Genomic DNA, 246,148 nt, shown 5'->3' with positions numbered 1-246,148 from the left:
TCTTATCCTTGATTTTCCAGGTGGGACCTAAATGCAATCGCATGCATACTTATAAGAGACAGGCATAGGGATATTCAACACAGACAAAGGAGAAGAGACCCATAGAGAAGGCCATGGGAAGTGGAGATGGGAGATGGTACAGTCACAGGCCAAGGAACACCAGGGAATGCTGGCAGCTACCAGAAGTTGGAAGAGGCAAGGAACAGATTCTCCCCCCAGAGTCTGCACAGGGAGCACTGCCCTGCCCACACCTTGATTTCAGTCTTCTAGTCTCCAGAACTGGGAGAGAAGAAATTTCTGTTGTTGTGAGCCACCAGGGTTGTGGTAATTTTTTATGGTAGCCCCAGGAAATAAATACAGTATTCAATGCTATAAGTACTTGCTCGCTCTCTCTCTTTCTCTCATCAGACTCTCAGCTTATTCTGCAGTTTTAGTTTCTCCATATGGCTGATAAGATGGCTAGTGCAAGTCCCCAAATTGCATCCTCCCAGCTTTGGTATCACAGCAAGAAGACAGTGTGTCTTTTCCCAAGGTCATGTACACCCAACTCAGGGAAGGATTCTGATTGGTCCTGTTTGTGTCATGTTCCCCGCATTGCTACCATGTGCTTGGACAAAGCATATTGTCAAGGGGGTGGTCCCATGCTAGGCTGTATTTGGGTCATGATACCATCTCTATAGCACACAGCACATTCTGATTAACAGCTTCCCAAAACACATGGTATGCGGCAGGAGGTTCTTCCCAAGAAAGGACACTGGGCGGACTAAAACAACAAAGAACCACCACAAGGCAGGCGGCCAGATTCCTGGGCTCTTTCCCAGCTTGGGACACCATGAGGACGTGTAGGGTTATGGGCAGAGGAACAACAGACTTGTCTCTGGGAAATGGGACATTGGATATTCCCTCCCCTAATCCAGATGAAGGAGTAAACAACTGCCTTTGGAATTTATGTGGAGACTGGAAAAGCTGCACGTTTGATCAAAATGATGGGCCCACCCTCCTATATGTTCCAGTCAGAGTGGGACTGGTCTAGGTTGGATGAGAGGGTGGCCTCAGTGGTGCCATGAAGTTAATTGGCAGTCTCAGGTTATGGATAGGTTGGGACTGTCCTGAGAGGACCCCTGGGGATAGGACTTTTTCATGGCCAGAGCTCAAGGCTGAAGAGAGCCCTTCCTCATTCTCTGGCAATTTCATTTCCCTCTCTTTTCCTCCTTTTAATCTCCCTCCCTCTACTACCCTCCCTCCCTCTTGTTTCTCTCTTCTCTCCTAACTCCCACCCTTGGGATAAGAAGCAGGATGCTAATGCACCAGCCATGGGCTTTGTAGAAAGCAGTTTATGATTTTTTTTTTCCCCCACTGAAAAGCAATGCCTTCCCCTGCCTAGTTTTGGTGGAACAGTCTATTATCAGCATAATCACTGACATTTATCATAAAACCTCACAGACTGAGATTCTTTCAGGGTCTGGGCTACTCCCCGGGAGTCAGACCCTTAGGTATTATTTTTAATGCACCAGCAAAACCTAAAAATGGAAGTGAATAAATGCATCTGGTTAAAGGAACTGACTTGCACATGAAGGTCATGCAATAGAAGAACTTGGTTCATTTAGGATGTGTGAACGTGGCAGAAAATGTTCATGTTTACTGGCTTTTCATGGTAAATAGAAATGCTGCCATTAACCTGCTGAATACAACTCAGAGTGAACCTACCAGAGATGCTGCCTGGAAGCCCCCTCCAGCTGGGTCTGCCCCCTTGATGTTTCTTCTTTGCCCTCATTAAATTTTTAGGCACTTATGGCTTCTTCCAAAGAAAGCTGACTCTTTCAAGTTACTGACTTAAATAGCTGTAATGGGTGTATGGGGGAGGGGAAGGAGGGGAATGTAATATCTCTTCCTTGCAGATAGACGTGCAGTTTATTTTTTAATGTGAGGAAATGGTGCTACTTCAGTATGAGTGGAAATCTGTGGACCAGATTGACTGTGTGTTGGGGGATCCCCAAGATCACTCCCAGTTCCATGATTTGCTAGGAGGACTGACAGGACTGGGCACATAGTTGTGTTCACAGCTATGATTTATTATAGTGAAAGGATACAAAGCAAAATCAGCAAAGGGAAAAAGCACATGGGACAAAGACCAGAAGAAACCAGGTGCAGGCTTCCAAGAGTCTATTGCCATTGGAGTCACTCAGAATGCACGTAATTCTTCCAGCCCCAAACTGGGACGAGTGTGAAATATTGTCTACCAGGGAAGCTCATTAAGACTCGTAACCAGGGCTTGTATTGGGAGCTGGTCATATAGGCACACTCTGCTTGGTCCTACCAGAATTCCAGAGTTTTAAAAGGAAAGTAAGTGTTCAGCATAAGCCATACTGTTTGCACAGATTAGGCGCAATGAACCACTCTCATCGTTTCTGGGAATGGTGGGAACCCTCCTGAAATCCAAGTTTCCTGATGCCAGCCGTGGACCAAACTTGCAATCAGGACTTTCTAAGGATAGCAGTCTCAGTCCTGCTATGTTAACTCTTTAATCTCCACAATTTGCCAGTGTCTGTAGCTTTTCCTGCTTTAAGGAAAACTTGAAGTTATAAAACAGAACTTATTAAACATAAATTGGGGGCTTCCCTGGTGGCGCAGTGGTTGAGAATCCGCCTGCCGATGCAGGGGACGCGGGTTCGTGCCCTGGTCCGGGAAGATCCCACATGCCGCGGAGCAACTAGGCCCGTGAGCCATGGCCGCTGGGCCTGCGCGTCCGGAGCCTGTGCTCCACAACGGGAGAGGCCACAGCAGTGAGAGGCCTGCGTACCGCAAAAAAACAAAAAACAAAAAACATAAATTGGGAGATACACCATGAAGCCTCAAATGTCTGTCATGCTCCCACCTTTCTTTCAAATTGGATTTATATATCATGTGTTTATCCTGCTATCCTGGCCATAAATGATGAAACAAGAGATTTCTCCTTGAGCCAAAAGCTGAGAAGTGCAGTTGGACAGGATCTAGACTGAGTCACAGAGTGTGACCCATAAGGGGAGCACTAGGGTGGGGCATGACAAACTGATTCCATCCATTGTCTTTGGAAGAATAAATGCTAGATGGAGAAAGGGAAAGTGGGTGACTAGAGCTCAGACTCAGTGAGAGCAATGTTGAGTTGTTCCAGGTCTTCGTGAAGCCTGGTGTGCTCCTCAGTTTTGGAAGTCTACCGTCAAGATGGAGAGGATGCCTCCTGGCTCACATTCTCATGTATCCTTGCAATGAATCCCTTTACTAATAAGGGTGTGTCTCTTCCAAGCAGCCTGAAAGAGCCTAGCAGACACGGGGGTAAATTTTCCCTTTACAAAGAGATTTGGCAACTAAAATTAAAAGAGTTGTACTAGAGAACATCCAAGGAAACTTGACAGGGTACAATTTAGGTCAATAACAGGAAGTAGTACCTTACACTGCAAAAAGGAAGTTTCAGAACACATTCCACTCCCTCAAAATTAGAAAACATAAGTAGGCTTAAGAAAATCTTTAAAACTTATCTGTGTGGTTGAGTCATAAGGAATTACTGGGAAAAACTCAATATGTTAGGACTATTTCCTCTTCTATGAGATGGATGTCAGGAGAGAGAGTGATGATCTCCTATGGCATAACTGTGGTGTCCCGGGCAGGACCAACCCAAGACGGCCTGAAGCAAGGGTTCCTCTTAATGAGGCTGCCAGCAGAGGCTGTGAAGTTGAGAATGGCCTCTGAGGACATGAGCCCCAGAAGCCCTAAACCAGACCTGAACAGTGAGCTGAAGCATTGTGATGGGCTCAGTGGGAGGCAACATTCAACTCCTGCATCCAAATCAGGCTCAGAGGCAGGAATATAGTATATTTATCAATTTGTCTGTGGACTAAATATATCGAATCAACATTTTGGGTCTCTGCAAGGATGAGGGTAATTAGAAGTATACTACGTGGACACACTGCCTAGCCCAGAATGTTCTTGTGAAAGGCCCTCAGAACATACGTTTAGCATGGGAGACAGTGTCTGCCACCTGGCTAAGCACTTCAGAGACTCCCATTGACATGTTGTGGCCTGAGGCAGGACTGCGATTAGAAAGGATGGTTTCATTCCAACACCATCACGTTCTTAAGAAAAGGATAAACTCTCTTTAACTGGAATGTGACCTTTTAGTTGAACTTGGAGTATTTGGGGCTGTTCAGAGATAGTGCTAAATGGCACAAGAATACTTACTCTGTGATGATTGTTCCCTGGTGAGCTTCCTGCAGTAAAAATGATAAGGGTTGTCAGGAGATTACCCAGTTTTAGTATTAGGGCCATTTCCATCCTTTGTTATTAAAAATGGGCTCAAGTTTTCTTTCTCTATAGGGGGAGGGGAAATTAATAGTTTCCTTAGGCATTCAGAGTACAGTTATGCTTTTGAATACAGAGCAGTGGTTAAGACTACAGATTCCAGTGTATGAGAGACCTGCAGCTTACTAGCTGATTGGGTCAGTTACCTAAGCTCTTTGCTCTTCAGTTCCATCTGTAAAATGTGAAGAATAATAATATCACACAGGGTTTTTATGAGGATGGAACTGGATAATGTATGTAAAACACTTAGTGCCTAGCACAGAATGAGTTCTTAATTACTACTTAGCTATTTATTTAACTATTTTATTTTTTCATAGGTACTGAACCTGCATACAAGTACTTTATTCCAGAACCTTCCAGTATCAGAATTCCATCGCTGGAAGTGGTCTAGAGCAGAATGTTTTACAGACATTTAGCAGGGACAGATTTGAGCCATTTGTAAAATGAAGTAGACCTTTGTCATTCGTGGATTTCAGTTTTGTAGTTTCAGCTATTCATAGACAGTCTCAAGGGTTCGTGACGTGGTATATATATTTTATATATATATAAAATATATATCACCATAATCTAAAAGGGATAAGAAGTAGTGAGGATGAAGTAGAATCATTTTGAGTACCCACCCAGTCATGCTCTCCTCTGAGAACTTTTCCCCCAACAAAAGAGATGGACCCCCAGAGCTGGCTTGTGATCCCCCTCACCACAGCTGATGGGACACCTGACCCAGGGAGAGCTGATTTGGTGCTGGAGTCAACCTAATTTTCTCTCCCGGATTGTTCTTATTTTCTGGAGATACATGAAGAAGAAATTGGGGATCACATCTCATGATAGACATAATTTATTTTCAAATGGTTCAGGAAAAAAGTGTATATATGTGTATATATTATACAGAGAGAGAAAGCAAACATCACAGAGTTATAGCAATTAATAAATCTAACTGAAGGGTATACAAATGTTCATTGTACTATTATTTCAGTTTTTCTTTGGTTTAAAATTTTAAACACTGGAAAAGATTTTAATGGAAAATGAAAAGCCCCTTTAAAAAGATTAAAACAAAAGTCCTTGAGTTACAATGAGCTCCTGAGCCTCTAGGCATCTCTCCTAGGCTCTGAGCTGAGAAACTGCATGTTAATCTTGGGTGGAGGGGCCAAGCAAACACAGAAGAGAAAGCTGTACTTCAGAGAGAGAGACAAGAGAAGCAAAGGTACAGAAACATGCAGAGGGGAGAGAGCCTGAGATCCCTGGGAAATGGGGAGCATGGGGTACATTCCTGATCTCTTGGTTCTGGGTCCAGAGACCTGGTTCTAGTGTAAGGTCTACCTCTTCTTTCTGTCTCTGAGGTTCATGGAATACCCTGGTAGCCTTCCAATAAATTCTTAAATTTTTTTTTTTTTTTGGTTTGTTTGTTTTTGCTTAAGCTATCTGGAGTTGTTCTGGCCCTTTTGAAACAATGGGCTCCAGTTAAGCCCCCTGGCCAGTCTGTGGTAACCGGTGCAGTGGGGGCGTGTATGAGCCTCCTCCCAAGCTGAGATCGGGAAGAGTTGGCTTAACTGGAGAAGGTGCCTTGCAGACTGCTAGCTTCTACATCTCAATGGAGTCGAGGTGGAATAAAAGTATTAACTGGAAGCATAATTTCAATTGTACTTTACAGCTTTTGGAAGTGTAAACCACATGTGCAGTGGGAACATATTTTTCAGGCCACAGACTCAGGTGTGGGCTAGGGCGTAGGGGAGTAACATTTGTGCCTTTTCGATGATGAATTGAAGTCCTATCTTCAGCCTTCCTCCTACCTGGTAGCAGAGTCTGAGTTTGCTCCCCGGGTTCAGTGTTTTTCCTCTTTTCCCCTGGGGGAATGCGTTGGTGAGGATGGGCTATAACCCTGGGTCATCACCACTGATGCACGCCTGGCATCTCCAATGAGCTCCCTCACCCTCTGGTCCTCCTGGCCCTCCTGCTCTTGGGGTCCAGAACTGCTGCCTCAGTGCACAGGGACTCTCTGAGGTAGCTTCTGGCCTCTCAGCCCACACCTTCTCTATAGGGCCAGATCCTGCAACTGCTCCACTGCCCACAGGGGTAGAGTCTTGCCCCTCCCTGGGCTCAGATTTCCCCAGCAGGATTCTGAGTGGTCTGTTCATTTTCCTCCCTGGCTTAGCTTGTGGAAGGGCACAGGGCCTTTCTCAAGTTACTAGCTGACATTCTTTCTCTTTCCTCTTGCGCAACCCTGGGATGGTGGACTGGATCATAGACCCTCCCCTGGAAGTCTTCTCAGCCTCTTGTTTATGGCACATTTTCTTTTAAAACATAGCATTTTATTCTTACTAGAGTACCTAGACAGAAATAGCTTATTTGGTTGTTTTCTTTAATTAAGAAATAACCAGAACTAACAAAGAGAGTCTTTCTATATTGCTCTTCTAGAAGCATAGGATTCACAATTTAATAATAAATAATTTGACATGATTTTATGCCCTGAATTTTTTTTGTTAGTAGCTTTTGATATCTAAAGGCCAAGCTTTTGGATCTCAAAATCTTTTTTCTTGCAAAGCCTATTTGAAAACCCAAAGCTAAGAACTGACTTGTTATTTGCATTTGTTGTAACAAATCTACCCTGAGACAATGACAACTTCAGGTCTAGGTCAAATGCAGATTGGACAAAGGATAGCAGAAAGTGTGTGGGTGGGTAGGAGGAGAAGACATTAGGTCACAGCATCCACTCTGTAGGCCAATGGAGTATTCATGAATTGGGGGATTTAAATAGATCCCTGTGTTCCCCTTGCCAAGCTCAAGGTTGTTTTCCTCTGTGGAAAGAGGAAAAGATTTTCCCTTGCAAAGGTTCTACTATATGGTGACATCTCTTCTACCTGAAACTTGGATTGGACTTAATCAAAACACAGCTAGGGGGCTTCCCTGGTGGCGCAGTGGTTGAGAGTCCGCCTGCCGATGCAGGGGACGCGGGTTCGTGCCCCGGTCCGGGAGGATCCCACATGCCGCGGCGTGGCTGGGCCCGTGAGCCATGGCCGCTGAGCCTGCGCGTCCGGAGCCTGTGCTCCGCAACGGGAGAGGCCACAACAGTGAGGCCCGCATACCACAAAAAAAAAAAAAAAACACAGCTAGGGATAGGAAGTAGCAAACAAAGTTCCAAGAGTCATGAAAACAGGTTTCATAGAAGACATACACCAAAGAGTTCGTTCGCAGGCAAGCCCCTTAAAGCCTCCAATAAAGCTTATCTGTTCTTGTTACATATTCAAACACACCCAAGTTATCAAGTTTCTAGGCTAGATTGGAGTTGGTAAGTGACAGGAGGATCTAGCTGTATATTGCAAACAGTAAGAAAAAGTGCTGTTAGCATGATAGCAACAGAAGAGTCAGTAATACAACAAAAATCAGATATAAACATTTAAAACATCAGTGCTGTCTAGGGACATCAGTGTAAAGACAGCATGTCTTAAATTTCTCTTTTGTTTCTGTAACAGAACTGTAACTGATCAGTGTCTTAGAGCTCAGTGGAAATTCAGAGGAATCTAATCCAAGGATGAAATATGGGATTCATAATTTAATAATATGACATAATAATAATAGTGTGACATGATTTTATGCCCTTTTGGCACATTAGCATTTGATAACTAAAAGGCAAGATTTTAGATCTCAAAACTTTTTTTTTCTTTTTTGCAAAAACTATTATGGGCTGAATTGTGTCTCCCCCAAACTCATATGTTGAAGTCTCAACCTCCAGTACCTTAGAATGTAACTGTCTTCTGAGAAAGGGCCTTTAAAGAGGTGATTAAGCTAAAATTAGGCTATTAGGGTGCACCCTAGTCCAATCTGACTGGTGTCCTTATAAGAAGAGGAGATGAGGACACACAGAGACACCCAGTGATGCACACACACGGAGAAAAGGCCACATGAGGCCATGGAGAGAAGGCAGACATCTGCAAGCAAAGGAGAAAGACCTCAGATGAAACCAAACCTGCCAACACTTTGATCTTGGACTTCCACGCTCCAAAACTGTGAGAAAATAACTTTCTGTTGTTTAAGCCACCCAGTCTGTAGTATTCTGCTATGGCAGCCCTAGCAAAGTAATATGAAGACTATTTTGAAACACAAAAGCCAAGAACTGACTTCTCTGTTACCTGCATTCTACTGAAAAAAGTCTACCTAAGGTTTTGCAGTTTAGTCACAGAGCAGACCACGGGTTTTTCCAAGGTCTCCAGGAAGGTACAGAATTGAACCCAGTGCTCCCCAACCCAACCTCCTGCCCACCAGGCAGCAGCTTGGTGTAGCAGAAAGAACCTAAGGCTTTAGGTTCAAATACAGGGCCCTGCCACTTAGAAGGTGGGCTGCGGTTTACAATCTCCTTCATTTCTCTGAGCCTCAGTTTGCCCGTTTACAAAACACAGATGAGGTGTGCAAATTATATGAGATTACCTTCAGGTTATATATGCAAAACACCTAGCACAGGCCTGGCACATAATAGGCAGAAAACAAATATAGTTCTATTATTATTTCTACTCACCATATGATGACCTTAAGTCACCAATGAAAGATTAAACTCGGGCTTCTCTGGTGGCGCAGTGGTTGAGAGTCCCCCTGACAATGCAGGGAACGCGGGCTCGTGCCCTGGTCCGGGAAGATCCCACATGCCGCGGAGCGGCTGGGCCCGTGAGCCATGGCCGCTGAGCCTGCGCGTCCGAAGCCTGTGCTCCGCAACGGGAGAGGCCACAACAGTGAGAGGCCCGCGTACTACAAAAAAAAAAAAAAAAAAAAAGATTAAACTCTGTATGTTATTTTCTGTTGAAGAAAGGGGGGGGGTATGTTATTTTAAAACAGATTTTTAGCCTTATGTGATAAGATTCAAATGTCTTGATGGTTAAAGGGATGAGCATTAGGTATTCAGAACGCTGGATTATCCAGAACTATTCTCCAAAGATGTCAATAGTTGAGACTTCAGTGTAAATATTTTGTGACCTCTGAACAGTTTTTAATTCCTATTCTCTTTTTTAATTTTTTACTCCAAGAATACCAGTTGTCTCATAAATGCTCCATGGCTTCTCAGAATCCCCTCAGAACTTTTTCTTTTATTACTATATTTTATTATTTTCTGTATTCCCCCAAATGTCTATAATGACTGCGTATTAATTTTAAACCAAGACAAAAACCATCATAAAACCTACCAAGAGATCAGGTAAGAGAGTACAAAATAAATTTTATTATTTGGTCCTTGCTGACCTTAGCGGAAGGTGTTTAGGTGAGTGATAGTGACAGATGCCAGTATGCATAGGTGGAGGAGTGACTGAAAAGTGACGAAGTGAAGATATGTGTGGATGAGAGCATGAAAAGGGAGCTGGATTTGGGGAACCCTTTTTTCAGATGGGAGAAGACTTGGATATATTTTTGGTGGATAGGAAGTAGCTCTTGGAGAGGGTGAGATTATAAAAATATAGACAAAAGAGCAAGGCCTGGGGGGAGGCAGGAGGGATTGGGTTGAGGCTCAGGGAGGTGAGGAGCTTAGGCTGAGACTGGAGGACTGAAATCTCTTCCTCTGGGCCAGGCAGGAAGGAGGAAAGTTGCGGCCATGATAGGTGAGTTTAGAAGAAGAGGAAAGAGAAATTGAGGGGTTCCGATCTAATGGCCCATTTTCTTTGTGACAAATGATCTCAACTGCTGAGATTGAGGGGGATAGGCTGGAGAAAGAGCTGTGGAAGGTGTGTGGAGTCGCCAACACGGAGAATGAGAAAGGGCATTTAGTAGAGACAAGTGAAATCATTGCTGGTCAGGGCTGAGGGCCTGGTCGAGGTTGAGAGAAAATAGGGTTATAGAGACAACAGTGAGTTACTAGAAGTTTTTGAGGAGGGGAGCAATGTGATGACAAATGTGTTTCCGGATTTTATAAAGTGCTGGTATACTAGATGGTGCAGGTAAGCTTTGCCAAGTTCTAGGCTGACTAGTAATGGGACTGAAGGAGGGACGGTGAGCAGGGTCCTCTGGAAGGAAAACCATATACACCTTTATAATAAGACAGATGTCTTCAAGCCACCTTTCTCCTTGACTGGCTGGCTCTCTGTGACACTCTGACAACAGGGGATACTAAAGGGAGACTGGAAGGCTGGAGGAGATTCTTGGAACTGTTTTGCTTTCTGTTCCTGTCAGTGTCACCCCAGGAAATGTTGTTCACCGTGTCGATGACAATGGGTTCTGGTTTCCGTTTTTTTCACACTTTTGAACCAGCCCCAGCCACTGGCCCCATCTCCTCAGAGATGAGTTCCAGCTTTTGGCAGGTCCTTCCTCTGAGCTCCAGAGGCACCAGCACTAACAGGCAGCCCCCACATCTGAACCCCAGCTCAGCAGGGCCACTCTTCTAAGCGTCTAGATTCTCATAACCCTGACCTGTTTTTCTCTTTTCCCCCTGCCCTAGAATGGTAGCTGCTTCCTGAGTTCTCTTTTACCTTTCAGTCTCCAATACCTGCTTACTCAGTTTTAGTTACATTCTTTCTGTAAAAATAACTGATGTGGATTTTGTTTTCTTGATTAAATCCTTACTATAGAGTCACCATATTAGTTTGCTAGGGTTGCTGTTATAAACTACCAAAAACTGGGTGGCTTCAGCAACAGACATTTATTATCTTGCAGATCTGGCAGCTGGAAGTCTGCAAGCAAGGTGTTGGCAGGGTTGGTTCCTTCTGAGGGTCACGAGGGAAGGATCTGTTCTGTGCCTCTATCCTTGCTTCAAATGGCCATCTTCTCCCTATGTCTCTTCACACCATCTTCCCTCTATGTCTCTTCACACCATCTTCCCTCTATGTGCATGTTTCCAAATTTCCTCTTTTTAGAAGAACACCAGTCATACTGGATTAGAACTCATCCTAATGACCTCACTTTAACTTGATTACCTCTATAAAGACCCTATCTCCAAATAAAGTTACATTCTGATGTACCAGGGGTTAGGACTTCAACATATGGAGGGCCACAGAATTCAACTCATAACTGTTGCCTTCAGCATAATGGACAGCAATTAGAGAAAACTGTGTGTTTAAGTTTTGCTTAGCCCACTTTTAGCTCTGTATCCTTGCACAAGTAGCTTAATCTCTCAAAGCCTCAATTTTTATCTTCTATAAAATGGATATAGTAATTCCTACTTCAAAGATTAAATTGGATAATATAAAGATATTCCAATTCTCCTTTCTTTTTTACATTTTGTAGAAAATAAATGTGTTTTCCCCCTGCTCACTCCATTATTCTCATCCTGTTTAGATGGAAAGATGAAGTTTTTTAAAAAATTAATTAATTAATTTTTGGCTGCATTGGGTCTTCGATACTGCGCATGGGCTTTCTCTAGTTGGCTACGAGAGGGGACTACTCTTTGTTGTGGTGCGTGGGCTTCTCATTATGGTGGCTTCTCTTGTTGTGGAGCATGGGCTCTAGTTGTGCGGGCTCCAGTAGTTGTGGCATGCAGGCTCAGTAGTTGTGGCTCGTGGGCTCTAGAGAGCAGGCTCAGTAGTTGTGGTGCACAGGCTTAGTTGCTCTGTGGCATGTGGGATCTTCCCAGACCAGGGCTCGAACCTGTGTCCCCTGCATTGGCAGGTAAATTCTTAACCACTGCACCACCAAGGAAGTCTGAAAAGATGAAGTTTTGCTGCTCACAACCGACTTTGAGACTTGACTGACAGACTGTACTGACCACTGGAAATTCAGACCTCCATCAACAGCTCTCTGAAGTCCTTCATTCTAACTTAAGTGGTGTCGCCAGGGCTGCCACCCAGCCTTCCTTTGCTCTGTAACTCATTTCTCTGCTCCCTTTGGCACCATCTGGGTGTGTCTCCGTTAGAGACCCCACTTTCCCAAACAAGTTTTGACCAAGTTTCTGGCAGCTAACCACACCCCTGCCTCTCAGGGGAAAGTGCTTTTCCACACACTACTTTGTTTAGAAATCTTTGTCCCTGGAAGCTAACAAGCTGTGAGTCGCTTAAAATGTAATGGTTACCTATGAGCAGCACATCTAAATATAGTCACAAAAAATGCAGTATTTTGAAAAAGAAGAGCATTGTTTAAACAGGATTTTTGAATAGTTTCTTCCATGTAGGGATACAGTGAGAGGGCTTAGTGAAGCCTGAATTATATACTTTGAAAGCAAATGGAATTTTTAAAGTGGTATGAAAATTAATTTTGTCTATCAACTTGACTGGGCCATGGGTGCCCAAACATTTGGTCAAGCATTATTCTGGGTGTTTCTGTGAGGTTGTTTTTGGATGCAATTAGCATTTGAATCTGTAGATAGAGTAAAGAAGAGCGCTCTCCCTAACGTGGGCTGGCCTCATCCAAATCAGTTGAAGGCTTGAATAGACCAAAAATTCTGACTTCCTCTTGAGTGAGAGAATTCCTCCTGCCTGACAGCCTTTGAACTGGGACATCAGCTTTTTCCTGGGATAGGTATCTAAATCATGGCATCCAGAGAAATTGGGGGAATCCATACACTTACCTACACTGAGAAAAGTGAAAGTCTCCAGGAACGCACAAACCACCATAACCTTCATCTGTATAACTTTTCCTGGTATTTCAGGTCATATCTTAGAGATACTTCTCCTAGGAGTCCTTCCCTAACCTCCAAGCATGAGTTAGATTCTCCCTTTTAAAGCACCATTTAATAGTCTGACACATTTAATCCTTCTAAGCCTATGCTATAGTAGTTAAATGATCCTCCATGTCCTCAAGCTAAATGTGATTTATGTAAAAATAGTGCCATGGCCCATGTGTAGAGTATTTATTATTATATAGCCTCTGGATAAGGCAAAAACATGGCACTTGTGGCAGAGTAAGAAATTATATCTTGAACCTTGATGTGCAGAGGAAAAAATAAAACAGAAATTATAACCAATGCAGGTTATTAAGCACATTCAGGGTAACGTGCCCTGAGTTCATAGCTTTCTATTCCCTGACAGGACTCCATCTCCCAACACCCATCCCAGATTGGCCACTGTTGGTCACCAACAGAAAGTGTGTGTCAGGAGGGCCCAGAGGAGATCCAAGAATTTGTACTTATCAAGCATCTCTAGTTGATATCTCTTATCCTTTTGCTGACAGTTGTATCTTTTAAACCTACAACAGTAGAGTGGAATTTGCATACCATCTATATATTTGAGTGTTAGTTCTCACCAATTCTAACGCCTAGTCTTCTGTTGAATTAATGGTCACTTTTCACTCAGTATTATAATTGCCTACTTGACTGCTTAGACATTCCACCAAACCAGAATTTTTAAGGTGGCAGAGAGCCTATCTTTTTTACTGCTATATTTCCACCACGAATATAGTGCCTATCATGTAGCAAGTGCTTCTTTATGTTTGTTGAATGAGAATAAAGATGAGTTTTTTGCCGGTTGTGTTTGAGGAGCCTTTGAGACCTCCAGGTAAAGATACCCGCTAAGCAGTCAGTTGTGTAAGGCAGAAGCTCGGGAGGCTGTTCTGGGCTGGAGTTCTGAAAAATGGTTGCTGCCGTGGACAGGAATAAGGTCACTAAGTCAAAGTGTCTAGAGCAGGGCATTATCGACATTTGGGGCTGGATAATTCTTTGTTGTAGGGGGCTGTCCTGTGCACTATAGGATGTTTAGCAGCATCCCTAAACTCTACTCACTAGACTCCAGTAACACCTCCCAAGTTGTGACAAACGAAAATGTCCACAGACTTTGTCAGATGTTGCCTGGAGAGCAAAGTTGCTCCCAGTTGAGAACCACTGGTCTAGAGTGACAAGAAGCATTGGAAGGACAGCATGTCAACACGTGCACATCGGCAAAGGCCTGGCTCTGTAGAGTCAAGCGAGGGGTTCTTCCTCATTGCCTCATGACCTCGCCTACACTTCCATCCTCTTTCTCCAACCCAGAAACTCACTTTGGTATTGGAAGTAACAGTGCAGCCTTGACAGAAGCAGTAGTTATGTTTATGCTGCTTAGTATTTTTAAAAAAAGGAAGTCATACTCCCAGTTGTGTAAAACGGAGTCTCTTTCCTTCGCCTAATTTCATGGGAGAAGAATGCTTCCTTCCTGAGTGGGAGCCCCTCCCTGGGGTGCTTCATGGCTCATTTAAACTCCTGAGGCTCTGGATAGGAACTGAGACCTCTGAGAGAAGGTAGGTTGCCTGCGGGTGGAGTGGTCCTGAGGAAGTAGTTGGAGCAGGTGCCAAGTAAAATGTTTCTTCTGAGGCTCCACACATCAACCCTTTCCTTTCATGCTCAGAAAATATGTGCTAACCACACAACAATAACCTCAGTCAGGCAATGAGTGATGTTTCTCTAGGTGGATTTAATCATTAGAATGTTGCACATAAGGTGAAGTCTCAAAATGAATTCACTGAATTCACTCTGCTTTCCAAACTATAGGAACGTGAGAAATAAAGCCACAAGGGGAACTCGGAGTGGGTCAGTGCATATCATCCTTTAACAATACTGGGAGGATGCTTAGAAGGCTTCCCCTCAGGGTCTAAGTTGAGAGCAGGAAGGGCTGGTTTTCCTCACTATATCCCTTCCTATGTTTCCTGGAACATTTGCCATGTTTTTTAAAAAAACCTCATTTAGATATTTTTGGACAAAAAATCAGGCTAATCTAAGAAAACATTGACTCTTCCCTGTTTAGGGTAGTAAGCATCTCATTCTTCACTATACCTCATGCTGAAACGTTCATTATAATATAAAAGGGGTCACAATTTGAAAGCAGGAAACGTGGAAGGGGCCAGTGGTTTCTGTCAGAAGAGCAACATAATTAAGGTGGCTAAATGGACACTTGACCTTCTCATCATTCAACATTTGTGGGGTCTCTACCATGTTCTATGCTCTGAGCTAGGCACAGGAGATGTACGTGGAAAAGGCACAGTTTGGAACCATAGGGTTGTGAAGTAAAGAGCTGACTGCCAGCCAGGGTGATAAGCTTAATAACAAGTAAGGGGGGCTCTGGGTACACATAAGGGGTGCTCCTAATAAGACAGAGTCAGTGAAAGGGTCCCAGAGGAGGTGTCATGTGAGCAGGTGTGATTATTTAGGTGAAGGGCATGGGCAAAGATGTGTCTAGCTGTCACACTGTGGTTCCAAGGCCAGACTGAACTTTCCTCCAAAGCCATAGGAAGTGCTCTGAGGGAACACACATATAGACTGGGGCTGTATGACCCATTTCTATTAAAAAATGAAAGTGTCCTCCTATAAAATGAGGGGAAGGAATTCATAAATAATCGATGCTAATTAGAGGTAAGCAACAACCTAGCTAGTGTTTCTGTCAGCCATTAGGTATGAGTGGATAGTGCCTGCTTAAAACTACGGTGTCAGAGAGAACCCCCCTCCTCAAGCCACCTGTCAGAATCTCTTCTCCAGTTGGCCAAGCCCATGAGCTCACTGGGCCCTAAGAGATTCCAAGTCCTTACTCTGAGCCTCACCCTGTAGCTACCTTCTCTGTGGCACTTCTGCCCCCTCACACCCACCGTAGTTGACTTTCCATTCCTTCCATCACTTACCACACAGGACTCAATAGAATTCCATCAAATTTTAGAGCCAGAGGGAGCTTGCAGAGCATATTATCCGACTTTTTCATTTAACAGCTGAGAAAACAAAATTTACGTCTGAGAGCTTTTGGAGGAAGAAGCCATTACCTGCTATGCAGGCTGAGCAACAGAGAAAGTCTGACTGGAGCAAGAGAGACAGTGAAGCAGAGAGATGCCCAGAAAGGAGCAGAGATGAGAGGCTGTGATAGAGAATTCCCAGGTCACCTAGTTCTATCTGTTCTTGAGGTCCAGCTGCACTCTTGCCTTCAGGCTTCATGAGACTCCCCCAGACCCTTATTACAAATTGCCTTTTCTGCTTATGGTCACTAAGGTCAGTTTCTTTTACTTCACACACATAATGAATCAGAATTCAGTCATGTAAAGTCATCTGTAAGAGAAAGGGTGACTCTCAAGCTGAAACCGTTAAGTATTGGTGTATTAGATTCTTGTGGCTACTGTAAAAAATTACCACAAACTTGGTGGCTTAAAAAAATCAGAAATTAATTTTCTTACAGTTCTAGAGGCCAGAAGTCCAAAATCAGTATCACTGGGATAAAATCAAGGTGTCAGCAGGGCCATGCTCACTCCAGGGCTGTGCTCCTTCCAGAAACTCTAGGAGAGAATCTGCTTCTTACCTCTTCCAGCTTCTAGTGGCTGTCACCGTTCCTTGACTTGTGCCCACATCAGTCACTTCAATCTCTGCCTCTGGGGTCATGTTGCCTTCCCATCTTCTGTCTGTGCATCAAATCTTCTACTCTTAAAAGGACACTGTGATTGCATTTAGGTCCACCTAGATAATCCAGATATTTAATGTAATCACATTTGCAAAGACCTCTTTTGCCATATAAGGTAATATTCACAGATTCGAGGAATTAGGATGTGGACATCTTTTCGGGAACCATTATATAGCCTCCCACATTTGGCATATTTAAAAAACAAAATGCCAATTTAAAATGGTGTTAGCTGGCAATGGAATGACAAAGTATTTTCAGCATGGGGTGGAATAAAAGGCTCCCAGATACAAAGAACAGAGGATGTGACCCCCCCCCACCGGTTGCATATCCCCCTGGAGGAGATGGGATGGATGCATCATGTTATTGTGGTCCAGACACCAGCCACTATGCTCACTGAGCTAGCATCCCTTGTTCTGATTTCAAAGAACTTTCCAATAATTTGGCTGTTTATGTAGATTAAGCAGTGACAGGATATGCTGATCTGTATGCCAAAGTATCTAGTTTGTTGGATCATTATATTTCTCATTATAAATGTAAAAATCAGAGTTCTGGTTTTTTCACTCATTAGTTTTCACGAGTTTGGGTAACACATATCATCAGGCTCTGAGATGAGGGCTGTCCATTTCACAAGTTCAGAAATACAATTTGCCAGCACACTAATGGTTAATCCATTCCTGCAGGATAGTTAAACTGAGTTGTAATCTGTTGGTCCTAATTTCAAATTCCTAAGGAAGGAGTATAACTAGCCAAACTCCAGTCAATTTCCTGCCCTGGAACAATCAACTGTGGCTAAGGACTGAGGTCCCTTTGAATGTACTGCTTTTATTTTATATGCATTTGGGAGGGATAGGGCAGTTTCCTCAAAAGTCAGAGAATATGGCAAACAAAGGACATAATTGTACACTGCAGCCCGTGTTATACCTTAACTCTCAGAAGGCATTCTATTCCCAAATGTTCCCTGTGCTATTGTCTTCTTCATGATTGTGTATTTTATTTTGGGGATTTATGGGAAAACTACATTTTCTCCTTCCTCCAATGTATTCTTCTCACTTCTACTGAATTTATCTCTATAAAATACCTTAGATTTATAATCTATGATGACTATTACTGATATACTGTCTCTGTGTTTTAGCCTTATCTATGTTACCTCCTGTATTTTATCATTTAATATTTAAAAATATCAACTCATGCTATAATTAAATACATTAATTTAAAAAATAAACTCTATCATAAATGAAAACTGATATCACTTTCCTTAAATAGAAAGTAACCATACAAATAAATATAGCAGGATGTTAGAATGTGGTTTCCAAGCATGGTTTTTGACTGAGGCTCCAATGTAATATACAGCATATATTGCCAAGTTAGTGTAGGATGGACTCCTCATATGCAAGTTTACATAGGAAATTGTGGAGTAGTTCCATGATTTTTGTACCCCTTAGCCAGATCAATTATATTTAAAATGAGTCAAAGTGTGGAGGGAGAGGAGGATTAGTGGAGGATCTTTCAGGGCGGGTCTGATGCTATAGCAGAGACCCAAGAAAGAGGGTACTGCCTTTTCTTCAGACTTAGAGTGACAAGTTTCCTTGGGACCACGCAGAGAGCTATGGATATGTTCCCCGCAGTTAGGGGAGATGGAGTAATTGCAACCAACTCCTGCCTAAGAAAGGGTAGAAGTGTCTGTATTAGGAGTGGGCTGCATTCCCAGTGTTTTGGGGACAAGGAAGGTGTTACTGTTTCCCATGGACCAAAGATGGGTCACTTGGGATAAAGAGAAGTTGCGTCAGACATCTAGGGTCCTGGAAGAACTCCAGCAAAAAGAAGCTAGAGGGGAATGCTGTCTTTTTAGGGGTTGTGAAAGGACTAGAAATACTTAAGTGCCCTGCCACAGGGAGAGATAGAAATCTACGTGAGAGTGCCCAGGCAAGAAGAACTCAGGTGTGACCTACTTGGCCAAGAGAGCCCTCAGCCACCAGCCAGAAAATACTGTCCTAGCACCTTTACCTCTCTTCTCTCTGACGTCCCCTTTTCTAACCTGGGAAGAAGTAAAATAGCAGCTAACAAATGAAGGAGGAAGCGAGTGGAAAGAGCAGAAGCCAACCACACTGCGTTCCTGGAAGGCAGGCAGCTGTCGAGTAGAGGCCTTGCCCAGGGGATGGGGAGGAGGTTGAAGAGTTGGCTAATATCTAGGACTTGACATTCAAATCAGCAAATTAAAACTGAGTTATAACAGAAAAGACTGTAAGACTGTCTTTTACCTAAGAGCGAGCTAGTGGAAAAAAAGATACTAGGCCTGCTGGGATATTATCCAGTGGTAGTTAAAAAAAAAAAAGCTTTCCTACTGGATCAAGTTTAAAGGAGACCTGGGAAACAAAACGTTAAGTTGAATTCTGATTGTGTCTCAGTCATACTTGTTCAATATACTGCTGACACACACACTGCAGAAACAAAAGCTATATTTTAAAAAATTAAAATAAAAAAATGACAATCAAGTAGTAAATATAATTTCATTTTCAAATGCATACAAGAAAAGAGTTTATTTTAAACATGTGAAAAACTCCTTGGTCTAGGTTCAAGACTGGCCAGTTGGTGACTGATGTTACCACTAAGCCTAGATGCTTCCTTGGTTAAGAGTGGGTGGTGCCTCTGCTTGGTGGTATGACACAGTTGGGACACCTTGACAGCCCATGCCAATTTGGATGCAATCTCAATGTGGGAATGATAACCCACCAAGACCACTATGGGAAAGACGATAGAAGCAGTTATTCTTACCATCCCTACTTCCAAAAAGTCATGGTGAAATGTTTAGTACATGAAGGTCTGAAAAATTCATGGCAAAGTGTTAATCTAGGTGGTCTGTGTAAACATGTTTCTACCTGCTGTGCCCAAGTATTTTTTTCCCTAATAACATTAAAATAAATACTTAGGTATAAAGTAAAAAAATAAACCTTCAGTGGTATGCCTCCTGAAATCATCTTGCATACCACACTCTGCCAGAATCCTCAGGTGCCATCATATGTAGCTGACTCTGTCTCTCACAGGGCCCAGCCTGGCCCATCTATACAAAGTCCATCTTTACTGATTTCCAGTCCTGTCATGTTTTCTGGTTTCTAAATCTCTAGTGAATCAAATTTGCTCTTCCTTCAGAATTCCTCTATTTCTCCTTTCAGTTCTATTGGTTTTTGTAGCACAGTTGCTTGGTGCAAACATATTTAAGATTATCTTCCTGATGGATTGACTCATTATTATACAATGTCCCTCTCTGTCTCTAGTAAGTTTCTTTGCTTGATGTCTACTTTATTTGTTACTAATATTCCTTCTTTCCTTTAATTAATGTTTGCATAGTATATTTTTTTCCATACTTTTACTTTCAACCTGCCAATATCATCATAATTGAAGTGAGTCTTTTACAGACAGCATGTAAGCTGGGTCATGTTTTTAAATCTGGTCTGCCAATCTCTGTCTTCTAATTGGTGTATTTAGACGATTTGTGTTTAGTAATTATTAAAATGTTAGAGGCCTTAATCTTCCATTTAATCTTATTTATTTTAATTTTGTGTTAATGAAAATAAGTTCTTTATGTCAAATAATAAATATACACGAAGATGAAAGCAGTTTTAGTCTTTTTTTCCTGATGTTTTGATCAGCTTACAGTAAAGACAGTACTGAAATCTACAGACAGTCTTGGTACAAAAATTGCTGTTGGGTTGATTGCTCTTTTTTCTGTATTTATAAATTTTGACTTTTTAAACTGACTTCAAAGCAGTGATAGACATGAAAGTGCTTAAGCAAAAAAGAAGTTCTATTATGTAGAATCTATACTGTACAGCTGTCAGTAAAATAAAAATTAAAAAAAATAAAGTGAGCCGTCAGTATTCATTAAAAACAAAATCCTTACAGTTGTGTTGGCTTATGAAAAGGAACAAGGAAGAATTTGGGCTACAAAAATGAATTCAACAGAGAAGATTAAAGTGAGATACTGGTATCTTGGAGGCAAGCTATAGTTTGCCAGAAGAGTAGATAACAACTTTATGTGTATCTTTTTATTTTCTTCTTCTTCTTTTTTTTTTTTGCATTACGCGGGCCTCTCACTGTTGTGGCCTCTCCCATTGCGGAGCACAGGCCCCGGACCCGCAGGCTCAGTGGCCATGGCTCACGGGCCCAGCAGCTCCGCGGCATGTGGGATCTTCCCGGACTGGGGCACGAACCCGTTTCCCCTGCATCGGCAGGCGGACTCTCAACCACTGCGCCACCAGGGAAGCCCTATGTGTATCTTTTTAATCGATGCTTTTAAAAAACCCGAATAGTTCCTAACTACTTAAACTGAAAATTCTAATTAACTGCAAAATCTTTTCTATAGGTTCAGAGCCTAATGAACCATGAGAGGGAAAAGGGGAGAAAAAGTCAAACTGTTACTCTTTTGAAAACATGTTTCTTCTGGACAGAAGAGACAACTGTAACCTCCCATCTTGTAAAAAAAAAAAAAAAAGAGGAAAACCTTTCAATAAACTAACAAGGTGACTAGGGTCTGGCATTGTGTTCTGTTTCAACCAAGCAATCCCTAACCAGTCCTCTAGGGTGGATGATGCCTCAGTGTATGTGGGTCTGATCACTTTCCCCAACCCTTTACGATGGTCAGCCGCTCTGCATATTTGCTCTGAGGTACTTGGCTGTTCCCAGTTCCCTGGGTGTAGCCTAGGGATGGTGGCCTGTAGTCACTCAGCAGCTGATAGTACTGTAAAGACATTACCATGAAGGTAAAAGGTGAGTGGACGTTTCCAACCTTGTTGAGTGAGACCATGGGCCTGTGCAGTCAAGTTTAGTTTGGAAAACATGCCTCCCCTCCCCCCATCAGTGATGGATGGCACTTGGTTGCAGCCAGGGGCAGGCCTATGAGTGTGGCAGTGGTGAAGCTGGGCCTACTGGCAGGTAGTAGTGGTGGCTTAGCAAGCCTGGCATTTTGTGTGTTGGTTTGTACACTTGTGCACCCACTGAGCTCCTGAACACTTTTTATTATTTCCATTTTATTTTTGTTTTCTCTCTGTTTTTGTTTCTCTGGTATGTTTGTTTGTTTCTTGCCTTCCTGTAGGTTACTTAAACATTTCTTAGAATTCCATTTTGATTTATCTGTGGTGTTTCTGAGTGTATCTCTTTGCATAGTTTTTAAATAGTTGCTCTAAGTATTATATCTACCTAACTTACTGGTCTTTTGGTGTCATCGTTTTACCAGTTTGAGTAATGTTAGAGAAGTCTTACCTCCCTTTGTGTACTTTACCTTCCCCCATTTATAATATAATTGTCTTAAATATCTTACATTTAGAACCAAATCAGACAGTGTTATAATTTTTTTGCTTTGATTGTCAAAGATAATTTTGAAAACTCAAGAGGAAAAGAAAATTCCATTGTATTTACCATAATTTCGCTTATTATGTTCTTCTTTGCTGATATTTCAAGTTTCCTTCTTTTATTGTTTTCTTTCTGTTTAGGGAACTTCAGTTAGCCATTCTTTTAACATGGGTCTGGTGACAAATTCTCTTAGTTTTCCTTCACTTGAGATGTCTTGACTTCCCCTTCACTCCTGAAGGATATTTTCACTGGGTATAGGATTCTGGGTTGAAGGGTCTTTTCTTTCAGCACCTGAAAAACATTATGCCACTTCCCCTTGGCCTTCACGATTTCTAATGAGAAAGCTGCTGTCATACAAGTCATTCTTCTACAATAGATAAGGTGTCATTTTTCTCTGGCTTCTTTCAAGTTTTCCTTGTCTTTAGTTTTCAGAGATTAATTATAGTGTGTTTTTGGCATGGGTTTCTTAGGTTTATCCTGTTTGGAGTTTTCTCAGCTTCTTGAACCTGGAAATATATGTCTCTTGTCAAATTTGGGAAGTTTTCAGTTATTATTTCTCTCAATAATTGTTCAGCCCCATCCTCTTTCTCCTCTTCTGAGACGTTGATGACACAAATGTTAGATCTTTTGTTATGATCCCACAGTCTGAGATTCTGTTCATTTTTTTTCAAAGGAAAGAAATAATGAAATAAAAGAACCATAAAAATTACCCAATCTGAACAATAGAGAAAAAAAATAGACTTAAAAAAAAAAAAAAAAAAGAACAGAACCTCAGACTGTGGGATCATAACAGTCTGTGTGAGGCAAAGAGAAAACCCAGGGAATTTGCCACCATGCCATTCCTGGGGTCCAGAAGTCTGTCCTCTCTCCACCTCTCTGAGGTTTCTTGTATTTGTTTTATATTTTATGTCCAGGGTTTTCAGTTGTGCTTAGTGGGAGCAATAGGGAAAATTACATTTCCTCCATCTTCTAGGAAGCAGAAGTCACTGGGTCTCTTTGAAGTCGTAATAAACACTTGGTGATCTGACTCAGGCACATCATTTCCCCCCTTCTCACTCCTACCCTTTACACAAATACAAAAGAGTAAAAGCACCAAGTTAGTAAAATATTTTAGATTAATTAATAATATAAATATAATTAATCAAGAGTTTATTTAAATAAAAAGTAAATAAAATAAAGATATAATTTGATACATATGTTTATCTACCCATGTAGATATTTTTATAGACATAGGAACATGAAAGTTAACAGATTCAAAAATATATATGTTTAGACTGATGCTGTGAATTGGAGAATGTTGGGTATCTTCTAGAGGCCCTGAATTTCAGACCTTGGGGATAGAAGATGATAGTTACCCTGAACACAGAACCCTGTGCAAAATTGAGGGTGATATGTTCCCAGTTCTGCACACAAGCAGTGGATCAGGACCCTTTGGCTTGTGGCTTCCTAATACATATATTCTCATCTAGCTGTCCCCAGGATAGATAGAGCAGGATAGTCAACAGACAGACAGACAGATACACATACACACTGTGAGACATTGAACTAGGCTGATAGAAACGTGATCGAGATGACTTGAATATAGGAAAGAGAGTTTATGAATAATTAATTAGAAGACCTGTTGCTCATCCTCTATGTATCAGATACTCTATAAACATTACTCATTTAATTTTTAAAAGTTGGTATTACTACTCAATTTTAACCAATAAGTAAATAACTGAGGCCAGGAGAGGTTAAATAACTTGCCTAACATCACATCTATTAACTGCAGAGCCAAAATTCAAACCCCACTTTGTCATATTTGGACATCGTCTGCTTTGCTGCCTATTTCTCATTAGAGGAAGGTGGGGTCTGGGAAAAGCAGCATCAGGAGATAAGGTAATAGAAACCTCAGTAAACTCCACGAGGTGGTCACAGAGGATTGATAGATGTGGTTGGACTTGACTGCCTTCCTCAGTCCCTTCTATTCTCACAGTTGTGATGTGCATTGTCCCAGTCTGCAGACTTCTTTTCCCAAGATGAACTTTCATTTCAAGGGAAAGTCTGTGCTGGGTTCTTCTCTCCTCCCAGCACTGAAGGGAGTTGGCCAGGTCTCCTCTTCTGAGTGTACATGACTAAGAGAGATGGGAGGGGGCCCACAGCACAGAGACCCATTGCCAAGAACATCTCAGGGTGGAGAGACCTCTGAAACATTTTTTCCATTCTGCATAAGACAGGGTAAAATTGATTAGCATTTAATTGGTTTCAGCTGTTCTTAACATGTTGCATAGAAAACTTCGATGTATTTTGCTAAATTCAATATTCCTTATGGTTAACAGATTGAAAGCCAAAAACACCCTTGAAGAAACACCAGAAATCAGTGCTTTGGATCACACTGAGTTCTTTGCTATGGTTCACCCATTTGGAATGCTCTGGGAATGCTAAATACTTGGGATTGGGTATAAAAAAAGAAACAAATCTGTGTCTGGTAAGACTCTTGGGTAGATAGCTTCCTAGAAATCAAGATATCTAAATTGCAGTTCCAGCTTTCCGTTTGCAGCTAGGTGATTCTGGTGAACCTCTTCACCTCTCTGGACTGCACTCAGGCTCCTAATCCAGAAAGTGAGGAGACTGAGCGCAATAATCTCAAGAGTTGCTTCTATCTCTCAGATTCTGTCGTTTATTTTCATTATTCTGATGCTTTGGTACAATTCTGGAAAAACAGTGTTACAATGCTCTCTAATTAAGAAGTGTACAGAACAGCTATGGCAGATTATGTCTTGGAACCCACTGAAGGGAGAGGTTTCACAGGACATAAAGTGGTTAAGGGTAATCAATAGGCATTTTAGTCTCCAGAGGCCAGAGGACAAACGAGGAGCTGGGAAAATCTCTGACACTGTCTGTTCTTGAGGAAGGACTCCAGTCCTCACCCTTCATGTCTCCATCTATGAAACACAAATAAGGACACCTACCTGTTAATGCAAAAATCTTTGTTAAGAGGTTTGGTCAAAATGTGGGATGTAAATAGTATCAGATGCTGAGGGCCACAGAGGGGGTACAGCTACAGTAACCACTCTTCTTCAGTCCTCCCTCCATGCTTTCCTGCATTCCCTGAAACTGCTCATTCTCCAACTTTCTCTTTGCCTTTTTTTCTTCTCTGTCATTGCTTCTCTCTTGCTGAAACACCCTCACTCAGTCTTCTTTTTGCAAATGCTCACGGAAGACTGAGGTGGCAGCTAGAACAGTGAAAGGCCCAAAGAAATTCCATCCTGTAACCCAGCTGCTTAGGAGGACCTCAGAGGGAGCCTTCTGTGCCCTGCTTGCCACCCTTTTGGCTTCACAGGGTCCCCAAGTGTTGTTGCTCCCTTACCACCAAACCTTGGGTTAACATTCTACTGACTCACTTGCAGACCTAACCCCAAGGCCTGGAGAACTCCAGAGCCATCTCCAGCAGCCCCAGGGGCTTCATCACTTACCTCCAGGGCTTTAGGGCTGAATGAGGACTTAAGCTTGAGCAGGGAGAGATGCAAGATACCTTCACTGAATGCTTCCCTCATTCTCTAAAACTAAGAACTCCTCTCCATGAATGAGTTAATGCTTGAAAGAGCTCAGACTGCTGGACCCACAGTTGGTGCTGCTACATGCCTGGTCCAGGGCCCTTTAGGGTCATAGGTTTTCACAATGGGGCAAGGCCAAAGCTGGCTGTAAAATTCTAGAGCCTTGCCATGAATATAACATTGAAGAGCTGTTGGCTTCGGCTCAGATGGTTCTCCAGGATTTACTGCCCGCTATAGATGGTGAGGATTTGTGTTAGTAAAACACAGAGCTATGCTATTGAAGGCAAAACTAGATATTGCTTGTAACCCTACTTCATGAGGGTATTGTATCAATTCAGGATCCTCTTTCCCAGGGCTAAACCATGCACTGGGAATCTGAAGTATGGGAGAGAGTTCAGTCTTGGTCACTGACTTACCCACTTGTGGATGCCAGCCTCCCTCGATTGGAAAGTGGATGAATAGTGGAAATAGTGTCAGATGGAAATATCTGATATATTTCCTCTGGAAATATCATGTGGCCACCTAGGAGGAGAGTGAAGGCTTGTAGGCAGCAAGGTCTTCCCAGCCCCGTCTGGTATCTCGTTACCACAGTCTGGGTAGGACTGGCCCGTACAGGTTCCCCTCCACAAGTAGTGGAACATTCTATCTCTCTGAACACCCTGGGAGAGCAGAACAAAACTGAGCCTGTTAAGTGAGCCCAAGAGTGCAGCAAGTCCAGAGTGCTACACTCTGTTGTGTGCTGACTACTCCCTCAGAACCTGGCTCTCTCATGAGTTTATTTGGTACCCTTTACTGAATCTTTCCCTGGTAATGTGGAAATTACACATTATTTCCGGTATGATTTCTCTTAAGAGTTTACCCATTGTTGGAAATGTGAGGAGTCCATGGAATAGATATGAGAAAAAGAAGTTGAAAGTGCTTTGTAAACTCTAGAGTGCCGGTGTTGTTTATTCTGATCGGTATATAACACCCCTTGAAACCTTCCCCAGTGGTTCCTATTTTCTCTGTACTGAGCCAGGGAATGGGGCCCAGTCATCTGGTGACTTATATGCTCATATTCCTCAGGGAGAAGGCCAATCCCATCCTTGTAGCCTGGCCAGCTTGGCAATGAGCCCAGACTCATCTTATTACATCCTGATTCTGCTCTTTCTCCCCATAGTCATAGCACGTTGACCCTAGGCAGTTCTGTTAATTTCCCAACTCTAATTCACCTTGAGTTACAAATGGATGATGGAAGATCACATAATTTCCTTCATTTCAATTATAAAGAGAGAACATGAAGGAGCTTTTATTCTTGCACTTACTCTGTGCTCCCCACATGTTCCTCTGGCTCAGTTGTGTGGGTGGAGGGTATGGTTGAAATCATGCCCCACATGTCCCCAGGCTCTCAGCATAGGCTCTGTTTCTCCTCCGGGTTCCTCTCCCATGAAGGCTTGTCTTTCTTTCTCTGGCATCCTTTTAGTCTGAACTCATGTAAACTATTAATGAGCCAGGCAGCGTTACCCGATTTTTACAACTTGAAGGAGAGAGGTTTATAAGAAAACAAGCCATGATTATGGAAGGTGCCATGAACATCACATTCTACACTGATGCTATTGAATTGGCCTTTATTAAAAACCAGTTATAATTCTTCTGGGGTCAGGACTGCTAAAAATATTAGGAATTAACTTGGAAATTCTATGCTTTCATTATCCCCACTTCCTGTAGTTATTTGTTTTCAGCGAGAAAATCGGACATATCTTAAGATATGTTGCTTTTGCCATAGGCCATAAACTTAATTTTCAGCTGCTGCACCTTGGAAACCCAAGATATTCAGAATATTCTTTATATTCAGAAAAAAACAATTTTATTTTAATCTATCAAGGTTACTTTATAGTAATTAGGTCAGCTTGAATAAACCTACCTTTTTTTCCTCTTTTTTATTGATGATGAAATTATGAGAACTATAGTATTCCATGATTATGTATTTAGATATTATACTATCAAAAAGCACCAATAAAGGAGAAATAATCAAATGAAACAGATAAATAGGAGAAAATTCAATCCCCCTTCTTCCCTCCCCTACTTTTTTGGCTATTTGTAATAGTCCTCCTAACGAGAAGTAGAATTAAAACTCCCTGGACATTAGTGGAACTGTTTATGTTCAAACTCCTCCCTACGTGAAGATTTTGTGTTCTGAGTCATTGTGTTCTTAGGCTTTGGTCCAAAGTGACTTCATTTTCTGCCTGTTGGGATTTGAGTGACTGCTAATGTAAGGGCGGCACATTCGTGAGCCAAAGATGCCTTTTTTCTGACTCATGTTAAATAGGACTGAACTATGTGTTAAGATGCCCATCAAGCGTCTCCAAAATTTCAATCATGTTTTGCAGAATTCCATTTGGCTCAACCACAGAGTTAATTAAAATGTACATTACAGATCTGATACACTTAACAATGAATTGGCATTGGGAAGGCATAGGAACAGCTACAAAAACTCTAAAAACAACAATTCTCAGAGAACAGTTCCCAACCTCATATTAAACACATCAAAATTAATTTCAGCTGCTTCAAAAATTTGGCCTGTGAGTTAGTTCAGGACTTGTTTTTGATTTTTAAAATTGGTTTGAATAGAATGCCAAAAACAAATCTAGGGTTTCAAGATGGAAATGAAGAGTTTACTATCCATGAGCCTGTCCATTAAGAATGATGCACCATCTTACTACTAACATCAAGCCTTCCGGTAATTGATACCATTGTGAACCAGAAGGTCAACATTCCTGGGAGAGCCTGAGCTTGAAGAAAATTGGCACTTGAAAGTTATCTCTCAAGTCATTTTACTCCAGCCTTCAGGAAGGAAAAACGATAATCCAAGATGTGCAAAATTAAAAAAAAAAACTTGGTAGAAGGTTATTTGTTGCAACAATATTTATCATTGTGAGAAACTGGAAACAAATAGCCGAAAAGAGAATCCTCCTTTAAACAAATTATGATATGGTCACACAGTGGAATACTATACAATTATAAAATAATGTTATGTTGTAGTAATATTGAATTTCGTAAGAAAATTTCAAGATATATTAAACGAATTATTATATGTATCAAGAGAAAAAAAGCAGGTTAAAAAATAAGACTCCAAAAGTTAATCATGGCCATCTGTAAGGCAATGCCAGAAAAAAAATTTTTTTACCTCTGCTTCTTTCTATAATCAAAGAAAAGAGAAATAAATGCCTCAAAAAGACATTTCATTTGCAAAATCTGCTGCGAAATGGTACATATGTTAATTTCTTATTTTTAAATTAGAACTCTCAAATTGCTTGGCTTTTTAGAGTGAATCTACTTCTTATATTTCTCATCAACAAAAAATAATACCTGTCAGTTCCTGTCATATTTGGAAGTTTTCTGCTCTTTACTTATGCGATGCTTTGGGGAAATTAAATTTCAGTGTGCCAAAGTCAACAGAAATGGTCTTAATTTTATTTCTGTGAAGCCTCTTTAAAAGTTGTTAGGTGGCTTTAATAGGCCATTAAATTGGTCAAGAGGACTGAAATAAAACAGTCCTTTATTACTGCAAAAACCTCCATAGACAAACACCACCCTCAAAACAATATGCAAACCCTAGAAACTAAAAAGAAGGCATACATGCTAAGCCAGGGTGCTGCTGCATGCAGAGCATAGATCAAACTGCCTGACTGTAGATGGAGAATTGAGGCCTTGACCAGTAAGACTGTGCACTGGGGAAAGATCAGGCCTTAGGTCAATGCACTCTTTTGTGGAAGGATCCCGGTCCGTGGCAATTTCACAGCACAAATGAGAATGACTCATGTTTAGATGGGAAACTCCATTAAACCCTATTATCCAAGATGGTCAGGAAACTAAAGTGTTATCGTATTAGCTACTCCCGAATTGAGACACATGTATTTAAAAACTGCAAAATCTCAATCTCATTTCTCTTTCTGTCTCTCTCTCTCACACACACATATACATCCCCCAGTGGAAAGAGAGACAGATTTTAGGAGCGTGACTTATAGCAATAATGAAAATTCTCAGTGTTCCTTCCTGTTATATCTTTCTTCTTATGACCTGGACCTCTTCCTTTTCTCCCTGGCACTCTTATTTCTACATATTTCATCTACCTCCTGCACTAACCCAATTACATAAAGGATAATGGGGAAGCCTTTCTTATGCTTCCAGGCTTAGGTTGCCTGGGTTGCATGCTCTAGGGAAGAAGATAGCAGAAAATCCAGCAACAGATATGTGGCTGGTTGGCTTAGAGGGTGAGATGCAGGAGATGGCAGTTGCTTGGTACCATGGGGATAACGAGAACCAGGTCAAAGGAGGGGGAGATTAAAGTCAGGAAGAGTAGAGAGAGACCAGAGGGAAAGGGTTAATGGTGTGTACACTATCAGGGCACCAAGCATGGCAGAGGCAGGGAAGAAAGTGAGGTAGGAGTGGTCTGGGGTGGAGAACTGCTGAAGAAGAGATGGGCAGGAAGCCTGGTTGGCAAAGCAAAAGTTCTTTCAGTGGAGGTCTGTGGATTATAAATAGTTTTAGTTTTGTGTGTCTGAAAATATCTTTATTTTTCTTCATCACTCAAATTGTGGTTTGGCTGAATATAACAGTCTAAGTTGAAAGTTTTGTTCATTCAGCATTTTGAAGACTGCTTTCTCTATTGTTTTGTAGTATTTAATGTTGCTGCTGAGAAGTCTGATAATCTGTGGGGTTTTTTAAAAATAATAATCTGTGTTATTTTTTGGGACATTTAAGATTTCCTTTTATTCTTTTTTGGTTTTTTTTGGCGGTACACAGACCTCTCACTGTTGTGGCCTCTCCCGTTGCGGAGCACAGGCTCCGGACGCACAGGCTCAGAGGCCATGGCTCACGGGCCCAGCTGCTCTGCGGCATGTGGGATCCTCCCCGACCGGGGCACCAACCCGTGTCCCCTGCATCTGCAGGAGGACTCTCAACCACTGCGCCACCAGGGAAGCCCCATATATATCTTTTTAAAAAGTACATCAGCTGGGCTTCCCTGGTGGCGCAGTGGTTGAGAATCCGCCTGCCGATGCAGGGGACACGGGTTCGTGCCCTGGTCCGGGAAGATCCCACATGCCGCGGAGCAACTGAGCCCGTGAGCCATGGCCGCTGAGCCTGCGCGTCCGGAGCCTGTGCTCCGCAACGGGAGAGGCCACAACAGTGAGAGGCCCGCATACCGCAAAAAAAAAAAAAAAAAAAAAAAAAAAAAAAGTACATCAGCTGATTCTGAGACAAACCACAGATAGATGCTAGGGAAGAAGGATTCACTGTAACAACACAAAGTGATAAAAACTGCTCCAACCTTTCCACATATTCCAATGGACATATTTCCTCCTTTGAGAGTATCACAACTCTGAGAAAGCTGAAGTTAGTACCCTGAGTGGATTTTCTTAACAGAGAGAAAAATTGTACCTGTCTGAATTCTCATAAAACTCTGTAAAGGGCTTCCTTGGTTAAATAGCTGTTTCCCCAGTTGTTTCTGATTGATGGATAACTTATTCTCACATTCTTACAGGTGTCTTAGCTATTTCTGTCACCTGTAACATAAAATCCTGTGCACATAAAACCTTTAGTAATATGATACAGTAATGAATCCACTGAAATTTCCACAGTACTCTGCTTAAAAAAAAAAAAGAACATCCCAAGAAAACAAGGTCATATAAAAGTAACAGAAGAGTCAACTGGCAGTAGAGGTACAACCACTGCCTTACATCTACTCTTAGAATCATGTATGGGATCACTGATCTCAGAATGATGGATGCAGGTCCTGCATTATCTTCAGTCTTTAAAATCTGTTTTATTATGTTCAATATTTACTAAATGTCTTTTACATGCTTAGCTCTCCTCCAAGTTTTACAGGGAATGAAAAAGTATGACCTTTGGTGTGTGCCCTTAAGGAGCTTAGAGTATAATGGGAACAACAGTGAAAATTATTGAAATATTAAATGCTAAATGGTATGGCATTCAACGAAGAGAAGTTCAGAGAAACCTGTTATGTTCCTGTATGATACATACTTCAGTGTTTCAAATTGATCAACAAGCTTAGACCAGTCAATCTCGGTGGATGACCCAGGTGGCAACGGTGGCCACATCTCTCTCCCCAAGGCTTCTCCTAATATGGCTTGAAATTATCTTATATTTTTAGCATCTACATTGTAGAACTGCTTCTACAATGATGATTCTAACACTAGGTTTCTTATATCCTGCCCTTATGCAATTCATGTTCTGAACCTTTAAATTTATTTTATTTTAAATTTATTTTAAGTTTATACTCTTCCCTAGTCCATTATTCTCGTGTGAGGCCAATTGTTCCAATTCATTAAGATAATTTCGACCCTATTTTGATTAAGTTATTAGCTTACCCTCCTAACCCTGGTCCACTGAAACTTCAACTTGGAGATACCTTAGTTATAAGAAATTTCATTGCACTGTGAAGTTTGTGAAACCTTGTTGTTTTTATCTTGTTTTATCATCAATGTCTCAGGGCAGTGATCATTCTCTTTCTTACAGGGGCCCTGAAGCTCAGAGCAGCAAGGTGACTTACTAGCAAGCACAGAGGATACGTGTCTTCAGAGTAGTGCCTTGGTGCCTTTTTTCTTTAAAATATTATATATTTTGGGCTTCCCTGGTGGCGCAGTTGTTGAGAGTCCGCCTGCAGATGCAGGGGACACGGGTTTGTGCCCCGGTCCAGGAAGATCCCACATGCCGCGACGCGGCTGGGCCCATGAGCCATGGCCGCTGAGCCTGCGCGTCCGGAGCCTGTGCTCCGCAACGGGAGAGGCCACAGCAGTGAGAGGCCCGCATACCACACACACACACACACACACTATATATATATATATAATATATTTTAAAAAAATTTAATTAAAAATTTTAAATTTATTTTTAATTTTACAGGTAACATGCTAAATAACATTAACATTGCACAAAACCAAACACCATAGATTACGTGAACATCCCCTTTGGCCCTTCATCCTCTAACCCCATGTTCCTCTCCAGAGGCATTCACCCAATGTGGCTTGTAATGTATTCTTCAAGACTTTTTCCCATGCACTTCTTTACTCCTAGAAATAGTTCATTTTGTGGGATATCACACTGTACTTGTTTTTCTGAAATTTGCCGTTTCACTTCATAATATATTTTAGAGTCCTTTCCATTTCAGCATTTACATATATTAGTCATTTTTTTATCTGATGCACAGTGTTCCATTGTAGGGATGTGTATTACTTATTTAACTTTCCTCTTGGTGATAGACATTAAACTTGTCTTTCAGTTTTGTTATTAAAAAAATACTGTAACAAATACCTTGTACCTGATTCTTTGGGTACACTTGTGGGAATTTCTCTAGGCTACATACCTGGAAATGGAATTGAAAAGGTATATGCTTTTCAAATGTTGATAACAAATGTGAAAATTGTCCTGCAAAATGGGCTTCCAATGTATATCCCTGCCAATGTGTACAAGGGGAGCATTCTCCCACACTTGCAGTAATATTGATTAGTACAAATTCCTTTAATTTTTACTAACCTGAATTGCTCCAATTCCTAATGCGGCTGAGGAGCTATTTCCTTTTCTATGAATTGCTTATTCTTATTCTTTTCACAATATTCTCTTTACTCTGTTTTATAGTGTCTTCATATGCACCTTCCCAAAAAAGTGTTGAATAGGAAAAGAACATGTACAGAGCTACACATTACAGCCTTAGAGGCCTTCCTCTATGATGGACATGGATCAATTAACAGACATTTGAATGCAATTGTCAGGTCAACAGTGGATCCCTCTAACCAGTGTACAAACTGGGCAACATCCCTCCATCTTATTCAAACGAATATTATGAGCATCTTTGCAAAATATCGTGCTGAAAAAAGATTAATTATGCCTGGTATTCTTACATTCTATCTATCTTTTAGCTCTTTCGGAAAATAATATGAAGTTAATTCAGTGTCTTAATGCTTAGTTCACAAATGTTTATGTAATATGCATTCTAGAATATTGCAGAAAGTAATGCTAAGCTCACTCTATAGATTCCATAATTCATTTTTTCTCCTTTTAGAAATTCTGTATTTTTGCCTGGCTTAGATTTCTGGCACCTGTCCTATTTTCTATTTCCCTGAGACCTGCAAAGCCTGCATACCAATTCTCTCTGACTCTCTCCTCATTGAGACTGGGCTTCAATTTATTCTCTGTGATATCTATTATACGCTTCTCAGTTTGAAGATCATGTTCCTTATTGGAGAAGAAAGAAGCAATTGAGTAGCTCTGCCTTTTCTCCGTTATCATTTAACAGAATCTTCTCTAAGCAGTCAGCTTATCTGTTCCTTCATCTTGCTTCAAACTGTGTGTGTGTTTTTAAAGCCCTTTCTGTGGTCCTTACCATTTAGCACTCCTCACCTCATTCTGGATTTTTGCCTTCTGTCACTTTCTTACAACGTTTTTATAACTTTTTAATTCATCTTGGTTTGTGACCTTTCTTTCATCTTTTGTATGTGTCATTTCAAAACATAGACTCATTGGAGAACTCCATGTTGGATCATATTGGCTTCTCAGGTAATCAATATAGTACAAAGTTTAATTTTTCTCAGTTTCACAATTAAGGAAAACCAACGTCCTTTTTACTGCCTCTGGCCTTGGGGTTATATTTATATTTCTATGAACTTGTTGAAGTTTGTTTTCCTAAAGCCTCAATTACATATCTATTATGATGAAAGGTTCTTTTTTTTTCTATTACAGATTTTAGAATGACATGATCCCTTTCTTTCTTCTTCAGGAAGGCAAGGACTGCATTTTATTTCATGTTTATTAATAGATTTCTATCATATAAACATCACCAACAAATCCTTCCTTGCTGGTCAGAGTGAGTCTAGCATAGCAGTTCCCTTCATTCCTTCTTATACTTTTTGAAAGATTAAATTATTAGGAAGGCAAGTCAAGGATGTATTAAATTCTAAGATTGTTGTAGAGATTTTGAACAGCTGTCCAAATAGTTGAAGTAAATAACAATATTACTTCCTGCCTCTGTGACATTTTTATCATTTGATTTAGGGAAGCATCCTCCTGTTTAGCCTGGCATTCTTAGCATGCTCCCACAAATGACAGTACTCTCTCACTCTCATTTAATCCTCTCCATATGCTGTATACTGTACTTGTGGATTCCATACATGTGCAGTTTTGACACTATATATATATATGGTGGTACTATATATCCATTTTTATCAGATATGTTTACATTGAAAAACATACCATTTCATTGCTTAAACTGGTTTCATTTCCCCAAGTCTCAGTAAGATCTATGAAATTATACTTATCTGTGAGGTGGATGCTATGATGTACCACCCATTCCCCTTCAGGAATAAAGGAATTATTACTCAAGCTACTGGGAATGACACTGAAGGTGGTCTTCACCTGTTAGTCTCTTCGGGGACTGTCTCAGCTAAGGAGAGCTGCCTCATCTCCCAAGGCCATGCCCCTTCCAGGGTGGCCTGCATCCAATGACTGACTGATGTGGGTGGGGATAAAGGCCAGGCCCTCTTGCCTCAGTTCAGGATAGCTCTGAGGGTCATCCTCAACAAGGTTGGCTGAGACATTCTGTTGAAATGGCACAGAAACTCCACTTCTCCCTCTGATCAGTTCTGCTTCTTTCCCTCCAGTTCACAGATATTAATCCCAAGAGCACTCCCTAATAAACTTCCTGCAAGCTAATCTCTGTCTCAGTGCTTGTTTCCTGAGAAAGCCAACCTGGGACAATTTGCTTATCTTAAAGTGTCAGTTATATTGTATGACCTTATACATTGAAACATGAATAATTGAGCCTTAAATATTATTCCCAGTCTGGTTCTCTGTTATTTTCTTAGAATCACTGGGCTTCTCTTTCTCCCACTGTGAATCTTTTTTCTATGTCATTCATAATAACTTCCATTCATGTGATTTAGAAGTTTCTTCCGAGCCTTTTTCTCTCTTCCCTTCAAACTTCATGTGGAGCCCTTTGGCTAGTAAGCTTTGTCCCTAAAACATTTTTTTTTTAATCTTCCTAACCTGCGTCCCCTGTTGTGCCAGGAATCTGTCATTTTGGTATTATAAATCAGAGTTGAGAAGAAAAATATTGACACCATCTTCTGAGATACCTATTCACTTCCAGTAATCTTCTTAATCCTCCAAAGGCACAACTTTCAAGTGGAAGAGTTAAGATAGTGTTGGTACATTCAGTCCTCTGCCTGTAACCCTCCCCATCCAGCAGCTCAGTGTCCACTGTCTGAGGGTCTATTGCTGAGGATTCAGTGTGAGATACTGCCTCTCACGAGAGGGCCCAGTGGGCTCTGCCCTCGGAGGTGTTCTTGGGGGCCAATGAGCCCAGAGTGTCAGTTTGGGTCCTCCGGGAAGCATAATGGGACAGAGTCAAGAGTTCAAGAGTCAAGACAAAGTGGGTGGAAGCAGGCTAGGGCAGGGAAAGGTTTCAGACTGGGAGGTAGGTCTGACACCTGTGAAAGGAGAGTAGGGAAGAAGCATAACTGGGCAGGGAAAGCTGCAGCTATGCTGCAGACCTAACCACCTTGTATATATACAACAAATATATGGTAGCAATTCAGGTAAAAAGAGGAACAGCACCCACACTCCAAGTCCTACGTCTGCCTCAGAAAGTATACTTTCTCCGTCTTAAATCCTTCCTCATAAATAAAGAATTTTATTAGTAGTAGTGGCTAACATGTAAGTACTGATTACTATCCACGGACTATTCTGCATATCTTATAATTATACATGAACCCATTTGCTAATTACAATAAAAAACTCTATGAGGTAGGTACTATTGTTTCATCCATTTTGCAGATAGTAAAACTGAGGGAAAGAGAAGTGCAATGACTTTTCCAAGGTCATATAACCAACAAAAGGTGAAGCCAGGGTATAGATGAAGGCATCCTGGTCCAAGCCCACCTAGGAACCCCTAGACTACACTGCCCAGTGAAAGATTCATCAAGCCTCCCTAAGGTGCCTCAAGAAGACTTAAAGGAAGAGTCAAGAATAGGTGGTTACTTGATAAAATTTAAGACCAAGGAGTGTCCCGTGCTGGGTGGTGGGATCTCCTATTTGCTTCTCCCAATGGGAACCAATATTGCCATATGCCGGCCTTTTCACAAGGGCTGCTGATTCTGGGGCTTCTGAGAAGGCTCTTTTAAGACTGAAGGTTGGTTTTCCTCTAAACTGTTACTTTCCCCTCCCCCTTTCTAAGCAGCTTTGGCCTATTAGCAAAGCAATTAATACTTGGAAAGGAGTTCACTTCCCCAGTGGCATTCTACAATAATGTATTTCTTCCCACCTGTTTGCCATCACTATTCAGTGAGTCTCTTGGTCTAGGGACCTGTGAGAAGCTTCTTAAATTCACTTCGGTTTTTGTAAATTGTTATTTCCTACCCTTAGGAAATAAGCAAAGCAGTGAATGCTTAGTAATAAATTAACATGGAAAGTACACTAATTCATTTTAGAAAGATTTTTCTACTGGAAGGTTTTTTTCAGTTAAACTTCCATCTCCCATTACCCAGAAAATTAAATTAACAAGAATGTCCAATTCCCTGAGCAAGTTGGTCTATTCATATTTCAATGTACAACAAAGGTAATATTTACGGTCATTAATCTAATTTTTCTCTAGCGAATCTATTCATTTGATTAATGCTTCTCCTTGCAACTCTCTCACTTAGCTTGTGAATCCCTCCAATCCAGTTTTTCCTTGTCTGAGAATGGCTTAAGAATTCTGCCCTGAGTATAAGAAAATGTTCATGGAAGTGGTCCATGGAATATCTACCACAGAGGAGCTACTCAGGGGACAAGGAAATCCACATCATTTTTCTCATCATCTAAAGCAGGGTAGTTAGACCTCTGTGAGGTTCTGGTTTGTGTTCCAGCACTGGCTGGACAATACTGACTGGCCACAATATTGTATAATATTTAGTATCAGCTGTTAGGTTTAACTGTGAACCCAATGCAGTGTCCTTTCACCAAGTTTGTGGATATAATATTTATAAGATTCCTCAAAGCTTGTGGAGCATTTCCTAGGTTCCAGGGAAGCTAGGACATAATCATAGTCCATGACCACCTACATTAGCTCACCTTAGGGGTAGTGTTAAAAAAGGCAGAACTACTGAATGAGAATATTCAGAGTTGGGCCCAGGCATGTGTGTTTTATAATTATTAAGCACACTGGAGTTTGAGAACCATAGGTAGCCACTGTAAATGGTATAAGTTAAGAATCCACTGAGGGTAGAATTTTTTGCAGATATTCACAACCTGATTCTAAAATTTATATGGAAAGGCAAAGAAATTAAAATAGTAAAAATGTCACCAGCAAATCCTGTTAACAATTCCCGGGAAATAAAAATAAAATCTGGGTAATAAAATAAAGGCTCACCTTTTCCTTTTCCTTTGTGGTTAGTCTAGTTTCACTTGCTCAGAGGGTGCTGCGTGCAGAGGCCTCGCACCTGGCACTTCAGACCAGAGTTCCTAGTGCGAAATGGTTGCGCCAACGCCTCAGTTGGGGGTGTGTGTTTGCAAAGATGCTGAAACCGCACTGCAGTCTGTAGCATGAACAGCACAGCTGTGCCTGGATCCTCGAGAACTCCACCCCCATCCCTGCTGATGAGATCCCTATAAAGCAGCCCCTTCCACAGCCTTTCAGGGAGAGCAAGTGCTCTAGAGCATAAGCTTGTTACCTCTCCATTCTCTGATGAAAGAATAAAGCTTCCCTTTGCTTCTGGCCCGAACTCAGTCTCCTTCTATTGGCTCAAATGACACCACCCAGGAGGACCCTTGTTGGGATCCGACTCAAAAGGATCGGTAACAAATTTTGACACCACAGGTGGGATGGACTGTGGCCTTTTTGCCTGCACCTATCCACTAGGCTCCAGGCTCACCCTGGCTCCAGCGGGAGGATGGCGAAGGCTTTGGGAGGTTCGCAAAGGTGAGACTGGGAAGAGGCCCAGGTAATAAGGACCGCCTGACAAAACGGAATGAGGAGTTCAGGGAAAGGCACGAGGGATGCCTGAGTGAGAAAGGTCCCAATGTAGGTGTGCGACGGGTGGCTTGACCAATTCCAGCACCGGTTTCTCTGAAATGGGCTGGGGAGCCCTGTAAGCCGCTCATAAGACCAGGAACTCCTTTATCGGGAAGCCCTGTGAGTTGCTGACAAGAACAGGAAACACCCACCACCTGACCTCTGCCCCCTTCTGCCTATGAGGCGAACCTTGGGTGATTCTTTATTGACCGAGGTTCCAGGGGCTCCCCTCCCCAGTGATCTGGTGAGTACCCTGTGTGAATCCCTCATGTTTTTAGCTCTCACCTGATGAGAAGTTGGAAAACTCCTTTTTGGCGAAAAGGAGGAAAGAGAAGACTGCTGCCTTAGATAGCCATGCCACTCCCTAACGGACCAGGTGGGTCAGGAACTAATGTGGCTAAGCTGCTCTGGCCCAGGGGAGGTCCTGTCTAACTTCCTCTGGGATGTTCTGACTGAGGGGGGACTAACTATCTCAAGCACACGCCGTTACAAATTCAAGGGGGACCCCCAGTTATATCGAGGCCATGCCATTTGGACATCTCGTATTTTGGTCTTTTGAGGAATCCATTAACAGTTTGTTGCTGGTTCCAAATTTCCTGAACTGGAAATCTTATTCGGGTCAAATCATGTGCCAAATGTGTGCCAGTAAATCACTCCAACCGTGCCCTCAGTAGTGGGAAACAAATCCAAAACAGAGCATCTAAGATATGGGGAAGCAAATGTCCACTACACCGAAGGACAGTCTGTTAGGGTGCATCCTGCAGAAACATTCAGTCTTCTATGTAATACAGCCTGGCCCCAATACCAGCTGGGAGATGGGGAGAGTTGGCCCATCAATAGGTCACATACTAGGGTGACCTACCTAGGCTTCATTCTCACAGAAGGTCAGAGAAGCCTACCCCAGGAAAGAAAATAAGCCATTTTCAGTTTTGCCTCTCCTAAAACTAGAAGACAGCTTAGAGGTTTCCTGGGGATGGTCAGTTTTTGCCCTATCTGGACCCCTAACTATGGTCTAATGGCTAGGCCTCTATATGAAATGTTAAAAGCAAAAGATGATGATCCTTTTGAATGTAATTCAGAATGCCAAGGGGCCTTTTAAGAATTAAAAAAGCAATTATTTCAGGCCCTTGCCTGGTCCTCCCAGATTTAGCTAAACCCTTTGACCTTTTCATTCATGAGGGAAGAGGAATCACCCTTGGGATATTAGCTCAAAAACTGGGACCCCTTACTGGGGTGGTTGCTTATTTCTTTAAACAATTGGATCAGATGCTAAGGGATGGCCTCCTTGCCTCTGGGCAGTAGCAGCTACTACAACCCTGCTAAAGGAGGCTGAAAGTTAACATTTGGTCAGCCAATCATTATATGGACTCCACACCAGGTTCACACTTTAGTAACTTCTAAGGGAACAGAACGGTTATTCCCCAGAAGGTCGATTCAAGTCCAGGCTATGCTTTTAGACAACCCACTTGTTACCATGAAAACCTGACACATGCTAAATCCTGCCACCTGCTACCCCGGAGGGTGATTGTATAGAAATGGGGCCCCTGGAGCATGATTGTTTAGAAACCATACACATTATCTATTCTAGTTGCCCTGACCTAGGAAGTGATCCTTTCCCAAATGTCGAAGAGGAATGATTCACAGAGCAGTTTTATGGGAGAGGGTAAAAGGCTAGCAGGATACGCATTAACCTCCCAGACCAAAGTCATAGAGGCACTACCCACAGGGACTTCAGCCCAAAAGGCTGAGCTGATAGCCCTCACTTGAGCCTTAGAGCTCAGGTCAGGGAAGATCTTAAATGTTTACACAGATTCTCGCTCGGTATGCATATGCCATCCTACAAACAAACACACACACACGGGGCTATTTGGAAGGAAAGAGGTATGCTTACTGTGGAGAATAAACAGGTGAAACCTGGCATAAGCATACTGACACTCTTAGAAGCAGTACAGCTTTCAAAAAGTGGCAGTGATTCATTGCAGGGGGTCACCAAAAGGGGGATGCAGAGGTTATAAAGGGAAACAACAAGGAAGACGCAACTGCCAAAAGGGTGGCCCTAGAAACAGTAACTTGGCAACTACCCCTCATACCTTGAAGGCCAGATCCATCCAATTATTCCCCAATCTATACAAAGGAAGAATTACAGCCTGAAAATGGAGCTTCAATAGAGATCCAGGAGGCCATGTGTGCCTACTTGATGAACATGGGAAATACTGCTTCCCCTAAACTGCATCTTGTCAAACCATCAGGGAGGTTCATCAAGGAACTCACTATGGGAGAGATGCCCTATATAATTGGTCACTTGAGGTCATGGTAACTCCTGGCGTGAAAAGTATAATCAGTCGGATAGTTGAGACCTGCCCCATCTGCACAGTGAACAACCCCAGCACCGGACCCACCAGAGGTCCCCACATAAGGTCCATCAGACCAGAGAAACATATCCTGGAGAAGATGCAGGTTGATTTTCATGCTGAGAGCATGACGCAACTTCAGGTATCTCTTGGTGTTAGGGCATACGTTTTCAGGGTGGCTAGAAGTGTTCTCTGCTGGCAGCCAAAGTGGCTAAATTATTACTGAAAGAGATAATCCCCAGGTTTGGGCTCCCAGGATCCCCACAAAGTGATAACGGTCCAGCATTTGTCTCTCAAGTGACAAGGGGATAACGAGTGCCCTTTGTCATAAGGCATAAAATGGACCTTGCTCTCAGCCTGGAGACTCCCCAATCACCAGGGGTAGTAGAGAGATCCAATCAGACCTTGAAACAGGCCTTAACCAAGCTATGTCAGGAAACTCAAGAAAATTGGATTAAGTTGCTTCTAATTGCCCTGCTCGGTATTCGGTTAACTCCAAGAGATAGGTTAAAGATTAGTGTATATGAACTCATGTATGGTAGATCCATTCCCAAGCCTGAGACAATGGACACCTTAACCCCTTTGAAATGGGACAACTCAAGTATACCCTCCAGATAGGAGAAACAATGAAAGCCCTCATGAAATATAGTAACCAGGTGCTGCCTGCACCCACTGACCTTGCCCCACACCCCTTCTGGCCAGGAGCCTGGGTGAACCTAAAAACCTGGGAAGCTGGCAGTCTGCAAGACCAACTCACTCCTAAGGAGAACAGACTCCACTTGGTGATCTTAACCACCCTTTCCAACCTGAAGTTGCAGGGATCATTCCATGGGTACATCACACTCTAGTGAAGAGGCCCCTGAGCCCCAATCTCTAGAGAAACAACCTGGGGCAATGAATCCCCTTGACTACTTATGTGAACCTCTCTCTGACCCGAAGCTTCTCTTCCAAAAAACAACAAAAGTGTGACCAGGGATATTCAGGTCATGGCAGTGAGCCTCAACATCAGGGCACACTTTTGCCTACAGGCAAAAGACCTAGATAACTGCATTTTTAGGAAAGAAAATTGACATGTGACCATTATTCTTTTGCTAATATTTGGGCCATGTATTATTTATTTTTATTGAAGTATAGTTGATGTTCAGTATTATATGTCACAGGTATACAATATAGTGATTCACAATTTTTAAAGGTTATACTCCATTTATAGTTATTATAAAATATTGGCTATATTCCCCATATTGTACAATATATCCTTGTACCTTATTTTTTTTTTTATTTTTATTTTTTTGCGGTATGGGGGCCTCTCACTGTTGTGGCCTCTCCCATTGAGGAACACAGGCTCCGGACCGCAGGCTCAGCGGCCATGGCTCACAGGCCCAGCCGCTCCACGGCATGTGGGATCTTCCCGGACCGGTGCACGAATCCGCGTCCCCTGCATCGACAGGCGGACTCTCAACCACTGCGCCACCAGGGAAGCCCCTGTACCTTATTTTATACCTAATAGTTTGTACCTCTTCCTCCTGTACCCCTATATTGCCCCTCCCCCTTCCCTCTCCCCACTGGTAACCACTACTTTTTCAAATTGTCTGGTGCCCTTTGTCTCCAAAAGGTTAGACAAAAGGTGGTCACTCAGGGATACCAACAGTCAGGGCTGAGGTCTGGTGACCATCAAATGTATCTAAAGGCAGCTGAGGAGAAGTTCTGCTCCTTGCCCTCAGCAGAAAGCAGTTACAGAAGATGGACCTGGACCCCTCAGTGCCCCTCAAGAATGAGGAGCAGGACAAAAGACAGAGGAGGGATTTGCCACTGGCAAAGCCCATTAACAATTCCCAGGCAATAAAAATAGAATCTGGGTAGTAAGATAAAGTCTAACCTTTTTCTTTTCCTTTGTGCTTTGTCTAGTTTCAGTTGCTCATGGGGGGCAGCGTGCAGAGGCCTTGCACCCAGCACTTCAGACCAGAGTTCCTAGTGTGAAATAGCTGTGCCAATACCTCAGCTCAGCAGGCCAAGTGCAGGGACACTGCACCTGACTGAATTCAAGATGGCGGCAGCGGCGGTGGGCCGTGTGCACAGACGCTGTGCCCGCACTGTGGTCTGGGGTGATCTGGAGCGTGAGCAGCACAGCTGCACCTGCCAGGCAAGAGCTCCGCCCCCTTCCCCCACTGAAGCGTTCCATATAAAGCAGCCCCGCCCACTGCTGGCCTTATTTACGCGGGCCTCTCACGGTTGTGGCCTCTCCCGTTGCGAAGCACAGGCTCCGGACGTGCAGGCTCCGGACGTGCAGGCTCCGGACGTGCAGGCTCAGCGTCCGTGGCTCATGGGCCCAGCCGCTCCACAGCATGTGGGATCTTCCCGGAACCGGGGCACGAACCCACGTCCCCTGCATCGGCAGGCGGACTCTCAACCACTGCGCCACCAGGGAAGCCCCACATCTCCGTTCTTTGATAGAAGAATAAAGATTTCCTTAGCTTCTGAACCGAACTGGGTCTCATTCTATCGGCATGAGTGACACCAGGCAGAAAGACCCTTGTTGGGGACTGACTAGGGAGGGTTGGTAATAAAAACAATTTTGGAAAAGAACAAGGTTGAAAGATTCTTAATACCTGGTTACAAGACTTCCTAAAAAGTCTTTTTAAATAAAAACTGTGTGGTATTGGTAAAAAGATACGTATACAGATCAGTAAAACAGAATAGAGAATCCAGAAATAGACCCACACAAATATGGTCTATTGGGTTTTGACAAAAGGGCAAATGCAATTCAATGGAAGGACAGTTGTTTCAACAAAAGGTGCAGGAACAATTGGATGCCCAAATGCATAAAGGTGAACCTCAAACCATGCTCCAAACTTATACAAAAATTAACTCAAAATGGGTCATGGGCCTAAATAAGAATGTAAAACTATAAAACTTTGAGAGGAAAACATAGGAGAAAATCTTTGTGAGTTTGAGTTAGCCACAGAGTTCTTAGAGTAGCAAAAGCATGATTCCCAAAAGAAAAAAATTAATAAATGGAACTTGATCAAAATTTAAAGCTTTGTAAAGTTAAGTTATAGACTGGGGGAAATATTTCCATATCACATATCTGACAAAGGATTTTTATCCAAAATATATAAGGAACTCTCAAAACTCAACAGTAAGAAAGCAAACAACTCAATTAAAAAATAGGCAGAAGATGTGAACAGATATTTCATTAAAGAAGATAATTCATGGATGGCAAATAAGCACATGGAAAGGTGCTCAGTATCATTATTTGTTAGGGAAATGCAGATTAATACCACAATGACAAAATACCATACATCTATTAGAATGTCTAAAGCAAAACAAACTGACAAAGTTACAGGAACTCATATATTGCTGATAAGTGGTACAGCCTACCTTATAAGAAACTCTGGCAGTTTCTTCAAAAGTTAAACATAGATTGATCATGTTACCCCACAATCCCACTCTTAGTTATTTATCCAAGGGAAATGAAAACTTATGTTCACCCAAAACTTGTATGCAAATATTTACAACTGGAAACAACCCAAAGGTCCTTCAGCTAGTGAATGAATAAACAAACTATGGAACATCCATACAGTGGAACACTACTCAGCAACAAAGAATTAACTACTGATACAGTCACTGAAATGGATGACTCTCAAAAGCACTTTTGAGAGTGCTTTTTTTTTTTTTAACTAAGCCATATCCAAAGGCTACACACTGCACCATTCCCTTTATATAACAATCAGGAAGGGGCAAAACTACAGGGACAAAGAACGGACCAGTGGTCTCCAGGGACTAAGGGAAAGGGGAGTTTTTGACTACAAAGAGGCAGCAACTATGATGGAGTTTTTTAGGGTTATGGAACTGTTCTGTATTTTAACTGTGGTGGTGGTTACAGGGCTTTTTATGTTTGTCATGCTGCAGAACTGTATGCCAAAAAGTGTGAATTTTACTTACATGAATTAAAAAAGAAGAATCAGCTAAGGCATATCTCATTAAGACCTGCCAACAAATTGAAACCAGTATTTATTAAGCACCTATTAGGAGTAAGGCCTGGAGTAGTGGTATGAGGAAAACAAAGCCTTCTAATTAATAAGCTCCTTCTCTCCGTAGACACCAGTCCACTGGAAGACACAAACAGGTACACAAATAACTACTATTTACTTAGGATATGTGCCTAACAAAGGAACAGTGAAGGTGTAAATGGAGAACACTGGATTCTTACAAGGAGAATTGTAAGCTTGGAGAAGTGTAAGGCTGAATCACAGCAGAAATAAATCAGATTGTACACTCATCAAAAATCAGATGGGAAAAGGTTATGAGGATGGAAAAATGTGATTACTGATCAGGGAGCAAACTAAATATAATGAGATTGAATCAATGCATGTAATGCTATTTTTTAAAAAGGGAAGTCAAATAATTCACTACTGATTCCCCACCAGGAAGGGAAATGAATAGATAAAGTTTGTGGTATGAAGGTGTGTTGACTTTAGATTCTATGAGCAATTTCTTTATCCCCTCCTCCCCCATAAAAATAGTTCCTCTGAAAACTATTGATGGAAGAAAAGGTAGGTCTTCTGTAAGTCGAATATGAAGGTTATTATCAGGAGAGACCTCCGTCCCTCCTGGGTGCAAGGGAGTCATCTGGTAGTTAGATCCCAAAGAGGACGTTGATATCAAAGAGGTATAAAATGAAAACTCCCCCTTTATAGCATCATGAATCTGGGATAGTAGTTCTCAAATCATGGACCCTGGACAGCCACAAAACTTCATTTGGGAACATGTTAGAAATACAGGCTTTATGCCAAACCTACTGAATCACAAACTCTGGGGTTAGGCCCAGCAACCTGTTTCAGCAAGCCCTCTGAGTAATTCCGATAAATATTTCAGAGTTTTGAGAGTTTGAGAAGATGTCAAAACTGAATGCCGTCTTTAATTATTGTAACCAGCTGAAGCTGAAAAAGGAACATCAACTTCTAGTGAGACCTCACCCAGACCCTCACTGGGCCTAACTAAAGACTCTCCAGATCAATGGACAGTGGAGCTTGTTTTAATGGATCATGTTAAGACCTAGGGTCTGGCTCCATTCTATCCAAAGAATTAGTTTTCAACGCTTACTTAGCATAATCACCTTGAATCCTCTCTACCTTTCTAAAGCACTTACAAATTCTGACTTTTCCCCATCAGCAAACTAGTCACTGATTTTTTTTTTTTTTTTAAACTGATGAGTGTTTTCTTGTCAGGCAAAGAAATAAACTTTACTCTGCTTTCTTTTTTTACTGTTAAAGCTCTGGTGGTCTTTGTTTCATTCTTTTACGGAGACCAGGCAGTTAGCAAGTGACTCTGGGATGTAAGTTTGCTTTTTCATCCCTAGACAAGTTCTTTAGACCTATATTCTAATCCTTGTGTCAACCCAAATTGTTGACAATTTGCTTGGGCAAATTGTCAGCTTGCTTGGGCAAGTTACTTAACATCCCTGAAAGTCAGTTTTCTCATCTGAAAAGAGCAAGCAGGTAATTATCCTACCCACCTCAACTGGCATAATGGCTGTGAAATTGCTAAGTGGGAAGTGGATACACATGCAAGCATTATCATCATTCTGTGGGCCTTTCACAACACTGCACTCAGTACCCTCAGTCCCCCCACCCCATCATCAGACCACCCCACAGGGAAAGCCTGTAGTCTGGGCATGGTCCAGATTCCTCTGGAGGCCCAGTCAGCAGGGCAACCATCATTGTTTTAGAATTACTCTGGGTGAATGGAATAGCAGAAAGCATTCCAGCCTGAGGGATCATGGATAAAAATATTAGATGACTATAAGAATATAGACTTTCCATCAGAAATTGGAAATGACCTGGCAAATCTGTGTGTAGTTTACAATAAGAAATGTTCTTCTAATCCTTGGAATGAGCAATTGGCTTATAGCAAATCTTCTGAGCTTCCCCCAAAGGTGATCCAATAAAGTGTTCTGCATGCAGAGTATCTCATTACCTGACACAAACAAATAGGGTACAGCTGATGTCAGTGTTAGTGGTCCTAGGAAATAAACTGCTGCTTCTGGTAAATAGGTGGTAATTTATGTTGAATTATTTGCTAAGGGCCAAATTAGTCCCTTGTAGTGTGCATGGAATTTCTGAAGAATGAAAAATAAATGTTTTTCTGCTTAAATAATACCATGATCCAAAGCAATTATAACTGTATCTGACATAGGAATGATCCTAACACTTCCCCAGGGCCTTTACGAATAAGAGGAACTTTCTAAAGCATGCTAATGTTAAAAAGAAAGTAGATCTCTAGGCTTGGCTTAAAAGAGGCAAGCAGAGTATAAGTTCAACGAAGAAGGGAAAGTAACTTATTTATCTAGCACTTACTGTGTGCCAGGCACTGCACTAAATGACACATGTTAACCTTATCCTCACAATAATCTGTGAGGTAAGGATATTCCTCTCATTTTAACAGAATAGGACACTGCGGCTCAGAGCAGTTAAGCATCTTCCACAAAGTCAAACAGCACACAGTTTATGGCAGAGCTGAGATTCAAATTCAGTAAGTGGTCTCTTATCTAGACAGTTGCGACAGCCCCTGTGCCAGATAGTTTCCCTGTGCTCCTTCAGATCCTCTCTATACACTTCTCCATCTTGCTCTGTTCCCACAAAGGCTGCACCAATTTGCTTGCTGGTTTCCTACTGTGTTTGGCCAGTAGAGATTATTGGCAGGAGGTGTGAAAAAGGAAGGAGAGTAAGGCAAAGGTTTTTCTGCTCTCCTCCCCAGCACTCTCCTCCTCCACCAACCAAAAGTCTTAGCTCCTCTCTGCACAGGATGCTTCCTCTGCGTTTTGATAACCACTCCCTCCTCTGAGGGCCCTACACCCTGGCCACACCTTCTCAGATCTCCCAGTTTCAGAGTGCATACAGTTACAGTAAATTTTAGCTCCACCAGCTTATAAGACATCAAAGCTTGGAAATGATGGCCCCTCCATTTTGTTGTTTTGTTACTGGTTCTGATTCAAATGAAGCTGTTGAATGATGGACACATTCTGTGTGTCCTCCACAGTGTTCTACCTGAACAGCTCCTGGTTCAATGTTTAGAGAGTGTCTCTTCCTCTGGCTACAGCTCCCCGAGAGAAACTAAATGGTTTTCATGAGCAAAAGCACCTCACTGAATCATATGTGGTTTCTGAATGACGGTGTTCTGAGTTTGGTAAAAAAATAATAACAGAACCTGGCATTTATACAAAATTCTGTAGCTTTACATTTATTACTTTCTGTTTAAGGGTATATTAGAAACTAGATGCTTGTCCAGAAAATATAGCTGAACGCGAAGCGACAGTAGTTATTTTTTTTAAAGACAGGTAATGTCCGAACTCTCATCAAAACACATAATAGCTGATGAAGGTCTTTCCCCTGAACTATTTTCATTAAGCTAATGAAACTGGTCTGTCTTGGCAGTGCTAACTCACTCCTGTTTTCTGAGTGAATTCATTCCCCGTGACTTCAGAAGAATAAAGAGGAAAGGGAAGCAGACTATTAAACAGGACAGATGCAATAAGTAGTTTTGCACATTAATGCTATATAGGAACAAATAAAATCTTTGGTGATCAGCAGTAGTAGTCCTAACATTTTCAAAGGTGTCACTCTTAAAAGTCTAATGGCATGCATGGATGGGCAATAATTTTTTAAAAATTGCTTTCATCATATTTTTGTGCTTGAAATGACACAGCATTTTGGAATCATCATCTTACCTGAATATAGTTATTCTATTATTAGAAAATTATAGCACTTAACAAAAGAAAGGAAGATAGAAACAGGTAATATTTAAAAATATGTTTAATTATGAAATGTCCCCTTTAACCTCTAGCAATACTGCTTACCTCAACATCGACTTTGTCTGATATTAATTTAATGACATCAGATTTACTTTGATTAGTATTTGGGTAGGATATCTTTTCTCATCCTTTTATTTTTCAATCTTTCTCATCTTTCTAATGTGTGGCTCTGGTTAATAGCATTTAGCTGGTTTTTGTGTTTTTATTTGCTCTGACAAACTGTCTTTTAATTAAATCATAGACCAATGACATTTAAAATAATTAATAGTTAATGATACTGTTTAAGTCTAACACTTGCTATTTCTCTCCTATCTGTCCTCTTGTGCTTTGTTCTTTTCTCATTTCTTGCCTTTTTTTTAAAACATCTTTATTGGAGTATAATTGCTTTACAGTGTTGTGTTAGTTTCTGCTGTATAACAAAGTGAATCAGCTATATGCATACGTATACCCCATATCCCCTCCCTCTTGCATCCCCCTCCCACCCTCCTTATCCCACCCCTCTAGGTGGTTGCAAAGCACTGAGCTGATCTCCCTGTGCCATGCATCTAGGAGTTTTACTGTCAAGCCATAGAAAAATGCTTCACAGTAGCCCTTGAGCCATTTCACTTATTCTTCACTGATACTTCTGGTGTTTCCTAGCAATCCAATGCACTGTGTATAAATACTGTGCTTCTGTGGAGACGGTGTCTTTCTGTAAGGATCATTGAAAAACTCTTCAAAGTCTTGGTGAGCCTCAGGATGGGAGGTATCCAGTCTGACTGCGAATGCAAAGTAATGGGTCCAAAGAGACCACTGTCTGGCTGGAAGGCTTCGTCCATCAGACACTTTTCCCCAGCATTTAACTTCTCATACTGTGACACAAGTGCTGGGTTCTTTGAGATGAGAGCTGTCTTTAGTGTGTGTTCAGAGTGCTGTACCGTTTGCATAGTGACAGGCCTCTACCATTCACATCGCGTGCCTGTGCAGAGATTTCATCCTTCCCTTTGAACGGGTCAGACAGCTGTTCCACCGTGAGGCTTCAGGGAGAGGACAGCTCCCTCTCAAGTTTCTGCCTCACAAGGACCGGCATGTCTGGGCCCGGGCGGAAGTGCGTGGTGCGGGTGCCTTCACCCCCATCACCCTCACTCCATCACCGTCATCCCGCTGGGCATCGAAGCCACCCACCCTGTGCCGTGCCCTGCGCCCGACGCTGTGCCCCACCCCTTTGCGCCGCATGTCTCTTTTTGAATTATGGTTTTCTCAGGGTATATGCCCAGTAGTGGGATTGCTGGGTCATATGGTAGTTCTATTTTTAGTTAAGGAACCTCCATACTGTTCTCCATAGTGGATGTATCAATTTAAATTCCACGAACAGTGCAGGAGGGTAACCTCTTCACTAAACCCTCTCCAGCATTTAATGTTTGTAGATTTTTTGATGATGGCCTTTCTGACTGGTGTGCAGTGATACCTTATTGTGGTTTTGATTTGCATTTCTCTAATGATAAATGATGTTGAGCATCCTTGCATGTATTTGTTGGCAATCTGTATATCTTCTTTGGAGAAATGTCTATTTAGGTCTTCCCCCCATTTTTATATTGGATTGTTTGTTTTTTTATATTGAGCTGCATGAGCTGCTCATATATTTTGGAGATTAATCCTTTGTCAGTTGCTTCGTTTGCAAATATTTTCTCCCATTCTGAAGGTTGTCTTTTTGTCTTGTTTATGGTTTCCTTTGCTGTGCAAAAGCTTTTAAGTTTCATTAGGTCACATTTGTTTATTTTTGTTTTTATTTCCATTTCTCTAGGAGGTGAGTCAAAAAGGATCTTGCTGTGATTTATATCATAGAGTGTTCTGCCTATGTTTTTCTCTAAGAGTTTTATAGTGTCTGGCCTTATATTTAGGTCTTTAATCCATTTTGAGTTTATTTTTGTGTATGGTATTAGGAAGTGTTCTAATTTCATTCTTTTATATGTAGCTGTCCAGTTTTCCCAGCACCACTTATTGAAGAGGCTGTCTTTTCTCCACTGTATACTCAGGCATCCCTTATCAAAGATAAGGTGACCATATGTGCGTGGGTTTATCTCTGGGCTTTCTATCCTGTTCCATTGATCTATATTTCTGTTTTTGTGCCAGTACCATACTGTCTTGATTACTGTAGCTTTGTAGTATAGTCTGAAGTCCAGGAGCCTGATTCCTCCAGCTCAGTTTTTCGTTCTCAAGATTGTTTTGGCTAGTTGGGGTCTTTTGTGTTTCCATACAAATTGTGAAATTTTTTGTTCTAGTTCTGTGAAAAATGCCATTGGTAGTTTGATAGGGATTGCATTGAATTTGTAGATTGCTTAGGGTAGTATAGTCACTTTCACAATGTTGATTCTTCCAATCCAAGATCATAGTGTATCTCTCCATCTATTTGTGTCATCTTTAATTTCTTTCATCAGTGTCTTATAGTTTTCTGCATACAGGTCTTTTGTCTCCTTAAGTAGGTTTATTGCTAGGCATTTTATTTTTTTGTTGCAGTGGTAAATGGGAGTGTTTCCTTAATTTCTCTTTCAGATTTTTCATCATTAGTGTACAGGAATGCCAGAGATTTCTGTGCATTAATTTTGTATCCTACAACTTTACCAAATTCATTGATTAGCTCTAGTAGTTTTCTGGTAGCATATTTAGGATTCTCTATGTATAGTATCATGTCATCTGCAAACAGTGACAGCTTTACTTTCTGATTTGGTTTCCTTTTATTTCTTTTTCTTCTCTGATTGCTGTGGCTAAAACTTGCAAAACTATGTTGAATAATAGTGGTGAGAGTGGGCAACCTTGTCTTGTTCCTGATCTTAGAGGAAATGCTTTCAGTTTTTCACCATTGAGAATGATGTTGGCTGTGGGTTTGTCATATATGGTGTTTATTATGTTGAGGTAGGTTCCCTCTATGACTACTTTCTGGAGAGTTTTTATATAAATGGGTGTTGAATTTTGTCAAAAGCTTTGTCTGCATCTATGGAGATTATCATATGGTTTTTATTCTTCAGTTTGTTAATATGGTTTATCACATTGATTGATTTGCATATATTGAAGAATCCTTGCATTCCTGGGATAAACCCCACTTGATCATGGTGTATGATCCTTTAAATGTGTGGTTGGATTCTGTTTGCTAGTATTTTGTTGAGGATTTTTGCATCTATGTTCATCAGAGATATTGGCCTGTAGGCTTCTTTTTTTGTGACATCTTTGTCTTGTTTTGGTATCAGGATGATGGAGGCCTCGTAGAATGAGTTTGGGAGTGTTCCTCCCTCTGCTATATTTTGGAAGAGTTTGAGAAGGATAGGTGTTAGCTCTTCTCTATATGTTTGATAGAATTTGCTTGTGAATCTTTCTGGTCCTGGGCTTTTGTTTGTTGAAGATTTTAAATCACAGTTTCAATTTCAGTGCTTGTCATTGGTCTGTTTATATTTTCTATTTCTTCCTGGTTCAGTCTTGGAAGGTTGTGCTTTTCTAAGAATTTGTCCATTTCTTCCATGTTGTCCATTTTATTGGCATATAGTTGCTTGTAGTAATCTCTCATGATCCTTTGTATTTCTGCAGGGTTAGCTGTTACTTCTTTTTCATTTCTAATTCTGTTGATCTGAGTCTTCTCCCCTTTTTTCTGATGAGTCTGGCTAATGGTTTATCAATTTCGTTTATCTTCTCAAAGAACCAGCTTTTAGTTTTACTGATATTTGCTATTGTTTCCTTCATTTCTTTTTCATTTATTTAGGATCTGATACTTATGATTTCTTTCCTTCTGCTAACTTTGGGGGTTTTTTGTTTTTCTTTCTCTAATTGCTTTAGGTGTAGGGTTAGGTTGAGATTTTTCTTGATCCTTGGGATAGGACTGTATTGCTATTAACTTCCATCTTAGAACTGCTTTGCTGCATCCCATAGGTTTTGGGTCATCATGTTTTCATTGTCATTTGTTTCTAGGTATTGTTTTATTTCCTCTTTGATTTCTTCAGTGATCTCTTGGTTATTTAGTAACATATTGTTTAGCCTCCATGTATTTTTTTTTTTTTTTACAGATTTTTTCCTGTAATTGATATCTAGTCTCATAGTGTTGTGGTCGGAAAAGATAATTGATATGATTTCAATTTTCTTAAATTTATCAGGGCTTGATTTGTGACCCAGTATATGATCTATCCTGGAGAATGTTCCATGAGCACTTGAGAAGAAAGTGTATTGTTGTTTTTAGATGGAATGTCCTATAAATATCAATTAAGTCCATCTTGTTTAATATGTCATTTAAAGCTTGTGTTCCCTTATTTATTTTCATTTTGAATGATCTGTCCATTGGTGAAAGTGGGGTGTTAAAGTCCCCTACTATTATTGTGTTACTGTCGATTTCCCCTTTTATGGCTGTTAGCATTTGCCTTACGTATTGAGGTGCTCCTATGTTGGATGCATAAATATTTACAACTGTTATATCTTCTTCTTTGATTGATCTCTTGATCATTATGTAATGTCCTTCTTTGTCTCTTGTAATAGCCTTTATTTTAAAGTCTGTTTTGTCTGATATGAGAATTGCTACTCCAGCTTTCTTTTGATTTCCATTTGTATGGACTATCTTTTTCCATCCCTTCACTTTCAGTCTGTATGTGTCCCTAGGTCTGAAGTGGGTCTCTTGTAGACAGCATAGGTATGGGTCTTGTTTTTGTATGCATTCAGCCAGTCTATGTCTTTTGGTTGGAGCACATATTCCATTTACATTTAAGGTAATTATTGACATGTATGTTCCTATTACCATTTTCTTAATTGTTTTGGGTTTGTTTTTGTAGGTTTTTTCCTTCTCTTGTGTTTCCTGCCTAGAGAAGTTCCTTTAGCATTTGTTGTAAAGCTGATTTGGTGGTGCTGAATTCTCTTAACTTTTGCTTACCTGTAAAGGTTTTAATTTCTCCATCAAATCTGAATGAGATCCTTGCTGGGTAGAGTAATCTTGGTTGTAGGTTTTTCCCTTTCATCACTTTAAATATGTCCTGCACTCCCTTCTGGCTTGCAGTTTCTGCTCAAAAATCAGCTGTCAACCTTATGGGGATTCCCTTGTATGTTATTTATTGCTTTTCCCTTGCTGCTTTTAATATTTTTTCTTTGTATTTAATTTTTGATAGTTTGATTAATATGTGTCTCAGTGTGTTTCTCTTTGGGTTTATCCTGTATGGTACTCTCTGTGCTCCCTGGACTTGATTGACTATTTCCTTTCCCACGTTAGGGAAGTTTTCAACTATAATCTCTTCAAATATTTTCTCAGACCCTTTCTTTTTGTCTTCTTCTTCTGGGACCACTATAATTTGAATGGTGGTGTGTTTAATGTTGTCCCAGAGGTCTCTGAGACTGTCCTCAATTCTTTTCATTCTTTTTCTGTATTCTGCTCCCTGGCACCATTTTATCTTCCAGCTCACTTATCCGTGCTTCTGCTTCAGTTATTCTGTTATTGATTCCTTCTAGAGTATTTTTAATTTCAGTAATTGTGTTGTTCATTAGTGTTTGTTTGCTCTTTAGTTCTTCTAGATCCTTGTTAAATGTTTCTTGTATTTTCTCCATTCTGAGATTTTGGATCATCTTTACTATCATTACTCTGAATTCTTTTTCAGGTAGGTTGCCTATTTTGTCTTCATTTATTTGGTCTTGTAGGTTTTCACCTTGCTACTTCGTCTGTAACATATTTTTTTGTCATTTCTTTTTTTGTTTGTTTTTTTGATGGGTGATGCTGTATTCCTGTCTTACTGGTTGTTTGGCCTGAGGTGTCCAGCACTGGAGTTTGCAGGCAGTTAGATAGAGCTGGGTCCTGGTGCTGAGATGAGGATCTCCAGGAGGCCTCATTCCGATTGATATTCCGTGGGGTCTGAAGTTCTCTGTTAGTCCAGTAGTTTGGACTTGGAGCTCCCAACACAGGAGCATGGGCCCGACCTCCAGCCTGGGAACCAAGATCCTGCAAGCTTCATGGCATGGTTAAAAAAAAAAAAGGATGAAAGAAAGAAAAAAAGGAGCAGTACAATATCAAAGAATAAAAAATAAAATAAAATTAGAAAGAAAAAGAATATATTAGGAAAAATAAAACTATAATTGAAACAACTGCAACTAGGTAAAATAAAACCACAGCAGAAAAAAGGGAAAAAAAAGGGGGGGGAGGCAACAAGCCAAAAGGAGACATCATTAACAAAGTATAAAGAATAAAATAAAATTAGAAAAGTAAAAGATTTATTAGGAAAAATAAAAATATAAAAGAATCAACAAGGTAAAACAGAACCCCAATCTAAAAGAGGAAAAAAAAAAAAGCCTTGGGTGTGGAGGCGGAGTCTAGGTGGGGGGTGGAACTTAGGCAGAGGCGGGGTGGGACCTAGGCAGGTAGTGGGTTAAGTTTGAGTGTGGCACGGGGCCTCTGCTTAGGCCCTGCATGGAAGGGGAGAGGCACCATATGGAAAGAAGGGCCTCTGGAGTGTGGGGTTCCAGAGTTTGGATATAGGGCCCTGAGTGAGGGTGTGTGGGTGGGGTTTAGGCCCAGCTTGTGGGACAGGGTCTCCGAGTATAGAGATGGGGCCCTGGGTGGGGGTGTAGGGGCGGGGCTTGGACTCTGCGCGGCAGGAGGTAGGCTCCAAGGGCAGAGGATTAGGCCTGGGAGCCCAACAGCCTTCCTGGCGCCTAAGTGGACAGGGAAAGCACTCACCTCGTTCCCTTCTGTTCCTTCACGCTTCCCCCCACCGTCTCCTCCAGGGTCTACCCCATCCCCGCTGGACCCCTAACTGTGGGTGGGTCCCACTGGGTGTAGGAACTCTTTCCCTTCCCCAGCCACCACTTAGGGGTGCCGTCCTGGAGGTCTGGCCTTTACTTTTGCTCCCCTTTCCCTCCCTCCCACTCCCCCAGGACCCACGCAACTGGCAGGGGCCTAGGTGGGCAGAGGATCAGGCCTGGGATCTCAACAGTTTCCTGGGGGTCCAACTGTCTTGTCTTCTTTTGGATTATGAAAACATTTTTACTTATTCCATTTTTCTTCTTTATTCACGTTTTAGTTACACATTCCTACAATAGTTTTTAGTGGTTACCCTAGAGATTACAATATGCCTTCTTGATGTATTACAGTCTATCTTAAGTAAGTACTTTTGACTTTACCATTTCCTAAATAAGGCAAGAAACTTTGCAACAGTTAAACTGCATTTATCACCCTCCCACAGTTTGAGCTATTGTTACCTTTGTATTGTATTTTAGTTCTACATATGGGGTTATTATTGTTTTGATGTAAACAGTCAACATTCTTGTACATTTAACCACACATTTACCCTTTCCAGTGCTCTTCCACGCTAACATCTGATATCATTTTCCTTTAGCCTGAAGAACTTCATGGTGTTTCTTTTGGTTTACAGCTGCTGGCATTGAATTCTCTCATGTTTTGTTTGTCTGGAAACATCTTTACTTAACCTTCATTTTTATTTTTACATCTGTATTGTGGCATAATTTACATGTAATAAAATTCACCTACCTTTTAGATGTATAGTTTGATGAATTTTGGTAAATTGCATGCAAACATGTACAGTCATGCAGCCAGCCCCCCACAATCCAGTTTCAGTACACTTCTTTCACTCACCAAAAGCTCCCTTCTGCCCTTTGGCAGTACATCCTTTCCCCCAGGGAACCACAGATGTGCTTCAGGTCATTATAGTTTTGCCTTTTCTAGAATTCCATACAAATGGAATCATATAGTATGTTATGACTCTTGTGACTAGGTTCTTTCATTTAGCCTGATGCTTTTGAGATTCATCCATGCTGTTATGTGTATCAGTAGTTCATTCCTCTTAATTGCTGAGTAATATTCTATTGCATAGATATACTATATTTTGATTGCCCGTTCACTAGATGATGAACATTTGTATTATTACCATTTGTGGTTACTATGAATGCATATGCTATATTCAAATACAAGTCTTGTGAGGACATATTTTTATTTTTCTTAGGTAAATATCTAGGAATGAAATCGCTGGACCACATGGTACGTATATGTTTACCTAAAAAAAAACCTGCCAAACTGATTTTCCAAGTGGCTGTACCACTTTGCATTCCTGCTTATAATGTATGAGGATTCCAGTTTCTCCATATTCACCAAGGCTTCATATTGTCAGTCTTTTTAATTTCAGCTATCCTACTGGGTAAACTGTAGTTTTAATCTGCATTTTTCTAATGACTACAATTTGGGGCATCTTTTCATGGGCTTGTGGCCCAATAATATAGCTTCTTTGGTAAAATGTTTGCTCAAATCTTTTGTCCAATTTGTTTTTGTCGAGTCTTGAGAGTTATTTGTACATTCTGAATACAAGTCCTTTATCAGATACATATTTTGTTTTGCAAATATTTTCTTTCTACCTGTGGTTCACCTATTCATTTTCTTAATGCTGTGTTTTGATATTAGTATTGTGGATTATACTGAATAATTTTGAAATATTGAACTAACATTGCATTGCCAGGATAAACTTCCTTGATTGTGATGTATTATTCTTTTTATATATATTACTGGATTCAATTTGCTAATATCTTGTTGGAATCTTTGTGTTTCTGTTTATATGGTATATTAGTCTCCAGTTTTCTTTCCTGGTACTATCTTTGTCTGGTTTTGGTATTGGGGTAAAGCTGCCCTCATAAAGTAAGTTGGAAACTGTTCCCTCATCTTACATTTTCTGGAAGAAACTGTAGAAATAATGTTATTTATTCTTTAAACATTTGGCAAATTCACCAGTGGAACCATCTGGGTTTAGAGCTTTCTTTTTTGAAAGATTTTAAACCATGAATTCAATCTCTTTAATATCTATTTAATCTTTAGTACATCTCATAGTTTGTAATTTTCAAGAAATTAGTCAATTTAATTGAAGTTGTTGAATTTTTGTGTAGAGTTGCTCTTCATAGTATTCCCTTAATATTCTTTTAATGTCTATAGGGTCTGTAGTCATATTCCTCTTTCATTCCTGATATTGGCAATCCCTGCCTACTGCCGCCCTCCCACATTCCCCTCATGCTCGCTCTCTCTCTCTTTCTCTCTGTCTGGCTAAAGATTTATCAAGTTTTATTGAGTTTTTTGTTTCATTGATATTTATCTATTGGTTTTCTGTTTTCAATTTCATTAATTTTTGCCCTTATCTTTATTTTTTCCATTCTTCTGCTGTTTGGGGTTGATTTAGCTCATCTTTTTAAAAGTTTCTCAAGGTGGAAGTTTAGATTGTGGATTTGAGAACTTTCTTCTTTGCCAATATAAGCACTTAATGCTATAAATCTCTCTCTAAGCAATGCTTTAATTGCATCCACAAATTTTGATGTGTTGTATTTTCATTTTTGTTCAGTTCTAGAGATTTTCTAACTTTTGCTTTAGAAAAGTATTTTAAATAATTCAAGAGGAGAAGAATACTCTCATATTTACTTATGTATTTGTTATTTTTGTTGCTCTCTCTTCATTTCTGATATCCCAAGTTTCCTTCCTCTGGTATAATTTTTCTTCAGTCTGAAGGACTTCCTTTGGCAATTATTTTTGGGCAGGTCTGATGGCTCTTAGTTTTCCTTCATTGAGAATGTCTTTATTTCACCTTCCTTCCTGAAAGTATTTTTGCTGGATATAGAATTCTGGCTTGACAGTGTTTTTTCTTTCCTCACTTTAGGAATGTTGTTCCACTTCCTTCTGTCCTCCATAGTATCTAATAAGAATTCCAAGTTCTTATTAGAACAAGTTTAACTGAACAAGTTTAAGTTCAGTTCTTAAACTTGTATGCTGTTTGGAGTCAGCATGGGCATGGGCATATGCACTTAGAAGTGGGCCCAAGAATTCATAAGCAACTTTATGGGGTTGCTTTCCCAATCTCCTCCCTGTGGCAATCTCTTCAGTACTTTCTGGTTACCTGGAATTCTCCAACCAGAAAGTTGGAGCTTTTTATTGACTCTGTTGCACAATTTTTGCAATTACACTGATGTCCAGGATCAATCAGCAGGAGGACAGAGAGAAAACAAAAAGCAACAGGGGTCTGTCCCACACAGATGATCACAGCTCCTCTGATCAGAGATGAAGGTTCCCCTCCCTCAGCATTTTAGAACCCCGCAGGTCCAACCATCACTATAGATGCTGCCACTGCCGCTGCCACCATGGGATTTCTCAGGGGCTGGCATGTGAGAGAATGGAGAAAAGAAAAAAGGTGGGTTTCCCCGACTCTCTCAGAGCATTAGGAGACTCTTCTCTGTTCTTTGAGCCAGAGCTAGAGGGTTTCTCCTGGAGCTCCCTCTGTGCAGATGCCCACATTCAGGTTTTATGCTGCTTATTGGAGCAAAAAGATGACAAACTCACTTCCAGTTTGATGGTACTTCAAATTCTATTTCTCTTCCCCAATCACCAACTACTATTTAATTTTCAGAGTCCTCAAAAATCTGCTCTGTATATTATGTCCAGGTTTTTATTTTGTTTTGTTTTTAGCTGCATCCATTGTGGAATATGTGGAATACTCCATTGTACCTGGAATTGGAAAATTCTATCTTGTTTGAACCACTGAATTACTGTTGGGTCCCTGGTTACAGCAGCTAGGCCTATCCTAACTTACTGAGCCAATTCCACCATTCCTTTGTTCTTGCAATGCATCTACTCTGCAATCCTTTAACCTGGGATCATTCCTAAAATCCACCTATCTGCCCCCTACACCCAGAATGATGAGCTGGGCTGGAGAAAATTCATCCAACCATGTAGGCTGGTGGTCTTTCACTTGTTAAATATTTCTGCCCAGCTCTCTCCTGTTCTTCACAGAAATTACTATTAATGTTTGTCTTGGACCTTTATTGCTATCCTTTCACTCTCTCAGCAGATGTCTTTACCTCCTATGTCTTAGAGAAAACTAGGTAGCTTCTTACTGCTCACCTATAGATGCATCTTCCCTTCTGTTTTAAATAGGCATCCCTTTCCTGCCTCCTGTTGAAGGAGCTAATGCTTCTTATGCTTTGGATCCTATCTTCTCCTGCCTTCTCAATATTATTCATAAATTATTATCCCTCTTTCTTCCATCTTCCACTTGTCTTCTCCAAGGGCTCCTATACTGCAGCATATAATATGGAAAGTATTTATCTTATCTCAAATATTGCAAACATCTCCTAATACTCCTTTTGCATTAGTCAGATTAGTTAGATTGAGGTAATCTAACAGTGTTAACAATATTTGGATCTTTGATGCTTTACACACACACAAATTATTTTTTTACTCATGCAAAGTTCAGTGTAGGTGTTCTTGGTTGGGTGGCTCTCCTGGGCACCTCTTCTCTGACTCAGGGATCCAGGTTCCTCCCATCTTGTGACACAACCGTCTTCACAATGAGGCCTCCAGGGCTGCTGTGGAAGGGAAGACAGTATGAGGTAGATTCACTTAACCACCTTGGCTCAGAATGCCCTATACACTTTTACTCACATTCCTTTAGTCAGAGCTAGCCACATGGTTCCACCTGGAAAGATCTAGGAAATGTTGACACTCGTGGAGCAAATGCTTCCCTGCATCATGAATATTCAGTAGTCAGCCAACTATTTTAGCTACACTCCTTACCTCTGATCTTACCATATATCCATCCACACGGAATCTATCATGGTCTTCTTACCACAGATCTGATCATGTCACTTCCACGTTTAGCACCCAATTACTGCCGTCTGCCAACTGAATGAAATCCAAACCTTTTATCAAGGTATTCAATACCATTTAGGATCTAGCCCTTCCAGCCCTATCTCCTATAAGGTCTTGTCTTACGCATTAGTCCCATCAAACTGCTTCTAATTCCCAGTTATTGGGAACAAGTTACAATTACTGTTACTTGCCTCCTTACATTAGCACACACTCTTCCACTTTCTGAAATGTCCTTCTTTGCTGTATCTACTGGGAAAATTTCTACCTCTCCTTCAAAACTTGTTATAAGCATCTTCCTCTGTGAACCTTTTGTAGCCTTCTTTTTTTTTTTTTTAATCTTAGTTTGGCCTCGCCGTGGGGCATGTAAGTGCTTAGCTCGCCCCACCCCCATCCCCGACCAGGGATCAGGCCTGTGCCCCTGCAGTGGAAGCGCACAGTCTTAACCACTGGACCACCAGGGAAGTCCCTGTAGCCCTCTGTTTTAAGTAGAGTTGATCATTTAGTTTTGTGCCACAACTGAGCATCAGCAAACCTCCATGTAGTACCCATTTCACTGAGTTGAACTCATATTTTTATTTACCTGTCTCTCTTCTTTTAAACTATAAGCTCCTTGAGAACTGAGACCATGAGTTACTATCTTAGTATCTCCAGCGCCTAATACAGTGTCTGCCACATGATGGATGTTTAACAAATGTTTCATGTAATGCATAATTAAATGAATGAATAAATGATGTACAATTTAAAATATTTCTTACACTTAAATTTCAGTTTAGTGTTCATTCAATATTTAAAAGTTCTTGGAGAAAGCTATGAACTTGTGCTATATTTACTGTATCTTCTTTTAATGAAGAATGGCCGGCATTAACTTAAAGCCTTACAGATATACACTAACATAAATTCTTGATTTGGTGAGGGAAGCTTCTTCACACTCAATCAAAAAAGTTAATGAAAGTAATGCAAAAATGAGCTGAAGCTACAAGGTTACAGTGACTGATTCTTACTGATGCAGAAATAATATTGAACGTTTCAATTCTGGGAAGTCAAAGAGCACGGAGAACACTGATAAGACAGAGGATTTGGGTCATTGAGATGAAAAGTGTGAGGAAACAATTATTTCAGTCTGTAATATAATCATGAGAGGTGGGTGGGGAGCAAACATACTTTCCTGAACTTTTCCCTTCTGAACCATGAAAAAACAACTCAATTATAGTTAATATACATTTTGAATTAACTGTATTTCATTAATAATTCTTCAAAAACCATTGTTCATCTATGTTATATATATTATCTCTTAATTACCTAGACTGTTCAGTTAATCAGCTCATCATTCCATCTCTGACCAGTCTATATGCGTGGAGTCACTGTACCTTCAAAAACAATAAATAACAAACAAAACCCCCAAAACCAAATATCCTGATGCCCATGTTATCTCTTCTGAACCATAATCAGTTATTGCCACAGTTCAGGTGGTCTCCAGCTTGATCTGTGCTGAAACTTTGCCACCCAGGGGGGTGGAGGGGAGTCAGTGGGGAGCTGGAGTGAGGCAGGAATATTCTCTATCAAACTGAGTTAAGAATCAGGAGAACTGTCCCAGTTATAGGACTGGTGCAGAGCAGGAAAGGAGTCTGAAGAAGTCTCCGTCCTCATTTCTGACATCAGTTTTGGCAGAATATGGAAGCAACAGTGGGAGGTCTCCCTCTCCATGAATTTGGAGATCAGGGACATAAGGTCACCTTCTGAGTTGAACTAGTAAAATTCACAATGGATGTGGTTAGTCATCTGTGGGAGTAAAGCAAGAGACTGTCTGAAATGTGTGGCTCTCAGGAAACTCCAATCAAGGGAGGCAATCCAGATGTAATCAGAGGAAGGCAGGTCCAGAGTGTGAATGTCATCTCGTAGAAGATATTTAATCAACTGAATTGTACAATGCCTGGGGGAAGACTGTGTGAAGGTGGGTGAGGGTGTGGGCAGAGGGGAAGTGGTCACCTTGGACTACAGGAAATAAAAACCCAAGGCATCTGAACTCGGCAGTGCACACCCAAGCCCTATGCCAAGGAGAGACCCTGCCTTTTGTGGTTGCTATGGGACAGGAGCACCTCTTCTGATCTCTCTTCAGTATCCTGTGTTCATTCTGATCCTGGGACTGGCTGCCCTGGGCAGTGGGCATAAGCTTTTCAGTCCCTGGGAAGAAATGTCTCCCACTGTAAACTTGTACTATGGCTATGAGTAACCTCATGGATTTGAGTGATTCAAGTGACCCTGGATTCTGAAAACTTCTGAAAACCTGATGAGAGTAAACACTGGAATCTGGAAGGTGGTTAGTTCCTCAAGGGGATGCTACCCATGAGAACTCTGGGAGGCAGCTACAGCCTTCTTCCAGGAATGCACCGACCTCCTCTTCAGTCCTTTTCTGCCTTCCATGGACAGTACCAGAGTATACACTTAGGTCAAGGATTCTCAACCCCATCAGATCCAATGACCTATTTTTAAGTGAATGTTTTGTTAGGTCCCATTTATTATTCTGAAAAGAAATTCACAAGTTGTAAACCTCCTATACACATTTCTAAAAGTCAATACAATGTCCTAAATATAAAGATAAAGAAAAATTACTGGTAGAAGAGGAATAATTTATAATTAAATAATATGTACTGGAGTATATTAATATTTAGGGATGACTAACTAGCAGGTAGAATGAAGCAGTTGCTTTGAGATCCGAGTGAACGTGACAGAGATAAATGGAGACAGAGACACGTGTGCAGACAACTCAAATTACAAGAGCAAATTGCTGGCAGCGAAGTGCTTTTCTGAAATTGTGACTACTGTTGGTAAAGTTCTGAACAAATACAGTGCAATTTTCTCTTCCTTTAAAAATGCCTAGGAGGTGTTTGCAGAAAAGTCAATGTATATTAAAATATGCAGAAGTAACTTGTATTTCCAAGTAAAATGGGATTGAGTTTCACAGCCAGATAATTATAAACAGGTTTTTCCACACAAATGTCCAGTGTGACTTTTGAAGGTTGCACAGGACACACGACACTTGTTGGTGTAGTGCCCGTGCTGTACATGATCAAATAGCCAGCATCCTTGGCTCCTCTCCATAAATGTCACTAGTGCCCCTCCTAATAATTGTGACAATCAAAAATGCCCCCTGGATTTTCCAATATATCTCCTAGGGGGTAGTAACACTCCTATTGAGAGAAACTGACTTACGTGAACAGGAATCAATATGAGGGTCCAATAAGGCAAATGTGCCTTCCTATGGCACAGTCATTCCATGAGCTGGCATCACAGATCACCCCATGGTGGAAAGAAGGGACAAGGGTGGATGAAAGTTGGGTAGAGTACCTAGTGCTAGAGGAAGAAGCAGAAATCCAGGCAGAACAATAAGTCTGAACTTATGAGGGGAAACCAGGATAACAGTTCACCTCTGGGACTTGGGCCAACATACAGAGAAAGGCCAACATAGAAAGAAATGGGGCTCTGGGGCCACAAGGGCACCCAGGTTTGTTCTTGGTGCCAGATACTGCAGATCTGGCTGAAAGGGAAGAATTTAGGTCAACGTAGGAGCCCAAAAGTAGTGACTTGGTTCCTAGAATGTGGGTCTGGAAATGTGACATTTCCAAACTCCTTATGCATAGCCTCAGCCAGAAACAACTCAACGTCAGGCATGGGCTTAAGTCTTCTCAGATAGTAGCAGCTGAGAAGAAAGCAAAGGCAGGAGAGACCAACAGCCACAGTTTCTCAATGCCATGTGATTGAAGAGGGTATGTCTACACAACTTTTGATTTTCTTACATTAGAGTATTTTTTTGTCCTCTCTTAAACACATATGAATCAACCCATTCTTCAAACAAAAATATATGTTCAAGAGAACAAGATTTGGGCATTCATAAACCATTCCTCACGCTGCCCCTACATCATCTATCTGTTGCTTTGCTGTGGGTGGACATAATACAGCTGCCTGGAACTCAGATTTGGAGTCCATTTCCAAAAGTGGGGTCATAAAGGCATGGACATAAATCGCAGCAATGCTTATACTGAATACCACAGTTTACAAGGGTAAGTACGTAACTTTGCCTGGAGCCCAGACCAAGGCCAGCCCTACAACCCATGCTTTGTGACTCAGGAGCAAAACAACACTCACACAAACCAGATACTCCCCAAAGACCATCTCAACAGGATGATGCCTCATCTCCCATGACTGTTCCCAAGGTCCCATCCAAGACCATTATCTAATCTCTGCTCAGGACTCAAATTACCTAATGTTTTACTTCATTGGATTAAGCAGGCTCCTTTGTGCATACAGTTCCTGAAAAAAAAAAAAAAAAGATGCTCTCATTTCAGTTACTTCCCTTTCAGAGGTCTTACTACTTCATCCATCCCATGTTCATTATAGTGGATGGTCATGAGAACAAGTTCAGCTGTATAGTCCTTGATGGAATGTATTAGCAAAATTGAGTCTTAAAAAGAAAGAGAGAGAGAGAGAAATAAAAGCATTCTGTGCATGAAAAGAATTTTCCATTTCAGCCTGTAAATTGAGGGAAGAGACTAAAGAAATTATCTGCTATTATAAAATATTCAAGGAGACAGCTGGCAATATATATTTTTCTTCTAGAAGCTTCAATCCAATCATGGTTAAGGTATTGCTGAATTACATACCTGAGGTCCCAATTCATTGTGCTGACCTCTCACTTGTTCTCTGATGCCTTCCATCCCTCCACTCTTTCCCACTCTCTCCTTATCCCTCCTATTTCCATATATACACCACCCTACAAGCCTATCTCTGTCCCTAGCTTTTGAGCACATGCCTGGGTATTTGAGGGCCGCTTACCTTCTGGTTGTTCCCTCGGTGCCACTGACCAAGGATTTGATTATCTGGTAGTTTAAGATCTGAGATGCCACCAGAAGTAACTCTGGACAAGGCACTCTGAAAAGGAAGAACATCTGCATGTATGTGCTAATATATTTCTCTGTGCTTTTTCCTATATGAATGTGTCCTTAGGATTTTCTTCCTATATGTATCTCAATTTAAAAACCTAAATCCAGCATGTATATGTATTGCGGATTCACTTTGCTGTACAGTAGAAACTAACACAATATTGTAAAGCAACTATATTCCAACAACAATTTTTTAAAAAATAAAAAATAAAAACCTAAATCCAGATCCACTTCCCTATTCAGAAAGCTTTAATGGTTCCCTGCTGCCCACAAAAATCAAGATCCTCTGTGATTTTCCCCCAACACACCTTTTCAACAAATCAATTTCTTTAGCCACAATGAAAGAAGCTGTATAAAGCGGTGGCTGGATGTATAGCCTTTGGGCTCAAATCCCAGCTCAGTCACTTATAGTTTGTATCCTTAGGTGAGTTACTTAAACCTCTCTACACTTCAGTTTCCTCAACTGTAAAAGTGGCTTAATAATAGAAATAGTTTGAATTGCATGAGAATCAAGAGAATTCATAAATGTTAGTTGCTGAGAACAATGTCTGATACATGATAAGCATCATCTACTATTATGATTATTACTCACTACCCTCAATACATTTGTATTTTTCTATTTTTGTATCTTTTCTTACAGTTGCCAATTTCTGAAATGCTCATCCCTTCTCTCCACTTCCCATCCTTTAAGGTCCTGATCAGATTTTTCCTTTTCCACAGACTTCCCTGGCCTGTGCAGTTCATGGTGTTCTTTTGTGCACCAGTACGCAAATTATCTATTCCAATAGTGTTGCAAATGGTCATTTGTTGCTTCACGGCACTTCTTATATTGCTGCCTTATAATATAATCCAAATATAATTTCACCTGGTCTCCCCAAGTTGGCCTATGAGTCCTTTGAAGGCAAGGACTCAGACCAGTTTTTGTATAGAGCTCAGCACCTGGTAGATTGCCTTCCTAATTATAGCTGAATAAATATCTGTTTGTTTGACTTGATTGATCCACAGATTGAACATAAGTTTGCTGGATGCTTTCAGAAGTGGTGGGCTAAAGGGAGTGCAGAAGAGTTGGAACCTTAGTTATTCACTTGCAGAACATTTATGAAGTGTCTGTGCAAGGCTCTCCACTTCCACCTTGCACCTGACAGGGTGTCACACCCACCCCTAGGAGGCACCAGGACTGATTAATGGATGAGATTAGGTGCTGTGTTTGGCCAGAGGGTGCAAGGTTGGTAACCAGAAAGGCTTTTAGAATAGCAATTTGGGGGGATGCAGGGAGGCAGAGACAGAGTTCCCAGTCCTGGCTGTAACATCAAGAGTCTCCTAAAGAGCAGCTGCTTCCGCAAAGAAGTTTTGCAAATTCAGATCTTCCTTGCTTGGTTGTTCAGAGTTGCCCCTGGCTGGAGACTTCTGGCGTATAAAAGGGCCAGGGTCAGGTAAGATAGGAGAAGAACTAGCAAGGCATGGTATTGGGTCAAGACTTCCGGGTTCTAGTCCAGGTTGTTTCACTAACTTCCTGGGTGGCCTTGGACACTTATATCATCACCATATTCTTAAGTTCCCTCATCGTTCAATGAGGGTGTTGGATGAACGTGTAATCTCTAGCATGCATGTTATCTCTAATCTTCTATCACCTTAGGAGTCTTCTCATAGTGGAGTCATTGGTAGCTACCAGGGGAGAGACAGAGACCTCCTTCAGCTGGAATTAAGATTCTTCTGGCCAGTGGAGCTCAACTCTGTGAGCCCCTAGGGTATGGGATGGTCTTATTTATTGGGAGTGGCCCTGCTTGCAACAGTCTTGGAATCCTTCTCCTTCTCCACCAAATCTGGGAAAGTAAGGACTTGGGATATAGGATAATGAAGAGATGTCAGGGTAATAATGGGGCAAAGGTCTTAAGCTGGGGCCATCCCTGTTTATCAAGTCGACTGTCTTCACCTCTGGATTATCACTGAGTGTTCCCTCCTTGTGGTCCTGACAAAAGGACTGAAATCACAGTCACTGATGAGGGTAGGGGTCTAGGGACATGAAGCAAGACTCTGCACTGAGGTTAGGTGCCAAGTGTGCACAAGTGGTCAGAGAACCCACACAGGCCTTGGGCTCAGCCCTGTTGGTTCATTCCCCAGACCTGCCCATCCCTCCTGCTGGCAGAAGGCACTCTCTCCTTCCAGTCACCCAGATGTCCTTGGCAGCTTTCCTCAGATGCTCTGGCTGCTCCTGTCTCAGCACTCCTTTTCCTCTCAGCTTTAGCTCAGAGCAGACCCTCCCAAAGTAATTCATCTTTACTCCTCAGCTAAGACAGCCAGTAGGTCTTCTTTACTTACATCAGGCTCCTGAGGCATGAGATCACTGAGGCCATGTCTCTTTGTACCTATGAGCCCATCTTGTGCCTGGAAAATCATGCTGAGGAGAAGGATATTGCTGTTGCCATCAGGGGAAATTGTGCTGTATTCTAGGACTTGAGGAATAGTCTGGCAATCAGATTACTGTCTAGGGCAGAACTAGTAAAAGGATAACAGTTCTTTTGGGACAAGTGGTCAAATGTGGAAACATACATCTGTCCCATTTATGTATTTCACATTCTTACTTTGTTTTTCCCCTCCTGGCAATGCAACAGCCCCTGCTAGGTGCTTGGCTCTGTGACACTTGCTGGAGGGGTATAGGAGGGAAGAGAAAACACATGACCTGAACCGCCAAGGAGTTTGCAATCTAGTCAGAGAAACAAGGTGTTCACACATTTGCAATAGTTCATAGGGTGGTTGAGAGTAAGGGGATTTTACCTGGGGTCCATGTTGAGCTTAAGCATCTAAGAATCCCAAGTTCATTTTTCTAGATAGATGATCCATAATTATCTGATTTCAAAAGCACACTAGACCCTCCCCCACAAAAGATGAAGAACTGAGCTCAAGTTAGCAGACCTGGGCTGCAGTCCTGGCTTTCTACTTTCTGTCTGTGTAATAACACATTATCTAACCTCCTTGATCCTCAGTTTCTTAATCTCCAAAATAGGGAGAATAATTTCTGTCCTACCTATCTCATAGCATGGTTGTGAGGATCAAATGAGGCAAGCATGTGAAAGTGCTTTATAAATCATAAAGCACCACACAGGTAAAAGGTATCATTAATATTTAAAGCCAAAACACAAGGCCATACAGAATGAGATAACATAGAGTTTATGGGAACCTAAGACATGTTTGCACAAATATTTTCCTCTTGCAGATAATGAAATCAGACCCAGAGTGGATAAGTGGCCCAGGGACAAACAGCTAATCTGGGACACAGCCAAGACCAGAGGACAGCCTCCCAGGGCTCTGCCCTGGAACCGCAGGGGGAGCCAGGCAGCCAGCGTTCAGCAGCGCTCTCTGAGTCTGTGCTCCTGGGGGCCCCGTTTGCTGCAGGCTGGGCTTCCTGCTCCCTCAGCCACGTGGACAACACTATCTGGCTAATCGTGGATTTATTCACCTCCTCACTCTACTCTGCTCCAACCCCTGTTTCCATCCCTTACCATGCAGTCAACCCCTATAAAAATGGTTTCCAAGAGGAATCTGTGTTTCCTCTTACATCATCACCAAATAACTTCTGCCTCTCTGGAAGAGACCCAGAGATAAGGTGAGGTCAGCTTATGTGCAAAAGTGAGAGGCCTGGTAGCCAATCCAAGTATTGCAGACAGAAGTTTTGTGAGCACGGACTCTGAACAACCATGTGCCAAGATGGCTCACATCTTTGCAGGCAAAGATTTAGGCACAAGTTTTGAAATGAATAACACAGAGGTGGCTTGATAGAAGGGGCCCTGGCATGTTGGTGAAAGGTGGGCCAGTGGGAACTGTGGGTCTTGTATCTGTCTATTTCTTTCCAGCTACTGCTAAAGGCCTCTAGTGTTACATGAGTTCTTTTCTCTCCCAATCTAGAAGAGAATCTGGGGAGCCAAGTTCTCCAGGTCATGCCTGTGTCTACGCCGGGTGTCACCTGCAGCCCTGCAGAGCACAAAGGCTGCTTCTTTCAATAAAGGCCTCTGGAGGAGGGTGCCCGGTAAAACTCTGTGACCCATTCTAGTGTTTAACTGTTGTCAAATCTTCAAAAGTGGGCCTTACAATGACCTTAAGATACCACGTTGGCAGTTTGTTTATTTCCTCTGGTTCATACTAATTAGAGGTGGAGAACAGCCACTCACCAAGTTTTCCACTTAAAAGCATGCTTTTAAATACTTGATCATAATGCACCCCCTTAACCTACACTAACCTAGACCTAATAATTTAAAAAACATTTTATGCGCTAACTTGATTATAATCTTCTTCGACTGTTCTATAATCCCTGATATCTGACCCGAAGCTCTTCAATCCCACCCCCTGCAAAAACAAACAAACAAAAAAACCTCTCCCGCAAGGCTTCCCTCTCCTTTCCAGGCACCCACCTCTCTTCCCTTCCTAAGAACCTTTCCATCTTCAATTCACTAACATTTGAACAGCTGCACAAGCACAAAGTGTTTAATTTGGGAACTGTCTGTGGGAAGGAATGCTTTGTAAGTTTCCAAAGTAATGCAAAAGCTTAATTTAGAAAGTCATATAACAACTCTTTTGGCTCTGGAAGTCACAGAGATTATGGATTGCACTGCAGAGGCAACCTGCCTGATGATGTTAGCACTTTGCAGCACTGGGTTTTTCTGCAGCAGTTTCATTTTTATTCCTGTTCAGAGACATAGTGGGTCAGTCCAACTGAAGCATTCACTCCCTGAGGACAGGGCCTATGTCTTGTTCAGCCTCTCTGTGTGGTCAGGGCCCAGCAAGGGCAAGCAAGTCGTCAGTGCCTTTAAACGTTGGATTGTATTGCCTGTCTGCCCCCCACTCCCTACATTGGTCTTCAACTTGGTCCAAACAGGTTCTGAAACTAGGAAATGATAATGGCTACCAAGTATTGAGAAGGGCAGAAAGAGGGGTGATCAGATCATACCACCACTACCTTCCTTGGCTACAGGAGGCTGAAAGAAAGTTAAAGTGCTAAGATTAAAGAGTCTCATGTCCTACCTGATCTCATGTTAGAATCTGCCTCTCAGGGATACACATAATTAGGGTCTGAAAAATAATGAGAACCTGGATAGAACAAGATAAATCTGGACATAGGATGGGTCCTGGGAGACTCATCCTAATGAGGGTGCAAGCACGAAATGTAGAAATGAGGAGGATACTTCACCACCACCACCACAGTAGTCGCAGTACCTGGGGCTGGAACTGAGACAGTGCCTGCTCAGTGGCATTGCCCAGAGCCCTCTGTATACAGTCCATGCTCAGGGCCCTCATTTGACCTCTGTGGGGTCCAGGCAAAGCATACTTTTGTAAGATGCTAGGGGTGCTTCTTGACTGTCATGGGATATTCTGGAAACTTAAAACACATACTCAGTTGCATTTCTTGAGTCCTCAGTGCCCAAAACGCCAGAAAAAGAATTTAAACTTTGTCCCCCAAAGGGGTCAGATATATACAGACTGTGTATAAGCTAGAGGTCCCGTGGTGTCAGTCTGCAGAAAAAGAAAGACAATGAGTAAGATCCCTGAGGGAAAGTCACCATGATCTTAGATACTCTGGCAGAGTAGACCAGGTCCAGCTGGAGCACCTGATATTGGAGGACAAGAGGTTTCAGGTAGAGCGCAAGGCTGAGCTCCTCACCAGTTTCTCACCTGGAGCCCCCTGACCCCAAATCCCAAGAGTTCCAGTGTGTTCTGGGCTGGGTCTTACTTAAGAAACGAAAAACTGTGTCACTAGAGGTATAACTATTCTGGACCTGAAACACCTTGTTGGGCTGGTCAGGGAGGGAGATGACCCCTGGAGGTCAATGGTTTTGGGGAGGTGGGCAGCAGCTGGGCAACAGCAAATGGACAACAGAGAATTATAGGATGGCAAGGGCAGCAGGCCTAGAGACAGAGACAGGAGACTATACACAGAAGACATGACTGAACTGTAAGTGCTGGCAGGATTAGCCACTTTTGCTGTATAGCATATTTTAAATTTTATTCAAAGTGTTAGTTTTTGCCAGATCTTAAAATCTTTCAGAGCTCAGTCTGCAGTAGTTTCATCTCCATTTATTTTTCATTAACATTTACTAGTGGGCCTAGAATGATAGAGAAAAAACAAGAAGGAAGCATAGGCAGAAACACATATTCAGAGGAAATGGGAATTACAGAAGGAGATACACACAAAGAGATACTGAGAGAGTTTGAGACAAGGGATTAGAAATAGAGGAGGACAGAGAGAAAGCAATTTGGGAGGGAGAAAAAAGAGGGAGAGACCTATTAAGATATCCAGGACCCAGCTAGTGTTCTGTGAGAAGCTAGCTGGGTCCCCTAGGATGAAAATCAGGCCGTCTTGGATTGAGCGTCCCAGGATTAAGAACCCAAGAGAAACCACAAAGGTTCACTGTTTTGTTTATCGGGAGGTTTTGGCTCCTGGCAACCTGGGCGCTGGCATTCTGACACACTGCCCGAGCTCCCCCTGCTGGCGGCTCTGCAAAATCTCACCATCCGGCTCCGAAGTGGAATAGCATTACGTAAGTTTTTTCGAGGTTTGCCCGCCATTTTGTCTTTTTTTTTTTACCTTTTTAAAACTTTTTTTTTTTTTAATTTAAAAAATTTCTCAAGTGCTTGGTTCTCCAAAGTCTGCTGTCTAATGCTGGGGTTTGAATTCCCTAACTGATTGCTACCGTCCTAACACCCGGTGAGGGCAGTCCTGGAAGACCCTTACTAACAAGGGTGCAAGCAGGAGGCTGGCTGAGCAAACATTTATCGAACCTTGCTACATACAAAGTGCTGTGGAAAGGCCTGAAGGGAGTTCATTTGGCCGTTAGCCTTCTCTCCTCAAAAGTGACTGCTAGAATTAAACTGGCCTTCTGGGCTTGGGGTGAGGGCACTCCCCTGCTTTCCAACAGAACCAACGGGATCGGCCTTCCAAAGTCCTGAGAAGAGCCTACTAGGGCAACAGTGACGGCCTCCCTCTCTCTTTTGTTTCTTCTCTTTCTCCCCGTTTGTCTTCCCTGCATGAAGAAGAGGAATTGCTATGTGCAAAGCCCCTGGGACAGGAAGGAGAGAAACACAAGACTCACCAATTACCAAACCGATTTTACTGCTAAGAATAACCTTTATCTCTGGGAGGAAAGGCAGAAGACCTGTTTCTCTCTCCTCTCTCCCAGGTGGATTTTAAAGGGGCATCAGCACCCACTCATATTAATACACTGAGCCCTGTCTTTCCTCAAGCACTTAAGTTCTGAGTCACAAAGTCTGGAGAGGGGCAATGTGCGAGGAGAGAACTTGAGTCCAGAGGACCAGGGAAGGAGGTGAGGGAGGAGGCAAGAGGGAAACGGAGGGGATGAGAAAGAACAGGACACGGGAATCTCTGTTACACCCGAGCTTGGGGCTCTGCAGCCCCAAGCAGACTGACAGGGGTAATCAGACCCTTGGGGTGAGGGTGACCGTGTGGTGGGCAGTGGAGCCCCCACTCTGGCTGAACTTGAGGATCAAGTACTTGGGGGATGGGACAGATTTGCAGACCTCTGGCTACTGTGTATGCTCATAATAAGGAGCCCTCGTTCCTACCCCCCCCCCCCAATTCAGAGGTTAGAAACCCAAACCATCTCTCTAAAAATTAAGTTTTCTGCTGTGTTTCTCTCAAGGCAGAAAGTATAAGTGTTCCTAAAACATTAGGTCAGAGGCATAGGGTTGTTTTCAAGGACTCTAGAATATCAGAAAGGATTCCCTTCCTTTGTTAACTAAAAACTAAACAGATTTTTACAGTTAACTGCATTGCAGAAAGCAGATAACAGCCCTCAGAAAAATGGAGTCACTTCTTTAGTCCCCTGTTCTGTCCTTACCCACTGTTTCTTTCGCTTATCCACCTTCCCTCCCCTAGCTTCTTCCTTTCCTCTTATCACTGGTTCAGACTTTTGCTCACACTGTCTCATGGTCTCCCCGGGCTCTGGCTTCCTTCCCCACTCACCTTTCACATCCTCCTGCACCTGCTTTCCTGACCAGAGTGCTCATGTGGAAAGAACAGAAGAAAGGATTGCCAGGTCTGCTTGGGATCCCCAAATGCCTGATGCCCTGCAGCCTTCTAACAGGGCAAATGGATACCCTACAGAATGTGAGGAGAATCAGTCTCTGCGTCTTTCTTTACTCACCACTCAGTCTACAAACCACCTCTGGAAAACTATTGGCCAGTTAACGGCCCATAAATCGCACTATCTCCTATCTCGAACAGCCCTTTTCCGCTTCTACCATAGGAAAGCATTTTAGTGACTCATGAGTCAATATAAGCAGGAGGGCCTGGGCAGGCACTGCATAAATACAAATAATGGTTATTTATCACAAATTAAAGTGGCTCATAAATATAACCAAAACTGGCCCAGTTCTGCTACTGTTGAATAAAAGGAGAAAACCTACAAACATCAAAAAATTAAAAAATAAAAGAGGAATGCTCTGCAGAAGAGGTCATTTCTTCGTATTTCTATAGCTAAATAAATTGTAGCAATTTGCAAAATGCTCCTGGAGAAGAGATGATTTTAGAAGAAACCTCCTCAGCGGCTCTCTGGTGAGTCTGGGCCGCCCGCGACCAGCAGAGGGCAGACTTCAGTTATAAACAGGAGCCTTCAGAGTGGCTGGATGGTGGGGAAAGGGCAATTTAGGATTCCAAGGTTGTAAACTGCTTATTCCATGATACGCATACCATCAGAGATCATAGTCCAAGATTCTTGACAGGATATGAGGGACTAGATTTCAAGGAATCGGTTATAAGCACAGAATGACATAACTGTAAATGTTCCTTTGTTTATAAGAAAAGGCTGGTTCTGCATACCTCCTCTGGGTGCTGCAAGCTGCTATTAATTGTGAGCCACTGCAGTGACTTGTCCCCATTCTGGTCTGCCACAGTCCTTCAAAGCTGCATATTGTTTAGAGTGGAGATGTTTGGGCTTTGTATCTGACTTGGAAAAGCAGGTGCTGTGTCCAGGACTTGGTGAAGAAGTTCCTGCTATTGGTCATTCCCTTTTGTTTAATGAACATAGAGAAACCTGTTCCTTGGGAAATAGATAAGAATGACGACCATTAGAAATGTTTCTTTAAGATTTGAGCCAGCCTAGCAACTCCACTTCTAGATATATATCCAAGAGAATTGAGAACATATGTCCACACAAAAACTTGGGCAGGAATGTTCATAGCAGCATTATTCATCATAACCAAAAAGTAGAAACAACCCAAGTGTCCAGTGACTGATAAATGAATAAGCAAAAAGGGGGGAAGGACTGATACATGTTAAAACATGCATAAACCTGGAAAACTTCATGCTAATTGATAGAAACCAGTCACAAAGCACGACATATTGTGTGAGTCCATTTGTATGAAATGTCCAAAATAGGCAAATTCATGGAAACAGAAAATAGATTAGTGGTTGCCAGGGGCTGGGGAAAGGGAGGACTGGAGAATGACTGTTAATGTGTATGTGATTTCTTTTGAGGGGGTGATAAAAATGTTCTGAAAATAGACAGTGGTGATGTACAACTCTGCAAATAAACTAAAAACCACTGAACTGTATACTTTAAAAGGGTGAATTATATCTCAATAAAAGTATTATTTAAAAAAAGATTTTGAGCAGGGTAGATGTTATAGAGGGAAACTCAGAGCAGGAAATAAGGAGAATATAAAGAGAATATTTGACTCTAGGAGAGCCAGTCCTATCCCCAAGCTAAAAAATATTTTATGAGAAAACAGCAGATTCAGTGAAGATTGGAAATAGAGGTAGCCCAACTCACTACAGGAAGCAAGGAGAATTATCCACAAAGTGGAACTGATCCTGCATCTTCTCCAACTGCCTAACTTGTAAAGGGTTGAACCTCTTTGATCATGCAGTCATGGTAACATGGGTGCTATTTCACTCAAGGCAAGAGGGCCACCTTTGTGCTGATGTCAGGGTGACCCCCTGTGTAGAGGGAAATAAGGGAGAATCACACACCTCAGCGCACAGTAACAGGAAAGACTCCCCAAGATCTCCGGAGCTGGCGAGGAAGGAAGGTGGTAATACTTAAGTCACCAGCTCAGTTGCTGGGGGCCTCACAGTCACACCTGAATTCCAGGTGTATTATCAATAATGCCCACAGAGTCTAGAAGCTCGTACTTTGTTCCTCCTGTAGCCGCCGCACAGCATCTTGCAGAGCCTGAGCCTATAAGAACTCTTAGTAAGTACTTGAAAAAAGTGGAGGAATGAAGAAATAGATGAGCACACAAGTGAAAAGCCCCAGTGATGTGCCCTGGGATGCCTGGGGCCATGGCCAGGTACGGCCTTGGTCAACACATGAGGAAGAAAGACAAGAAGAAATGACTTTATTCACCCACTCTTTATCAGAAGATAAAGATGATTCAAAGATCACTGGGTCTGCCTTGTTGAGTCCTGAAGCATTACGCAGGGCAAGGTCCCAGGCACGTCTGAACACGTCCTTCTAGAACAGCATGCTTGATATGTCTTTCATTTCTCACCTTTATCCAATTCCTGGAGAGAAACTGTAATATGTTAATATCATTGTGTGCTAGTGAGTCAAAATTTGTTTCACTTCTAAGATGCACTGTGAAGAAACTCTATGAAAGTGTATGCCTTTTAAAATTTGTGTTTACTGATTTAAAACAAAAAAAGCACCTTGCAGTTCTGTAATTGCTTATGGTGACCAGGGAGAGCAATGATACTGGAGCGTAGTAAATATTTTCCAGCCCTGTGTTTTTCTCCAAGTCTGGTCCTCTGGGTGAATGTTAACGCATTTTAGGGAAGCAGGGACTATGTCTAAGTATGTCTTATGAAACCTGCTTAATTACAGATTCCACCAAGAGATGGGAACTCAGTAACTATTTATGTACCTAGAGCTTCAAATGGGCATTGGAACCAGAGCTCAAAACACTTCCAATTATGCAGTAAGTATGGGGTTAAAATCCACGGGCCAAATACCAATTGTTTTTAATAAATTATGAGTTCAGGAGTAGAAAGAATTAGATTTGGGAGTTGGGCAGGTCTGGATTTAACACTTGGCTATTTCCTTCTGTTATTCCTTTAGGAAATGTGTATTGATCTCCTACTATGTACCAGGTACTGTTAGGCATTGAAAATAGAAGCACGAATGAGAGTCAGTCTCTATCCTCGGAGAGCTTAACAGTCCAATAGCTACATAAAATACTTATCTTTAAAAAGTTGCTAAACCTCTCTGCATCCAAATCCGTAGGATGGAAAAAAAAGATGATTCCTAAATTTGAAAGTTGTAGGAAGGATTGAGTTGAATAACAAACAAAATGCCTAGGATACTGCATTTTAAAAAACGTTGCTTCTTTTTCCCTTATGTACACCCACTGGTAACACTTCATCATTTGCTACCACACTCTACTAACTGTCTTTAATTGAACATTCACCAAATGGGTCAGGGTCAACCCCAAAGCAAGTCCATCAGGAAACAGTAAGCGTTAGAGTTGGGAATATGGGGGTTGGTGTCAGAGAGGTCTTCATTAGAAACCAACTCTGCCACTTGCTGATTTGGGGCAAGTTATTTAACCTCTCTAAGCTTCACTTTCCTCCTCTGTGAAGGAGTAGGATAGGGCTAAGAACCCTATCCTCATGGAGTTGTTGGGAGGTTAAATGAGAAAGACCAGAGTACATCACAAGTAGTAATAATAAAGTGTTATTTGGTGAAATCTTTGTTACATGTCATATATGTGTGTTGATTTATGTATTGTGATGTTACAATTTAAAACACACTTTCAACTGTGGGCCGTGGTCCAAAAGAATTTAGAGCCACTGCTACTGCTTTAAGACATGATCTGTGTTGCCTGCAATTTAAAAAATCACACTAATTTTCTTTTCTAATTGAGATAAAATTGGTATATAACGTTATATAAATCTTAGGTGTACAACATTATAAATCAATATTTGTATACACTATAAGGTGATCACTACCATAGGTCTAGTTACCATCCATTGCCATACAATTGATTCCCTCCACCCATTTCACCCTCCCCCTACAAACCCCTTCCCCTCTGTTAACCACCAGTCTGTTTTCTGTATCTGTGAGTTTGTTCTACTTTGCTTGTTTTGTTTTTTAGATTCCACATATAAGTGAAATCATATGGTATTTGTCTTTCTCTGTCTGACTTACTTCACTTAGCATAATACCCTCTAGGTCCATCCATGTTGCTGCAAATGGCAAAATTTCCTTCTTTTTATGGCTGCATAGTATTCCATGGTGTGTGTGTGTGTGTGTGTGTGTGTGTGTGTATACATACACACAATGATGAAGTTGGCTATTATTATACTCAAGGTTCTAAGACACAATGTCTTTCTGAAGAGAAGCTGTATGTATATACACACACACCCCACATATTCCTTATCCTTTCATGCATTGATAGACACAGGTTGTTTCCATATCTTGGCTACTGTAAATAATGCTGCAATAAACATAGGGGTGCATATATCTTTTCAAATTTGTGTTTTCATAGTCTTAAGATAAATACCCAGAAGTAGAAGCATAGCTGGATCATATGGTAGTTCTATTTTTAATTTGTTGAGGACTCTCCATACTGTTTTCCACAGTGGCTGCACCAATTTACATTCCCACCAACAGTGTTCAAGGGTTCCCTTTTCTCCACATCCTCTCTAACACTTATTATTTCTTGTGTTTTTAATAATAGCCATTCTAACAGTTGTAATATCTCATTGTGGTTTCGATTTACGTTTCCCTGATGATTAGTGATGTTGAGCATCTTTTCATGTGTCTGGCGGCTATCTGTGTGTCTTTGGCAAAATATCTATTCAGATCTTCTGCCCCTTTTAAAATTGGGTTCTTTGTTTCTTGTTGAGTTATGTGAGTTCTTTACACATTTTGGATATTAATTCCTTATCAGATATATGATTTAATTTGCAAACATCTCCCATTCAGTAGGTTGCCTTTTCATTTTGTTGATGCTTTCCTTGGCCACGCAGAAGCTTTTTAGTTTGATGTAGTACTGTTTGTTTATTTTTGCTTTTGTTTCCCTTGCCTTTGAAGTCACATCTTAAAAGAAAACATTGCTAAGATCAATGTTAAGGAAATTACAACCTATTTTTTCTCCTAGGAATTTTATGGTTTCGAGTCTTACTTTTAAGTCTTTAATCCATTTTGAGTTGATTTTTGTGTATGGTGTAAGATAGTTGTCTAGTTTCATTCTTTTGCCTGTGGCTGTCCAGTTTTTCTAACACCATTTATTGGAGATATTGTCCTTTCCCCATTGTATATTCTTGGCTCCTTTATTGTAAATTAATTGTTCATATATGCATGTGTTTATTTCTCAGATCTCTATTTTGTTCCATTGATCTGTGTGTCTGTTTTTATATCAGTTTTAATTACATATTTTTAATTACACACTCACTAATTCACTCAATAAATAGTTATTGAGCACCTACAAAATGCTAGGCACTGTAAATACAGTGATGAACAAAATAGACAAAAACTCCTGCACTTATCTGTCTTACCTTCTGTTGGGGGAACACTAGTAATATATAGATGAGGTACAAAATTTAGGAAATACATATGAGGAGAAAGGAAGAAAGGAAAAAAGAAAATGCAGGGCATTCATAACCATACAACCCAGAAAAAAAAAGTTAGTATTTCAGCTTATGGTCTTACGGACTTTTCTTCGTCTACATTATGCCATTTATCTTGCCATTTAGAGAACTTCAAGGTAATAGGTGTCACATAAATGTACAGGATGGATACTGACCAACATCTAGTCCTCTGAAGCATGTAAGGAGAGCCTTTGCTTTTCTCTTCATCTGCTTCCCTCCTCCCTCTTTCCTTTTATCCCACGGTGATCTCCATGTTGCTTCATTTCTCTCTTCTATAGTAATTATACTGCCAGGTCCTCAGCCTTGAAGACAAAGACCTGTATTGTACATGAAATAGGCACAGTGCTGTCTGACCCACAGCACTGGGAAGTTCTGTGTCAGGGTTCTGTCAAATATTAACTTTTAGTGACTTTAATGATTTAATCATTTTATAGATTTAAAAAAATTGAGGTTCAGAGAGGTTGTGACTTATCCAAGGTCTCACAACAGGAAGTAGATCAGAAGTCTGACATGCCTTGTGCTCCCCTGTGTGACAGCCTTGGTTTGGCCATCTCCATCTGCCATGCATTTCAGATTCTTTTCTTATTGTGCCAATATATATATATATATTTAATTTAAAAATACTAAGCTGTTATAGTTAAGTTGTTGTTTTCTAGAAGGCACAAACTGGTTAGACTTATCCTGAATTAAGAGACCATTAATTTAGCAATTCTTGGATTTTGTGACTGCCATACTAAAAGTCGTAAATGTAATAAGAAATTGCACTTGGGTACAGTGATAAGAAGATAGAATAGGATCACTTTCAAATGCAGTATTTATACTTGGATGCCTCTGGCCTTCTCATTTACTTTAACAAGCTATTTCATGAGGTAACTTTATCTTTAAAGACACTTTTTTTTTTTAAAGGGGAGACGGTTTTTAGGAGAGAAAGGAACTGAAAATCAAGAGGTTTGGGCTCTAGTCCCAATTCTGCTGGGCGATCTTAGATTAATTTGAGCCTAAATTCCCCATTTGTACAATGTGAGGAGTAGACTAGACTAGAGATTTTCACACAGGGGTCAGTGGGGCTTCAGGATTTCCTAGACATCTTTCTGGGCCAGACTGGGAGACCTATAGTGAGGCTCACTCACAGGCTGGGGTTCCAGAACCACACTGCCCTCTGTCCTCCTCCCCTGCCCTGCTGAGCAGCATCCCTTTTATTTGCCTTATATGGGGGGAGTCTGAATAAGATTTTATTTGAAGGAAAGGTTCTGTTATTTTTTTAGTATTTAAATATCACCAGAACAGCTCGATGATCTGAATCTTTCTTGTTCTAATGTTCTAGCGTTTCTATGTTCAAAGATTGGCTCCTGATTTTTCTTTTTAGAGGTTTCTTTGCTTTTATGGATACAATACACTCACCAATCACCCTTAATTATGAATACCTTCTCTGCTTACCCTAGCTGACTGCTAACTATGGATTATGCTGACTATAAAGATCCTGGAAATGAGCTTGTCTGGTAATCCTGCCCTAAGAGCATTGTGACCAGCAGGGAAGAGCGTTTGCCGCAGTGCTCATCTGCTGACCAGGGATTTTATTTATTTATTTATTTTAAGTTGTAGGCATTTGTTCCAGCCACTTTGGAAAAACAGTTCCAGAATCGTCCCCAGCCATGGCCAGCACAGCAGCACCCTCATTTGTACGCTGCCACTTCTAGCAAAAGGCATCCTGCTATGCTATTCCTAACTGCTCCCCGCCGCGGTGAGCAGCTATGTAGATGGGATGTCATGTCCTCTCCTACACATTTTGTTTTTCTGGCTGTCTGTCTCACCGTGTGCTCACAAAGCCGCCTCTGAACGCCAGCAATCTTTGGCTGCCACTGCAGTTGGGACTGAGCCAGGCTGTGCCAGCCCAGTTCTTCCTAGAGCACCCCAGCCCTTTCTGGTATGGATTTATTTCACATACAGTGTGGCTGTTTTGCCCAGAGTGGAGCAAGAGCAATTTCCTTTACAAAGAACTGATTTGGACTTTCACCTAAAATCCACTGGTGCTAAAAGCAGACCAAGATAAATCAGCATTTTTCACTCACTGCAGGTTGGTAACGGTCAAGAACTTGCTGCCAGATGTGTAAAATCAGGATGTAGGATGGGGAAGGTGAACACTGATTAAGGGCCTGTTATGTATCACACTGAGTGTTCTTTACCTAATTTAATCCTTATAATAACCCTCCTAGATAGGTACTCTGATCCCTATTTGTTAGAAGAAGAAACTGAGGCTTAGAGAGGTAGAATAGCTTGTCTGACATACAGTTAGGAAGTGGCAGATGCAGGAACTGAACTTGTTCTATCTGTTACCAAATGCTGTGTTTTTTCCATTTCACCATGCTGCCTTCTTGATGAGCATGCTGACTCATTTGGGAAGTTATGTAAGCTTGTAAATCACACTGAGATTCCAGACAATGTGACTGCATAAAGAAGAACAAATTATTGCCATGATAGCTTTGGTGCAGTGGCAGTGGAGGGAGGCACTCCATTGCCTGGGAAGAATTATGCAAAACTGTTGAGGTGTAAAGGGCTGCACTAGCAGAATCCAAACCAGAAGCAATCACTTGTCCCTCCCCCTCCCAACCTGTTCTGTAAGTAAACAAGGTTTTAATGGTACACATATGAATAAAGCTCTCTCTCCATTGAATTCACAATTGGACTCAAAGTCCAATCCAAACTTTGTTCATATGCAAAAGGTATGCCAAAGGTGCCCAGGATCATAAGGACAAGTACCACTCAAGACAGTCACCTCCATCAGGGTAAATAAGCAAGGTTGTTCTTTAGCATCATCCATATACCCTTTTTATTAAATAGAGAAGTGCCAGAACCAGATTTGCACTTTGGAAAGTTATCTGTGGGCTTTGTGTGGGGAAAGAGCAAGAAGGGAGGCAATGTAGGGAGTGCTGTTATTGCCCTGCCATGTCCCCTCCTTATTCACCACTATACACTGAAGGCCTGTGGCCCTCTGCCTTCTGACTGGCAGCATGCTCAGCCTGTACACAGTGCAGGACTTCTTGCCCCTGAGAGCAGCCATCAAGCAATGATGGGTGGAGAGGTGGTGGAATACCCCAGCTCCTCTGCCCATCAGTTGGGATAACTCTGAGGTGTGTTCTACAATGTACGCCAGAGTTTTCCAGTAGGATGGAGATCCAACATCCTGCAGTGCTTGATTACACACCTTGTATTGGCTTCTTTCACTTTCCCTACTCAGTTCCCAGGTCTCCTGGGATCACCTGTAGAATAAATGATCCATACTCAAATCCTTGTCTTAGGCCTCTGTTTCTAGGGGAACCCAAACGAAGACGTTCCCATACCTCGGTGTAGAGATAGATAATGGGGGTCCAAAAGGAGCTGAAGTGGGAATGGAGAGGAGGGGATGGATATGAGTGATATTCACCCTGAGATTTAGGACTTTAGAAGTGGTAAAATGGAGCACCAGAGACAGGGGAGGGAAAAAAGACTCTACAAGGACTCTGGGTCTTGACCTTGAGCTCCTGGATGGTGGCTAATGCCTTGAACTGAACAAGGGAATACATTTTGGAGTAAGAAAGTAAATCCAATTTCAAACATGTAGGAGAAAGTGGCATCTGGCTCTGTGATGTCATTTACAAGAGTGAAAGTACCAACTTTGCCAAAAGCATCATTCCAACCTGTTTACCCTAGTGCTTGAAATTCTATATTACTCATTCCTTTGGCTTGCTTTTTCCAGAATCCAATTTTAAAATGACCCTGAGATTATTGATATTTTTGTTACATGTGATAATAGCATTGTGGTTATGTAGGGAAAAAACCTTCTTAACGGTTAGAAATATATGCTGAAGTATTTATGGGTAAAACAAAATACTGTCAGAGATTGCTTTAAAATAATCCAGCAAAAACAAAAGTGAAATGTATGTCAGGGGATAGATAAAATGACACTGACAAAATATTTAAAATTGTAAAAGCTGAGGGATGGGTACATGGGGTTGGTTCATTATATGATTTCCTTTCCTTTTGTGTATGTTTGAAGATTTCAATAATTAAAAAAAAAATAGAAGTCACCCTGATATTTTAATGATGGTCTTGGAGGATATCATATCCAACTGTCTTTACCACTTGTGAAAAAACTACCACAAAAGTCTATTTTAAAACTTTGGCTGGGGACTTCTGTGGTGGTCCAGTAGGTAAGACTCGGCACTCCCAATGCAGGGGGCCCAGGTTCGATCCCTGGTCGGGGAAGTAGATCCTGCATGCATGCTGCAACTAAGAGTCTGCATGCCTCAACTAAAGATTCCTCATGCCACAACTAAGACCCAGTGCAGCCAAAATGAAAATAAATAAATAATAAAAAATAAATATTTTTAAAAAACACTTTGGTTGGATTTTATATTTTTAGAATATTTAGAAGAAAACAGAGGCGGGTCTTTTTAAGAAATAGACTTTTGATGGATGGAGAACCAAGATGGCGGAGTAGGATGTGCTCTCACTCCCTCTTGCAAGAACACCAGAATCACAACTAACTGCTGAACAATCATCAACAAGAAGACACTGGAACTCACCAAAAAAGATACCCCACATCCAAAGACAAAGGAGAAGCCACAATGAGATGGTAGGAGGGGGGCAATCATAATAAAATCAAATCCCATAATTTCTGGGTGGGTGACTCACAAACTGGAGAACACTTGTACCACAGAAGTCCACCTACTGGAGTGAAGGTTCTGAGCCCCACGTTAGGCTTCCCAACCTGGGGGTCCAGCAACGGGAGGGGGAATTCCTAAAGAATCAGACTTTGAAGGCTAGCAGGATTTGATTGCAGGACTCTGACAGGACTGGGGGAAACAGAGACTCCACTCTTGGAGGGCACACACAAAGTAGTGTGTGCATCAGGACCCAGGGGAAGAAGTAGTGACCCCAGGGGAGACTGAACCAGACCTACCTGCGAGTGTTGGAGGGTCTCCTGCAGAAGTGGAGGGTGGCTGTGGCTCACCGTGAGGACAAGGACACTGGCAGCAGAAGTTCTGGGAGGTAATCCTTGGCGGGGCCCTCCGAGGGTCCCGCCATTTGCCCCACCAAAGAGCCGGTAGGCTCCAGTGTTGAGTTGCTTCAGGCCAGAAAACCAACAGGGAGGGAACCCAGCCCCACCCATCAGGAGACAAGCAGATTAAAGTTTTACTGAGCTCTGCCCACCAGAGCAACACCCAGCTCTACCCACCACCAGTCGCTCCCATCAGGAAGCTTGCTCAAGCCTCTTAGATAGCCTCATCCATCAGAGGGCAGACAGCAGAAGCAAGAAGAACTACAATCCTGCAGCCTGTGGAACAAAAACCACCTTCACAGAAAGACAGACAAAATGAAAAGGCAGAGTGCTATGTACCAGATGAAGGAACAAGATAAAACCCCAGAAAAACAACTAAATGAAGTGGAGATACGCAACCTTCCAGAAAAAGAATTCAGAATAATGATAGTGAAGATGATCCAGGACCTCAGAAAAAGACTGGAGGCAAAGATCGAGAAGATGCAAGAAATGTTTAACAAAGACCTAGAAGAATTAAAGAACAAACAACCAGAGATGAACAATACAATAACTGAAATGAAAACTACACTAGAAGGAATCAATAGCAGAATAACTGATGCAGAAGAATGGGTAAGTGACCTGGAACACAGAATGGTGGAATTCACTGCTGTGGAACAGAAGAAAAAAGAAAGAATGAAAAGAAATGAAGACAGCCTAAGAGACTTCTGGGGCAACATTAAACGCAACAACATTCACATTATAGGGGTCCCAGAAGGAGAAGAGAGACAGAAAGGACCAGAGAAAATATCTGAAGAGATTATAGTCGAAAACTGCCCTAACATGGGAAAGGAAATAGCCAACCAAGTCCAGGAAGCACAGACAGTCCCATACAGGATAAACCCAAGGAGAAACATGCTGAGACACATAGTAATCAAGTTGGCAAAAATTAAAGATAAAGAAAAATTATTGAAGGCAGCAAGGGAAAAATGACAAATAACATACAAGGGAACTCCCATAAGGTTAACAGCTGATTTCTTAGCAGAAACACTACAAACCAGAAGGGAGTGGCATGATATACATAAAGTGATGAAAGGGAAGAACCTACAACCAAGATTACTCTACACATCAAGGATCTCATTCAGATTCGACGGAGAAATCAAAAGCTTTACAGACAAGCAAAAGCTAAGAGAATTCAGCACCACCAAACCAGCTCTACAACAAATGCTAAAGGAACTTCTCTAAGTGGGAAACACAAAAGAAAAAAAGGACCTACAAAAACAAACCCATAACAATTAAGAAAATGGTAATAGGAACATACATATCGATAATTACCTTAAACGTGAATGAATTACATGCTCCAACCAAAAGACACAGGCTTGCTGAATGGATACAAAAACAAGACCCATATATATGCTGTCTACAAGAGACCCACTTCAGACCTAGGGACACATACAGACTGAAAGTGAGGGGACTGAAAAAGATATTCTATGCAAATGGAAATCAAAAGAAAGCTGGAGTAGCAATACTCATATCAGATAAAATAGACTTTAAAATAAAGAATGCTACAGGAGACAAGGAAGGACACTACATAATGATCAAGGGATCAATCCAAGAAGAAGATATAACAATTATAAATATATATGCACCCAACATAGGAGGACCACAATACATAAGGCAACTGCTAACAGCTATAAAAGAGGAAATCGACAGTAACACAATAATAGTGGGGGACTTTAATACCTCACTTATGCCAATGGACAGATCATCCAAAATGAAAATAAATAAGGAAACAGAAGCTTTAAATGACACAATAGACCAGATAGATTTAATTGATATTTATAGGACATTCCATCCCAAAACAGCAGATTACACTTTCTTCTCAAGTGCGCATGGAACATTCTCCAGGATAGAGCACATCCTGGGTCACAAGTGAAGCCTCAGTAAATTTAAGAAAATTGAAATCACATCAAGCATCTTTTTTGACCACAACACTAGGAGATTAGAAATGAATTACAGGGAAAAAAATGTAAAAAACACAAACACATGGAGGCTAAACAATGTTACTAAATAACCAAGAGATCACTGAAGAAATCAAAGAGGAAATCAAAAAAGACCTGGAGGGCTTCCCTGGTGGCGCAGTGGTTGAGAATCCACCTGCCGATGCAGGGGTCATGGGTTCGTGCCCCGGTCCGGGAAGATCCCACGTGCCGCGGAGCGGCTGGGCCCGTGAGCCGTGGCCGCTGAGCCAGTGCGTCCAGAGCCTGTGCTTCGCAACAGGAGAGGCCACAACAGTGAGAGACTCACGTACCACAAAAACAACAACAACAACAACAACAACAACAAAAAAAAAATACCTGGAGACAAATGACAATGAAAACACGACGATACAAACCCTATGGGATGTAGCAAAAGCAGTTCCAAGAGGGAAGTTTATAGCTATATAAGCCTACCTCAAGAAACAAGAAAAATCTCAAATAGACAATCTAACCTTACCTAAAGGAACTAGAGAAAGAAGAACAAACAAAACCCAAAGTTAGCAGAAGGAAAGAAAGCATAAAGATCAGACCAGAAATAAATGAAATAGAAACAAAGAAAATAATAGCAAAGATCTATAAAAGTAAAAGTTGTTTCTTTGAGAAGATAAACAAAATTGATAAACCATTAGCCAGATGCATCAAGAAAAAGAGGGAGAGGACTCAAATCAATAAAATTAGAAATGAAAAAGGAGAAGTTACAACAGACACCACAGAAATACAAAGCATCCTAAGAGAGTGCTACAAGCAACTCTATGTCAATAAAATGGACAACCTGGAAGAAAGGAACAAATTCTTATAAAGGTATAACCTTCCAAGACTGAACCAGGAAGAAACAGAAACTATGAACAGGCCAATCACAAGTAATGAAATTGAAACTGTGATTTAAAATCTTCCAACAAACAAAAGTCCAGGACCAGATGGCTTCACAGGTGAATTCTATCAAACATTTAGAGAAGAGCTAACACCCATCCTTCTCAAACTCTTCCAAAAAATTGTGGAGAAAGGAACACTCCCAAAATCATTCTATGAGGCCACCATCACCCAGATACCAAAACCAGACAAAGATAATACAAAAAAAGAAAATTACAGACCAATATAACTGATGAATATGGATGCAAAAATACTAGCAAACAGAATCCATCAACACATTAAAAGGATCATACACCATGATCAAGTGGGATTTATCCCAGGGATGTAAGGATTCTTCAATATACGCAAATCAATCAATGTGATACACCATATTAACAAACTGAAGAATAAAAACCGTATGATCATCTCAATAGATGCAGAAAAAGCTTTTGACAAAATTCAACACCAATTTATGATAAAAACTCTCTAGAAAGTGGGCACAGAGGGAAACTACTTCAACATAATGAAGGCCATATATGACAAACTCACAGCAAACATCATTCTCAATGGTGAAAAACTGAAAGCATTTCCTCTAAGATCAGGAAAAAGACAAGGATGTCCTCTCTTGCCACTATTATTCAACATAGTTTTGGAAGTCCTAGCCACGGCAATCAGAGAAGAAAAAGAAATAAAAGGAATACAAAGTGGAAAAGAAGAAGTAAAGCTGTCACTGTTTGCAGATGACATGATACTATACATAGAGAATCCAAGATTCCACCAGAAAACTACTAGAGCTAATCAATGAATTTGGTAAAGTTGCAGGATACAAAATTAATGCACAGAAAACTCTTGCATTCCTATACACTAATGATGAAAAATCTGAAAGAGAAATTAAGGAAACACTCCCATTTACCATTGCAACAAAAAGAATAAAATACCTAGGAATAAACCTACCTAGAGAGACAGAAGACCTATATGCAGAAAACTATAAGACACTGATGAAAGAAATTAAAGATGATACCAACAGATGGAGAGATATACCATGTTCTTGGATTGGAAGAGTCAATATTGTGAAAATGACTATACTACTCAAAGCAATCTACAGATTCAATGCAATCCCTATCAAATTACCAAGGACATTTTTTACAGAACTAGACCAAAAAATCTTAAAATTTGTATGGAGACACAAAAGACCCGAATAGCCAAAGCAGTCTTGAGGGAAAAAAACAGAGGTGGAGGAATCAGATTCCCTGACTTCAGACTATACTACAAAGCTACAGTAATCAGGACAATATGGTACAGGCACAAAAACAGAAACATAGAGCAACAGAACAAGATAAAAAGTGCAGAGATAAACCCATGCACCTATGGTCACCTAATCTATGACAAAGGAGGCAAGAATATACAGTGGAGAAAAGACCGCCTCTTCAATAAGTGGTGCTGGGAAAACTGGACAGCTACATGTAAAAGAATGAAATTAGAACACTCCTTAACATCATACACAAAAATAAACTCAAAATGGATTAAAGACCTAAATGTAAGACTAGACACTATAAAACTGTTAGAGGAAAACACAGGCAGAACACTCTTTGATATTAATCACAGCAAGATCTTTTTAGATCCACCTCCTAGAGTAATGGAAATAAAAACAAAAATAAACAAATGGGACCTAATGAAACTTCAAAGCTTTTGCACAGCAAAGGAAACCATAAACAAGACAAAAAGACAACCTTCAGAATGGGAGAAAATATTTGCAAATGAATCAACGGACAAAGGATTAATCTCCAAAATATATAAACAGCTCATACAGCTCAATATTAAAAAAACAAACAACCTAATCCAAAAATGGGTAGAAGACCTAAATAGACATTTCTCCAAAGAAGACTTACAGATGGCCAAGACGCACATGAAAAGCTGCTCAACATCACTAATTATTAGAGAAATGCAAATCAAAACTACAATGAGGTATCACCTCACACCAGTTAGAATGGGCATCATCAGAAAATCTACAAACAAAAAATGCTGGAGAGGGTGTGGAGAAAAGGGAACCCTCTTGCATTGTTGGTGGGAATGTAAATTGATACAGTCACTATGGAGAACAGTATGGAGGGTCCTTAAAGAGCTAAAAATAGAATTACCATATGACCCAGCAATCCCACTACTGGGCATATACCCAGAGAAAACCATAATTCAAAAAGACACATGCACCCCAATGTTCATTGCAGCACTGTTTACAATAGCCAGGTCATGAAAGCAACCTAAATGCCCATTGACAGAAGAATGGATAAAGAAGATGTGGTACATATATACAATGGAATATTACTCAGACATAAAAAGGAACGATATTGGGTCATTTGTGGAGACGTGGATGGATCTAGAGACTGTCATACAAAGTGAAGTAAGTCAGAAAGAGAAAAACAAATATCGTATATTAACACATATATGTGGAACCTAGAAAAACAGTACAGATGAACCAGTATGCAAGGCAGAAATTGAGACACAGATGTAGAGAACAAACATATGGACACCAAGGGGGGAAAGCAGCTGGGGGGTGGTGGTGGTGGTGTGATGAATTTGGAGATTGGGATTGACGTGTATACAGTGATGTGTATTAAATTGATGACTAATAAGAATCTGCTGTTTAAAAAAATAAAACAAAATTCAAAAGGAAAAAGCAAATAACTCCATGAATAAATGTAAAATGTTTAGAAAATTGGAGTTTATTTAAGTACTTATTTATACTTTCCTTTTTCTTTAAACCAACTTTAAGTTGAAATACAGGAGATAAGTAAATATAATTATTTTCTCTTGTTGGAATTTTATGTATCCATAATATTATGGATAATAATATGGATATTATTATCCATAATAAAGACTAAAGAAAAATGCTTACATAAAATCTTAAGTGAAAAAACAGCATACTGTATATCTATAGCATGATTACAATGTTTTAAAAACATCCTCTACATAGAACAAAGTTTGGAAAAAATGACAAAAAATCTTGTGATTGTCCTGAGGTTGTAGAAATATGGATTCTTAAAAATATTTTGATTTTTCATTCTATCTTAAAATTTTCCTATAATGAAATGTATTTGGAATGGAAAAAATGTTAAAAAATAAACCAAAGAACTTCATTTTACTTTTTATCCATGTTTAATTCAGGGTAATGAAGATGCTAATAGGAATAAAAGAAGCTAAAGATATTTAGTTTTGTGTTGAGAACATATAATTTGGCAGGAAATTTGAGCAAGTGATCGTAAGTTATATCTTAGCTGCCCTCAGCCATATACAAGTGAAGTAACCTCATCACTGGGTCTCCATCCATTTTGCTTGATCAAGGTGACTATAAAACATTGAGAAGATCTGTTCACCTGAAGATCACACTAATGGACCTCAGGAGCTTAAATTTGTATGCCAACATTTTTCGTTAGCCATCTCACTGGCATTTTTAAGGAGTCATAAGAGTTATACTCTGTTTCAGGGGCCCTGACAGTCTTTCAAGGGCCAGACTGATGCTGCATTTTAGAAAGCTAGAGTCTACCTGGGCAAAAATGTGAACTATATCTTTTAGCTGGAGAGAGAACTTCTCTCCAAGACTATTAAACCAAAGCTGTAGTGCACCCACCCACAATATCTACAGAGCTCTTTCCCAGAGGGGAGTAGTTTCTGCTAGGTGAACTCCAAAATTGAAACATTGGCTGTCATTTGGAAACATGAAATTTAGTAGCTTTCTTGAAGAGGCTTTTACTAAAGCCTAAGAAAAGATACATGAACAATTTCATTATAATCTAATCAGGACTAGAGCTGGCTGTGCACAGGGTTCTGAGCCAGGCTCTTCAGGGAATGTGTAGAACAGGAAACCAAACTTGCTCTTAAAGGAGAGGGAGAGAAAAATAACCATAACATTGCCTGTAATAACAAGTAGAATAAAAGAAGTAGTAAACATACTTAAGGAAGAGAAAAATCACCTCTACTTGGATGTTTTATGGAAAGGTTTCCAGAAAATTGGACATCTGAAGTAGACTTTGATGGATATAATATTTCAGTCAGCCACAGACAGCAGGGAGGGCATAGAGTGGCATTGATGGAGGGAATAATATCATCAAGCAAAGGAAAAAGTGAAAAAAGGGGCAACGTTTTCTGTTCCAAATTTTTTAAAAATGCAAGAGGCCCTATAAAACAAGGCCCCCAGGAGTTGTGGCTCAGTCTATGGCTGTGCTTTGTTTTGCTGAGCAAAGCCTCAGAGGCAGGTAGAGGATGAGGTAGCTTGGCTAGAGGGGCTCCCAGAGCCAACTTGGCAGGGGGCAGAAGAGGGATGAGACACCTCCAAGCTATTGTAGAAATAAGAACTAGGGGGAAAAGCAGAGATGTTAAAAGGGCATTGTTAGGGCATTTTGCTTTGTGATGTACCCCCTCCTCTGTAACTACACAAAATCTTCAGTAAAAGTCCACATTACTGGACAATGGTTTTTTACTTGAAGTTTTAATTTGGGGTTGGGGGCACAAATGGGAGAGGTGATGAGTATGGCGTATGGGGTGGAAGTGAGGATGGGATGAAAGCAGAGGCAGCAAGAAGGGTGTAGGCATGTTTGGTTAATATATTCTCTTTGAAGTGAAGAAAGACAACCGGTCATTTATTCATTCATCACTGCTATTATGTGCCAGGCACTGTGCTAGTGTTGGGATGGAGGCTGAGCAAAGCCTGATGTAGTCCTGGTCTTCAAAGAGCCTACATTCTTATGTGGGGGGTGAGGAGAGACAGGGATTAACTAAACAATACAAAATGTAAAGTTAGGATTGTAGTTAGTGCTGTAAAGGAGAGGTCTATAGTGCTATGAAAGCTCATAGGAGAATTTGACCTTGTTGGTTAGTTACGTGAATATAGAATTGAGTGAGTTCTGAAGGATGAATAGGAGTGTAGAGTATAATGTTTAAGGCAGAGTGAAAAGTATGTGCAAAGGCCCTGTGGAAGGAAAGAACTGAAGAGAAGCCAGTGTGGCTGGAGTGCAGACAATGATGGGGAAGCATGGAGCCAAGTGTAGCTGAAGAGGTAGGGAGCAGACCTCACTGGATCTTGAAGTTATGCAAGACTTTAATTAGGAGAGATAGGATAACAGATATTTTAAAAGGTCACTCTGGCTGCTGTGTGGGAAAAAAAATGGAAGGGTGGCAAGTGTGCACATATATAAGAAAACCAACTAGGAGGTTATTGCCTTTCCCAAGCAAAAGATGATGGTAGGGCAGAACTTCATCCCAAGAAGAAAGCATGACATAGCCTCAGCTAAGAGTATTAACCCTCTTTTATGTTAAATTGACAACTTGCAAGAAAATGTCACCTTACACTTTGTAGGAAACTTATTGTTCCTTTCAAGTACAAATATGTCCTTGTGTAAGTGACTTTAGTAGTAAGAACAGATATATGACTAGGATGAAAAGACTGTCTCTGAAGAAGAAGAATGCAAAATGTAATATTCATAAGCTTTTGTTTAGGTCTATATGACAGATGTGTTTCTAAGTGTACTGTATATTTTAAGCAGAAGTCTTTCTTTTTTCCTGGTTGGTTTGTATACAGCTCAATAAGTGGATGGAGTGAGTGAACCACTATGTATGAACTGCTTTGTCTTCATGGTAAAAACAATTCACAGATGCATGCACATTAAAATGTTTTCATATCACCTTCAATTCACCCTGTGTATTCTAATTTTGCTCAAGGAGAAATGAACAAACCACAATGGCATTGCAAGATTATAACACAACTCTATGTTAGAAATAGACCAAGTAGACAAAGATGAATAACGATATGAGAGATCTAAAGCACACAATTAACAAGCTTGATCTAACCTTGCACTCAATGAATATAGAATGTACATTCTTTTAAAGCTCACATGGAACTATTATAAAAATGACTATGTATACACAGGGAATATAGCCAATATTTTATAATAACCTTTATAAATGGAATATAACCTTTAAAATAAATGGAATATAACCTTTAAAAATTGTGAATCACTATACTCTACACCTGTAGCTTATATAATATTGTACAACAACTATACTTCAATTTAAAAATGACTATTTGTGGGTCTTGCCTGGTGGCGCCGTGGTTAGGAATCCGCCTGCCAATGCAGGGGACACAGGTTTGATCCCTAGTCCGGGAAGATCCCACATGCCGCAGAGCAACTAAGCCTGTGTGCCACAACTACTAAGCCTGTGCTCTAGAGCCCGCGAGCCACAACTACTGAAGCCCGTGCTCCGCAACGAGAGATGCCACTGCAGTGAGAAGCCCACGCACTGCTTCAAAGAGTAGCCCCTGCTCACTGCAACTAGAGAAAGCCCGTGCGCAGCAATGAAGACCCAACCCAGCCAAAAATAAATAAATAAATAATAAATAAATTTTAAAAAATCACTTAAAAAATGACTGTGTGATTACAAGGGTGTGTTCACTTTGTAATAACTCATTGAACAGCATATGTATGATTAATGCATTTTTCTATATGTAGGTTACATTTCTGATGTGTGTTAAAAACAAAACAAACTGAACAAAAAACTCATCACATATGAAGTCCCAAAGGGCTAATATTATACAAAGTTCTCTGATAATAATGCAGTTAAACTAGAAATTAACATTAAAAAGATAGACAAAACAAAACATCTTTTGCATTTCTAAATAACTAATGGGTTGAGGAAAAAAACATAATGGAAATTATGAAATACTCAGAGCTACATGACAATGAAAATACTAATAAAAACTTGTGGAGATGTAGCTAAAATGAAAATGTACAGAATTACATGCATAAAAATTATAAAACACATATAAACAAAAATAAATGAGATAAGCATTTTGCTTAAGAAGCTGGAAGAAGAACATTGGAGTACTCTCAAGAAAAATAGAAGAAAAAAGTATGAAGAAAAATTACTGATTAGAGATAATTTTAAAAATTAAAAATAGGTTCTTGAAAAGACAAGGTAGACAGAACTCTAGCAGTATTGAGGAAGAAAAACAAGGAGCAATAAATAAACAGTAATAGAAGCAAAAAGAGGATCATAATTATAAAAGACAATGGAGACTGAAAAGATCATAAGATGAGAAACTCTATGGCAATAAGTTTAAGGAAAGATATTTGAGAAAATGTAAATTACAATAAATGAATCCAGAAGAAAATCTGAACAAACCAACAATCATTACAGAAATTGAATTGATAGCCAAAAGTGTCTCTTGAAAAAATATAGAAGACTCAGACAGTTTTATTAGATAATTTACTAAGCTTTCAAGAATTATAGTTCCTGTCTTGTACAAACTGTTTTGGAGAGTTAAAACAAAAACAAAGAAGGAAATCTATCCAACTCATTTCGTTTAAATATATTACCAAAAGTACATAAGAACAAAATAAGAAGAGCCAATTCATTTGTGAACATAAATGGTAAAATTCTATAAAAAATGCTCATAAATTTAATTCATCAATATATTGAAAAACACATGACCGTGAAGTAGAGTTACTTCCAGAATGCAAAATGACACCACATCAGAAAAACCTACCAAGGTTCTCTGTCTTTTTTAACAGATTAACAGAGAAAATACATATAGATCAAGAAATGTGGAAATAGCATTTGATCAATTAAACAATCATTCATTATTTTAAAGAACTTTTGGCAAGAAATAAAAGGGAATTTTATTAACCTGATAGAGCGCTTCTACCAACCCCACAGCAAACATATTTAATGGTGAACTAACAGAAGATTTCCTATTAGAGCTGGGAACAAGATAGGATTTTACTATTATATTGTCCTGGAGATCCTAGCTAATGCAATAAGAGAGAAAAAAAGAAGTATAAAACTTGGAACAGAAAAGGCAAGACTGCTATTTTCACAAGATATGACTGACTACACAGAACAATTGAAAAGAATATATAGAAAAGCTAATAGGACTGGTAAAAAGTCCAATAAGGGTACTGGTTCCAAGATCAGCATACCAACATCACATCAATAATATTACCATATACCAGCAATAACCATTTAGAAAATATAATAGGAAAAATAAACAATTAACAATAGCAATGAAATCTATAATGTAGCAGGAATTAATCTAAAAGAAGAGGCCAGAATTCTTTATAGAGAAAGTCACAAAACATGATTGAAGGAAATAAAAGACCTAACTTATGAATGGGAAGATACAATATTATAAGGATGTTTGTTCTCAGGTCAAGCTATAACTTTAGTGCAATTCCAATAAAAATCCCAATGGATTATTTTTTTTTTCATGGAACTTGATAGCTTAATACTAAAATTCTTCTGAAAGAGAAAAGGAAAAAAAGTTGCTAAGACAATTGTGAACTATAATAAAACGGAGAGATCTGCCCCATGAAATATCAAGACTTATTAAAAAGCTATGGTAGAAACAAGTAGAAAGTGATGTATGTTTGTAAGAGGCTGTGTAGTCTCAAAGTGTCTTCTGGATACAATCTGCTTCTGAAGATAGTAGTTCTATGTGAGTCTTTTCCAAATAAGATAAGCTTCTTTGACCTAGGTGTATCTGTTAGGGATACAGAAAAACAGTTGTGTAATCTTATTCATGACTAATTTGGACAGTGCCCAAGTCAAAGAGCCACAGATGAGTTGGATACAATGAAAGCCAACCTCCCATGTAGTGCTTCGGGGCAATCTATATTGAATAGTGTCAAACTGACTCAATACCCTTTTTTAAAGGAAGAGTTAACACTAGGTAATAAACAAAGGGAAAGTGGGATACGTGATCTTAGGTGAGAATCTGAAAACTCTGGAGTATTTTTCTTATTCTCCCTTGGAACTGCTGTTCGTTTCAATTTTGGAAGACAAGTTCCCTGGGTAGCTATGCGAAACAAGAGATGACTTTTCTTGCTACTCCCATGTTCCTGGATCTCCTTGCAAATAAATTAATTCACAAAGCACTCCTGAGTCTCTTCCTTGCAGCCTTAACAAGACTGACAAACAGGAAGATCCAGGTTTGATGGGATTTGAAGTTTATATAATTTGGGGGAGAAGGAGGGGAGAAATAATCTTTGAGAAAAAAAGAGTCAATGATGACTAGAAGAACATTTTACAAATTAGCTTCTAGTTCTGTTTATTTCAAACCTTGTTCTCTTCCTCTACTCATTATGTGCAGGGCCAGGCTTCACAGGACAAGTTTATATCACAATACAAACTCTGATCCTAAACCTTCATGGCACACTATGTGATGGCAGTATCCCTGGAAGCCATCCTGTACCTGGATGGCTAACAGTAACTTAACTCCACCTGGCATAGATGTGAATCAAATAAATATATCTTACTAAACCCCAAATTTGTTAGTAAGATCCCTCAAATATCTAAGGCCACCGCAATACCACCCAACAGGAGAAAAATGTGATAGAAGGGGGAAGTCAGAGAGGAGAGACACAGCAGTCTTAGGCAATTGTGATTCAAAAGCTTACATTTTCTAATTTTACAAAAACAGAATGACCATGCGAACACATTTTTAGGGTCCTTACCAGGGTAGTGGAGAGGGCTCCTGTAAAGAGGGGACCTTTCATTAGCTTGAGAGTATATCCTTTGCTAACATTCAGTGTTAGGACAAGATTTTAAAAAATAATAGTAATAGAGAATACTCACTAAACGGCAACTGCTGTTAATCACTGATTAATTAAATCTCTGGGTATTGGGTTTATTTTCAACCCAAAGTGAAGAGTTTATTACCAAATATACATATGATCCTACTCAATTAAGAGAAGGAATGTTCTTCATATTGTTGCAAGCTGGAACTTATCTGCTTCTTACAGTTTCTGTATTCACCTGTCCATCTTCTGTTCCCTGAAACCCTGCCCCATTTATATAGCTTAACCACCACTGCATATATGCACTTCTCTCCTTCTACACTTCACCACTTCATGACCCCTCTTCTGACCAAGTACAGATACATGTATTTAGTCCCTGTAATCCAATAAATTCTGATAAATTCTATTAGGAGATTTCTTAGAGAAGTAAAAATCTTCAAAACATAAAATATACATTGATGATATGACCACCTGTGAAACTGCTGCTCACTGAAATTATTCCATCTGCTAACCCTAGTGCCTACATTCACCCCATCAAAGTCTTGGTCATCCATTTGGAAATATCCAGTTCTCAAATGCAATAGAAATCTATTGCAAATCTTGCAAAAGATGTGGAATTTCATGAAATTGATGAAAGTGATGTTGGTGAACTGCTAGATCCACATGCAAAGTTATTAATACAGGGGGATCTTACAGCTGGACCAGGTAACAAATGAAAAAGAGAAAAATGAGTAAGAATGATAATAACATCAGTGCTTCAAAAGGAAATAATCTGGTTTCAGAGGATTAAGAGAGCCTTGGGAAAACTGGACAAAGCCTTCCAAGCACTTTTGCAAATATGACCCTGCTGCAAAAAATCAAATGCAATGAAGCATAATGAGCTACATAAAAATAATGTCCCCACAAATTAACACCTGATTTATCAGAATTAGCACACAGTTGTAATTGTGACCTAAAATGTATTAAATACAAGATAAATTCATTTTCATAATTTATTGGTTGCACCGTTTCAAGCTAAAGTCCCAATCAAGTCTTTTTCTTTCACTATAGAATCTAGGTCTCCATCTTAAATAGATTCATTCTAAGATGGCCTTTTCTGGGAAAAGTAAGACCTCTTATATTCATCTCTATGTTCCCCAAACATGTAATATTGTAAGAATCCCTTCAAGAAATTGTAAAAAATACAGACTCCTGGGTTCCCATGAAGACCAATTCTGAATCTACAAGAGCAGAACAAAACCTAGGACTTCATATTTTTAAAAGTTATCTGAAGGGATCCTTATGATAATTAAGCAAATGTGGAGGAACTTACCTGGTGGCACAGTGGTTAAGAGTCCGCCTGCCAACGCAGGGGACACGGGTTCGAGCCCTGGTCAGGGAAGATCCCACATGCCGTGGAGCAACTAAGCCCACGAGCCACAACTACTGAGCCTGCGCTCTAGAGCCCGCGAGCCACAACTACTGAGACCACGTGCCACAACTACTGAGACCTGCGCGCCTAGAGTCCATGCTCTGCAACACGAGAAGCCACCACAATGAGAAGCGCATGCACCGCAACAAAGAGTAGCCCCCACTTGCCGCAAAACCAGACAAAAACCTGCGTGCACAGCAACGAAGACTCAACGCAGCCATAAATAAATAAATAAATGACTTCATTTTAAAGAAAAAAGCAAATGTGGAGATAATCCCCTTAACCCATCCAAAACGAAATGATGAAGTTTCTTCTCTCTGTCTCTCTCTCTCTTAAAGTCTTTTTTTAAAAACTTTGTCGGTTGGCTTGTACTCAATGTACTCCTTTCTTTTTTCTCTTCTTTTTTTTTTTAACATGACCTTCTTCCTAGATCAGTGTCTAATTTATTAAAAAAAGGTTTTTGAAACTATCAATGTCGTCTTTAGAATTTTCAAACTGCTCCTGCTTTTCATTTTATTTTTTAATATGTTTAAATACCTCAGAAAAAAACAGAACTTTTTCCCCCCCACTCCTTTAAAATGGAGTGTGAGTGATTTGTCTCAAGTTTCTTTTTTCTATATTCCCTCAGCCTGCATTCTCCTGAGCCCACTTTGCTCTATATTCATTTGATCATTAAACTGCTTTGCAAATATTATCATATTCTGTCTGTTCTTTCCGTACTGCCTGATTGTCAGCTTCTCAGAGACAAACATCTTGTCCTTCATTTCTTCTGTTGTTTCCCCCACTGAGCCTAGAAGATTGACTGACTAGTGTGAAGTGTGCTTCATGCGGCGATGCTTAATAAATATTTTAAAACAGTATTAAAATGTTGAGTAAATCTGACAGCAGTGCTGCTCCTCATCACTTCAAGTGCCAATACTTTCTACGTCCCTTCTCTGCCTAGTAACCATTTCCCAACGTACCTACATGTCCCCAGATGCTTCACCCAAGCTGATCCAGCATTCCCTGTCTGAGTTATGGAAATACTGTTTACATGTTTTCCCCTAAGGAGTGTCTGACTGGTACCCAAAGACCCTGCCATACAATTTGAAGTTGCCCTTTTTCTGTGGTGATAGTGGGGAAAGGAGAAGGACAGTAGGGGTGGAGAAGGTTTCCTTTTAGGTTACATTCCTTGTTTCCCCAAATTATCTTTTGCAGCAAGACACAATGCCCTTATGCTTATTTTCATATCTCTAAGGATGTTTTTTATTCTTAGCACCTGAAGAGTGCCAGGGATTTTACATAAGAGGTTTTAGTATTTTAACTAAGATATTGTTTCTTTGCAAGGTTTATTCAATACCATTTTTTTCTGACCTATAGTCAGGCAGGGAACACTTCTAACATCATTCTCCTATTAAACATTATTTCATGCCAATGAAAAATACTCTTCTGCTAAGGTTGTATGGATCTAATATGGTAACGCACAGAAAAGCTAATTTTCCTTTTCTTGGAAGAGAAATTGTGCTTTGCAAAGTATGTTGGCATCTATTAATTATTTATTTTAATCCTCACAACAGTTTTGCTACGTGGATAGAATAGGGGTCATTATCTCCAGGATAAGGAAGAGGAAACTCCGAGAAGTTAAGTGACATGTCTCAAGTCACAGAGATGAACCCACACTGAATCAGAATTCCACAGTCAATCCCATTTTCAGTCTCTGCCAGTTCAACTTCACATAATAAGCTCTGTATGTCAGTAGAGATAAGGCTGCTAGGACGGAGCAACAAGCGTTAGATTTGGAGGAGGGTAGGGGAAGGAGAGGGGGGCTGGGGAAGGCGAGGAAAGTACCTTGAGCCTGCGCAGGTCGCCACTAGGGGGCCAGGACCGTGAGGAAGGTTGAGGAAAGAGGCTTAACTTCTTGCTAAACTCCATCTTCAGCCTCTGCCTAACGCGCAGGCGCACTGACTCAGGCCGAAGGTCAGACTGAAGAGGGCGGGCCTCGGACCGCGCAGGCGCAATTGTGTGCCGGGTCGCCAAGATGTCGTTCCCCAAGTACAAGCCGTCGCGCCTGGCGACCCTGCCCACTACCCTCGACCCAGCTGAATACGACATATCTCCGGAAACTCGGAAGGCACAAGCCGAGCGTTTGGCCATAAGATCCCGGCTTAAACGGGAGTACCTGCTTCAGTACAACGACCCCAGCCGTCATGGGGTCATCGTGAGTGAGGGGCCAGCGGGTGGGAATCGAGGGGCCAGAGTCGGGACGGTCCCGTCGGGCTGGGCAGTTCAGACCTGACAAGGGGGATCACGCCGCGGAGCGGTCACCGTTCCCGAAGAGTATTTTAGACATGGATCCTCTTCCAGGCCCAGAGAGCAGGCCAGTTCATTAGCCCTTTGACCTTGGGCAGAGAGCTCGGTGATCAAGAGCTCTGGATTCACACCGTGCTGGGTTTGAGTCTCGGCTTGATCACTTCCCGCCTGAGTGATTTTGAAAAAGTTGTTCAGCTCTGCTGCTTAGCCTCGGTTTTCCTGTCTGAAAAACGGGGATAATATAGTATTTCCTATCTTATGAGGCTGTTAGGAGGATTAAATGAAATAAGGCACGTGACCAGCCAGCACGATGGCTTGTGATGAGTGTTCAGGAAATATAGGGGTGTGTGTGTGTATTTTTTTTAAAGATGTTTTCCACTTTTCAGTTCACATTTATAGCAATACTGCTCTCTTCTGAAGGAAATATAGTGATTTTTCGGTTTATATCTTTTAAAGACCCAAACACCCTACAGCTTGCTGAAGCTTTGGGCTTTGGAGTCAAACGCCAAGGCACTATGTACTAGCAAACTGTATGACTTTGTGCAATATCCCTAAGCCTTCTGAACCTTAGTTTTCTAATTTTCATATATGGAAATGGTAGTACATTCTTTATAGAATCGTTGTGAGGTTAAATGAGATAGTCTGTATAACATTCCCGGCACATAATACATGCCCAGTAAACTAATAGTTATTATTATTTAAGAAGTGTGCTTTTAGATTAAAAAAGAAAAAAGACTTTTCCCAACAGTTGCATTGGTGTTCTGTAGGAATTTTAGGAAGTTGTGAGAATTGAAAGAAATTTACAGTGTGCCAGGCACTATTGAAACTCTTTCTGAATGATATTCAAATATCACAGCTCTTCAAAGAGTTAAGCTCTATTACTATCCCCATTTTACAGATGAGAAAGACTACATGGGAAGGACAAGTATGTCATAGAGTGATATACGTTAGCAAGTGATAGAGCAGAATTTGAACTGTAGTCTGTGTAACCCAAAGCATCTCTTAACCATTTGGCTATATTGTCTTCATCCAGAACCTCATTTACTTGGGAGAAGGTGAGAACAGAGACATTGATTGTATACATACTCACACGATTGGGTTTGATGTGCTAGGTAGTAAGATGTAGTTAAAAAAAAATAGAGACTTTGAGTCAGACAGAGCTGAGGTTTAAACTCCAGATTTTCTTTTTTCCAGTTCTGTGACCCAGGGCAGTTATAGTTTTGCTGTGTAAAACAGGTTTTACACCAGCCTCACTGGTTGTTCTGTTAAGTAAATGAGGGCCTGACAATTATATATTGAGCAATACATGGAAATTCTTTGCCTAATGTCTAAGAATGATTGATTTAGTGAATAAATAATTGCTCAGGGTCTGTTATGTACCAGGTCCTCTTTTAGATACTGTGGTAACAGTGGAGAACAAAGCAGGCAAAAGCAAAGACTCCTGTCCTCATAAAGCTTTCTTTCCAGGGGGGAGATAAGTAATAAGTTAAAAAATTAAATCATTTAGTATATTAGGTAATGGGAAGTGATAAGAAGAAAAATAAAGCAAGGAAGGGGATTAGGAATGTGTGTATATAGTAGAGAGGGAAAGCAGCTGCAGTTTTAGAAAGGCACAGGAAAGGCCTCACTTGGAAGGTGACATTGAAGATCTCAGAGAAGTGAGGGGAGGGAGCTAGCCATTCCACTCTCTGGGAAAGTAGCATTTTAGTCAGAGGGGACATCAAATATGAGGGTCCTTTGACAGGAGTGTGCCTGGTTAATCCCCAAAATACTGAAGAGACCATTGTGACTAACATGGAGAAAGATGAGGGCAGAGTAGGAAATGATGAGCTGAGTAAGAAAGTTACCTGGGACTAGATCACACCAAGCCTCATAGGCCATTGAAAGAACTTTTCTGAGTCCAGTGTCCCATAATCAGGACTTACATTTTAACAACATCTCTGGCTGCTTAGTAGAAAAGAGACTATGGAGGAGCAAAAGCAGGAGCAGGGAGACTAGTTAGGAGCCTTTTGCAGTAATCTAATTTCTTAGTTGATGGTGGCTACAAGGGTGGTGGCAGTGGAGTTGGTAAGAAGTTGTCCGTTCTGGTTATGTATTGAAAGTAGAGCCAATCAGGTTAGCTGGCAGATTGGATATGTAGTGTAAGAGAAAGAGAGGACTCAAGGATAACTCCAAGGTTTTTGACTGAAGTGAAGAATGAAGTTGCCTTTTACCAAGATAGGGAAGAGTGTGAAAGGATCAGGGATGAAGGTGGAATGGCATATTGGCAAATCAGTTTGGAATACATCATGTTTGGCATCACATTTGCCAATTAGACAATATGTCAGCATTGAGCAGGGAATGAGATATGTCTGCAGTTCAGGGTAGAGGTCTAGGGCTGGAGGCATAGTTTTGGGGAGTCATCAACCTATAGGTGGATATTTAAAACCATGTGACTAGAGATTATCAAGGGAGTGAATGTAGATAGGAAAGACCCACAAGGTCTGAGGTCTATATTAAGAGACTGGGGAGATAAGGAGGAAGAGAGCGAAGGAGACTAAGAGGGAATGGCCAGAGAGTTAGGAGGAATGCCAAGCTGGTGTGTGCCCTTGAAGCCAGGTGAAGAAATGATTTCAAGAAGTGGTGTTCATAGGTTTCCCTGGTGACGCAGTGGTTGAGAACCTGCCTGCCAACGCAGGGGACACGGGTTCGAGCCCTGGTCTAGGAAGATCCCACATGCCACAGAGCAACTAAGCCCGTGCGCCACAACTACTGAGCCCATGCGCCGTAACTACTGAGGCCCACGCGCCTAGAACCCATGCTCCGCAACAAGAGAAACCACCGCAGTGAGAAGCCCACACACTGCAACCAAGAGTAGCCTCCACTTGCCGCAACTAGAGAAAGCCCGCACCCGCGCGCAGCAACAAAGACCCAACACAGCCAAACATAAATAAATAAAATAAATAAATTTTTTTAAAAAATAAAAGAAGTGGTGTTCACCATGTCACATGCTGCTGATAGTCCTTTGGAAGTGGAGTGGTGTCAAAGAAGGAGAACTGTCTCCCACAGCAGGTGTTTTGGAACCTCTTTCAACAATAGTACCTCGTTCAATGAACTATGGTCATGGAGCTGTTGGTATTTTTATGAAATGAAATGTCTGTTTCTGGAAGACAGATCTGGCAGATATTACGTGTAGAGAGGTGACTGGTAGAGAATTCTGGCATGAGAGAGTCATTCAAATGCATTAATAGCAGGAAGGGATAGATACAAGAATAGATAGATATATTTATCCTTTCAGGTATAGAGCTCAAATGTCCCCTTGAACCTGTATCTTGTGTCTTCACCTTCTTTACTGTCTCTGCAAAGAGTTTGACAAACAGTTTGATTTAAAATGTTACTGTGAAAGATCCAGTTTAATTATTTATGTCCTACCAATCATGACTTCTTGGCGTTGGTTAAGACCTTGAATGTTCTCCTCACAGCTTAGTATTAAAGCTGATTTCATTTGCTTTTTTTTTTTTTTTTTTTCCCCAGTAAGCGGGCCTCTAACTGTTGTGGCCTCTCGCCGTTGCGGAGCACAGGCTCCGAACGCGCAGGCTCAGCGGCCATGGCTCACGGGCCCAGCTGCTCCGTGGCATGTGGGGGTCTTCCTGGAAGGGGCACAAACCCGCGTCCCCTGCATCAGCAGGCGAACTCTCAACCACTGCGCCACCAGGGAAGCCCCATTTACTTATTTTTATCTATCAGTTAACTGGAGCAAATAATTTTGTAAAATCATTAGGGTATTTAGCTAATTAAATTTAATTACGTATTTGGGGTAGATTTGCTATTTTTACATAGTTATTCTACTATAAATATATTAAAATTGACAGTTACTTTTTTTCTTAACCAAGACAATCTGATTATTTTTCTTTAACAAACTTGTCCTTTCAAAAAACTATTTTAATAATGTGAAATGTACTAATTTTGCTCTTAAAATACCAGCCAAGTCAGCTTAAAAAATGTAAAGTTCAGAGTTAGCCTACATCTGTCTTCCTCTTCCTGCAGTTTATTTGTAGCCTGGAAAGACCAGTGTGGGCATAGCATTAGAAAAGGTCCTGGAAACAAAGTTCACAGTGTGAGAGCATATGAAATCTGTTTGTCCTCATTGGAAGTACTGTGTGGTTCTGTTCATCATACTTCAAGAAAGACAGAGAAGCCAAAAACAATCCAGAAAAGAATAGAAAAAAATGATTAAAAAAAAAGTGCCTTCTCTGACAGCTTAAAATGATTAGGATTCTTAAGTCTTAAATAAATAGGAAGCTGAAGGATGATATGAGTCTTTTAAATTCTGAATAGGATCATCAGAGAATTATTCAACAAATACTGGAAATGAAAGATCTTCTTTGAAGCTATTTAGGAATATTTGGGGTATACCCTTAACTGCAGAAGAGAACAAAGGGCATCTCGTGCTTCTCCACAAAAGTCCTGATGAGATTGTTTCTTAGTGTAGAACTTAATTTCCTGTATCTTTTGTTTTCATTCATTTTAGGAAGATCCTGCCTTGATTCGTTGGACCTATGCAAGATCAGCAAATATCTATCCCAATTTCAGACCTACTCCCAAGACCTCACTTTTAGGAGCTCTGTTTGGAATTGGGCCCCTCCTCTTCTGGTATTATGTTTTCAAAACCGACAGAGTAAGTATTAGGACCTTGTGTTTGGTATCTGTGTGATAGGTTCCCTCTGTGCCGGCTGCAGCTCTCCCTCTTGATAATTCCCATCTTGTCTTTCTACTCTTCCTTCAGTTCCTCTTTTATCTTTATTCCTTTCCAACTGAGTTAAAACAGGAAGTTTCAATTATATGTTTAGTTTTATTGCTTTATTGTTTCAACTCATATAGAAATATACTTCTTATAAACTACAATTGTCTCTGGGTCTTTCAAATTTAATTTAATGGGTACTCTAGAATTTAAAGTAATGAATTGGTCACTTTAAATATCAAGACTTGAACTTAGCTCATGAAAGAGTTTTCCTGGTGTGTTTTATTTATTTTTGTTTTGTTTTCCTGGTGTGTTTTAGATTAGGTAAGGAAATTATATTGTGTGTATTAAGCAAGAGAATATAGAAATAACTTCAAAAGTTAATTTCTTTTTTCTCATTGGATGTACAGAAGTTAAACTTTTCTATTCTGATTAATCTTTAGATGTTATCTTTGCACATTTTTGTATTTATTTTGTTTGCTTTTAAAAGAGATGTTTATTGGGTTAAGTATTAGCAGAATACATATATCACTTAGTATGCTCCCTTTCTGCATGAATTCCAGTTATGTTGGCCACATTTTGTGAATTAATGTTAAAATATGTTAATACTCCAACAACAGAAAAGCCAAAGCAGCCTGTGGTGGGGCTCACTGCCATCAGAGGCCTGGGTATGTGACTGCACAGAAAGCCAAGCTAATCTTTGACACTAGACCACTCTGATACTAGGTCCCCAACCCCAGCCCCCAGGCCTCATGTTCCTATCTACACTGGAGCCCATCCATGTAGCTCTGCCTTAAACTGGCCAGTCCACTCTCCTGGAGTGTATATATTTTGATTATCTGATAAACTGTTGCTTAACAGAAAGGTAGGCCACACTTACCTAGAAGGTATTTACATTTTGCTTTCAGTGTATGCTATTTAGTGGGGTAATATAATTCTACTTACTAAAATATAGGTGTTTTTCAATAGGAGTGTTTTCTCATCGTCCCTTTATTTCTTCAGATTATTACTTCCTCACTCATACTCTGTAGGCTTTAGACAATAGGGGATTGTAATTAGGCTGGGAGTGTTTCATTCCTGTTTTTCAGAGCTATACCATGAATTGTGCCAGAATGCATTGTTTTTAATGTACTTTTTTTTTTTTCTGTCTATACAGGATAGGAAAGAAAAACTTATCCGGGAAGGAAAATTGGATCGAACATTTAACATCTCATATTAAGTCTGGCAATGATGACTATATGTACTGTTGTTTAAATGAATCTATTAATCATTAAAAAGTTTTTCTTTCTTAATATTACTTTGATTCAACAAACATTTGCTGGACGCTGTAGAACCCCTACTTTGTAAGAGTTCACAGTTTAATGAAGAAACAGATTCATGTTCATTCATTCAGTCATTCAACAAATGAGTGTCTACTATGAGCCAGGCATTGTGCTATTGTGCTGAGAATATAGCAGTCAACAGGACAACTTAGGCCCTGTGCTTAAGGAGTACACACTCTGACAACTGTTTATTCAACAGTTGTTATTTGAGTGCTTATTATGTATCTGGTACTACTTAAAACCTAAGCTGTCATCTGGCTCCAGCCCCAGTGGTAAATGCAGCAGAACAGTTACAACCTTGTGGTTTAAAAAAAAAAAGATAGCGATTGAGGAAAGTGATGTTGGCAAGCTGATGAAGAAACAGTTCTGTCTAGGGAGATGGCATTTGATTTAGGCTCTAAAGATCACAGGGGCTGACAGAGCAAAATAGGAGCACAAAAGGGCAAGGTGTGTTGGCTATGGCTACATTGGGGGCCACTATGGGTGAGAAGACAGGGAGGGTGCAGGCCATGCTGAAGAACAGGTAAAATGGTCACATCTGGGCTAGAATCTTAGCTTGAGTTTAGCATTTGGAATACCAGGCCCCCCTTTCATCATCTATGGCATGGAGATAGTAATGCCTACTACCTCATAAGGTCATAAAGATGAAAATGAAGTAACAGAGTATTTCTCAATAAAAGCTACCCCATGCTTTGTAGTTTAGTCTTGAAACAGTAGGGTGACAATTTCATCTATGAAGACAGTACAATCAGGTGCTATAGGAAGAACAGCATGCTCTGTGGGGCTGGCTTACATGAGTATATTGCTTTTAACTTTCAAAGCATATTCACAACTATTGTCTCATTTGATCCTTGTATGAGCCTGGAGTACCCCAAAATGCACAGCCTGAGAGAAAAGCTTGTATGTAGATAGTTTATGTTAGGAAGTCATCTGAAAGAACAGGTGGGAGACCGCTCAGAGTGAAACAGGTTGAGGGAAAACCCAGTGCTGTATACCATTTTACCTGTGTTCTTCAGCATGGCCCCCACCCTCCCTGTCTTCTCACCCAACAGTGGCCCCCAATGTAGCCATAGCCAACACACCTTGCCCTTTTGTGCTCCTATTTTGCTGTGTCAGCCCCTGTGATCTTCAGAGCCCAAACTGTGCTCTTGCCCCGTTGCCTCTGGGGGTAATGGGCTTAATTCTTATAGGGGCCTTCTGAGGAGCTCTGTGGAATGGACACAGAATTTTACCCCCAGACACGGGAAAAGTGAATATTTACGTACTAGCTCTTCTCCCTCTTGGTCCAGAGTTATCTCAGGCAGTTAATTCCCTTTTACTCCCAGGTATGGGCATGCCTCAGACTGGCTGACTGGGTTCTTACTGGCATCTCATGGAGGAGGAAGCATAGGGCAGAAAGTGGGTGGTGTGCTGTGCAGCTGAGGTGAAGTATTGTCCTGTCACACCTGCAGGCAAATGAGAGCTGCAGCAGCAACTGGAGTAAAAAGATGGGCCAAGGGGAAGTGAGGCACGCACAAGAGGTATACTATTTCCTCATCCCCTCCATGCACTGCTTGGATCTGTGCACACATTGAATCTAATCTGCAGTGTATCATTCAGGGTGGTAGTCAGGTACAGTCTTAACCGGAGGGTTAGTGGAACAAGCTACAGTCTACACAGTTGTGACTGGTCTGAGGCCTAGCTGATAATCTTCATCTACCCCTACCATGCTGTGGATTTCCCTTCTCTTGGCCATAACTTTTGCAGATCTAGATTGCTTGCCTGAGTCACCAGGACCTTCATTTCCAAAGGCCAGAACCTTAGTTACTCTAGCATCATCAGGCCTTTGTTGCAGCAACTGCCTGTTTACAGTTGTCACTGGACATGAAAGCTCTAAGATAAGCCAGTGAATCCCCTTGGTGCCAGGCATATCCCTTTCTGCCCCCGTTGTGTAGCTGCAACCCTAGCTCCTTGTAATCAAGGTCACTTAGTGCTGCCAGTGTGAAAACTTTTTTTTTTTCTTTTTGCTGTTTCCCAGGTACAAATGGCCAGGAGATAGTCATAGCTTCAAATTAATCCTGTTATCAAATTATCCTGAAATCCTGTTATACTATGATTTATAACAAATATATATTCTGTCTTGGTTTCTGGCACAAAGCTTCTAAAACCCTTGGGATTTCCTAAGTGATAAAACAGATAGAGGTATCTTTTGTTATATTAATAGGCGAGTTTTGGGCCACACCTGAGGATGGGGGCTGGCTGCCTGGAGAACCAATCATGTGATTAGAGAGTTGGAACTTTCAGTCCCACCCCTCCTTACCTTTATATCCCTGCTCTGCTACTTACTGGTGAAGTGACCTGGAATGTATTTAAATTCTGTGTTTCCTTATCTTTAAAATGGATAGACTAGTAAAACTTATATTGTTATTAAACTCATTGTTTAATGAGTTATTACTCATTAAATAAAATATTTAGTGGCATACATTCAGGTCTCAGTGAGTGTTTACTATTATTATTATTTTTTGACTGCATCAGGTCTTCATTGCTGCATGTGGGCTTTCTCTAGATGCGGTGAGTGGGGGCATCACACTCAGAAGTGATCTGGTGAGAACACCAATTACACCTCATCTGAGCACTCAGTGCTGCCATTTGTCTGACTGATGCTGCTAGGGGCACTGGGCACAGAAGCCCACACCGGTAATCTGCTTCTGTTGGCCCAAGAAATCAAGTTTGTTACCAGTACAGCCGCTGGAAAGAGTTCCTCAAGGCCGCTGTATCTTCCCATCCCTTGCTCCTAAGTCCAGGGTATCTGATTGGCTGAGCCCAGGTTATGTGCGTGAGTTCTAGCTGCAAGGGAGACTGAAAAAGCAAACATGTAGTATGTTCAGCTCTAAAGCAGGTAAGGTAAGGAATTCCCAGACATAAAGTGGTTCAAATGCTGAGCATCCAAAAAAATGTTAGTTCTATACTGAGGAAGGTAACCAGGAACAAGATCATAAAGCCTTTATCACAGGTAAGGAATTTAGACTTCAACCTGATGACAGTGGGAGCCTTTGAAGGTGTTAAGCAGGAGTAACCTTATTGAATTTGCACTCCTGGAAGATCCTTCTGGATCCTGGAGGAACATCTTGGGGTAGGAGAGGCTGGAGGATGACTAGTAACCAGGCTGTTGTAAGACTTCAGGCCAGAAATTATTTTCAATTTTTGAGACAGCTCTCAGTGCAGAACAAAGCAGCCCCTGCCGATCCCAGGATGACTCATTTAGATTTGAACTTGTCGAAAGCTTCATGAAAGGCTAAATATATTATCTCTATTAGTTCCCCTTTAGGCACATGCATGAGGAGCCAGTGTTCTTAATAATTCCTTTTCCTTGTATGACATCCCTTCCTCTCTCTGGAACAATATTCCTTCTCTAACAGGCTGATTTGTTTAAGTACTATGTCTTTTTACCCTTTATTATGGATCCTGCCTGGAGAAAAAGATTATTCATGCTCTGATCAAAATCCCCTGGGTCCAGTCCCTGATTTATTTTTCTTTTTCTTCTTTCTCACACCTGGCACACAGTCTTCTCATAACTTTGGGGAAGATACAGAGTATTGATTATCTCTACAATCATCAGGATCGTTAATGGGGTATTTGAAGAGATTAGAGATCTGAACAAGAAACTGTCTTGATCAAATATGTGTGATTTAAAAATACGAACAGTACTTTAAAATTAGTAAAAACATAATCCTATGAAAACATTCAAAGATTCTGAATTTTCGAAGCTTCCAGTGCCACTTTCTACCTTTGTGTGAACAAACAATTTTATCATGTTTCTATTATAGGACCTATTCGTACCTATAACTATGACTGTAATACATCTGATAGTTCCCTCTCTGGCTGCCTTGTTTACTGCCATTTCTCTAGCTGAGCTAGAGGTGAGTCCTGCTGATAACCACTGTGGCCTGAACAGTGTCATCTACCTGGAGACTCTTTATCATCCAAAGAAGGTGCAGTGAGCATCAATCTTATGGCCAAGTTTCAGGATTTATAGGATTAAAGTCAAGCAGAAAGTCTGACATCTGATCTCTGAATGCCCCTGGAGATGGATGGCTGGTGAAACATCTGAGATTTCTGGAGATCCCCACATCCACTCTTCTTTCAGTTCCTTGAACCCACGAGGCTTTTTCTTGGAATGCTCCTTTTCCCCAGTCCCCGCCAGCCCAGCCCTACTCTTCCAATGACTTGCTCTTTCCTATCCTTTAGGTCTGGCCTAATGTCACTTTTTCAATGAAGACCTTCCTCTAAAGAAAGATCTCCCCATCCCACCTGTCATTCCCATCTCAGTTCCTATTTGTTTTCTTCTTTGCCTGTTTCACAATTTGTAATTATATTGTTTGTGTATTTTGTCTCCCTGTCTAGAATGTAAACTCTGTAAGGGCCAGGACCATGTCTATCTCCTTGACGACCTTGTAGAACTGACAGATTTAGCAAATAAAAATACAAGCATATCAGTTAAATTTGAATTTCAGATAAACTACGAATAATTTTTTAGTATAAGTATATCCAAATAATGCATAGGACATATTTATATTAAAATTATTTGTGATTTATCTGAAATTCAAATGTAATTGGGCATGTTGTATTTCATCTGGCAACCCTAGTTCCTAGGCCCTGACACATAGCTGACTCTCATTACACATTGTTAAATAAAAATTTGGTAGCAGCAAAATTTGGCAACCAAGTGGGGGAAATGTTAAAACTACAGAACTAAAGTAGTGAGAAATACTGCTTCCCATACCTTTCTGTTCTGTTGCCTGTCTTCTTACTCCAGGAGAAGCTAATCTCCTGGTCCAACCACATGGACTTCCATTCCTGGGCACCACAGGCCTGCCTCATCAAGGCCTGATTATGACCAACTGCCACTTTCACAGAACAGCAGCAAGTATTTATTGAGTAATTAAGCTGACAGAACTTTCCAAATACATCTCTATAAATGTTTGAGTTCCTTGACTGTGAAAAAGTTAGTTCTCATTTTAACCAACCTCCTCCCCCAATACTGCCAAAGAGCATGAGATTCTAAAGGAAATCACACAAATCCATTCTCAATTATGGTAGCAATGCTCCAGTCTCAATTAGTTCCTGCAGGGTTCCTGGAATTGGGGGTAAAGTGGCTCTTGAGAGGTTCCCAGCACTTGTAGTAGTTCTCATCCAAACAATTAGAGGTCTTCAGACCCCACTTGGTGACGGCCATACTTAGAGAAGACTCAAACATAAATGCCTGTAGGGAATGAGGATGGGGACAAGAAAGAAGAAGTGAGGTGGATAATAAAACACATTTGATTAGATGTCAAAAGAGACGATATGAGTAGGTAGAATCTTTGAATAATAAATCATGTGTGCTAGCACGGTGAGGAGAAAAACTCAAGCCTTGGGTTCTGGCTCTGGACCTACTACTTATAAGTGGGTAGTAGCTTGTGCAACATCCTTAACTTCTCTGACACTCAAGTTTCATTCTGTAAAATGGAACTGGACACATAAGCATCACATTGTCCTTGTAGCATCATGGAGCTAAATTTGCTAGATCCAAGGGCAGAGGTGGGAGAGTCCTAGGAATATTCTTCTCAGGGGCCATTACTGTGGCTATGTCCATGTGAGGGAGAACATACTTCCCAATTTGCAGATGAGGAAACTAAGGTTCAGAGCTGGGAAATGACTGTCTAAGGTGATAGTAGTAAGAAATCATAGAGCCGGGATTTGAACCTTTCTTTTGCAGGACTCTGACCAAGAGATAGACTGAGAAAAGGAAAAGAAGGAAAAGAGAGAGTGAGGAGGAGGAGATGGGAAGAAGGGAGCAGGAACATCTGTAGCACTTTTAAAAGTCCTGTCCCAGAAGGTTCTGAATGGTGGGTGTCCTGCTATGTTCAGGCAGGTTTCATCTGCAACAGAAAGAATATGCAAGTGCCCTGTGCATCCTAGACATTCCAGCTTCACCATTGCTGATTTTCCGACTCACTATGGCTTAAAAAAAAAAGAAAACCCTACAATTCTTATGTGCTCATGTTGCTGGAAATTTAAAAAATATACATGGACAAAAGGAAGATAAAAATTGTCTTTGTGCCACAACTCAGAGAACCCATGTTAATATCTGGTGTCTAATATACATTAACTTCTTTTTGCCTAAAACAATGGAGAGGGACTTCCCTGGTGGTCCAGTGGGTAAGACTCTGTGCTCCCAATGCAGGGGGCCTGGGTTTGATCCCTGGTGGGGGAACTAGATTCTCTCATGCATGCCACAGCTAAGAGTCTGCATGCTGCTACTAAGAAGTGCGCATGCCGCAACTAAAGATCTCACATGCTGCTACGAAGATCCCATGTGCCACAATTAAGACCAGGAGCAGCCAAAATAAATAAATAACAAACAAATAAATAAAATAATAAATAAATACATATTAAAAAAATAAAACAATGGAGTTGATTGTCTCTGCCTGACTTCCCGTGACAGGCTTGATATGAAGACCAAATAAGATCATATGGAGGTGTTGTGCACATTATAAAGCACTATTCAGATATAAAGTTCATTATTAAGGCCATAATTATTGTTGTCTCTTTGCTTACTACTTCTTAGGAGCCTTGCTGTCTGATTAGAGTAACAAAACTCCATCCCAGCTGAGCTATGAAGACAGTATTATAAAGTTACTTTATTCCAAAGTGGTATAAGGATAAGGCATATGGATGAGCCTGGATCCAAATTATGTAATGGGAAATGGTGAGGGAGACCCAGTTAGGTCTAGTAAAGTGTTGGACCTTCCTTTGCCAGGTGGTCTGGGCTCCCCTCCATAGGACAGCTCCTTCTCACTAGAGCTCCAAGCCCTAGACATTCCCCCAAATCTTGTTCCTCATAGAAACAGCCCTGTCTTGTGCCTCACTGTTGCAAAAGCACTGCTCCCTGGTAACACTATCCAAAGCCAAGTTGGGCACTGAAGGTTACTAAGTGGTAACTCTGGGGTAGCCTGTGAACTTCCAGGAACTTTCAGAGGTAATAGCTTAAGATTATCAATATTTCATAGAGCTCTTGCACAGAGATGAAGAGGTTCTACAGAAACCCTGCAGAGGCCCTTGCAAGGGGAAATGGAGCCGAGGTCCAGCAGATGGGACTCGCACCCTGCCTCTGCAGATCAGCTCCATCAACTATGGTCCTCAAATTGGAACTGCAAGTAAACTGCGTTGGCAGAGGGACAGATAAGCTCTCTGATTAGGTAGTTTGCAAGCTGGGCATGGAGTCAGGCAGGTCTGTGCTATCGATTTTAAAGTCAGGTGGCACTGAAGGCATTTGTTTGAAACTTTAAAGCAAATTTACATATGATTTAGCAAAAAATTACTCCTTGTGGTCCATAAATTAGAATGCAAAATAAAATGAATCAAGTACCGCAACCAACTGCAATTGTGTTCAGCCTCAGTGTTTACAGCATGACACAGGAGGAATACAAAACAGGTTTTAAATCCCATCAGCTTCATCCCATGCCAAAGGAGAGCAAAAGAAAATGAGAAAACAGTTGAGAACTGCTGCTCACAATCTCTGACTATAGTCAGGCAAAGGTTTCCTTGACCTTCCCGGGCTTGAGAAACTAGCTAAAGGTGACATCCTGTATCCCTTGTTCCTGTGGCCCTAGAAGATTACTTCAAAAAGCAGATGACTCTGAGACAGAGCATATATACAGAGGGCTGCATACAGATAAGGGAAGACTCCTCACATAGTATTAAAAATATCCCCCCTTATATTTGAACAGTGCTGTACAGTCAGCAGGATTAAATTACAGCCACTGGCTGGGTTGGATGCCCTGCCTATTCTACAGATGGAGAAAATGAAGCACAGAGAAGTTAAGTGACTTACTCAAGGTCACACAGGAACCAAGAGCTAGAATTTGAACCCAGGTCTGACTCCAAGTACAATACAAACTCTTTTTACCCTACCACATCAGGAGTCTAGTATATACACTGGGGTGCGTGCATACACACATGGGAACATACACATAGACACTCACTCTCCTCTCCTGACTCCTTCTTTGTGACTTTGGAAAAATAAAAAATAGCCTCTCAACAAGGTTGGGGACCCCAGAGGCCACTAGAGCCTCACATCTAACTTGCTTACCATGGTGCCATCAGCAATCCTCTCAGGTGCCAGCTTGGCTTTACTGGCCTTCTCAAAGCAGTCAGCATCAGGCCCATGGGGCGTCATTGGGCTGTGCAGGCTGCCTCCCCCTGGCAGGAACCCACCTTGCTTTGCCTCATAGTGACCTTTGATGAGTCCCATGAATTCACTCATGCAGTTCCCTGGGAAGGTTGAAACAGTATTATTTTTATTATCCCAGGCAAGGCCCCCAAACACCAAGACCTCTCAAACATTATTTCCACAGAATGTCAAGAAGATAGAAAATCTGATAAATTTCATAGAAATAATAAAGAATATAGATAGACAGGAAAACAACTGCAAAACATTCATTAGTATGGAATTCTTGGTAGGCAAAGATCTACTCCATGGCCGTGTGGATTATCAGAGGTCTTAAGTTCCACTGCCTGGATGAAATTATGCTAGACCTAAAGAAAATCAGGGCCCAGACAAGAATTTTAATAATAATTAACATGCAAATCATAATAAAGAAGGGGTGTACTCCATCATCTAGGCTTACAAGCCCCATATAAAAATTATCCTCTTTCTCAGATCTGAATCCCTTCCCAAATAGCCTCACAGTCATAAAGGGTATAACCATATTTCTGGTTACCAAATTGGAAAATTGAAGTGATGTGTGTGTGTGTATGTGTGTGTGTGTATGTGTGTGTGTGTATGTGTGTGTGTGTGTGTGTGTGTGTGTGTTGATGGAAATGTGATGTAATGGAAAGAACCCTGGACTTGGAAGCCGTTAACAAATTTTTTCTGTGTGAAAAAATCTTATTATCTATAAAAACTAATCCATAAATACTATATATTCTAACAAATATCTTCTATATCTGAATCTAATATCATCTTATTCTTTCATTCTCCAAAATGCTTCTTAGATTCATTCTTTTTCCATTGACATTCTCTTCATAGAATCTGAAAATCTTAATATTGGAAGGTACCCCTACTTCTACTCAAAACAGAAATATTCTGTATATCATTCCTGACAGATTACCTTCTGGGCTCTGCCTGCATGCCTCCTGTGAATGGAAGCGCTCTACTCAACAAAGGAACCTATCATATTACTGAAGACTCTGGGTGTTAGAAAGTTCTCCCAAGTTAAATGGAAATTTGCTTTCATATAAGTTAAGTATACTGGTCCCAGTTGTGCCTCCAGAATCAACAAAATTTGACAAAAAACACCATGTTTCCGCTTTTTCAATCTTATGTTTCTATTGAAATAAAGCTCTTTATCTAGAGCAAGAATTAAAGAAATATAACACCTGGGTGAAAATCTACCCATCTATCTATCCATCCATTCATCTGTCCATTCTCTACCCTATCCATCTGCCTACCCGTCCAGCATATATGGACACTGTGCTAAGTACTATGATAGAAATGAGTAAGAAACAGCCTCTTTAAAGTTCTTCATAGTCATAGTCATAGTCATAGTCATAGTCTGTCTCATCAGAGTGCTGAGAGTGCAAATCTTGGACAGAAAAGATATGGCATTGGCAACCCTTGCAAAGCCAAACATTTGACATGATAAATGCTCCACCCCCTTCCTTACATGTGAATATAGCCAAGTGCCAAAATACTTGTGGAACTGCCTAAGCAGCCATACCCATCTTGCCCAGAAAACAAAATGTTGCTGCAGGTCCCTGCAGAAAAGGTAAGACCCAGATCATAGCTCTACTTGTTTCTCCATGAAGCAGAAATAGAGGAAAAGAAGCAACTGTAAGCATAAATTGTCTATATTTTAAAAGCAGTTCTGTTCATGACTTAAATATTCTGTCACACTCCTTGATCTAGTATGTATTCTCAGGGTCACCTTCATGGCTTAATTTTGAGAAGAGAGCAAGACAGAATTCAACTTTGATCTGAATATGAATTTAGGTAGCAATGATTTGGTGATGACATTTCTACATCATTTTCTGTATTTCAAAGGACACTGGGAAGGTAGACCTTGCCTTTTTGATTAATGCTGAATCCAGTTGACTAAGGTGCATTAAGTTGATTGGAGGCGGGCTTCCCTGTGGCACAGTGGTTAAGAATCCACCTGCCAACACAGAGTACACGGGTTCGAGCCCTGGTCCAGGAAGATCCCACATGCCATGGAGCAACTAAGCCCGTGTGCCACAACTATTAAGCCTGCTCTCTAGAGCCCACGAGCCACAACTACTGAGCCCACACGCCACAACTACTGAAGCTCGTGCACCTAGAGCCCATGGTCCTCAACAAGAGAAGCCACCACAATGAGAAGCGCACGCACCACAAGGACAAGTAGCCCCCGCTTGCTGCAACTAGAGAAAGCCTGTGTACCGCAACTAGAGAAAGCCTGAGTGCAGCAACGAAGACCCAATGCAGCCAAAAATAAATAAATAAATAAATTTATTAAAAAAAATAAAAGATGACTGGAGGCAATATTTCTACAGAAGTCATTCTCCACTTCTGTAAAGTCACATCAAAGTGGCAAAGATTTTGATTACTGCTAAAGCATTATTTTTAATACATCTGGTAAAAATAATTTCTAACTCAGGGTTCTGGGGTTTTTCCAACTAACTCAGGGCAACCATACCTCTCTGAGATTTATCTATCCTGGGCCAAACTTATTTGAGAGTCTTTAAAAAATATTAGAAGAGGCATTTCATGAGGCCGTTTGTTTCAGGCAGTCTGAACTACAAACTAAAATCAAGCAGTGGACTGAGAGCTGTAGCACAGGAGTGAACCTGGGTGGGGAGACAAGCCCCAGGCCAGCATATCTCAACATGTGGTCTGTAGACCTCCTGCATCAGAATCCCCTGACTTGCTACTTCAAAACACAGATTCTGAGGTTCCATCTCAACACCAACTAATTAAACTCTCTGAGAGTGGACCCCCGGGAAATTTTTTTTTTTAAAGTCATTCTAAGTGGTTTTTATATCCCCTAATGCTCTTAAAGTGTGGTTCCTGGAACAGTTGCATCAGCATCCCGAGGGAACTTGGTACAAATGCAAATTCTCAGGTCCTACCCTGGACATTCTGAAGCAGAAATTCTGAGGGTGGGACCCAGGAATCTGCATTTTAACAAGCCCTCCAGGTGACACTGACACATGCTAAAATTTGAAAACCGCTACCTCAGGCACAAAGAGCAACCTCCATATAAGAACTATGTGAAATAGTGAAGTATCAAGGATTAGTATGTGACATACAGGCTATAATCCAGAGCAATTCTCTTGCCTTGACAACAGGCCCTCTAGGGGACTAATTTCCAGGAGGAGAACAGTTGGGACCTGTGATGAGCTTGATATTCTTTAGAAAGGACATAGTTTGTTACATCTCTATTCACAAAGTATCTGGTGTCCTTGAAGTGTTAACCAGTTTCCTCCTTTTCAGATGGTATCACCTGAGAAAGGTGATGCTGACATCTGACCATGAAGTGATCTTCTTCCATTCTGAGGGCCTTTGTTCTCCACCTTCTACAAATGCCCAAATTGCTTATTTAGTCACTGTTGTATCCTGTTAAAGTGCTGGCACCTGGGTACATATAGAGCGGCGCCTCAGGGACAGAAAGCCCTGAGGTTAACCAAAGAAAGGGGTTTGTTTTTTAGAATGTTCCAGCTGACATGCACCTCAGAGTCTTTCCAGAACCCTATGTACAAAAATGCAATCTCCAGGAAGTAGAATTGTGCGTTGACATTTAGGTTGGGTTTATAGCTAGCTACTGCACAATTAAAAATGCCAGCTTCATTAAGTACAGCCATGAGGTACCTTATTCATTCTTGGCGATGCATTCACTTATTAAATAAATATTTATTAGATGCATATCATGCACTGGGCACTGTGCTAGGCATATCCTTTAGTGCCCATGACTATCTGGTCTGGCATCGGACTGCCTTCATTAAATCCTGACTCCACCACTTAACTATCTGTGAGGCCTTGAGCAAGTTACTTAATCCTTCACAGCTCAGTTTCATCTCTGGAAAAAAAAAAAAAAGCGGCGGGGGTGGAGGCAGATAATGATACTACCTACCTTTCACAACTGTTATGAGGATTGAATGGGTTAATACTTTTAAAGAACTTTAGAGCCATAGGAAATTGTCAATAAGTGTTCACAGTAAGTAAAAATAGTATTAATAAAATGAAGAAAAATCATAGATTTGGTAAGTTCTGTTCTAGACAGCAACTGCTTTGCAGAAACTGCTTCCAGAATAGGATCCATCCCCTAGTGTGGACTGCAATCTGCTTTACCCCTCCAATTATTATTGGAGAAGGCACATTTTATTGGCTCTTGAACCAGACTTAGATAAAGAACTTTCCCAAAACAGCAAACTAACCAACAACATCCCACGGTTCCTCCTCCCCTTACACCTAAAATGTAAAGAAACATCTTGCTTCATCCTTTACCAGCCTATGTGCCATTCTTCAGGGCCAGAGGAACTGGGCTCTAGGCATTACACATTTGTTTCCTTCTCAGAGTCAACATGCCACTGCCATCCCCACACAAGTTGTGGTGTTTAAGTAGCTAAAATTTTGGGGGAGCAGCACTAGGTCTGGGGAGGCAGGCTTTGAACTCCAGCCAGGGCAGGGCATCCAAAAACACCTCTGGCAGCGTTCTCCGTGGGTAATGCTCACCACTCTGCCGTCTCTTCGGTTTTCAAATGTAACTTGGCAAAAGACTTACTGTGATAATAAGGAGGCCTGAAGGTCTTATCAGCAACTCCCCATCGCGGTGGGAAGATGACAAAATCAGCGATGGCCACTCCGGGGCGGACAGACTTGGCAGTCAATACCGTGAAAATGGATGGGTCCTGTGAGAGAAAGGACAAGGAAAGCCTGAAGACATGAGGAAAGGGAGGTGACTGAACAATGACACACATCACCTATGCATGAAGGGGTTTTTGAGTGAAACTATAATTTCTGATCAAACCACAGGCCAGGCTAAGAAGTCTGGGCTTGTCATCGAGGTGTAGTAATCACTCATTTGACTTTCCCCTCTTGCTGTGCTTGAAGCAAAATGAATTAACACCAGCTAAGGAGATTCTGAGCAGATTTTTCACCCTGCTGAGCCCTCATTTCATGTAAGTACTACCCTGTGGGTCTGACAACAAGCAGTGCATGCCTCCCAACCTCAGGTCAGAGTGACCAGAGCTGGGATGTGCTGCAGGGAGCTCTTGGCAGAAGGGGTGCTCAGAGTAAGGTGCAAATAGAAATAAAATAATATCCAAGGGTTGGTATAGATGTAGGATGTGCATCTCTTTGAAGGAATCACAGAGATTCCAGATGGTATCCTCATTGCTTTCTTACCCTCGTTTGACTCTCCGGTCTAAAATGCATCACTCGTCTGGGTGGTGGTAGTGTAGGGGAAAAGGGAATAGGTGGGGGGACAATATTATGATTTATCAAGAACTTTAGAATCCTTCGGTGGAAAGACTGAGATTCAACTTAATGGCAATCAATGATCATGTTTGCTTTCAGATGCCACATGAGGGTCTGGGATTCAAAGATGATTGAGCACTACTCTTTGCCCTTTAGAATCATTAGTGGTGGTGGTGTGTGTTTGTGAGGGGGACTGAAGGGTAATAAAACAAGTGCATGAGTAATGAATCACAGCAAGGTGCCAAGGGCAATCTAGCATTACAAATAGAGAGCCAAGGGGGTACAGAGTGCCTATCTCTACTGAGAGGATCAGGGAAGGCTTCAAAGAGGAGGTGACATTTGAGGTCGGACCTGAAGAATGAAAGGAGAAAGAAAGAAAAAGAGAGGGAAGGAGGGAGGGAAGGAGGAAGGAAGGAAGGAAAGAAGGAAAGAAGGAAGGAAGGAGGGAAGGAAGGAAGGAAAGAAGGAAGAAAGGCAGGAGGGAGGGAAGGAAGGAAGGAAGGTAGGAAGGGAAGGAAAGGAAGAAAAGGCAAAAAGGCATTTTAAGCACAGAAAACAGGAAAGATCAAAATGTACAGAGATTTTGTTAAGAGGCAAGAGAGCTAAAGCCCAGAGTGCACTGGCAAAAGGGAGAGGGGCAAGAGGTGGTACTGGGAAATGAGCCCAGGGCCAGATGGCGAAGACCATCAGATACCATGCTTCAGAGCTCAGACTTAATCCTGAACCACAGGGAGCCTGCAAAGGTTTTCTAATGCTGTGATAGAATGATCAGGTCTGAATTTTGGGAAACAACTATAGCAGCAGTACAGAGGAGATTGGGCATGTGTAAATGCAAGTCAAAAAACGCTTTATGCTGTGAAAATGAACACTTCATCTGTCATGAGAAATGATCTGAAACAAAGAAAAGGTAGCAAAGCTCAAATAAAGCTCTATCAGTGTCTCAGGATCCTTTTTCTTGCTGCTTTGGGCATGATGCCTCATTTTCTTTTCCCTTTTGATTTTATTAAGTGTTGCTGCTCTTCAGAAGGGTAGTTTTGGGCCCCTAGAGGTAAGCTGAACTGGCTCAGAGTAATATTTCTGTCTCTGGTTCTCTCGCTTCTGCTCTAATTACCCCTCCAGCTTGTGGGTTAAGTTAATCTATTATGCAAAGTGAACTTTCCCCCAGGATCTCAGAAGTAGCACTTTATCAAGAATGTGGGGCCTTGGGGGCCTGCACTGTAGGCTGGGGACCTATTTGTAGTCCCCTGATTGACTGAAAAATATGACCGAGTTCATAATCTAGAATTTCTTTGGTTTAAATTCAAGCACCGAACATCATGAGTAACTGTAGAAGAGGGCTGTCTGTTCCATCATGGCTAAAAAGAGCTGGGCGTGGAGGCACTGGAGTGGGCAGCCAGAGCAAGCAGACTCTTGGTATTTATGAGCAGGACAGAGAACTTTCCAAATCCAGAAATGTTCCTTCCTCACCACTCCATCACTAACATTAGCACTGGTTTTCTTTTGGGGATATATTTTCCAGGAAGAAACCAAGTTTTTAGCCATGTAGGAGAGTTCCTGTGAATACTCTGTAGAGAACTGAGCTGTATTGCAGGGTGAGTGCTGAGCGTCTAGCCTGGATCGCCCTCTAGCTATGTTATTTACTCCTTCACTGGAGCCTTGCAGGAGATGATTCAGATTCCTGTCAGCACAGTGACAAATGACTAAATCTCGGGCTTCCAAGGGTGACACTGGTAGTGTTAAATCTGTGAATGTCAGGGGTCTACTGTGGACCCCTCCCACCTACGGGTGTCTTCTCCCCCGGGCCCCTTTGTGGGCCAGACTTACTGCGTGGTCAAAGGCCACTGAGTTGATGACCATGAAGTTCTCCAAGTTGTACTTGTAGGGCGTATAATTCCCATGCCAGGCCACAACATTGAACGGGGAGACATCCTGATTAACAACAACAACAAAAAGGCAGGAAAGGGTGATTTTAGCATGTAATGCTTTTGTAGCTATGATTCCTCGGTTTGTACTTGGCATTACTGTCTCTTTTTTGATTTGATTCTGTTCTCATCATTTAATAATACCATCTTTGGGAAAAATATCACCCTGAATCATCTTGTGGTTGCTTCACATTCTCTCAAACTGTCCTCACTATGCCGCTAACCCTAGTCTTCTAGTTCATAAGCTGCAGCTGCTTCTGATCACATGTGCAGCACAAGCACAGCACATGCTCCAAGAAGTGCCTTTTCAACAATTTTAACACAATTGTGAGAATCTGTGGATGCCAGCAATTCTTTGACAATCTGGGCCACTGTCTGGGTTTCCAGTGCTGAGGGCAGGCACTTGGCTGTGACTGCTCTCTAGTTAACTGCTGCCCAGAGGAGATTCTGGTATATTCAGTGCCTGGGTTGGTGAGTGCAGGAAGGCTAGAAGGTCTCTAAGAGTTCCAGCCCTAGGGACTTAAGATTTCAGAGCAATCCTAAGGTGATGCTTCTTGGGTCTGCCCTGGGGTAAGAGAGGATCAGTGTTCTGTTATAGTAAGGTAGTTAGGCTAGGGAGTCCAGGTGATACAGTCTGTGAGATGGGAGAATGGATCAGTGGGGGCTCACACAGAGAATAACCCACACAGAGTCAATTTGGAAAGTGGAAACCCATGGAGCTGCTGGCTACCTCTAGAATGGTGATCCCCTATCAAATGTATGTCAAATATAATACAGGGAATAGTCACTTAAAAATGAATGTGAATGGCACAATTTTGTTCCTTTTTATGGCTAAGTAGTATTCCATAGTTAATTTTAAACACCAAACTAGTTGGTCTCTGCTGGTTAGCATACCTTCTAGATGCTGTCCAAAGAAAATAACATGCCTTAGCAAAATATAAGCAATAAGTTAAGTGGGCAAAAAATAAAGCAAATGAATAATAGTAAACAGAAGAGATCTTCGGATTATTTTTACTGTATGGTTACTTTATTCTACTATATTATATATCCAGTATATGAAGTAATAATGTATTATATTATAGATTATATATTGTTGTTTTTATTATTATCTATGCCTTTGCTTATCTCCTGAGTTTACCAGGCTGCTGCTATAAACGAAGTCAAACTAACTGAGTTCTGCTTGTTTTCTATCAATCGTTGCTTGTATTTGAAAATATGGCGACCACTGTTGAATATAAGTCTTAGATGAACTGCTATTAACTCATTTCCCTTTTCAGAACATATTGCCCTGCCTGTATATTATGTTTCCCCCACCATTTATAGAGACCTAGATATTGCGGGGTTTTTATTGCTTGATAAATAGAAAGAGCATGCCCTTTGGAGTCAGAAAGATATGGGTTTGAATGCTGATTCTGTCATTTACTGTGACATTTGGTAAGTTATCACCACCTGGCCTGTTTTCATGACTATAAATAAGGTAAGCAGCACCTTATTTGTAGTATCTTAGTGATGTGGTAAAGATGAAATAATATATGTAAATACTTAATACTAGCCTCAGCAATCAGAAGGTGCTTAATAACTATTCATTCCTTCCCCTGACTACAAACCTGCTTACTTTACCTGTTTGGCAGCAAACAGCTTGCCCTGGTATTTATTAATCACAGTGTAACCACCTGGCACTTGGTGATCTTCATACCAGGCAACAGGTATCAAGAAATCACGAGGATTGGCCAAACCATTGGCTCCTAGAACATAATGACCCAAAAGTCTTTTAGACACTTCTGAAATCACATAGGAAAGATGCCCACTGTTGCACAGAGAGAAAGGGCTTTCTTCCACATCAAAAGCTACTCCACAGTTTGCTTTCATTGTTCAAAGCCTCATTGGAATCCCAGTCTGATGCCTTTTAAGGAGGACTCAAGGAATTTGGTCAGAAAAAAATCATGAAAATATCACCATCATCATCACCAGCATTACATCCTAAAGTTGTAGAGTGAATATGGTTTATAAACATCTTACATGCATTATCTCATCACTACAGGGAAGGGAAGGGGAGGAGAGGAAGAGACTAGAAAAGAGGAAAGGGAAGATATGATAGAATACTAGATCTTTTTTTCCAAGAAAACTCTGATGACTCTAGAACTCATCTACAGTCCTTGAGAAAGAAAAGGTTACATACTGTAGCCCTAGGCGTGCCTCTGCTCCTCAGACAGAACTCAGAATCAACCCAAGCCTGAAAAACTGCTCTGCATCCTGACAATCTGTCTGCCACTGAGGGAGAGAGTATTTGGGACTTTCCTGCTTACCTTTGCTTTGTGAGTGTTCCCTCCAGAGAGAAAAAGATAAATCAAAAGACCAAAAATGAAAAACGTAAGTGCAAAAACATAATTTAACTCAGAGAGGAGAGACCTGGGGAGTGTTTCATCATTTACAGCTCCTGGGGTTTAAAAAAAAATGTCCCCAGCTGGTTAGTAAATTATATATATTTTCCAGAGGGTACATGTTCCATGGAACCCGGAGGCTCTGCTGGCTCTGGAGCAGCAGGAAGCCAGAGCAAAGTGGGAAGAGCGGGTAGAGAGCAGGATAACAGATGGCCCACCATGGCCCCACTGCCTCTCTGCTGCCTCTCACCTTCCTCTGATTATTTGGATCCCCCAGGGGAGTGACCAGAAGGCACATGCTGGCCTGTCCCTGGTTTGCTCTAAAAAAATCTGTTGACAAGGAAAGGGAAGAGCTGGGGGCTGTGGCCACCACCTTCAGCAAACATGCCAAAGATGGAACTGAGGGCCAATTTTTCCAACCACTCCTTTCACTCCCAGAGACGTTTTGAGAACAACCCCTCCTACCGCCTTCACTTCTCTCCTGCTCTCCTGTCTACAGCTTGCCAGAAGAATTGGGGATGGGGGACCTTGTTTCACTTTTGAAAGTTTTAATCTGCCTCGTGGAGGCTATGGTTTCTAGCTCCTTCACAGTACTGAGTGAGGTACGCTTTTTGAATCTCAAGTGTGTAGATTTTTTGGAGAATGCTCAGTAGAAATGTGAGATTCATAGACTGTATGTCTTTTAGTCCGTTTCCCCTTTCCATAGCCACATAGCCCCTACCATTGTTATGGCTTTTCCCATTTTATTGTCTACATACAAGCCACGCATTTAAGAACATGATCTTCCTTCTATCCACAAAACCCATTCCCACTTGTATGCTTTTTCTTAAGCTGATCTCTTTCCTCTTTATTTTCCCTCAACTTTCCATCAAGGATTAGTCAAATCTTATCTTTTCTATGAAGCTGTTACTGGAGACTTGGCCTACATCCTCTAGGGTATACTCTGTATAACCTGAACTCTACTACATATTGTTTTGCTCTCCAATGGTCTGTATACTATTCTAGAGAGAGATTTACCATGGGTTGGCTTGGATGGTTTTCTGTTATGCATGTATGTGATGGGAAGAAGCTTGTTCTATCCTTAATGTGGTTCCTGTCATTATGCTCAGCACAACATGGGAGCCAAGACAAGCTGAGGGACTGGTGCACTGACCAGCTAATTAATGAAGCTGTCATCTCATCAGATGGGTCAGCTATGCCACTTGGAGCCCCTGAAGTTAGAGGTCTGAAATAAGAAGTCTGCGATTGCTCGAGGAGCTCTAGTATGTTCTGAAATTCCCAGCTACACTTGGCCTAGGGAAGAAGTTGTCTAGAGAGGAAAGTTGAAGTTTGAGTGAGATAAAGAGGGGAGATGGATGTTTAACTTTCATGCAATTATCTGTGTCCTATATTTTAAGTCAGGCTTAGAAGCTTGCATTGAAGATTTACCAATCGGTCCCAGGTCAGGCAACTCAAAGTGGACACCGTAGACCTCCAGGATGTAGCCCCTGGTCTCCTCGAAAACATCTATGCTGAACCGCATTCCTCTCTGGAACAGAAGTAAACACTGGTGTGCTCTCCCAAATTATACCTGTAGTTGTAAAGAAGCTGCCCAAGAGCCATAGCCAGCCTCACCTGCACAAGTAATTATGTAGCCTGTTGAACTATGTTGGAGAGGTGACCAGCTCAAAGAGGAGGTAGAAAGAAAAATGTAACTTCTAATCACATCTGTGACCCAAACCAATTCTAGTCTACTCTCTCACTGGGTTCATAGATAACAGTGCCCTGACTAAGCCAAATTTTAAAGAAATCCATCTTCACCGCTTTCCAACCCCACCAGGGCCTTATCCAGAGTGTGTATAAATATTTAGGAAAGTGAATTGACAATGTTCTTTGCTTTGTGATTGTGTGCTATTTTAAAACAAAGTAGGGGGCTTCCCTGGTGGCGCAGTGGTTAAGAATCCACCTGCCAATGCAGGGGACATGGGTTCGAGCCCTGGTCTGGGAAGATCCCACATGCCACGGAGCAACAAAGCCCGTGTGCCACAACTACTGAGCCTGCACTCCAGAGCCCACGAGCCACAACTACCGAGCCCACGTGCCACAGCTACTGAAGCCCGTGTGCCTAGAGCCTGTCCTCCACAACAAGAGAAGGCACCACAATGAGCAGCCCATGCACCGTGATGAAGAGTAGCTCCCGCTAGACACAACTAGAGAAAGCCCACACGCAACGAAGACCCAACACAGCCTAACTAACTAACTAAACTAACTAACTAAATAAATACAATAAATTTGAAAAAAGAAATAAAACAAAGTAGGCACACAAGTCTAGTTACCCTTCTGCACAGGGAGCCTTCTGTATAACTCAAACTCCCTCCCCATTGCCCAGACATGACAGAGAAATTTTAGAGTTGGAAATAGCAGCAGTTGCAACATCAGATTGCTCCCAAATTAGGGAGAAGCAGGGAGAGGGGGACACATCACCAACCTGAATGACGCATATCTCGTTGGGCTGAACAAGCATCTTGCCAAACTCGGTGTAAATGAGAAGTTTCCCTTTCTGGGGAACTAACAAAAAAGACAGGGTGGCAGTGAGTAGCTCTTTTCATGTGAGAACGACTTCATGAAGAGTAAAAGGCTTAAGGGCTGCATTTGCTTTTTCATTCCAAATGAAAAGTACTTTATTGAGTTTTATGGGGGAATATGACAGAATGGACAACTTAGATTAGCTATTTTACTATCTAGAAAAACATGAATGGAAAAATTAACTGCTTTTTTCTTCTTTTCTTTAGTTGCCAGGTAAGGAGCTTGTATTTGCACAATTCTGTGGCTTGACCAGAAAGAGCAGAAGAAATAAGATGGAAAAAGATCCATTTCTGATAGTTCCAGCAGAATGCTGGCATTTGCATGTCTACTGTCTACATCAAAATGTTCACTCCAGAATATCAGTACTAAAACCATCGAAAAAGAATGGGAAGACCAGAGAAATCCCTACTAGACTTTCCATCTTGATGGTCTCATGAAAATTTGTATTTATATTGCAGATATCAATGACAGATGGTCTTTTCTTGGGTGAGTGTGAAGGCAAATAGAGTTATCTTAACAAGTTAATTACATGTTGGTATTACTCTTCATTTCTTTTCAGCTGCCCAGATCTCCCAGATCAGAAAGGCCCAGAAGAAACGAGCAAAGACAGGGAGACCAGGAAATAGAGTAGGGGCTTGGGGGTACACAAAGAATCTTTTCCAGACCTCCAATTGCCTTTACACCTCAGTCTGTAGACTGCACTAAATAAGACAGATTGAAAGGAAAGTCATATGTATACAATTAAAAAGTAGCTTATGACTAGGGATCAATTACCAATGAAAGGGTCTGAAATCTTTAAAACTTACCAATCAAGAAGTCTCCATCTGAACTGTAAAAGCATCTGAAACATGTAGAATAATTCCTATGATTTTCAGTTTTAACACTGTCCAGGCAAATTAATTCACTGCACAAATTATTGCTCAGTACCTGGTATGTGCCAGGCTTAGTGCTGGGTGTAAAATGATGAGCAAAATGACCCTATCTCTGCCCTCATGGAGCCTTAGAGTCTAGTAGGAAGTCAGACAGCAATCCAACAATTACAGAACCATATCATCATAAACTGTAATTGCACTGTGAATGTCACGTTCAGGGGACTGAAAGAATAATGAACCTGATCTAGTCTGAGGAGGCAGCCAAGGCTTCCCTGAAGGGGGAATGTCTGACCTGAGATTTGAAGAAATCATCTAGGCAAGGGGCTTGGGGATGGGATGGGGGTGGGGTGGGGAGAACATTCCAGGCAGAAGGAACAGCACAGGCACCTGCTCTGAGGCAGGAAGGCACATGGCAGGTAGAAAGAACTGAATGAAGGTTAATGTAGCTCAGGTAGACAGACAGGAGGAGTCTGATATGACGCTGGACTCCGAGGGACATCTCCAGTGCCTTGTCATAGGGCCGTGATCTTGGCCCTGATTCATGGCTCAGAGAAGTTAAATGACTTGTCCTAGGTTGCTCAGCCAGGAAGAATGGATTGGGCTTTGGACACAACAGTCTGGTTCTGAAGGTAGTGTGCAAAACTGCTATGATATTCTGCTTCCCAAATAAAAGGCAAAAATGACTTTTATGTAAGTGTTTCTGATTGAAAAAAAATCTAATATGTAAGTTCTTTTATTTAGGATCTTTAAGCTTACGCAAAGTTATTAGCTGAAGCCAAAGTCTGCCACCAACAGGTAGCCCTAATGGCTGCTCATACTGTATGACTTTGGACTCAAGAACAGCCCTGGGGAACCTTAGAAGTTAAGGATATTCTGACTCAAACCTAATTATAGTCAAGGTTTGAGTCAGAATACTTAAACTACTCCTGATTTCAGTGCTCCATTGTCCCTTTTCTATTTGCATTGTTATGTGACATTCTTATTTATGCCACAGAAGTCAGTCAAAATAGAAATGCTCATTTATTGTCATTATTTTCAAATGTATATCAAGGTTGCTCTGGGGTAAAAAAAAAAAGAAAAAGTAACAAAAACAACAAACAAGCCTTCACCCTCTTGCCAGTAGCTCTTGGGGAAGGGGGCTCTCGTGCCATAGCTCTGAGCCACTTACCTGTTCCCCATGGAGGTGTTGCAGAGGAAAATGTGGACAGCAAGCCCATTGTTAGACCTGATGTCTCCAGCTCCACACAAGGTGTGCAGGCCCTGGGAGAGACCCGCACGAGAGGGAAAGGTGAATGAGGCCAGCCCTCCCACTGGTCCCTGAGAGTCATGTGGCAAATTCTACTAGGGTCTTCCCTTTGGGACCAGGCTGCCTCTGGGGAACCCAGAATTTCCTGACTTATGTTTTGTAGATGGTGGCTCACCCTCATTGCCAGGCATGGCCCTAGATCTAGATTGTCTTAATGGCTCCATCAGAGTTGACCTTACAGAGCATCAATTCATTACTTGGCATTTTATCAGTTTGGTGCTTAAGATCAACCTGAAGGAGAGTTTCCTTTGGAGGTAAAATCAGGCATCTAGGAGGCTTGGGCAGGAGAGTTGCAGCATTAAGGACCAATTAATGCCCCTCAAATATACATTACCATGTGGGTAGCCCTCTGCTTATGAAAAAGGGTCAGCCCTAATTGTTCCAGAACAGGGTAAAGTATTCTGACCAACTGTAATGCTCTCTGCTAAAAACCCACAGTCCCAAAGACTTTAACACATGGGCCTTCCCGAAAGGAGGGAGCTCTGTCCCTCCAGATATCTATAATTCATCCAGAGTGAGGGATTTCTTTTTATATTTTAACTCAACTTGCAAGTTTGGGGCCTATTTAGATGAGCCCACACAGGGCTTGGAGCACTTAATATGATAAAGAATTCAACATGGAACAAACAATTTGGCCTAAGGCTGGGCACCTGGACTCTCCTTAAGTAAGCTATGAGCTGAGGCTGGTGTACAGAACCCTCCACTTCTTTGAGCCACACCTCCTTGTAGTTCCCAGCCTCTCCCCTATATATGCTTTGTTCTGAGCACAGGTGTTCCAATACTCCCAGCACCTGTAACTACCAAGCAGAACTTCTAATCAGCATTGTGCTAACTAGAGTTGCCACCCTGAGTCAATGCTATTCTAGCCCAGGGATCCATTTTGGGGAGTTCATGAAATTGGATGGGGAAAAAAAATTATATATGTATTTCACTAATCTCTGACTGAAATTTATCATTTCCTTCAATTAACGTGAATGTAAGCAACAAACCACAGCAGTTTTAGAAGTGCCTGTAAACTTGTACTGATAGAAACCATAGATGCTTTTATATCACATTACAGTCGTTACAGATATCCCAAAATATCATTTATGCTCATACTTTTAATAACCATAGTTATTAGATCTTTTCATAGATCTTGTGATTTAGTGCATTAAGAACGTAGCATATATATTACTATAAACCAAACCAAATTTGCTATTTTAATATTTTTACCACTGTATTTCAATATAATTGGCTTCTTTGTAATTTTATGTAATTTATTTTATGCATTTAAAAACACAGGCTTGGGAGACACAAGAGGGAAGAGATATGGGAACATATGTATACGTATAACTGATTCACTTTGTTGTAAAGCAGAAACTAACACAGCATTGTAAAGCAATTATATTCCAATAAAGATGTTAAAAAAATGAATTAAAAAAATAAAAAACAAACAATAAAACCCCCACAGGCTTAAAAATTTAAAAATAAAATAAAATAAAATAAAAACACAGGCTTCCAGACTTTCAAAGGAGTCCATGGAACAAAAAGGCTCAGAACCCGTGTTCTAGCCAGGAACAAAGAAACGTGAAGTAGGTAAATGCCCAATTTCCATTGGCTGTTTGGAGATGTTGTAAATAGCTCACAAGTGCCCTTTGGTGTCAGTGGCCATATAGTGCCTGTACGTAAGACATCCCTCTACCAGCCCCAAAAGCAGAGGCAGGTGGTACTATGTCTCCTGCCTGCCTCCAAGGCTGCTTCTGCTTGGCATCCAGCCTGCAAATGGCTGGATCACTCACCGAAGAAGAGAGTGGTGGGCAGGTGTGGATAGTATTGACTTACTTACACTCACGAAGTCCACTTTCTTCTGAGAGGATTTTGGAATCTCAAATGGTTTCCATCTCAGCTGGAAAAGAAATACACATACAGAAAAATTATTTCACAAGGGGAAACCATAGACTTTCTCAATAAATAGCATGAAAAAGGACAGCTGCTCACTCTGTGAGGCTCTGACTACTTGTGATTTTGTTATTTTCAATTTAATAATTATCCATCATTTCCTTAAAGGGGCTCAGTTGGGTTCTGTGTGTGTATGCAGGGTGTATGTTTGTGTTGTGTGTGAATGTTTAACCTATATGTATATATATTATCTTCATTCCTTAGCATTTTAAATTACAAAAATAAAAAATCATTGCTTCCTATTTCAGAAGCTATTTCTTTTAACATTTTGCTCTGGCACATCAGTGAGTTTTGACTGATGATGCTTTTTATGCTATTTATAATCAGCTCCCTTTCCTGGTGTGCCAGCCTCTCTGTGTGGGCTCCTGACACTGCAGGGGAAGGCTCTACTTCTTACTTCCAGCCCTTGGAGTTTTGAATTATTTCATTAAGAGAAAGAAAAAGCACCCAGCTGAGATTGGATTTGGTAAATGCAGTACCAGGTTCAGTTTCTTCACCAAACCCCGTGTTTGTCCCCAGGCTGCCTGCCGGTTCAGTTTAAATCACAACAATCTTTAATTTAATAATGAGATGATCTAAGCAAGTAGGAAATAAAATCAGCAGGTCTGAGCCCCACTAGAAGTGTCAGCCCAGCACTTATTAATCAACTTGGCTGTGGGCCTGACCCAGGCAGTCTGGCAGCTGATAAACCCAGCAGCCTCAGGACATCTCAAGGAGTGACCTGCACCCCAAGGGCTGGCTCCACTGGCTGCAGTGCCTGGTCAAGGCAGGCCCTCCAGAGGGTCATGAGACTCAGCTCATTCTGTAGTCCAGAGATGCAGCTGGGTGGGAAAGGAAGCAGCACGTGGAAAAGGCAGCGCTGGGATGATCCTGCTTCTCTGATGTACACAGTCAGGCAGCAGCCTTTATTTCTTAAAAGCAAAGCAGGAGTATCACGTTCTGGGACTACTTTAAAAGAATGTAAGATGTTGACTTGAAAAACATTGTTGAAGTCATGCTTCAGAAAGAAGGAAAAGGTTTAGAACTAATTCCACTGGGGATGATATTTCCTGGGGGGAGTGTGGGGAACCTGAGACAAAGGATCTAGGAAAGGGTTTCTCAACTCTGGCACTGTTGACGTTTTGTGTCAGACAATTCTTCGTTGCAGGGGCTGTCCTGTGCATTGCAGGATGTTTAGCAGCATCCCTGACCTCTACTCACTGGATGCTGAAAGCACTCCCCCAAGTTATAACAGCCAAAAACGTCTCCAGACATTGTCAGATGTCACCTGGGGGACAAATATTCCCTGGTCGAGCACCACTGACCTAGGAGGATATTTCCCTGACATCAGCCAGGGCCACAGCTAAGCACTGCTGGCTTTTTGAAGGGGGTTTTGGTTTACCATGAACCATTACCTGCTGCTTCCCTGTTTAGTAGCAGCACAGAGTTTGTACACCCGGGAAGATTGTCTGGAAGATAATACTACTTAGAATCTTGGTTCTAAGAGGAGTCATCATTCTAGATTTCCCACTGGAAAGGATTTAAGTATCGAATCAATGGTTACCTGGGCAACCTTTTAGATCTATCCAGAGATTCTAAACCCTGGCAAGCCATGAGAATCACCCAGAGAGTCTTTGAGACCCCAAAAGAAATTAAATAGAATCTTAATTCTGATTGAGAAGGTAGGGTTCAGGCATCAGTATTTTATAAAAGTTCTGTCTTATAAAAACACTTTAATGTGAAGCTATGGTTTAAGAATCAGCACACCCAACCCAGAGAGCCTGTGATTTTTGTATTGCTGTTCATGTTCATGTTCAGATAAGTCCACTTAGTCAACCAACCAATCAGTCAATCAACTAAATTGTATCTAGGGCCAGTTACCAAATAGCAAGGATGTTTAAATAATACAAGTCTAAGGCTTTCCAAACCTAAGGGAAAAAGAAGAGCAAGAAAAGAGAGACAAGAAAGAAAAAAAGAGAAATAAAGAAAAGGGAGCAAATAAGCGAGGGAGAATCCCAGTAATAGGAAAGCACTACCTTGTTTGTTGCACCAAGGCTGAAACTGAGCAGGACCCTGGAGGGCCCTCCCAGGTGTCCCCTGTTTCTTGTTTGTAGAAAAAAAAAAAAAAGGCTTTAATTTGCTAGGCCTTCTCTGAGTTCCAAAGAGCAGGCTCAAGCATTTAATAGGAAGAGAGAGTCACAGGACTCCTGGTTCCTCCTCAAGGGATACACATATCTGTATCTGATGCATACCTTTGAGTTGTTCTGCAGAAAATAAGACCCCTACGCAGTGGAAGATGGTGACTATATGCTGACAACAAGCACTTAGACCCCAGACTGGTTGGAACCAGAAGGTTGAGATTCCAGAGACATCACTGTGTTACCTCACCACCAACCAATCAGAAGAAAGTCACACACCCTGCAGTCCTCACCCCAAATTTTGCCTTTAAAAACTCTTCCCCAGAAATCATCATGAAGTTTGGCCCTTTTGAGCATGAGCCACCTTTTCTCCTTGTTTGGCCCTTGCAATAAATCTTTCTCTGCTCCAAATTCTGACATCTCATTTTGTTTACCCTCACTGTGCATCAGGTACATGAACTTGGGTTTGACAGCAAGACAGCACCTTTGTAGATCTTCCTTAAATTAAAAATACCTGTTGTGGGTAGAAATAAAGTCCTGGCCCCTAGAGAAGAGGTTGGTACATTTGGAACAGGAAAGACTGAACCAGAGAGGCCAATGGGTTGGTTTGGTTAGGTTTCTGCTGGTCAGTTTTTCAAAGTCTTCTGTAGCACATCAGTCATGAGGAGAGAGAGCCTAGAGTGGAAGGTGGAAGGGTACCTAAATGATGATGTAGGTAACATGCCTTCAATAGGGCCCACATCCTGGATGAGGCGGTGGTGTTGAAGAACCTTCTCTAATGCAAAAGGTGATGCCCTTCAGATGATGGAGATGGTATAGGGAAAGGAGTAATTTATCTGTGAGTCTGATGGCAGAGGATTGTGCAGGACCTATACTCAGCATATCATGAACAATAATAAAGACCCCAAAGTAGTCCTGATAAACCCAGTGCACACAAGAAGAAGCCAACTTTGAGTCTTCAGGTAAGAGATTTGGGTCAAGAGTTTTGGTGCAATATCATGTTGAATGTAAGGAGGGAAATTTGAGGAGAGGACAAACAGGAAGAGGCTACGGAGTGGAGAGTGGAAACATCTCCTGCTAAAGCCAGATGTTCAGACTAACTGCATGCTATGGAGCAGTAACCCTCTGATCCAAGGCCAGCCCAAGGGGACTGTGCACTGGGCTGAGCCAGGAGACCTGGGTTCTGCTTCTGCCTCTGCTCCTATTTACTCTGTGACTTCTGGCAAGTCACTGGATGCTTATTAACTGATTTAATTCTATAACTTTTTAACAGTTAATTCTGTTTATATTATATATTATTGCTAAAGAAACCCCCACACAGAATTCAGTTATTAACATTTCAGAAACAATGAAATCAGTTGAAGTACCCAATACAATGTCTTGACTATAGTGGATATAAATATATTTGTATTGAATGATTGAATGAATGAACAAATATAAGACACTGAGAACATTGCTAATATCTCAAAGAACAAGATTAAAGCAAATTTTTGGAAGTCAAAATGACATTCAGGCAATAGCAAGTAAATTGACAAATGTTTCTAAAAGTCCTGAGATTGTTTCTAAAATATAAGTCAGTTCTTTATACATGTGAAAACCCCTCAGTTCTTCCATATCCTTTCTGATTTTCTGCCCAGTTGTTCTATCAACTGTTGAGAGAGAGGTGTTGATGTCTCCAACTATAATTGTGGATTAACTCTGTTTCTCCTTTCAGTTCTATCATTGCTTCACATATTTTGCAGCTGTGGTCTGCAAATTCTATTCGAAAATAAACTCTTACTTACTAGAAGTGAGATGGTCAAAAATAATTTGGAAAGCATCTTCAACAGAGACTAAAGTTAGAATTAAAAATTCTTTAAGGTTACCAAAGGAGTAGGAGAATCAGTGGCAATATTTAATGATCAGGATTTGAAATTCATGCTCAGGGATGTAAATGAAACCAAAGAATTGGACTCAGTATTTCCAAAGTCAGAAGATTGCGAGGTGTACTGGATGATCTGAGTATTACTTTCAACACTACGTGAGATTCCCTCCAAAGCTGCCTTGGACTCAACTAGATTGGATGAGTTGGATACTCTCAACAACATTGGTGGGCTAGAGGTAGACATATCATTAGAAGTTGATAACATCTATCCCAGATTTTGGAAGTAACTTGTAGATGCTTTTGTGATCATAATATGCAAACAGTTGTTAGCAGCAGCTATGGCTAGGAGAGGTCCAGAGTAATGCACTACAGTGAGTTTCAGCCCAGACTAGGAAAGATGGGACAGGGGGATAAAATAAAACAGTGGCACATTAAATTCTTCAGCAAATCTAGAATTTGAGGAAAAAGGCAACATAATTTATGTGGAGAGAAATCAGGCTTTGAGTGACTCTTTGGCGGTCTTAGAGGTAACAGGTAAGAGCACAGGTAAGGAAGATTCAAATCACTGTACTTTGTTTAGACTTTTAAAAGTCTTTCATGAGAAGACAAAAAAAGATGAGCCAGCATAGTATTTAGATGACATTTTTTCATGGATAGAAACCTGGATTCCTATTTGACCTTGCCCTTGAGGGTAAAGCTAAGGGCTTTATATCCATTATTCAGCACCCAGAGCATGAAACATAGTAGTCATTCAATAAATATTTGTTGGATGACATTTAATTCTCACAACAACCCTCTAAGGCTCCCATAATTATTATCTCTATTTTAGAGTGACAAAACTAATGGTTTAGAGCAGTTAAGTTTTCTTTACTAAGAAATGATACCAACAATTTCTCAGCCTCCCTTAGCAACCTAAACCCTGAGCCCTTTAATCTCAGCCTATCTTGATCTGCTCTCCAAACAATTCATGATCTCCATGGCTCCTGAACCCAGGCTTTGCCTCCTTTTAATGGTCTTGTACTTGGTCTTCTAATCTGGGCCCTTATCTACTGCTCCTCCGGTGCTGAGTTGCCTTGGCCCAGTCTGACTCCTGGGACCCAAATCCTGCTAAGGTCCTTCAAAGTCAGCATTCTTGTCCAATCCCTAAATATTAACTCATTCAAATGATTTATTGTACCTCTCCTTGTGCCAGGTTTTGTGCTAGGTACCAGAGGTGAACATGACAGTCTCTGCCCTCAGGGAACAAGAAGACCCTGCAAGTATGGGCAATTCATGATTGAAAAACAAGGAAATGGATAACTGGAAATGACTTTGGAAGATAAATATAAGCAGGAATGTTCCCTCAGGAATAATTCCTGGTACAGGGCATATTTAACATTCTTACACATGAGCAATAAGAGACACACGCAATAAAATAATCTTGTTTGCATACAGCTTCAACATCTTTCCAAGCAGTGAAATGCAAGTTGATGGAGATGTACTTAAAAAGAGCCAGCTAACTGTCCAAAAGGGCTGAACAACAGGGCAATGTGCACTGTGGTGTTGGCAAGCACTGGTGAATGCATTTAGAGAAATGTAATCTAGTCTATTTATAGGATGATGGGATCTAAGCTATCAGGGAGTTACTTCAACAAATACTTGTGATTCTACTGTTTGGAAGAAGGCATGTGCTGGACACTGCAGGTTATATGAAAATAATGGAGACATAGATCCTACTCTCAAATACTCTGAGAAATATTGAAAGAGTTCAATGAAGAAGGTGGTATTTAAGATGAGTCTTAAATTATGGGTGGCATTTGGATGGACGGATACTTGTGAGGGAAGAAGAGAAAATTCTAGGTAGATGAAAGAGCATAAAGCACCCAGGCAAGAAAATTTAGAGTATTGTCCTGAAATGGTGAAGGTTCCAGTGTGGCTGATGGGTAGAGGACATGGAAGAGAGGGAAGGGCTTGAAAGATACAATAAGAATCACCTGTCATGGGAGCCTGCACTTGATTGGCTGGGCAGTGGGAGGGAGAGGTAATGGCAGGATTTAAATATTTTTGAATGATAATTTAGTAAGTTGAGTCTGGCAGCAATGTGTGGGATAGGGTGGGAAGAAACATAGATCAGTTAGGAGGCCATTTTAACAGTCCTGGTAAGAAGAAAAGAGGTCCAAACCAGGGGTGTGAAGAAAAGGAAGGAGAATACAGATACCAGAGACATCTTGGGAGCAAATGCTACAGCAGTGTTTCTTAAAGTGTGGTCCAGAGCCAATCTGAATGGAAATCATCTAGAGAGACTCCTGTGCATCATCCCAGACCTACTGAATTAGAATCTCTGGGTGGGGAGTCTGGGGAATCTATATTTTCAACAAGTCACCCCAGTAACTTTTATGTAGATGGGGATCACCATTCTATAGATATGGCACTTAATTCAATGTAAAGAGAGAAAGAAGTTCTCAAAGATGACTCTAAGGACTGGCTGAGCAGTGGAGGGGAGGGATAGTAGCAGGTTGAGTGTGAAAGAATGGTTGTGTTATTAACAGACCTAGAGAAGCCAGAGAGAGAGAGAGGAAAGTTTGGATGGGACTATGATGTCTTCGGTATGGATCCTGTTGAATTGGGACATACACATGGCAATGTCCCCTGTGGGGTTTGAAGTTGGTGGGGAGATTTGTAAAACATATTGCAGAGAGGTAATAGTTAATGTCATAGGAACGAATGATGATTGTTAGATTTTAAAAAGTAAAACATAGGAGATGTGGAAGATGGCGAGAGGGAGAGGAAGTGGATGCTAGAGTATAAATGAGGTTCTACAATGAAGGCAGCCCCAGAATAGCTTCCAAACCCAAGTGATGGGACTGACTTCCTGCAACATGGCCTACCAGGTTATACCAAGCTTTGGGCTGAAATTATGTTGGGTGAAGTTAGATATCTATAATTCTACCTGCAGAGATGTATACATGTGGGGATAGGTGGGAAGTGAAGTGGACTAGAAAAACCCCCTGCTGCTCAAGGAATTCCTCCTCTTAGTTCACCAAAGCTGGGTATTCCTGATAAGCAGCAATTAACCTTTCATCTCTAAAACAGAGTCCAATGAAAGTGGGACTCACTAACTGATAATTGGAAGGAAAGGGGAGGAGGCAAAGGGAGAATTGGGCTGAATTGTCTTCTCCCCAAAATTCATATGTTGGAGTCCAAACCCCTAGTACCTCAGAATATAACTGTATTTGGAGATAGGGTCTTTACAGAAGTGATTAAGTTAAAATGAGGTCATTTGGGTGGGCTCTGATCAACATGATGTGTCCTTATAAGATGAGGAAATTTGAACACAGAGATGTAGAGAGGGAAGATAATGTGAAGACACAGGGAAAGATAGCCAACTACAAGCCAGTCGAGAGGCCTCAGAAGAAACCCAGCTGCTGACACCTTGATCTCAGACATCTTGCCTCCACAACTGTGAGAAAATAAATCTTTATTGTTTAAGCCACCCAGGTTGTGGTACTTTGTAAAGGCAGCCCTAGCAAACTAATACAGAGGGGAAGGGCTGATGGGGGTGAAAAGAAAAAGAAGAAAAGAAGGTAAGAAAGACAAGAAGGAAGAAGAAGTGAGGAGCAGGAGAGAGTAAGTACTTCCCTCTCTCCCAGGAGGATGATGGAGACAGGGCAGGGGCAAGAGAGTCTAGTTCAGGACCTTGGGGATGGCTTGTTTTGCAGGTTTACACAATGTCACAGAACACAGGAAATGACAGACATCCAGGAAGAAAGAGGGTAATCTAAAAAAAAAAAAAAGTTCTGAAGAACCTAGGGGCAGGACAGGAATAAAGACACAGACATAGAGAATGGACTTGAAGATACGAGGAGGGGGAAGGGTAAACTGGGACGAAGTGAGAGAGTGGCATGGACATATATACACTACCAAACGTAAAATAGATAGCTAGTGGGAAGCAGCCGCGTAGCACAGGGAGATCACCTCGGTGCTTTATGTCCACCTAGAGGGGTGGGATAGGGAGGGTGGGAGGGAGATGCAAGAGGGAAGAGATATTATAGCTGATTCACTTTGTTACACAGCAGAAACTAACACACCATTGTAAAGCAGTTATACACCAATAAAGATGTTAAAAAAATTAAATAAAATAAAAAAGAAAAGAAAAGAGGGAAGTCAACTGTTTCAGGCTTTGGGAGGTTGAGGAGAAAAGGACTGTATTTAGCCATTGATGATTTATAATAGTAAAAATGGAAACAATCTAAATATCTTACAATAGAGGAATTATAAACATGTATTGGATAATTATGCCACATGAAAAAATCATCTACACTCAGAGTTGAAAAATACACGGAAAAAGGCACAAAGTATGATGTTTAAATGAATTTAAAAAACAGAATGTAAAACTGTATTAGAGAATGACTGTACTTACAGTAAATATATATGTAACTACTTTTTAAAAAATTAAAGTATAGTTGATTTACAATGTTGTGTTAGTTTCTGGTGTACAGCAAAGTGATTCAGTTATACACATATATGTATATATATTCTTTTTCATATTCTTTTCCATTATGGTTCATTACAGGATATTAAGTATAGTTCCCTGTGCTATTCAGTAAGACCTTATTGATTATGTATTTTATATATAGTAGTTTGTATCTGCTAATCCCAAACTCCCAATTTATCCCTCCTCCCCCTTTCCCCTTTGGTAATCATAAATTTGTTTTCTGTCTGTGAGTTTGTTTTGTAAATAAATTCATTTTTATCATATTTTAGATTCCACATATAATAATCTCTACTTAGTGAAGTAAGTCAGATAGAGAAAGACAGACATAAACAGCATTAATATAAGAGTATGCACAGCCTCTTCCCCTTCCCTTCCCTGCTCCCTATGGAAAATTCTGCTTTGCTCATTCCCACTCCCTCAGTCCTTTGAACTCCAGTCTCACCATGTAGATCAATGTGTTTGTGTGTGTGTGTGTGTGTGTGTGTGTGTGTGTGTGTGTGTGCATGTGTGTGTGTCCTGGGAAAATGGAATGAGGACCTACACTGTCATTTTCTAGAGGCAGAAGGTAGGGGCAGGCAGAGGCAAGCCATGAACAAGTGGTCCAGGCCTGAGGAACTTGGGGAAGACGAGGTGTGAGAGCGTTGGAGTCTAGGAAAAATTGGGGGAAGAGGATTTTGAAAAGTGTTGCTGTGGGTCATAGCCTGGATGCTCCTTAATGTTTTCAGGAGAAGCAAATTAATATTTGCTTGGGAATATTTTCAATTACTTTTGGTCTCTGGCTACATGAGACTCCAGACCTTATTTATTTACATATATGTGCAAAGAAAAGGACTAGAAAGAAAGAAACAAAAACACTAGAAGTGGTTAACTCTGCATTGGTGGGATTATTAGGCATTGACACTTTTATGTAAGTTTTGAATAAAAACATGAATTCATGGTAAGGGGTGCATTATTGTTGTTTAAAGAAGGTATACATACTTTCAGTTGAGTGATCTGGGCAGGTTGAATTGCAAAGGGTTAGGAGTGAATAGGGGTGATAAAGTGGGCTTAGATTACTTTCTCAAGAAGTTGCTATGAATAGGAGAGATGGGCAAAAGCTTAAAGAGGTGGGAAATCCAAGACATTTTTGGAGGGAGGGGGCTTTTAGGATAGTGAGATCTAAGGAGTTTGACAAATAAGGCATCAAACACCCTCTAAGGATGTATTGTTTTGAAACATTTTTGATAATTTGTATGTCCTGGAGGCAGAGGGAATTTTATGATATAATCTTTAATTAGCTTTGAGGTGTTTCTCACTTGGTCCAAATGATATTGATTGAGAACTAAAAGGTAATTTCCTCAGCTGAGGCTTAACTGGGTCAAGAGTCTGACTTTCCAACAATTAAGACATTAGGGCTGTAGTGATAACAAAGATAAAGTTTAAAGGACTCTGACATTTAAAAGAGGAATGCTGATTCAGGAATGCTAATTGAAATCTGTAAACTCACAGTTAAATTAGATGCAGATTTGTTTGTTAAATTCTGGGATTCCAGAAGTTAGAGGAAGGTGCATGATGAACAAAATTAGGTATATTTCTTATGTGAGATATTAATGGATTGAACTTGTTATGTCCACATCTGAATCTAAATACACTCAAAACCAGTTTGCATTAATTCTTAGATGATTAATTAAATATACTCTAAAAGAAAATGAAGGTTTGGGGGCATAGTTTCCAATCTTCCTGGGAGGGTATCAAAGATGACGGTGATGGTAGCATATCCCATAATGCTCCCTTGGAGGAAATATTAAATAATTCTCATGTTCTCAAATTTCCAGAGGTGACTAATGTGGGAGTTGGTGAAGCTGATGAAGCTTTGGATTTGGTCTGCAATAGGTGAAAACATACCTACTATACAGGTTTCAGCTGAGAAGAACTTTCAGCTGTGTATCTAAATATAATTTTCTCAGACTTTGAGTATGGAGTACATATTTGGAAGAGATTACAAGGAGATGGGAGGGAAGTGATGAATGCAGATTGCTGTGGTTAATTAATGAAGCATAAAATTGGAAAGAGATATTAAATTGTCAAGAAGGTGTAAATGAAAAGACAAAAGGATAGATTTTGCAAGAACAGCCAGGGTGTGTATCAGGACAAGGGAAGCAGGATGGCAGGTGTAGGTTAGAGAGGGAGGAGGGTAAACCTCTACCTTGATGGAGCTGGTGTCCAAAGAGGCACGATTGAGTTCTGGGGCACATCTGTCCCAACATGTGTGAGCACAACATTGAAAATGAGCAGGGGAAATACTGGAGAAGAAATGCATTTGGTGGCCACTATGTAGAAAGCATCTGAAAGATTCAAAACAGGAGGAAGGTAACAAGTTCAAGGAAAAAAGCAAAGCAAGGAAATGGGGAAGGGGAGAAGGAAACAAATGTGTATCGAGGTTCTGCTAGAAAGCAAGCAGAAACTTCTGATGCAGCTATTTTGATGCCTCTACATTAATTCAGGCTTTTAAATGCAGTTTCCTCAAACTTCTCTCTCAAAATGTATGTTAACTACTTATGAAATAATGAATTAACATGCACAACTGATGTACTTGACTCTCATATGGGGCGAGATTTCCATTTTCTACTTTGTTAATTTCTATATCATTTAAGTTTTTATAAGTATACATTGCTTTTATAATAAGACAAAACCAGAAAAATTCTATCAGAATGAGGTTAGCTTCCATAGATAAGCCACTTGTACCCCCAAATAATCATTCTGAAGTGTTGTAATCATGTTTAAAAAATGTATTGATAGTAGTCATAGCAATAATAATATTATATAATAAAAGGATATTACTGAGCATATTACATATTACACATCACACTCACATTTTCCTTAAAGGTTAGGTTTAAAACCTCACCTCCCCACCCCAAACAAAATGATATAGGTGTGGCTCTACTGTTGCCCGCACAACCATGCACAAATCTATGACGATGTATAAAGAGACTTAGATAACTGTGGGTGGTATGAGCAGGCAGAGGCATTGGAACTCCCCTCTCCACCCTATACATCACTGGTCGATAGATACCTTAAGGGCTCCACGATTTGAATTCCCAAACATCTGCCTACAGATTTTGCCTATAATCTCTCTTTTAGTCAATGCTCAATTGTTCTCAAATTTAGTTCAATGGTTCTAAAATTTAGTGTGCATAAGAATTACCATACAAAGTAGCACACACAAAGCCATGTATCCTATACTTTATGGGTGATTTAGGGATTTTTCAGAGATAATTTTGTTTGTACTTAATTTTTGTCTTACTTGCTGACTTTACAGCCTCGCTGTTCCTTTGTATAATATGAGATTTGGCTCTACTTGAGAGAACTGTCAGAAACTTAATTGGGGATTCTCTTTGACTCCTGAAGAAAAGAATTAGAAAACTTACTGTGGTTGAAATACCTTCTCAACCTTCCAAAGCTAGTATATAATAAATGCTTAATTTTTAGCCTGACCAAGAATCCTATAGAGGTATAGGCAACCATCCTTTATTTTTTCTATTGAAAGATGGAGTCCTATTATTAAGAAGTCAGGTCTGTATTAATCTAAAACAAACAAGTATGACCACTGTAACTCTAAGAGAGAAATTGGAGAATTTGAGGTGTAACCCATTGAGGAGTCAAGCAGATTCTCAAAGAATGAACAGTGACTTTGGGTAGAATGATTTATGGCCCTTTGTGAGAGGAGTGGGGAAGTAAATGGTTAAATGAGTGAGGTAAATGATTAAATGAGTGTGTCTGCCAGATGGGTTCCTAACCCCAGAGTGTGGGAGAGAAGGATGTATGGGATTGGATTAGGATCCCAGGTGAGACTCAGACAGGTAAAGATGGGGTCCACAGGTTGGCTGTGCAAATTGGGGTCCAGCACAGGGCCCTGATCTGCTGAAGGGGAAAGGGGCAGTGTCTCAGCAGGCGACTGTGCCTGCAGGGTTGGGGATTGGGCTGCCTTTTCCCATAGGCTCACAGGCAATATATAGGCCAGTGGTAGACCAGGGAGGATGTCTGCTTCATGCACTATACTTCACACAAGTTTAAGCGTCAGTTATTTAAGCAGGATGTCTTGGCTTCAAAATGACTGTGAGGTGGATGATACTGTATGTTGGTAACTCACATATTTTTCCACTCTTAAGGCTTCTCTTCCTGTCCCTGTTGGAGAGGGGTGAGTAGCACTCAAGCAGATACTTGGTTCTCTGAGATTTCCATAATTAGGAAATAATTAAGTGCTAATAATTAATAATAATTAAGTCCATAATGTACTATCACTGCCATTAAGTGAATATATCAAAATGGCTGTATCAGAGTCATGGTTCTTGCCTACTGTGTTCCAGGCACTGGGCGAAGCATGTTCACCACCTGTTCTGTCAAGTAAATTTCACAAAACAGCACTGCATGGCAGATGTCATGATTATCCCAGTTTACAGGTGAAACACTGTAGCTCAAAGGCACAGTGACAAGTAGAGGGCCAGGGATGCAAACCCAGGTCTGTTTTCCTTCCTGCATTATGCTCTAGTTATCAGTGACATGTACCTAAACTCAGGGGCAAAGGGAATACACTGGGGTGCTCAAAAGGTAAAGAAAAAAGGAAAGGAGCTCAGTCCATTATAGCAATGGGTCTGTCTTGTTACTGAAAGTAGAGTACATAAATAATACTGATATGCAGAGGGAAAGCCCATTTGTCACTAGACCAAAAGAAGGAAACTCTTAGGCAAAGAATGGAAGTTCCTAGGTGACACTAGACTTACAGAATCCAGGTCAGACAACAAGCCTCTCTTCTCTATATCAGAGGCCTCTTTTCAGGGGCATAAGTGTTGAATGTGTTTTCAATATGCTGTGATGAGTTTAGGTTAAAACAAACCAACCAACCTATGGGTGCGTAGATGTATTTTCACCAGCTGATAAAATTTCCATTCATTCAACTCACTGGAGCACTCCTAAAGCCATTAGGCTAGAAAAACGAAAGCTTACGCACACACACACACACACACACACGTGCACAGGCACAGTCAATCAATTTCAAAATTCCAAAATTCCAAAAGTGTGAGCAAAAGAACAGATACACTTTAGCATTTATTTTAAAAATCTGTCTAATTTATCAAAGACCCAGGTTAGACTTAAATGTTTATATTTAAGCCTTTGGATACATGCTATTCTGCAATTCACAGGACCAGGTTACCTGGTTAGGATCAGGATCAACTTCATCCCAGTTGTGAGTGACATGGCCTTGGTCAATGGATTCAAAAGGCTTGTGAGAAACCGAAGGTAGAATCCTATATAGCCAGCTGAGGGGAAACAAGGACACATAAGCCTTAGGGTGATGTTATGAGTGATGCACAGACTGGCTCAGGAAATACCATTAGGAAGACGCTCAAGTCAACAATGATCTGTGGGCTTTAATGTGAGAAGCAATGACACAGCATCATTTCTTAATAGCCACTGCTGCCCATAGCCCTGGCCTCTTCTCACCTTTCCGCATGATCCATCACTCTTCATATTGAGCCTCTAGCCCTTGGTTATTTCCATACTGACAAAAAAAGAATTGCCTTTCCCAATGACAACTATAAAGGAAGGGAAAGTACCTTGAGGGATATCTATGCAGGCAAATCCACAGAAAAACATTAGCTTAGGTACATATTGGATTCTAATCCTTGCTCTGGCTCTGGAAAGTGAGGACAAAGAATCCTACATAGATTGAGACAATATGGGTGGTTTCTTTGTCATTTTTGAAATATAAATCAATTTTCTTCTTTAAAATTATAGAAGTAATTCATGCCAGTGATAAAAATAATTCAAGTAATTTAAAAAGTCACAAAAGGTAGACTTGGATGGCTTTCTCCTCCAATTTCTTCAGAGCCAATCCTCAGAAGCATCAGAACTTAACAATTTTCTTGTACATTCTCTAAGATATTTCCAATGCATAATAAGAAAAATTGCCAAATTGTTGTACCACTTTATTCTCACAACACTAATGTGTGAGAGTGCCTGATCACCCACATCTTTACAAATAGGGGGTATTATTAATAATTTTGGCATTGTAGGTAAAAAATACTATCTCATTTTTATTTTGTATTACCATTATTATGAGTAAGGTTGAGAATCTGTATGTTTATTGGCCCCTTGGAATTTTTCTATAAATTACTTGCCCAAGTCCTTTACCATTTTTCTATTGGGTTGTCTTTTTGATGTTAATTTGTAAGATGTTTAGGAAATTAACATATCTAAAATTATAAGAGCAACAATCTTTACTTTCTTATAGTACATTTCTGGCTTTGTTTCAGGAAGAGAAGACTCTGATGAAGGAACCCTGAAGGACACCAGGAGGAGAACCATCCAGAAGTTGAGAGGGACACTGAACCTCACTAAGAGGGACCCAAGTCCTTTCAGAGGCTGTTACCTTGACAGCAGGAAGAAGGAACACTACTTGGGGCGATGGAAGACCAGACCTGCTTGAACAAGGTCTGGCTCTTTAAGCTCCAGGACAGTCTACTTCAGCGGGTGGAATTGACCTGGCCCTACACTGAGCCATTTGGGAGATTAAAGGGCTAGCTAGGTTTGTTCAGTTTTCTTTTGATTCCTCTAGCTCTAGGTGAAGTAATCTCAGACATTGGACTTCGGGCCATGAATTAACTAGGCCTCTCTAGGTTCTATATGGAATTGAGAACATGTGTGTGTGTATTTTAGAACCGACTGTGTGATCTTGGGCAAGTTACAAGACTCTTCTTGTATTTTTTTTTTTGGCCACCCTGTGTGGCTTGTGAGATCTTAGTTCCCTGACCAGGGACCAAACCCAGGCCCTCAGCAGTGAAAGCTCAGAATCCTAACCACCGGACCTCCAGGGAATTCCCAAAACTTTTTTGATCCTATGTTCCTCATCCTTATCTCCTAGGATTGTTGTGAGGATTCAGAGTTTATGTACCTAGAATGCCTGGCACACAGTAGGTGCTCACTTACTAGATGTGTGTTGAATTGTCTAACTGTCTACGCCTTATCATCTGGGTTTTTATGATGGTCCAGATTTCCTACATTCTCTGTGTTGGCTCTCACCTTCTCAGGACCTAAGGGATCAGCTAACTAATCAGATAAAAATCAACCCCTGATAGATATATTCTCTGATAGTTTGTGGGTAGGGGTGGTGGAGTTCCTGAACTCTGTGGCTTAAATGAGTAGTGACTAAATGTAGGAATTTCAGGCTTTCTCATCTATGGATAGGGCTGGTTCCATCTTCCCACTGGGGATTTTGAGCATTTTCACAAAATTCTTGTGGATACCTTTGAAGAGTTCTAAACAGATGGGTGAACCATGCCTAGTGTCCCTTGTTTTTTAGCTGAGTTTATAAAACTCCCCAGGCAGCACCACACTGCCCTGGACAGAGATTTAATTCTGATTCAGGGAATGGTGCCAGTGTCTTAATGAAATGCCAACAGCTCCTTTTCAGCCTTCTGGAACAGAGCTCTGCGCCTGCTGGCTGAAGATATTGCTGAATAATGGGGGCAGGCAGCAGAATCCGGAGTCCAGGTGTCCAGTTAGTGAATGGGTCATAAAGTCAAGAACATAGTCATGGAGGCCAGGCTGTCATAAATTAGAATAGACAGGAATTGTCTGTGTGCTTACCTTACCTTGGCTATCTGGGCTTGCAGAGAGAGAGAGATGATTAAATAGCGATAGAATTAATCTTGGTTTGACAAGTATGGGAAACTATCTCTTCCCCCCCCATGTACAGATCTATCGAGAGGAAAGCAATATTGATATTGATATGGTAGCATAGCACCTGCCACTCAGTTTTCCGACAGCCTCCTAGGGATACACGGTATTGGAGGGAGACACTCTGCTACTGTGGCAATAATGATAATAATAATTAATGTTAATTGAGCACTCACCATGTACCCGGCAATGTGCTAAGCACCTTACATACGTTCTTTCCCTTAATCCTCATCACAACTATGAGATAAGTACTATTATTATCTCTTTTACAAATGAGAAACCAGAAGGCTCTTGGAGGGTACATGACCTGCCCAAGGTCACACAGCTGGAAAGAGAAGGAGCCAGGATTTAAACTCAGGAGGCCTGCCTCCAGAGTGGGCACGATTAACCCCTAAGGGGAACAACCTATCACTATCTCATTTACTTCTCAGGAGGACTCGCTGGAGACAAACCCAATCACCTTCCACTAAGCAATACAAGACTGCCTGCCCTCCTCCCCAGACTTCAATATAAGCAGCAGCCCTCTACACAAGTGTCCTATTCTGAAATTCCCATAATTAGACACTGCTTAAGTCACAACACTCAACTGCTTCCCTAAACCACAACAGCTACTGCAACCAACCTGCCCGATAGGAGTTAGCCAAGAGACTGAGTTCATTGACCTGGCTTATAGGATTAGAGCAAACATGGATCATGACACGTTGTGCTAACGAATGTGCTGGTTTCCAGCAAAGACAAATTCCGAGGAGAAAAAACCTTATTAATTCAAACCACCAGGGGCCATAATACATGACCTTTCATCTAACCCAAGCTTGGATTATCCAACATTTTCATCCAAAGAACATAATACTTCTAGTCATCTGAGGAAGATATTGCACTGAATCTTCTATAATTTTGAGTTAATCATTATTAAAAAAACTCCCAAGTAAATCAAAATTCGGAACTCAACTGCACAATCCCAGGGGAAGGTCAGACTATGAGGAAGACTGTCTTCTGAATACAAGCAACAAATTGTAAATGGAACTAGACATGTCTGTTTTCTAGGCTCTGTGCAGCTGCTCTCTCCACTTCTTCCATCAGTCACTTGATTCTAGCTGGAGATGAGGTTCATCCTCCCCTGACTATGACCCAGAGTACAGCCTGTAAGAAGCAGGATCTTGGGCAACCCTGGGAGGCTGTGGCCCAGGTATAGGAGGTGGCACTAAATACTAGTCAGAGCCCTCATAGACCGCAGGTCAGAATTAACCTAATCCTTTTACCTTCTTTTATTGCTGCTCCGTGGACAAGTGAAAGCTGATCCTGAGAGCTGCTCGGCATACAGATTGTAAAGGCAAACTTGAGGATTATTCTAAAACAAAGGAGGTAATAAATGACATCAGTCCATCAGAAAAGCATTCTACTTTCCCATCAGACAACTCAGTGGGGGAATTCTGTCTTGGATGGGGATGCTCTGAGCCACTCACTGCACATGACCATCTCCAACCCATACGTCCTTCTCGTAATAATGTTTTAGGTGACTTTCCTCCTTGATTAGAGAAGTAGTACATGCTTATTGTAGAAAATTTATAAACTATAAGCCATTATCTCACTATCCAGAAATAACCCAATGTTGACATATGAGTATATTTCCTTCCATTCTTTTCTTTTTTAAAATAATTTTATTTATTTATTTTTGACTGTGTTGGTCTTCGTATCTGTGCGTGGGCTTTCTTCTAGTTGTGGAGAGCTGGGGCCACTCTCCATCGCGGTGCATGGGCCTCTCACTGTCACAGCCTCTCTTGCTCCAGACGCGCAGGCTCAGTAGCTGTGGCTCACGGGCCTAGATGCTCTGCAGCCTGTGGGATCTTCCCAGACTAGGGCTCGAACCCATGTCCCCTGCATTGGCAGGCAGATTCTCAACCACTGCGCCACCAGGGAAGCCCTTTCCTTCCATTCTTATCCTCCAAAATGGGAACCCTATGATATGTGTAGTCCTGTTAATAATTAGCACTTAAAAAAAAGAGGAAACACTATATCATGAGCATTTTTTCATGCCATGAAATATTCTTTAAAATTTTTGACAAAATTTTTGTTTGCCATATTTTTGCTATTGTAACCAACACTAGTGTGAACATCTTTGTGCACACATTTTTTTTTTTTTTTAACAAGGACTGATTATTTTTTCATCATTGCCATATCTTATGCTGTTCAAGGGAACTTTAAGGAAGTCCCTTAACCCTGGACCTAGGGGATCTTCTTAAAAGCCCTAAATTTAGGGTTACTTTTTTGGGACTAAGTGCTTTGCCATAGGTAACCATTATCCAACTTTAACCTTTGTATTGTCATTGTTCTGCATCCCAATTGTCTTAATGATTTGTGAAACTCCTAGACAGTTCACAGGCTAATTTTCAAGATGGTGGGTAGAAGCTCTTGGCCTGAAAGCTGGTCATTCATTCCTATAATTCAGAGTTCTCCAAGCTAATATTCTATTCACTCATACCTGTCCTTCTGGCAGGGCACCTGGGCAGCGAGGATCCTCTGAGGCACACTCATTACCGAATCCAGAAATGTACTGCATGTGACAAAGACACAAAGGCCACCATTAATGGGATTTAAAGAGTATTTTGCTATTTTGACTGTCTATGAAGGTAAGAATTTCTTTATGGACATATGTTTGTGTATCACGTTCTATACATAACATCTTTGCTATGTCTTGGCATGTGAACCATTTAGGAAAGGTAACTTCTCTGTGTGAATTTTAAAGACCACCAATTAATTGCGAGAAGAGTGCTGGATATTACATGGGCTTTCCATCCTTAGCTGTACTTAGTTGATTTATGGGCTTGTTCTTAATTATCCCACTCCAAGAACAGGTTCTTTAATTCCGGTCCCATCAGGGAGTTCCTGAGAGGGGAGAGGGCTCAGGCATCACCTCAACTCCAGGTTAGTAAGATCTGGCTGGCCTAGCCTGCAAGCTTCCTGAGGCTAGAGCTCCACTTCCCCTCCATACACTGAAAGAAGTAGCTGTAAAGAGTGTGTGGATCCAATCTGACAGCAAAACCCTTGAGAAAAAGCCCTCCAACCAGCCTCACTGCAGGCAAAAATCTACATCATCTGGCTCATCTATGGAGCACTTGTAAATATATTTGCATCTATGTGGATATAGGAAAACAAGTTTTGAAGATATGCGTGGCTTTCAGGAGAATAGCCAGATCAGAATCTGTCCTCAGTGGCACAATGGAGTTCATTCTGATTGTCATCAATTTACTTTTCATCCAGGGGAAAAAAAGTTTCTCAATAAACTAAAGTGTGCGGAGCCCCTAAAACTTATTTTGACAACACTTAAAACACACCTGTGAGTTCTTGTTCACTGTCTGGCTTCTCTGCTAGTTTATAAGCTCCACGAAGGCTGGAACTATGGCATCTTGTTTACCTCTATACGCCTTGTGCCTGGTTTATAGAAGGTACTCAGTAGATATCTATTGTTTCAGTTTTTCCCTTAGAGCCTATTCTATTCTATTTATTTATTTAATTTTGGCTGGGTTGGGTCTTTGTTGCTGCACGCGGGCTTTCTCTAATTGTGGAGAGTCGGGGCTACCCTTAGTTGTGGTGCGCGGGCTTCTCATTGCAGTGGCCTCTCTTGTTGTGGAGCACGGGCTCTAGAGCTCAGGCTCAATAGGTGTGGCACACGGGCATAGTTGCTCCGCGGCATGTGGGATCTTCCTGGACCAGGGCTCGAAACCCTGTCCCATGCACTGGCAGGCGGATTCTTAACCACTGCGCCACCAGGGAAGTCCCCCTTAGAGCCTATTCTAACATGAGTGTATGTATCCTGCTCTAAGTAGGGTTAGAACTCCCTTCTCTAACTTAAACATCAAAAAAAAAAAGGCCATTTTCTTCCCATAGTTGTTCCTCATAAATGTATCAATACTTAATTTTAGCCCACGATAATGAAAGTGCAGCGTCACTCAGTGAGTGAAATGCCACCATCTGAGTACATGTCTTTAAGAGATATAAGAAAGAAGTAAGTGGGTGGAGGATAAACCCTTCAGAATTCTCAGCAGCATGGAGCAGGATGAGATTGATGTAACACACCTGGATGCGTGAGCAATGATCAGGGCAACAGCTGCCCATATTTGGAAGGAATATCAAATGTGAAATGTTATGACCTAGAAAGCAATGGAAGTTAAATTATTCTTTTTTTGCCTCCAGACACAATATTCTTTTTATATTTGAAAATCTATCAGCACTAAAAACAGTGAGTTTTATTACACAGAGATTAGTTAACAGCAGCATGCAGTTTGTAATGATTTCCTTGGGGAAAGGACAGAGACCATCCAGCATTCTGACTTTCCTGAATACAATTTTCTTCTCTCTAATGAACCTCCTGCTCACCATCAAGAGGATTGAATCTGAGCTGCTGAGAAATGGTAATGACGCGAAATTATCTTCAGTTCTGTGGAATGGAATTGAAGACCAATCTTTCCTGAAGCCACTGAGTATCACAGTGGCTTCACTTTGTTCAACTGCAGCATTGTTTCCCTCTGCAAACGGAGGCAAGAAGGTCTGAGCGCTGAGCTTTCTGGCAGGAGTGGGTGGGTTTACTCATTAACCTTCTCCATTCTTTGCAACTGCTGGCCTCAGAAGAGTCCAGGGTTATTTGTACGTTGGGAACAAAGGAAAAGAGACTTACTATATGTAATTTTAAAGCATATGCTTCAGACTGCTTTAAAAAGTAGAAAAGAAAGTAGAAAGAACAGCTGGTGCTTTGGAAGGGAGCCAACCCAGCTCAGAGAGGTGTGAGCTCTGAATCGGTTTCTCAATCTTAGCTGAGGTGCATTGGCTGAAGAGGGGGATGAAAACTGCTGAGTCATTCTCAAACCAGTTGGTTTTTCTAACCCCCTGAGAGAAAAATTACAGATGAGTTTGTTAGAGTTTTAAAATATCATGTGCCTTACTGCTGAAGGTATCAGAATCAAGGAAGCAGTATTCTGCAGCTGCTTTCCCAAGGCTTTGAGATCAAGGACAGAATCTGAACTCTGCTTATATCAGCTGTGAAAATCCAAGCTTTCAACTCCAGCTGGTTCAGTGACTATACAAATATACCTTATACCGAAAAATTAAAAACATCTGACATTAAGCAAGTGTGTTTGTATGCTTTCTTCAATCCAGATTTCGGAATAATTTGATCCCACATAGAAACAATTGTTTCCTTCCAAGAGAATTATACACATCCTTTCTAAATGAAAGAACAAATTATTGAGCTCCATGTAACTTCAGTACCATCAGTTCTTTGGCAGCTCCCTAGTGTACAGCTTTCTAATTTTCACCTGGTCCCCAGGATATGATTTATTTTTCAGAGTAGTTTTATGAAGTGCTTTCTCCTGACTCTGATTCTGGGTAACACCCTGATGGGACAAGCAGATACTATACCTCACTTCCTTCTCCTGGGCATGAGGGAAAGAGAGAGAAGTCAGGGTAGAGATGGCACTATAGCTACCTTTTTCTCCTGTGCAAAGAGTCCAGTATTTCTAGTTAACCTTGATGGGAACATAGGATACAGATTGTTAGGGGAACTTGAAGATTATTGCAAGTAGGCTAAACTGCGGTAGGCTGAATAATGATGCCCCAAAGATATCTATGTCTTAATCCCTGGAACTTGTGAGTGTTCCCTTATATAGCAAAATAGACTTTGCAGATGTGATTAAGTTAAGGATCTTGAGATGGGGAGATGTCCTGGATTATTTGGGTGCACCCTAAATGTAATCATAAGAGTATTCGTAAGAGAGGGAGGTAGAGGAAGATTTGATTATAGAAGAGGAAAAGGTTTTGTGATGAAGGAAGCAGAGATGAGTTATGCACTTTGAAGACGGTGAAAGGGATCATAAGTCAAGAAACGCAGGCAACTTCTAGAAGCTGGAAATGCAGGGAAATGGATTCTCCCCTTGAGTCTTCAAAAGGAACCAGCCAACACCTTGACTTTAAGCCCAGTGAAACTGATTTCAGACTTCTGACCTCCAAAACTGTAAGCAAATAAATTTGGTCATTTTAAGCCACTAAATTTGTGGTAATTTGTTACAACAGAAACAGGAAATGAATACAATAATTATGTAGACCAGGAGGTCCCATCTCTGGCTAATTAGAATCACCCCCAAAGCTTGTTAAATACAGACCATACCTAGTGAATCAAAATATTTGGTGCTGGGGCCCAAAGCCTGCATGTTAAACAGCTCTGTTTTTTTAGAAATGAAGAAATCAAGACTTGTAGAAGTGGACTTATAGAAGACTTAAGAACATTGGGTGGTTCATTTAAAATTTAATTTTACTATTTTATCTTTTGAATTTTCTTCCCCCAGTTGTGCTGTTTTTATGTAAATGTGATTTCATTTGAGGCTTTGTGTTGACATATCCATTAAAAGGAAGAAATAAAAGGAGAGAAATTTTTTTTAAAACTTATAATGTGTATTGATTAGAGTGATGCAATCTGGCTTTCTGTGTTTGGATTTGTGATCTGTAGAGCTAACCTTTCCTTGCAGAGATTAGACAGCAGGCTGGGAAAAATGCCTTTGAAATTGAGAACAAAGACCAGCATGCAATTTACGTTGGTGTCCTAGTGCTGTGCATAATAAGTTGCTCAAAAATTTCAGCAGGATAGGATTTTAGATATAATTTATTTATAAATGGTAGGGATGTTTCCACCCCTGTTGAACTTCCCCATAGCCTTTTCATCAGGAAATGAAGTTTTTATGCACTCCCCCTCTTCTAAGACTTCAACTACCACCACATTGATATGATGACCTCCCATATCTATTCTCCTAGCTCTACCCCCTCCCCTGAGATCCAGATCCATACATCTGACCACATCCTGGGTATCTCATCTTGGCTGTCCCTGTAGCAACCCAAATTTAACTCTTGGATCCCAGAACATGCAGGGCTTTCTGTGTGTGCTGTGCCTTTGCACTTGTTTCCTCTAGCCCCTTTTCAGTTGTCAATTTCTACATCTCTCCTAGGACTCAGCTTAGGAACAGCCTCCTTCAAGAAGTTTCTCTTGGCTCCACCTAGTACAGATTCAGTTCCTTTCCTATGTTAATTCGTGGCATCATGTATTAACATATAATATTTGCCGAATGAAAGAATGAGAGTTCACTGGCCTTAAGGTACTCAGTCTAGCAGATGCTACTAAGGCTCCTTTTGGAGCCTGGGCATGGATTCAGAAAAACCCAATTTCTAATCCAGTCTCTATCACCTATCAGCAGTGACCTTGGGCAAGTCACTTAATCTCTCTAAACTTTATTTTCCTCAATGGTAAAGTGGCTACCTCCAGATTTACTTTGAAGATTATGAGTTAATTCATTAGTAGCACATAACCCACACATATTTTTCAATTGAAGATTAAATAATAAACAGGAATTATTTCCTAGAGGAAGTGCTAGGGTTTCTACTGGCCAAGCGCTGATTGTGAGCCTCAAAATAACTGAATGGATTAAATATGCCTAATTGGTCGGCTGGAGGCTGTCCAGGAAGCTGCAGCATCAGGAAGGTGTGGGAGAGTAGGGGCTGGCAAACAGACACAGTGAGAAACATGTCTGTCCATGGTGGAGGAGAACCCTTATGATGTCTACAGATTCCCAAGACAATATATGTAATAAGCAAGGCAAGAGATGGACAGTTAGACCATCATCTCTTTTCTTTATCATCCCCCAGCCCCAACCATGCTTACGGACACCACGGCGAAGCCTCTGAACCCACAGCTTGGATGAGGGCCTCTCTAAGTTCTTTTTGACTCTGAAGCTCTGGAATTCTCAGACGCTTCCATGAGTTGTGGCTGAAGAAGCCACAGCGAAGTGGCCAGATAGTTTCTTACCTTCAACTCTGCCATTTTGCTTCTGCTGCAGGTGTGATGATTTCAGGAAACCCAGGCTCAGAGAGGGTATGAAGTCAAAATGCTTCTGTTTCTCCTTCAAACCACCTCTGGATGTTGTTATTCTACTGCTTCACTGTGCCCGCTGGTCAGCTGGTCGCTCAAACTAGCCACAAGCGTTTCCTAACTGCTACACTAGGGAGAAAGTCCAGCATGCTTGTTTGCAAACTGCTTACACAACTATCTTTGGTTTTGAAACCTGGGCTGTTTCTGAAGTTTGCGGAGGCCTGTCTCCTCTTCACCCGAGGTAAATGTTGACCAATGATTTGTTCCAGTTAAAAGAAAGAGGCTTATGACTAAAGGCAGAGAATGTAAAGCTCTCTGCGGAAGGAACTGTGGCAGTTAGGCCTGCTGTGTGAGGCAGAGGCTTCTCCACTCAGTCCCGACTGAGGCCGGGAAGGAACAGGGCGGAGTGTTCACTCTCTGGAGAGCAGTGAGAAAATGATCCGTGCTGTGACACAGGCGTTTTCACGCAGCTACCTGAAGCAGGGACAGAGTCTGGACAGCTCTCCATACCTGCTCCCAGGGATGAGCTGGGTGAACAGTTCAGAGCCTGAAGCACTTTACTTAAAGCAAACTGAGATATTTACTATTGCTCCTCTTAATTTCTTAAATGTATTTTGTGTTCTTATAAATTCTTTAAGAATCTTATTTCCTAATGCCTGTACCTCTCTAGAAAGAGACCAAGGGATTATTTTCCAGCCACCTTTTCCATGACTCCCTTGTCCTTCATCTTGGCTACTCTCCTTAGCCATGGTCAGGTATCAACTTCATGGCTAATGGCATTCAGGAAGGAAGAAACCATATATTGAGAGCTTGTTCATGCCAGATTTTCCCACAGACATTACCTCATTTAATTTCACAAAAACAATCTTTTAAAACTAGGCTTTATTATCATAAACTCAAGTGCAGCAGAACAGGCAGGAAATGTAAATGGGTAAAGTAGGCTACGTGATTTTTTAAGATACGACTTTTATACACGAAGCTCCAATTTTTAAACATTGGCAACTTAAACAAGTGAATGGATGAATGAATAAATGAATGAATGAAGCCATTGTAATAGATTGCAAAAAATGCCCACAGATTCCTTTCATCCTTGTATGCATGCCCCTTTGCAATATGACTTTGCTGCTCCTCCCAGCATGAGACGGAGTCTTTTACTTACCTCCTTGAATCTTACTTTGGCTAATAGCAAACACAACACAAGCAGAGGTTTGAAAAATGCTTGTGCCTTAGGATTTGCCCATTTCTTGCTACTTGAGACCACCATTCAGAGAAGTCAGGCTAGCCTCCTTGAGAATGAGACCAAGAGGTCCAGGCACTCAACAGCCCAGCACTAGCTGCCAGATGTGTGAATGAGGCAATGTGGCTGCCAGATGACTGCAGATACGTATGTGATCCCAGGTGAGACCAGCAGGAGAACCACCAGCTAAACCTAGCCTGAACTGCTGACCCACAAAATTGTGAGCAAATAGAATGACATATTTTATGCCATTAAGTTTTGGGGTATTTTGTTAAGCAGTGATAGATAACTGATACAATTATGTCAAGAAACATGCATGTAGGTGTAAATGACTATGGGCTGCCAGTTTGACACATTCTGCTTTAGATAAAGGGGTCTAAGCAACCTCCAGAGGTCCCCAGGCTCTAGCGTACTGCAGTAGCAACAGAATGATTTGCCTGTGTCTGAGGTATTAGCACAGAAAGGACCAGGCCAAAGGAGCCATGTTGATATAAATAAGTGACAGGTTGGTAGCAAACTGTGTGGATTGATGCCTGCAGACCAGGGAGCTTATAGCACATCTCAGCATGTCAGCATAGACAACTGACATTGTGGTATTATATAAGCTTCCCTGGAATTTATATGCAAACCTGGGAGAAAGGGGGGTGTAAACCCTAGCTTTACTGAGGCTAAGTTTTTATTACTCCTGCAGTATGCAGACTCAAAATCAAAAGTGAATTCAAGAAAAATATTTCTTGCATATCTGAGTTTATGAGTACATTGGGTCTTGAATCTCTATTGATCCTAGAAGTTAGGCTTTGGTGATTAGGGGGGAAAAACTGGATGGGAACAAATAAATGACAAAGGAAAAGCTTTACTGCTTTGTTTTTCCATAAACTTTATATGTTCTTTCCAAATCAGCTTTGAAGGCAGATTTAAGAGGTGTTTCTGTTCCTTCCTAAGGTGTGAGAGATTTCTGAAAGAGTAAGAAAGTGGTAACAGATCCTTGACTGGATGAAAATTATTTTGAGGGGCCTGAAAATATTTAAAATTGAATAAATCTATTAATTCCCTATTTAGGGATTTCTCCCAAGTGGGTTCACTTTATTTCCTGTTTTTTTTTTCTGTTTTTGTAACAATAATTCAAGAAAACGAGTATTTGCTTTGTAACCACTATGTGCCAGGTACTGTGCCATACACACACAGGAGAAATGAGAATAAATAAAACACAGAACACACAGCTCTGAGTCTATGTCTGATGACTTTCTATTTTAATCTAATCACGCACTTATTTATTTATCTTACAATTATTGGGGACCTGCCATGTGCCAGGCCCTGTGAGGCGTGGGGGGATACAGAGATGATTGAGAGTCTGGTCCTGTAGGAGGGCGCATGCTGGAGAAGACTGACCAATGAATGGGCCATTACAACGGAGTGCCATGTGTGCTGTGACAAGAAAGAGTCAGGGTGCTATGGGAGGCATTAGGGACCACAGAGCTCTGACTAGCTCCCTGAGGAGAGGATAGCTGAGCCAAGTCACACAGAGTAAGAGTTGGATAGGGCATTGAGGAGGGAGAGGATTGTATACAAAGACAGAGAAGTGCAGTGCATTCAAAGACCTGTTTTTAGGGCACTGATGGAAATTGAGTGGAGGAGTCTAGTGAGGGAAGGCTTCCAGAAAGGGGAGTTTTGGCAGACATTTAAAGCAGGGGAAAGAAGGGGACTTCTAGGCAGGGTGGTTAGCATTCAAAAAGACACCCAGTGGAAGAAGCAGGTTGTGTGCAGGGACAAGGCAAACACATACTGGACCAGAGCAGAGTCACAGTATCAAAGTGGTGAGCAATAAGAACTAAGATGCTAAAAACCAGGCAGAGGGAGAAGGATTCAGTGAATGATATGGGGAACAGGTGAAGAGAAGAACTTAAAAAGGACCAGGAATTGGAGACACCAGATACCTGCCACCTCTGGATTCTAGCACAAGATAGGTTTACTCTCTGCAGAAGCTCTGGATTCACAAACATCAGAGAGTGGGGAGTAGGACCAAAACCAAGTGTAGTGATGATGAAATCTCCAGCTTCCTTCTCCAGCTGCATTTCTAGAATGCTATCAGCAAGTGTTTTACCCTCCAGACAGGACACTGGAGGATTCTTCTCTAGGACAGTGTCCCATAAATACTATACATTTTGATAAATAATTATTAAATATAAAAGGCAATGTCTTTCTGGAAATGCTTCTTTTAATGAGGTAGATGGCTCCCTCCCACATTAATTCAAATATCCATGAATAATTCCTATTTCTAGAATGACACAGGATTCAGCATCATTTAATCCTATTTTTTGCTTTTATAGACATAAATGTTGAGAAAAGTTGTTCACATAAATAAGCAGTTATGAATGGAAGGGATTTTGTTATGGTAGCACTCAAATTCCTTCTGAATTAAATACCAAAAATCACATACTGACCTATCATTAAACATTATTTTAATGACCTATCAGTCAATAACTCAGATTGGTTCTTCTTCAATTTTGTTGCAAGCAAATAACTGGAAACCTGATTGGAAAAGGCTTTGTTACCCAGCTATTGGAATCAGTGACTTTAACTGTTACCCTTTCACTTGGAGGTGCTTTGTCTAACTCATTTACTCAGAAAGGGTTGGGAAAATAAAAATGTTAATTTTATATACATTTGCCTATATAATTATTTTTTTTTATTTTTTTATTTTTTTTGCGGTATGCGGGCCTCTCACTGCTGTGGCCTCTCCCGTTGCGGAGCACAGGCTCGGGACGCGCAGGCCTAGCGGCCATGGCTCACGGGCTTAGCCGCTCCGCGGCATGTGGGATCTTCCCGGACCAGGGCACGAACCCGTGTCTCCTGCATCGGCAGGCAGATTCTCAACCACTGCGCCACCAGGGAAGCCCCTATATAATTATTTTTGATGAAAATGTTATTTTGATATTTTGATAGACCAGGCAAGAAGACTTGACATGAAAGAATGTGCCACAGCCTTGGATGTTTCCTACCAAAGCTCTTTGCTTTGTTCTCAGGAGCTCTTCCTTAAGAGCTCTGTATTTTTTTTTTTTTTTTTTTTTTTGTAATTGTGAGGAGTGAAACAGACAAAATCCTTAAATAAAACTAATATTTAGAATTGTCCCTTTGTTGGCATCCTGAAGACATTTACACCCTGGGGCAATATGCCGTATTTCTATTGCACTAGTAGTGAGATGCTCCTTTTCTGTAGTGGGAAAAGGGCAATTGGGAAAGTAGAGGTGGTAAATAAGAGCCAGCACGAGCTGCTACACAAGCAGATCAATCTTAACAAAGATACATTCATATGAGAATTAGTGATCTGGAAAATGATTCCCTTAAAACTATCCGTGCCCATGTACCTCTTGGAAGAGATTCTTCCACACATCCCCGTTGGAAGACCACTGATCCACACCAAGAAAATGGAAAATATTACATTTAGGAAACTGGGGATTATTACAGAGTAATGTGAAGGACAAGTGGCAGGCCTAGAGAGCAATCACTCCAGAGTGCAGTTAGAGGACGGAGGACTTCAGGACCGATGTCTCCAAGAAAAAGATGAAGCTGATAGATTACCTGATATATTTGATGGTACTGAGCAAGATTTTACATCTTTGTTGAAGTTTAGGTGTTTCATTCGTCACCTTTACTTATTGATGACCTTGGTAATTGGTAAAGCTTAGTGGTTGGCCAGCTGAGAAAACAAATGTGGTATAAGAGAGAGGTTATGTATAAGATGGCAAGGCATTTCATTAGAAATAGATATACCCAGAGTGTAGAAAGTGCTAGTATTAAAAATGGGTAGCAGTACATTGAAGACAAATATTTCCTGTTTTGCCAATAGAGGATGTGACAATCACATTACGATTGCTGTGGCATGTGTAGCCTTGAGAGGGAGGAGTGGCTTACTTAGTTCATTAAGGGGCAGTCATGAAGAGGAAGCCAAAGATGAACTCTGATGAACTCTGCTATAACGGTGCCATAAGGTAGAGTCTACAATCCATGTGTTCCCTACGTTTTTGATATGGGTTTATTTTTTTCAAAGGGTGGATCCTGAGCTACCTGCGTCAAAATCACCTCGTTTGCCTGTTAAAAATACAAAATCCTGGCTCTATCCCATATACATAGAATTGGGCGAGGGGGGCAGAAGCAATCCTGGAATCTGCATTTTAAACAAGCACTTCTGAGGACTTTCACGCACTTTTGAGTTTGAAAGCCATTGCTCTGAGTCCTTAAATGTAGGTGCTTATTAACTGTTACTCGAAGTTGGATCCTTTTCCTACTCTATGGAGCAGCGCTGGCAGGCTCCAACTCCAATTTTGCATTAGGCAAACATACTGGGGAATATGTGAGGCTCAGGGTTCTCCCAGTACTAGATTTCCTGAAACCCTTCCTCTCCTACCACAGTAATTTAACTCAGTTTTGGGACTATGGAGAAACGAATTTTTAAACTTCATTCTCCTCCCTCCCCCAGAGTATCCTCCTTTGAATTTTAACAGATGTTAAATCAATGCAGACATCCTGTTAGACTTCAAAGTTCTTAAAATAGATGCTACCTGTGCTTTAAAAACCTCAATTAAACCAACATTTAGATACCCATATAAGGCCCTACCTAGGTTGGGTGCTAAAGCATACATACCCTGTTGAAATGAAGACTCAAAAGCTCTGATTATGGCAGCGGTTAGGAGCTCTTCACCTCAGTCCGATGGCCCAGCACATCAGTTCTATGCAGTCCACTTCCAGAATGGAGAGAAAAACAGCAGTGTCACGGCACCTGGATTATATCATAGATGTCCCAAGTTCAGGAACTTTTGAGAACCTGAGTAAAGCGGATATGGATCAACCCCTTTGGGAGTGGCCCTCTCTCTAGAGCACTAAGGTAGAGAGACCAACCCAAATCCTTAGTTGGATTCCAACTAAGCGGCCTGGGGGACAGATGAGTGGCCACAGATCTTCATATCTGGTCACCTCCACAGTGAGTAAGAACGTTGGTTAGACATCTGAATCACAACAGGGGGAAAAAAAAGTTCTCTTATAGCTAGCAATTTGTTCCATCAAGAAAGTAAGAAAATTAAAGCTTTAATTAACACTTTTAAGGAAGTATTTGGTATTTAAACTTGTTGTTTATTACCTAAAATCAATTTTTATGAGCAGGTCTCAGGAAGTCTTAGCAAAAATTATGCTTCAAAAGATTCTTTTTGAAGAACTCTGGCTAATAATATTCACTTTGGCCAACAACTTTATTTTGCTGCTACTAATGCTGCAACAAACTTACCTTAGATGATTAAAATCATTTTTTCTTAGAAAACTATAATTCAGGAGTCAAGCCTGGCAGCAAGAGCAAATGAAGTTGAGTATTGTTAATTTTTCAAGGTTGACCCTGAAGCCATCAGTGATAGGTTATTTTCATCTTATTTTTTAATAAGGGAGAAAATAGAGTAATTGGAATAGATCTTCTTTCTAATTAAGGGTTATTGATTTATTTTTTAAAAGAGGAATACAAAGAGCTTCAGTTGGTTTAGGTCTTCTGCATATGCATTTGGTTTCTACTTCTTAACTGCACAGCCACTGTCATAAAATACTTGTGCCAAATTCCACATACAGATCCTGATTTGCATAGCTCTCCTTTATGTCAAAAAAGAAATCAGGGCTAACTCTTGTGGGGGAGGATGTGAAGAAAGACTGGAGAAAATTCTAGCTGATGAAAAGTGCTTTAAAATCCCTTGCCAAATTCCCAAGACAGACTTTCTAAAAGCACTCTCTAACATCGTCATTTTAATATCCTCTTTCAGCACACCTTGATTTCCAAAGTACGGAATAGAAAGAGAATTTAGTGTTTTTTTCCCCTAGTTTTAAAATGAGAAGCTGAAACTTTGTATTTATTATTCTTATATTTTAATATGGAGCAAAATCAGGAGTGCAGAGACCTCCTAGAGAGAAGAATACATGTGAAAAGGAGTTGCTGAATAAGGCAGCAAATTACAGTTTTCATAAAACAGGTTTATATATTAACAAAGACTGGGGCAAAGGCAATTATACAAGCAAAAAAGATGGGTAAAAAAAGTAATGATGAACAATTATGCATATACACACACACCACCCCCAAAAAATTTTGGATTACGAAATCCAAGAATCCTAGTCCATAATTCATGTAAATGTGTTGCTTTGGAAGTTATTTTTACTTCTCTCCATAAATACATTGTTGACACAAAGAATAATATCCTTAGTTTACTGACTATAGTTAAGGGACATTTTAGGAGTTGACCTTTCCTTCAAAAATAAAAATACAAACTGAAGAGGCTGTAAATCTCTCTTACTGCCCTTGTGCAGGTCTTAGATTTCACCCTACCTATTTCCAAACAGAAAACAGTAAGAGGGTGCAGACAGCTGTAACCTAAAGAGTGAAGGATTTAGTGAGCTGTCAATTTCTGCATAATTCTTCTTTTCTGGTACTGCTGTTCTCTATGTATTATTAATCTATTTATATTTAACTCCAGCTATTAGTCTGCCTCTTCCAGCCACTAAGCCATTTGCAAAGGAGAGGAGAGAGAGACAAGGGTTGCTATTATTAGGCATCCTTTTGCGTGATGAAGGTGGAGGCAGTTAAATAACACCATTTTGCTTCTTTGAAAATGACAGAGAGTGTTTGGGGTGGACAGCTCAGGGCTGGTTAACATAACCTTTCCCCTCAGAAGGTAAAACAATAGAGATACATTTTTGAAGTACTTAATTAAGCCTTCAGCAAGGAGTGTGGGAAAATTACAGACCCATAAAAACCCTCCAGTTCTGGGCAAGAGTAAATTTTCTCTGCAGCATTCTGTTGCTGCTCATTTACTGCATCATTTTGACATCTTGTATTTCCACAAGGCTTTTATATAATCTATAAACAGGGACAGAAAGGTGAGGAACAGAGAGAATGGGGACAAAGTTTGGACTTCCCACGCTGTTACTTCCTTTCAGTTTTCCATTAAAGGGTAAGGCTGAAGGGTGGCATTTTAAGATGATTTCCTTAAAAGCCTGAGACATTAATAATTGACACAGCAAGAAGAAAGCTGTGAAAAACTGCCACTGCTTGCTTACTCTTCAAAGAATGAGTGTAATTCAGTCATAATGTAAGCTCTTTAATGTTCCTCCCGCAAACCTTTTGCGATCAGGAAAGCCTGGAATCTGTAGGCAAGAAAGATAATCGTATTAGGACTCAAGCAGGCAGAGTTCAAATGCTAATAGCCTTTAAAATGTTTTCTTTATTTTCTGTTTCTGTATGTTGGGCTGTCGTTCTTTAAAGAACTATCTTTCTGCGGTTTTACTCAGAAAACCACAGCAAATTAAATAATAAAAATAAATTCTACCAAAAGGAAAAACATTTGCCAAGCAATTGGTGATAGTGCCGTCTAAATCAGACAGGATGGCGGTGAATCTCGTAATATTCACCTATTGGACTTCTATATGAATTATTTGCATTGTGATAGACTCTGGATATATGCCTTTGGAGTCTCAAGCAATTCTATCATTTTATAATGTAACCTTATCTCTGGATTCTTTTTGTTTCTTAAACCCTTATTTTCCCTTGATCTGATTTTTTCTTTTGTATTTAACAGGACAGAAGAAAGTTAGTTGCTTGGGCCTGCAAAGGACTCCCTCCCACCCCACTTTAAAAAAAAATTTCAAAAGTAAATTTGGAAATTAATTTCAAATAAGTCAAACCTCTCTCCAAATTCAAGAAATCATTTTATCAAGAAAAGATAGATACAGACCTGATTACCATCTCTTAAAAAGTATCTCTTCTCTATGACCTGTGAAAAACATATAAAGATTTTAAGGGCTTAGCACATATGCCTTGAAAAGGTGGTAAATGCAGTGGCCACTAATGGCACTAAAAGGTGTATACCCAAATTAAGAGTCTTTTCAACAGGACAGACATCTAGTACAATGAGTTAAATCTGGTGTTAATGAGATCAGGATTGTGGAAGTATTTTTATAAAAGCCTGCCTCTTGTTCCAAAAAGCATTAATGATAGGTCAAAAAACACATGAACAACAAAAAAGACTAAATAACCAGAGAGTGACATGAGATCCCATGCAATTCCTAGTGTATGGCTGCAAATTTGGCTCAAAGTTCCCTAGCAGTCAGCCCGAAAAGGTACCAAACAGAATCCATAAGATAAAAGCAAAGCACTTTTGCTACTACAATAGCATACCTATTCTTTAAAGAGGAGTCTGTCTGTATAATGTAGTAAACTGCCACATCCCTCTAGTAAACACAGTTGTAAATTCTGTCGGTCCTTAATGGAGACAGATGACACAACATCAAACTTCTTTTCCGACTTAATCTGCACTCTTAATTCAGCAGTTTCGGAATTGTCTGTATTTGGTCAGTAGGAGAAATAAGGTAAAGCAGTGGATGTATCTGTACAAATCCATCACTACTACTGAAAAGAAGCCTTCAAAATATATGCCCTAACATAATGAGTTTAAGAGCAGCATATTTTCACATGATGAAAAACATTTTTTTGAATTTTATTTTATTTATTTTTTATACAGCAGGTTCTTATTAGCTATCTATTTTATATATATTAGTGTATATATGTCAATCAAAATCTCCCAATTCATCCCATCACCACCCTCCCCCACCCTGCCACTTTCCCTCCTTAGTGTCCATACGTTTGTTCTCTACATTCACATGATGAAAAACATTAAAAAAAAAAAAGAACTCTGTTCTAACACTTGAGAAACTGCAATGGTGACAGAGGCAGTATTATTTTCTTTACACAGAGCTTTACATGTGATTAAGAAAAGTTCAGCAGATTAGAATACAGATTAGCTGGAGATTAACTCTAAGACATTAGAATCTAGAATTATGAAGCTAGAAACTTCCTCAGAATAAAGCAGAGAATCTTCTTCCAGGACTGCAGCAGCTTGCTCTCATTGGCCTGACAGCCATATCATCTGGATTTTTTTTATCTTCGAGACTATGGATGGGTTACTTTTAGCCACAAGAGACTCAGGGTAAGGTTGCACTCACTGGCCTCAAAGGTAGAAAAGCTGGTTCATGATCAGTACCCATCTAAAATACTTGACCCCACAAAAACTATGACAGGACTGATCTTCCTTCCTCTCTCCAGGGTAGGACAGGACAATTCTATTACTCTAGAGTGGTTAAGAATTACTATTAGTGAAGGGAGTGCAGAAGAGGATTAGATACCCTCTTGGAAAAGAAATCTTTTATTTATTTATTTATTTTTTGAGTCTTTGTTGCTGCACGTGGGCTTTCTCTCTAGTTGCGGTGAGCGGGGGCTACTCTTCGTTGCGGTGCATGGACTTCTCATTGCAGTGGCTTCTCTTGTTGCAGAGCATGGGCTCTAGGCACACAGGCTTCAGTAGTTGCAGTACGTGGGCTCAGTATTGTGGCTCGTGGGCTTAGTTGTTCCACAGCCTGTGGGATCTTCCCGGACCAGGGCTCAAACCTGTGTCCCCTGCATTGGCAGGTGGATTCTTAACCACTGCGCCACCAGGGAAGTCCCTTGGCAAAGAAATCTTTACACTAAATTCTGGAAGATATGATGTAAAGTCATATCTTAGCTGCCAAGTCCCTTGCTTTCAGGCCACCACCTCAGTCTGTAGGTCTGGCCCACCTCTTAAAAAAAAAAAATTAATTAATTAATTAATTTTTGGCTGCATTGGATCTTTGTTGCTGCACGCAGGCTTTCTCTAGTTGCGGCGAGCGGGGGTTACTCTTTGTTGTGGTGTGCGGTCTTCTCATTGCAGTGGCTACTCTTGTTGCGGAGCACGGGCTCTAGGTGTGCCAGCTACAATAGTTGTGGTGCGTGGGCTCAGGAGTTGTGGCTCATGGGCACTAGAGTGCAGGCTCAGTAGTTGTGGCACATGGACTTAGTTGCTCCGAGGCATGTGGGACCCTCCAGGAACAGGGAACCCACGTCCCCTGCCTTGGCAGGTGGATTCTTAACCACTGCGCCACCAGGGAAGTCCTGGCCAACCTCTTAATCCACCTGACTTTGTTTGTGATTTAGGAAACCAAGAGAGAAGTTGCTTTTCAATTTTGCTTATAATTCCCTGCCCTCAACTTGCGATGTCCTTCTCTTATCAAACCATTTAAAAAAAAATTATTTATTTATTTGGCTGCGCCGGCTCTTAGTTGCCAGCAATGCGGGATCTTTGTTGTGGCATGTGGGATCTAGTTCCCTGACCAGGGATCGAACCCGGGCCCCCTGCATTGGTAGCGCTGAGTTTTAACCACTGGACCACCAGGGAAGTCTCCTCTTATCAAAACTTATCTCTTCTTAAAACCAACCAAGTTCCCTCTAATTTTTTTTTTTTAAGTAAAGTCTTGCCTGACAAGTTGGGTCACAATGATCTATAACCCATTGTTTCTCTAGGATATAACTTATTACATTTTATTTTTTAAATTTTAAAATTAATAAATTATTTAAAATTTAAACAATATATTGTGGGATCTTTCCATGTTAGACACAGATCTATATGATGCTGCTTCTAGGGGACATAGATAGCAGCCATGGATCTAAACCAAACGGAAGTTCTTATGTTTTAAGTTTGAAAACAATGTGGAGAGGAAATTTGGTTCCTTGCAGTGCTTCCAACCATTTCTTCATGTCATGACACATTTAGAAAATGCTAATATTTATACATTAGCAAATGTACAAATGGAGTAAATGGAAGAGCCAGGCCAGGGGCTCTGGCTGCTCTGAGAACTGAGGGGATCACTATCTCAGTGCACCTGTACCCTTTTGGCCACACACCAGTTGGGAAGTTCTGCAATAAAGCAAAAATTTCCCAGTGACCTAATATTAAACAGGGATGGAGTGTGGGGCTCATCTTATGCTGACCTATTGGACAAAAGAGCCAATTACAGATCTCTAAATAGTTAAAAGAAAAATGATTCATAAAGAAGAGCTCTAAGGAGGGAAATTTTTTTCTTGGGAGATTACTTGTAAAAGGAAATATAAGACAGAAATTAATCTTTTTTCAATAATAATATAGAAATACATCCTATTTTACTTTACTACACAATGTCAACATTGGGTAAACAATTTAACTTGGTCAATATTGTATGCAATGCAGCTGTATGGCCTTGTGAAGGAAAGACAAGCAGTGCTCTAATTTACCAGTATGTTGAAAATGCTACATTTTCATTCCAGTTCTGGACAATAAGATGATGCTGGTAAGAGTCAATAATTGGAATGCAAAGGTTTCTGATAGGGAAAATTAGGCAATCAAGAAGATGACATAGGCTTAAAAGTAACAGTGACATTTATACGGAGAATATTAGTAGCTGGGAGAGCAAAAATAACTAAGGGCTTTAAGCAGAATGTCCTCAGTTTAGTGCCTTTTGTGGGGACTTGGGGGGTGGTGAATAAGCACAAAAATGCTAGAAAATATGGAAACAGAAATTGTTTTAAGGAGGGAATTAGGTATCTTAAAAAACCCCATTTGAATCCAGTAGCTTTCATCCTTTGCTTAGATAACATTGGTGATAGAATAAAGATGTCAGCAGGCCTTGAGCAATTATACCAACAGATAAGAGAGATCAAAACAAGTAGTATTCAGGCTGTGAAGTTTAGGATGAAGGAATAAAAGGACAAAGCATTCTACAAAGAATTTAAACTCTCATAATACATAAATTAAGTTTAAAAATAACTTAACTGAAGCCATTACCTTATCAAAAAACCTACTGAGCTTGACAGCATTGGAAGAACCTGCAGCTAAGTACCGTGGATTTGTGCAATCCTAGAAGATAAAACATAAGATCCACAATTAAACGTTAGGAAACATAAGCTCTTTGTGAGTCATTACTGTTCCTCTTGCACATTTCTATAGTAAAACATTAGGCATAATACTCTCATAAAATATTCAAGTAATTTTCAAATTATGATGCACAGAGCAAAGAGGAAAGTGCTAAAGGAAGGTGAGGCCACTTACTCTTTGTTATTTAGGCAATTTTAGAGGACACTGAATCACTGTATTCATCATCAAATAATTCATAAAGGAAGACAGGATTGTTAATGTCTTACTAACAACAAAACCAACATACTAATTAGGTGACCTGCCTACATTTACCTTCAAAAGCAGAAATAGAGCTATTAAAAACAGACAACACTTTTTTTTAACATCTTTATTGGAGTATAATTGCTTTACAATGGTGTGTTAGTTTCTGCTATATAACAAAGTGAATCAGCTATATGTATACATATATCCCCATATCCCCTCCCTCATGTATCTCCCTCCCACCCTCCCTGTCCCACCCCTCTAAGTGATCACAAAGCAGCGAGCTGATCTCCCCGTGCTACGCAGCTGCTTCCCACTAGCCATCTATTTTACATTTGGTAGTGTATACATGTCAATGCTATTACTCTCTCACTTCATCCCAGCTTACCCTTCCCCCTCCCTGTGTCCTCAAGTCCATTCTCTACATCTGCTTCTTTATTCCTGTCCTGCCTCTAGGTTCATCAGAAATATATATTTTTTTAGATTCCATATATATGTGTTAGCATACGGTACTTATTTTTCTCTTTCTGACTTACTTCACTCTGTATGACAGACTCTAGGTCCATCCACCTCACTACCAATAACTCAATTTCGTTTCTTCTTATGGCTAAGAAATATTCCATGTATATATGTGCCACATCTTCTTTATCCATTCATCTGTTGATGGACACTTAGGTTGCTTCCATGTCCTGGCTATTTTAAATAGTCCTGCAATGAACATTGTAGTACATGCCTGTTTCTGAATTATGGTTTTCTCAGGGTATATGCTCAGTAGTGGGAATTGCTGGGTCATATGGTAGTTCTGTTTCTAGTTTTTTAAGGAACCTTCATGCTGTTCTCCATAGTGGCTGTATTAATTTACATTCCCACCAACAGTGCGAGAGGGTTCCCTTTCCTCCACACCCCCTCCAGCATTTATTGTTTGTAGATTTTTTGATGATGGCCTTTCTGACTGGTGTGACGTGATACCTCATTGTGGTCTTGATTTGCATTTCTCTAATGATCAGTGATGTTGAGCATCCTTTCATGTGTTTGTTGCCAATCTGTATATCTTCTTTGGAGAAATGTCTATTTAGGTCTTCTGCCCATTTTTGGATTGGGTTGTTTGTTTTTCTGATATTGAGCTGCATGAGCTGCTTGTATATTTTGGAGATTAATCCTTTGTCAGTTGCTTCGTTTGCAAATATTTTCTCCCATTCTGAGGACAACACTTCACTTTTTAGTACTAGTTACTCACCAGTGCTCAACTAACAAGTACTATGAAGTTCTTAGGAACAGTAGGAAGCATGAAAATAAAGAGCAAGAGGAGCAAAAAACAAACAGAACAGTGGCCAGGGATTTCTCACTCACTGAATGCAAGGCACTACATCTCTTGGTAGGCCATAAAGATAATAATAAACAATAGATATATTTTTTGGTTAAAATAAACAATAGAAAAGTTTATTTTAAAATATCATTAAATATTATTTTAAATAATAAATAACAGATATATTACTATTAGGATAAAAATAGGAAAAAATGGGGCTCTGAAGAGACAAAAGAATCTGAAACATTATAATGAAGTGACTAGTACATTGCAATGATTAGTAGACCTTAAGAGGTTTACTATCTCTTTCCTGGAATTCCAATGTTGAACTGCCTTAGCTTGTCATCATTGACTTGCCAACTCAAGAGACTGAGTACTTTGATTTGTACCTCAAATGCCACCTAAGACCCAACCATGGGGATATCATATAGGCTCCTTTGCAAGGATAGCATTTATTTTTTCAGTTGTAGATCACCTGTGTCCCTTGGGAAATCACTGAAATTATTATTGTTGCAATTATTCTGATTGTAATCTCTAAGCCCACATGATTCCTTTCCAATGCATTTTGTAACAATCCCCATTTTACCAATATACAACATTCAAGGCTCACATTTTAAATTCTGACCAGAAGCTGCACATTTTCCAAAACCACAAAAGAAAAGAGAGACTACAACTTTTCAAAGATCATAGAGTAAAAGAAAATCAGAGGTCTTTGAAGCCAGCAGGCTCTGAATCTGAGTATTTATCCCAACATCTCTAAATTGTGTGACATTGGTTAGGTTACTAAACCTTTAAAGTTGAGCTTATTCATTTGTGAAATGGAGATAGCAATACTTAACCCAGAGGATTTTTGTGAAAATTAAATAAGATAATGCATGTCTGACACATAGTAGGTACTAAAATATTAGTTTCCCTCTTTCTTCATCCCAAGAAAATGCCATCAGATTGAATTTTCAGACACAAAAGCACCCAACATAATAAAAGATAATTCTATATATGGATTAAGCAGACTGAAATGTCATCATGTAAACTGTTGTATTTGAAATCATGTTTGAACACATTTATACAGCAGTTGAGGCATATAAAAGACAAACCTTAACTAGATCTGTATTAGATATGTTTTACAAAACAGATATTGATCACATAATCATCAGATTGTCAAAAGACTTCAGAGATGACTCCAAATAGAGCTAAAGTAATAAATACAAAAATTAAATCAAACATCAAACAAACAGACAAAACTTCCCAAAAACTTATTTCTAAGCCTCCACAATTTCAGGTTGACCAGGCTAGAAAAACCCTATGATTTTAGGAAGAGAATTTTAGATCTGAAAGAACTATAACTAACTGCTATTGATCATGGCGGAGGGCAAAGCCTGAAAATTGATAGCTCTAAATGCTTGCCTAAGCTTGAGAAAGAAACATTAACTAGGGAAGATGCTTCAGAATGATCACTTTGAAGTAAACACATAACAGAGGAAAATTTGTGTTAGACACAAAAAAACCTAATAGGATTAAAAAAAATAAGTAATCTCCCTGTTTATAATTTAAATAACTTGCCTTTCTTTTCCAGGCACAAGAAAGCTTTGATTCTATCTTTGATGTATACAGTTATGTTAACTCTTAATTTTTAATAATTTTAAGTAAATTCATACAGTAACCAAAGATGCTAGCACTAACAGTGTTAGTTTCTACTTGAGACTTTATATTTACTTGCTGAGTCTTTTTGACTGTTACCTCTTTTTGAAACTCTTATCCAATTTTCCTCCTCATTTTTTCTTCCCTGCATCCTCAAGACCCTCTTGTTTCTGCTGTGTTCTTACGGTGTACACTGATAAAAGGCCATAAGTATGTTGTATGTGAATTCTGTGAAGACCATGTTTGCCACATGAGTACCTTTACATCTTGTTAACAATTAAAGATCGCCCTGACTTTGCAAGTAAAATAGGAAAAGCACATATCTAGATGATTGTCACAGAAACCCACAGGCACTGGAAACAGATGCATTCTAAAATACATTAAAAGTAGAACAGTATGTGTCTAGCATGTGTAAGTACTTAATAAATGCCAGCTACTTTTATTATTAAAAAAAGTAATTGCTGGAACAAATTAAGTGTATTCAATGGTAAATTTCCCTTTGGAAACAATGTTCAAACAAAGTAACCTCAGTACTTCTTCGACAAGGATATTATATATTCTATGTAACAGGAATTCTCTGGAATATGATGGTCCAGTGTTGACTACCTGGGCAGTTATGCTGAATATTCCATAGTGGCAGCTGAGAAAAATAAAGCACCTCCACTGCAAAGCAGAATGTAAAAAACAATGGAATGGCAGGCAGAAGCTGACTCAATTATGGGGGTACAGGTGGAGTTAAACCAAGCCACGTTCACCAATGTTGATTCACAGAGAAAGGGCATCAGAATCAGCTGAGTCATTAGTTAAGATTACTGAGTCCTTCTGTCAAACCTTATGAATAAAAAGCTCCAGCTCTGGGGCACTTATTCAAAAATTTTCACAAATACTATAATATTGAATACACAGTCAGGTTTGAGTAATTGGTGATCTAGATGATTTCTAACAATTCTTTCAGCTCCGAGATACTAAATGTTAGGTGAAGGATAATTAAGTGGAAAACAGGCTTAATTGTAGAGCATGGGCTCTGGAGTCAGAGTGCCTGGTTTGACCTGTGTAACCTTGGCCTAATTACCCCTCTTTGCTTCTAGTCTTCGTTTTTAAAATGGAGGTACTTATAGTACCTACCTTATAGGATTGATGTGAAGATCATGCATGTGAGATAATGTACATAAAGCACTAGAACAGTGCTTGGCACTAATAAGTGCTTAATAAATGTTAGCCATTAGTGGTATTAAACTACCACCACCACGTCTGGAATGCCAGTGCACTGATATGCTGCAGAAATCCTACTTGCGAATAATGACATATAAACCATGACTGAAGCTGCTGGCCAGGATCATTCTCTAGGCAACACTAACAGCTTATATGAGAACTTTTCTAGCCTTCTTAATGTCCAGTTCTAATTGGGTTAAATATCTCAGGAAGGGACTCAATCCATTGTATAAACTAATGCTTATACATTATTAACTATACATTAGTTTATATAAACTAATGCTTATGAAGCACTCCTAGTTTACAGTTTGTAATTTTCTCATTTATATACTTGTTTACCCTTTAAGGTAAATTCTATAGTTTAAGAAGCTAAGAGGCTTTTCTAAAGCAAGAATAAAACAAAGTTTGAACATTCCAACAGGTCAGCATATAAGGAGGCTTTGCCTATCTCATAATCTATGTTGGCTACAATCTTCATTACTTTTTGGACTAGAACCCAAATGCCTGATTTCAAATATAAAGCTTCTTCTGTGAGAATATAGAACTTTCGAAGTCTTTGGTTTTGCCTTTACCTGATAATAATACAAACATGCATTAGTAAAAAATACACACCAAATTAATCTCTTCTGCATTGAAATCCTCAGCCAGGAAAGCAGTCCTAGTTAAAACTTCATGCCGCTTGGTTTCATGAATCTGATCCAGTTTAGTCCCTATTACCAACAGTGGGATTTGGTTATCAGCAAACTGTTCCCGGTCATAATCCCTGTGATAAATAATAATGAAGAGGAGAATAGAATTTACCTTTCTGATGTAGATGTGTAATATTTAAATGCAACAACTCACACTATTTTACAGATACTTCACTGACTCTTGCTCACCCATTACCTATAAATCTACTTTTCTCCCACCTACTTGTTCATTTTTTCAATCAATCCTCGCCATCTTCAAGTTCCAACTATTAATTCAACTACTCAAAATTTGCCCCATGGGTCTTTATAGACTACTTGAATAAACTGAGTGCCCACCAGGTATATGAAAGTAGGTTGACGTGACTTCTCCCAAAGCTCTGTCTTCTAAGGCTAACAGCTCAGGAATTTTTCTGGGTAGATGCAGAGAGTGGATTCAAACCTCAGTGGAGAGAAAACCCCGTACCCTAGCATGGCAGTCACGCCTTTTGCCAGAGGGGGAAAATGTCAAGCTTCTGGGTGCCTTCTGGGGTATGCATAAGCTTTACACCTACCATACTCATTTCTGTCTATGAATAGTAAAGAAAAATACATCATTTGAGGAAAATCAGAAATAGGAATGCTGAAGGCCAGAATAAATCAACCATAGGTGATGCTACAGCCTGGGGAAAGATGGATTCAACAAATGGAAAGGGAAAGAAAAAATTGAAATGCAAAATGAATAGTAAAAGGAAAGAATTAAGTACGAAATAGTTGTTTGTCCTGACACAAGAGCTGTGGGAGACACAGAACAGGTAGTAAGAATCGCTTAGGGTTAGTGGCCTTGGGTCACTGTCTTTCTATTACTGAAAGGAACATACAGCCCAATGTTGTTCAATTAATATAAATTCTACTCACATATAAGAAATGAAACAGATTTGGATTTCTGACATATTATAAGCTCACTTTATAACAGTCAGCAAAATCTGGTTGCAACACCTTATGACAGTAAATCAATATTGCATAACCCAATCAATACAAACCAGGTGAGCATAATTTTTTTCCTTCCTTTGACATCACTTCTTTCTCTTTGAATAATCTAAATTGTGTTTGTGTGTGCGCCCACGCACTTACCAAGTCTTTTTGCCCTTCACAATAACCTTTACAGAGCCTCAGTTACTGTTCAGCCTTGGAACAAAATTGTTTTGAATTATGTTACCTCCCATTTCATAAAAATACTATCATTCTAATTACTGCATCATAGCCAACAATAGTTTGAGTTCAAGGCCTTTGATTCTTCTTACTAACATCAATGTTGACTTAGGAGACATGGTCCAAAACTGAAATTTGCTTTATTAGAGAATGAAGTCTTGAAAGTGCCCTCCTTTAGGACTTTTTTCCCCCACTATACTCTAACTCTGGCTTACATACCACTTTTTGTATATATTTTATCAAACATCATCTTTGATACACATATTTGTCACTTGCAGTCTTTCATAATCTCTTGCACATTAACATATATATTTATTGTATATATGTAACATAACATATATGTTGCACATATGTATATTTATAATCTGTTCTCTTATTTCTCTTTTTAGCTTTCCTTTTTCTCACTTTCTTTCATTAAATCTTTTTTTTTTTTTTTTTTTTGCGGTACGCGGGCCTCTCACTGTTGTGGCCTCTCCTGCTGCGGAGCACACGCTCCGGACGCGCAGGCTCAGCGGCCATGGCCCATGGGCCCAGCCGCTCCGCGGCACGTGGGATCCTCCCGGACAGGGGCACAAACCCGCGTCCCCTGCATCGGCAGGCGGACTCTCAATCACTGCACCATCAGGGAAGCCTCTTTCATTAAATCTTATATCCAATTTGAAATTTGATCTCAAAATCCTCTTTTTCTTTTTAAATCATTAGGTAAAAAACAAATGGGGAATTTTATCATGAATGGATAAGTCTGATAACACCTTAACATCACAAAGAGACAGATAACCAGGTATTGTATTATATGCTGGTACCACTTAGGCAAAAACAAAAAACTTTGCATCTTTCAGGCCACTATATTTAACTACCATTATGAAGATTAGGATTCAGAGAAACAAATAATGTTGGAACAATTGGACATTCATATACAAAAATCGACGTCAACCAAACCCTCACACATTATAACTAACTCAAAACAGATCATAGATCTAAAAGTAAACCAAAACCTGTAAAACTTCTAGAAGAAACACAGGAGAAAACCTGCATGATCTGGGATTAGGCAAAGAGTTGTTATACATAATTCTAAAAACATAATACATAAAAGAGAAATTAGACTTCATCAAAATGAAAAACTATTGCTTTGTGAAAGATACTGTTAAGGGAATGAAAAGACAATCTACAGACTGGGAGAAAATATTTGCAAATCAAACATTTTACAAAACGTTATTTTGGAGGGTACATTCCTGGGATTGCTATAGCATTTCAAACCAACTGTGAAGTAATCTGGGCTTACCCATTTGTTACCAAGACTCCAGTTGGCACCAAATCCCTGTTGAGAGCTTCCAATGACCAACGATACAAGTTTTGGGATGACTTCTTATTTGTTAAGTCATGGACTAAAATAATACCTAAAATAATCAAAGAAAATAACGTCAATATTGTAACAACGCCTCTTCATTTCACAATTGGCAAAACATTAGGTTGCTTACTGAATGCATTTTGGTACAACTAACAAACTCAGACACAATTATTTTAAAATTTCTTCTGTAAGTTATTGCAAATAATTATTTAAAAGTTATCTAAAAGCTTTTGTCAGTTATATAACTTTAAAAAAATTCTACAAGGGCTGACAGAATGTCAGTAAACTTTTAGAATGTGTTTTCTTTTTTTCTTCATTCAACACTTAATGAGTGCCTACTCTGCCTGGTCCTAATTACAGAACTACTTCATCAATAAAAAGAATCAAAACTACTTCAAGTATATAGGAAATTATATTCATTCAAAAAAGTTATTTTTTTCCACACTATGCATCTGTCATAGACATCATATATACACATATTACTTACACTCAAAATATTTAATAATAAAAATTTATTAAAATGGTATTGATTTAATTTGACACAATTCCTATTCTTTAGCTGACAAGATGTTTTCTTGTAGATCACCTGAACCTAATCAACTCAAAAGTCTAATCATTTAGTTCTTCGGATTAATGGCTAGCTATGTAAACTTGCTCTACCTGTAAGAGATTTAGTCAACAAAGCAAAAGAAATATGCCACTAGAAGGACGTAGGAAAAGATAGTCAAGAAGTATGAATAGTAGAAAACAGATGGACTTTTAAGAGACTGAAAAATAGCAAAATGTAATAAGGTTTAGAAATACAATTAAACAGAATCAGTTAAGATCCTAGACAGAAAGGTAAAGCACGTTATTACAATATGATATTGACAAAAAAGGAAAAGCTTTAATGCCTAGTGAAATTTAGGGAACCATCTTGTGATCAAGAGACAATAGATTTTTAAATCCCCAACCCTTGCCTATATTACCCAGATTCTGCTGTGAAGAGAGAATGTGAAACTGATGATTCTTCCGTCTTCAAGATGTAAGATAGGTAAATTTGAAAAAGAAGGGCATAAGAGTTAGAATTATTTGGCTCCTCTAGTTTTTACAGACATTGTGCAACTAAGGTGCTTGTGCAAATTATAGTTGACTAGTTCCAGTTAGCTCAGATAAATCTGTATCTCTCCTGGGATCTGGAAAAAATAGAGATCTGACTCTTGCCCCCATGTCCAACTGCATTCACTCTACCTTCCTCAATGAAGGGCTCTATTAGGCCTTAAGGAAATATGAACAAGGATAGATTTTTAAAAAGGAATAAAGAGCTACCGTTAAAGAATATAGCTAACATTTATTCAGTATTTCTGTGGTAAATATTGTGCTTTACATGTGGCATCTAATTTGATTTTCAGAACAGTCCTATGAGGTAAGAATTATTATCTTCATTTTACACATGTGGAAACTGAGGCTCAGAGAGGTTGAGTAACTTACCCTAGGTCACATGGTAAGTGGGGTAGCCAGAATTTGAAATCAAGTATTCTGACAGTAAAAGACTGGAGGAAGGCAGAATAAAGTCACTTCAGGGCAAAGGAGTGGAAGATATTTTCTCCTCTCCTTATTTCATAGGTATAAATACCACAAAACTATGGGTGGGTTTGGTTGGGAGAGTGAAAAGATTACAAAGGCCTAAATGAGCTATTAGATGCACAGGGAGGAGTTTATTTTTTGAGGATCTCTATTTAAGGCTTTTGAGCTTTTAAGGGCATTGAGCACCTTTTCCCTTATTTTCCTTTTTTCATTTGGGCTGAGAGTTCCTGCTTTGTAGATTATGAGCTAGAAGGGATGGGACACAGTGAGGTCCAAAGGAAAGAAGTCAGGGTGATAGCTGATCAGAATATGTTCTAAATCTTTAAAAATAGAGAGGTAGAGACACTTTACAGGTTTCCTTTGGGGATTACCAGCCTCATTCATCACAGTTGGAAGAGGTAGGGTATTGAGGGAAGAAAGTTATTGCTAAGAATAGACTGCATTTGAATGGAGTGATCCTTATGCTCTGTTTCTTAGAAAACTAAGGATGGTAGATGGAGTAAAGAACCTTGAATGCTTCTACCAAGAGAAATGTTCCAGAGGTAGGCTCGAAGAACACAGAAACTGATTTTTCTTTCTTTTTCATTGAAGTATAGTTGATTTACAATATTGTGTTAGTTTCAGGGGTACAGCAAAGTGATTCAGATATATATATATTTTTTTCAGATTCTTTTCCATTATAGGTTAATACAAGATATTGAATATAGTTCTCTGTGCTATACAGTAGGACCTTATTGTTTATCTATCTTATATATAGTAGTTTGTATCTGCTAATCCCAAACTCCTAATTTATCCCTCCCTCCCTTTCCCCTTTGGTAACCATAATTTTGTTTTCTATGTCTGTGAGTCCCTATTAAGATTGCTCTTAATAGGGAGTTTTTTTTTTCTTTTTAAGAAACAGGAATATCTCTCAGTCTTACTTGTAAAACTAACATAGGATATATGAAGTTACTTCAATAATATTTAAGGAAGACACAAATCACTAATGGAGCGTAGGTATAGAAAAGATAACCAAATAAATATAGATTTAGATGGATTTCTTCAGTACTTACTAAGCTTACAACTCAGAATTCCATAAAGTTTCTAGGATTTGAATGGTCTTTAACTTTATTATTTATTTATAATTTTTATCCTAACTCTTTCTCAAAAAGATCTAAACAGGAAAAGTATTATTTATCCAAATTTTTCTTTGCCAAATCGGATTGATATCAACTTTGACAAGTCATTTGACTGATATAATCCAAGTTTATCACTTGATCCTAGATCTAAACCAGGCTTCATTTCTTTCTCTCCTGCTCTTTGCAAGTCACCTAATACTATACCAGTCTTATCTTACTGTTTTTTTCATTTATATACATTCCATTAATATATGCCATTATCATGTACTTTATCATGTATCATTATGATGTCATATATTAATGTCACCATCTTAAACTGTGTTTTGTTTCATTTATGATATTTTGTTTCTTCAATTAGATTGTGACACTTTCAGATAGAATTCCGAGCTAAATGCGACATAGGTCTGAACTAACATGACTCATCCTATATTCTACAGTATCCAATGGCAAGAGCCTTCTCTACTTTTTTGAAGTATCTACAACACCTTATGATATGGGATAAGATATTGAAAGAGGAATATAAGTAATGAAGATGGTACTGAATAATTACAATGCTTATTTAATATAGAATGAGATCTAAGCATAGTATAAATGAAGGCCAATTAATAGCTAAGCATCTACCAGAAAGGAAGGGGTAAGATACCAAATCTTTTGGTACCTCAATCAAAGGGAAGTTGAAATAATATTTCAAAGTAAAAAAAAAAAGGTAAAAAATGAATTAAAGAAAAGAGAAGATAAAAAAATTCTATAGGTAAATCATAGGTGTCAGTAGTTTAGTTCCTGGACACAGAGTAGGCACTCTATGAACTGCAATTATGTCCTATTACACACCTCTACCTGGAAGTCTGCTCCAGGTGTTTGTATATCTATAACTGGATGAAATTTCTGCACCCCTAAAAACATCCTTAGGCAGCTTTTATAATTACACCGGAGTCTAAGGAGCAGATGAAAAAAAATCTCAGTATCTCTGGGACATCTGTCTTAGACCATGGGACTCCTAATGGTATATACTTAGTTGACTGAAGAAACAGCACTCCCAGGGGACAGTGTTTTGGAAGGTTCCATGTTTTATGTCGAGTACCCAAACTATCTCTCAATATTTAGTTTATGACAATAATATAAATAGAAACACTTAGACAAAGAAAATATCTAATGTTCTGAAATACATAGTTAGAATCTAAAAAACAAGAACTGGAATGTGATATGCAGATTTAAATTAAGAGTTGGGAGTATCTTAGATCTTTCTTAAATTAAGATGAGTCCAGCATTCCTCATCAGATGATCTGAGACCATTAATATATGGTAAAAATAAAAATTGTTTTACCATTTACAGAGTTGTAGAATACTGCTCTTGTGCTTTTCACACTGCTGGCACTGCCCACAGAGCCTCCAACATCCCAAAATTCTATATAGTAGGTCTTTTCTTCTGGGGTTCCTTCTTTGTAGTCATGAACCTAACAAATGAATCCATCAAAATAATTATTATAGCCACTAAGAAAACTCATAAACACCTTTATTGCAGTTTAAAGCACTGAACATTCCATATCAGCAGCTTACCCTCTGGCTCTCTAATCACCACCTCCTATCTTTGCAGCGTCCTCTCTCTAACACTCCAGCTCTAATAATAATCTTTGACCCCAAAGGTCCCTATAGTTCATGGATCCTAACACCTTCCAAAGTCCCCCCTTCCACTTCCAAACCTTCACTTCCTTCCTAAGCATAAATTCTGCTATTTGTCATTTTAATCTCTCCTTTACCCCTCCCTAACATAGTATTCATTAGACAAAACTCCAGCCCTGATTATATCCACCTTTTCCTGTATTCCATGTCTGCAACCCAGCTAGCGAGTGTAATGTTCAGAAAAATACACATTCAAGCTAACTGGATTCATTTTACATTTTTTTTTTTTTCCCGTTATGTGGGCCTCTCACTGTTGTGGCCTCTCCCGTTGCGGAGCACAGGCTCCGGACGCGCAGGCTCAGCGGCCATGGCTCACGGGCCCAGCCACTCTGCGGCACGTGGGATCTTCCCGGACCGGGGCACGAACCCGCGTCCCCTGCATCGGCAGGTGGACTCTCAACCACTGCGCCACCAGGGAAGCCCCTGGATTCATTTTTAAATTCAAGTCTACCTTTGGAGCTCTCCTTCAATCAGTTCCATAGTCTATTTCCTCTTTTCCTCCCCTAGGTAACTATTTCACACTTACTCCTCTTTTTCAAACTTCCAATCTCTCTTCCTTGTCCTCAAGCACAGCTAATAATCTTGCTTCCAGAGACAGAAGCAATCAGAAGAGAACTCTACAACCTGCTCTTCCCTTATCTGTCCACTCCCTGCATCTGTACCCATATAATCTGCTTTCCTTGCAGCTATTATAGATAAACTGTCTGTATCCCTAAGGTCAAATCCCCTTCTTATACATAAAATCCCATCCCTTCTTTCTTATCAAAGAGGTAGCTCTATCAGTTCTCCCTTTCATCATCAAATTTTCCCTCTCTGTTGGATAATTCCCACCAGCGAACAACCATGCCATAATTTTTCCCATCTTAAAATAACCTTCTCTTGACCTCATGTCTTCCCCTAGCTGCCATACCACTTCTCTATTCCTTTTTACAGCAAAAGCACTCTAAAGAGTTGTCTCTTCTAAACTGTCTCTAATTCTTTTCCTTATATTCTCTTTTGAACTCATTCCTGTCACACCTTTTGTCCCAGTCACCCCACTGAAATATTCCTTATCAAGGTCATTAATGGCTTCCACACTACTAAATCCAACAATCAATGAACAGTTTCCATCTTACTCTACCATCTGATAAAACTAATCACTCCTCTTTCAATACTTTCTTCACTTAACTTACAGGATATCATACTGTTCTGCTTTTCTTCCCACTTCACTGGCTAAGCCTTTTCAGTCTCCATTTGGGTTGTCCTCATCTCTCTACCCTCTTAATTGTTAGAGTGTTCCAAGGTTTAGTTCTTGGATATCTAGCAACACTTGCTCTTTTGACAATTTCATCTACTCTTATGATTTAAAATGTCATAAATACGTTGATGAATTCCAAATTTATATACATCCTGGAGCAGTCCCTTGAACCTCAGACTACCATATCACCTAACTACAATTTGGATGTCTAACAGGCACCTCAAATTTAATATATTTAAAAATAATATCACAATCTTCCTCCCAAACCCATTCTTCTCCCAGTTTTCTCTGATTCAGTAAAAGGCAATTCTAGCCTTCTAGTTAGTTGAAGGGCCAAAAACTTAAGCGTTAACTTAACTCTTAACTTAAAACTTAACTCCTCTCATACTGCATATCTGATTTGTCAGCAAATTCTGTTGCTTTTGCCTTAAAAAAATATCCAAAGCCCTTTCATTTCTTACCATCTCAACTATTACCACTCTCAAAGCCTCTATCTATCTCTTTGCCTGAATTAAAGTAATCATCCCCTAACTGATTTCCCCACTAGAGCCTCACCGACTCTCTTTCCCACCACCCTCCATTTGTTCTCCATATAGAAGCTAGAGTAATCATTTAAAAATGAAAGTTAGATCATATTCTCCTTCAATTCAAAACTCTCCAATGACTTTCTTACTCAGAGTAAACTCCAAAATCTCTCTCTTTCTCATGGTCTAGACTCTATAAGAATTTACTGCTTATATTTCAGAAAAGAAACCTGATATATGGCAACCTTATCTATTAGAATATAGACAAGAGCCAGATTATAATACGGTGGTTCAGGGGTGTACATCAGAATCTTTCACGATTTTTTTTTTTAGAAATATACATGCCAACAAAAGCAAAAAATAAACAGGTGGAACTACATCAAATAAAACACCTTCTACACAGCAAAGGAAACCAGCAACAAAGTGAAAAGGCATCCTATGGAATGGGATAAAATATTTGCAAATCATACATCTGATAAAGGGTTAATATCCAAAATATATAAAGAAATAATACAATTCAAATGCAAAAAACCCAATTTAAAAAGTGGGCAGAGGAACTGAATAGACATTTTTTCAAAGAAGACAAATGGTCAACAAATACCTGAAATGGTGCTCAATATCACAAATCAGAAGGGAAATGCATATCAAAAGCGTGAGATAGCACCTCACACCTCTTAATATGGCTGTTATCAAAGAGACCTAAGAGATAAGTGTTGGTGAGTATGTGGAGAAAAGGGAACCCTTGTACACTACTAGTGGGAATGTAAATTGGTTCAGCCACCATGGAAACAGAATGAAGGTTCCTCAAAAAGTTAAAAATAGAACTACCATATGATCTAGCAATCCCACTTCTGGGTATATATCCAAAGGAAATGAAAACAGGATACTGAAGAGATATATGCACTCCCATGTTCTGTGCACAACAGCCAAGATATGAAGACAATTCAAATGTCTGTCAATGGATGAAGGAATAGAGAAGATGTGATATACAGCCATGAGAATGGAATATTATCCCATTATTCAGCCATGAGGTTGGCGGGGGAAGGAAATCCTGCCATTTGCGACAACACGATTGGATCTTGAGGGAATTATGCTAAGTGAAACAAGCCACTCAGAGAAAATAAAAAAACAACTGCATGCTATCACCTATATGTAGAATCTAAATAAAAAGTTAAACTGATAGAAACAGAAAATAGAAAAGTGGTTGCCAAGGGTTGCACAGGGGTGGGGGAAATAGGGAGAAATTGGTATAAAGGTACAAATTTTCAGCTCTAAAATGAGTAAGGTCTGAGGACCTAATTATAATATGGTGACTGTAGTTGATAACACTCTATTGTATAACTGAAACATGCTAAGAGAGTAGAACTTAAATGTTCTCACCAAATAATTAATAAATAAACATGTGAGGTGATGGATGTGCTAATTAACTGGATGGGAAGAATCCTTTCACAATGTGTAAGAATATAGTAAATCATCACAATATACACTTTAAATATCTTACAACTTTATTTGTCAGTTATATCTCAATAAAGGTGAAAAAAAAGTCATTTAAAAAAAGAAATATACATGTCAGACTTACTGAATCAGTAACTTTGGGGTCCAGTCCTTGGCATGCATAATTTGAACAATTCTCCAAATGATTTTGCTGTAACCTCTAGTTAAGAATTACTGATTTTATACAATGGAACTCTTTTGGTATCAGGAGGCCTAGACTATATTCATTGATTGCTACTAATTATCCTGATATCTTTGAGTCTCAGTTTCTTTGCTTATAAAACTAAGAAGTTATATTCTGTATATCAAACGGCTTTGAAATAACAGAAAGCAAGATAGCTGAATAGTTAAAATAGATGTCATAAAATACATATATCAATATATATTTAACAGAATGCTTCATACTTTCTACTTATTCACATTTTTTGGGGTCCAAATCCTTTTGTCCAAGGAAAACTTTAAGTAAATAAGATATTCTACAGATAGCCACATTGACATTAAGAGAAGACAATTAGCAGACTGGCAACAAAGAGGATAGGACACAAAAATGACAACAGCAAAATCACAGCAGTTGGGGACCATTGTGGATAATAGAAAGTAATCTTGTATACTGTGATAAAAGGTATCACTATTTTGCTATATGGCATAAATAACTGATAATATGTGAAAATGTTAAGTCATCAATAAAAAGGTTAAACTACATGAATTCTGTTTATGAAAGCAAGGAAATTTATAATTTATATTATCAAGATTTCTAAGCAAAACCACTGAAACGAACAACACAAGGTATTATAAGGAGTCAGTTACCTGGTATCAAAAAGCTCAACCACTTGAGTGAAGCTTTGTTGATCCTGCCACCCTCCCTGGCTCCAAAACCAATCAGAGCCAGTTAGGTACTCTTCTTATTTGCTCCCATAACATCCTGCACAGTTCTATCATTTCACTAACCACACTGTCTTATTTATCTGCCAATATCTCTTCTATTAGACTCTGAGCTTAAGAGCATGGACCATATTATTCATCTTGGTAGGCCTACAACATAGCATAATACCTGGCACATATTAGATGCTTTGATATGTTTAGTTAAATCAAGGAATAAATTCAGGATATATCATCCTCTAAGGTTTTATTATACTCAGTTTATTATTTTACTGAATTCCAGCGCTTCTCAAGTACAGTTCTAAGAACAAACTAAATCAGAACCAATAGGAAGGCTTATTCTAAAAAATACAGATTCTTGGACAACTCTTGAAGCTTCTGGGGTGGGGCTCAAGAATCTGTATTTTAAAGAAAGCTCTCTAGGTGATTCTCATACATAATTAAGCTGGGCAACCATTTAAGTACATCATTTTCTTCTCTAAAGTTATTTCAAATGTCTAATGTTTACAGACTGTAAACAGACTGTAACTCCTTCCAGAATAGCCACTATGTAATACAACTTCCAGGTGGCATGCCCTCTTAGCCTTGCAATATACCAAGTCTATTAGCCAGCTCCCTTCTGGCTACACACACTCCCAAGCCAGATTCACCCACTCATCTGTACTCTTCACCACAAAATACCTTCCTTAATTACATCTTTTCATGTTTCCTTCCAGAATTAGAAGAGAAGGCACCCTTCTTTCTTTCCAAACTGGTGAATTAAACTAAATTTTACTTAATTCAAATGTAATGAGTCCTAAAAACTTTAAACCGTGGCTTGTAGCTCGCAGCTATGACATAATATCTTTTATATGGGTGAGTGATCTCCAAGGGAAAGCTTGACATTTTAACAAGTATTGCTCTTGACACAATAAGTGGTACATCAGTGCTATACTAAGAGCCCAACATGATGGGGGCTAATGCCAAACTATAAGAAATGTGTTTTATATTTAAATCAGGTCATCAAGGAATGAATATTTAAAGTCATTAAAGACTTTACAGCTATATAAAGAAGGATTTTTTCTCAACAGGTAGCAAAAGTATGTGCTGATCATCAAATGGGAAAAGGAACCATACTGTAAATTTGGTACTTCTCATTTACTCACCTCTTAACTTTTTATTGGAAATCAAATCAAGACTAAGTATAAAAGGTTTTGTCTCATTTGAAGAGTTTATTCATTGTTGTAATTTTTAAAAAGGAGAAACAAATTTAGTAAAGAAAATGATACACATCAGGAAAGAGCAGTGGATGTTGTAGATATTCTCTATTAGGTTTGGTTTAGTATGTGTGCCTGTAGAACTATTATTAAAGAGAGTCAGGAAGGTAGGAGGTCTTAGGAGAGAGTTGGGAGAAAAGACAGAAGGAAGGAAAAAAGTCAACAATGAGAGTGTAGAGAGTGTACCAGGGGAGTAGGAATTAAATTTGTCTCATTCATTGCTGTACTTCTAATTCTTTGCAGTGTCTGATACCCAGGAGGTATGCAATATATATAATGAATGAACAAATGAATGAATGAATAATATTATAAAGGTGTCTGCTAATTGCCTCTTCCTTACCAGTAATCTTGTTTTGCCTTCAGCCAAGTTCATTTCCTCTATTAAAAAAAAACCCCCTTGGACTTCCCTGGTGGTGCAGTGGTTAAGAATCCGCCTGTCGGGCTTCCCTGGTGGCACAGTGGTTGAGAGTCCGCCTGCCGATGCAGGGGCATGGGTTCGTGCCCCGGTCCGGGAAGATCCCATGTGCCGCATAGCGGCTGGGCCCGTGAGCCATGGCCGCTGAGCCTGCGCATCCGGAGCCTGTGCTCCGCAACGGGAGAAACCACAACAGTGAGAGTCCCGCGTACCGCAAAGAAAAAAAAAAAAAAAAAAAAAAAGAATCCACCTGCCAGTGCAGGGACCACGGGTTCAACCCCTGGTCCGGGAAGATCCCACATGCCCCACATGCCACAGAGCAACTAAGTCTGTGTGCCACAACTACTGAGCCTGCACTCTACAGCCCACGAGCCACAACTACTGAGCCTGCACGCCACAACTACTGAAGTCTGCACGCCTAGAGCCTGTGCTCCACAACAACAGAAGCCACCACAACGAGAAGCACACACACTGCAATGAAGAGTAGCCCCCACTCGCCGCAACTAGATAAAACCCTCGCGCGGCAATCCAACACAACCAAAAATAAATAAAATAATTTATTAAAAAAATAAAAATAAATTTAAAAAATTCTTCACTTTCCCTTTCTATTCTGTACCCATCTGCTCCTTTAACCTCTAAACGACTGATTTAAACCTCTGTTTCTATCTCCTCTCTGCCTACTCACATCATTTGGTTTCTGCCACTAACATTCCATTGCATTTTCAAAGGTCAGCACTACCTTCATCGTCACCAAATCCATTTTTTTTCTCTTAGTCCTTATATCTCTATATTATTTCATACTAAATATCAATCCCTCCTTCATGAAATTCTCATCTCTTTTTTGCTTTTGCGGTATTTCATCATCTTGGCTATCCGTTCTATCTCTTTGATCAATCTTTCTCTGACCCCCTTTTCATCATCAACTCTCTAAATATACCCCATGGTTCTCCCTCAGCTCTTCTCTTTCTAAATTTTCCTTTCTGAGAACCTCATCAGCTCTCATGGTTCAGGATTATCCCTATACAGATAATTCCAACTCAGAATTCTCTCTTGAGCTTCAACACATCAAATGCCTTCTAGACATTGGATAGCTCACAGATCCCTCCCTTCATCATGTCCAGAGCTAAATTTATCATTTCCTTCTCTTTCACCTATAATATATATCTCCCTTCTTAAGGAATAGTACATTTGTCCATTGCCCAGGCTACCCATTCAATCATTAGCACTCAGTATAATTTTCTATTCTTCACAAGCACCTCGCTTTCTCGCTTGAACACTTATATTCTATATCAGAGCTATCCCACAGAACTTTGTGATGATGGAAATGTCAAATATAGTAACCACCAGCAACATGTGACTACTGGGCACTCGAAATGTGGTTAGTTCAACCAAGCAACTAAATTTTTAATTTTAGTTCATTTAAATTAAATTAAAATCTCCATATGAGTCTAGTCATTTCTGTATTTAACAGCATTAGAATACGTTTTTCTTAATACCATGTAACAAAAGGCAGTACAGAGTAGTGATCAAAAGCACAGGCTTTTGAACCAGACTGTCTGGGTTTGAATTCCACCTCTATCACTTATTAGCATTGTGACCGTGGACAAGTCAGTTAATACTTCTGTGCCTCAACTACTTCATGTGTCAGATAGGGAAGCTAACAGTACCCACCTCAAAGGGTTGTGGGCATTAAGCCTTGTGGATTAGTATGTAAAATAGGTGCCTAGCCAAAGTAAGCACTAAAAAATGTTAGCCATCATTTATTATTACCATTATTTTAAAGATCATTTATATAAAGACCTTGTCCCACCTACCAGTTCCCACCTCATATTTTTAGTGGTAAGAAGACTGCCCTTAAAAAAATTTTTTTTTCTCCCCAGTGCTTGTATATTGTTATGCTGCCCAAGAGGAATTCAATAGATATTGATTGTGTGCAATGTGTAAATTAGAGTTAAAAATCCCACTAAAGTGAACTAGAAATGACAAATCAATTTCTTTATTTTTAATTTGTGAAAAGATTAAATTCTGTAAGTTTTGTTTTCATAATTAAGCATAGCCATGCATTTATATTGGTCCCATTAGACTTGGGGCAACAAAATTAGAACTCAGCAATGAATGAAGAATACCACAAAATAAAACTTTTCTCCCTTTTCCCTTCAGTTCAGTTATGAACACCTCTGCACTGCATACTAAATCCAAAATGTTAATAATTACTGAGTACATACTTTAAGCTTATTAGCTTCACCCAGTACTTGAAATTAAACAATTACATTATCACCTTTACCATCTCTATTTTTAGTTGGTTCTTAACAGATGTGAAATGAGCTAAATGGGGCAAATGTTTTTAAGAGTTCTGAAGAGTGTGTATTTATGGATCTATACTGATTCTGGAGATCCCCTGTCAGGTTTCAGTAACACAGAAGCTGTAATTGCAGTATAAAAGCTGCTACAGAAGAAAGTGTTCTTTCAAGTTATTTAGGTAAAGGCTTTATCATATTTAATCATCCTTGCTAGAGGGAAGAATTGTTCACATTATTACAACAACAGTCAAAATAATTTACATGTCTATCAGAACTTTCCTTAAGATTATCGTTTAAAAATGCCTTTTACTTATGTTGTCACTCAAGAAATGAATTTTTCTCAAAGAAGACAGATCAACCAGCCCAATTCAATGAAGAGTAATAAAAGCAAGATCACTTTCAGCCCTACATGCCCAACTCTTCCATGGTAATGCAATTCAGACCAGTGTGGCTTTAAAGAAGTCAGTAACACACTAATTCCAGTAAAATCCGTCACATTATTACATGACACATGTCTTCGACTACTGTAGCCTTTATTCCAGTCTTCCTTTGGGCAGTTTTACGTCCTCCCCACTGTTCCCTGGAACTATGGAGGGAGTTCAAAAGTCGGCAGTCTTTCATAAGGTAACTCAAGGGAACTTCAATTTCACTTTCTCCAAAAGCAGGGGATTCCAAAGGAAATCGCTACTGTTACTTCTAAAAGTTGGTCAGGGTCTTGGGAACTAACTAAACTCATCTTGATCTGCTCTCTGGGACACACATAGAAGCACTCCTTACAGATATACCCTGAGTCTCCACCTTCATATACAGGAGGCTGCTAAGACAAAGTTTCTTTTGGAAATTTTGCTACCAGCTACACTCAAGACCTGTTATCCTGTTACCATATACTTTGGGTCCTTAATTGGTTTCTCATATTCTGATTCCCAAACTGCTTTCTGCTTCCTCTACCCATTATTCAATCCCAATTGTTTCCTTCTTCCAAATCTTTCCACTTCTCTCCTAGAAACTTACTCCATGATTATATAAAATTCCATTATATTCTTATCCTCAACCTCATTGTATTAACTGATGCCAGCCTCTACCCTGAAGACAAAACTTCTCCTGCTGCCCTCTCAGATGGATGCTGTTCACTCTTCCACATTCAAATTACCCTGGAGTTGAAAAATAGGAAATACCTTGCATGAGGCTTTGGACCATCTAGCTATACTCCCTTCACTCCTTCTTCCCTTACTGTTAATATGTTTTACTCCCTGTCAGCATCTGATTCATAGTCTTGCCTCTCTAAGTCCTTTCATTAACCACTTGGAAAACTGATTCCACATCCTACCCAGTGTTCCTCAAAACACTGTTCACCTGCACCAGAATTGTCTCAGGTGCTTTTTAAAATGTAGATTCCTGGGCATCATGTATAACTCTGAATCAGAATATCTGGGGGCCTTTCTTATAAAGCAGAAACTAACACACCATTGTAAAGCAATTATACACCAATAAAGATGTTAAAAAAAAAAGAATATCTGGGGGCAAGGTCCAAGAATCAAATTAAAAAACTAAGACGTCAGACTGGTTATCAAAGCAAAATTTAACTGTATCTTATTTACAAGAAATACACTGTAAATACAAGGGTACAGGAAACATAAAAGTTAAGAGATGGAAGTAAGATACACCACAAAACATTAACTAAAAATAAGTTGGTTTATACAATATAATACTATTAACTATAGTCACCATGTTGTACCTTATATCCCCAGAACTTATTTATCTTATAACTGGAAGTTTGCACCTTTGACCACCTTCACCCATATTACCCCTCTCCCCCTTCCACCCCCACTTCTGGCAACCACCAATTTCTTCTCTGTTCCCATGAGTTTGGTTATTTCAGATTCCACATCTAAGTGTGCTAATACAGTAATTGTCTTTCTCTCTCTGACTTACTTCACTTAGCATAATGCTCTCAAGGTCCATCCATGTTGTTTCAAATGGCAGAATTTCCTTCTTTTTTATGGCTGAATAATATTCCACTGTATATATAACATATTTTCTTTATCCATTCATTCATTAATGAACACAATCTTAAAAATTCTCATGACAAGAAAAAAAATTGTAACTGTGTGAGGTTATGCATGTTACCTAAACTTATTGTGGTAATCATTTCTCAGTATATACATATATCGAATCATTTTGTTGTACACCTTAAACTAATACAGTTATACGTCAATTATATCTCAATAAAACTGGGGAAAAAAGTGGATTTAGCTGTTTTATTACCAGACAAAATAGACTTCAAAGTACAATGTATTACTGGATATACAGAGGATATATCATGATGATAAAATGTTAAATCCTTGTGGAAGTTTAAACAATCTTAAATTAGAACACACCTAGTAAAACAACCTCAAAATATATAAACAAAAATAGGCAGAATTAAAATGAGAAATAGACAAATCCACACTTATACTTGGAGATTATAATACTCATTCCTTAGCAACTGATGAAACAAGCAACAAAGAAAATCAGTCGAGATAAAGAAGATTTGAACAAAAAGACTAACAAACTTGACCTAATTGATATATTTAGAACAATGCACTCAACAGTTACAAAATATGCATTCTTTTCAAGTGCACATGAAATATTTACCAAAGTTGGCATTAAGCAAATCTCATCAAATTTCAAAGAATGAAATCATACAGCACATGTTCTACGCACAATGAAAGTAAGCTAGAAATCAATAATTAAAAGATAATAAACATTCTCAAAGTTTGGAAATTAAGTGGCACATTTCTAAACCACCCATGAGTCAAAGAAGAAATCATAATGGAAATCAGACAGTATTTTGAACTGAATGATAATGAACAAAATTTCAGAGAGGCAGCTAAAGCTGTGCCTAGATAGAAATTTAAAGTCTTAGAGCTTTCTAAAGGGAAGCCTGAAAAAAACAATGAAACGACTACCCAGTGTAAGAAGTTAGAAAAAAAACCCAGCTAATTAAACCCAAAGAAAGTATAGACATAATAGAGAAAAAACAAAAATTAATAAAATAGAAAACTGACATATAATAGATAAACAACAAAGCCCCAAACTGGTCCTAGATAGACCTCTAGCAAGACTGACCAAGAAAATAAGAGAAAAGCCACAAATTACCCATATCAGAAATGAAAAAAGGAATATTACTGCAGATCCTACAGATATTGAAAGACAATAGAGGATATAAAAACAAATTTTTGGACAATTTACATGAAACAGACAAATTATTTCAAAAACATAAGTTATCAAAATTGATATAGAAGAAATAGTCACTTTCATATTTTCTTTAATGTTATTTTAAAACTCCCACAAAGAAAACTTTAGGTCCAGAGGTTTTTAACTGTGAATTCTTCCAAATACCTAAGGAAGAAATAAAACCAATCTTACATAAACTCTTCCAGAGAATAGATACAGAGGTAAAACTTCCCAACTCATTTTACGAGGCTAGCATAATCCTGATACTAAAACCCCACAAGGAGATTATAAGAAAGGAAAATGATAGGTCAATATTCCTCATGAATTTAGATGCAAATATTTGAAAAAATAAGTATTAGTAAATTGAATCTAGTGATATATGAAAAGAATACACCAAGACCAAGTTGGATTTACTCCAAGAATGCAAAGTTGGTTTAACATTCAATCAAAATAATTTACCACAGTTACAAAATAAAGCAGGGAAATTATGATTATCATGCAAAAGCACCTGATAAAATCCAATACCAGTATGTGATTCAAACTCTCATCGAAATAGAAAGAGAAGGTAACTTTAATCTGATAAAGCATATCTACCAAAAGTCCTATAGCAAAACCCATATTTAATGTTATTACATTAAAAATTTCCTGAGATTGGGAATGAGACAAGGATGCCTGTTAGCACCACTTCTATTTGACACTGTGCTTGGGATTTAGCCAATTCAATAAGAAAAGGGGAAAAAAACCCAAATAAGACGAAAGGTAAATTATACGAGCAGACTGGGCTCTGGGATGATAAGAGGGGCAGGAAAATGAATTTAAGTTCAATTTCAACTCCAAATCGTAAAGCACTAGACCTTAATCTCACACCTTTTAAGCTTCTTTGATCCTCCCTACAAACCTGTAGGCTAGATAAAGCAGGTATTATTTACTTCTAATTTGCAAATGACATACTAAGGCTCAGAGAAGTAAACTGATTAGTCTAAGTCTCTCTTTAAGAAGCAAAAGCAATACGGGGACTGACCCAGGAAGTGGGAGTTCAAATCGAAGTTTCTTTTCAATATGCTTCGCTTTCTCATAGAAAGGGAGCTAGAAAAGTCCAAAGGGAAATTTTGTGCAGAGCTTATTATCGGGTGTCCCAAACTTAAATAAAGTTGCCACTGGATTCATTATCTAGAATTTCTTTTTCTTCCATAGCTAAGAATTTGGGAACATAGTAGGCTGAACATGATATAGACAGGTCTCTGACTTCAAACTCATAGAAATGCCATAAAAATATTTTTTAAAAATAAAAAGGACACGCTTGAGAAAAAAAAAAAAAAGGAAATTTCCCAGATGCTAGAAATGAAGGAAAAACTTAGAGTATGAAGTGGGAGCTGACCCAGATTCAGATATAGCTTCAGGGGTTGGTCCCCAAAGTTTTAGTGCCCAGCCAAGAATAGGGATCTGTTTTCCAGCTTTTAAGGCAAGAGTATATGTGGGTGAGTGACAAAGAACAGATTCCCTTCTTGAAATGTGGACCCTTGATGAGCAGCCCAGTCAGTGAAAGAGAGTAGGAAAAACTCTGTCCACTGGCTCAGGAAAGCAGGAAAAACTTTCTGTCAGGGACCTTGTAGAAAGTAGATGAAAGATCCACAAAAAATGGAAACCACAATCAGATGCTGGGGGGAATTTACATTATCAAGATTGCATGGGAATTCCAAGCTGAGAAATTACAAGGATCACTGAAATCTCTAGGGCTCTGGCAGCAACAGAAATGAAAGGCACTGTACTCTCACAACACAGCATACAAGACTTAAAAAGGGAAGAGGAGAAAAAAAATCCTGTTGAAGATGTAGTCATCTTCAAGAATTACAAACCATACAAGAGGTAAATTTCCATGAGGTAGAGTCTGCATATATAGCAAGTAGGAGATCTGTCACCCACCCAGAAAAAAAATAGAATGAACCAAAAGAAACCATAAAATATTATGTTGAATATGATTAAAATAAAAAGTAAAATATAATGAAAGATCAGAATATTTTGAAAAATTTTGACATTTGAAAAAGAATTGAAAGGAACATCTGGAAGTTAAGTTACAGTTACTGAAATAAAAAACTGAGTGGGTTTATTAAAAAACAGATTAGACACAGTTGAAGAGATTCTTAGTTAACTGGAAGGCATATATGAGTACTCATCCAGAATGCACCACGGAGAAACAAACAATAGAAAACATGAAAGTGCAATTAAAAGATGTGGAGGACAAAAATCCAATAGAAGTTCAAAAGAAGACAGAAGGAACGAGGTAAGGTAAACAGATAATGGCTAAAAATTTTGAAAAAATGAAGATATATACTAGGCGTACAACTTCTGACTAGGATGACTAAAAACTAATCCACCCCTAGATGTAGGTTAGCAAAACTACAGAACAGCAAAGATTAGTAAAAAAATTTTTTTTTCTAAAGCAACTAGAGAGAAGAAATTACCTTAAAAAGGAATAACACTTAGGCTGACAGAGGATTTCTAATCAGTGGCAATATACATCGCAGACTGTGGAACAACAGGTTCAAGGAACTGAAGGAAAATAACTGTCAATCTAGCTAACTGCTATTCCCTCCTTATTTATTTCTTAACTCAATGGAGAGAGGTATGCCAGTACAGGAGAGGCTTGGACAGGAATAGCTGGAATTAGCAAGACCAAAATATCTGGGAAGATAGTTAATTCAGCAGAAACTGCACTTGGGTTTCCTAAATGTAAGATAGAACAGATGACCTAGACATAAGGCTCCAGAAGCTTTTGCCTTTACACTATATTTCTAGCCAAAAGTTGGCTGTCTTACTGGGAAAGGCTCGAGCAGAATGATTTATGGAGCATGTTAAGTGAACTCTAGTTATACAGCATAGTAATTAAAAATGAAGTCTCTGGAATCAGACAGGATCAAATCTAGACTCTGCTTCTTATGAACTGAATGAATTTGATCAAATTACTTTACTTCTCTATGCCTTAATTTTTGTAGCTATATCTTACAGTTTAAAAAAGACTAAATAGGGCTTCCCTGGTGGTGCAGTGGTTGGGAGTCTGCCTGCCGATGCAGGGGACGTGGGTTCGTGCCCCGGTCCGGGGGGGGTCTCACGTGTCGCGGAGCGGCTGGGCCCGTGGGCCGTGGCCGCTGAGCCTGTGCATCAGGATCCTGTGCTCCGCAACGGGAGAGGCCACGGTGGTGAGAGGCCCACGTACAACACACACACACACACACACATACAAAGACTGAATAAGCAAAGACATGTAAAACATTGGGCATAGTATCTAGCACAAAGTAGGTGCTTAATAAAACCCAGATATTATTATTACTTAGTCTTGACTACAGGGCTGTAATTGGATCATGAATTTGAAGGAGTTACCTTTAATATGACACTGAAAAACTAAAATATAAGAAGCACATACCCTGACATCTACTGAGCAGCCCACAGTCCATGATGGATTTCCCAGCACTTGATTTTGGCACAGGAGATGAACTAGGGAAGATTTCCCAACACCTGTAAAAGATACAAGAATTCTAGTCATTTAAAAGACATGCTGAAATATATTACGACAAAAGTGAGACTCAGAATAAGCAGTAATAATGATATGTAAAGCATGGTTGTTTAAAGGGTGTTCATACCATACCAACGATTTAATAAGCTTCATTGATAAAGAGAAGATGGTTAAGGACACTGGTTCTCTCAAATTTAGCATCAGAATCCTCTGGAGGATTTGTTAAAACACAGAATGCTGGGTCCTGTCCCCAGAGTTTCCAATTTGACAGGTCTGTCATGGAACCCAAAGATTTTGCACTTCTAACATATTCCCAGGTGATGTTGATGGTACAGACCCAGGGAACTCACTTTGAGAACTACTAGTCCAGGGCAATTTCAAATAAACTAATCCCTTTCCTTTGGAATGATTTCATCTATTCAGCCTATTTTAGAATTGTAGAATCTTAACATATCTTAGAGGTAATCTCCTCTATCCTGACCACCAATGCAGAGGTCCCTTCCACAGACCCTGTTAGACAGTCTTTCTGATTATGCTTGAACACTATCAGTGACAGGGATTCACCATTTCACAATTCCATATTTAGATACTCCAGTTCTCCCATACAGTGATTTTTAGAAAGCAGTCAACCATTTGGCCCAGACTTATCTTTTGGAAAAGGAGAACAACTCTTCTTCTTCTTCTACATTATGGCCCTTTAACTTCATAGACAGCACTTGTCTTCTCTTTTTATTGAAGTATAGTTGACATACAATATTATGTTAGTTTCAGGTGTATAACTCTTAAATACATTACAAAATGGTCACCACAATAAGTCTGGTAATCATCTGTCCCCATGCAAAGCTATTACAGTACCACTGGTGATACTCCCTATGCTGTCAATACATCCCTGTAACTTATTTAAAATTGGAAGTTTGTACCTCAATTCCCTGCACCTATTTCACCCCTCTCCCCACCTCTCCTTTTTAGCAACCACCAGTTTGTTCTCTGTATGATTCTGTTTCATTTTATTGTTTGTTCATTTTTTTTTAGATTCTACATATGAGATCATACAGTATTTGTCTTTCTGACTTATTTCATTTAGCATAACACCTTCTAAATCCATTCATGTTGTCACAAATGGCAAGATTTCATTCTTTCTATGGCTAATAGTCCACTTGTATGTGTATATATACACACATTTTCTTTATCCATTCATCTATTGATGGACAGTGAGGTTGCTTTCATATCTTGGCTACTATAAATAATGCTGCAATGAACATAGGGGTGCATACATCTTTTCGAATTAGTCTTTTTGTTTTCTTCAGGTAAATACCCAGAAGTGGAACTGCTGGATCATATGGTAATTCTATTTTTAATTTTTTGAGAAGCTTCCATATTGTTTTCCACAGTGGCTGCACCAATTTACAATACCACTGACAGTACATGAGGGTTCCCTTTTCTCCACATCTTTGACAACACTTGTTATTTGTTGTCTTTTTGATGACAGTTATTCTGACAGGTGTGAAATGATATCTCATTGTGGTTTTGATGTGCATTTCCCTGATGATTAGAGATGCTCACCATCTTTTCATGTGTATGTCTTCTTTGGAAAAATGTCTATTAAGGTATTCTGCCTATTTTTTAATTGGATTGTTTTTTGATATTGAGTTGTATGAGTTCTTTATATATTTTGGATAGCCCCTTATCAGATATGTTGCTTGCAAATATCTTCTCCCATTCAGTAGGACAGCACTTTCTTTTCTTATAGATCTCCTGGGTTTAGGATAATCTAATTACTAATGCTAGGGCTAGTATTCTGAGACCTGTAGGAAGAGGAAAGGGAATGAGCTAACCCTGTACATTTATGTGTAGAGTTACTCATTCAGTTAACAAATCTTGGGATGCCATTATAACAAGCATTGTTGGTGAATCTTTTTTTTTTTCGGTACGCGGGCCTCTCACTGTTGTGGCCTCTCCCATTGCAGAGCACAGGCTCCGGATGCGCAGGCTCAGCGGCCATGGCTCACGGTCCCAGCTGCTCCGCGGCATGTGGGATCTTCCCGGACCAGGGCACGAACCCGTGTCCCCTGCATCGGCAGGCGGATTCTCAACCACTGCGCCACCAGGGAAGCCCTGTTGGTGAATCTTTCACTAGTTGTTATCAAAAATTTAGCCTACCTCTTTGTGTGCATTACTGTGCATGGACCTATCACTTTTTATTATAAAGTTTTATTTACAGTCTATCTAGAAAGTACAGAAAAAAGAAGAAAATAAATCACCCAAAGAGCACTACTGTCAATAATGCAGATTTAATTTCATAAGCAGAGTTTTTCTATAAGCAGGTTGTTATTGTGACAATATACACAGTGTACTTAAAAACAATGAAACATAAGCCTTTGCTTACACAAAGGCTTATCTGAAATATCCTACCATCCTCTCCTTCTATTTCCCCTCTCCCAATGGCCTGGTGAATTAATCTTTCAAGACTCAGCATCATCCTATATATAAAGTCTTTTCTTACTCCATACAGGTAGAACTAAGCACATCACCCACCATCCTCTGCATCTCCACTGTACACTGTACATTTTTCTTTTTTTTTTTTTTTTTTTCGGTACGTGGGCCTCTCACTGTTGTGGCCTCTCCCATTGCGGAGCACAGGCTCCGGACGCGCAGGCTCAGCAGCCATGGCTCACAGGCCCAGCCACTCCGGCATGTGGGATCTTCCCGGACCAGGGCACGAACCCGTGTGCCCTGCATCGGCAGGCGGACTCTCAACCACTGCGCCACCAGGGAAGCCCTACATTTTTCTATAGAGCACTTAAAATACACTATTACACTTGCTTGTTTATAGATTTTATTCACTCTGCTTGATTTTAAGTTCTTTGAGGCCTGGGACTGGGTTTTACTCATTTTTTATTTCCAGTACTCAGGGAGGGCCTTAATTAGTACTTATTTAGTGGCTAAAAATTTCCATGTTATTACAGAATCTTCATAAATATTTTTAATGTCTGCATAGTAGTTCAGAGAGGAGACATAATGATTTATTTAACCATTTTCTCATTATTAGATATTAGGGTGCTTTGAACTTTTCACTATGCTAAGAAAAGATTTCTGTTTACACTTTCGTTTAAAATTAAAATCATTTCATTAGTATAGCTTCCCAGAAGTGAAATTAATATGTAAACTGAAATCAACATTGAAAGTTTTTTTTTTTTTTTTTTTTTTTTTTGCTGTACGCAGGCCTCTCACTGTTGTGGCCTCTCCCATTGCGGAGCACAGGCTCCGGACGCGCAGGCTCAGCGGCCATGGCTCACGGACCTAGCCGCTCCGCGGCATGTGGCATCTTCCCGGACCGGGGCACGAACCCATATCCCCTGAATCGGCAAGCGGACTTTCAACCACTGCGCCCCCAGGGAAGCCCGAAAGTTCTTGATATACATTGACAATGTTTATCTGGTTACTCTGCCACCCGCCATACACATAAGCCTGCAGGTTTTGTTGCACCTCAACAGTATGTAGTTGCTTTTTCATCTTTGTTAGCTTATAAGAGAAAAAAAAGTGACATCTTGCTTTAGTCTGCATTTCTTTACCTTCTGGTAAAGATACACATTATGTTCATCTTTGCTAACCAGTTGTTTTTCCTCTCTTATGAATTATCTATTGATGTGCTCCACCCATTTATCTACTAGGTTTTACTGTTATCAATTTACATGACCTCTTCATATACTAGCTGCTCATGTACTTGAACCAAACATTTTCCCAGATTTCCCTTTCATTCATTTTATTTTTTTACATACAGGCACGTAAGATTTTTCACTACTCAAAGTGAGCTTTGTATTTTATTTACTGCATTGCATCTGATATCTATGGCCTTTAGGGCATATTGCTGATTTTTGTGTTTGCATGTAGGTTTGCTTATGTTGGAGGAATATAACTAGGCATTTAGTTATCAGCTTGATACAAGTCTTGAAATTCTAGTTAAGCTTAACTGTGTCAGAGTAAACATTTCTATGCAATAATATTGTATAGCTCTCCATGAATTAACTGCATTGGGTGATTAGAGTTAGCTAACACAGGATGAACTTTAAACAGTAAGAACAACAGAAGTGCCAAGAATAGTGGTTAACTTTAAGAATTTTGGGAGCTTCTGATTCTATGTTTTCATCATTAGAACCAACTTAGATCAAAAGAATGCACTTGATTTGCTGGGGAAAAAAAGTTTAATATAATCAAATAAATGCCAGCTCCAAACAGAGCTGGTAATGTGTTAAGTTCATCCCTTACATATGAAGGAACAAAGAGAAAAGAGTATGTGCACGTTAGAGAGACTTTCAGAATTCCTTACTAAATTATCAAATATCTCTATGGGATACAAACAGATTTCTAAATCCCTAGTCATCCCTTTACATATTTGTGAAATCCTCAAAATTTCACAAGGGAAATGAGCCTTTATTCAAAAGTAAACTTTGAAGTTTAAATACAAAGGCAGATGAAATGTAAAAAGTATATTCTAACTTGTCAGACAGCAAATCATTGTTAAAAGGGAACTGATAAAAAGACAATAACTGACTGTGCACATATAGCCTAACATCAGTGAATGTGTGACAAGATCAATCACTTTCCTGGTGGGCATGGCTGTGTCTTCTGTTTTACAACTAAACTATAATAATAATTTTAAAAAGTTTACTAACTGCCTGATCACTTTTTCACATTTAATACAGCAGCCAATTCAACCCTGTTGTGTAATGCATTGATTCCACAGTTACATCCCCAGCACCTAATTCAGCATTTGCCATGTATTATAATAGGGAAATATTTTTTTGGGGAAAAAAAATAAATCGACTAGTTTGAACAACAGATGCATAGAATGCAATAGAAAGGTAATTATAAATGAGAGAGAGCACCCACTTCACATATCATGAAGAACTGTGTTAGCTCTGTATTCTAAATTCTACTTGGTGATACTCTTACGAAGCCCATTTAGACCACCGTTGCTTTCTTTATCTGTAAAACTGAGTGCTTTTATTAAATTAACTTCAGCACCACTTCATGCTAAAGAACTAAAGTTGACATAAATTGGATTATGTTCATAGAATTTCATAATGCAACTTTCTGAAGGAAATATTAAATAATGCTCTCTGTAAAATACTTTGCAATGCAAATAATCTTCAGGCAATGTGAAAATGTTCTCAACCTCCTCCCCCCACCGATTTTATTCAGTTTGGTAAGGCTAGTTTTCAAGCTCTTTGGGGTATGTCCTCTCTACCTCCAAGCATCTGACACAACGTCTTTGCTCAAGCAGACATCCAAAGGTCAACTCCAGAAAAGCACATCTATGAAATGCAAGGTTAACATTTATTCCAAGTTCTTAAGAAGCTTAGGAGTGGAGGGTATGAGAAACAGGATAGTGAAGGGGAGAAAGAAACACAGACTTCAACTCCTGTTCTCAAGTGTCCAAGGTAAGAATTTTAACACTAGGATTAAACTGGGCTTAGCATTAAGTCCTAGCTGCTTCATAAAATGGCCCTTATCTTATTTTTTCTATTTCTTCCAGCCTAGCACATAACAGTTTTTCAATTAAGATTAAAGAGAACAAAGAAAAAAGCGCAGTTGAGAGTAAAACAGATCTACCACCTATACTTCACGAAATAATACGGGTTAGTGTTCTAAGTATGTGGACTCCCGGCTCAAACTAGTTCTGTCATTTACATCTCTTTTTTTGTAAAAGAGATTTGTCATTTGTGAAATGGGATAATAGGACTGATCTCAGGATTAAATGAGTTAATATATGTAAAGCACTTGGAACAGTCATTCTTCTTAGTGCACATTTGATTTCTTTAATTAACAAAATCTATTAAAGGCAAAGTCCGAACTTCTGTCTCAGCACGGCGCCCAGTACAACACTCAACCTCCGCAGCTCTTTTAAAACAAAGGATCACTATGCTTCGGTCGCCCTGGAAACCGACGTAGAAACCAGCGAAATCAGAGAAAGGCCCCGGCTCCGCGCCCCCCGCCCGTGCGATGCCGCCGCTCCGTTAAATTGAGCAAAGTCCTCTGGGAAGTGTAGTCTTTAGGCCTTGAGAGGGAATTCAGCCACGGGCCGGAGTCAGTTAGTCGGTGGGTGTGTGAAGGGAGAGTGAAAGGGGAGGATTTTCGGATAAATCAAAAGTGTCGGGATCCCCAGAGGTGGGTTAAGCGGCTCACCTGAGTCTCCCAACACCAGTACCTTCACCCGATCCAGGGACGCCATCTTGCCACTGCCTTCCTGAGGTTAACGCCTATTCCGGGATTATAGGCCAATCAGAGCTGGGATTGGAAGGCGGAGTCTTCAATGTCATTGGCCAATAGGAGCGTGACAGTCTTGATTGATGGCCTCACTGTGCTGATTGGCCCGCCTGGTTAAAAGTAGCGGGTGGTTTCTAACGCTGGTCGCAGGAATAGGGCGTTCTGCTTGTCGCACAAGTGGCGTGGCTCGTTTAAACCAGTAGTTGAGGCGCTGAGGGAAGCTGTAGTGGGAGTGTTCGAGGATTCGCTTTGGTAAACCTTGTTCCCTGTTCCTTGTTCTCGGTTCCCTGGCCCGGCGCGGCCTTTCAGGGTGTCTTCTCCTTTTCGCTCCTTTCTCCATAGCTAGCCTCCTCCCCCTTAGCTGCTCTCTTGACTCGGTTCTCTTCTTGGTTTCCAAAGAACTGTTGACCCGGAGCGGCCCATGTGCGACCTCGGGTAGGACGGGCTTGGCTGTGCCGAGTGTGTCCTCTGGACTCAGCTGGCAGAGTCCGAGGGGAAATAGGGTGTCGGGGTGTCACAGTGGGGAGGAGGTGAACATTACCGGGCTCGTGGAGGCCAGCTTGTCCGGAGGTTTCGCGGTGATATGCCACTGTTATGTATGAAGGCGTGGAGAGTACCGTGAAATATGGTAACCGAGAAAGCCAGTTGGTTGTGTAGAATCCAAGTTCTTCTGGAACTGGAATAGAAGTATACTGAAATAATCTGACAGGACTCCCCACATCCACTCCTTCCTTTTCTTTTACACGCTGCAGTCAGCATAATCCTTTACAATCACGAATTTGATGCTTTCACCTCCTTAAAACCATTTGAAGTTTAAGAAGAGGGTTTCCAATACCCTATCTTTTTCTACTCTGGAAGCTGCAGTGGAGGAAGTGAATTGGGGGGAAGCTGGCAGGGTGGGCATGTTTGAAGAAAAGGTGCTTTACGAGACCTATTGAAAGTTTTATGGAAGTACTAGGTCAGCTGTGCTGCACGTTGGAAAGTCAGTGGTGAACAAGTTTAATCTCCTGGTCTCCGAGGTAGACATGGAGAAAGTATAAGTCTATTCACTGCAGCGAAAAGGGGAAAGAACTATGGGAACATGTGAAGGGGGGGCGGGGGTCATTCTGAGCTACTAAGGGGAATCTGAGAAGGTATCTCTGAGGAAATGTCATTTGAGATGTGAAGGATGATTAGGAGAAGGGACTTCGGACTTAGCTATGGGAGCAGGCAAAACAGCATGTGCAAAGGCCTGGAAGTAGGGAACGCATGTGTGACTCACAGAATTGAGAGAATGCCGGTGTGGCCTGAGATGAAGCTGAGGAGGGTAGACCAAGCACAGAGAGTGCATTCATTTCAACTTTACTCCTCCAACTCTGTTGCCCGGTGTTTGTATGATTAGAATACATAGGGTTCAAAAGCAAAACCAATTTGCCTTTGGGGGTCTGGGCTGGGTAGGGTGGTAGGTGAGGCTGGGAGGTGACTGATGGATTCTGAGGCTAAAAAGAAGAAACAAGGCCTGGCCCCCAGAGGTTACACACTGAAAAGTCTCCAGAGGCCAGCCAGGCTCCGTGCCTGTTTAAAAATGTCAGCTGCTCTTTAGCTAATTGTTTCCATGTGGGAACATGGTCTCATTTTTTTCCGCAGATATTTGCAGTTCTCAGGAGGGCCTGAAAAATTGAAATTGATGTGAAATCTCATGATTTTTAATGTTGACCACAAATTCAGAAAATTTTCAAAACATTCTTTGAGTCAAACGATGTGGCACAGACTACCAGTTTGACACCTCTCATCTCAGTATTATGAAATCCAGAGATTGAGGAGATTCAGCATAATTGGGGGAGTAGAGGCAGTGAAGGAGAGAACACAATGTTCAGGAAGGAGGATTTTAGAGTGTAGAGATTTTGAGCAAGGTGGCACAGCATGACTTCTTTGCTGAGTTCCAATTTCATTTGTTCAGCCATCAGCTGAACATCTTCACAGTAATATTCTGTGGTACTTCCTCAAAGACAAGTAACTAAAACTGAATGAATGCCTCATTTCTTCCAAACCTGTTCCTCTTTAGGTGTTAACCTGTTTCTCATAGTAGTACTTTTCTCTTCTAGTTACATTGGTTTAAAACAAATAGCTATATGTTATTGTTTAATAGGTATAATGTTTCAGTTTTACAAGGTGAAAAGAGTTGTGGAAGTGGTTGGTGGTGATAGTTGGTTAACATTATGAATGTATTTAACATTACTGAACTGTCTGCTTAAAAATACTTAATCGGTAAATTTTATGTATATTTTATCACAATAAAAAAATTGGGAAAAAAAACCGCAAATAGCTATTTAAAATTTTCCTACTCTGTAACTCCATTTCCAATGTATTATTGGGTCCTTTTGATTTTGTTTCTCTCATAAGTTTCATTCATCCTGTCCTCTTGTAATTTTTTCTTGTCTTTCATAGTTTAGGTTTGATTACTATCGCTCTTAATGCTTCCACAGTGCCTCCATTTTCACTTACTTCAGCCCATTTCTCAAATTGTTGTAAGAGTCACTTTTCTAAGTAGGGAGTCTTGTTATGTATGCCAGTACTTAATGGAACTCTTATGATGCCAGCCTTGAAAGTCAAACACTTTACATGAATTATCTCATTTAATCTCATATATCAACTCTATGAGGAAGGCACTGTTAATCTGATGAAGCTGAAACTGAGAATTTTCCAGGGTCACAGGCTAAGAAATGGTGGAACTGGGATTCAAAACCTAAAACTATAGGACCACAGAGTCCTCATGTCACTCCCTTTCTCAAATCTTTAGGGCCCCCTAGGGTGTTTCAGGCAAAGTAACAGGCTGAATGATGTGGCCCAGGGCCCTTCCCATATGCAGGATGTGCTTTGGCCAGGTATGTAATAGTCAGGTTACCCAATTTGTTGGTAACAGTGGTCAGGGACTTATTCTGTATATTAGAGTCACCTAAGGAGCTTTAAAAATTAGTTAGATGCCTACTCTGGCCTGCCCAGACCAGCTGAAACAGAATCTCTGGGAATGGGGCCCAGGGTGGGTATTTTAAAATGCTCCCCAGATGATTCTGCTTTACAGCCAGGGTTGAGAACCATTGGCCTGGAAAATGGAGTATATGGGGTGGAGGGTCAGGGAGGAGAGTATAATAGTAGGAAATAATACTGGAAAAGTAGGTTATTTTGACATTTGTCTGCCATCCTTTGGTCTGTTTCCGAAGCTACATATTGTGTTCTGCCAACTGTTGACCATGTAAAACAAAACAAAACAAAAACCCCCAAACTAGGTTCAAGTTCAATATATAGGCCAAATTGGAAACAATAAAATGCATATGGCAGTGTGTTATGCTACTACTTTGGTGTTGAACCCAGGCACTTGCTTGGCATCCTTAAGCCTTGGGATGACAGGAAGGCTCTAGGACCACAGGTTTGGATCTAGGTGCTACTTTGTTATCTCATATATAGTCATGCCAGAGTATTTACAATCCAAAATATAACTGACTTTCCTTTTATTTTTCCTTTATTAAAGGTAGGGTATTATATCCACCCTCCCCCCACCACATGTGTATTCATTGGTTATTTAGGAATATCTTTTTAGAATAATACTGTGGATATAAAACTGTTTCTTATAAAATAGGGTGATAGGTTTGATAACTACTGATTTTAAATAAAAGATTCAATAGAAACTAGTATTAATAACAATACGATTCCCTATGGAAGTAATTCAATAGGATGTCTGTTAAAAATTTCCTTATAGTGTAGGGAAATTTCATTTGATATAGTCTGTGCCTGGCCATTTTTAGTTTGAGATGTATTAAATTGATATAGATGGCATCTTTATTAACAGGTGCTTCCTAAGCACGTTACATTCTCATTTATTCATCACAACAACCTCATTGAAGTAGTTGATATTATCCTTATTTCTCAGAGAATGAAGTGTGGCTTGAAGTTGTTAAGGGATTTGCTCAGGATCACACAGCCACTAAAACAAGGCTATCTGACTCTAATTCCAAATCCCAGGCTTTTTAACAACCACATGAAAGTCTAGCCCATGCCAGTTTGGGCATTTAGAAGACAGCTTTCTGGGTACAGTTAGCTTCTACTTGTTCTGCAGGGGATCCAGTATTTAAGGATATCTTGGTGTTTGTTGTTACTGTTTTTTAGAACCGTATAGCTTTTGCTTATTTGGTCATTTAACTTTTCAGGGTTGGTAAAGCTGTCTGGATATAATTGTTAACTTCTTTCAGATTTATAACAGTAATTTTGCCAAACATCCCAGCTGGTGATTACGTAGGCATTTATTGGTTTGTTGTGATTTTATTGTGAGAGCATGACTATGTAAAACATCCTAGAATCTATCTTGGTAGAAAATTTTTACTCAAGAAAAGAAATGAAGGCACTTAAAAGAATATGCTAACTGCTAAGTTTCTCAGGGTTTTTTCCCCAGCATTCCCAAAGATCTGTAGCATTAAGAATAATGAGACTTCGTTTAGATTTTTGTGTTTCTCTTTCTGAAATAAAGTGAGCTTGATATAGTATATCATTGCTATAAGTAATGTTAATTTTTGGAATTAAACACACAGTAGGTCGTGAAAGTAACCATTTAATAAATATGTCAAGCTTTTAAGGTGTAATGTTTTGTGTACTCTAGAGGAAAGTCTTGTTCTCTGTTAAATTCTTAGGCATTATAAGTCTTTTAAAAACAATGTTGTAAGTACCTTTGTGGCACTCCAGAATAGCGATTACCAGCTACCTAATGGGTTGATTATTCTAGATTTAAAATGATTACTTTGTCCTTATGCCTAGCTAATTTTCTCTTTTTTTTCTGAATTCAGTACATTTAAAATTGAAGTTTGCTGGTAAAGATGGCAGATCCAGATGTCCTCACCGAGGTTCCTGCAGCATTGAAGCGGTTGGCCAAGTATGTGATCCGGGGGTTTTATGGCATTGAGCATGCTTTGGCCTTGGACATCTTGATCCGAAACCCCTGTGTTAAAGAGGAGGACATGCTGGAGCTGCTCAAGTTTGATCGGAAGCAACTTCGATCAGTCTTGAATAATTTAAAAGGAGACAAATTCATCAAGTGCAGAATGAGGGTAGAGACTGCTGCAGATGGGAAAACCACTCGCCACAACTACTACTTTATCAATTATCGTACTCTTGTTAATGTGGTAAAATATAAATTGGACCACATGAGAAGGAGGATTGAAACTGATGAGAGAGATTCCACCAATCGGGCTTCCTTCAAATGTCCCGTCTGTAGTAGTACTTTTACAGATTTAGAAGCTAATCAGCTCTTTGATCCCATGACAGGTGAGATTGTTCCAGTTTATGAATCTTTCTTTTAAGTAACTTTTTAAAGTATGTAACCTTTTTCTTAAGTTGATTCATCTGGTTTTTAAACTGATCATATATATTATTATAAAAGTAGATATATTGGTGTAAGCAAGCATACAGTCATTCTTAGTCTTAATGTCCTGTTTTACTGTCATACTACTTTTAGAAGCTGTTGCAAAGCCTTTCTTCGTTACAAGGGAGTACTCATCCATGGACTGTTCTTTTACCCATGGCCCTCTACCTCTGTTTCTACCCCCATCCCTTATTTACAACTGCATCCTAATCTAAAGGGTTGACTTTCTCTATCACTTTGAGGCTGTTCTGACTTTACTAAGTTTACTTTTGAACTCTTCATTCAACAAATATTTGAGTACCTACTTGTGCCAGTCGCTGCCAGACAGTTATAATAAATACGTATTATTAGAACTTAAATACTTTGTTAGTGGAAGTGCAAAGTGCTATCAGGAGGACATAACTAGGGCATCTAATGTGGATTTGGGGAGGCCTCTCAAAGAAGTTTAAACAGCGGGGACCTAAAAGATAAGTAAAAGTTAGCCAGATGAAATAAGAGGGGCACTCTTTCCAAGTTAACAATAGATATTTAGTTTCTTAGCCATTCATTAATGGAAGCGAATCGTCAACAGGAGTTATAACTTGCTTCATTTAATTAAATACTTTAGTTTTAAGGATTTTTCTAATCAATGCAGAATCTACAAAGCATGTTTTTTCTAAAAATACATGTCTAACATTAACATGGGACACTTTAAAGTGCTAGGTGGTATAGTTATGTTGTTATTTGTAAACTGGAAAAGAGACTATAGTTTTACTAATTACTCAAGTGGATCAATTTTGTGTTAAAAATTTATAAAAACCTATAGAAAGAATCACAGCTGTTAAGTTAGATTGTCCCTTTGTTATGGCTGAATTCAGGAGTATAGGTTACTTTTTAGTTCATAGATCTGACTTTAAAATAACTATCTGAAAAATATAATTTAAGCTTTTATACATGAAATGTTTTATTGTAAAAAGAATTACAGGTTTGTGTACATGTTTAATTTTGTATATGTTATATATTGTACATTTTAAAGAATTTAAAAAAATTTTAATGGGAAATAATGCCAGTATCGATTAAGATTATTCAGAAAAATAGCAGTGATGGCCTATGACTTTTTTTCCCCTTATTTACTGTGAAGCAGTCATCTTGGATGAAAAGTTATTTAAAGAATTCACATTTATCTTAAATGTTTAATTTGTCTGAACCTAACTATTTACCTTGAAAGGGCTTAACTAGGAGAGGTCTTGGTTATGAGAAAATCTTAGCCATCCTGAGTATAAGAATTGCTTGAGTGTACTATAGAGGAGGGTTGTAAACTATATGTGGAGTGCTTTCAAAATAGACTAGAAAAGTCTCATGAGTTTTGCTATTCACTCTAACAGATTTCTTAAAGGAGCTCTGGGTTTTGGTTTTTGATTTTCTGCAGATGTTGGTGTTACAGTGGTCGTCTTCGTCACTCTTGACTGCAGTGAAGGTGTTACCCAGTCCCTCAGAGAGGGTAATCTAAAGGAATATGCTTCTACTACATTTACGCATCACTTGATTCTTATTTAATTTCCAGTCCCTCAGAGAGGGTAATCGAAAGTAATATGCTTCTACTACATTTACGCATCACTTGATTCTTATTTAATTCCCTGAAAGTTTCTAAAAGGAAGTTATCCCACTACTTATATATCAGTATTTAGGAGTTTGATTCATGATGCTCTTCAAATTTTACCTGGGGTTTGTGTCTGAATGAAATTAATTGTAATCAACAGGTGCCTTGTGGAAGAGATGGCCTGACCAAATATGGTCAAGATTATTTGTGTGAGGGAATTGAAATAGGGTAGGGAGCATGAAAACATATTATGAAAGAGAGCTAAAACTGAAACAGTTGTTTTGTGGCCAGTCTGAACAGCGACTGTATTCTTAATATGAGGGTTACGGTCAACATGATGGTGGAAAGAAGGGGTTCAGGAGAGCAAGAATAAGTCATTTTACATTGGTATCACTCATGGGAGGATGCCCTGATCAGCCAGCACTAATAGTCAACTTAATTGGCAGTTATGTCTCAGTGAAGCCTGAGATAACCATGATTGAAAATTCTTAATTATTGGGAACGCTCTTTATGAGAATATACTTGCCTTTTGATTATAATTTGGTTTTTCATTTGGACTTTCCTTTACAGAGAGAATATGATGATTGGGTGATATTATACCCCCCAACCCCCTTGTCAGTCTGGTTTTGTTTTGTTTTTCCACTATTAGTACCTTGACAACCCTCCCTTGTTCTGTACATTCCCTTTAGAAATCTTGGTCTTTTTCCCTCTGTTCCCTTCCTGTTTTGCTCAGTATTCATTTCTCTCCCCATCATTTTGAAGAAGACAAGAAATAAACATTTGGTATGTGTATCAGAGGAGGAGGAGGGAAGTTTTTCTGCTATAATATTTATTCTCTGTTTAAATTAATAGTTAAACAGTTTTCATTTGAAGCCAGTACTGTACAAAGCTGTTCTATTTCTTGGTTGCTATTGGAGATTGATGGTGTTTCTGACCAGTGATCGAGGTATCTAATGGGTTTCTATCTCCATTCCAATGTCAACAGTTCTTAGATTTATAAACTATGGTTTATATTAGCAATTGAGGGTATTCAGGAATTAGATTTGAAGCCTTCTAGGCTTTACTTCTTCTCTGATAAAAAGTTCTTAACTCAAGTATATGGGCAACTCTGCCACTGGACAGAGAGTAGTGACTCCTAGATGAGTATCCAGGAATTCTGGGCTCAGGAAATTGGGTCCAGCAAGAATTGTTTTACTGGCATTAATTCACACATAAGCCAGCAATTTTCTTACTTCGGTTTATAGCTTTTCCCTCCCCAGCCTCTCTTTTTCCTGAAAATTGTAGATTCTTTCCATACTTTCCATTTAGATTTTGCCTTTGGTGTTCTGGGGTTGAACTCTCCCAATGCTTGCTGCTTGATATGTATAGCTAATTTTATTTTATATTTAACATCTTTATTGGAGTATAATTGCTTTACAATGGTGTGTTAGTTTCTGCTTTATAACAAAAGTGAATCAGCTATACATATACATATATACCCAAATCTCCTCCCTCTTGTGTCTCCCTCCCACCCTCCCTATCCCACCCCTCTAGGTGGTCACAAAGCACTGAGCTGATCTCCCTGTGCTGTGTGGCTGCTTCCCACTAGCTATCTGTTTTACATTTGGTAGTGTATATATGTCCGTGCCACTCTCTCACTTCGTCCCAGTTTACCCTTTCCCCTCCCCGTGTCCTCAAGTCCATTCTCTACGTCTGTGTCTTTATTCCTGTCCTGCCCCTAGGTTCTTCAAAACCTTTTTTTTTTTTTTAGATTCCATATATATATGTTAGCATACGGTATTTGTTTTTCTCTTTCTAACTTGCTTCACTCTTTATGACAGTCTCTAGGTCCATCCACCTGCTAATTTTATTAAAATGGAATAGCCTAGCTTTTGCCCACTAGTCCCTGGTTTCAGAAACTTAATCAGGTAAAATCAGCTGTTTTATTTTCTGAAATATGAGGGTCTTATGTAATTAGAACAAAGGTAGCATGGCATGAAATCCATCAGTCAGCAAAATAGCGTCTTGTGGTTCATAAATGCATGTTTTAGATTTAGCAAGGCTCTGACCGTGTGAAGAGACTTAGCATTTCTACTTTAGCAGACTCAACCACAGTGATTTCATTAATGACACTTATAAGTTAAATTCAGCAACATGCTTCCCCAAAAGGGAGAGGGAGATTGTATTTTCTTTTTAGGTGTTAAAATTAGATGATATGGAAATAGCTTTATATTTTCCATTTTTAATTTAAAAATTATGCAGCCATGGTGCCAGAAAAAATTTTGAAGAGAAAAAATTACGACAAAACCACTATCCTTTTACGTGTTATTTATAATTACAGTCATAGTCAAGAATAGTTTGTGATCTCTTGTTCCCTTAATGTACCAACTCTCCTGTTTCTATCTAGTGTTCTAAATATGTTTTTAGGTGTGATTTTCTCCCGTTTTCCTTTCCACCCCTTTGGGGCATTTGATTGTGTTTTTCTTTTCTTTTGCAGGTATAGATATGATACTTTGAATATTTTTGTATATATAGCATTTTATTCTTGTTTTTAAAGTTTTTCCTTAAGGATTCTCAGCAGTGGGAATATTAGGTGAAAAAAGTTTTATAGTTTCTGTAAAGGCACATAGGCAATGTAGTTTTATTGTGGGTTGGGTAAAATTGTTAGGTGTTTGAATGAGAAATAGTTTGGGAGCCCCTGTTACTGAATTCACCTAGAGACCAGGGGATCCCATTTTATATAAACTTTGAAGTAAGTTAAATTTTAAAAAAGGAATCTTATAAATGTTTGTTTAATACAATCTTATAAGTAGGAACTAAGAAATTATCTAGTTCAACTCATCAGATGTGTGTGGGTACACACACACATGTCTGTTATACTCTAGGTTTTGGAGGATCTTACAAAGTAATAAATAAATGTAGGGCCATATAGATTTCCAGAATGTTTTAAATGAGTACTGGGGAAGATACGATAGCTTTCATGGAGATTCAACTTTTGTGTGGCTCCGTGGAAAAGACTTAGAGTCAGGTAGATTTTAGGATTAGTGTAAAAGAAGTCTTTAAAAACTGACTCTGAAATGTGTCCAATAAATAACTCTTAAAAATAGCCAACAATGGAAACAGACCTCTTCTAGTGGTTAGTTCTGAGTCACTCAATATTCAAGTAAAGTCCTTATTTACTTGGGATATTCATTTCTAAGTTTGGTGGTAAATCACGAGTCCCTCTTTTCCTTGTGACTGCAGGAATGCTTTTTGATTTAGACAGATCAGTTTCCTGATCCCCACATCATTGAAATTCCTCTTCAGTTCCTTTAACCTAACATTTTAAAACTGTTAGGGTCCTGTATTCATGAGCCTCTTAAAGACTTGTTTCCTTTGTGCTCACCTTCATAGAGCAGGCTTTTTCCTGTTTTCATCTCTCTCTACTTAAGGCAAGAAGATGTCTTATAAGCAGTGTTTCCAATTCCTGAAATGCTAAAAACACAGACAAACAAACATAAAAAGAAACCTTTCTAGGAGTACTTTGCTCAGTTGCTGGTTTGGAATCTTTGCCCAGGATGGGTTCATTAGAAACTTATACTGGAAAGCTCAGAGGTGTGGATTTTGGGGAGGCTGATGATGGGACAGAAGGAAGGTGATTACTAGAATAAGCTAAAAAAAAAATACAAACTAGTTATAGAAAAATAGTAAGGAACAGGTGTCTTCTCTCTGCTACACTTCACTTTCCACCAAAAGCTTTAGGACTGATTTTTTAAAACTTTTGCTGCTCTTGATTTTAAGGGTTTGAAAACTTAAAAAAAAAATCATTTGTGTTTTATCATTTTTGTATTTTGAAGCTGATTACATAGGAACAAACTTATTTGTGAAAAGTTGCTTTTTAGTTTTAATGCTGGCATATAACATTCTGTTGATTATTGTCTTTCAAATAGTCATATCAAAACCACATACTTTTTGCCTGCTCACTGCATGTTGAGATGAATTTGATTTGGGCCTAATTCAGAGAATTTATTATTGATATAAGCTTCAGTATTCACCCAAGTACCACACTTTAGTTTATTGGTTTCCCTCCCAGGCATAATACATTTTTTTCCCCTTTATAATGAGTTCCAGAATCTAGGAATAATGCATGATTAGACCAAACCTAGATGTGTTCAGTTAAGGAAGGACATAGCCAGTTTCATTGATTAAGTTGAGTTTTGGGGGTAGAGTTGTATTGGGTACATTATGAATACATTTGAGATCTTCTGAAATTAAAAATACATTAAACATACTTCTTTTTTTTTCCTTTTGCATGCAAATGAATATTTTACAGTGTTATATATTCTGCAGTGAATCGCTAAAGGATGATTTTTCAAATTCCATTTTATTATAGGTAAAATAATTACATAAAATATATAACTATGCTACTGTCATGTCCTTTATTTTATAATAGCAATTCCTTTTTTCATACACATCCCCTTGCCCAATTAAACTGAAGAAATTTGCTTTATGAAATAAGTTTGGAAATTAGAATAAAGGGTGACTTTTTGAGACTTTAGTATTTGGCTTAACATTTTAATATATATACCCCCGAACATTTTGAGTTATAAAAGGTTTAACAGAGGACTTGATAGTGCTTTCAAAGAATATCCCAAGAATGACTGTGTAACTTTTGTGTATTAAAGGGAGTTGAGTGCTTTTGGAGAATTCAAAATAACATTTGTTTTCTTTCTTCTAAAAATATGTAAGTAATATATGAATGTAAACTTGTTGAAGACTCAAATAACAGAAAAATAGACTAAAATGGCAAACCTAGTTTTTCTTCTCTATGGTCTCCCGCGCAACCCAGTCCCTACTGTCTCCACCTTTCTCTGTGTTGACAATTGGTAAGTTTTATGGTTATATAACATTTCACTTTATGTCTCCAACCCCACCTCACCCTACCTCCTCCATAAGCCTTTTTGAAATCTGAGAAAGCAAGGTGATTTTTTTTTTTGACAGGAAAGTAGGATTTATTGGTGGGCATGAGTAAGGAGGGGACAGTGCCAGAGCTCTCATGAGTGAGAGCCGTTTGTCCAGGAGACCACAACTAGGGATGTATTTGACCCCACAGCCATCTGAGATGAGCCGCTTTTCTACCGCCGTGTTTTCATATTCATCTGCATTAAACTTAGTAAATCCCCAGTTCTTGGAGATGTGGATCTCCTGGTGGCCAGGGAACATGAACTTGGCCCTGAGTTGGGCCTCAGTCACGTGCTCCTTTTTCAACTTGGTGTGGATGGATATTATGACTTGGCCAATGTGGACCCTAACCACTGTGCCCTGGGGCTTTCCAAAGGCACTGTACATACTTGTCTGGAGTCCAGATTGGGGACAGCATCTAGACATGAATGTCCACTGGAAAGGGCTGTCTCCATGGTCCCTTAGGGCAACCTGTATAAGCAACAGGCTGTATACTGCCCAGGAGGCTGCTGCTGTTTGTAGCTATTGCACACCAGGCCTCCAAAGGGAAGGTGATTCTTAATTAAATATTTTTTTATTATAACAGCTCTGGTTATTAATGCTTGACCAACTTATGATAGTATTGTAAGGGTTTTTCAGAGCACTTACTACATTGGGTCTTTTTGTGTAATCAGTGTTTTCAGTGGGTATGTCATTTTCAGAGGGTTTTTTTTGTTTTGTTTTGTTTTTTAAGCAGTGGCTATAAGACAGCAAAGTGACAGTGTATTAGGATTCCATAGCCATGGCTGGCTTCCAGTCTTGGGCTATGTTGGTAACTATCCCCTGGGCAAATCCTATAATCATTGTAGTCCTTTTTTAAAGATATGTAAAATGATAAGTTCAGTCTATTCTATACCATATATGGTTTCTTTCAACTCTAATTTCAAAGCACCCTTTGATTTGGAGAATAGTTGACATTTTACAAGTATAGAGAAGCTTGGGGATATTTTATCACTGCTTTTAGAAGATAATGTTAGTTACTTTGGTTAATTTGAAATCCTAGGTTAGAAACTGAAACACCTTGTTATAGTAGTGTTCGTATAGAAAATATGCTATGTGAATTAGGCTGTATTCAGAAACACATTGTGGCATAATGGGGAATAATATTTCGGATTTTTGGCAGTCTTATTTCCCCAAACTCTCCAGTTTACTCCCTTTCCTCGTATATACATAATCTATAAAATATTCAGTGGGAGGGGAACCAATGTCCAAATTTGATTCCTACAATATACACAGTTGTTGGATTTTTACAGAGTGGTAAAATTAATACTATATGTTAGTGATGTGTCTTGAAGTTTGTTTCCTCTTTATTTCACTAAAATCCTAACGATTCTAGTCCCAGTAACTTGCTTTTAACATGGAACTGTGAATTGTCTTCTGTTTTGTTTTGTTTTTCCTGGAAGCTTCTTGAGTGAGAGGAAGTAAAAAACTTTTACTCAAATTTTTTTCATAGAATTGTCTAGAAACATTAAGCCATTATCTCTTTTTAACATCTTTATTGGCGTATAATTGCTTTACAATGGTGTGTTAGTTTTTCCTTTATAACAAGGTGAATCAGCTATACATATACATATATCCCCATATCTCCTCCCTCTTGCGTCTCCCTCCCACCCTCCCTAACCCACCCCTGCTAACCCACCCACCCCCAGGTGGTCACAGAGCACTGAGCTGATCTCCCTGTGCTATGCGGCTGCTTCCCACTAGCTATCTATTTACATTTGGTATTATAAATAAATCCATGCGACTCTCTCACTTCATACCAGCTTCCCCTTCCCATTCCCGTGTCCTCAAATCCATTCTCTATGTCTGCGTCTTTATTGCTGTCTTGCCCCTAGGTTATTCATAACTGTTCTTTTTTTTTTTTAAGATTCCATATATATGTGTTAGCATATGGTATTTATTTTTCTCTTTCTGACTTACTTCACTCTGTATGACAGACTCTAGGTCCATCCACCTCCCTACAAATAACTCAATTTCGTTTCCTTTTATGGCTGAGTAATATTCCATTGTATATATGTGCCACATCTTCTTTATCCATTCATCTGTCGATGGACAGTTAGGCTGCTTCCATGTCCTGGCTATTGTAAATACAGCTGCAATGAAAGTTGTGGTACATGACTCTTTTTGAATTATGGTTTTCTCAGGGTATATGTCAAGTAGTGGGATTGCTGGGTCGTATGGTAGTAGTATTTTTAGTTTTTTAAGGAACCTCAATACTGTTCTCCATAGTGGCTGTATCAATTTACATTCCCACCAACAGTGTATGAGGGTTCCCTTTTCTCCACACCCTCTCCAGCATTTATTGTTTGTAGATTTTTTGATGATGACCATTCTGACCGGTGTGAGATGATGTCACATTGTAGGTTTGATCTGCATTTCTCTAATGATTAATGATGTTGAGCATTCTTCCATATGTTTGTTGGCAATCTGTATATCTTCTTTGTTTATTTAGGTCTTCTGTCCATTTTTGGATTGGGTTGTTTGTTTTTTTGATTTTGAGCTGCATGAGCTGCTTGTAAATTTTGGAGATTAATCCTTTGTCAGTTGCTTCATTTGCAAATATTTTCTCCCATTCTGAGGGCTGTCCTTTTGTCTTGTTTATGGTTTCCTTTGCTGTGCAAAAGCTTTTAAGTTTCCTTAGGTCCCATTTGTTTATTTTTGTTTTTATTTCCATTTATCTAGGAAGTGGGTCAGAAAGGATCTTGCTGTGATTTATGTCATAGAGTGTTCTGCCTATGTTTTCCTCTAAGAGTTTGATAGTATCTGGCCTTACATTTAGGTCTTTAATCCATTTTGAGTTTATTTTTGTGTATGGTGTTAGGGAGTGTTCTAATTTCATTCTTTTACACGTAGCTGTCTGGTTTTCCCAGCACCACTTATTGAAGAGGTTGTCTTTTCTCCATTGTATATTCTTGCCTCCTTTATCAAAGATAAGGTGATCATATGTGTGTGAGTTTATCTCTGGGCTTTCTATCCTGTTCCATTGATCTATATTTCTGATTTTGTGCCAGTACCATACTGTCTTGATTACTGTAGCTTTGTAGTATAGTCTGAAGTCTGGGAGCATGATTCCTCCAGCTTTGTTTTTCTTTCTCAGATTGCTTTGGTTATTCGGGATCTTTTGTTTTGCCATACAAATTGTGAATTTTTTTGTTCTGGTTCTGTGAATAATGCCATTGATAGTTTGATAGGGCTTGCATTGAATCTGTAGATTGCTTTGGATAGTAGAGTCATTTTCATGATGTTGATTCTTCCAGTCCAAGAACATGGTATATGTCTCCATATGTTTGTATCATCTTTAATTTCTTTCATCAGTGTCTTATAATTTTCTGCATACAGGTCTTTTGTGTCCTTAGGTAGGTTTATTCCTAGGTATTTTATTCTTTTTGTTGCAGTGTTAAATGGGAATGTTTCCTTAATTTCTCTTTCAGATTTTTCATCATTAATGTGTATGAATGCAAGAATTTCTGTGCATTAATTTTGTATCTTGCTACTTTACCAAATTCATTGATTAGCTCTAGTAGTTTTCTGGTAGCATCTTTAGGATTCTTTATGTATAGTATCATGTCATCTGCAAACAGTGACAGCTTTACTTCTTCTTTTCCAATTTGGATTCCTTTTATTTCTTTTTCTTCTCTGATTGCTCTGGCTAAAACTTCCCAAACTATATTGAATAATAGTGGTGAGAGTGGGCAACCTTGTCTTGTTCCTGATCTTAGTGGAAATGGTTTCAGTTTTTCACCGTTGAGGACGGTGTTGGCTGTGGGTTTGTTGTATATGGCCTTTATTATGTTGAGCTTAGTTCTCTCTATGCCTACTTTATGGAGGATTTTTATCATAAGTGGGTGTTGAATTTTGTCATAAGCTTTCTCTGCATCTATTGAGATGATCATATGGTTTTTCACCTTCAATTTGTTAACATGGTGTATCACATTGATTGATTTGTGTATATTGAAGAATCCTTGCATTCCTGGGATAAACCCCACTTGATCATGGTGTATGATCCTTTTAATGCGCTGTTAGATTCTGTTTACTAGTATTTTGTTGAGGATTTTTGCATCTGTGTTCATCAGTGATATTGATATGTAGTTTTCTTTTTTTGTGACATCTTTGTCTGGTTTTGGTATCAGGGTGATGGTGGCCTCAATAATTACCTTAAATGTAAATGGATTAAATGCTCCAACCAAAAGAAATAGACTGGCTGAATGAATACAAAAACAAGGCTTGTATATATGCTGTCTACAAGAAACCCACTGGAGACCTAGGGACACATACAGACTGAAAGTGTGGTGATGGAAAAAGATATTCCATGCAAATGGAAATCAAAAGAAAGCTGGAGTAGCAATTCTCATATCAGACCAAATAGACTTTAAAACAAAGAGCATTGGAAGAGATAAAGAAGGACACTACGTAATCAAGGGATCAATCCAAGAAGAAAATATAACAATTGTAAATATTTATGCACCCAACAACATAGGAGCACCTGAATACATAAGGCAAATGCTAACAGCCATAAAAGGGGAAATTGACAGTAACACAATCATAGTAGGGGAATTTAACACCCCACTTACACCAATGGACAGATCATCTAAAATGAAAATAAATAAGGAAACACAAGTTTTAAATGATACATTAAACAAGATGAACTTAATTGATATTTATAGGACATTCCATCCAAAAATAACAGAATACACTTTCTTCTCAAATGCTCATGGAACATTCTCCAGAATAGTTCACATCATGGGTCACAAGTCAAGCCTTGGTAAATTTAAGAAAAGTGAAGTCGTATCAAGTATCTTTTCTGATTACAGCGCTATAAGACTAGATATAAATTACAGGAAAAAATCTGTAAAATATACAAACACATGGAGGCTAAACAATACACTACTTAATAACCAAGAGATCACTGAAGATATCAAAGAGGAAATAAAAAAATACCTAGAAACTAATGACAATGAAAACACGATGACCCACAACCTATGGGATGCAGCAAAAGCAGTTCTAAGAGGGAAGTTTATAGCAATACAATCCTACCTTAAGAAATAAGAAACATCTCAAATAAACAACCTAACCTTACACCTAAAGCAATTAGAGGAAGAAGAACAAAAACCCCCCAAAGTTAGCAGAAGGAAAGAAATCATAAAGATCAGATCAGAAATAAATGAGAAAGAAATGAAGGAAATGATAGCAAAGATCAATAAAACTAAAAGCTGGTTCTTTGAGAAGGTAAACAAAATTGACAAACCATTAGCCAGACTCATCAAGAAAAGAAGGGGGAAGACAAATCAGTTGAATTAGAAACGAAAAGGGGGAAGTAACAACTGACACTGCAGAAATACAAAGGATCATGAGAGATTACTAAAAGCAACTATATGCCAATAAAATGGACAACCTGGAAGAAGTGGACAAATTCTTCAAAATGCACAACCTTCCAAGACTGAACTAGGAAGAAATAGAAAATATGAACAGACCAATCAGAAGCACTGAAATTGAAACTGTGATTAAAAATCTTGCAACAGACAAAAGCCCAGGACCAGATGGCTTCACAGGTGAATTCTGTCAAACATTTAGAGAAGAGCTAACAGCTTTCCTTCTCAAACTCTTCCAAAATATAGCAGAGGGAGGAACACTCCCAAACTCATTCTAGGAGGCCACCTGCTTTGTTTTTCTTTATTATACTTATCAACCCCTGACATTATTTTTTGTCTTGACTACTCCCCAGTAGAATATGAGCTCCAAAAAAGCAGCTCAGGGCTTCCCTGGTGGCTCAGTGGTTGAGAATCCGCCTGCCTATGCAGGGGACATGGGTTCGTGCCCCGAAGATCCCACATGCTGCAGAGCAGCTGGGCCCGTGAGCCATGGCCACTGAGCCTGCACGTCCGGAGCCTGTGCTCCACAACGGGAGAGGCCACAACAGTGAGAGGCCTGCGTACCACAAAAAAAAAAAAAAAAAAAAAAAAAAAGCAGCTCAGAGATGATTAGCAAGATTTAGGGAGGCAGAATGTGGGAAATCCTTGGGACGTTAGTTGTGCCATGTTGGAATGAGGACTCTGCAGCAGGGAAGCTTTTATCCTGCCTGTTTCTTTGGCCAGCCTTGAGGACTTGGGCTGCAGCATAACTCCTGCTTCATCACTGCAGCACCTGTAGCATATCAAAACAATTGGGCTTCTTTTATTTTGATTGATTGATTGATTTTCTTTTGGTAGGAAAATGGCTGAGTAATATTCCAGTTGCAATTAATATGTTTGACAAATCTTTGACAATGAACTCTAGGCATTAGCTGATGACCTATTATTCATTGTGTATTTTGGAGTGAAGAAGGAAAAACCACAATCCAAGTAATATCTAATTATTTGAGGATTTGACCCATAATGTCCTCTTCCCTTTTCCTCAGTTATGATAAATTTCCAAAGCATTTTCTTCTTGTTAAACTAAGGTGGATAAACATTTTTTTCCAGTTTGGTTTTACCTGTATTTATTCATTGTTCCCTTGACTGAATACTCACATAATTAAAGTGATGAGTAAACAGTTAAGTAGAAAACCCTGGCCAACATAATAGACACCACCTGAATTTTCTTTTTCTGTGTTTAGCAAAGGAAAGTGTTAAGTTTGAATTTTGTTGAACATTACTGTTGTTTTTTCCTTTTGTTCCCAGTCTCTTCTCTCCCCTCCCCCATGTCTCTGATTCCTTTTTATTTTTACATTAATTTTTATTTTTACATTTCTTATTTCAGGAGAAAGTTAAAATTGTATGGCCCTCTTTCCCCTCACTCTCCCTCTTGTTTCCCTCTCATCCCGACAAGTAGGTCTCTATTTCTTTTCTCATTTTGGAGTAATAACTTACCTTCACTAGAAGAGTCCTGAGTCATAGAATTGGGACATTCATATACTACTGCATGGACAACCCTAATATATAGTTTTGAAATATCTATTTTTAAAAGATCTTTTTTCTCCTTATTTTCAATGCCTGGTAATTATCTACATCTGGATATATTTTAATCCTTCTTGCAAACCTGATACATTAAGACTCAGCTGAGTCAATGCCAGGCATGTGATGCACATTTAATGTTAAATAAATTTTTTGTTACAAATCCTCTCCTGTTCCATATTTTTAAAAATTAGTACCTATGTATATACATGGGAAAAGTTTGCTAAATTGTAGCTGGCAGGGATAATAGGAGGTTAGGAAGGGGATGTGTAATTCAGGATGGTATGGTGAATTTACTCTTCTGAATCAGAAAGATTTGTATTTGAATCCAGGCTTAATTTTTGCTTTTAAGCTATGACCTGGTGAACTTAACTTCTCTGAGTCTTTATTCCCTCATATGTTAGATTTGAACAATACTGTTGCACAGACTTGGCTATGATGAATACATGGGAATATTTGTAAAGTAGCTTTTTTAGTTTTTTTTGTATGTGTGTGGTTTATGGGTGTATATGATCAGACATATATGTTATCATTGAACTCTTTTTTTTCTCCTTATCTCATCATCTGTCAAGCTTTGCCTAAAGAATCTTTGTAGCCTTCATTTTCTCTCTGCTGCCACATTCTTTGATATAGCTTGCATGTTCTCCCTTATGTGGCTTCTTGGTCTTATGTGGCAAGGGAAAAATGGTAAAGAGCTCTGAGTTTCAATTCCAGTTTCTTATCTTATTGAATAGTATATTCTGTGCAGTATAGTATAGTCCAGTTTCAAGAAGAGTTGGGATATTTATGATATTGATTACTTAACACCAGCTCTCCACCAGGGGTATGCATTAGATTCCTTGTCTCCAGATACCTTTCATCTCTATTAAACTTTAAGCGTCTTGATGACAGATTCTGTGTCTATATGTGTTACACTACTGCCCCCTCAGTAGAATGGTACCTTGTACAGTGTGTGCTGAGCCCCATTTCCCTTTCAGATTTTGGGGTAATTGATTTGCATTTTTATAATGTTTAGTAAAATTTATAAAAATTCTCCTTGTATGTTAAGCTAGTCTTAAGTCATTTTCCATAAAATGTAGAATTTCTTATTTTTCTTGGACTCTAGGCCTGGCTTTTGACAGGCTGCTTTCTTGTCTACAACTTGTGTTTTTATGATAAACATAAGACTCAGATGTCAGGCTAACTTTTCTTCTTGTAATGTTTGCCGGACATGGTTGTTGTTGGAAGACAGTTCTCCATGGGTCTCTCACATGTTATGTATGTTTTACAAGCAGAGATGCTACTGACTGCCTTTTTTCTAGACTGTATTTTTCAAGGAGGTTTATATAGTGAGCAGCCTTGGAAGATAGAGTTATTGTTTCTCTCCAGAGCAAAAGACAGGTTTGCTTACTATTCAGTATAATAAAAAAGTCTCTCTCCAGGGTGTGTTTACTTAGTGTTCAGCATGGTAAAGGTAGTATCACCCTACAGAGCAAAAGACAAGCATGTTTATGCCCATTATAAAAGGTTTGGGTTCCTAAGCTCAGAGTTTCTTTCCTGGAACATGATCCACTGCATGTACAGTTGTCACCTGGCCATCTTTGTGTTACCCTATGGGAAATGGGACTCAAAACTGGCACAAAACCTGACACTGGTACTGCTATCGCCATGAGTAATAAAGTTCTTTTCTCTAACCTATAAGTCTTGTGTCTGTTTTCAGCATCTATAAAACCGTGGTATGATAATTTGTTAGTTTACGAGTAGGGTAGAATTTCAGACCCGCCACAGTTTTTTTGGTTTTGTTTTGTTTTTTTTGCGGTACGCGGACCTCTCACTGTTGTGGCCTCTCCCGTTGTGGAGCACAGGCTCCAGACGCGCAGGCTCAGCGGCCATGGCTCACGGACCCAGTCGCTCCGCGGCATGTGGGATCTTCCCGGACCGGGGCACAAACCCGCGTCCCCTGCATCGGCAGGCGGACTCTCAACCACTGTGCCACCAGGGAAGCCCCCGCCACAGATTTTGACAATAATATGAAAGCCACTCTTTTCAGAACTGCAAAATGGGCCCTCTACAAGTAATTCTTGTTAAGCCTTAATCTCTATTAAGCCTGGGTCTCTGGAAAGGTACCTAGATGAGGCTAGAACTCAGGTTCCTTATGACTACACTGTGTTTTCTCTTTTCTCCCTATTTTTTTTTAATGAAACTAAATTTATTCAAGTTCAAGGACTATCATTCTGAAATCATCTTTCTATGAAATGATGTTAACAGTGATCTCTTTCTCTCTTTTCCCAAGATGAAAACATTGCTATTTTATACAGTTGAGCTACACTGGCAAGTGTGTTGATTTGTTTACTTAACACTGAAGTTTGGAATGTATGTTATCTTCAAGAGAAAAATGGGATAGTTGGGAGGACATTTCTTTTTAATTGGGTAACATGACAATCTCAATGATAAATAACCTAATAAACTAGGTAATAAAACATAGTATGTTGGATGGTGACATATGTTAAGGAAAAATAAAGAGGACAGGACAGTGTTGAAATTTTAGGTAATGTTGGCTACAGAAGCTCTCACGGAGGTGACTTGAGTAAAGGTCTGAAGTTAGGAGACTAGCCATTTAACTCTCTGGAGGAAAAGCATTCTGGGCAGAGGGAACAGCAAGTACAAAGGCCCTGCAGCAAAGTGTTCCTGGTACAAGACATTGAGGAGGCTGATTTGTAATGCTTTGAAGACATATGATGAGAGGATTATAGCATTGCCCTTTGCTTAGCTATCTTTATTCTTCAACCAGAGCACTTACTTTTATGTTTAGGTACTTTTTCACTTGAGGAATGGGTTTTCTTCCTTTAAAAATAATTTGAAAACTACTAAACTAGCTAATTTGTCTTCTGCAGTATTCTGTAGTTCTCCTTGATGGTCTCTGTAGTGCTCATTTTTCAACAGTCAGTATAAGTCCCACATCTGTGTTTTTCAGTTCAGCAGGTATTTGAGAGCTGTGTTAGACCTTACTTTACAGGCATACCTCTTTTTATTGTGCTTTGCTTTATTGCATTTCACAGATCATTGCATTTTTTACAAATTCAAGTTTGTGGCAACCCTGCGTTGAGCAAGTCTGTTGGTGCCATTTTTCCAGTAGCATTTGCTCATTTTATGTTTCTCTGTCACATTTTGGTAATTCTTGCAATCTTTCAAGCTTTTTTGTTGTCTTTGTTATGGTGATCTGTGGTTAGTGGTCAGTAACATCTTTGACGTTACTACTACAACTTGCTGAAGGCTCAGGTGATGGGTAGCATTTTTTAGCAATAAAGTATTTTCTAATTAAGGTATGTACATTGTTTTCTTAGACCTAATACTGTTGCACACTTAATAGACCACAGTATAGTGTAAACATAACTTTTTCATGTACTGAAAACCAAAAAATTTTTGACTTGCTCTCACTTTATTGCGATATTTGCTTTATTATGGTGATCTGGACCTGCAATATATTTGAGCTATGCCTCTGTATCACTTATGTTTTAACTCCCACATGGATTATTTTCTTTATATTTCTGTTGAAGAGAAGAGACTGAGGCAGGCTGGAATAGTTGGAGAATACCCTAAGATAGCATACAAACTAAAACCTCTCTAGCCAAGGTCTCTATTTACTCTTTGTTACTAAATATAAAGGCTGGCTTTCAGTTCTTGTTGACCTTGAAAATTAGTGCCATACCATTTCCTCCTTGAAACACCATCCTATCCCTCTGGCTGTACCATTTCTATCTCTCAAGGATTCTTCTTTCCTTGGGTTTATACCTTGACTGCCCGTGCTTCTTACTCCTTAATCTCTGGATACTCTGATCTATTTTATGGCTTCAGTTACCATCTATATATGTTGTTGATTCTCATATCAAAATTTCTAGTCTTAAATTCCACTCTTGAGCTCTAAGCAGTTGTAATAAGTTGGCTTCTAACATATCCATTTTGATGGCCAGTGGGCAACATAGATTGAGATATCTAAAGCAAGGTATCTTTATTTATCTTTCTTCAAGAAAGGTATCTTTCTCCCACAACGAAAAACTAAAAACTAACTTGTTCTTCCTCTTTCTTTATTTTGGTAAATAGTATTCTTGATCAGTTAAGGCAGAATATTTATGTTGATGCGCATTAGTCAAAGACCATCATGCCCACAGTGTACAAAACTGGGTTTGTTGATGCTTTCTGCAGCAAGGAAACCTCACACCATAAGAAACCATGTGGTGTCTCAGCAAGACTGCTGAACAAACTTAGAGAATATGAGCTTTTGTTAGATAATATTGGGGAGGATTCAGGGAATTGGTGGGGATTTGCTGTGGATTAGGTACTATCAAGAAGTGAGGGTAATTCTATGATTGGATATCTTAATAAATCTTATCCCAGAGGTGAGAAGACCAGGGTGAGGCTAAAACTGTAATTGGTAAAGAAGTAGCAGTCATTCGTGTTAGCTGGGGTTTTTTTTTGTGTGTGTGTGTGTGGTTGTGCGGAGACCTTGCTTTTGTCTATATTCAGACAGAACTCAGATTGGCTTGGTTTTGCCTCACTTCCATCATGGTCTCAGAGGACCTTTTATCTGATGTTGGTGATCTGTGAGATTCCGTTTGGCAGAAAAGCATCACAGCCTAGCTATGAGTGATAGGTTCCTTCTTAGCTATGAGGGGCTGCTTTTCTCTTTCTCGCTTATTTGAAATAGATGTAAAAGATGAGGTAGCATGTGGATAGCAGGAAGATGGATTAAGAATGTTTAGACAGGGTATATGAACAAAGAATTTACTTGTGATTGGTTGTTTATGTGTGAGAGGCAATAAAGAAACTTATTCTGTTTGAAATATATCAGTAGAATCTAGTGTTAATGTTGAAGCAGAGATGTCTAGTTTGTTTATTCCTTACTAGGGAAAGAGGGATTGGGGGTGGGGTTATGTGTCAGTCATATATTGGGCTATTTAAAACTAAATGTTTGCATACTTATTATGTGCCAGACACTAAGTGCTTGTGTGATCTCTTTTAGTCTCTTGGGTTAATTGGATTAGAAAGGAAGTATGCATATCCCTGGCATTGGGAATAAGGACCGAACTGGAGATCCAAGTGGGGCTAGTGGTTTTAAGTAATATTTAAGAGTGTGACTTTCATCATAATAGATTGGGTTTGAATCCTGCCATCACCTCCCAATTAGTAGTGATCAGATCTTGAGCAAGTTACTCAACCCCTTAGAACCTCTGTATTTTACAGATTTAAATGGGCAACAATAATAATACCGTCTTCAGATGACTGGAGATACTTGGTACTTAGTAAGCACTTGGTATACAATAGCTGCTTTTATTACTTTTCTCTTATTGGCTATGTGCCTTTGGACAAATCACAAAACTCAGATTCTCAGTTCTGACATCATTTTACAGGATTGGTATAGGGATCAAAAAGTGTAAATTGAAGCGCTTTAGAAAGAAAGCACTTATACAAATAAAATAAATGTTAATGTCTAGTATATTGTCTCTCAAGTGTTTGAATTTACTTGACAAGTAAAGGACTGTGGTAGGGTTATGATGTTTTTGGATCAAGTTATACAGGTTCTTGAATGTTGGGATGAGAAATTTAGATTTGATGCTGTGGACTTTAGAAGTTAGCCATCAGATAGACTTTAGAGTAGGGGGATGAGATGATTCAAATGATGGCCTAGGAAACTTGGAATTGGAGAGGGAGAGCCTAAAGGTTCAAAGACCAGATTTAGGAAGCTAAATTTCAGGCTAAGTAATGGTGGCCCAGATTAGTGAAATAATAGTAGAAGTGAAAAATCTGTCATGTTTCTCAGGAATTACTACAATTTAATTATAAGTTGAAAGTGAAGGCTGTAGAAATAACAGTAAAGGCTTCTTGAAATTTAATTTTGGAAATGGATTGGTTAAAGTTATTTAGATGTAAATAGTTAATAATTTTGAAGAAATAACCTTGTTACAATGTACAGAATGACTAGAGACTTTTGGTTTTAGGTATTTATTTTGGCTTTCCCCATGACAGACTCAAATGTGTACTGTGCAAAAAGAAAACTGTTGGAAAAGGATACAGGTTTCAGTGGTAAGCTGTAACGAATTTGATTTTAGGTTAAAATACGTATAGGTATGTTAGAAATGTTGTGATTAAAATCTGTTTGCTGTGCTGCAGTTAGGGGTGAAATTACTTTGAAATGCGTCAAAAAATGATAGATGGATAGATACGTGATCAATCAAATATAGAAAAATGTTAATTGTAGAATCTCAGTGGTGGGCGCATGGATGTTCACTGTAATCTTCTTTAATCTTTTCCATGTTTTTGAAAGTTTTAATAATAAAATGTTGGAGGGAGAGTGGAGATATAAACTGTTTGCTAAAGGCTAGTCTTGAGAATTTCTCTTCCCTGACCTGAGACTTTTGTTTTCTCTATAGGAACTTTCCGCTGTACTTTTTGCCATACAGAGGTAGAAGAAGATGAATCAGCAATGCCCAAAAAAGATGCACGCACACTTTTGGCAAGGTTTAATGAACAAATTGAGCCCATTTATGCTTTGCTTCGAGAGACAGAGGATGTGAACTTGGCCTATGAAATACTTGAGCCAGAACCCACAGAAATACCAGCCCTGAAACAGAGGTGAGTGTAGGCCCTGTGCTCTTACCAAGAACACTTTTAAGCTTGCCCTTGTTTTAACTACGTGTACTTTGGAGAGCAGGATTGGGTAAGTAATTTACCAGGAGACTAAAAACTATAAGATTATGTGGATTCTAAGCTCTGCCACACGTCGTATTAACTTGTGCCTGTGATGAAATTTGTTTGTACTGAATGCAGAACAGTGTGGGCCCTAGGCAAAAATCTTTAAATAGTCAGGTTTGACTTTTAAGTACTCAATCTGCTTGGGTCTACTGCAACTCAGCCAATTGTTAGTTAGTCCTAAATTGGTTGTGCCTTTTGGGGATATCTGAATTTTCCTAGTCAAGTTCTGAAGGCTGAAGTTCTTTAAGGAATACAGCTTTCACTTTTTTTGTATGTTTGTTTTTGAAGTTTTTAACCACACATTTCTTGCCTTCCTTAATTTTCAATGCAACTTTCTTGAAAGTGAAGTATAGTGGGTGTTACCTATGGGTTAATACTTCTTACTGTGGCTCCCTATTTTTGTCAGTGTACCCTCCTAATTTTTGAATTGCAGAGGCAGCCTTAATTTTGCCATGCCATAAAAAGTGGTTTTTCTTCTTTGAAAAGTATAAATGAGAATTGAGGTCAGGGAATACTCTCCTATTCTTCCCTTTTTCTTTCTTCTTCCCAGTTTCAAGCTGAGGGCTTAGAGTTTATACCCATCTACTCCCTTCCATAGAACACAATAGTCCAGGTTGTAACTGGTAGATTTTGGGAGCACTCTTAGTATTTTGTGTCCTCTGGTACTGATGTTGCAGAAAAGCCAGTTCTGGGCAGTCCTGAGAAAATTGAGTTTCTTTTTGGTGGTTAAAAACAATCCAGTTATACAGAAGGTTTTGTATCTGTACAAGTTATTGTGAATTTTCTTTTCTAGCATCTGTGTCAGTTAGGATACCTTTATCTGTGATAACAGAAAACCAACAAGAAGTAGCTTGAACAGTAAGAAAAACTTCCTAGCATGACCAGAAGTCCTTAGGTAGCACAACTGAGAATTAATTCCACAGCTCAGTTACATCTTCAAGGATCTAGATTTGTTCCATACTTACTCTGCTGAACTTGGCCTGTTGGTTTTCCTCTTGGCACCACCAGGGGAGCTAGCCTAAGATGGTCATGTCTTTCTAAGTATCATATTTAGATGAAAATGTTCAAGCACAGAAAATGGGACCATCCCTTCCTTGTGTCCTATTTTAAGATGGAAAAAACTTTCTCAGAGGGCCACCTTCATCCTACTTTATCCCCCAGTGTCTTGCTGACCAGAATTGCTTTATATGCTTATTTCTAAACCAGCATCTCACAGAGGAAATGAGATCACATAATTGGTACTTGGACTGCTTAAGGTTTACCTCCTAGGACTGAGGAAGGTTCCAGAGTCCTTTGGAGCAAATACCCATCAGTACTTGAATAAAATCAATAAGCAAAGGAGAGGAGCCATAATTATAGGCAACTAATATCATCCACATTACAGATAGCCTTAAATTTTTCTTACTGGTCTTTGGTCTCTTATCAAGAATTTATTTGTTATATCTTTTTGTGCATTTAAATAATACTGTAACCCTGTCACAGAAGCCTGTGAGGGAAATTGATTTTTACAAAAATACATACCTTTCTAAGCTTATGGGTTATTTCATATTGAAGTGTGTTTAGACATTTTCTCTGATTGCTTTCTATACAATATAATACTATTTATGAATTATATTTGTGTTTCCTCTTCTAACTATAGCTATCTTCTTGTTTATTAAGATCCTTCCCCTCTACAGTAGCATTCATTCACCACCACCACTGGCATTCTACCTCTGTTGTTCCACACCTAGCACGGTCCACCTCCCATTCCAGGATCTTCATTTAGGTTATCCCTCACTCCATGCTGGAGATAAGTCTGAGCCAGAAGCCCAACAGCAGCTCACTATATCAAATCACCTGCTTCTCATTAGGTAGGCATGATGATGACTCAAAGGATGAAGAAGAATCAGGAAATACAGGAAGTAAACTAATCAGGAAAGAGGCTATTCAACAGCTTTGTCACTAAGAAGAAAGGGGAAAATGGAGGCAGGCAAGAAAGATAGAATGGTGTCCCTGGACTTCCAGCCAGAACAAAAACTGCTTGTATGTGGTCAGGAAAAAGACCAGTAGAGCTAGATTTGAAGGTGTTACCCTGGCTGAGATAGCCTCACCAAGCATTTGACAAGCTCCACCACTTGGATATAACATCCTGAAAGTGGTATTGATTTAGCCTTTCTGTACTATAGGATCCATTGCAGAGCACAACAGTCCTGTAGTAGCCATCCTGCCCCAGTACAAGAAAAGAAAATCATCAATAGAGTTGTATGGGGGCTCATAGACAATAGTAATTCATTAATTTTTTAAAAAGCAGCATGATTGTTTGGTTACTGATATGTAACCAATTAAATTCCCTAGAACAGGAACCAGAGGCTGCCGCTTCAGGTCTGTCAGTAGATTTAACCCAAGAGCTGATGGACAGTTCCAGCCTTTCAGCAAATCAACCCACTGGTGATATTTAAAGTCTTCCTATTCTTCTTAAATGGAATTTCTTGCCAGTAACCTCTCCTTTTCCATCATCTCTTATTTAGCACTCACCTTAAAGATCTTTAAAATTTTATTTATTTTTGAAATAATGTTCTTCCCTCACCCCTGAGTAAGAGTTATATCTTTTTAAAATTCTAAAATTTCTTAAATAATGTAAAAAGATTCAAAACTAAATTGTTACCTTTGTCATCCTTAAGTGAAATGTACACATTCTCTCCATAGAAGAAATTTAAATATGCAGAAGGAGTGAACTCTGGTGTCTCTCATCCAAATTTTCTTTAGTGTCACATTTGCTGATGATTTAATTTGACTGTGTATGTGGTGAAGGTAGAAATAAAATCTGTGTAGTCAACTCTCCATGGTAAAAATTATCTTAAAAAAATTCTTCCAAATTTAAAAATTTGTTTAACTTGTGGTGAGATCTCTTCTGCCTCAGGGAATTCCCTGGTGGTCCAGTAGTTAGACTTTGCTTTTTCTGCCGAGGGTGCAGGTTCGATCCCTGGTCGGGAAACTAAGATCCTGCAGGCCACATGGTGCAGCCAAAAAAAAACAAAACAAAACTCTCCTGCCTCAAACTGGAATAAAACCAATCTTGAGTTTCTGTAATGGAATACTGAAAACAAAAGACTTTAAAAATAGTCTCATGCTAACATTTATTTGAATTGTCTTGTTCTTTTTCTCTATTCTTATTCTTCTCTACTGAAAGTCCTGAACACTTGCTAACCTTTGGAAGATAGTCTTCAGAGGTAATGTTAAATATACAGCATAGATGAAAACTATGTGTTCAAGATGATATAGAGAAACAATCGCTTCAGAAAGAGTGAGTGAATCATTTAAGATTCTGGGTGAAGGAGAGATGAATAAGGACAGGAAGTAGTTGTCCAGGTCAGAACTAGAGAAACATTGAGTGGGTGGAGAGAGACAGAAAAGGCATCTGGCTAGCTTAGGGAGACACATGTGGGCACAGACAGGCATACAAGACAGGCTTAGCACTACAAGATAAGAATGTTAGCTGAAGATAGAGGAGACATTAAAAGGATTCAATGAGACAACTGGGTGAGAGAGGAGAGACTAAAATGTAGAGTGAGCACAGAAACATGAAAACACAGATCAGGCCAAGAGAGAAAGGAAAACTGAATGTTTGAGGGAAAGCAAAAATCAAAAAGACAACTTAAACCAGACTAAGCACAGTCATATTATAGTGAAGCCTTTTATAAGACAACATGGAAGATAAAAAAGGAATGACTAGGGACAGATATGGATTAAATTGAGACAAATGTAGTAAATAATGCAAAAAGTAACATTAGATGAATGCAGAAAGGAATAAAAGGTAGAGAGAAACCAGTTATTTCCAGCTGTAGCATAAAACTTTAAAATATAGTAAGACAAATAGATTAGGTACAGAGAGATGGCCTTGTAGGCCTAGACTCAGAGTGGGCCAGCAAATAACTGATGAAAAATCTATAGGAAAGAATGATTTACAAAGCAGCCCTGGCACAGCTAAAGGCGGTAGTTACAAGGCATGGATTAAGTGACCATATCAGCATGGTTTGTACAACTAGAGGGGGTGCATTTTTTTGATAGAGAAAGTGGCAGTGGGTCTGTAGATATCCAGAGGCAGAACAGGAGGGAGGGATGGAATGAACCCACGATTACCTCCAGAGGTTGGTCAGAAACACAGTATTCTCAGGGAGAGATGTAATGGGCCAGTCAGATACATGGATAGTAGTATACATCAGAGAAATCTCAACTAAACATGAGACAAAACTCAAGTAGATGTGAGTGGGCCCAGGAAGAAATGAGGAGCAATGGAGTAAGCAGATATGAAGTAGGACCAAAGAGAACAAAAAACAGTGAATGGCTTCTGAGAGAGAGAATTGATACAGAACTTAAAGACAAATGAAGAAGTATTGCTTAGGCTCAGAATGAGACAGCTCACTACACAGGAGACAGTCCAGGATTCATGGAAAAGATTTAGGAAAAATGGCAGAGAGGTAAAGGAGAAACATAGGGCCAAGAGAATCAGTCAGCAGACACAGAAAGGAACACAGCAAAAGGAATGGAGAAAGATACAGAGCAGGTACTAAGTAAGCAGGTAGTTCATGAAATATGAAGATAGTTTGTGCAATAAAAGAGCTGTCTAAACAGAAAGGGAGAGACAGTCATGCCTAGAAGTTGATGCAGAAAAGCATCAGCAGGCAAAGAAAGACAAGGTGTGAGCTTAGACACACAGAAAATCAGGTATATTCAAAAGAATGTGGAGCACATTGAAAGTGAAACAATCAGATAAAATGGGGAGCAACAGAAAGGCTGAAAACTCATAGAGATGAGGAAACGTTAAGTGACTAGAGAAAGATAAGGAATGATCCAACCTGGAACAGACTAAAAAGATCATGGGTAGTAGAAGTAAAAGGCAAAACAAAATAGACTCAGAAATAGATCATGGTTGCTGTGGGGTAGAAATAATGGTTGGGCCTGGATATGGAGAGTCAGCATAGGTGCAGAGATGAACAGATACAACTTGAAAAGAAGCTGATCTCTGCATAATGATTTGCCTTATTTGGTGAGTCTCAGAATATTAATCCTGAGTTGAAGTCTGGCTTTGTAGAATACTATTCTAGCTTCTCAGCACACAAAAGAAAGGGAAAAGCCCACAGAACTACTTTGAATTCTTCTGGGTTGAGCTGAGAGCATGCTTTTTAAAATATAACATGTGTTTTGTTTTGTTTGGGGTTTTTGTTTTGTTTTTAAACAAAATACTCATCAAAGATGTTACTGGGAGAGATTTTTGCCAGACTAGTGTCTTTAAGTGGATTATGTCACTATTTCATTCTCCCCTCTCTCTAAGTAGACTTATTTAAACATCTTAATCTGTACAACCTCAATCATTTATATACACCAGAGGGTTCAGTGTTTGAGAAACTTAAATATAAGGATGATATGTTGTTCTAACCAATGTAACTTTCACCCAGGGGTATAAGAGCAGATTTTCCACAATTATGAAAGCATGTGTGCATGATTGCTAGATAGAATTTATATGTAATTCTTCAGTAACTACTTCCCCAGCTGCCCTTCTTTTCTAGCACCAAGACTTCAAGTTTTTTTCTTCCCTTCCTCCTCTAATCTTGTTATATAGCAAGGACCGTGCAGCAACTGCTGCTGCAGCTGCTGGCCTGGCAGGTGGGCACCACCGGGAAGCATGGGCCACCAAGGGTCCCTCTTATGAGGACTTATACACTCAGAATGTTGTCATTAACATGGATGACCAAGAAGATCTTCAGCGAGCCTCACTGGAGGGGAAATCTGCCAAAGAGAGACCTATTTGGTTAAGAGAGAGCACTGTCCAAGGAGCATATAGTTCTGAAGAGATGAAGGAAGGTAAGAGTAGAAGAAGTAAGATGAACATGTCTTGCGTATGGTAGAAAATGAACTTGACTTAGGATATCACCTGGGCAAATCTTAGTTTTATTGGAAACCGACTGTGTCTGTTTTATAAAACAATTGCATTATAGCAGGAAGTAAATTGAGCAATAAGCATTAAAACCAACCAGTATACTTATATTAAACTTCAACTTAGTTGAAAAACCAGACAGCTTTTAAAATTTCCATTTTAGATTTGAGAAATTGTCATTTCTTTATGTTAATTTCTTGAAAAAGTACTCTTGTGTTCAAAATGGCCAAATTCATTTTTTCTTTAATCTTCTGTTGCCCTAACTTGCATGCATTTTTGTTTCTTTGAATTAGGAACCATAACTATATACTAGTCCAAACTTTTTGTGTTGTCTCCTCATAAATACCAAGGAGATGTGCTACTTGAAATATATAAAAAGATACCAAATGAGTAAAGACAAGGATTCTCAGCATCCAAGAAGATTGGCAAAACTTTATACTAGAAGATTTTGGAAATCTCTGTGAGCCCTGAAGGGTTAAGAATTATATAATAATCAGAAGCTTGAGAACTACACGATTTTACTTTTTAAATTTTAGTCTTGAATTACTGATTCAGAGACTTTCAGTGATGATAGTTTAGGACTAGGTAGAAAATGGGAGACTAAAACTGGATAAGTATTGCTCAGAAACTGGGAAACAGAGGTGAAAGAGGGAGTCTGTACCTCTGGTTAGATTTCATCAGCATTAGAACCTGCCCACCCCTATTCCTAGGTTATGTATCATCACTAACATATCACTTGAGTTTGTTTCTTTAATACTAAAGAATCAGTAATTTAAAACCACTTGTTTTTTTGACTTTTTTTCTAACCTCTTTTCCCTTCATAATTAGCATTTCTTTACTGTATATGCTAAGAATTGTAAAAGTAGTGTGGAGTTGGGTAGTCATGGTAAAAGCAGATGTGTGACTCTCTTTGGTGTTTTAATTCCAACCAGAAAAAAGTTTTCCTTGGCAATCATACTTTACTCTCCCTCCTTCCCACTGATTACCTTGGCTATGAGGTTTAGTTATTTTGGTGCGTATTGGTTTAGATTACATAGTAGTTAGGCTGTCAACTGTTTAATAGGTTCGTTTTCCCCAACTTGGCTTCTTGCCTGTTCTTGAAGCAACCAAGCCTTTTTTTCTGTGAACTTAGGAACAGAGTCGAATGAAATAAAACTATTGTTAGCAAGTATTGTATACAGTTAGGCTCATATGTTTAACAGTCAATGTTTATAATTCCTATTACAACTTGAATTATAATTCCTAGTACAACTTGAATCATAAGGGCTTTAAATAAGTCATCTAGTCTACCCTGTTGCCTTTTGTGAATATTTCCTTCTGTGTATAAAATAGGATATTCTTTTATGTCTAAATTTGGCTTCGTTAGGTTTTATTATAGTTGAATAGGCTCTATCCAGTGAATGTGTGAAGTGAGTCCTATTTGTCCTACACTTAATTTTCCTCAGAGTTCAAGTTATTTTAACATGCTTCAGAATTTTATAGACTTCAATCATGTCCTTATTACTCTACTGAAAGTTCTAATTCCTTTTGATTCTACTTTCCTTACAAAGGGTTCTCTTCCCCCAAGCCATCTCCACCTACAGTTTTTGTCTTATTTTAATTATCTTTTTCTGGACCATCTCCAATTGTAATATACTTTACTTGAGACCTAGTGACCAGAGCAATACATGTTATTTATGCATGAATTTATCATTAATTATTTGAGTTTTATCTCAAATATCCTTCTAGTTTTTTTTTTTTTTTTTTTTTTTTTTTTTTTTTTTTTTTTTGCGGTACGCGGGCCTCTCACCGTTGTGGCCTCTCCCGTTGCGGAGCACAGGCTCCGGACGCGCAGGCTCAGCGGCCATAGCTCACGGGCCCAGCCGCTCCGCGGCATGTGGGATCTTCCCAGACCGGGGCACGAACCCGTGTCCCCTGCATCGGCAGGCGGACTCTCAACCACTGCGCCACCAGGGAAGCCCCCTTCTAGTTTTTACATGACCGTTTTTTGCTTTGCTTCTGGAAGCATATTAAGAGCAACAACTTTAGAATTATGTGCAGAGATATTTTTCAGACCCTCTTCTGCCCTTTATTTGATAGCTTGGATAGGTTTTTTAGTATATTTTATTTTTCTATAGGCAGATTTTCTTAAACTTGCCAATATTGAAATAGATCTGCCACTTTTCTGCCCACTTATACAGCCTTCAACTCTTCCTATATTTTTTTGCTATCAGTTTGGCCTTTAAGAACCCAGAATTGCTTAGCATCATCAGTGAACTTGACAGTTTCCCAGGACATATCTTCATAATTTATAACTCTATTAAATGTTCCTAGAACTAGTGTTTCTACCTTACCATCTAGAGATTTGTTCGTTTATCTTTATTTTTTGTTTTCTGTCGTCATCTGTAACAGAATAATTCCTTTTTTGGCTAAATCTCTCAAGAACCTTGTTAGAAATCTTTTAGATATGACTTCATTTAGTTTACAAAACTAAATTGCTTTTCCTCTAATTTTATATTTACTTTAAACGTTATTCAAAATACTATGTTGGTAATATTAAGGTATTTGGAAAATTCTTTTAGAAGTGTGTAAGTCTTAGAGACTTGCATACATTCCTTGTCTTTTTTTCCTTTTGAAATACTGCATTGGTAATAAGGGCTCTAAGGAGGAGGTTCAGCCTTTGGCACTATTTTAAAATGGTTAAGTTTGATTTTAACCCTCATTTTTACATCCATGTTATCAAAAGCCTGTTTTCTCTGATCTAAACTTTTAACTTCTCAATTCCTATTTCCCTTTCTCTCTCTTACGTGCCCAATATCTTATATCAGGAGTTCTATACTTTCTAAAATGTCCAGGGTTACAACTAATTCATTCTAATATGTTAATGAGAAGATGCTTTCACGTCATCCATGGCCAGAATTGGTCATTTCTGGGTCTTCTCTTGAGAACAAGTAACACTAATCTAAGTGCCAGGCCTTCACAAATATTCACGTAATACCCACAATAATCCAGTGAGGTAGATACTGTTTTTCCCCCTTTTTGTACTTGAGAAAATTGAAGCAGAAAAAGATGAAGTAACTTGGCCAAAATCATACAGCTAATAAGTATTAAGAGTCAGGATTTGAATCAAGGAGTCAGGTTTCAATCAACTTTTAAATTCTTTTATGTATTTAAATGGCATTATATTTTATATAATTTTCAGAATACAAATGTTTTTCTTAAATTCTTCATCTGTAATATGTACACAAAATTATAGGAGGTGTGTGGTGGGAGAAGTTCCATTTCTGATACTAGATTCCTAGATAAACAGTTCAAAGTACACTTAATTTGCTTCAGGAAAATAAAACTGCCATTTATTTACTCATTCATCAAATATTTATTCAGTGCCTAACAAGCAATAGACACTATTCTGGGTGCATGGGATATATCACTGAATAAAAAAGGTAAATATCTGTTGTGGAGAACCTACAACTGTGGAAAGTAGGTGACAAAGACAATAGACATAAATTATTATGTTAGAAAATAAATGCTATGGGGAAGAAAATAGAGCATTGGGAATATAGAGGTAGGGATGAATTGAAAGAAGGTGAAATCTGAGTGAAGACATGAAAGATGCAAGGGGGTATGGATACCTAGAGGAAAAATATCCCAGGCAAAGGAAATTGGCAGTGCAAAGGCCCTGAGGTAGGAGTGTGTGTGTGTGGTGTGTACAGGGAATACCATGGAGGCCACTGTGACAAAAGCAGAATGATCAAGGGATAAGAGAAGGGATACGTAGGTGGGCAGGAGGAGTTCAGATGATGTAGGACTTTATATGCCATTGTAAGGCCTTTGGCTTTTACTTTGAGCAAGATGAGGAGCCGTATTTTGATGTCCTATTATGCCAGCTACAAAATTGATCCTTCATAGACATTATTTCATGTTCTTATCCAGAGCCCTAGAAGACAGATGCTTTTATTATCCTATCTTACAGAAAAAGGTACCAAAGTTTCAAGACTAAATAACTTGCCTAAAGTGTTACAGCTTGCATGTGGAAGAACCAGGATTCAGATCCAAGCCATATATTTCTTAAAACCCATGTACAGTTGACCCTTGAACAGTGCAGGGATTAATCTGAGTATAACTTAAATTCATGGTTTCTCCACCTCCATGGATTCAACCAACCATGTATCATGTAGTACTGTAGTATTTACTATTGGAAAAAAAAAAATCCATGTATACGTGGACCTGCACAGTTCAAACCCACATTGTTCAAGGGTCAACTGTACTTAACCATTATGCTACTTAAGTTCCAGTTTGTGAGAAACATTTTGAATATCTTATGGACAGTAGCTCAAAAAATGGAACCAATGAAGTCTGCGTTATTTTATAATATTATCCTATATTTAAATATAATATATTAAAATATTATATACTTTGTTAGTTATAAAGGAATGCCTTTTATATTTAAGGGTATTGACTTTCTGTTTTTTTTCCTTCCAGGTGGCTTAGATATAGACTCGTTTCAGGAGCGTGAGGAAGGCCGTGCGGGGCCAGATGATAATGAGGAGGTCATGCGAGCACTGCTCATTCATGAGAAGAAGACCCCCTCCACCACAGCAGGCTCAGTGGGGGCAGCTGCTCCTGTGACCACTGCCAATGGCAGTGATTCTGAGAGTGAGACCAGTGAGTCAGATGATGACTCTCCACCCTGTGCTACAGCTGTGGCTGCACATCATGGGGAAGAGGATGAGGAGGATGATGAATTTGAGGAAGTAGCAGATGACCCCATTGTCATGGTGGCAGGCCGTCCATTCTCCTACAGCGAAGTGAGCCAGAAGCCAGAGCTGGTGGCCCAAATGACACCAGATGAAAAGGAAGCATACATAGCAATGGGACAACGCATGTTTGAGGACCTCTTTGAGTGAGCTTTCCCTACCTTTTCCTCCTTTCTGTAATGTGCATTTCAAAAAGACATTCCCTACCTTTGAAGAAAAGTGTTCAGTGGCCTTCTGCCTCTCGATGTAAATCAACTGTTAATCTTGTGCAAAGAGTAATGGGAGAGAAGAAAGTTTGATTTTTATGCCAGAAACTTCCCCACGAGGTAGGTTGGCTATAAGCATACCCTTTCCTATTACTACAGTATTAATATTTTGCTGTATTTCCTTATCTCATCTTTTTCCTTTCCCTTTGAAGACACATTTATCTACCTTCTGAAATGAGTGAGAGAAGTCTAAAGGTAAATTCTTCATGTCTGCCTGTAGAAGCCCACTTTGATAGGTTACAGTAGTTCATTGATCACATCCTTTTTATTTATTCTGACCAAGCATTCCAAACAGCTCCTGATATTGCTGCCAACCAAGCAGCTTGTCCACAGGCAAATCATTGATGAAGGAAAAAAAAAAATCTTAAAGCTTCATATTGCTTCACATTTTATGATGGAGTCAATATGTAAGGGGAGGTGGGAGTGTGTGTGGAAGGATGGTTATGTGTAAATCTCATGATTAATATCTAAACCAAAATTGGTGTCTTTAGAACTGACTTGACTGACAGATATTACTGTTGTGCTAATGCCTTTTGGTTTGTTTGTTGGATAATAGAAAACAGAAAGTGTGTTTGGTAAGCCCTTAGGAAGAAATTAGAGAAAAAACATGAATTTAGGATAAAGAGTCCATGTAAAGGGTTGAAGAGTGGAGAGCATTGGGAATAGTACCTTTTAACATTGTCTGAGTTTGTGCTGATTTGGAAATCCTTTATATAAAGCTGAGACTGGTCCCCTTCTTTTTCAGTTCTTCCACAGTACTATAAATTGTTTAAAGGGGCCATTCCAGCAGAAATCAGCATATAACAATTGATTACTCCTCTCTCTTTTTTTTTTTTCCTCTCAACATTATTGAAGGCCTTGTCTCTTTTGATTCTTGTCAGGCATGGTATTTTAGAGTGCATCCAGTATATCACTGAGCATTGTAACCTCAAGGAAAATACTTTATTTTTGGTTCTGATATGTAGCATGGTATTATTCCTTAAGGCAGAACTTTAAAGAACTTTCATACAAGGGTCTACAACAATTGTATTTTTTCTAATATTTTCTCTTCCATTGTCATTTTAAGTATTTATCATTTTATAGTACATGTGTAAAGTTGAGATAGATTTTAAACATCTGAGCCTTGTATAAAGTAATGATTCATTTACCTGAGTTGTATTATGACTGAATATTGACAATAAATCTATTTTATACTTACTGAAATTTGTTAATGTAGCTCTGTAACATCTTTACATAATTAAAATGAATACTCTTCCCATTAAAAAAAAAATGTTTCAGATTTTTTTCTCTTATTGGTCATGTTTCAAATAATAGATGCAATTTTATGTAGTCTAAACTTTTTCTGGCAATAAGTTGCCTTAAGAACGACTTTATGGGAGGAGGTTCAAGATGGCAGAAGAGTAAGGCGCAGAGATCACCTTCCTCCCCACAAATACATCAGAAATACATCTACGTGTGGAACAACTCCTACAGAACACCTACTGAACACTGGCAGAAGACCTCAGACCTCCCAAAAGGCAAGAAACTCCCCAGGTACCTAGAAAGGGTAAAAGAAAAAACAGAGACAAAGAATAGGGATGGGGCCTGCACCAATGGGAGGGAGCTGTGAAGGAGGAAAGGTTTCCACACACTAGGAAGCCCCTTCGCGGGCGGAGACTGCAGGTGGCAGATGGGGGAGCTTCAGAGCCACAGAGGAGAGCACAGCCACAGGGGTGCGGAGGGCAAAGTGGAGAGATTTCCGCACAGAGTATCGGTGCCAACCATCACACACCAGCCCAAGAGGCTTGTCTGTTCACCCTCTAGGGTGGGCGGGGTCTGGGAGCTGAGGCTCGGGCTTCAGTCGAATCCCAGGGAAAGGACTGGGGTTGGCTGCGTGAACACAGCCTGAAGGGGGCTAGTGCAACACAGCTAACACACTACTTAAATACAAAGAACAAATATTAAAGGCAGCAAGGGCAAAACACAAATAACACATAAGGGAATCCCCATAAGGTTAACAGCTGATCTTTCAGCAGAAACTCTGCAAGCCAGAAGGGAGTGCAGGACATATTTAAAGTGATGAACGAGAAAAACCTACAACCAAGATTACTTTACCCAGCAAGGATCTCATTCAGATTTGATGGAGAAATTAAAACCTTTACAGACAAGCAAAAGTTAAGAGAATTCACCACCACCAGACCAGCTTTACAACAAATGCTAAAGGAACTTCTCTAGGCGGGAAACACAAGAGAAGGAAAAGACCTACAAAAATAAACCCCAAACAATTAAGAAAATGGTAATAGAAACATACATATAGATAACTAACTTAAATGTAAATGGATTAAGTGCTCCAACCAAAAGACATAGATTGGCTGAATGGATACAAAAACAAGACCTGTGTATATGCTGTCTACAACAGACCCACTTCAGACCTAGGGACAAATACAGACAAAATTAAGGGATGGAAAGCGATATTCCATGCAGATGGAAATCAGAAGAAAGCTGGAGTCGCAATTCTCGTATGAGACAAAATAGACTTTAAAACAAAGACTATTACAAGAGATAAAGAAGGACACTACATAATGATCAAGGGATCAATACAAGAAGAAGATATAAGAATTGTAAATATTTATGCACCCAACATAGGAGCACCTCAGTACATAAGGCAAATACTAACAGCCATAAAAGGGGAAATTGAGAGTAACACAATCATAGTAGGGGACTTTAACACCCCACCTTCACCAATGGACAGATCATCTAAAATGAAAATAAGGAAACACAAGCTTTAAATGATACATTAAACAAGATGGACTTAATTGATATTTATAGGACACTCCGTCCAAAAACAGAATACACATTCTTCTCAAGTGCTCATGGAACATTCTCCAGGATAGATCATATCTTGGGTCACAAATCAAGCCTTAATAAATTTAAGAAAATTGAAATCATATCAAGTATCTTTTCCGACCACAACACTATGAGACTACATATCAATTACAGGAAAAAATCCGTATGAAATACACATGGAGGCTAAACAACACACTACTTAATAACTGAGAGATCACTGAAGAAATAAAAAAATACCTAGAAACAAATGACAATGAAAGCACGATGATGCAAAACCTATGGGATGCAGCAAAAGCAGTTCTAAGAGGGAAGTTTATAGCAATACAATCCTACCTCAAGAAACAAGAAACATCTCAAATAAACAACCTAACCTTACACCTAAAGCAATTAGAGAAAAAAGAACAAAAAAACCCCAAACTTAGCAGAAGGAAAGAAATAAAGATCAGATCAGAGATAAAGGAAAAAGAAATGAAGGAAATGATAGCGAAGATCAATAAAACTAAAAGTGGGTTCTTTGAGAAGATAAACAAAATTGATAAACCATTAGCCAGACTTATCAAGAAAAAAGGGAGAAGACTCAAATCACTAGAATTAGAAATGAAAAAGAAGTAACAACTGACACTGCAGAAATAAAAAGGATCATGAGAGATTATTGCAAGCAACTATATGCCAATAAAATGGACAACCTGGAAGAAATGGTCAACCTGGAAGAAATGGACAGATTCTTAGAAATGCATAACCTGAGACTGAACCAGGAAGAAATAGAAAATATGAACAGACCACTCACAAGCACTGAAATTGAAACTGTGATTAAAAATCTTCCAACAAGGAAAAGCCAAGGGCCAGATGACTTCACAGGTGAATTCTATCAAACATTTAGAGAAGAGCTAATAGCTATCCTTCTCAAACTCTTCCAAAATAGAGCAGAGTGATGAACACTCCCAAACTCATTCTACGAGGCCACCATCACTCTGATACCAAAACCAGACAAAGATGTCACAAAGAAAACTACAGGCCAATATCACTGATGAACACAGATGCAAAAATCCTCAACAAAATACTAGCAAACAGAATCCAACAGCACATTAAAAGGACCATACACCATGATCAAGTGGGGTTTATCCCAGGAATGGAAGGATTCTTCAATATATGCAAATCAATCAACATGATACACCATATGAACAAATTAAAGGAGAACCATATGATCACCTCATTAGTTGCAGAGAAAGCTTTTGACTAAATTCAACACCTGTTGATTAAAACCCTCCAGAATGTAGGCATAGAGGGAACTTTCCTCAACATAATAAAGGCCATATATGACAAACCCACAGCCAACATTGTCCTCAATGGTGAAAAACTGAAACCATTTCCACTAAGGTCAGGAACAAGACAAAGTTGTCCACTCTCACCACTATTATTCAACATAGGTTTGGAAGTTTTAGCCACAGCAATCAGAGAAGAAAAAGAAATAAACGGAATCCAAACTGGAAAAGAAGAAGTAAAGCTGTCACTGTTTGCAGATGACATGATTCTCTATACGTAGAGAATCCTAAAGATGCCACCAGAAAACTACTAGAGCTAATCAATGAATTTGGTAAAGTAGCAGGATACAAAATTAATGCACAAAAATCTCTTGCATTCCTATACTCAAATGATGAAAAATCTGAAAGTGAAATTAAGAAAGCACTCCCATTTACCATTGCAAGAAAAAGAATAAAATATCTAGGAATAAACCTAAGGAGACAAAAGACCTGTTATGCAGAAAATTATAAGACACTGATGAAAGAAATTAAAGATGATATAAATAGATGAAGAGATATACCATGTTCTTGGATTGGATGAATAAACATTATGAAAATGACTCTACTACCCAAAGCAATCTACAGATTCAATGCAATCCCTTTCAAACTACCACTGGCATTTTTCACAGAACTAGAACAAAAAATTTCACAATTTGTATGGAAACACAAAAGAACCCGAATAGCCAAAGTGATCTTGAGAAAGAAAAACGGAGCTGGAGGAATCAGGCTCCCTGACTTCAGACTATACTACAAAGCTTCGGTAATCAAGACAGTATGGTACTGGCACAAAAACAGAAATATAGATCAATGGAATAGGATAGAAAGCCCAGAGATAAACCCACGCACATATGGTCACCTTATTTTTGATAAAGGAAGCAAGAGTATACAGTGGAGAAAAGAGAGTCTGTTCAATAAGTGGTGCTGGGAAAACTGGACAGCTACATGTAAAAGAATGAAATTAGAACACTCCCTAACACCATACACAAAAATAAACTCAAAATGGAATAAAGACCGAAATGTAAGGACAGACACCGTCAAACTCTTAGAGGAAAACATAGGCAGAACACTCTATGACATAAATCACAGCAAGATCCTTTCTGACCCACCTCCTAGAGAAATGGAAATAAAAACAAAAATAAACAAATGGGATCTATGGAACTTAAAAACTTTTGCACAGCAAAGGAAACCATAAAGAAGATGAAAAGATAAGCCTCAGAATGGGGGGAAATATTTTCAAATGAAGCAACTGACAAAGGATTAATCTCCAAAATATACAAGCAGCTCATGCAGCTCAATATTTAAAAAACCCAGTCCAAAAATGAGCAGAAAACATAAATAGCCATTTCTCCAAAGAAGGTATACAGATTGCCAGCAAACTCATGAAAGAATGCTCAACATCATTAATCATTAGAGAAATGCAAATCAAAACTACAATGAGATATCATCTCACACCGGTCAGAATGGCCAACATCAAAAAATCTACAAACAATAAATGCTGGAGAGGGTGTGGAGAAAAGGAAACCCTCTTGTACTGTTGGTGGGAATGTAGAATGATACAGCCACTATGAAGAACAGTATGGAGGTTCCTTAAACTGAAAATAGAACTACCATATGACCCAGCAATCCCACTACAGGGCATATACCCTGAGAAAAACGTAATTCAAAAAATGTCATGTACCAAAATGTTCATTGCAGCTCTATTTACAATAGCCAGGAGATGGAAGCAACCTAAGTGTCCATCGACAGATGAATGGATGAAGAAAATGTGGCACATATATACAATTCAATATTACTCAGCCATAAAAAGGAATGAAACTGAGTTGTTTCTAATGAGGTGGATGGACCTAGAGACTGTCATTCAGAGTGAAGTAAGTCAGAAAGAGCGAAACAAATACCATATGCTAACACATATATATGGAATCTAAAAAAAAATTAAAAATGGTCATGAAGAACCTAGGGCAAGATGGGAATAAAGATGCAGACCTGCTAAAGAATGGACTTTAGGATACAGGGAGGGGGAAAGGTAAGCTGGGACAAAGTGAGAGAGTGACATGGACATGTATACACTACCAAATGTAAAATAGATAGCTAGTGGGAAGCAGCCACATAGCTCAGGGAGATCAGCTCAGTGCTTTTTGACCACCTAGAGGGGAGGGATAGGGAGGGTGGGATGGAGGGTGATGCAAGAGGGAAGAGATATGGGGACAGATGTATATGTATAACTGATTCACTTTGTTATAAAGCAGAAACTAACACCATTGTAAAGCAATTATACTTGAATAAAGATGTTAAAAATATATATATGTATATGTGTATATATATATATATATATATATATATATATATATATATAATGTTTGGTAGAATTCAACAGTGAATCCATATGGTACATGGCTGTCTTTGTTGGACTTTCTAGATCCGTGATTCAATTTTCTTAATTTTTAAAATCTAATCAGATTTTCTATTTTTTCATGGTTCAGTTTTTCTGGGAGTATCTCCAGGACTTCATCCATTTCACCTGGATTATCTAATCTCTTGAGGTGCAGTTGTGCATAATATACCCTTAGCATCCTTTTTATGTCTGTAAATTCAGTAGTAATGTCCACACACTTATTTCTTATTTTAATAATCTAAATCTTCTCTCTTTTTTCTTAGTCAACTTATTTGAAAATTTGTCAATTTCCTGGATTTTGCTAAGAACCTACTTTTGCTGATTTTCTTTGTTTTTCTCTCCTCTGTCTCCATTTTAATCTATAGTATCTCATTCTATTTGATATATTCAAATTTAATTTTCCCTGTTTTTCCTAGTTCTTTAAGGTGTATAGTTAGATTGATGATAAATATATTGGAAATAAATTTTTATTTGAGGTAAAAGGAAAAAAAAAGAATGACTTTATGTATGTACCTCGTGCATATGGGGCTATTCAACTTTTAAACATTGTTTTCTAAACATTCATAATTTAGAAAGAAGTTCATTTAAATAAAATAGTAATCAGATGTTAAGTTTTAAAATGTAGTTGTAGGTGAACTCTCAGTTCTTCATTTCAGTGAATACATGTTTCTTGTTATTGTTTTTTCTTGAATCCAACTTACATGTTCTGTTTCCTAAAGCTACTGTTCTATTTTTCTTATCCATTATCTATCAACTTCTTAAAGACTCATCTAGACTTCTTGTGTATTTCTTTCATTTCCCTCTTGCAGTCTGTGTTATGCCCTGTTACTACACTGAAACAGTTTTCTCCAGTCCTAATTATCCAACCTAACAGCCCTTTATTTCTCAATCTCTTTGGCTGCTCTTTAGGATTTGATGCTATAAACCCACTTTTTCCTTGAAACATTTTCTTTCGGTATCCTAGCCATTACACTGGCCAGGTTTCTCCATATTTCAGGAAGCCTCCCTGCTTCCCTGGCATCTTCACCTCTCCTCTGCACTACGTATACTGACTCTCACAGTTCTATGGATACAAGTCTGTGTAGCAGATCTTCACTGAAGTTTTTGTAGTAATGGGCAGGGGATGGGCGATGAGAGGGGTTTTTGTCTCAGCACTGAAGAGTCAAGGTATATGAGTGGATTGTATACATCCTTGTTCTTAAAGAGTGTCTTTGCCATTCTCACGTGTTTCATCCCAAGTAGAGTCCTGCCTTCCTTGCTAGAATTTCAGCTTCCTTTTTCCTTCTCATTATCACCATTTTCTTTCCAAAAACCTTGGAAAGTTATAAATGTATTAGAGAAAATAATTTAGTTCTTTGTTTTATTCCTACTCCAAGCAGGGCCTTGAAATATCCTATCACATCCAAAGTGGCCTATCAAGATGTTTCCCTAACCAAGGAACCATTTTCCCACCTACTCCCCCCCCCCAACTTTCCAACTTCTTTTTCCTCTCATTACACTAAAAAAAATTACTCATGTATTTGGCCAAAAGTAAGATGATGAGTAAATAACTGGCCCTAGATGATCCATAGCTTTGCATCTGCTGGAAAACTGCTTTCATCCTATCTGCCCTTGAAGTCGAAGCCTTTTTCTTATTTAGATACCACTTTTTCCAAAACACCTTAAGGAGCGTTAACTTAAAATGATTAAAAGAAAATATCCAATTTAGCATAGCCTGGAAGTCAGGAGACTAGGTTCTAGTCCCAGCTCCAGTTAACTAGACACTTGCAGTGTGACACCGTTATCTGATGTAATCTTTCTGGGCTAGTTTCTCATCTGTCAGTAATGAGAGGATTATGCTAGAATCACCAATGATTCTTTTCTGCTCTGATAGTTTATGGAGGTAAGTGGTATCTATTAAATTTTAAAATGAGGCCACATAATAATAAAAAAACAACAACAAAAAAAACCTTCTGATGTTCTACAGCAATTCAAACAAGTTGAAGGATATTTTAATTGAGGGACTAACTGTAGGTGGCAGGTTTAGGATTTAGAATGTAGCAAACCAGAGCATAAACAATTGCTAATTGGGTTTCTCTCTTCCTATCTTGCCAAGGTACTTCATTTTCTAATCTCACAGACTAAGGCAGAAACAATCGAATATTTCATAAATCTTTTTGGTATCATTTTGAGAGAATTAGATGCTGAATGGTAACAAGATTGGGAAGAACAGTTCATTTTCTTTCTACTGGTTGGCTCTATGACTAGATTCCCAGCCAGGACCACAATAGAAAGACTTACATATGTACTTTCTTGTTCTCTTTATTCCTGAGTTTAAAAAATGTTAACTAGGAAATGACAATCAACAAATATGAAAATCTTTAGAATTTAGAAATCGGTATAATTCTACCTTCTGTTTGTTCAGCATTTTGTTTCTACCAAAGCTATTTCACATGTGTTATCTCTATCAGAGCT

The 246,148-nt window shown here is 39.7% G+C and overlaps 4 protein-coding genes, 1 long non-coding RNA gene, 1 other non-coding gene and 1 pseudogene across 12 annotated transcripts; 2 read left to right on the top strand and 5 right to left on the bottom strand.

Annotated features, from left to right (window-relative positions):
- Nucleotides 1-21,095: 21,095 nt before the first annotated feature.
- Nucleotides 21,096-21,327, bottom strand: LOC131756846 (cyclin-dependent kinase 2-associated protein 1 pseudogene; annotated as a pseudogene).
- Nucleotides 21,328-55,667: 34,340 nt separating this feature from the next.
- Nucleotides 55,668-99,641, bottom strand: LOC136794262 (uncharacterized). 4 transcript variants are annotated; one of them, XR_010840759.1, is made up of 4 exons: nucleotides 99,529-99,641; nucleotides 65,116-65,211; nucleotides 64,544-64,593; nucleotides 55,668-60,002 (listed from the first exon to the last, which is right to left on the bottom strand). It is a non-coding gene; the product is annotated as an uncharacterized lncRNA (long non-coding RNA). The 4 variants fall into 4 exon arrangements; XR_010840760.1 differs by lacking the exon at nucleotides 99,529-99,641 and adding an exon at nucleotides 74,050-74,265; XR_010840761.1 differs by lacking the exon at nucleotides 65,116-65,211 and having other exon boundaries at nucleotides 99,529-99,638.
- Nucleotides 99,642-99,659: 18 nt separating this feature from the next.
- Nucleotides 99,660-108,495, top strand: NDUFB4 (NADH:ubiquinone oxidoreductase subunit B4). The gene is made up of 3 exons (XM_059065426.2): nucleotides 99,660-99,898; nucleotides 104,501-104,647; nucleotides 105,867-108,495. The coding sequence occupies exons 1-3, from the start codon at nucleotides 99,719-99,721 to the stop codon at nucleotides 105,927-105,929; spliced, it is 390 nt and encodes a 129-aa protein (XP_058921409.1). The 5' UTR covers nucleotides 99,660-99,718; the 3' UTR covers nucleotides 105,930-108,495.
- Nucleotides 108,496-110,922: 2,427 nt separating this feature from the next.
- On the bottom strand, nucleotides 110,923-154,522 carry HGD (homogentisate 1,2-dioxygenase). The gene is made up of 14 exons (XM_059065423.2): nucleotides 154,508-154,522; nucleotides 149,144-149,215; nucleotides 147,924-148,012; nucleotides 144,140-144,245; nucleotides 130,381-130,440; nucleotides 128,418-128,509; nucleotides 127,184-127,218; nucleotides 126,280-126,359; nucleotides 125,241-125,340; nucleotides 123,052-123,176; nucleotides 121,334-121,438; nucleotides 118,815-118,941; nucleotides 114,146-114,327; nucleotides 110,923-111,274 (listed from the first exon to the last, which is right to left on the bottom strand). The coding sequence occupies exons 1-14, from the start codon at nucleotides 154,520-154,522 to the stop codon at nucleotides 111,125-111,127; spliced, it is 1,338 nt and encodes a 445-aa protein (XP_058921406.1). The 3' UTR covers nucleotides 110,923-111,124.
- A 4,355-nt stretch (nucleotides 154,523-158,877) lies between these two features.
- RABL3 (RAB, member of RAS oncogene family like 3) lies at nucleotides 158,878-200,779 on the bottom strand. 2 transcript variants are annotated; one of them, XR_010840758.1, is made up of 10 exons: nucleotides 200,594-200,779; nucleotides 194,318-194,409; nucleotides 179,220-179,349; nucleotides 175,146-175,260; nucleotides 172,599-172,749; nucleotides 167,501-167,572; nucleotides 163,565-163,603; nucleotides 162,891-162,977; nucleotides 160,450-160,546; nucleotides 158,878-159,504 (listed from the first exon to the last, which is right to left on the bottom strand). XR_010840758.1 is itself a non-coding variant. In XM_059065424.2 (8 exons), the coding sequence occupies exons 1-8, from the start codon at nucleotides 200,637-200,639 to the stop codon at nucleotides 162,912-162,914; spliced, it is 711 nt and encodes a 236-aa protein (XP_058921407.1). In that variant the 5' UTR covers nucleotides 200,640-200,776; the 3' UTR covers nucleotides 161,796-162,911. The 2 variants fall into 2 exon arrangements, 1 of the variants encoding a protein (XP_058921407.1); XM_059065424.2 differs by lacking the exons at nucleotides 158,878-159,504; nucleotides 160,450-160,546 and having other exon boundaries at nucleotides 161,796-162,977; nucleotides 200,594-200,776.
- A 22-nt stretch (nucleotides 200,780-200,801) lies between these two features.
- Nucleotides 200,802-238,435, top strand: GTF2E1 (general transcription factor IIE subunit 1). 3 transcript variants are annotated; one of them, XM_067034522.1, is made up of 6 exons: nucleotides 200,935-201,109; nucleotides 203,454-203,538; nucleotides 205,489-205,966; nucleotides 225,938-226,139; nucleotides 231,859-232,100; nucleotides 236,635-238,435. In XM_067034522.1, exons 3-6 carry the CDS (start codon nucleotides 205,519-205,521, stop codon nucleotides 237,057-237,059), a joined length of 1,317 nt encoding a protein of 438 aa, XP_066890623.1. In that variant the 5' UTR covers nucleotides 200,935-201,109; nucleotides 203,454-203,538; nucleotides 205,489-205,518; the 3' UTR covers nucleotides 237,060-238,435. The 3 variants fall into 3 exon arrangements, with proteins under 3 accessions (XP_058921405.1, XP_066890622.1, XP_066890623.1); XM_059065422.2 differs by lacking the exons at nucleotides 200,935-201,109; nucleotides 203,454-203,538 and adding an exon at nucleotides 200,802-200,926; XM_067034521.1 differs by lacking the exon at nucleotides 203,454-203,538 and having other exon boundaries at nucleotides 200,913-201,109.
- Nucleotides 213,006-213,134, bottom strand: LOC131757865 (small nucleolar RNA SNORA70). Its single transcript, XR_009336016.1, has one exon. It is a non-coding gene; the product is annotated as a small nucleolar RNA SNORA70 (small nucleolar RNA).
- Nucleotides 238,436-246,148: the final 7,713 nt, after the last annotated feature.

The sequence above is a fragment of the Kogia breviceps genome, chromosome 5, assembly GCF_026419965.1.
Source record: "Kogia breviceps isolate mKogBre1 chromosome 5, mKogBre1 haplotype 1, whole genome shotgun sequence".
In the NCBI taxonomy this organism is placed as follows: domain Eukaryota; kingdom Metazoa; phylum Chordata; class Mammalia; order Artiodactyla; family Physeteridae; genus Kogia; species Kogia breviceps.
This window is presented reverse-complemented; position numbering and strand designations above follow the sequence as displayed.

Bases quoted from the DNA above. Each gene is read 5' to 3' on its own strand.
- NDUFB4 (XM_059065426.2), top strand. From the start codon at position 99,719: ATGTCGTTCCCCAAGTACAAGCCGTCGCGCCTGGCGACCCTGCCCACT. The intron at 99,899-104,500 runs GTGAGTGAGGGG...CATTCATTTTAG, and splicing joins CCAGCCGTCATGGGGTCATC to GAAGATCCTGCCTTGATTCG. The intron at 104,648-105,866 runs GTAAGTATTAGG...CTGTCTATACAG, and splicing joins ATGTTTTCAAAACCGACAGA to GATAGGAAAGAAAAACTTAT.
- HGD (XM_059065423.2), bottom strand. The intron at 148,013-149,143 runs GTATGAGTGAAT...CCTTTGTTTTAG, and splicing joins GTGCCCTGCCAGAAGGACAG to AATAATCCTCAAGTTTGCCT. The intron at 128,510-130,380 runs GTAAGTAAGTCA...GGTCTCTCCCAG, and splicing joins AGAAAGTGGACTTCGTGAGT to GGCCTGCACACCTTGTGTGG.
- RABL3 (XM_059065424.2), bottom strand. From the start codon at position 200,639: ATGGCGTCCCTGGATCGGGTGAAGGTACTGGTGTTGGGAGACTCAG. The intron at 172,750-175,145 runs GTAAGCCCAGAT...TATTTATCACAG, and splicing joins GGAGTCTTGGTAACAAATGG to GGATTATGACCGGGAACAGT. The intron at 167,573-172,598 runs GTGTGTATTTTT...TTTATCTTCTAG, and splicing joins ATGCAGAAGAGATTAATTTG to GATTGCACAAATCCACGGTA.
- GTF2E1 (XM_059065422.2), top strand. From the start codon at position 205,519: ATGGCAGATCCAGATGTCCTCACCGAGGTTCCTGCAGCATTGAAGCGG. The intron at 205,967-225,937 runs GTGAGATTGTTC...TTTTCTCTATAG, and splicing joins GCTCTTTGATCCCATGACAG to GAACTTTCCGCTGTACTTTT. The intron at 226,140-231,858 runs GTGAGTGTAGGC...CTTGTTATATAG, and splicing joins ATACCAGCCCTGAAACAGAG to CAAGGACCGTGCAGCAACTG.